The 256,234-nt window shown below is 39.3% G+C and overlaps 7 protein-coding genes and 1 long non-coding RNA gene across 13 annotated transcripts; 4 read left to right on the top strand and 4 right to left on the bottom strand.

Moving 5' to 3' along the window:
* The first annotated feature begins 74,319 nt into the window (after positions 1–74,319).
* On the top strand, positions 74,320–80,195 carry LOC138109697 (uncharacterized). 2 transcript variants are annotated; one of them, XR_011150660.1, is made up of 3 exons: positions 74,320–74,762; positions 75,560–75,638; positions 78,651–80,195. It is a non-coding gene; the product is annotated as an uncharacterized lncRNA (long non-coding RNA). The 2 variants fall into 2 exon arrangements; XR_011150661.1 differs by lacking the exon at positions 74,320–74,762 and having other exon boundaries at positions 74,782–75,638; positions 78,651–78,768; positions 78,913–80,195.
* A 13,092-nt stretch (positions 80,196–93,287) lies between these two features.
* On the bottom strand, positions 93,288–109,552 carry RBM46 (RNA binding motif protein 46). Of its 2 annotated transcripts, XM_069013557.1 has the most exons (7): positions 109,439–109,484; positions 108,243–108,306; positions 107,013–107,174; positions 102,918–103,385; positions 100,612–101,394; positions 96,399–96,458; positions 93,288–95,005 (listed from the first exon to the last, which is right to left on the bottom strand). In XM_069013557.1, exons 3-7 carry the CDS (start codon positions 107,161–107,163, stop codon positions 94,980–94,982), a joined length of 1,488 nt encoding a protein of 495 aa, XP_068869658.1. In that variant the 5' UTR covers positions 107,164–107,174; positions 108,243–108,306; positions 109,439–109,484; the 3' UTR covers positions 93,288–94,979. The 2 variants fall into 2 exon arrangements, with proteins under 2 accessions (XP_068869658.1, XP_068869657.1); XM_069013556.1 differs by lacking the exon at positions 108,243–108,306 and having other exon boundaries at positions 109,439–109,552.
* A 10,414-nt stretch (positions 109,553–119,966) lies between these two features.
* LRAT (lecithin retinol acyltransferase) lies at positions 119,967–124,964 on the bottom strand. 2 transcript variants are annotated; one of them, XM_069012116.1, is made up of 2 exons: positions 124,406–124,964; positions 119,967–123,917 (listed from the first exon to the last, which is right to left on the bottom strand). In XM_069012116.1, the coding sequence occupies exons 1-2, from the start codon at positions 124,946–124,948 to the stop codon at positions 123,765–123,767; spliced, it is 696 nt and encodes a 231-aa protein (XP_068868217.1). In that variant the 5' UTR covers positions 124,949–124,964; the 3' UTR covers positions 119,967–123,764. The 2 variants fall into 2 exon arrangements, with proteins under 2 accessions (XP_068868217.1, XP_068868218.1); XM_069012117.1 differs by lacking the exon at positions 119,967–123,917 and adding an exon at positions 124,011–124,263.
* Positions 124,965–129,113: 4,149 nt separating this feature from the next.
* On the bottom strand, positions 129,114–188,640 carry LOC138109695 (uncharacterized). 3 transcript variants are annotated; one of them, XM_069013553.1, is made up of 20 exons: positions 188,438–188,636; positions 188,107–188,207; positions 187,705–187,774; positions 186,555–186,685; positions 184,788–184,876; positions 183,549–183,648; positions 182,142–182,185; positions 180,916–180,993; positions 172,054–172,250; positions 169,716–169,780; positions 169,345–169,451; positions 166,071–166,182; positions 162,426–162,528; positions 150,806–150,845; positions 149,742–149,793; positions 143,390–143,501; positions 138,570–138,653; positions 136,951–137,074; positions 131,908–131,998; positions 129,114–130,987 (listed from the first exon to the last, which is right to left on the bottom strand). In XM_069013553.1, exons 1-20 carry the CDS (start codon positions 188,601–188,603, stop codon positions 130,913–130,915), a joined length of 1,941 nt encoding a protein of 646 aa, XP_068869654.1. In that variant the 5' UTR covers positions 188,604–188,636; the 3' UTR covers positions 129,114–130,912. The 3 variants fall into 3 exon arrangements, with proteins under 3 accessions (XP_068869654.1, XP_068869655.1, XP_068869656.1); XM_069013554.1 differs by having other exon boundaries at positions 162,426–162,525; XM_069013555.1 differs by lacking the exons at positions 129,114–130,987; positions 131,908–131,998 and adding an exon at positions 137,917–137,956 and having other exon boundaries at positions 136,988–137,074; positions 188,438–188,640.
* An 8,257-nt stretch (positions 188,641–196,897) lies between these two features.
* On the top strand, positions 196,898–202,206 carry FGG (fibrinogen gamma chain). Its single transcript, XM_069013551.1, has 10 exons — positions 196,898–197,028; positions 197,118–197,162; positions 197,582–197,765; positions 197,872–197,965; positions 198,936–199,066; positions 199,705–199,838; positions 199,973–200,157; positions 200,826–201,103; positions 201,447–201,616; positions 201,980–202,206. The coding sequence occupies exons 1-10, from the start codon at positions 196,954–196,956 to the stop codon at positions 201,992–201,994; spliced, it is 1,311 nt and encodes a 436-aa protein (XP_068869652.1). The 5' UTR covers positions 196,898–196,953; the 3' UTR covers positions 201,995–202,206.
* Positions 202,207–208,229: 6,023 nt separating this feature from the next.
* FGA (fibrinogen alpha chain) lies at positions 208,230–214,944 on the top strand. The gene is made up of 6 exons (XM_069013550.1): positions 208,230–208,337; positions 210,051–210,179; positions 211,093–211,276; positions 211,571–211,716; positions 212,659–213,727; positions 214,086–214,944. Exons 1-6 carry the CDS (start codon positions 208,287–208,289, stop codon positions 214,793–214,795), a joined length of 2,289 nt encoding a protein of 762 aa, XP_068869651.1. The 5' UTR covers positions 208,230–208,286; the 3' UTR covers positions 214,796–214,944.
* Positions 214,945–216,698: 1,754 nt separating this feature from the next.
* FGB (fibrinogen beta chain) lies at positions 216,699–224,054 on the bottom strand. Its single transcript, XM_069013549.1, has 8 exons — positions 223,917–224,054; positions 222,180–222,383; positions 220,753–220,936; positions 219,924–220,151; positions 219,175–219,288; positions 218,525–218,647; positions 218,062–218,347; positions 216,699–217,209 (listed from the first exon to the last, which is right to left on the bottom strand). The coding sequence occupies exons 1-8, from the start codon at positions 223,989–223,991 to the stop codon at positions 216,981–216,983; spliced, it is 1,443 nt and encodes a 480-aa protein (XP_068869650.1). The 5' UTR covers positions 223,992–224,054; the 3' UTR covers positions 216,699–216,980.
* A 5,404-nt stretch (positions 224,055–229,458) lies between these two features.
* PLRG1 (pleiotropic regulator 1) lies at positions 229,459–242,498 on the top strand. The gene is made up of 15 exons (XM_069013548.1): positions 229,459–229,539; positions 231,289–231,395; positions 231,617–231,759; positions 232,214–232,267; positions 233,502–233,595; positions 234,000–234,090; positions 234,285–234,386; positions 235,876–235,968; positions 236,302–236,451; positions 236,560–236,661; positions 237,163–237,265; positions 237,835–237,943; positions 239,451–239,590; positions 241,113–241,306; positions 242,293–242,498. The coding sequence occupies exons 1-15, from the start codon at positions 229,531–229,533 to the stop codon at positions 242,350–242,352; spliced, it is 1,551 nt and encodes a 516-aa protein (XP_068869649.1). The 5' UTR covers positions 229,459–229,530; the 3' UTR covers positions 242,353–242,498.
* The last annotated feature ends 13,736 nt before the right edge of the window (positions 242,499–256,234 follow it).

Raw genomic sequence — 256,234 nt, 5'->3', positions numbered from 1 at the left:
TATTGCCAGAAATAGAAGGGAAGGTCTAAGTGGGAGCCCAAGCCAGCACTAAGCAGAAATGAAGAAAGTAATAAAATATTTTTATTTGAATGGTTTAAAGAAATCGAGCTGCAATCCCAGATTTATATATATATATATATTTATTTATATATATATATATTTTAAATTTATTTAAATCAAGAAAAATATCTTATTAAAAGAACAAAGAAGTGTGGAGAAAAGGTGAAAATTGAATATTCCTTGGTTTACAGGTGCCTGATATTTCTTCATCCCAATTTTTTATTTACTTCTTCAGTAGAAAGAACCAAACCAAAGGAAACCTAACCCAGAACTGGAAAAAAAAGGTTATTTGAATATGCCATGAGTTCAGTGCCTGATTGAAATTCAAGCAAACAAAATTAAAAAGCTTGGTCTATTAAGAAGGATTATTTCCAACCACAAAACCTCTCTGTCAGGCACACATTCACCTCAGTAGTAGCCAAGCACTATGTACATAAGTTCCTAATTTAATGCAACAATAGTACGAAAAATTGAAAGCAGTAAAATGCAAAAATTTGAAATGGAGTATTTGTTTGCCCATATTTTCCCAGTTTTGCAATTAAGTTACCCATTGCTGGAGGCCAACCTGACTTTCCTATGGTTGCAGATTCGCCATTACTTCCATGCTTTCAGTCAGTAATTACAGCAAATCCCTATAAACTTTCAAATCATCATTATTATATTCATGAAAAGTATTTGAAAGCAAAAATATGTCAATAGCACCGTTGTGCTGCGATTACTTTTCTTACCAGCTTTGAAGCTGGTTCCTGTCTGAAGCTGTGTCCAATTAAGTTAGATCATTAAGAAGCAAATTATCTAGATGTTTTACTGTAATAGCCTAACTTTGCTTTGGCCAGACATGAAACACTGAACTTCCAGGGTATGAACTTCCCTCAGCAGTGTCTGTTTTGGGAACACTGGGCTGAAGAGTGAAAGAAAGGGGGAAGAAACTGTTGGATCTGTACCAGAGTAATAACCCCTTACTGAATGAATCAATGCTTTCTTAGATGCAAGGAGGGAAAAAAATCTTACCCATATCTATATTCTGGTATTTGTAAGCCAATAAATTATTCATAGCTTAATCTGAGCCTCTTTCTTGTTCTGACAATAAACTTGACAATCTTAAGAATACTCCTGCTTTGTGAACCCTGCTGTGCAAAACCCCAAGCCATATAAGAGAACACATTTAGTTTAACAGAAGAAAACACCGCACATGCGATTTTACTAAAATACTAGAGGTATTTGCATCTTAACTCCCCACAGCTCAGAAAACATTAATGTGTCTTCTCCTGTGGGTCCAGTTAGAAAGAACACAGAAGAGAGACACATGAGGGTGATCCAATGAGTAAGAAATAGTGCTTCAAAGAGAGTTGGAAGGAACTAATGTCTTTTGCCACATGGAAAAAATGAAGATGGGTATTTGTCCTGGTGACATCTCGAGCGTGGGGCATTATCACAACATGAGTTGCTAGAGACTGGGAGGCTGTGGGTGCCCCAACAGAAAGAGTTGGATCTCTCCTTCCTGCGCCTCTTGTAGTGGCCCCCATCAAGTACAAGATATTTGACTAGATGGGTACCACCTAGGAAAAGAGGTAATCTTGTGTTCTTACACATTTGGTTTAACAGAGTGCAACTTGCCCTTGCACACCTTGCTTGGTTTTTTACAATTTTAAAATCCACAAATTAGGAAGTATTTTAGAAAACCTGATCATTGAAAACATTGATGCATCATGAAGGCTGAGAAAACAGAGAGTGGATTTTTATCAGCAGTAGAAGGAAAAAAATAAGATTATAGACTAAAGGCTTGTGGTTTGTATTTATACATCTGAGACTTGGAGACAAAGTAGAGGCTGTTATGCATAGATTTATAAGACCTCTCTTGCTAAAGAGCTAGATCATTCTTTTTTCTATTGGGCTATTTGAGCTAGAGTTTTGAAACACGCTCCATACATTTTGGGGGGCGGGGGGGGCAAGATGAGACATTAGAAAGTATCCCATTTAATAGGATCCATATTAATTTTGCAAATAATCAAATGCCTTCTGAATTAAACTTTAACTAATGAAAGGAAGAATATTTCTAGGGTTTTTTGATCAATATACATGTATGAGGAAAGAGGATGTCTAAGAGATCAGAATTTTGCAAAAGCTATAGTTTCCCCTGGAAATATGGGTTTCCACCAAAGCAGCCTGAAAGCTACAAGCAATTTGTACTGGTTTAGAACATATTTTTCAATTGAAATCTAGTATAATAGAAACAAAATAGAAATACTAGTACATATTAGGAAATAACAGAAGAATAATATTTACCTGTTTGTATACCAACACAGAAAAATCTAGTGTACAAGATGAAATGCAAAATGTAAACACTATAAAAATACAGACATATATTTAGTGCAAGTGCTGAGCCCCCTCAAATCAAGGATATTATAGGAAATCCTGCTCTTACAATGCACGGGCAAGTAGAGTCAGGAAATCTTCATACACTGTGTTTCTTCAGCGAGGGAGTGAGACAGCCCAGTGTTCTCAGGCAAGAGGCAACAGGCTCTGTGCCTTCGGTGTGCTGCTCTGTGGGAAATGAAAAAAAACATGCTTTAAAAGTACAAAATAAATTAAAGGCCAAAGAATTATGTCCCCTTATCCAAGCTGCCAGAAATATTTATGGATCTAAAAATCTCAAGAGCATGAAACAATTCTTACTACGTTAATGTTTATACTGGGAACTTTCCATTAGTAAATATATGACAGGGAATAACCATATCCATCCATCTGCTCAGTGGCTGCCTCAGAAGCTGCTACATGTCAATTATTAATCCTCCTGGGGAAAGAAGACCATTTTTCTTCTGGAGGCCTACTTTTGTGTTTATTTTTTTTTTCTTTTTTCCCTGCTATTTAAAATAATCTTTTTCCTACATCTTTCTTACAAATATTGACTAATATATTTTCTTCTCAGTAATGTGTTCCCTTTTCATGCAGCTTTACCATTTTCTAATAGAATGATCAGGATGGATAAAAGACATATTTTTCAACTTATTCAAGTCCTTTTGAGACTCTTTCTTCAGTGCCTTTGTTGCAATGATGGCTCTTCACCAATAGTTGCTGAGACATTTGAATAGCTATGCTGTTTCTATTTTTATTTATGAGGTAGTGATCTTTCTGGTTTCTGGCATAGCAACAGACAGGAATGCAACAAAGCTATTTATAAAATAAAAATCAGAAGTTTCTAATTTAGATTTTAAAAAAAAAGGCAAAACAGTGATAGGTGATCATGGTTGCTAGTACTGTTACTTAAAAGCTAATCAAGCAAGTGATGTTTAACATCAAAGGGAAATTAACTTCAGTGAAGGGGGGTTATGTATTGATGCTAGCCACACTAGGGAATTGTTGATTTTCGCTAGAATCAAGAAAGGTCACTTAGTTGTTTTGTTGCCTCATGATACTGCTTTTTACAGGATGGTTTCTGCCAGGGTTGTCTTCATTACTAAAGCCACTGTAATAGCATAAGAGAGCAGGTACATAGCATCAAAGGAAATCCTTTCAATAAACACAGGTACTAATTAAACCTACTGATCAGAACTGTCTTGGAGAAAAAGCTAATTTAATCATGCCAATCACTGAATATGACTCATTATGAGCAACTAACTTCTGTGAACAAATGCAGAAACAGACAAAAGTATAAGCTTTAGAAAGTGCAGTTACAAAACAATTTGCTTGAATTATTTCAGAAGAAATGAGGAAAATATCGATAATAAGATTAGAAATTTTCATTTCAGATTGGCTGTTGAGTCTTTTTCTAAGGGTAGATAGATAGCATTATGTAGGCAGCCTGTACAAAACCTTTGCCTATTCTGTGTATCAGCGCATGACTCTTGGTGCAATGCTATTATCTACAAGTACTTAGAAAGCCAAGGGAACAAGAATCCTGTCATGCTGGGCAGTGCCATGCAAACAAACCTACTGCTGGAGACAGTCTCTGCCTCAGAGACACCCTGCTCTCAACAGATCCTTACTTGTTAACAAGACAAAACTGGGCCCATGAGCATCCGCAAGAAGTTTGAGTTCCCACCCTGCCCCAGCCCTGGGGATCCCGGCTGCAGCCAAGTCTGTATTTCAGAACACAGGGAGGGAACATCCTTGCTGAATCCTAAGCACACAGAGAAACTAATGAGCTAGCAAGTGTTGAAGCTTCTTACTTTATGCTGTGGTTTATAAGTTCTTAATGTACAACATGCATCATTAAAGAAATGTGTAAGTGGCAGTCTGTTGCTGCTTTCTTATTTAAAGGCAAACAGCACATTGTATTTAAGTAGATAGAATAGATATATTTTAGAAACATATTTATTTCAGTAGCATGTTGCATTTTTAATGCCATTATAGTGTGCTTCTGTCCTTTCCAGATCCCAGATTTCTGTTGAAGAAAGGCAAAACTAGGCATACGCCTTGGCTTATTACAAACTGCAATTATGTCAAAGTTATTTGAATATTAACAAATTCTTGTTTTTAGGAAAACTATGAATTTGAAGTACCAGAAAATTCCACAAAATATAGCATGTTACACAACAATTGTGTTATGTCATATATCCAGTGGTGTAAATCTCACAAAAGCTTATGCATCTGCTCCTTTGCATTTCTTTCAGGTTCAAAACCCACAGAACCTCTGAATAAAATCCAGATAAAACCACTGGGCTTCACCTGCTTCCATGTCAAAAACAAAGAAAACAAATGCAAGTGCATGGCAATTTCAAAGTGCAATCACAAATCAGTTCCCTGATTATCAGTTTCCATTGAAAGATTGGCCAAGAGCTGAGAATCTTTTCAGATACAATCTACATGTCGAGTCTAAAATGAAACCCAAAACCATGGAGGTTTTTTTCCAAGGTTTGGACTGACAGCACGTACACTGCTTTGGTGGCTGCTTGGACCTGACAGATTCCTGAACCAAAGGAACTGCTCCCACTGCTCTCTGAAGGTGGGGAAAGTGCTATATTTCTGCTCTTGCTTTTTTATTTTTCATTTTAGTGAGCACACACAGTAAAACACAGATCCAAATGCTGATTAAAATTTTTCCTAAATTGTGAAGCTTTGGATCTGTGTTTGTCCTTCCAAATGCTCTGATACATCAGCTAAGTGTTTTCTTAAAAGTAAATGCCCAGGAACACGTCATCTACTGAGGGCTTGTGCTGGAAGCAGCTCACTGCCTCATCTGCTTCATGTGCACAGTGCCTGCAGCTCATGGTCTCTGATGAGGAAAACCATGATAATAATGGTTCAAATACCTTTATGCTTATTACAGTTTGCATGTTTATTAAAAGATAATTGCATTTTATGACCTGTAACTTCAAAGCTCTTATGCAGTTTTCAGTTTGGAAGATTTACCAAGCAGAAAACCTGAGGAAATAGCAAGGAAAAGTTTTGGGAGGAGAGCCTTGAGATGGTGGATAAGTGTCTGAGAAACCTGGAATTTTTTCACACTGAAAAGCTTTTTTCAGTCTATAGTTTTTCAAGAGTCTGTCCTGTATACCTGATGGAGGACTGCAGAATGGTGCTTTCATTATATAACACTAAAAAGAACATTTTAGTCCAAATTCAATTGATTTTCTGTCTCTCTTTTGCTGTATCTATCTAAAAGTTATTTGGAGAGGTATTTGAGAGACCTCTTTTGATGCTGCATGCCTCACATAACTCATCTTTGACTCTAGTATGTTTTAATTCCATTTCTAGAAATTAGATAAGCAGAACACTGTACTTTCCTGCTAGGAGTAGATGTTTTATTTGCCATTGCAAAGTCAAAATAACAAATTTGCAAAATAAAAACCATTGTGAAATGTTGCATGTTGAAACATGTTTTGTTTCCAGATAGTGAAACCAAGTTGTTTGTAAACACTTTCCAGTATTGCTGAGGGAAGTGGTGTGGTAAAGAAAAGGCAGGGCTGTGGATGTGAGCTGGAGTTTAAATCCCTGCTTACCATTAACCTCATAAGGGGAATGTTCTCATTGTTCATTCCCAGGTCCATCACTTATAACTTATCATGCAAGATAGGACATAAAATTGTGAAGTGCTAAACTCGAGACAGAATTAGCTGTTTCTTAATATATCTCTTGCTATGTTGGCACTTGGATCCTGTGTTGTGCTGCAGAATAGATCAAAGTGCTTCAGCATGCAGGAAGGTAAAGCAGGTCAGGAACTGTGGCTGGAGGATACAGACATATCCAAGCATCTACTTCTGAAAAGTTAAGGTGTATAGTAAAACCTGACTTAGTCACCAACTGAGGAAGCTTTTTTTTCCTTTTTTTTTCTTTATGTTGTGGGGTTTTTAACTCTATGGAATAAATTTTGAGCTTTTGTTTTGAGCCGAGGAAAGTTACACATAATCTATATGGCTCTGAACACACAGTTTAAATTTAAGAACTCTGTCTTCGTGTGAGCTAATGTTGCTCCAGCCAATAGCATTTTTCTCCTCTGCTGTTTTCTATTATTGATGTCTTTGGACCAGCTTAACCTAGCTGTGGATAAGTATTAGTTAATGGCAGCAGATTAATTATTATCGTCCACATGTAGGTGCAATAAAAGCATGCAAGTCTGAAGAAAAATATCCTTTCTCTGTGACTCCCACCTGAAATCCTGTTTCTTCTACTGTCAACCACAGTACCCTTTCCTTGATGCTCCTGAACTGCTGTTGCTGAGGGTAAGAAATTCCCACAAATCATTTCAGTTAGTTAATTCTCCAAATTAATCACCGTGTTGTCAGGAGTTGAAGCAGTCTAATTATTTATTGTGATAAATCAACATATTGCACTATGTTAGAAAGGCAGGAGGAAAGGCTGGCATTGAGTTACCCCTTCAATCCCGTGGAAGTGAGGTTCCTGTTTCTGTAGTTTGTCTATTGGAGAAGTGAACAGGAGCCTCAGAGCAGAAATAGCCCCCAGCTTGCTTCTGCCTTCCAGTAGAGAAAACATTCAGCATGAGTTTCTGTGGATCATGTATATATTATTTAATGGTTACTGTTTAATAGACATCCTGCCCCAAGCAAATGAATGATGCAGCAAGAAGGGAATAATAAATTTTTTAAGTCCCCCTTCTATTCTTCTAGAAATTGTGAGGCCGGAAATGTTCTTGCCCTCATAACGTTGCTTTTAAGTCAACTCTTCTCTTGGGTGACAGCTCCACAGTCCTGTTTCTGATGCTGTGACTGCACTTCATTTTATCTGTGGAAAACTCTAGACATTTACATGAGAAGGTACCTGACCTGACTTTTAATCCCCTGCAAGTAACTATTGAACATTAAATCAAGAGGCTGAGATTCCACCAAAATTCTGAGATCCGGTAAGATTTAACAGCATTTCTGTTCACCATAACAGGATGGCCATGCCATATAAACACAAATAATGAAAAGTGAAACTCTGTAAGAGGAACAGTCTCGGGAGCCTTGCTTAGCTGAGGTTTTCATATTATGACTGCGTAAAGCAGTGAGAAGAATAAAAGATCAGGAATCAAGGCAATGCACTTTTACCAGGCTTGTCAAAAGCTCCTTCTCCAAACCACTTTCTTCTAAAAGCAAACTCCTAGACCACAGTGTTTCTTCCCCTCTCTGTAGCTGTCTTCAGCATGATGTGCCCTGTCGCACTGTGGCTTTTCCCTGCCAGCATGATTCCAAGGGGGGTCACGGCCCAGAGGCCTTGGTGTGCATGTGAATGGTGAGTCACATTTTTATAGCAACTGTAGATATTTGTGCTCAACCACCACCTCTGGTTTCAATGCAGGGGGTGCTTCACAAAAACTTCCAGCAGCCAAAGTTCTCAGCAGAGAGCAATCAGCCAGTTCTGAAACCCAGCCACAGCTCTGTGGCTCCCCAGTGCCAGCACCTTGCGATCAGCGCTGCAGACCATGCTGAACAGAGCTGGCCTGTTCCATTCCAGGTGGAGCAGCCCACAGGACTTCTTCTAATAGCAGGGGTTCATGCATACTATGAAAAAACATTGTGAAAGAACATCTGAAAAGCTGCTTTTCAGTGCAATTCGGTTGTCTTTCAGCAGGATATTTTAGGCTTTCAAAACCTTCGAGTGCAGGGGAAGAAGTTCAAGTACTGTTGTTTGAGGAGAAGATCATGAGAGCCAGTGCACAGCCCCAAGACACTCTCACTCCTGCTCACAGTGGGTACTGATTCCCCTTCTGCATCAGGACTATCAAGTTCATCACATGTAAAAGGAAGATGTTCCACTGGTACAAGACAGAAGGGCAGCATCCCATTTCTCTCCAACTGTGACTCCCCTCCAGATTTCTCAACAGCAGAGGACAAGACTAGGCTGAAGAGCCCTCCAGAACCATCTACTGTAGAAATTAGATTGACTTTCCTTTGAGGGCAAAGCTCAGACTGTGTTTGCAGATAGGCTTTGGTGAATTACTCTTTATTAATGCTGTCTTGAAAAGTTTGAATTGCTCTGTAAAAGTGTCACTGAAAACTGACGTCTTCCACTTCGCCCATTTCTCTGACACACTCTTTAAACTGATTCCAAAGGACTAAAGCCTAGCATATGATCTTCATGCAACACTGTGGAGAAAGAATAGCACAGCCTTATTGGACAGGGTAATTACTAGAGAAATTTAGGGAATGAAAGATGTTAAATTAAGCGTTCCTCTGACTTGGAAGGAAAAGATTTAGGAGTGAGGGAAAGTCAGGAAAGGGAAACATTATTAAATATAATTTAGCAGGAAAATAAAACACTGATGGCTGTACCCATACTATTTAGTTATTCAACTTACTGACCAAAAACCAAAGGATGTTACCAATAGAAGTAAATATTATAGTGACTATAATGAGAAGTGTCTCAGCTTCAAATACAAGGAGGAAAAAATTATAGCAATTTCACAATGACTTAAGGGAGATCAGCACAACTCCAATATCTTTAAAATGTGTTACTGATGATGACAACAAGAGAGAAACCTAAATGAGTTCTTTCACAGACCAATGCACTGAGCTGCAGGAATTCATGTTTATGGAGAGCAGCAAGGCTTGTTTCTTATTTTCTGGTGTTTATTCTCAGATTTGATAGCAGTATTGCCTTCCTACAGCTAACAGAATAGTTGGGGACTGGTGACTCTGTGATGATGACACCCTGCATTCCAGGATGAATGGAGTGCTGGACGCCCCTGGCTGCCTTCCTAGCTACAATGACTCCACCAAAAGCATGGCCTGACAGAGATGATGGGATGGTGGTTATCCCTCAGATGATTCAGGTGGCTGTGTGCCGATTGCCATGGAAAGTGACGTCACAGTCTTCCTGTGAGTTAGCAGGGAGATTTGGATAGCTATTAGCTACTGGCCTCAGAGCTCCTGACCATAAAATCATACCACCCTAGAGCAAAGTTAGAGAGCTGGAAAAGGAAGCTGGGACTTTACAAGATGTAAAGGCAATCCCACAAAAAGTAATCACCGCTCAAGCAGAGCAGTGCTATAAGCAACAATGCACTGCAGAACAGTTGGTGGCCTGTATTGCTCACAAACAAGGGCCCAGGATGGGAAAAGTAAGGCTTCAATTTCCTAAGTTCATGCTCTCACTGTGAAATCTTTGTCAGATCCCAAGGAATGGGATGAGAACATCTGGGGTTAGTCCTCGGACTCAGAGCCAGATTTAACAAGTAGGAAGGGGATAGTAGCAAACCCCTCCTACAAATGGAGGAGCAGAGCAATCTGCTGGATGAAGGGATACAGATCACACAGACTCTGAAAGAGATAAGGAAATTTTTAGATATCTATCAGGAGAAGAGCAGGGAAGCCATCCTGGCATGGATTTTGCGAGCTTGGGATAGTGGCACTGCAACAATCTACTTATTAATGGGTGAAAAAAAAATCTATTAAGCTCTATAGCCAGGGATATGCTCAATTACTAAATGGCAGGGGTCCCAATGGGCAGGATGTGGTGCACTTATGATATATCAATGGATATGTTTTAACAGAATTTGTGGATAATTGCTGAATTAGTGTCATCCCTCAGAAATCAGTGCACAGTAGGAAATGGTATTAGTTTACTGTGGCAGATGGGGATGGCTCATGGGCTAATTACAGTATCTAGTCTGGATAGGACAGCAGCAACAAAAAGTATCAAAGTGCAGGTTTTGAGAGGGGCATCTATTTCTCTGAAACCTTTGATTACACCAAACGTCACAAGTGCTACTGTTAGGTGCCGTAGCAAACACCGTGTAATTTCGGAACCAGATGTGCAGGTGGTGAATGAAAATAAGGTTTCAAAACCAAAAAAGTTGCCTCACAGGTGCCAAACAAACAAGTGTGAAATGATCTTATGCAAGATAGTGTCCCACAGCCAGAAATTAATGGGATCATAACATCAGAAATGTTTTTTCCTTGGAAAAGCTGGTGACTACAAATAAAAAGTTCTCCCCCCTCTATCCCATGTGTCACCCCACAGTGAGGGACAACCTGGAAAATGCCAAGGCAGGAGAAACGGACCAGGAAGAATATTGCTTGTCAATGAATCAAGAAATAAAAAGAAGCCTCTGGCATCTGCAAAAATGCTTTTATTGAGCACGCCCAATTATACACTTCTAGACAGGGAAATCCTTTTAAATTAGAAGTGACAATTCTAGATGATATAGTCTTGTGGGGATTGTGGCAGACAACTGGGTGAAAAAGTTTAAAAAAAATCTGTAGTATTTTAGTCCAAGGCATTACAATGCTTCATTATACATGATACTCTGATGGATAAACAAATTAAAAGCTTGGGCATTGCAAGAAACTGAAAGAATCAGAGGCCAAAATAACACGACTGTACCTCTCCAGTATATATCCTCCAAAATACAGTGAGGACTGAAATTCTTCCATATGGCATTTCTTCCAAAATATTAGCCACAGGGAAAGTGGAATTCTTTACACTGATGGATTTCATGGTAGGACTGCAACTGCTGTGTGCCAAGGAAACTCACAGCATTGATTACTGAAGAAATACCTCCATCTTCAACATCATAAACCCTTTCCTGAGTTTGAAGGCATGCACTGCTTCAGCCTGACTGCTGAATCAGCTGGCATGGAGGATGGTAATCAACATCCTCAGGACTGAATATGTGGAATAATACAACATATCAGTAGGGCATGGCTAATTGAAAAGTTTAGTTCACTGACAAGAGACACTTAACTCAGACCATTCTTTGGTTTATACTTTTTTCTATATCCTTTATTAACTGGTCTCTTGAGCAAGGCGTGGAATGTTGGGAGAAATGGGTTAAATATAGAAGACTGGCAAGAAAGATTGTGAGTCACTCCAGTGACCTTGCAGCTGGGAACAACTCTTGATAAGCTTGTGTGAACAGCAGGCCAGTGATGCTCCAGCATGGACCAAGTTTAACAGTGCCTGTGTCTCCGCTTTTGTATTTCTGCTCAGGTGTTGCTTCAGGGATTCCCTGGTTAGCAAGGTAATCAAAATAAATTTACTCTTTGTATTTTATCCATGAGTCTGTGGATGTCCCAGCTGCCTGCCTGCACCAATGTACACAACTCTTATCTTTCATGTTTTCAAGATGGCATGAAATTGTCTGCTGAGATTTTTCCATGTCTACTCTCCATCATCTCTCAGTGCAATCAAACCAACTCAATAATCAAGTCACATCTTTCTAAGGTGGAGTAGATAGCAAGTCATTAATGTTAAACCACTGTCTACAACATGAGATCTTCCACACCTTTAGTTTTAGTGGATTTATTTTTTAGTTAAAATGTGCACTCTGACAAGTAAAACAATTTGGTAAATATCCTTTATAATGCATAAGATATCACAGCAATTTCTTTGCTGTCATGTTCCAGCCCCTTATCACATGAGAAAGTACAAATATATTTGCAGATGCATCCTCAAAGTGGGCAGTGCACAGTTCAAACAAAGGATTCAGGAGAGGCACTGAAATATATGTGAAGACAGAACAGGTGCTTAACTATAAGTTCAACTCAGCATATCCCAACCATCACCATTGCTGTTCTGCCAGTGTGTGCTTTGCTAGAGCAAACACTGAAGTCATTTGCTGTTTGGATCCCTCTGAAGTCAGCCGGAATTCCTCCCTTGACTTCACGAGACTCAGGTTTTTACCTCCTATATATGATGAAGTCACAGGATCCTACAGCATGGTAGGGATTTTGCCTGCCATGATTTCACCTACAATTCCAGAGATTTCCCTACAATAAAAAATAAGGTCTTCTGACAGTAAATTATGATATCACATGAGGAAGAGTGACAGAACACTCAGTAAATCCAGGTGGAAAGAATACTGATGGCTCAGAAAAATGAAAGGTCAAGAATCTTTATTCAACTATGAACTGTCATTCCACTAGTTACTCTTGAATTTTTATATTTGTTTAGCACATGCTTTTTTCTCATGGCTTTGATAAGCGTAGTGTTGTATTAATGTTCCTGTGGTGGCACATGCATGTGCGTGTAGTTGAAGCAATCTCACCAAATGAATGCTCAAAGCAGCTTTCCAATACAGCTTCATGACTTATTCATGAGTCATGCTGTTTGCAAATGAGACCACAAATAACGCACACCAAAGGAACTTTCTTCTGAATCACTACTAGTGGTGCCTAATAACTTAGACACAAAGCTGCATATAAACATATGTTTTACATTGTAATTGCTTTTGTACCAAAACTATTTCTAGGTGAGTCAGATAATGACTCACCTAGAATACTTCTACTTAATATATACAAAATACTTATCACAAGATTTACATTTTGCTGCTGTGTGCTCCTGGGGATATATTAGTCACAGTTTTGCTCTAAGGATCTGTTTCTTTCTTCAGAGTCAGACTGTAACTGTGATGTTTTTATGGGAAAGATATTCTTCAAGTTTCTATCCTTCTTCCAAATTCCCATCCAAATTGTTTACAGAATAAAGTTTGACCACGCTTGGGCTTATTTAATGTATAAAACATATCTGCCAAATACAGAACTATAAATGTAGTGCAAAGAAGTGATAAAGAATTGTTGTCAACTGCTTATGTATAAACCAAGGCATTTCTATTATGGTGACAACTGAGAATTTCTTCTCACAATAACTTTTAAGAAAGTCATCTTTCTTCAAACATATGCCCATAACTACAGTCTTTCAGGCAGCATTCGTGTTTCAACTGCATTAAAAGATAAGCTTCGTAAGGAAAGCAAAGACTAGATAAGGATTGTTCTGTAAAAAAATAGTAATTTCTTACACATGGAATTGTAAAACTCCTCCTCTGTATAACTCACTTCTTAGCTTCCAGTTCTAGGTTTTGAATAACAGTGAGTGTCAATGTTCTAACCCACCCCAGAAAGCAAGGGGAACTCAGGTTCTTGTTAACAGATCCCTTGGGGTGGATTAGAGTGAAATGACACTGAATGATCAGTGTTTATAAATACATACATGGTTGTGTGTGTGTATATATATTTTTATACATATATATATATAGATGGATGGATGGATTTATTTTAGAACAATTTGGTTGCAATGGAAAGCAGGTATGTGGCCATTTTGGTTATTATTATCTAAAGTAATACAGCAATATAAAAGCATAAAAATAACACTTAAGAAAATATATAAGGAAAAGGAAGAAAGAGAAAGAGGAGATAAGAGTAGAAAGTTCATTACTTGAATTTCTTGAGCTCATTAGACCTGGAGACATGGAAGCCATGGAAGTTCAGTTGGGCCTCAGCAACATAAGAAGAGGTAAGCATCTGGTGAGGATTCTTGGCCATCTTGTCATGGAGGCATGAAAAGACATGATTAAGAAAATTGGAGACATTAATTACTACACTATTTTCAGAGATGGAAGGTTTTCTTTTAGCCCTCACTGTGCTGAAGTTCACCTCAGGACTAGCCATTGGTCCCCCAGGAGCCAGGAGAGCATCTTTACACCTATACTTTTGGGGCAGTTAGAGTAAATGCTCTTCCTGATGTTTTTGTTGTACTTGTTTATTTTGAGAAAATAATTGGAAATTCATTTAGTCAGAGGCTTGAACATAACTCTCTGGTATACAGACTCAACCTCTTCTTTGCACTTTTTTAAAATCTGACTCAATGCATATTCAATCACTAGTAGAAAGTTAACCATCTCCAGCAGAAAAGACTGTGATTGTCTCCTCTTAGCACAACAGTTCCTGGTGATTGCAGAATTTTGCTCATTTCTAAGAAAACTGCATCCGACTCCTTATTTTATAAAAGACGAAATGAAGCTGTAAACCAAGATTTTTCATCTCCTGAGTCCTGTAACTGCTGAGTCTTAGCAAAAACATAGAACCCGCACGAAGGCCTGGCCTCTGATACCTTTTGTGTGAATCTCAGTGTAGCCTGAGAACATCTGGCTAACCTGACCACTAGAAGTGAGATGGATCTAAGCTGCTGGGACTAAGTAACTCAGATATACAGTTTTGATGTGACTGGTTTTCAAAGCATACACCCACCCAGTAACTGCTGCTGAAGGGAAACTGTCTGTTCTTGAAGACAGTTAGTATGGAATGATATCCCCAGCCCTCATCGCCCAAGAAATGTCATGATCAGGGGACAGGCTGGAATAAAGGATAATGATGAAAATGTTGGTTTAAAGTCTATGGGAAAGGAATTTAGTACTTGTGGATAATACAGCAGAAACAGATGTGAACCATCATAGACACAGGACTTAAATTTTTTACATCCCATGCTACTTATTAAATGAAACTAATCTTTTAGACCAAGACATGGAAAAAAATCTTGGTTTGAATGATTTTAGTATCATTGGGTAACAGTTTTTCAACATTCTCAAGTATTTTCAGTGTTTACTTTCTGCTGTTCCTATTTTACTTGGCTGTAGATGTTCCTGTTCCCTCTTTGTTTGAAAGCTCAGTTCAATTTATTATTACAATTATTTATCCTTCCAACAAACTAAATCCATGCCTTACGTAAAACCTGCCACTCTAGGCTTATATACTGAGTGACTTTGGGTACAAAAGTCATTCATTTTAAAGTGCTATCATGTGATAAAGTCATCCCAGAAGGGAATATTTATTCATGTTTAGCAACAGGAAAGGGAGGAGGCCTTCACAGCATCACATGAATTTATTTGGATTGAAGGAACTCACTTCACCTTTGCCTTTGTGAAATATAATTTCCTCTGTCAACACAGTGGCTGCTTTGGTTCTAGAGATCAACACTGGATAAGCTTTATCTTCCACAAGGGCCTCCAACAACTCCAGCCTCCAAATCCAATTGGATTCGGGATGAATCCAATTATACACAGAAACATAGTGCAGTTGTAATAGAACATAAAAAGACAGTTTCTTGATGGGCATTTCAGTATATGCCAAGTTAGAGATTAAATGTACATAAACTTTTTCTTTTGGTAAAGTCTGGGTTTTGTTGTCAGAAAGTGTAACTCAGCACAGTTGCTTGTTACAGTTTATGGGCTGATTTTCTGCACAAATCCAGATGCATCTTTTAACAGAAATTTAATTAATTCAGCATGACAGAAACAAAGGGCAAATGGCCATTTTTTTGGCTATTAAATCAATAGGAGAAAACATCCAGAATATAAATATTCAGAACATAGATATTGTAAATGACATTTTAAAATAACAGGCTTTTGGATTTTGAGATCATCGTAGGGCTATCTTTAGAAATAGAGAGCAGGGCAGTGCTGCACAGAGCTGCCCTGGCAACACAGCACATGGCTGATTCCTGTCAGCAGCTGAACACCTTTCAGTGCATAAAGTGGGATGGCTAGTCAGGGAAATGGGAGATTAAACTGGAACATGATTGAAAGGGACACAATATACAAGACTGTTTTCTCATTCTACTCTTTGTAAATGAGTAATAAATAGTGTATATAGCAAAAATTAGTAACCTAAAGCGCAAAAATATCAAGAACAATTACCTCTTTTCCTCCTAAGCTTTTTCTTCCTTGGTAAAATATTACAACCACAATCCCTGCAACACGACCTTCTGGGGTATCAATTGAAAATACTCAAGGATGCATTATATTATATCTGATGATATAAAACACTTCTGCAAGAAAATACATGCATTCGAAATAACCAGCTGGTCCTCTGCAGTGGACAGGCTCATGTTCTTGTGGTTTTGCATAAAATCTGCTTTTCTTCTTATTATTGTGCAAATATCTATGATTTTTGTCAATCTACAACTGGTTCAAATATCCAATAGGAGCTACAATGACTCTTAAGGGCATGTCTTTCACACCCAAATTCAACAGATGGAACTGCAGTCATTATTTGAAAGATGTATTGTCTTTCTATCAATCAGAAACATTTCTTAGGTTCATTTGAATACATAAGTAGTAGGAGATAGAAAATTCTATTAAAATAGGTCAGTGAAATTAAGACATTTTAAAAACAATTTATAGTCATGGGTGAAAAATAATCAAAATACTGAAACTTGAGAGAGAAGTTATCCATTGAAGGCTATGCAAGAAAAGTCACACTAATTGGCATCAATCAGCCCATTCTCCCTCTTCCTCCACAATTAAAATAAATTCTGTTTAAACTTTTCCTTCTTTCAGGGTGTATGAAGTAAGATGAGGTAAAGATCAATATCCTGAACCTCTCAAAGGTAAAAAAATATTTTTGTGACTCTGGGATTTACATCACCAAAGAAGGAATACAGGTGTGTATGCTAATGTGTGAAGCTAACTATGAAAATTGGATCCAGCAACTTACAGGGCAAGAGGAAAGACACCAAACTCTAGCCCTAATGCCACAGTTTCAGAGTGTATGGTGACTGAAAGACGTACCAGAATCTTGTTCCTGCATTCATAGGTCACTGGTGGTGAGGGGCAGGCTTGGCTCAATACATGGGCTATATTTAAATTTATTCTGATTTACCTGTGTTAGCTTTAAGACATAAACATAATTTTAACTTGAAAGATGCCTCACATAACTTGTAACTTGGCTCTTTCCTGTATACTAAGTCAAAGAAGATCTTTTTAAAAACAGGAAATACATAGTAGATGGTGGCTCCATGAGCAGTTACATTATTATTGAATAATTTTATTAAGGGTCAGGAACATTAGCCCTTGCAACAAAAAAGGATTGGTCACATCTAATTCGTCACCTCAAAAACAAACAAGGAAATTATGTTAGCAATTAAAAATTAAAGCTGTCTACAGATAAAATTAAAAAGTAAAATTAATGAGCCGGGACTGGTGATTTTTTTCAATATTCTCTCCCTGCAGTAAGTAGGACTTCAGTAGTGGTCCTCACCCAAGAATAAAGGCTTTGAAACATTCATGTTTTCCAGGTCTATTATGTAGATAAGCGATCATTTGCTTCTGTTACACACCTCTAATTTTAATAACCCCAGTTAGGTTGAAAGGCATCACAACCACTGACAGAGGATAGTGCATGTGAATCAGCACACACATTTAGTATCTCTGGCATGGCTATTGATTTGCTGGCTGATCATGGCCAGAGTAACCTTATCTTTCCCTGTGTGGATTTTTTCAGCTGTCTTGTGAATGATAAAATAGTTGGGAGCTGCAAATGAAATATTACTCTCTGCATTTTATTACCTGCTATAAGCAGCAGGTCTGTCAAAAACTATAGGGCATTTAAATGCAAGAGAAGTTCTGTTGTTTTGCTGGTTCCTCTAAATGAAGAAGGAATCACAGCAGTAGCTTTCTCTGGAAACATCACAAGCCTGCTCCAACAGATGTTCAGAACCACTGCTTCAGTCCCCTTGTGTAGCCCTGGGTTCTGGATGCCCTGGATATTAGGTCCTCAGTTGTCTGCCAAGCATGGAGTGGATCCTCTCATAGCTGATTCTTCAGGAGTTTGCAGACCAAAAGCCATGAGCTTTTAGCTCTATCAGCTTTCACAAGACCACTGGGTACAGGTTTTGTAGCACAGGCTTTCCCATCACAGACTAAAAGAGCATAACATTCTTTGCAGTGAAATTCAGCAAAATATCTGAGTCAGAGTCACCTCAAACCTCAAGCCAGCAGGATTCATTGCAGTGCTTGTGTTTATCTGATGAAATCCAGGAATAGTTTTATGTTAGGTCCAAATTTCTATAGCTGCAACCCCACCATCTCTGCCCTCAAACTGAGTTTTAAGTTTAGTTTACAGATAGCCAATTTTAGGGACACATGGATCAAGCATACTCACAGCTTGAGACCTCCAGAAATTCAGTTCCAGACACCTTCTATGCAAACAACATCAAACAGAAACAGCATCTGAACTAGGGGTATCTGTAGTTCGAGGCATAGGGAACATTGCCAATCTCAGAGGCAGAGGATGTCAGCTGGAGGTGCGGATGTGATGAGGGGAGATATGCAAATGTACTCAGAGATTTTAGGTCCATGTGGAAGAGCACTCTCATGGCTACCTGCATCTCCAGGGTTGCTTTCTCAGTTACAGCTGCTCTGGAAAGGTTCTCTTCAGCAATGTAAGTAGTTTTTCCCTGTGGTATGATAAGGGAATAGCAGACAATTTTTGCCTAGCTTTTTTTCCAGGGCAGAAAGCTGTGCATCCTTCTGCCCCTTGCTTTTGAAAAGATAATAAAAAACCTGGAGGATGAGGCTGGTTTAATGTACTGATCAGACAGGGGCAGCTTTCAGAAAGCAGCAGACACATGTAGCAGCTGTGTTGGACTGATGTGCAGGCAAGGAGGCACAGCTGTGTTAATCACTGCAAGTGTATATGTGGGCAGGAGGGAGTGCTCCTGCTTTAACCAAAACTCCTATTCGCAAGGAATTTCAGATTCTGTGACCCTGGACCTGTTCCTTCTTTGACTTTGATCAAGAGATTATTTTTAAAATTGTAAGACAAACCAAGTAACAATGCTGCTCTTAATGCTGGCTTTCTGGTGCTGTGAGGGGAGCCCCTCTTGACTCCTCTCATTCTTGAGGAGGACAAAATATCCTGCCTTGCTGTACAGTATAAAGCCCAAGTAGCTGGATGACGTGACAAGTTCTCTTGGATTGCTGAGGCAGCCACAGCAGACAATCCCCAGCAGGCTGGGTGCCGAGGTGCTGGGGCACGGGGGCTCAGCAGAGCCTGCAGGGATGCAGATGGAAAAGAAGACAGACGCAGTAGGTCTGGATGTAGCTTTAGCTGTAGGAGGTATATCAAATACAGATATCTGGGAGTGGTGTGTTCCTGAATCTGCTGTGAATAGCTCATGATTAAACTATCTCAGCAATCTTACAGCATCATGTTTTTCCTGTGATTTATTCAGAGCCTGTAAAGAACTCGAAGCTTAATCAGAACTGATTAGTGCCCCTTCTCTCTTGATTGACACAGAAGTCAAAGCAAGGACTCTTCTGTCTCCCGCAAAAATGAGCTTTCATTTTTGAATGAATAAAAGAGAGAACTCCTGTTCTCCTCTCTGAAGTCCTCTCTGAAGTCCATTCCAGGAGTATAGAAGGAGTAATACCTTCTGTTCATGATTTTGTTAGGTTTTTTTAAAGCAGACTAAGTGTTATCTCACAGGTGATCTGGGGGGTAGGCAGTAGCACCCAGAACACACAGGGAACAGAGCTTTGTTACTGGACAAAATGTAGGGCATAAGCCAGCTTTTCCTATAATTTTTTCATGAATACGCTAGGAGTTCTTATAGATAATGTTAAAGCAGAAAGAGCTGTTTTTATGTCTGCTGACTAAACAGTTTTAGGTAAAAATCATCACAGGGGATGAGAGGAAGGAAGCTAAAAGTATTACTGCATGCTACTAAATTAATGAAAAGAAGAACACACATATATGGTACTGATAAAAATTTGTAGCAACTATTAAACAGAGGATCTTCCAGTTATAGTGGGAAATCATGGAAAATATTTTGGGTAAGTGCACCCCTTCCTTTTATTGATAAATGAGACTTAAACTTGCATAAATTATAGGTAACTTTTTACAAAAACCACAAAAATTTCAAATAAAGGAGCCAAAGTTGGATTTCGCCTGCAGAACTGGTACTTTAACAAGACTTGAATAAAATTTTTGCTTTGGTGCACCCACAGTTTCATAAACTTGCATGTTGTAAGCAACCATGAAATGCCAGAAATGTACAGATTTGCCAAAACTGGTTTCTGTTGTAGGTTACACTACTTTAGATATATTAAACAGAATCCCACAGAGGTAATGAAAAGGTCAATTTATGCCTGTGTCTGGGAGCAAGCCAAGTCACAGAGTCAAAACTGTCTCTTGGAACAAGAGTACAGTCATTCAACAGAACTGATTTCACTGGGAACAGCAGAGTAACTTGATTCTCGAGTGTACATGAATTTGTATGAGAAATCTAAGACATGATGTAGACCTATGGAAATGAAGCAATTTTGTATTAACATAGACACTTCTGTGATTTAAATTCTTAGAGCGATGAGGTAGCCCCTATAAAGGAAAAACCGTGGTGTACTTTGATAACATTAACTTTCACATCATTTTTACTTGAATCTAGACACTTCTGCTTTGTTGGGTTCAAAGCATGAACTGAGTGCAGCATGTCCTTTGCTGTCTGAGAGGACCTTGACAGCACAGCTTTCTAGTGAGAACACCCTCACTGTCACTTTAGTGACACTCACTCTGATGAGACACCTTCAGTGTCACTTTATTCTGAATCCTGAAAACTTACCGTTAATAACTTACAGTATGTAATTGATGTTAATTGTATGACTTAATTAGAGGCTTCTCGTGCAGTGCTTGAACATCATTTGTTTGTTGAAGTGGAAATAAACTGCACATGTTAAATTAATTACATTCTTGCTCCTATTGACAGCAAAACCATAAACAAAATGAAGAAAAACCAACAAGATGTGATGTGGGAAAAGAAACATTAAAGTTTGTTCTGTGAGATGTACTGGTGTGATAAGGGTGAGGAAGAGAAAAATCTTTCTGACTGTCCTGTAAGAGGAATGTAAGTCTGCAATCATAAGTCAGCACCTCCAAGCCCATTCTGTTATTGCATGCACTCAACACTGCAACCCACACTGGCTAGTAGGCAAACAACAATACAAAATTCATTTTGATACAGCTGTGCCTGTACCAGACTGTTGTGCTATGCTACAATTCCATACAAGCTCTCAGCAGTAACAAGCAGGGGTGCCCAAGCAGCCCCCATGAGTCTTGTCACACAGATCTGGTAGCACATGGTGGTGTGACTCCACAACAGTTGCTGCTGCCAGGTCAAGTTTCTTGCACATTACATAGGATCTCCCTCGGTTTTGGAACAACCTAATGTCACATGTACCTTTTTTACCTTTCTCTCCTGCACGGAAGAGACCTAGCAGATTTAGGAGCTACTGCCTGATGCCCCAGACCACTTGTGCTATGGGTTTGTTTGCATATAGGAAGATTGATTTCAGTGAGATTAATGTTGTCTGTATATGATTAGTCTTTAGTCAAGCATAAATCTCACTGAAGAAAACAGGAAATGGAGAAATAAATCCTATATGTCTATACATAAATTTATTATTCCCATCTCCATTTTAGCCTACCTTAGGGATTGAATGGATTTCTGGTGTGTCTTCCTAGACACCAGCTTTGCATCCTTAAAAAGCGAAATCCTTTTTTTTATTTTATTTTCCAGCCATTGCTTTGCCAGAAAAACAGCAGCTAAACCATAAACATGTTAAGGTTTTGGAGTTATAGTACAGCGAAATGTCAATCCATATAGTTTCAAAATATTATGTGTAGGATCAAAAACAATAGCATGGATTCTGATAGATTTCAAAACTAATACAACACTATGAAAACAAGTAAAAAATTCTGAGAAGTTTAGTATTAAAACCTAGTTGATGGTCAGAAATAGTAATACTTGTAAACATTAAATTAGAAAGGTTCTTTTCCACTTCTGTGGGATTTTTCTGATATCAAAGTCAAGTGAGTGGCTAAGTTGAAGTACCCAGAGATATTTTAGGTTCCCTTGAGTTCCTAAGACATCTGCAAGGAGCTGGCAGGTATGACACACAACATATGGGAGACCTATGCCCTTCTGCAGTGGCAGCTCTGTGCCAGGGAGGATACCCTAGGAATTTAAAGTAGCATTGGATACCTACTTGGGAAGCTATGTCCTGTTCCTTAAATCCTGTATTTTTCTATCAATTCATTTCCCATTAGCTGTGAGTCAGAGGTGTAAGAGGAGAGAGTAATTAGCTGAGAGTTATGGTTTGTCCTTCAGAAGCACAAGATAGGTACATTGTCTGTGGAAGTCTGACAGACACCTAATTTAATTCAGCCTTTGAAAAGTGATAGCAAATATTATCAACAAAGATGAAATGTTACCTGGTTGGCTATGCTAAGGATGTGAAGTCTTGTTACTTGTGTGCACTGAGTATGCATATTACACATACAATGACCAGTGCAAACTAGTACAGCTTTTTGAGGAGAGGGGGTGAATTGATTCAGTTGCTCACTGGACTGGACTGTTTGTGGGCTAAGGTTTCAAGGCTAATTTGCCACAGGGATATTTTGACAGGAAGAGTACAAGGTTAGGCTGTACCAACAGAACTGCTTTAACGATCTTAACGTAAAAGTTCTATGAATTGTTATTTAGCCAACTAAGATGTAATTGGGGTAACATATAGTTAATAAAATGTTTGCAAAGCAAATGAAATGAGAGTATAGAACAACATGCTTGAGGGGTTAATTCTTTGGTGTGACTTTCCTTGGACTTCTGCTCTTTAGCAGCTATTCATTAGAAAAGAATAACCATCTGTTTAATACTTTTTGCTTGTTAATGTTCCTTTAACTGTATCAAACATTAATTTTATGCCTCATATTTTGGGGGGGGGGGGTTTCTTCTGTCCCAGTTGTACAAAGTCACAGTAATAGTTTTCAGGTAGGTGTCCAAATATGCAAAATTAATAGCTGCAATTTCCCCTGGTTCAATACCATTATTATATTTCCCATTTAAAAGGAACTTCAATTTGGTAGAACACTGATTTAAAAACTGGTTAGTGTTCAAATATAGGAGAGGGCTCTTCTAACTAATTTAAGCTTGCAATCTATTTATTTCACTGATATTTTCTAGTCATGATACAAGCACAAAAATGGTTTGAGTTGGAAGGAACCTTAAAGACCACATAGTTGTGACTTGCCACCTCCTGACATGGGGAGGGATGCCACTCACTACATCAGGTTGCTCAAAGCCATATCTAACCTGGCCTGGAATTCTTCCAGGGATGGGGTATCCACAACTTCTCTGGACAGACTGTTCCAGTTCTCAGCACTCCCCCAGTAAGGAATTTCTTCTTATTACCTAATCTAAACCTCCTTCAGTTTAAAGCCATTCCCCCTTGTCCTGTCACTATGTGCCCTTGTCAAAACTCCCTCCACAGCTCTCTTGTAGGTCCCTTTAGGTGTTGGAAGGCTTCTATAGTTTCTCTGTGGTGCCTTCTCTTCTCCAGGCTGAACAATCCCAGCTCTTTCAGCCTATCTTCATAGGAGAGCTGCTCCAGCTCTCTGACCATCTTCGTGGCCCTCCTCTGGACTTGATCCAACAGGTCCAGGTGCTTCTTATGGTGGGGGCCCCAGAGCTGGATGCAGTATTTTAGGTGGGGTCTCCTGAGAGAAGAGGGGAAGAATGACCTTCCTTGATCATCTGGTCACACTTCTTCTGATACAGCCCAGGATATGATTGGCTTTCTGGGCTGAAAAGTCCCATTGCCAGGTCATGTCAAGCTTCTCATCCACTGATGCCCCAATTCTTATTCCTCAGGGCTGCTTTCACTCGCTGACCAACTTGGAATTGCCCTGAACCAGGTGCAGGACTTAAACCTGGCCTTGTTGAACTTCACAGGGTTCACATAGGGCCACCTCTCAAGCTTGTCCGGGTCCCTCTGTGTGGCATCCCTTTCATCCAGTGTGTCAGCTGCACCACACAGCTGGGTGTTGTCAGCAGGCTTGCTGAGGGTGTGTTTGATCCCACTGTCCTTGTCACCAGCAAGGATGCTGGGCAGCGCTGGTGCCAAGGCCAAGCCCTGTGAAATGCCACTATTCACTGGTCTCCAGCTGGACACTGAGCTGTTGACCACAACTCTTTGAGTGCGGCCATCCAGCCAATTCCCTATCCACCAAGGGGTCCAACCATCAAATCCATGTGTCTCATACTATTTCTATAACTATTAGATTGTTGAATAAAATTCTGACCTAGAGGCTGTGAAAGTCAGTGAAGAATCTCACATTACTTCAGTAGGCAGTGAAACACATTGTGATTTACCTAGCACCTATCAGGGCTATTATCCATTATCTGATCTATTGGCTGTGACAGGGTTTTGGCAGTGATGATGTGGGAAAGTATCTGTTTTCCTTTTCTTTATGAGTTGACTCCATCAGAGTTTAAACCTGACCACATAAAATGAGCTTCAGCAACTGTTTTTCAAGGGTATAAAGACACTCCATAATAACCTTAAAGACCACTGGAATTATGAAGATTTAAAGATAAATTTCTAGATAGTGTCCATTTGCTTGTGATAGACTTGCAATAATGAAGCATAATGACTCTGTAACTATGAAAAACTTCCCTAGGAGTCTTAACTTCTTTCAGGTTTCTCAGTCTTTTTTCAAATAGCACAACAACAATCTCCCAAATTCTGAATCTCTACATTTACTAAGTTTTCATTTTGATAGAGAACTGCTTCTTGCATTACTCTTCTGAGCTGTTTAACAAAATCCAAGCCAGAGCAAACCTTCCACTCTAGCAATTTTATTTATTCTTGCAAACTCACACTCTCCTGCTACAATTTTAAATGAAGCATGAGGATTGCTGGGGTTATCATGTCTCTTTCACTGAAATGGCTGTTACCAGAACAGGTTGTAGCTTTTTGAATCATTTTATCTGTAGCACTAATAGCATTAGCTACAGCCATACAGGTCACAAGTCAGCACCTTCCGTGATTTCTATAGAGCCACTAGATGGTAATGATAGTTACAATAAGCGAGTTACCAAAGTGAGCTAGTATCTTCAAAGCCATCTCAATTCTATCAGGGATGGGGACACTTTCTTAAGCTTTATAAGTTACAATTCAATTTTCGAAGTACAAAATGGACTGAGTCTTCCATTACTGAGAACAAAATCTGACAGTGTATTCCACAAAATAGCTGACAACTTCCAGCCTAAAAAATAGAAAAATAAAGTTTTTGGCATGTTCAGAACTTATATAAAGAGACTGACAGTCTCCTGGAGTTGTAGATAATAAAATTGCTACTACAGACAACTTTGAAAATAGCATAATTTAAAGCACTAAGTGCATTCTCCATGACAGTCACATGACACAGACTAGGCACTATAAGAAAAATTAATGGTGAAGGTCATAAGTATTATTGGTCACCACATACATAATTCAAACATTTTCAAAATAGTTCATTCTTTCATATCATTGATTTTGGACATGTGTTTAATAGCCATCAGTTTTCAATACATGCCAGTATTTAAAGTTCTGTATTTCCCAAGGGTTTTAAATACCTATGTTGGTATGGTTCCTCAGAGAACATTTTATAAAGAAATGGAGTAAAAATTATGCTGAAGACTGCAAACGAATTGTCTGCTATCTCTGAAGACTAATTCCTCTGAGTTCATTGTGCATATTTTGCACAGTGCTCCTCTGGACCCTAACTTTCCTGGAATATTAAGTGGGTTACCACTTCTTTTATGGGCAGAAATTCAAGCAAGCATACTAGAGAAAGTAAAAGGGAGGGTTGCATCTGTTTGAACTATTATCAGCTACCCAGTAATTTGTTTTCATATCTTTCGTCAGCCTTTTCTGAAGGGACCTTCAGTGACACCATGGTAAGGCTCAGGTCTCTTTCTACTAAAACATTTACCTGTACCATGGATTATGTTCAGGTTGCTTTCTTTTTTTTAACTCCTAACATGACTGGGCAAGGCCAGCTTCTCAGGCTCTTTATAAACCAGTTAGGACATAAACTTTAAAAGTTTAAGCTTTTCTTATACTTTTTAACTGTTATTTTGTCTCATTGCTATTTGAAGAGAAGGCAATGAATCCTATCTGTTAAATAGTTAATGTGCAGTAATGGAACCTATTCCAAAAGTTTCAAGAGTTCATTCACAGCTAATGGCAGAGAAAGCACAAGCAGAGAGAAATTAATCTGTTAAGATGTAATACTGAGAGAATAAATTATCATTATAGATTATAATATTAAAACAATATATTATTATCAAACATCCTATCCAAGTTAAGTATCTCATAACTTTACTCCAGCTGAAGCTGTATCCATTCTAATCACAGCAGAGGAGTAGTTATCTGCAATTTGTCAGAGTGAAACAGTTTCACCAGGAAGCAAGTGTAGGAGGTATTTCAGGATGGAGGAAGTGTTGATGTACGACACTGCTATATTTTGCCATAGGCTATGTCTTACATAAAGGATTGGGAATACCATTTCTGGGTTCAGGTGCTTGTGTTCAGCTCTCCATTGCCCCTAAGACCACCATACCTTCCTGCTCTATTTTCAGACTGACCAAGTCAGCCAGGGAGAGGACTATAGTGAATGCTGAGTTTTCTTGTCACAGAATCATAGAATGGTTTGGGTTGTAAGGGACCTTAAAGATCATCTGGTTCCAACCTCCCCGCCATGAGCAGGAAGACCTTCCATGAGATCAGGTTGCTCAGAGCCCCAACCCAGGGATGGGACATCCACAACTTCTCTAAGCAGCCTGTTTCAGTGTCTCACCACTCTGACAGTAAAAATTTCTTCATAATATCTAATCTTGACCTACCTTCTTTCAGTTAAAGCCATCCACCCTTGTCCTATTCCTATATGCCCTTGTGGAAAGTCCCTCTCCAGCTTTCTTGTAGGGTACCTTCAGGTGCCTCCTTCTGTGAACCAATTTATTCAAACACCTTTAGCTCAAACAAAAAGATTCTGCAAGTAGTACACATACAGCTGAAATGCATATGGTAATTATTTATTACCAAACATGAACAAAAGACAACTGAGATTTTATGAGCTACTATGCTAAGCATTAGTATTCTCACCACCTCCAAGAGGACTCCCAAGGGCTTTCTGCTGCTTAGGCAGGTGTCAGTCAGGAGGATGGCCAGGTTCCACTTCTTATGGACTCAAATAATTGACAATGCTGAGTTGCCATCTTCAACAACCTCTGTTTTGTCTCCTTCAGCACTTCATACCTCTCCAATCTACTGTTTTGTTCTGTTGAATTCTTGAGCTACTTGCGGTAACCTCCATACCGACCCTACATGTTTGAAATGTACATGGCTCTGCAGAGAGTTACACAGCTTCCTTCTGTCTTAAAAATATCCTTAGATGTCCAAGCCAAGGCTGGACTCCACTGGAGTGAGGGCCATGAGTGCTTAGATGATTAGGGTGAGTATAGTGAAGGATCTTGCGCAGACCCACTTACACCCTACGGCACAGATACAATCAGACCTTTAGATTAATTTTCAGAAGAGTCAGAATTTCACCTGTGGAACAGAGAATTGCATCACCATATCTTTGTTCTCACTCCTGACCAAAGGACCTTAACAGCAATAATAAGTATTGGCAATGAAAGGCAAAACACTTAAACATCTCTGCTTCTAGAAGAACACAGTGTACATTTCTAGTCTTGAATGGTGATACATTCTGAGAAATTTTGACTTCAAGTAATTTTTTTTAATATCCAAATCCAATTTTAATATCCAATATCTTCTCTTCAGGACGCTTTGTTCATCTGCACATTTAAATAACTTCTGTTTCTTTCATATATTCTGCTGTAGCTAGTGAAAACTGTTTTCTGAAAAGATTAGAAAACAGTTACTGTAATCTCTATGCCTCAGTGCACAAAACAAAAGAAAGAACATGCAAATTTGGGATGAGGGAAGGACCTAAAAGAAATTATGACATTAGTCTCTTCTGTGGTATTTAGCAGTAATTCCCTATTCATCAGTTCTTAGGCTAGATCTGTTCCTGCACTTTTAAAATACGGAGTAGTTTACTAAATAGATTATGTATGAAGACATCTGGAAAAATTGAGATCTTTCTGATGTTTAGGAAAAATGCAGCCTCCGTCTTCACAGGTTCTTCTCCAGAAAATTTAATCAGAAGTGCAAGTCACTGCATTTCTTGGAAAAGTACGTGGCATGTTTCTATACATCTGAATGCAGAGTGAAAGCAACATGAGGGTGATCTAGCACAAGTTAGGTCTACTGTGCAGGTAGAGCTAATACAAACATAAATTTATTTATGTGAAGATTCTCCTCCCTAATGGCTCACAGCCTGCTTGTCTATGTTCCCTTCCCTGCCCACCTACAGCTCTGAATTTGTGACAGTTATCCAAGAACACAAGATTTATAACTTTTTTTACTATCTTTCAATTCTTGTGTTTATATGCAAGAAAATTCTATGTACATTTTTTGACAGAACTTAACTGCAATATACTGCAGAAGTGAGGAACAGGGGCTCTCGTTAACCTTTTAAAAAATTAAAATATCAGAACTTTTCTTATGACAAAGTATGAAAGAGGAACACTTTTTGCTGTACAGCACACAGTTCAAACATTTCATCAGTAATGTCCTTCTCTTTCAATGTTAGGTCATGAAACATATTTCAGCATGAATTTTTTATTGGCAAGTTTTTGTTGATCTACTTACTGCAAACCATGCAGCAAAGACTGAGGTAGGGGGAAAGATTTTTTCCTCTTTCTTTTCTAAACTGCAGAGAATGTTACTTGTTCTGTAAAAATCCTGTTGGAAACACTGTATTGTTCTGTGGTCCCTAAACTAGACTACATTTTTTCACAAACCCATTCTCAAGGAAATAAAAACCCAATAGAAAATATGAAATTATTATTTTCTTTTTCCATTGTGAATTATTTTTACCTAACATTCTTCCTGCCTGGAATCCTGCTTACCCTACTCTATCATCCCGAAAATAACACAATGACACACATACCCCTCAAACAAAGATCTGAGGATGAACCTTGCCACATGTATTTGTCAGGAATATAAAAGCTCACAGAAAGCTCTCTCTAATTCTGTGTAACAGCAACAAAGCTATTTTCATTAGCCTTATCAAGAATTGGGTTATGTCTATTGTCTTTTCCAGAACCAAAAAAGGAAACATTTCCTAATATAGGTAAATTTTTATCACAAATTGTGACTTTCAGCATCCCTCATAGACAAAGGAATAGCTGAGGTAAGACCAAGTGAAGTCTTGGAAAGAAATGCAGACAACTACCCTGGAAACTCCCTCACACGTTTGATAATACTTCAGATTTGATAATGTTTCTGTCTCCTGTCAAGTGCTTAAGTCTTTATATTTTATGGGGGGGAAAAAAAGGGTTTTACTTAATGGCTGTGATATGGTGCTGAGCATCACGGAGCTAAGTAATATAAAATGCATTAGTTAATAAGAATATGGTATTGTGGTTTTGTACCTTCTGGGGAGTTTTCACAATTATTTTCAATAGAGAAGAGGTATGCCCATGCCAGAAACAACTGTATAATTTCTTTCCAACCAGAAAAAAAAGGACAGAACTGTACAAGCAACTACAGAGCTGTCAATTCTTGAAGAGATCACATAGAGTTCATATCTAGTGGTGGATCCAAGAAGGTTGTTCAGAAATTAGAGTGTCCAGCAGAGTGACCAGATAGTAGGCCTTGATGGAGCTGGGTTTTTTTCATTTGGAGACAATGTAGATGAGGAAGTGCAGTGGTGTTTCTAGTTGCTTGGGGGAGCATTACAAAGAAAATTGATGTAAACTCTCCTGAAAATCGATTCTAGTATTAGCACAGTCCAGAACAATTGACAGTGCCCATAAGTTGCAATTTGAGAGGAGCAGATTGGATATTAGGAGCATCTTCACCGCAGGACTGGAACAGGCTGTCAATAGGGCTTTAAAAATCTGTCCTCAGAAAGGTTCAGACAAGGCTAGAAGAAACCACACCTGACTTCATCTGGACTGGGTCTAGTCCTGATTCACACTGGAAGCTGGACTCAATGATGTGATGCCAGATGTCCCTTCCAACCAACATTTCTATGAGAACAAATATGTTAGAAATGCAATATATGCCTGGTATGCTCCCAAGTTTTGTAAATAGTATCTGGTATGAGTCATAATGTCTTTTACAAGCCTCTGTAGAAATTCTGCTTCAAGCACAAGATGGTGTCCACGCCGGTCAAGGTGAGGAAGCACAGCAAGTTCAGAAGACTGGAATACTTCCAGCCTTGTCTCTAAGGATCTGCTTTAAAAGACCATTCCATTTAAACAGAGACCCATCATAGATGGTATTATATATTATAACTAACCAGCTTGGCTTTTTAGTGGAGAAAAGAAGGGAGCTGTTGAAGGTTTCTGCTCTGTGAGTGTGAGGAGTGACCTCTAAGGAACAGAGCTCAATATAACTTGGTCTTTCCCTTTCTGATTTATGGCTTTTCTACATTGAGAGAAATCTACAGTCATTAGCAAGACTGTCATCACTGCTTGCAAAGATCAGTTGCTCTGTTCACTGAACTATGCTTTTTTTAATCCACAGAGGTTATTTTCATTATTAAGAAGAAACTGGCAACTAATGAGTTATCTGTAACATTTCTCTTTCTAAGTTCTAAGAGGTTTTGATATGTGTTTTAAAGCAGGTTCCCTGAGCTGTAATGTATTTTCTGTCTCACTGAAAGCCCAACCTTCAACACAGTCAAAACCTAAGCAGAAAGTGTCAAAGAACATGACCATGATTTATTTCCAGCATATCAAGACTTGACAAGTATTAAAAACTTACTAAAATAAGATGACTGTGGTAAGAGCCACCTAACAATACCACATGATCCATTTACAAGTAGAATCTTAAAAGCAGAGGAAAAAAGGAGAAAATTGCAAATGAAAATATTGGACAGATGGATATATATGGAAATCTCATTTCAGACATTCTTAGTCATAGCAAAACCATGAAATGCAGTCCTTGAGTAGAAAAGGGTTGTCAGAGAAAGTCTCTTTCCATTTTGAGCAGCAAAATTATTTTTGAGGAGAGGAGCAAATTATTCATAGCACGAACAGCACTATAAAATAAAATAAGACTCTAAAACATGTTTTCACAGTGAAGTAGATAATTTCAGAAATATACCCAAAAAGTAGAAGACCATGACAATTTCTGACAAGTGAATTTCCTTCCTCTGCCCAGCTAGTAATGACATCCATCTTTGTCATCTTCAGTTCACTCCTCCAGCTTGGTCACAGATTATAAAACATGTTTTCTCACCCTGCCTATCCCTAGTGACACACTCTACCTCCTGACTGACTTTGTTGTTGTTTTTAATACCCATCCACCTTCTTTTATTTAGCAATTGTCACTCTATGTGTAACATACCACACCTTCTCCTCTTAAAAGTTCCTAGACCCCTTCTTCTTTTCAAGCACCTTTGCTACTTATTTCCACTTACTGCCTCACTAGCTGTGGTGTTTTCTCACTCCCGAGCTCGTGATCGCTCCAGCTGCCTTCCCCTCTGCTGAAGCTGACCTGGCACATGCTCTAGCACCTTCTCCAGCTCCTGGCCAAACTTCACAGCTGATTATCTTCCCCTACCCTCTTTCTGACTGTCAGTGTCCTGAAGACCACTGGCATCTCAGCTTCCCTGTCCACTCCTCATTGTTCCTTGCTGCTCTTTCAGTGCATATTCCAAAGGGTTCTTTTCCACCAACCAACAGTAATTTCTGTTACAAGCAGCCACTGGGTGCTTGCATGTTCTTTTAAACAATGATCTTTACTTTCTTTTTTTTTTCGTCATAATGTGGCATTGTTTTTTAATTGGTTAATCTAGATTGGGAAAACTAGTCACGGTAACAACAGGGGTGACTTTGCAATGAAAGACACATTTTGCCTCAGCCACCAATTTTATCTCTTGTATTCTGCCACAGAATAATGCTCAGCCAGTGGCTTTCATCCTGTTTTCGTTGTTTGCTCTTTAATATTCTCTGCATCATGAGTAGTATCTCTCAGTTTATTCATTTCTCTAGCTGCATCCTGGCCATAAGCAGAAGCTATGTGCTTATCTGAACTTGATGTAGATAAGGACAGAAAGTCATTCCTCTTCTTAGGAACTCTTTTGTTTTCTGTTCTCCAGTGTATTGATGGGAGCAGTGACATGCATAGACATTCCCACCCATACAGTGGGAGACTACTGAGATCCTGCTGTAGATGTATTTGTAGGGTCACGTATCTTTCTGTCAACAAGCTGATGATTCTTGGCATGTACCAGCTGCTGTGTACCAGATATCTTTCTAGTGTCCCTCATTAAGAGATATAGGACCGTATGGTCCATCTGGCTGACACCAGGCTGAATCCTGGATGCAGGCTAGTTCTGTCTGCAGCAAGTATATGGAAGGGATGGCAGGTGTGCTGCACCAGAGATACCCTTGATGACAGTAGCAAAAAGTCATTTTTTGGTTTGCAGCCATATGGACGGTCCTTTGTAAACACCTTGTTACTCCTGCTGTAGCAGGAGTGTCCAGAAGTTTGGTCTCCCTGTAAAAGGAGTAGCCTTCTGTAGCTGTGAACCAGGATATAGAAAAACTTTACATGGCTTCTTGAAGCCAGGATCAGTTTAAACTGGGTCATATCCTGGAAAGAATTGAAGTAGTCTTCAGGATGGTCCAGGTAATTTAGTACTTGTTCTTCATTCTGCCACTTCCCTGAGGAATGGGATAGGGAGAGAATTTTTTGCCCTAGAGACAGAAGGGGTTATCTTGCCTGCAACAGGGAATTTGCAGCTTCAGTTCAAGGCATGTGGTGTACTTTGTGCCACATTCACTTATTGTCCCAGGTGGTGTCTTCAGCCACTGATACAAAGCTCTTGCCATGGCAGACAGGAGGAGGTACCCTGTGGCAGTGCAGTCACACTGACGTCCATCAAGAAGAGTGTGGCCCTGCAGATGTGCTGGGACTAGCAAGTACAGAATGAGGAAATACCAGCACACAAAGGAGAAACAGATGAAATAATATTTCAATGAAGAGTAATGAAGACAAACATTATTCCATTTTCTTCTGATTTTTTCGTAGGTTTTTATGGTGTGCTTTCTGTTCAGTGGTTTTATGAACAGTCCTCAAAGACTTTTATAATACTCTTTTTTTTCCAGTGTGGGTGGATCTATTTCTACATTGTTTTGAATGTTTCTTTTTAATCACATGCTGTTTAGCTGTGCATGGAGTTTAAGCTCTGTGCAAATCCTTCAGATGTATCAGAAAAACTTGTTTGTTTAAAGTGAAAACCCTGAGAATGCTGCAAGGCGGAAATCTCACTGGAATGAGATATTTGTTTTGGATTTCTTGTAGTGCTGAGGAAAACAGCCCCAGCTCTTGTTAACAAACAGAAAATGGGGAATGAATGCCCTGGGACTTTTATCTTTCAAACACTAGCATCTCATGTTGATTGTAAAGACACCTTGGACTCCAGAAGAAGGGTAGAGTTGAGAAACAAAAGTGAACAGAAGACAGAAGAGAAAAATTGTCATTCAATGTCAACTTTGCATTTCTACCAAGCAGATAGTACCCTAGGGGTACACAGAAGCTGTTCCCAGCACCTTGCATCTGGGCTGGTTCCGGACTAGCCTTGTTCTTGTGGGCCAATTTGAGAGCAGATTCAGATAATGTGACTGGGAAATTGCAGATTCAGAAGCCAGGAGATGCTGGGCACAGAGACCACATATAAAAAAATCTTCAGCCACTGGTGCTGGGCTCGCTGAAATAAAAAGAGAGGATGCTGAGATAAAAATTTAATGCAGAAGAACCATGGTTGTTGCCTTCAGTATGGTTAGGATTTAATTTTGTCTGAAATGGTTGTGTGCACATTAGAGAAATAGCACCAAAAAACCCACACACAGAAGCAGAGCTTGCTGTTTGTTGTTAGGATGCTGATATGCACCTTAAAGTATAGAAGGGATACAAATCCATCTATTACAAAAATACGCCCAGTAGTTGCTCTTCTCCATCAATTCATTCCTTGGCATGTAACACTCATTTACATGCACACATGGAAATCCTAAGTGGATAGTGCTGACTACAAAGGGTTAGAGCAGGCTGAAACAAGGTGAGGGAGGGGTGATGCAAGGTACATCATGCCAAAACAACAGTGATGATGACTGCCGGGTTGTCTGTCAATAACTAGCTGCCCTTTTCTCTTGGTGGGCATCCGGATGTATCCTGGACCCTCTCTGGCACACATCTCCCAAGTTTTTCATGGTTAGCCTGTGTCTATTTGGCTTTTCCTTTCCAGTGTTTCCAAAGGTAAGAATGCATGTATAGCAAAAAAAGTATTTTTTCAGTTTTGTTACACTTTCTATAATAATATTGCCAATAACTTGATCTTCCCCCAAAATTTCTTCTCTATGAAGCTGCTTTTTAGCTCTTCTAATGTCAGAGATTAAAAATTCTGTAGAGTATGTTTAATCAATATAAAGTTCTTGAATCTTACTGGCTTTTTCTGTGTGAACATCCATGTGTCTTTCATGTATTTTTTTGAAGAATGAATTATGTTATTTTCTGAAGTAGTCAAAAGTATAGAAGCCTTAAGCATTCTGATTCTAAAGTCACAGAAGTAGAGCAGCTGATCTATAAAGCAATACTTGCCTTTTTCCCTCTTGGCTCTTGCTGTTTGCTGTTAACTGGCAGGTTTTCCAAATCAATTTTGAAAAGAAGATAAGACAGGACCTATTAAAAGATAATATTAAATATCCTGCCCTTTAGTTTTCATAGTTTTTCAGGGAGAATAAAAAAGGATAACTAGATTCCCTTGCTTGAGGCCAGACATGTTTTCCTTTTCCTGGGATTTCTGAAAGAATAGACAATGCAGCCTTAATTCTGCACCTCTCTCAATGGACTTGAAATTTTACAGTGATATTGATTGTAAGGAGAGAAAGTGAGAAAGCAACCTGATATACTTCAGCAGCTGTCTCATTTCTGGTTCCTCTCCTTGAGGAACTTAGTCTATATTGGCAAGGGGTCATGGGATCTTAATGTTGGTACCTGAAAGATAACATGAGCTATAAAAGATAGGTTAAATTAGACAGGATCAAATTAGCTAGGACCATATCAACAGACCAGGGTAGAATAAATTTTATAAACAAGGAGAGGTTACATTAGGAGTACTGGATTAGGTGGACCAGATAGCTCTGAGAGAGCTACTTCTGAGTATTTTGAGGGATATTCAACAGTTCTTAAAAAGTTAACAAAAAAGAAATCCTTCCCTCTGAGTTGCTAAGGTGATTCAGCCATGACAAAAACTAATGAAGTTCTGGAATATGCAAGGGGATGCATTTTCAGTAAGGAGAGGCTGTTAATGAAACTGCAGAAAGGTCCAATGAAACCTCATTGAAAATATGGGTCTTAGGAATTTAAAAAAATAACTTGGTCTGGAAAAATAATATGGAGAAGAGGGAAATCCTAAGTCTTGTTTATTAGAAGATAGAATTGCCTTTTGGTCACCATAGTAGGGGAAATAAATATCAACCTGCAGAATAATGCATAAGGATCTTTTAAGAAAAAGATATATATGATAGCAACACACAGGTTGTCTTAGGTCACCTTGGAGACACCTGGAGCCTAAGATTCTCGATATATTTGATTAAAAAAAAAAAAAAAAAAACAACAACTTATTTTTCCATAGTCTCATAGTTTTAAAACACTATATGCTGAAATATCATGAAAAGTTGCTGGAGGAGGGAATCAGGATTTAGCCCAGGTTAAACAGAATATACTCAACACCTTGCATAGTTAGACACACTATCATGATCTAGGATGAATCAAAGCTAGGTTATTTTCTTACATATTTTCTGAATTTCATAGGTTTATTTGGCATTTTGGACATTTTCATCAGTCATACTCTTAAATAAAATAATGTCATTTTTTGTCAATGTACTATAGCTGAACATTTCCCTGCACTTAGTTTCCTTGGTTCAGTGGTTTTAATGAATTTTTCTAATGAAGAAAAATTACAGAACAAAGCTGGCAGAAATAAGGTCGATAAATACATTATACCAGCCATGAGTGCTTGCATTTTTTTATCAACCTTGTTATGAGCAAGGGTTAACACACAAATCTCAGTGCAGCATGTACTCACTGAAATCTAAGTGAATCCTTGGAAGCTGACACTTCCATGGCTGCTGATGTTGGCAGTAATGTACTTTATGTTAGTTTGCTCCTGCTAGAGACCTTGATTTTCCTTCCTTCCTTCCTTCCTTCCTTCCTTCCTTCCTTCCTTCCTTCCTTCCTTCCTTCCTTCCTTCCTTCCTTCCTTCCTTCCTTCCTTCCTTCCTTCCTTCCTTCCTTCCTTCCTTCCTCCCTCCCTCCCTCCCTCCCTTCCTCCCTTCCTCACTCCCTTCCTTCCTCCCTTCCTCCCTTCCTCCCTTCCTCCCTTCCTCCCTTCCTTCCTCCCTCCCTTCCTCCCTTCCTCCCTTCCTCCCTCCCTTCCTCCCTTCCTCCCTTCCTCCCTTCCTTCCTTCCTTCCTTCCAAGTGTAAAACTGTGGACCAGTGGAAAAATGTTGGCTGGGAAATAGGAGTCATATGGACCACTGCACAGAAAATTAGATCATCAATTTTTAATCCACTGTTAATACAGAGGCCAGAATGAACTGTATGTATACACAGAGGACTGAGAGACCATGCATCCAATATTTAGAGTCTCTGGGGTGATACTGAAATGGCTGAATTCTCAGCATCTGAATACCAGATCTCAAAAAAGCACTTAAGCTTTAATTTTTTTTCCTAAAATAATTTAGGCACCGAAATGAAAGTTAGGAGTACAGTTAGGATGTTGTATTGAATCTGGGCCACAGTGTACTTTTTTCCTTTATTCTCAGTATTGCTGAGGGTGACAGGGCAGAAGGCTCTCACTGAGATCTTTTCCAGTTCCATCAAATGCTGGAAGGAACATTGAAAACTACTATAGAAACATTTCCCATTAGTCTCTGTTTGAGGATAAAACTGAGGAAGGACAGACAGGGAAGGATGAAAGAGAAAAATAACAATCACAGGGCTGGTGCCTTTGCAAGCTGAATGTGAGGCATGTATGAAAGGATGCTTGCAATGCCTGTAATCAAACTAAATACAAAATGTCAGAGGAAAAGCTATTTGCTACTCTACAGATTAAAAGAGTTTCTTCTTTTATTCAGGTGTGTGTAATGGCAGTAATAATAATTTGACACACATTATGGCAAGGACTGTCTCCATTATTTTCACATCATATCTGCTGCTGAATAAAGAATTTAGCATCCTTATCCTATAGTTCCTGTTGACATTAGACAGAGGACAGGAAATCTGTGCTTTCCTAGGTTCCCCCTTTCTGGCTGGGGTCCCTTCACCTTGCTGTGAGCACCCCCCTTGATAACCCTTCTGATGGAGTGAGAGAGGAGCTGCACTTCTGGGATCCAGGACCAAGATTCATTTATTGTCTCTTTCACAAGCGCTGGGTAACAACAACTCCTCCATGGAACTGCCTTTTTTTTTTTTATTTTAAAGAATATTCAACCCTTGCAGGGACCTAGCCCCAAGTTTGTAACTTTTGCTTTAAGGATCTCACGGCTTGCAGAGATTATAACTTCTGTTCTGTTAATCATACAGATATTTGTCATACTGATGTGGCAGACAAGTGTGTGTTCCTTATGCCCCAGTCAGGTAAAGTTTTATCTTCGATTTATGAGAAAGTCATAGAGCAAAGATACATCCTAAATCTATTCCTCAGCTTTATCTTGGCCCAGCATATGGCAGTATACTTTTAGATAGATTAATCAAAATTCCTCAGGCATTTTAACCTGTCTAATAACAAAATCATTAATCTTGTGTCTGTAAGATACTCTGTAGATCTGTTATCACCAGGCACACATCAGCTATATGACTGCCTGCACTTAGTAAGCAACAACAGTGCATGAATTTTGTTCGCAAGATTTTTTTTCCAGACATATATTCATCTCATCTGATCTATGTTTCTTGCTGAGATTTCCCAGTGCTAGGTATTTCATTGACAATAACTGTAATATATCTACTTTTTCAGCAGGAAAATTTTAAGTATTAATATTAAAGTGCTAAATTATGCTAAAGATTGGGATCAAAGTTATACCTTGAAAAGCAAAATAGTTTTATCTTTCTGTCAAGAAAACACGTTTCTATAACCTACTTAATTGGAAATAAGTTACTAAACTGTTAAGTTATGGATTAATTTGCATACACCTTCCCTGGGTATGGGAAGTATGCATAGCTACATACATAGGTGTATGCATAGCTACATAAATGGGTGTATGCATAGCTACATAACTGGGTGTATGCATAGGTCCATACATTTTCGTATACCTATACAAGGCATTCATGGACATGAGGGTGCAGGTGTGTAGGAGTGGTAGACTCTGGACACATTCTCTAACATTTTAAGATGAACAGAAGCAGCCCTTCTACCTTGAAAATGTCTTAAAATTTGCATTCTCTAAGCATTGCATCCATCTATCAACCAGTCTGCAAATATTCACTTTCCCGCAGAATCCAACAGTGTCAGGTTTGGAACTGGCATTTGTGTCTTCCTGCTAAGCTGTGAAGTGTGCACTTTTCCTGACATGGGCCTTCCTGATCACAGAGAGCTGCTCCTTGGGATCAGGAGTGGGGTAACAGCACACACGTGCTCGTAATTGTTCATATTAAGTCACTGTTCCCCTCCATTGATTTTAGGCTGACTTCTAAGCCAAGGAGCTGAATGAAGTAATTTTGTAACACTGCCTTAGCTAAAATCCAGCCAGACACAGAATAAAAATATCAAAAGTTTCTGAGATCAGCCTAATGTGCTAAGCTGTGTCATTTATCTTCCTACTGGCAGAAAGTCTATTACAATGCTGATGGGCAGGGCCAGGTCATTGGTGTTATCAACCCTCACACATCAGGTAGAGATGAGGCTGAGGAACTGTGTTTCTTGTACAGAGGGCTGGCAGGACACTTGATTGAATACAATTACCAAGGAAAAGAGTAAGGTGGCCTTTACACCTCCCCTAACCTAAGATGTGCTGTAAGTGCACATCTCAAGACATTTTATAAAATATTGCAGCCCTTTATCACAAATATCTTATAAAAGCACTTCTAGTGAATTTCAGTCATCATGAATTCTCTAGAAGTCAACAGGCTCTGTCGTATTCAGTTCCTCTGGAAGTCTTTAGATTTCTATCATATTATGTAGAAAGGGAAGGTTGGAAAACAAATATAATTGAGTTATAATTGTGCACATAAAACCACATTTACACATCCAAGTATATTCCTTTGTATATTCAAACATTCTCAATGTATTTCCTTTAAGACTGTCAGTTGTTCCGCAGCCAGCTTGTTAAATTAAACTCAGGTTACAAAAAGAAAGGCAATTATCTCTATCAAAGGGAATTAAATTTAAAAAGGACTGAATCAGACACTCTTAGATTAATGTGGAAATGCAGTAAGTGTTTACAATCTTTTCCAAAAAAAGGACAAAATAAAAAGAGCAGTGTTGCTGTCCATCCTTCAAAATATATCTGTAAAAATTGAATTTTGGATTGGTGTGATCTAAAACAGGTTGTATCATATAGTTGCCATCTATCAGCTGCCAAATACCTTCGCAATTTAGCCATCATATAGTGATCCTGATGAAATAGCTACCTGGAAAAAAGGATGTCCTTTCACAAAACTCTGCAAGGAACTTCAGTGAAATGATTGTATAGTGCTTTGCTGAGATGAATCTTGCAAACACCAATTCAAACATGTCATACATTAAATCCCTATTTGTGCTTGGTCTTTGCATATTAAGTGCTTTAATTAATTAATTTTGAGTTAAATATTTTTAAATTGAATGTTAAAATTAACCCATCAGCCCAGGTACACAAATCAAGTTTTATTATTATGGTTTTCACTTGTTCAAAGCAGTTTATTTGCACCAGTCCCAGTTAAAATTCCCCAGTTAAAAGCTCCCCAGTTAAAATCCCTTTTCAAACTTTAAACCACTTGTACACTGTAAGAGTTGTTTCTCCTATGTTCATTGTCTACTTTTATAAGTGTTTTAAGAGGTATTAGATATATTTTAACATTTTTTTTAAGGTTCTACTTTGCACTTTGGCCTCAAGACCAACTTCAAAACCCCAGTTTCTAACAGCCAGCAGCTATTTTTAGCCCTATAGTGTTATTCTGCAGGCAAGCACCATGGCAACCTGAATTTTAATGACCCTTATCTCAACTAATACCACCCCTCTGACAAGGATGAGCCATTGGTGGACAGAGATAATCTGTCAAAGGGAAAACACCAATCACTTTAAACTGAAGGGGCGGGCTGTGGGCGGACTGGGGCGGAGCAAAGGCACTATAAAACAACGGGCCAGAGAAAGACACGCCCCTTCCCCCCTCCCCTCCAGCCTTGCTGAGGTGGAGGTCAGTGCTGGGAAAGCCTACTCCTATTAAGGAGCCTTTAGAAATATTTTTTTGCTTTTGGACCAGCCAAAAGCCAGCCTAGCACTGTAAGTCCTTTTTCTATACCTGAGGTCTAGTGCTGTTTCAGCCAGAAGATCTAAAATCCCTGCGCTCCTGGGGCATACCATCTATTGAGCCATAGGATCCCAAATTTTTATATTTTTCTAATTTCTGTAATTTTTTTTTTTTTACTTTCTGTTTTCAATAAATTATTTTAATTTTTACTAAGAGTTGTCTCATTCCTCACAAAACACACTTTTTTTAAATGCCAAGTGACCAATTTCAATAGTTCCATTTCAAAAAGGTCTGTGTTGCTAAATGCAATTTCATGATTAAATTAAAAAATCAGGAGGGAAATCATCATGGTAAATCAATTATGCGTATAAAATACAGTATGTATGTCAATGTATGATTAATTACATGCCAATATAATATAACAAATGTATGGTTAATCACATCACTTACTGTAATCCTTACATTCTTACAATAAATTTAAGACTCTAATTATTTTATTAAGTAAATAATTTTCAGAAACCCTGACAGAAGAGGCAAATTCTTGTTTTGATTATATTGTAATCAACCTAATGATACTTCCTTTACACATCATTAAGCAATAATTTATGGTGCAGTGCAAACTAACCAGATTAATCCTAAGAATACTAAAACCATTTACCTATTTTGAACATAATGCATATTCCTGTGGCCTGAAGACAGGAACTGAATTTCTAGCTGATGTCTTAAACATAATTTTTAATCCAATTTTGGTTTTTACCTCCCTGTATATTCCCCATACACTTCGTCTTCAATGCAGAATGCCAGAATGGGTGGAATTGGAAGGGACCTCCAGAGATCATCTGGTCCCACTTGCCTTTTGGCTGTGCCCTTTAAACAGCCACCATACAGTTCTAATCATATCTGTAGCACACTTCCAGCATCTATAAATAATTTAGCTATTTCTTATAAACTATTTAGAGATCAAGTCCTAGTACAAAATGGAGCCAAAAATACAGCCTTTTCCTGACTGGAAACACAGTTCTGAGAATATGGGCCCAGGTACAGGGCAGCTGGGCCTTGGGCTCAAGCCAAGGACAGGTGAAAGACCTTTCAACTATCCCAACATGTGAAAACATTCGACATCTGGATCTCAGAGGGATGACAGCCTGGCAGTGGAGCACATCCACTGCATGATCTAAGTAGCCTGCAGTGCAACATTAATATTTTACTGGGGAATTTAACTGAATATTATGCTTAATTGACTTTATGGAAACACACTAGAGCGGTGCTTCATGTGCTCAGTTAAAATAAAGGCACTTCCTAGATTCCTAGATTGCCTAGTTTGTGCCTCTGATACGTTAGTTTGGCTAAAATTTTGGCTGATTTTTCCAGAACGAGCCATAGAAATACCAGAAATGTATTAACTCATTTAATTTCACTTTACTATCACTAAAGAGTCCATCTGTTACACTGGCTGATTTTAAATCTCCTGCACCTGGTAAAAGAGCAGAGATGTTTGATCGTGGATGTCTCTGGGTTACACATTTTGTGCTTTCTGTGTCCTATGGCATCCCCCCAGGGACAGTGCTGTGGAACACTGCTTCCCTAAAGGAAGCTCTGCAGCTGGATATTCATACCTTTTTCTGATGGAATAATAGTTCCTATTTGTTCAAAATATAATGTTTTGTTTGTTCTGATTATTATGGAAGTGTACTTCAATGGTTTACTCACCCTTTTAATAAGCAAGAATTTAATTTTTTAGCAAGAAGGGAAGTCTGGCATTTGCTCAAAATTGAGCACACATTGGTACATGCAAAAAAATAAGACTCCACCACCCTCAATTTCTATTCCTGTTTAATCATTCTTTTACAGAGGGAGTGCTGGAGTAGGATTAACTTCCAATAATTATCAGCCAGAGAGAATATTCACAGACAGGCTGTGCCTCAGAGCATAAACTCAGCGTGTAAGATGCATCCAATGTGAATATTATTGGGCAAAGTGGTGGAGAAAGCTAAGGGTTGGAACATACCTAATGTATTTGTTCAGTATACCAAAAAATGTAAAACCTCCTTTTCTTTCAGAAAGATAACTGCTTTTAACCCAGGAACTCTTCAGAAAGAGCTGAAGGATTTGAGAAACATGGAATAACCATGTCATTTTTTTTCTTAACTGCATGTCAGTATTGAGGCAGTGATTCTTATATTTAGTTGAGCAAGAGTCTTGCATGTAGCACAGCATCAGAAGAGGCAATTTAAGTCATAGTGTTGAAAGAAACAGCTGATATTTGCAACTATGTATTTTTGCTTCTTTTCATGTTTTAAATGTTATGGAAAAATCTGACCATTGCAACCACACCAAAGGGATTTTTTAGACTGATGTAGCAATCAGTTGTTAATTCCCATTTCACCTTCAGTTCTTCTTGCTTTAATTTCACTCAACACTGCTTGGGGGGAAGAACTGGCTTCTTAATAAACTAACTCTGTGAATCTTTTCTACATCTACTAAGAAAATACTGCTGGTGCTGCTCTGCTTTGTACAAAATATTTAAATATTCCCAAAATAGGAATTTAGACCCAAGCCTTCACGGTCAGTATGTTAACCAGTGGATCAAATATCATTTTGATGCTCTCCTGAAAAACAAAGATTTATAAACTTAAAAGAATTGGCACATCTTTGGTGAGAGAAAGTGAAGCCGACCTAGAAATACCCAGTTGTTCAATGGTTAGGCACTGACCTGAGAGGCAAGAAACTGCACCTAGTCCTTGCTCCAGATGCAGGCAGTTCTGGGCCCTGGTAATCACATACATTATTGGCTCAGCACTACAAGCCCATGGCCCAAGCTCTCCAAGGTCAACATTTTAGATGGCACTGATTTAGCGAACAGAGGATTTAATTTTTTATTTAAAACCATAGCATTAGTGCCACGTCTTAGAAATTTAAGTCTTTTGTGTCTTTTTGTATATGATGTATTTTTCAATGTATTTGCTATTTAAGAGGTCGCCTGCCATTTAGTTCCTGGGTTTGTTACTGGTCTGTTTTTTGAGCTTGAGTTAGTAATTCACTTTTTTAAGCCAACACAATAGATATGATGCCATTTTCACATTCAACCATTTCTGAAAGCTAAGGTACACCTAGAACTTAAAGATGTTGTTCATAAATTACAAATCCTTAGGGTTTTCCTGAAGCCTGAATTTTCTGAAAGGTGTTTTGAGTAAATGAAGTACATCAGCTTCAATTAACACAGAATTGCTACCAAAAAAAACCTCCAGAGAGCAAATATTTTGTACCTGTTCTCTAATCTCCATTATTTTAATCACAAAAAAATAGAATACACCAAGCACCATGCCAAACTAATTTGTCTTGAACAAAATAGAAACACATTGCTTTGGGGGAAATGTTCATTTAAATTGTTTCTATTGTACCTGCTACCTCAGGTGCCTCCTACATAATCCAACTTGGTACTTTTGCAATTAAGTCAAGTTCTTTAACACAGTAGCTTTCTTTCTTTTCTCCTCCTGTCAGTCGAACCATATTAAAAAATCTTCTACCCTAACTCAGGTAGCCTGCTGTAAAGTGCTCACTTTTCTCTTGAAAAATAGACGTAATGTGCAACCCACTGCTTGATACACTCTGTCATCAAGTCACCAGTGTGGCATAATCCCCACCCTGCTATGTGAGAAAGGCATAGTGTATTCAGCTGTCTATCACTTCTTTATGGTCGTTAAACCTTTGATGGAGTCAGTGAGCCAAAATAGAATGTGAAAAATAGATGATCCTTTGAAAGCTTTATGAAAGGGTACCAAGACATGCAGTGGTTTAAAGAAAAGTATAATGTGTAAGTATGAAAGGAAGAACAGGTATCACAAAAGGGGCATGCTATTTTTACTTTCCATAAAAATAACAACCTGCAATTTTGGTTATATATTAATGAAGATAACTTCTCTGCAGTGTAATGGCAAATTTCTTGTAAACTTTATGCAAATGAGTGAACTTGAAACAACCAAACACTGTTATTCTACTAATTCATTTAAGCATTATAGTGTAAGACAGAAAGCTCTGCCCTTCTTATCTGAAGGAGGAAGAGAGCAAAATTCCATCTTGACTTTCTTCATTCAGTTATGCACATATACCCTCTATTGACCACATATATAATTTTATACATCTGTATAAATGCACCCTTTATTTAGATCTATGTCTACAGTTATTGCATACCTTAAAAAATACAAAAAATACAAACCCAGTGTCATAACAAAGACTGTCTTTCACTATTTAAGAGGCACAGCATGACCTTTTCATGAAAGTTGTTATTAATGTGACTGAGAGAACTTTGCTTTCCCAGCTCCTAAAGAAAAATCCCCAGAACATGTAATTTCTTAAACATTCAGTTAACTTTTGCCTTAATTAAGAAAAGAGATATTATGTGCTCCTGGATTTGAGTTTCCAGATGCATGTTTTACATGGCTTTAGCCATCTTTCCCTGCAGCCTTGAGGACTAGAACATTTTCCTTCCTTATAATGAAATCTGAGATTCATTAATTTCATGACTGCAGAATTTGTCATAAAAGTAGATTGGTTGTGAGGTTGCCAACAAAATCTTGAGAACTGGCCATAGTGGCACAGCCCAGTGTACTCAGAGTGCACTAATGTACTCTGGCTAATGGACCAGCTGTGGACCTCCTACATCTTCACAGGCAGACCCAGCAGAACCTTCCCTCCAGCTGATTATCTCACTTGGGTTTTATTCTGGTATCACCCCTCCAGTCAACTTATTAATCAGTGTTTGCTAACTATAGAGCGAGTCCGCAGTAGGAAGTGGGACATTGAGACATGCAGCAGCAGCAACTGTAAAAATGCTTGGCGCTGATGTGTCAATCCACGGATATTTGAAATAAGAATTGAGCAGAACATGTTCTCCTGATACTCGCCAAAGGTCAGTATTTTCAGAAGTAGTAACTGTAAGACACTAGAAAATTGAGACATTACACTTCAACGATCTGCAACTATGTTTGGGATTCAGGTAAGATGATAAGAATGAAAAGAAGCATCCTTTATCCTTCCTCCATAAAGACCCAGTTGAAAGATGTCATAGTCATGTTTTTGACTTAAATATCCTTTTACCACAAAACAAATTACACATTAATTAGTGTCCACCAAAATGCAAATACCACTTGTGAGACAAGTATAATACACAGATCTCAAAGATGACAGCTACTTTCATCTTAATAGCAGAGCTGAAGCTGCCATGGAGAACCCATGAACACAAGCATACTTAAACCTAGGAATGGCCTTTGCCTGTGTCTCTTGAAAATCAAGACCAAATTCTGCAATTCAAGGCAGTAAATAGAGATTATTGGAGATTTGCTTCAAAAACACACTTCTGATCGAACCCTAAAATGCTGGAGGAACTCTGTTTCTCTCCTTGCATAAGGAGCTCAGCAGTTTTTATCCATAACAGTTAAAGGAGTATTAGAGCAGGAAATCAAGAGGATGCATTTATTGCTTGCCCTACTGCCTACATTCAAGCAAGTAATAAGCAACAAGATGATGCCATGATGATTTTTTGCCTTTTCTTTTATACCCCTGTTATACCTTTTTACAACTTCTGTATTCTTAGTGCTTTTTGCCTACATTCTTGGACTTGTTTGTCCAGCTAGGAGACTAAACATTTTAGAAGCTTCATAGTTAAGGATCAATATGCTCCAGACACCAAGGTCCTCTCCAGAACACATATTGTGAACTAAGATAGAACCACCCAGGGGAAGGCTCCTTGGGGAGGGGGGCTCACTTGAGCCTCTCACTGGGGAATCTTTGATAGATATGCTAATTAGTAAGACCTATAATGTTATGCCAGATCTTTTGGGGGTGGGCATTGTGGTGTGCATTTCGGTGCATTCGAGCTGGACGTAGTGCACCTAAGGATCCTTAAAATAAATACCAAGGTAAAATCCCTTTTTCCCTTCTAACCGTGTTTGATTCTTGATTTTAAGACCAGGAAAAGACATCAAAGAGAACAATAGTTTTGAAGGTGGATGACAGATTCTCTAATACATATTTTCCTGCAGTCACCATCATTACAGTGTATGTTTCATTTCCTCATTTTTTGGTATACATGTTTTATTAGGAGATGTGAGCATTTTTCTTCTAAAACTGTGTGAAGACATGCATGGACGAATTCATAATACAGCTGGAGTGTCCTTTCACACCGCTATATTATGTCTGTTTGGTCATGCGTGTAATGACTTTGCTGGAAACTGTGTACAGTTTGGTGGTTAAACTGACATGTCCAAAGCAGGCAGAAAAAAAGGAAATAAAGGTATTGAGCTAGAAGAGAAAGTCCCCAGAGTTATACTTTGGAGATGAGAGGAAGTAGACCATGTAACACAGGAAAATGAGAATGTGGAGGCAATTGCACACATGACATCTACTCTAGGTACAGCAGACCCCATTCAAACAAGTAGATTTGCTTGCCATTAACAGTACATAACAGAAGTATTTTATGTTACTTTTTTTTCCCATTTCTCCAAACATGGTGCAGTTGGTACTCTGTGAAAACACAGGCAGCTACACTCTTTCTCAAAACCTTCTCTGTTCAGTGGCAATTAGTTCAGTTCTTTAATTGAAGCAATCATCCTTGATTTATCTAAATCTGAATTAAATATTCAGTCATTAAGAATACCTCCTTCCTCCAGCAGTGGCTTTCTTCTCATGGAGAGCTTTTTGTCACTAGGTTTCTTCCACATCAGTCATGGCTTGTTGCTCAGGAGAAATCCTACTCTGTAGATGTAACAGCAGCCAAAATATCTGATTATTTCATCTGCATTATATTCTTTTCAGACACAAAAAAAAAAACAAACCCAGAAGTACCTCTTTTCATGCTGCTAATTATATACATACATGCAGAAATGAATAGGCACTGGAGTATGAGGAACACACAGCAAATCAAAACAAAGGAATGGGTCTTGTATTCCTGTCCCTTTGTTACGAGTTTGATATGAAAGTAAGAATTATACGGTCTGATATGTGCTTTGTGAAAGTCATTACTATTGTTCAATTCATAAAAATACAGTTATTGCTTTAGGCTGCCACCAGTTTTAACTCTGTAGTTCTACCATCTCATACAGTTAGAGAGATGGTTACAGATTCACAAATCTAGAACGTCCACCCACTTTCTTGAAGCCAGGATCTACTATCCTTAGGCCATTTGTTGCACATTTGTCTGCTGACTACTTCTGATGGTGGGGATTTCTCCACCTTCCCAGGCTAGACACTCCAGGGCTTTGCTCTCCATCTGGCACAAAGGCTTAATGTGTAAGCCAAGTCTTCTCCGTCGCAATTAAAGACCAACATGTCTTTTCCTACTCTTAGCAGAGACAGGACTAAAACCTGTTATTAAAACCCACTTATTCTCTCCCTAATTACTGCAGCCCCTCATATACTCAAAGATTGTTTTCATGCCCTTTCCTCTCTTTTCCCTTCCATTGAGTCACTCCTGACAAAAATACACCCTCTAAGGCACTGACACTCATCCCTCAAAGATTTTGCCTCAACTTTGGACAACTAACTCATGTGTTTCTTAAGTTTGGACATTCAGCAAGGAGTATTCTTTTTTTTTTTTTTTTTAAAAAAAGCCCAGCATATGCTGAATAGAGTAGGAATCTTTCACTTGCTCCACAGATTATACCCTCAGTTATCCATTACCTTACAGTGTTCGCCTTGCTCACTACGACATGACATTGATGACCCATAGTTGATGCGAGAGTCAAAGTTTCAGATCTTTTCTCTAGAAAAATGCCATTTCCTTAAAGCAGAAAATGAAACTGCCCTTTCACAGCAAAACTTAAAGTAATGATAAACCTAAAATGACCTCATCTTAGACCTAAAAATTTGCACATGGAATTTTGTATGCAAAACCAGAGGATACAGTAGAAACACTTGCATGTTTTTATTGACTTTTGAATGGCAGTATTTCTGACAAAAGCTTGTGCTTGAAGTTTTGCTTTTACAGGACTAGAATATATGTTAAGGTCTTTTTGAAAGCCCAAATTTCAACACTGAAAATCTTGCATAGCAAGTACCAAGTCACAAACTTTGGCATTTCGAAACTGATCCATAAGGAATGAAACTGACACATGAGGAATGTATGAAGGCAGAGAGAAAAAGGCAGGGAGCTAGAAATGAATAAACAGTTTTCAGTTTGAATGAAGGTCTTACTGAAAGGAAACAAAAAATCAGTGTTCTGAAGGCTCAGAAAAGGATCATGTACAAGTCTTCAGCTCATCTCTCTTGTGTTAGCAGTTTTCTCTTTTGGAAAGTTCTGCTCATCCTGCTGCCAGAAGGTGCCTTGTAGATACTGCCAAGATGTGCAAATCACACTGAGGCACTTGAATCAAAGTGTTCTGACAGCCCCACTGCTTCGGCAAGGGAGCTGAGCGGGGAGATGAATGAGGGGCTCTGCTCTCAATTGCAAGCACACTTTGCTTACAAGCTACGTGCTGTTTACTGATCTGGGCCCAAATAAATTCCCCATTGGCTCTCTGTTGGAAATGATAACCAACTTGCAAAATTTTCTGCTGATTTTCACTTCTTTGGCTTTATTACTTTGGTGTAATCGTAGGGTCATCTCAGCAAAAAGTGTGTAGGTCAGTTCCTAGAATCTACATCTATTTTTTCGTTCACTTCTAGTGCTTCTAGGAATAAAAGGCCAAAAACAAACTTCAAAGAAATTAAATAAGAAACTTAGTAGTAATTTCTTGTTAGAGAAATTTTATACCATGAAGATTCATGAAGTTATGTTTCTGCAAATGTTTAGTCATTAGAATGATAAGATACAAGTACAGTGCTCTTGCAGCTAAAGAAATTTCTGCACACTATACCTCATCCACATAATTTTTTCCTCCCCTTCTAAGTCAATATCAGTTAAAGCTGAGATATAATTATGGAAAAATATGAGATGACACTTCTCTGCATTTACAGCTAACTACATGGAAGAACTTCAGTGGCTGATAGAAACAATTCCTGAGCAATAAATTAATTAATCATATTTCAGAAAAGGAATGTGATTTTTTTTGATGCTTGCAGAAATAGTAAATAAGTAATCCAAGGACTAAAGTCAGAAGATGACAGAGTTGTTTATTTCAGCAGTGACAGCAGCACTGGGAATAAAGAAAATAATTCTAATAAGACCTCTGACTGCAGAATCGCTGTCATAGTGTTCCATAAATATACCATAGCTGTAAAAATACTGAATTTATACTCTGTAAAAATTCCTTATGAATGGTCTCTTCTACTTAAAGTTTTCCCCAGCGTTAGCATCACACTTTCTTGTGGGCATTACCAAGAGGCATAAAGCCCTCTAATTCAGTTTGAGCATTACCAAAAATTTGGCACAGTGAAGTTTGAAAAATGTGTTCAATTGTCACATTTTCAGGGCTGAGCTGTGCAGAGTCTGAGACAGTGAAATCCCTGATAGCTTTAGGAATACAGGAGAATAGAATTTGAATTTCCAGAAGAGATCCAGCTCAGGACAGGCTTTCTGGACTCACTGGGGCAGTCAAATTGCAGGAGCAAGCTGGCAGTATCTCTTCTATAAGCCTTGGCTGCCAGGCATCCATCAGCCCCAGCTCTGCTCTGTGCTGGCTCTGCTCCCTATGTCTGTTTGTGCCAGTTGGGGGGTGTTGCAAGCTACAGCCTACAGACGGGCCCAGACACCCAAAGGCACATGGCCATGTGTGCAAAAACACGTAGCTTGTGATTAATTCTGTCTGTAGTTGAAATAAAGGCAATCACCAGACCACCAAGGGTAAGTGAATTTCCATGGGTCTCACCAAATTCAGTGCAATCAACCACAATGGGAAGCTGTAAGGTCACAATTGCTGAGACTTGACGGTAAGGAGAAGATAAGTTAGCAGCTTAATGGATCTGCCTTCTTCCCAGTTACATCAGTAAGTGTCTTTAATGGTCTTTAATAACCAAGGCATCTGCTGTAGGTAATCATGGATGGTGCTTTTGAAGAACAATGTCAATCTAGCACTGCTCTGAAAATTGAGGACAGATGTTAAAGCTTTAAGGTGTCTTCTTAATCCACTAAAGAAAGAAGGAAGACTCCTAAGTACTTTCTAGCCAAGGCAGAAATACTAAATCATTAAAGGTCTGTGTTACAAGGTTTTACATATTATTAGGTTGTAGCAGCTCTGGGCATATAAGACCATATTGTGTACTGTATTGTTGTTTAAATATACATTTTATTTATCATATCCATCTGATTCTTCTTCTATATCCATAATAATAGTAGTAACAATAGTAGCAAAAATAATTCTTACATTATTATTAGAAAGAGGGTGAGCAACCTATTCATTTGGGATCAAGACATGAATAGTCATGGGAGAGTTTATAAAACATTTCCTGGTGTTATTATACTCACTCAAGCTCCAAGGAAAATGATCGTCAATATTTTGTACTGAACACATATCAGTTGCCTTGAGGACTTCACTGTTTAAATTTTTTAACTACAGAATTGCAAATAATTTAAGATCAAAAGAATTATATTAGCATGTAAATTTTGTCTTTCTGATCAAATTAATAATAGCAAAGATAATTATTCTGCTTATGAAAGAAAGATAATTGACCTGCTTATTAAAGATAATTGCCTCTGAAGAACAGCTAATGCTATATTTATTAAGTAGGGAGAGTAAGCGCACATAAGGATTAGTAGTGTAATAAACCATATATAAAGTGGTTTTGTGAGAAAGTCATGTAAACATGCTGTGTTCATTTCTAAGATTTCACTTTTAAGATTTTCAGATTTTTGTAACTGATGAAACTAGAATGCATATTTGTATAATAGCTTGAGCATATTTTATTGGATCTTTCACATTTGTACAATATTTTTATTTAATAATAATACTCTTTAATAATTTGTTTTAAAATCTGAGTTGTGTCTTCATCAAGGAAGTTCAATTACCTTCCACTTGACCATCTATTACCTTGCTGAAAGGAAGGAAAACTTTTGAAAAAAATGGCTGACTTAGTAGGTCAAGAAATTCATCCCATAGCCTAAAAACACAGTAGTAAAAAAAAGAAAAAAATCTACTATTTTACACCTTGAAAAAAAAGCTTATTATTCTAATGAAAAGGAAGAAAAAATTAGCAAGTGTCTATTCTTCCAAAGCTCATTTCCAGCCTTGCCAAGCTCACCATCCCCGCTGCAACCCTCTGACCGCACGTAGCAGAGCTGCTAGGGAGAGTGGCAGTGTAAAATGAGAGTAAGTGGCTGACATGCAGCCATTCGTGCAATATTGGAAAATGTTTTCTTCCAGCAACCATTTACAAAGTACAGGGCTGGAAATGGGCAGAAAGCATGTGCATTTGGGAGAAGTGGAGTTTTGTAAAGTGCTGCCACGCAGCTAAGGGAACAGAGAGCACCTGGTGCTAGGCCTAACAGGGAGCTAATAGGACAGTCACCATCTTGCTCACAGCATGACATGACTGTGCAGCTAAAAACCAGAAATTTTGAGGGTTTAAGATGGAGTTGTGTCTGTGGGGACCTTGGCACCGTGCCTGGCCTATAAGTACCAGCGAGGGTGAGCTGTGTCTCAGTCCTTAGCTCCTGCGCTCAGGCCTCCTCCAACAGCACAGACCTCGACTGGTTTCTGTCAGCCTGTCTACACAGACGAAAGCAACATCCTTCCAAGGTCAGTGGGCAGAGCTCCTGGAGTGCAGCCATTTGTCTGTACAGGTGTACAGCTGCACACAGTCAGGGTGTCTTCCAGCAGGGAGCACAGGCCACTGTTAATGGAGACAAAGTGGCTCCTGAAGGGGAGCTCCGTCTGTAGTGAAGCTCATGCACGGCTCCTTGCACCTTAAGCTGGAGGCGTCTTGCCTCACGGGTCTGTTTAGGGGTTTTCTAAAATGGATTCTCCAGACGTGACATACCTCGCCACGTAAGGTGCAGACAGCAGAAGGGAACCTCTAGGCACACTGCTTTCCCTGGTTTCCAAGCGTCCTGTGACTCTGTCACCCTCTCAGTCCAACACAGTGCAGCTCACCAGGAGAGGAAAGGACAACATCTTACCTGCAGTTTCCTGGTGTCTCATTCCAGCCCTTTAACCCTATGTCCAAATATCTTCCTGTATTACTTCAACTATAATCTCTTTTACTTTCACAAAATCTTTCCGACCTTGTTCTCCCCCAACCCCACATTCCTCATTTGGTGCTGGGCTTCTGACTACTACCTCTGAGCAGCCCCAGCATGATCCCATCTCCAACATCTCTTGTTACACTAAAATAAAAGCATTTGCATGCCTTTCCCCATGCTACTTCTCACTTTAGGAAGGCCACAGACACAGCTATGCCATTCTTCCCCTTTAACTCCCTATTTAAATTTTTTCTTTGTCTAGAAGCTAACAAAGCAATTAGCCACAGTTATGCTACAAGCATGCTGGTGGCTGTCAGGATGGCTGATCTGATAACATTTTTACTTATATAATTTTCCTCTTTTTTCTGTCCTCTCTCCCTCAAGCACATCATGCACTGTCAGCTGTTGTAGATTTCAAGCATAAGTCATTTTTTGAAGCCCAGTTTTCCTTAGGTTTTGTTCCGTGCCTAGCACAGTCAGGCCTCTAGTGGTAACCTGCTCTCCTCTACTACTCAAATACAAATTATTCTATTTGGAAAAATATTTAAAATACGCCTAATATTGAAATAATTCATTCCTTCGCAGTAGCAAGTAATTAGCAGATCTCCTTCTCCTTTCAGATTAGTTATATTGTTTCTCAGGAGCCTGATAAGAGATGTTGATGAGGTACAAAAGAAGGTAAACCCGTCAGTATTTAACCCACACAACAACATTCTTAGAGTGACTTTGTCAGAGTACCAAATATTTCTGTGTTGTGGGAATTTAGTTATGTCTTGCCTGCTTCATGGGAACAGTAACCTAGATACAGAGCATGACACTGATAAACATAACTCAATATTTGGCATGTTCTGAACAACTGTATTTCAGAGGAAATTATTCGAATTTGTTTTTATAGATCATAAGCCTGAAACTAAATTACAGCCATGAATTTTGGCTCAGCAGAGCTCTCTGAACAGTAACAGCAAAGTCTGAGATGAAGTCTGGGGTTTTTAGCCTTCCAGAAAATAGCAGGAAACTTCCCTTTCTTTTTATAACAACAAACCAACCACTGTATGTTTCACCCTATAGTAACATTTTTAATTATAAATGTTATTTTTCCATAGAGTTGGACTAAGTGAAAAAGTGGTCTGGGTTTAAAGGAATTGCTACATCGAGAGGAAATTGGGAGCAAATGAGAAACAGTTTTGTTCAGTTATTTTATCCATGTACAAGAACAGATTAAGAATGATTTAATGGGAATGTGTCCACTTTATAAAAATTAAATGTGACTGCTTCATACTTTGTTTCCAACCACTTGAGATTTTTCTGGTGAACATTAAACTCCAATTTTCATGAGCAAATACAACTGGTAGCTCTAATTGTAGAAAGCATAGCTTCCTTTTTTTTCATCATCCTTGCAAGGAAAATATCTTCAAGCCTCTCTGGTTGATAAATGAATAATGAATTTGGCTCACTGTGATTCAGCAAAGGGAAAGACACAATATGAAAATCTCAAAAGTAGTACTAAATTTTTAAATCAAACATATCCATAAAAGTTTCCCACCTATAGATGCTGTAGATTAGCACTTGAGTCACATACTAATCTTGAGTATTTACAACTTCACAAGCAAAATAGTAAAAGCAAAAGCTAGATTTGAAATTGTTGTTTTTATCAATCATTTCTTACTCTCCTGCAGAATTACAGCACCACAGGAAAAAGGGACTACACCACAGAGACACAAAAAAGTGCAAAACTCAGTGCTGCTTTGCTTAAAATTTTTGATAGTATCACAAAGGAATTTCCCACATACTTCAGTCTGACACAATCTTTTAATTTCTAAATGCTTGTGGATTTCTGCATACCACTGTACAAACAAAACCCACTTTATCCTTAAATGATAATTAAATTATTTTAAAATTGAACACACTTCCTGGATCAATTTCCTAAATTCAGCTGAGCTGCACTCAACACTGAGCTTGCACGGAAACAGAAGAGAAAAATTATTTTTGTTATCTTCACCTTCATATGTCTCTGCTGGTTGTAAGAGTGTCTTTGAGAGCCCATTCATTTCAAGGGGCTTCAGATTTCATCTGTAACATCTTTATCTCCATCAATTATACATTTAGCAGGCTGAATAAAAAAAATAATCCAAAGAAAAATTTTGTTCCACTCTATTAATGAGTTTTCAGCATATCTGATACAAGTTATGTAGTGATAAAAGCTATATAATCATGCAATTAATTATTCTCTTTTCTTCCATAAATGATGCATAAGGTTTTGTTACCAAGAGGAAGGAATAGTCCTCTAGTCATCAAGACATTAAAACTATTAGGCATTCAGGTGAGAAAATGTATACTTAATTAGGATTACTGCTTGAACTCACAAAATACAAGATATTCAAATAGTTGGCATCCACTATAACCCACCTGTAGTTTTTTTCTTGTATGATCAAGCCCAAAATACTACTAACTTTTTATTTCTGGCCTTTACTGCTTTTTATCTGGAAAGGTGGTACACCCTGTTTAGATTTAAAATGAAATTGTACATAGTCACTTGTCATCTTTCTCCACGTTTTTTGCTTTGTTTCACATGACAGTTCTTAAGACTGCCAGACTTACACTTGGGAGAGAGTGGTGAGTGAAGGCTGAAACTTCTTAGGGTTGGTTAGCCCATGCCACCCGGACTGGAAAGATACGGTGGCTCTGGTTGCAAGGTAGAAACTGTGCATGCCAGTGAGACTTGTTGTAATGTAGGCTAGAAATCAATTCTTGTGCTGATACCTGCTAGCAAAAAGTCACCCTCTCTTAAGGAATCCTCCATTTCAGTGTTTTACTACTTTGACACTCCCTTTGATAAGTTCTTACGTATCCTTGTCCCGGTGCCTTGCCTAAGGAACCTGAAACAAAACAGCTGGAAAGAAACATAACTGCCCAGAGTCCTTCCATGAGCACAGAAGTACACTTTATTTTCTATTTCCCAAGGCACTGCATTGCTTTTGCATGCAGCAGAATCTCATTCTTTTGTACTTCATTATTCATAAATTGGGTAGGCCACACAACCCATGCAAAAGTTAAGTTCTTCCCACATCCAGTAAAAAAAACTCAAAAGCAGATGCTAATGGGTTGCTTTAATTTCAGTAAATCATTGGTTTTGTGGAAAGAAAAGTCGTGACTTTCACTTGTCTGCTAATAATTAAAATTAAAACTGAATTGCCACCATTAATTAAAGCTAAGTTCCATATTCCACATATTTCAAGATAGCTATACTGTTACACTCCTCAAGAATGCACTTTCTTTTCAGAGAAGCAAGATTTATAATGCTGCCAAATAAATTTCTTCACCTTCCATGGGGAAGTATGTAAACAATGAAATGGAAAATATATAAAAAAGAAATGAATCAGCCAGAAAGAATATATTTTTTTAATTCATCAGCATGAAATTATACTAATTTGGAACCTAAACAAGTCTGTGCTATGAGCACAACTAAGGGTCAGCACAGTATCTCCTTCAAGATGGATATATTTTGAGTATTTTCGGTTTAAAGAATTCATTCCATTCATAGGGTCCAAGGTCAGCATAAAACAACTTTTCTGAGTAATAACTAAGCAGAAACAAATCATATATTGCAGATTGTTTATATCTTAATCAAATATATAAACATTTATCCAGATATTTAACTCAGGTTCTGGAGACCTTCTTTGTGTTTGTTCTCATTAACTCATTTGAAACTCAGAGCAGCCTTAGCCTAGACTAAAAATTAAACTAACATTTCAGAAAGTAACAGATGGGAAAAGGAGAGGTTTAAACACAAAGCTAAATGCCACTGCTGGAAATCAAGCACCACCAGAAAGATCAAAAAGCAATTTATTCAAAGGACTAAGTCCAGCAACGGAATGGCAAGAAACTCATAAATCCTCCAGTACAACATTAAAAATTAAAACATCTGCTTTATTATAATTATTACAAACACCCAGATTTAGTGCCAGTCATTCTTTTTATGTAAAAGGCCATCTTTCTAATCAACACAGACGCAGCCCTGCAGATGTGGTACCCACTCCAAAGGTTTTGTGCTGTTTGAAATCTTGCAGAATTTTGATACACTTGAGTTTCTTTGTTAATGAATATTCTGGCTGTTGCTTTTCCTCCAACTTGTCTCTGTGGCCATGCTTTCATATGGGAGGTTTAATGTCAAATGAAGGTCAAATTTTAATTCTTACAACAAAGCCAAAGATGGACATTTTGACTTATATTTATCAATTGCAATATCATAAAATAAAATTAAAAGTAAAGCACAAAACATAAATTCTAATCTTGCTTACAACTGGCTAAATGGGAGAACATGAACTTGAAAAGATGCATGGAGGAAATAAAAGGAAAGCTGGTGATTCAGGGTGAGCCTAATTCATCACAGGCATGTGTGGAATTGACTGCAGTTCTAGCATTTAATTAGGACTCTTGTCCTCAGGAAAACAAATTGAAAAATATACTCAAGCCAATCCTTCAGTAGACAGGAAAATAAATGTAAAAATATCTTTAAAGTTTTTAACATTCAACTTTCATGTATAATTTAATAGGTCAAATAAGGCAATTTACACTGACATTTTGTTATACAAAATAATTTTTTTTTAAGTATTATGCTATTAATATTGTCGTTAATTAACACTGTCAAATAAACTTATGATGTAGTTAGCTACCACCAACCAGCCTCGTATCTTACTGAAATTTCTTTGAACATATCAAAATTAAAATATAGAACACAACTGGGATGATAAACCTTCAAAGGCTTTCCTTAGTCTGGAATATATCAGGAAAAGTACCAGGAGAGCTGCTCATCACCAAAATTCATTCAATACCTTTTACTCCAATCAAAAAAGGACTAGACTATTCTGAAAAAAATAGCTTTTTTTGGGTTTTTTATTTCAAAGAAGGATTTATTTGAAATTGTCCTTGTTTAAACCTATTTGCCTAAACCAAACTAAATACCTTTTCAGCTGTCCTAAAAATCTCAAGCCCCTCTTCAAATCCTTTCACTGTCTTTCTTTCATCCACTGCATTAGATTTCATCTCTGTGGATGAAATCCTATTCCTTACACACACACGTCCAGGTGCTCTCTTCAGTGTCAATAATCCACCTTTAACTCAGTCTGGGTGGTTTAATCCTTTCCACAGAACATTTCCTACCAACTTATAAATCTTGCTTATGTCCTTCTCTTACCCTCCATGTGCTGACCATACTCATCCCTTTCTTTCCAGTTTATTATTTCTCTTAAAAAAACCCTTTCCTTCACTTCTCTCCAAAGAAATGCTAATCTAATAAAACAATGAAGGTTTATAATAATCACTTTTATTAGAACCACCATTGTTTATATGGTTGCACCTACTCTTTACAGTTCTTTAGTCCACAAAGCTCCTAAGAGCCATGGCTCAGACAGGAGCAATCGGTTGCATTTCTCACACTATGAGGTAGCCTTGGGTACTGCTGATCCAGTCATCCATCAAAGGTCCCAATTCATGCTGGCATCAGCCACAACTTCCTGACCTTGCACAGTGGGTTTACATCAAAGGATCACCTCTCAATTAATGCTTCATACTTTTCCATGGCAGAAACTTGCTGAACCTTTTGACATGGAAAACAGATGCTGGACCTCACTGAAAACAGTCATTGCATTTTAGGAATGACATGTTCATACAGTCCCACACTCCAAATAATTGGTAAGTCTGTCAGAAGTCTTCAGACATCAGTCTGACACGCACATGCTACTTTGTCAATGTACATTAATTTTTCTTACTACTATGCTCCAATTTACTCATGTGGTATGCAAGGTGCATCAACACCAGCTGCTCTCTACTTATCACAGCATTAACAAGGCTCTTTCCAGACTTTGATCCAAAGACTGGAGGCTGAGCAGCGAATCCATTCATGCAATGAACCAATTTCTGTCTAGTTATCTGTCCTCAGGTCTGCCACCACTGTTCCACATACAGCCAGTTGCACGAGAGCAAATGTGCTCAACATCATGCCTTGCCTGATGCCAATACTGGCTCCTGGAGGCAAAGGACCATATCAATTAATCTGTTTGTTTCAGCAAATGGATTGTGTGCTACTCTATCTTAGTACTCAAAGTAATTTTACTTTGCCTGCTTCACAGTTAACTCAGAAAATGTGTGCTGGTGGGTGATTTATTCTTGCATAAGAATGAATAACCTAACCCTTCATTTGAAAGAGGCTGTTAATAGGGAATATATTTTGTATATCATCAGAAATAACACCTTTTTTCTGCTTCATACTTAGGCTTCAGCTTACAGTGCATTGTGTTTCTTGATTGCATCTTTTGTATGCTGATCTTTGTGAGACTTCACAGAGGAACTGCTCTTTCTGTGAGGTGAGTCGCTATTCAATTACCAAAGAACAGTTTTGCTAAATAATATATGCATTTCTTGTTGCATAACATTTTTTATTCAATAGTTAAAGTCTACATCAAAACATCACAATCCTTTTTGTTATATTTGTTCTTCTATTCAGTGCACATTAGTAACCCTTTCAGTGATAAATATTTTCCACAGCCACACACTCCTTGCTCACACTGGCTGAGATTCTGCTGCCTTTCCTTTTGCGAGCACTGTAGGTAGTGTAGCAGCATGCAGTGCGTAGCACCTACGCAGCTTTCTAGAGGACCTTCATTCTTTCAAGGGTTTGCAGATTCTCCTCCAAAGCTACATCTCATATCCAATATCCCTTGGGAAGCTGCTGCGGGGACTCCCAGAAGTTTTTCCCATGGTGGAGTCCTTGCTGTCCACTTCATTTCATAGTGTGGTCTCTAAAAGATGTTCATTTCACGATCCATTACATTGAATGTGGGTCAGTTTAAAACAAATTGTTGTAACACCAAACTGGAATGTAGTCAGCATTTAAAGGAGGGGAAAAAAAACCCAAGCAACCCAAACCCACTCCCCTTCATTCCTTCACACCCTCCCCACAACACCAAAACAAAAAAAAACCAAAACCCAAAGAACCAAAACCAAACCAAAACCAACAACAAACATGTAAGAAGATGTGTTGGTACATGGAGCATCTATGCCAGGGGTGAGTGGCAGGTGGGTATGGTGGGAAAATGAAATGTGGTAGGTGGCTTGGATGAGAAAGTCCATTTTCATTTATTGAATGAAAGTCCCTGCAGCTGAACAAGGTCTGTCCTCGAAAGTATTTCTGTGTCCAGAAAATATGAGGAAAATACATCTGTCTTTGTTATTCTGGTCCCCACACTGACCTTCTAAAATGAGATTTTCAAAATATCACACTTCTAAATGAGAATAAGACATAGCAGCATAAAAAGGCTTCCTCTGTGACAGAGGGAGAAATGTAATGCATAAGAATTTACGAGTGCAAATTGGCAGTTCAAAATAAAATATAGCACATATACTTGAATTTCTAGCACAGGAAAGGTTATAACCCAAAATACCACCAACTTTTTCTAGCAAATAGTTTTCATTTGCTGCTCAGAGTGTCTTTTAGGAATTCTTCAGAACTGTCGGAGATAAACAGTTATCTCCATTGGCAAGTACCTTGCAAACATATCTTCACTACAAACTGGGATCCAAATGACATCTACTTCCCATTTTTGTCAAGTACCCAGATTGGAAAATTCCATAGAGATCAAGGAGGCAGACAGTGTTTAAGATTATGTCGTTTCGGTGTGTGCACATATTTTCCTATTTGGCCCCAACAGATTTCCTACAAATCTCAATCTTAGAGCGTATCTGTTAATGAGCCATAGGGTGAAACTCCCCTGCCGATCTTACAGCTATGAAGCAGCAAACCCAGTCTGGCACAGTGAATCATGATACTTAGCATCTGAAGAGGTAACTAAAAAGAGATGTAAAAGTCAGAATCACATTTACAGACATTTCCCCCTCCTGCTTCTCCAACTGCATCAAGAGTGAAATGATTTAAGGTCAAATTCTCACCAGGCAAAGGAGTGTATGCTCAGTGCAGCATGAAACCACCATCCTTATTATCACAGAACCCACTTAGAGTGAAAAAATGAAAAATTTCAGTAAGCACAGCTTTACCAGAAAAAGAACAACTAATTCTAAGAACATTCATGGCTGAGTGGTGCTACTATAAAGATGGTGCCTCAACAGAAGCAGTGCCTCCTTGGATCAGTTCATTGTCTCCCTTATTGGTTACTACAAATATCTTGTTATTTACTGTCAAATATTACTATTTCTTTTCAGCCAACTAAAAATTAACTTAAGACTACTTCTTGCAACCAGTAAACACACTTACAAATAAAAAGTTTACCAAGAAAACTCTCACAAATGTGAAAGTCATCATTATTCTGAGGGTTTACAAAGGAACCAGTTTTGCTAATTGATTTTTACTGTACTCTTGGCTATAATGGATTCACTGGCATTTTTTTTTCCTTCTGTCAACTCTTTGCTCTCAATTCTTCTTGTGCTTCGTGGGATCTGTGTGGATGTGAAGAGCATGCACAGCCCCTGGCCGAATGCTAATGTACACTAGCAGTATTCATGAAGGAAGCAATAAACTATGCCCACCAGCTTCCCCAGAGTCTGTTGCAGAAGTCATCATTTTTTAATGTCAGCAGAAAATGGTGTTTTGGGCAGAGTAATAAATTCTTCAGTTTTGTGACTTAGGACTGAAACATGTTTTATGAAGACTTTGGTCCATGTTTGAAATTTATACTCCATTTTTTTTCCACTTCAAATTTTCTGAAACTTTGGCATTTGAGAACAAAATTCGTCTCCCCTCCTGATCTTAGTTATTCATAATTGGTTGGAGTGCTCTAGAAGGAGCCTGGGCATTGTTGCACCTCTGTCTATGCCAAGGGCTGAAGAGAAGGGTTCTGGCTCTGACATTACCTGGCAAAAGATGACAAGCATCTGCCTGCTCCACCACCAGTTTGAAATGTGCTGGAACATCTTGTTTGTGTCCTTCTCCAGACTGTTGGCTTGCCACCTCACACACATCAACATTGGGATACCCAGCTGCTGTGCCATCTTGGGCCCCCAAGAGGACTGTCACACACCCCCAAGCTTAGGACCTTCATTTACACTCTCCAAGACCCATGCACTGCTTTCAGACATGTGGATTAGCATCTCTGACTTGTACAAGGAAATAAAGGAATGCTGAAGCTCAGACACTGCAAACCCAAGATACCCAGTGAAGGTACCAAGATGTTTCAAAGGATCTGCTTCTTCAAATCCTTTCCTGTCTTGCTATGATCCACATCTTATGGTAAGAATGAGCAGCAGTAATATCCTCATTTCAATGGCTGCTCATTCAGGGGAATGGCCTTGTTAACAATTTATTTTTGCAGAAGATAACTACAATAAAGAAGCACTATAATTGAAACAAAAAAAAAAGTGGTGTGATGCTTCCATGATTAAATAAGGCCATATGATTTGGAGTTAATCCATTCTCCCTAGAACACCTTTTCAAAACTAATAGATTAATTTACATGTCCAGAAGTTTATTTTGCCTTATATGATCAGTGAATGCTGGTGGTTTTGATTGTTAGCTTTTTAAGTGAGAATTTAGGTATTTAAATAAAACATGATATTTTTTCTAGGAGAAGAATGATTTTACTTTAAAGATTAACCTGAAACTTTTCTACTCTTTCATTTTCATGAATGGGTCAGAGAGTCAGGCTCATTTGTAAAGTAATCCTGGACAAAAGAGGAATCCCAGAGGTTTAATTCAGTCTTTTCTTAACATCACTGGTAGTTGGACCAAGCCCTGTCCTAGATGAGCCATGGAAGCAGACCCTCTTTACATTCTTGTGCCTCCAACAAAAGCCTTAATACAAGAGAATCAGCATCAGAGTATCACAGCAGTGACTTGAGCATATAGAAACCCTGGATGCAGCTGGAGATATGTATAAGAACAGAAGACACAATATAATTTAGTGACTGTTGTGCAAAGCGCCTACGGGGACTTGTCTTTCAGTGAATGCCGTTTCTGTGGTTCATGCAGTGATATTCATAAAATATTCTGAAGGTTTTGAAAGGGCCAAAATTTTTCCTGTTGTTTTATCTTGCTTTCACATGATTAATTACTGCCTACCTGTTAGAGTGTTGGAGTGGCAGCAGCTCCCGAGGGAAGCCAACCTCAACTGGTTGAATAAGCACTTTCCCAGACTGTGGCAAAGTGGAAGCAAATTGTGTCTACAGCAAAAGTGCCTTCTGACATACCATCCACTTTCAGACTGAAGAATTTTGCCTGCTTCCTTCTTCTGTGAAGTGTCAGGCTGCTCCTTCAGAAAATGTGGATAGTAATTCGGGCAAAACCTAAGCAGAAATTGTCCTGTGCTGAGACCACTCCACTCAGGAAACCTTGTAAGCCCCCAGCTGCAGCGCTGGCTCTGTGAGGATGAGAGGGATAATGTGACCTGTAATCTCCACCTCAGTGCAGTGCTGCAGTTTGCAGGGCTGGATGGCACTGGGCAGCTGTGGTGCACAGGTTACACAAGTGTGGGTGTCCCTGTACGTCACCTCAAAGGCTTCTCGCAAGGCTGGAGCAAGAGGCTGCCCGGACTCTGATTTCTCCTTATGGGCTCAGCTGCCTGATCTCACATGGGAGAGGAATGTAGCCAGGGCAGTAAAATGACTTATGTTGACATGGTAGTATTGCTAATAATATCTGAACACGTGTGTTTGATTTTCAAGAGAAAAAAGAGAGAGCCTTTGGAGGGCAGAAATATTTTACAGGTACTGCTAATTTCCTTCAGAATTACACAGTAATCGCAGTACCTTTTTATTGCTTTGAAGATACTTATCTTAATACCACTAATTCTTACATAATGATTTTTTTATTGAAAAAGTGTTTGTCTAAGTAAGAATCAACACCGTGTATTAGTAAACACTAAGACTACTCAACTTTTAATTATAATACTGCATTGATTAAATTAACTCATTGTTTTTTTTCTCAGTGTTTGTATCTAGAATCTTGGCCCTCTTTGTTGTTATATTTTTATCCAATTATTAAACCACATATATATGCATGTATGTTTACATGTAACAAGTAATTGATTAGAATTGCTGCAATTAACAGTCTACAGTGATGGCCCACAGAAAAGAAACAAACATCAGTTCCACATCATGAAAGCAGTCACTTAAAATAACACGATAAACAAAGGACAGGCCAACTGCTGACCAAATTAAACACCTCAAAATGATCAATGCAGACAAACCAATGACATAAGCTATCCCTAAAGCAGTCTTGGAAGAAGTCAGACAAGCCAGAGCAAAAGCCACTCCTTTGAAACATTTCATAAATATCAACACTCCACTCTCCTAAGAAAAAGAAACAAAGAAGAAGACAGCAACAACTGGCTGAACACTGTGTTTTCTAGAAGCAGCTTAATTATATCAACTTTGGATTAATGTTATGAATAACAACACTGACAGTATCAATCATTGCTAGAGTTTCTTTTGTGCATTTTACACCAAGAATAAGCTTTCTAACATTGACCTCAGTGAGAACTTGCTGCTCAAATCCATCTTCCCAGTTAAAAAAATGTAAAATCAGACATGAGAAGAGGAAAATAAAATGCTTGCAATATCCTCATGTTTCTCCTGGTGGAGAAATGCATTACAGACCCCAGTGGCAGGCAATTTCTGCCTGAGGATTTTTACTGACAGCCAATGCATTTATTGATTACCGCCACATGAAGCTCAACAAAAGATCTAATAACAGACTACTCAACACGTAGCCTGGGGATCTATCTGGATGCTTAAAAATCTAGTACAGGAGTTTGGAAAGGATTTGTCAGGGCTCTTGGCTACTTCTGGCGCTGTGGGGCCAAGTTCTGCCATGGTGGCAATGCCTGGCCCTGCCTGCCCCTTCCTGGCTTGGCGGTATTGCTGCCCTCATCTCCCAGCTTGCCTTCCCCTGGCGAGGAGCCCAGCTCTTGCTGCTCCCCTACCGAGTTGTGTAGGAGATGATTTTAAAACATCTCTTTTAAATGTCAAAGCACTTTCCCCAGCTGAACATGTTACATGGTAATGGGTTATTTCTTGGCCCTTGGTTCAAGGCCAGGCAGTACATTTTATGCTAGCTGTGGGAAAAGGAGCGAGAATTTTTTTCGTGCCTTTTTTCCCATTCTGTTTTGTTCTGTAAGCAAAGCAATTACAGTCATGCACCAAAAAAGACTTTCCAGCTGTGGAAAGTCCCACAGGAGAAATTTTGAGGAAAAAACTGCCTCTAGAGTATTCTGCTAGAGGGTTCATCTCTGCTCAGTGCACTGCCAACGCAGATAACTGACTTTGCATGAAAAGTACTACAGCACTGAACTGCATATGTGACAGCTGGAAGGATACAACAACATTTGTGACATTCATATGCCATCAAACAACTGACCCTCAGGAACCTTACCTGTCTCTGTATCTCCAGTGGAAACATGATACCAGGCCTGGCCACTCCTCAAGGTATACCTCAAGGAGGTCCAAATACACGAGGAAAAAACACATGGTGCTAAAATGGTAGAAAAGTCCTAAAGATATTTCCAAGAAATCCATTAAATTCTCAAGATGTATTAGACTTCTGACAGCAGCTAGCCACATCTAGGTGAAATAGAACTGCAGCTGCTAGAATATCAGGACTGTGTGATTTACAAAATGATCTCTGGGATGTCCTAGCCTTGTGTTCAATATTGATTCACTTTCTGTGTCCTGGCCAAAGACCAGTGCTCAGAGTAACATGTGATGCACTTTTCTGAAGGCTCCTTATCATGGGACTAGGCCTACTCTTAATTAGGATGTTTTCAGTAGGATTTTCCCAAAGCCTCTGTCAAAATATCTCAGCACTGCTCTCAATAACAATTAGAGATATTTTTCCATGCATATATAGATATGATATGATATAGATATGTATGAACAAATACAGATACATCATCCAAATTTCTGGTGCCTTTATCTTTGGTATAGACTGCAACACCCTGTGATAGTGTTAGATAGGAGCAATTTGCTACTCAACTCTTCACCTTATGCCTGCACCCATGTCCCTCATCTGTGGAACCAGCCATGGACAGCACTACGAGTTTCAAACCACTCAACAAATTCTAGCAGCTCCCATCCCTTCCAAAAACCCAATTTGGCAGAATTGTTTTCTTCCTCCTCTCCAACTGTGCAATTCACACACAGACTTGCCTTGCCTCAAAACCTCCTGATGTGAAGGCTGGATTCAGTCCAGAAGCAACAGGACAAGAAAGAGTTACTGACCAAAGTGCAATTTTACTCCAAGTTTTCTACATCCCTTAAGTCCACTCTGAAACTGTATGTCCTCTTATCCAGTAAAGGACAGTGCTAGAGGCAGTGGGATACCAGCAAGAGGAGAGGAAAGGCAGGCGTGGGCAATGGCATGATGGATGCAATGAAACGTCCTAGCTCCCACCTTTCCTTTCTGGCTCCAGACATAGCTTCAAAACCTCTGAGGCAGCAGGAAAAATTGTCCAGCAGTAATTTTCAAGGGAAATACAATTAGTGCATTAAGATTATTTCATTAAATGGTTTCTTTTTCTCCATCACAAGAGCGCCATCCTTGACTGCTACTAAAAAGGACTGTAAACTCCACAGGGGACAGGCTGAAAAACACCACTAAGAGTTACTTGATGGCTGGTTTTCTGCACAGAAGCTCTGCTGGAGTCCCGTGTCTTTGAGTAAAGCATGTGCACCGCTACCAGACGCTTAACCTTTCAGAAATGCTGTGGAGAAAGAGGGGCCGCCACTGGGATGTTGGATGTGCAAGCACTTTTCTGCATCCCAGGGATACGGAGGACATTTTTCATTGTTTTTTTCTCCTTTTTCTTTTTTCCCAAACCAAATTGCAGAGTATTTTTAACTCCTTTAATTTGAGCTGGCAGTATGAGCACTTTTTAGTTTACCTAACTTTGACATCTAGTGCCTAAGTCCACATCACTTATTAACAGCAACAAAAGCCTAAGGCAACCTTAGAGACTAAGACATTTAACAAAGAGAATATTACATCAAATCTGTGTTGTCTTAAGGTACATTTGTTCCTGAGTTCACTCCAAAGTTACACCACTGGCTTTCTAGAAGCAGTATCCATTTCAAAGAATTAAAAAATGTCTAGTGGAAAGAAAAGTTTCAAACTTTGTATGGGAGTTCTAAAAATTTTAAGGGAATGCTTCGAGTGACTATGTTCTTACAAAGAACAAAACTCCATTCTAGGGAGACCCCACCTGGAGTGCTGCATCCAGCCCTAGGGTCCCCAGCAAAAGAAGGACATCCACCCGTTGGAGCCAGTCCACAGGAGGCCACCAATTTGGTTAGAGGGATGGAGCACCTCTCCTATGAGAAAAAGCTGGGAGAGTTGGGATTGTTCAGCCTGGAAAAGAGGAGGCTTGGGGTGATCTAACTGCAGCCTTCCAGCACCTGAAGGGAGCCTAGAAGAAAGATGGAGAGAGACTATTTACAAGGGCCTGTAGGGACAGGACAAGGGGGAATTGCTTTAAACTGAAAGAGGGTAGCTTTAGATTGGATATTGGGAAGAAATTCTTTACTGTGAGGGTGGTAAGATATTGGAACAGCTGCCCAGAGAGAGAAGCGGTGGGTGCCCCATCCTTGGAAGTGTTTAAGGCCAGGTTGGATGTGGCTCTGAGCAGCCTGGCCTAGTGAAAGGTGTGCTTGCCCATGGCTAAGGGGTTAGAATGAGACATCCTTGAGGTCTGTTCCAACACAAATCATCCTATGATTCCATGATAATGGCTTTCTTCACACTACAGCTATCAAAACCATGATTATTTTTCTGTTGATAATTCTTTTTCACAGAAATGTTGGAAGAATCATGGACAAAACTGTTTGAAGAAGTTCATTTGTAGATACTGTCATTATTAATACCAGTTCAGCTGCCCTTTATAGAATGCTACATACTAACTTTTTCTGGGACTGGCATCTGAATCTGAACTTTCTTCAGCAGCACTGCAAGATTTTGACATGGCTTTTTGAGTGATCAGTTTATCTTGTAAGAACTTTCAAAGTAAGATCTATTAAATCAGCTACTCCGACTTATTATAGCTACTTACCACCTCCTCTTCTGATGAAACACCAAACCAGATGCACTTTAGAGGAGAAAAAAGGAATTCCAGCAGAAAGAACATGAAAGCAGAAGACAAGCTGTCCTCAGATATAGCCATCTGTGATTGGCACAAAACCTTAGTATTTAGTATATTTAATACAGTTGTATGTTAACTTAGAGCATATATTTATATTTACTTAAACATTAGTAATTTTAAAACATATCTTTTTTTAATCATTGTTTAGTATACTTATTTAGCACGACACAAAACCTTAGTATTTCTGAGCTACAATGAAAACCACGACACTTTGTTACATATTTCCCATCATAATTAAAGTAAAACATGAGTAACCTTCCTGCAAACTAATGTCAAAGAATCCATCCATCCATCCATCCATCCATCCACCCATCCATCCATCCATAGGTCCCTGCCAGAGTGAGTTAGCCCTTTCACAGGTCTCATGTTACAAATCCATTACGTGGAAGGGCTCAGATAAACTAAATGACAGGTAGTTATATAACCTGAAGGGCAAAGAACAGGAACTCCCCACACAGCTGTTTATGACTGGCAACAGTGACTGTAGGAATTCACCGATTCTTACCCTACCGAGGTTTGAGATTCAGAAGAGGGAGAGGAAGAGTGAGGAGCAGGTTGCATGCCTTGCACACACTGCTGGGTACAAGAGTATACTCAAGTGGTTGCCAGGGAACCATTACAGTACTATAGATCCACGTTTTTGCTTGGATTATGATTAGTGTTCACATACGACCTGTTGCTAAAACAAAGAAAATTATTTGCAGCCAGTGGGGGGCAAAGAAAGGGGCTTGGGCTTTGCCTATACCTTGGACTAAGGCTCTAAAGCCCTTTGCTTACTTACAGAATGTCATATTAAAAGTCTTTCTATAAGACAAGAAATTTGTAAGAGTTAACTTCTGTGGAATTAAAAAATACTAGAAATAAAATCCTTTTACCAAAGATGGAGACCACTTTTCAATGCAACTGTTGATTAATGACCTGTTTCAATCAAATATTTAGGTCATTCTTGTCTAAACTGCATAAAGATAGGAAAAGACTTATTAAAAGAGCTGTCTGTGTTTCTTGGCAACAGATGGTTTGGTTTGTCAGAGTGAAATGCATTTTCATAGGACCTCTGATGGAGCTTAGCAGGAAGGTGATACACACAAAAGTAATTTGACTTGGCAGTCTGAACTAAAAGGTTGCAGAGTGATGAATTATAGCACTACGTTTCTATATTTATATAAAATTTATATTATTTGTGTAGTACCTTTTAAAAATAGTAGCACTTCTGGATTTTCTGAAACAGAGCCCTAAGAACTTACAGTACCCCTGGAAAGGCAATCCAGTGATGTACCAAAGTGGTCTACAGGGACTTAGACCTAAAAGGAGTCAACCTTCCCATAGGCTGAAAGATACTCTTGGCTTTTTAATTACCTGAAATTCTGGGACAATACAGGACACAAATGCATGCTTCCTCTGTATTTCCTCCTCCCAGTTCTTGAATGAATAAATGGCGAACAATCTTCCAAATGCTACGAACACAAGAGTTCACTGCCCTTCCCATGCTAATGATACAGTAATTGCATGGTGTAGTATGGCAAAGAGCACAACATGTGATCATGGCTATGAACACTGTGTGAGCACAGACACAACCCTACACAGGGCCACAGCAGCAAGTCTTTGAAAATTAATCATTAATTATATAATATATACTCCGAGTAAGTCACTTTCAGGTACTTGAATATAAATATTCAAGTGGCGTTACAAGGCCTTATGATCTCCCACATCTATCATGTGGCTCATTCCAAGAGCACAGGACTTTGAAAGAAATCAAACCTTTCATTACAGAGGGGAACTCAGCACTAGATGGTCCTTGGGTCTCTCCCAACAATGGACCTTAACAAACAGACATCACACAGTAGGTGGAGAGACAACAGCCAAAACCATGTGTTACACCAGTCTTTCAGATTTTCTAAGTTGTGGCTGGAGACGTTCACCAAATGCAACCTCTGTTGAAGACTTCCTTTCATCCGACTTTAGGACCTTGCTTTTTAGCTCAGATAGGCAGTTCTAGCAATAAAAAGCCAAAACCTACAAGCAGCTTCTCTGGTCACTGAAATGTTGGGGTCAGGTCTGTTTTTGAGATGAATTTGCCTCAGCTGAGTCACTGAAGGGAGGAATTGCCTCCTTGCACACCAGCAAGTCTCTTCCTCATAATAACAACTGAGCTGCCAAAGCTTTTTGTAATCTTAAACCCATCAGCAGGTTTTTCAGAGGAGATGTCAAACCCTCTGAATTCCAGCAAACCTTCCTCTGTAATTTTATCTGTGTGCAAAAAGCACAAGAGCGCAGTCCAGATGAGGGGTGGCAGAGGGCACCACAGTGTGACACACAATGCTGCAATTCCTTGGCAGAGCCCTGGCTTGGGGGATTGATTTTGGACTCCTAAGGCAAACTGAATGCAGAAAAAAAATGCAGTTGGGGTCAATTCAAATGTTTCTCTCATCAATATTTTGAAGGGATTTTTCCCCTTCTTAAACACCTTATCTCAGAGGCACTACCACCATCACTGATGGACTTGGCCTTGGCCAGCAGTGGGTCTGTCTTGGAGCTGGCTGCTCCATTGGACATAGGGGTAGCTTCTAGCAGCTTCTCACAGAAGTCACCTCTTTAGCCCCCCCAGGCACCAAAACCTTGTCACACAAACACAACACAGATAAATAAACTTTACATCTGAAACATTTTCACGGAACTTGTGAAAACTAGTCTGACTTGTGCACTAACGCTGATTTTCTATAAACACATTCAAAATTTAAATTTTAAAGTTTAGGGTTTTTCCACTATGTCAGAGAAGATGTTGATGCTTTCTCCCCTAGAGAAACCAAAATATAGTTTGTTATGTAAATTAATAACAAATTACATAACTAGTAGAAGTAGCTTTATGTTACAGTTTGGGAAGGAAGCAGGAAATACTGATACCTCAGGGGGGAATGCAAATAAAAAAATGTAATTAGTCATATTCATTTCTGGCTATTTTTTACCTACACAGTTATTAAAAGTTTTACTAAATGACAAAAACTAGCAAAGACTTTCTAGTTGTAACTAGGGTATAGCAATAATGATGTTTGCCTGTTGCACATCCTACATGCATTTTCTGAAGTGCTGAGGAGACTTTGTGATGGGTCTGCAGTCAGATCTCAGGAGATGAAGCAACTTTTGAAAATCCAGGATCCATTCTTGAGCCACTCTGTTCTGCAGGATTAGTCTGGTTGCTTTGTGATATCTGATGTGGGTGTGTGATCAACTCACAGCAAGGGAACAGAAGGTCTTTCTTAAAAAAAGAAAAAGGGAATATTGTTCGAAACTGCCTTTTTTCAGTGAAGATGCACAACACTCTACAACTGGCTTCTGTTTATACTCAGTGCCACTCATGGCTTCTCCAAGAATTTAATTTCATCTGAATGTAAGAAACCATTGCAGAAGTAAACCTTGCTGGCCACCACAGAGAGTTTCAGGTATCTCCTGCTAGTGATGTACCAAAGTGCAGGTTGGCTCTGCTTCAGAGCTGATCTCCTGCACACCTTTCTGCTCTTCTGCAGACTGCAGCAGCCAACACAAGCCCATGGTCTGGCTGCACGGAGCACCTGGGACTTTCTTCTTGTGCTGGAAGATCTTTCAGACACAGTGCAGAGCTACCAAAACCTCTGCAGCCACCAGCAGAGGTGTGACAGTCCTGGACACATGCTGGAGATGTTTCTCAGTCTGTGGGGAGAGCTGGGAGTGTTTGTGGCAGAGCTGGCAAACAGCTTACACTCACCGAATATTTTCAGAGTTAATCTCTTTCTGAATCTGGCACTGATAGATTTCTCAATTTTCATGTATTTTCATGTAGATTAAGACAGTCTTAAGCAACTGTTTTAGTCTGTAACAAATGCCATGAAGATAAACTCCCTGTAGGAATATTGGTTGGTAGGATCTGCCCAGCAAAAGATCTTTAGTTTTTCCTTGCTCAAAGACTACAGGTCCACTTACCCGCTAAGTCTTCATCAGACCTGGATGGTACCACTTTACAGACTTCTATTTGTTTTTAGAAACACATGTTGATACATCTTACCAGCTTCATTTTTCTTCCTATACTTCTTTCAGACTTTTTTTCGAACTGAAGCAAATGCACTGAATGCAAAGGCAACCTCTGTAATTGTAATTACTATATTTAGTTGTACTATGAAAAAATACACGCTTTCAGTGTTTTCATCAATATTAAAAACATACCTATGAATCTTTACTGAAAATAAGTCAAATATGAATATATTGATGATGTACTTCAAGGCTAAACACCAAAATGTCTAAGACTAGTCCAGGCATTCAGAAACTGATGCATTATTTCATCTTTATGTTTCAGAAATAAAAACCCAGCCTTGACAAATACAAAATAATAAGTGCCCCTCCAGAATTTCTTGAAAAGTTCTTGTACAGAATAATCAGATTGAATTTATCTGTTTGAAGAAAGTAAAATTCCCCCCCATGAGAGCATAAGCTTAGGGGGCTTTTAGTCAGTATTATAGAATTTCCAAACAAACTACCAAGAACAGGCATCCTTACTAAATAACTCTCCCGTTTTTTCATGAACTTGGACCAAAATCCACAGTTAATAGTCACTCTTTCCCCAACCCATACCTCTGGGCAGCAGTACTAAAATGTACTAATTTGAGCTAACTGCTACAGGATTTCATGAAGAAAAGTTATTTTTTCCCTTCCTTTGGCGGGCTATTTTAAGGTGTCAATTCAAATTTTTGGCACTACATCAAATCTTTTTGCAGAAAAGCTGTTTCTATTCTCCACAGGGCTGTTAAATGTAGAAGTAATACACTTCATTCTCCACAAATTGTAATTTTTCCATTATCCTATTACTATAATTTTACACCATGCTCTTGACAGCCTTCTTGGCTCTGCCTTACCAGAAGAAAGGGGTTTATTAATTTGTTTAGTCTTGATAACTTTTTCACCGCAAAGCAGGTGGCAGCCTTTGGTACACACAGCTTGCTTTGCAGCACAAAAGAGCAGTAGCTGTGGCTGCACTGTGAACACATCTACAGTTCACAGCTCTCTAAATCATGGGAAGAATAAATCTAATAACTGCAGCAATTATAATAATAGCAATGATGTGTGCAGTGACATTTTACAATGCAGGAAGGTTTTCAGACCAACCTCATCTCCAAGCATCCCTGTGTGACAAAAAATTCCCCTGAATGGTCCCTGTCTGAAATGTCCTATGAGGATGAATAAAGACCCATACTTTTTTTCACAAAGGCTGCCATCTTACTGCAACAAATCCCTCTATCAGCATGTCTCTCTGGAAAATAAAGTGTTGCTAAATGGAAGTCACACTTCATAAGCTTAGAAAACTGAGATTGTTAAGTAATGCACCAGTATAAAGCAATTCACTAGGAAAATGCACAATGCAACAAATCTGTTCTCCCAATTTTAGATGCTCCATCTCTCCTTAGTGCCCTACTCCAAGGTCTAAACTGCAGTGGTACTTCAGGTAGTCCCAGCTGGAGCAAGGCACTCAGGGAAAGTGAAGACTGCTGACCTGAGCTGCACAGGATTCAGGCTGTGTCCAGCAACATTTCCTCTGCAACACAAGTCATTCTTATTGTGTCAGCTCAGGACATTGGGAAAGCAGAATATTTAGAAATGGGATATCATGTCCAACTTACCATCATAATTGTTTGGGAGGAGAGAGACAACTGCTGTGCTTTTTCTGCTTAGCCAGGAATGAACCTGCCATTTTGGATTTTAAAACTAATTAATCATGGCTCCAATCACTTTTGATCACTAAGCAAATCTTTCATTCCATTCCATCCTTTGTAAAGCTTTATTAAAAGCAAGAGTCAGATTTTTAAGATCTGTTGGTTGGTTTTGAGAGCTATTGTCTTCCAGAAATAGCAGTTTCAGAGGTCAACGTGTGCTGGCAAAGGCGAGCACAGCAAAACTCCCAGTGAACTGCAGCATCTGCCCTGTGGAAGTGGCTGCTCTCCTCATGGAGCACGACATCATTCTATCATTGTTTCATTCAGCTTTCCAGTCTTAGAGAAAGCTTCAAACTGCTGACTTAAAAGAGGGGATCCCTTGCCAGAAAGCATTGAGAGAGATTACAGGACAGACTGGACTCTCAGCAAGGCAGCTTGAAGGATATTTGCTGAACTTCCTACAATCACAGCTAGTCTTGTGCTAGGAGAAGGTTTTAATGTGTTTTCTTGCCCCTGCACATGCACAGGATTTAGAGCAGCTGGCAGGATTAAACACTTACCATTCCTTTCCTGCTGCACCAACAGTTTTTGCCATCTGTATGTTAATAGCCTTAGCTTTATAACATTCAGTGTTATAATTGTCTCTGGGAGCTGAAAGATGACTGAAATATAAGCCTTTATAAAATGAGCATTTTCCAAGTCACTGTGCCATGAAGGAGTCACTTAAGCTCACTGGAAAAAAAAAGATACCAGTTCAGAACTCCAGGTGAACTCAAAAACAAAGGAGAAAAGAAGATCATACAATTAGGTTGCAAATGTCTCATTCTGTTCTGTTGAATCAGTGCTTCAGTGGGACGAATGGCTCAAAACTGTGCTAGAAAGCCCCAGAAGAAACCCAAATCCACTCCAGACTCAGTTTATACCCATACTAAGCCTGACAAGAGCTTGCCTGAGCAATTAGTGCAGGTGCCTATTAAGCAGGTGGCTGCCTTGTAGGTCCTGCAACGCGGAAAGCCTGTTAGCCTACCTTGAACACCAGGTGTCAGTGGAAATGGCTGCATGGAAAGGCCGACAGCTCCACCAGACTTGCAGGGTGAATGGAAATACTTAAGTTCACTTGCATTTGCAGAATGGCACAGCTGAGTTCAAGTCAGTCCCCAACTCTTAAAGCTCTGAAATAACCATGCAAAATTGTAGGGTAGTTATTAACACTGCTGGGGGAAGTAATGCTGTCAGAACCTCTCAACAGGTTCATCTGTTCTTTTCTTGATCTTCTTCCTGCTTTAAGAAGGCTGATGATAAACAGAGGATGATACTCTTTTGCCTACTGAGAGATCCTGTGTATTGAAGCTGCAACTCAATCATCTGGGAAGCTTTTCAGAAGTCTTCAGCACTGCAGAAAAATTTAGCGTGGATTAGCTTCCAGCTGGGAAAATAATAGGTAGAAGTTTTGTGCCTTTATTCATGGGAGAACAAGTACATGGATATTTAGATACAAAATGGTATCAATTTCTTCTCTGTGTATAAGTAATTGACGATAACTTGATGTAGGGGAAGTTGGTAATGATTTTGAAACTCAGGCCTGTACCTGCAACACTGTATGCCTAAATCTTTTTGCCTCATACATATATTTAGCCTTACTCCTTCAACCCAGAAGAGCAGAGAAATTACTACACCGAGCATTCTTATCTGAAAATTTACTTCTACGTTGCTATAGTATTTGCAGCACCTAAAGTTAGAAAGAGAAACAAAAGCTTGGGGTTTAAATTCCATAGCCTGTTACAGTCTATTTAAATCACTGCAGATCAAAACCCTATGTAGCCACTGTGAATTATGCTGGAAATGAGAAAAACCTGTGATTGTCTTGCCCAGAAATTTAAAGTGATGCCAGTAATAGTTTCACAGTGTTTTGGCTCAAGCTGAGCATGCTTAAAACAAAATTATGCACGTGGTACTCCTACAGCTCAGGCCCAGCAGCCCCCTTGCACAGAGCCCTTTTGGGAATTTTGTGATAATCTCAGGAGTGTGCTCTTTTTCCCAAAGAAAAAGAGCACTATGCCAGGTTCTCAGCACCAAAAGAAAATTTAGTTCCCTGAGTGCTGTGCAGGACAAGCTACCCTTTTCTGTCAGCTGGGGCTTGGGCAGGTCAGGACTGGGGCAGGGATCTGACAGAATAACAGCTTACAGCTGAGCAAGGGGGTAGGTAGGATCCTGCACTGAGCTGTTGTGTTCCTCAAGGAAAAGAAGCCACAGCAGTGCATTTTCTTACTGCACTTGGGAATTTATGATGGATGTGCACTTTTGAAAGATCTGTCAGGTAAGGGAATACCATTTTTATGTGACTTTTTTTCTGAGGTAGCTTTGGCATTCCTTTAAGTATGCTAGTGTACTTTAAGCATCCTTGGTTCTTGCAAGGACTGGGTACAAGGACTGGTGCTCTAGTTCTTCCACGTATTGTGTACCAGCAGGTCAGTTCTCACAGCCAATGCCAGTGAAGAGCATTTAAGCCAATGTTCTGGTCCATGATGTGGATAAAGTGAGGGTTAAATTCTGGCTGCAGAAATCTTGTTGGAGAAGGTGAAAAAAACAACTTATTTGTAGCTGAATGGTTTGAGCACAAAGTACTGGTTGTTTACTTGCTATGTAAACTGAGACATATGAATGCCCAAGCTCTGCTTTTTTTTCCTTTCATGTTTGTAATTTTTCAGCGGTTTTCCCAAGCTATTATTCTTGCACCCGACAGGTTGTACTCTATTGTGGGAGGAATAAGCCTGAAATGTTGTCCCAGAATATCCCTCTCTGTCAACATCAAGGGTTTTTTCAGTAGGTGCAGAAAACGTCACTGTTGGGAAGGAGACAAAATGGTCCACTCTAATTTTTTTCTAACTGAGGGAAAAGGAAGTGCCTATGCAAAGGGTGTATGGGGGTAGGGGGAAAGTTAGGAGTGAAAAAAATTCATATTTACATTCTGGGATGAGGAAATGAATGATATTCCCCAACACTCCAGTTGATAGTACCACAGTGGTAGCTGATTAGAAGAGGAAGCATTTATGTTAATGATCTTATTTTGTGATTCAATTTCTTTCAACTTCTACCATCTGTTTTAAAATTCATGTTTCTGTTAGGACGCTAATAAGTACATGTGGTTTAATGCTGCATGCTAGTCACCAGTAGCTCTCTCTGCTTTAAATTAAAATTGTATTTTGCCTCAACCTGGTCTGCTAGATATGGTCCCCATTGGAATTACAGTTTCTGAGAAATGGTGGAGAGTGAAGGATTCACAGCAAGATATGTTTGCATGTCTCTTCTGCTTTATTTGGAAATAGTCCATCTAAAATGACGCTGAACTTTGTGATGTTTGGAATTGTGTTTTGGGCCAGGGGGCTCATTTATAGTAGGCCAGTGTATGGTTTTCTTCATAAGCTGCTGCATGGCAGTTTTCATGATTTAAAGTGGCACTGTTTAGGCATTTCCTTCAGCTAATAAGTGAAAATTTATCTGGCTATAACCAAACACAAGTCTTCCAAAATGGGAAGTTAATTTGTTGGTGAATGTGAAGCTTCTTCCCAAGCAAGGAAGGAAGTCAGTGGTTTTGAACAGTTGCATGAAACTCTTATCAAAGAGGTGATGGTGAATGCTTTGCATTTGGGTTTTGTAGAAAATTTTTAAAACCTAAGACCTTTGATGGCTATGGCACAAAACTAGCATGATGGTGGAAGTTTTCAGCAACATCACCTCCCCCCTCCCCCCCCCCCCCAAACCTGAGAGTTTAAATTTTCACTTAAGACTTTTCTGCAATAGAAGAGCTTGTGTGAATGTGTGTGAAGCATTTATTTATGTGCAGCTGTTCAAACTGATGGCACAGAATAGGCAGGGAAGAGGAGCAAATGTGGTGTCCTCAGCTCAGTCACACAACAGAAACTCTTTTTTTCTGATAGCCATGTGAGTTGCCATCTCTTTCCTCTAGAGCCTCTAAAAAGCAAAGAACACAGTTAAATGCTCAATTTGGCTGGTTCCTGCAGATCTCTGACTCACCTCTGCTAAAATTAGCTAATCTTCATTTGTAACTTGGTGATCAATAAACACAGTTAAAAAACCTAAAGACCAATCAACATCAAGGGAAGGTGGTGATATTTTTTTTTTTTCTTGAAGGAAAACTTGAAAATTAGTGCCATTTACTGGTACCTCTGATAGTGTCACAAGATGGACTGTGGATGAGCAAGCTGCAGTATTTTGTATTTCTCCCTGGTGTCACCTCAGCTTCGCTGCTGCTGGGTGATATGTGAAAACATATAAACCCTATGCAGGGATTTTTGATGCAGGTTTGAATCCCAGGAGACAGTACCTTTGTTTTATAGCAGGTGCTGGCCAGTGTAAAAATGTAAAAGTTAACATTAACCTTGCCATTTAAACTCTTAGTGACAGACATAATCATTATTAGTTTAACCAAATTTAACAAACTTCAATAAATACATATTTTTAAATTTGAGGTCTTTCAATTAGTTGTTTTCATGTGAAGCCTTTCTCTCTTTGAAGGTGATTATTGATATAATAGTTTTTGCATCTGAAATAACAGCTGCACTAGCCAGGAGAGTTATAACTGGTTTTCTGCTATAGAAAAATAGACACATCTTCCCAAAACCGTGGATTATTTTTCCTAAGTGATCCTTAAGTCAATTTTAACTTAGTTCAGTTCATAGTTGGACATTAATACTAAGCAGCTGAAGAAGATCCCTGGATTTGCATTTTTATGTCTTTTTTAGAACCAAAAAAATTCATCATGACGAAGTTCATTTTGAATGTAGTAATAGAACTTAATCAGAAATAACTGTCTTTAATTCTTAATATTAGAAATCATATACAAGTCTTACATCTTAAAAAAACCTCATTTGCAAAGAGGATTAGATGGGATCTTCTAATTCTTATTCCATTTCATCTGCTTTACTACTAAACTATAAATACTCATTTGAATTATGTCACACTCACCATGCACCTGATCCCAAGAAATGCTGAGTGTCTGGGCCCATGTGGACTACCACTGATGTCCTGCTCCAGCATCACTCCTGCTTTCTGAGCTGCCTGCTTTAGCCAGAGCTCTTCTGCCCTCTCTTGTTTTTTATATAACCTGATATTGGTTATATGCAGTAAGTGTTTCTTCCGAGCTGGCCTCCAGCACATTGCAGCTCTTTTGATGTTTGTGCTGGAAAAGGATGCCACAGCTGCAGCAGATTTCACAGGGCATCAAGCCTGTGGGGCAGGCCTGCACTTAGATTTCTACTTTGTGTATTCACTCAGGCCTTACATGTGTGCAACTAATTCTGTGTTTCAGGAGGCATTGTATAACACGAAGGGAGATAAAAATTGCAGGTGTTTGTGTCCTGCTGCCGGTCATGGGGAGGAGGAGAGAACACTCACAGAAAAATCTGGGATTTCAACACCAGTACTGAGTGAGTCATGCAATGTAACCACAGCTAAAATTTGTCCACTCGAGGTGTCACCAGCCCCCACCATTTGAGAATATAGACTCTTGGGGAAACTGATGAGAACTCTGCTTTGGCACATGTCATAGTCAGTTTTCCTGGGCCTTGCAGGAATAGGCTCTGAGCCACATGTGGCACCTTTGGAGCAGCAGGATACCCTGGGGGCTTCTGACTGTACAAACACAGGGACACAACCAGACACAGAGTGGGGAAACCAAGGAAGTCATGAAGGAAGAAAACAGCTGGAAGCTGTTTGCACTGAAGAACAGCTCAGCTGATGTACCATTACCCCCAGTCTCCCACAGAGGTTTTCCCTAAGAAAGTGGGAGCCATTGCTTGAGATGAGATGGACAGCATTGCTGGAGAAGGTCTGGTGGTGGCCAACTGCTCTTTCTTGGGAACAGACTGGAGGGAGTCAGAGGCTTGGTAAGTTGGAAGCAGTGCCCTTGCTGACTGAGGCAGGTTGAGCCAGGGAACTTGCCTGTGCTTGTGTGTCTCTGCTGCTACATTTGACAGATAGCTCTGCTCAGACAACTTGTAAAGACAAATAGAAACAGTCTTGGAAAGGTGGGAGGCAAACTAAATGGATGAAAAATACCCAACGAGTCCTGTGTTCATCAAACCATGCACTTACTGCAGTACTACAAACTTCTGAGGCACCTCAAATCGCACTAAAATAATATACAGCATGCTTGAAAAAATTTTCTTTTTCTTCTGGTTTTTGAGATGCCACAGTTCCCCTGAGGCATATTTACAAGTTTCCTTTGTAACTAGCTTAGTAAGAAAACATTACTTAATTGGTTAGAGAGGGTTTTATTTTAGCTGCAGCAGCCAAAGCTCAAAGTAAACCCCATGACAAAAAGTTTCAACATATTGATAAAAGCTAGTGGTGTTGGGGTTTTAATCAATTATGTATGTATTAGGAAATAACAAGGTTAGCCCTTTCTTTTAGTAAAGGGGGGGGGGAGGAGGCAAGATTACTGCCTGTGAACTTCAGTGAATAGACAGCTATGTAACTGTCTCAGGAAGAGCACAGAGGAGTAAAACTGGCCGTAATTAAACCTTGGTTGGAAAGTGTGAGAAAGTACCAACTCAGAAGAGAAGCTCTGGGAAAAACCCTCATCATAGTAACTGAGCAGTGGTGGTCAGCAAGAGGAAGGTGGCTTGGCTCATGGAGGGAACAGAATTGGGTGCTCCACATCTTTCATGTGAAGCATTTTTAGAGGTTTCCTGGTCTTCCTAAAAAGAGAAACCTCTACTGTGGCAGCTCGCTGGTGGTGCTTGTTTGAAAAGAGCAAAGAGCTGCTAAATCAAGTCCAAAATATTTCAGTTGTCTCATTTTATCTCCATAGTAAGAGACTGAAAGTTTCTTTGAGATGCAAACCAACAGTGGTCTATACAGTACCTAACTATGTATCTAATAAAATGCATAATTATATTTGTTAGATTGAGCCTTTTGTCAGCATGCTGGGATGCTGATCAGGCATGATTTCAGGAGATGCAAAAAAGACTGAAGAAAAATAATTCTAACCTGTTTAATTCTAGCTTGTGTCTTGGCTGTTGCTCTGTGTTTAAATCATTAAACACTTCACAGACTTATTTTTTTCTGGTCACATCAAACAGATACTCTTTGATACAGCTCATGAAAGAGGAAACTGGATTTCAGCTATGCCCTCTAAATGAAGACTTGTACAATCATTTCCTACAAATTATGGTGTAGTAAATGCAATTAATATTGTCATGTGATTCCAAAGTGACCTTTCACAGTCTCCAGCAAACAGGCTTGCTCTCACAAATGTACTGCTCTCAAAAGCTAATGCGTGTGCTAGATGTATTAAATTGAAAAATATCATCTGCTTTCTCCTCACCCCAAGCTGCCACCAAGCTATAACAAGTTATTACAAAAAATGGTGCAGGTCTTTGAGCCTTCAGGATTCAGGTGTACTGCTTGCTGGCGTGTCAGCCTGCTGCGGGGACACCCTTGCAGCTCTTTACACTACATCCTCCACTGGAAACTTCCACACATACACCAGCACTACAGTGTTGCCAGCTCTGCAGCCCCCAGAGCAGCTAGCTAGGGATGCAATTTATACCTTTTGGATACATTAGGAGGAGTACACAAATGTGATTTTATATGGTGTCTTGATTTTAAACATCATGAGACTCATTTTAATTCAAGCCAGATTAAAGTTAAAGCACACAAAAATATTTTACTTATTAAACTCCTACAGTTTACAGAGGTTTTTGAAGATGCAGGATGGAAAGGAAACTGCATGCAGTCAAGATGTCACATGAGACAATCTTTAAAAGGTTTCTCTTCCCACAGCCCAGTGAGAAGCAGACTTACTCCACATGCATTGCCAGGACTCCTGCTGTGCTGAACATCCTTTGTCCTTGAGAAGCAACCTTGGGAGGTATCTCAAACGGAGAGCGAAGGGGTGCCTGATGGTTTCCCCTCCCTGTAATTCATGGCTTGAACTGATGAGAAGGATGCAAGGAAATCCTTCAATCTCACACCTTCCTGCTTTTGCAAATATTTTATTTCCAAACTTTGTTACCTTCTGGAAATGCTGGTGATGTTGATCATGGCCAGCTATTGCCATCTTCCATCTGGATAACCAATGGATTTTATTTGGCTTTTCTTCCATGTTTGGTTTTACTTCTGTGTGTCCTCAGTCAAGCTAGGTCAGACCTCTGAAGATCTGTAGTCCAACCCTCGCTCCAACATGACCAACATCTAAGTCAAATCAGGCACTAGGGATCTTGTCCAGGGGAGTTTTGAGAATCCGCAAGGATAGATTTGACATGCTCCCCAGGCATCGTCTTGCAATGCTTAACCACCTTCACTGGAGGGAAGGGAAAAGCAAGGTTAATTGGAATTTCTCTTGCTCCTCCTATGACCATTGCTTCTTGTGTTTTCACTGTGTACCTCTGAGAAGGACCTTCCGTCCAGCTCTCCCCATCCTAGTGCTGGTGGCAGCCAGGCCACCAGCCACCACAGGCTGAGCAGCTCCCTGTGGCTCCTCGTGCCTGGAGTGCTCCAGCACTCGACCATCACAGTAGCTCCCCATTGAGTCCCCTCTCTCCTCTGTACATGTACAGACAGAGTGCTGCAGCTACCCAGCAGGATAGCTGGTCTCCCAGTTTATGTGGAATCCTTTCCCCCACATGCTGAATCCATTTTTTTGCATGACCCACATTTTCCTCAGTTGCATCCTACACTGCTGTGTAGGCAAGATTAGTGCCTATGTCTTGCTGAGGATGGCACTTGACAGTAGAGAAGTACTTCAGAGTGGTGCTGGGGTGATTTGGGATGAGTGAGCTCTTCCATCCTCTTGTGGCATTCTATGTGTAAATAATATGCATTTGACATAGCATTCTTGTATACACCAGCTGGGATGATGTTCCCTCAGTAGATCAAAAGGCTGTGACTTCATGTCTTTCCTAATGTAGCCAAAACTTGACAGGTTATTGCTGAAGATGCATACTATTTATAGTTTTACTTATTGCCTTACTATTTAGTTCTGAACTCATGGTGACTACTGACGAAAATAACACTGTATTTTTAAATACTCTCCAGTAGGCTTCTCCTAATTTTTTTTTTAATGGGAATTTTAAAACAGTTGCTTCTTTCCTTTTCAGGAGGAGCAAAAAAACACCAAAGAGCATATTTCTAATCCAGTACCTCTTAAAAAAATTAATAATAAAATTTCAGCATTGAAATATCAGCTTACTGAAGTCAATAGCAGCAATTTTCTTGCTGAGCTTTTTTTTACACTCCTTTTCCACTAAAGGAAGAAGGTTGAATCAGTCAGAAATGTGAGTATGTTGCCTGTGGGGAATTCAGTTTAATTCAGTGAAATCCTTCCCTGAGACAGAATAATGTCTTCCCTCCTCTTTTGAACCCATTTTTTAACCTATTTCAATTGCATACATGATCTGAGATTATGCAAGTGTGGTATCAGAGAAACACCTCCACACTGGCAATATTACTTAGACTGTAGGATGCTTCCCTGTCCCATGGCTGTCACCACAGGGTGAATCCATCAGGATCTTTTCCAATTCTCTTAATGAGTTAGGGGGAAGTGAATGGAGGTAGGGAAATACCACAGGATGGACCCTGCCACAGCAAGCAATCTTACTCCTCTTTCCTTGCCGCTTCCATCTCATGAGTAAACTCCTCCATGCTGTAGCAGTGACCATCTTCTTCCACAACTGAACAGACTTCAAGCCTGAGGAGAGCGGACTGAGAATTGGGGAAAGGAAAGGAGGCAGGGGTAGGCTTTGTCCTCAGTGTACAACAGCTTGGATAAGTCTTTTGTAATCTACCTACAGCAGACTACACATGCAGAAGGGGAGGTAAATTATTGGGAGCACAGAGCTACAACTCGCCGAGATTACTTACATCTAAAGGCTGAATTGGCACTATCTGCACTAAAACCTATCAATCAAATCCTTTTGGCTCAGGTAAGTATTCCTGATGAAATTTGAGGGGCAAGAGACATAGGAGATGGTGCTCCTGCTGTAGGGCTATCCCTTGGGAGTGGCTTCCTTCCCCTGACTAGCACAAGCTGGCACTCTGAGCACAATGGTGCCCTGCCCGGCACCCAGGTGTGCCTCATTTTTCACATCCCAGGCTACTGCAACATTATAGTTCATCTGTCTGGGCCAATGAGGTCTGATATTTAGAATGGCTTTTTTTTTTTCGTTTTCTTGGTCAGATGAATCTCTTAGCCAAAGAGTTAGAATTGTTACTTTTCATAGTCATCTTTTAAAAGTTCATTTTCTGTGCCTATGTGTTGAGACCCCGGTTCAAAGTAACAGCAGTGTAACGAGTTGCTCCTGCTGGAGAGAAGCCAGGGGAGCTAGTCAAAATGCAGTGAGAACTGATAGAATCTGGCTGCCTTGGTGCCTTGAAAGGCAGTCTTAATTTCTTTTAAAATTGGAAGTTACCAAATCCCTACCTTTTGAGCATTCATTGTACAATTTTGGGGTTTTGCATATTGTCTTGGGGTGACCTTATGATGTGTATCCCATATTGCTGCCCTATGCCCAGAAATTAATTCCTGTGCCTTTCTATGCCTCTAAACTGAGCCTGAGAGGGGGAAGGAAAAAACTGAGAAAAACTTTTTCCAAAGCAGTTTGCAGCTCGTTCAGGGTCACACACAGATAGCAATTGGTTTTTCCAGCTGCAGAAGGGGAGGGAGGAAGCACCCGGCTTGCTGCGCCCAGAACAGTTTTTTTTGGCCAGTGGTTCAGCTGCTTTGTTCTCCGGAGAGAGACCGAGGGTTGAATTTTTCCCTCCCTGGAATTTCGGATTTTCTTCCTTTTCTGCTGGACTGCTTCAACCTCAGAGCACATCAGGAGGACTTTCCACCAAGCACAGAGGGCCTGGCCCTGGGCCAAGCCCCAGCTCTGAGGAGACCAAAGGGAGGACTCGAACACCTTCCCAGGTTTTTCCTCCACAGCGAAAGATTTTATTATTTAGCATTATTTTCCTTTTCCCGTGTGTTTGGTAAATAAATAGTTTTATCTTCTTCACTTTCCTTTGAGGAAAATGTATTTTTTCCCGAGCCTGGTGGGGGAGGGGTGGTTGTGCCTTCTCTCAGAGGATATATTTCTAAATTTGGCCAAACCAGTACACATATTTACAGTCCTTTATTGTCCCTGGGGTTCCCACTAAGGCAGGCATTTCCATGGAGCTGCCTTTAGATGCCTTGGGGACCTGGCAATGGCAGCATCCCCAGACCCTGCTCAGGAGGGCAGCACCCTTCTCTGTGCCCTGGGTTTCACCTGTGTAGGTCAGGATATTGCTGGTTCTGTTCTGCCCCTCAGTTTTCTCCACTATACTTGCCTTCAACAGCAAAAAAAAATTAAAAAATCTTCAAGCCAAGCCTTGCTTCTTTGCCCTTTGCCTGGATATTTCAGGGTATGGAAATATAAGCATTTGTCTGAGGTTTATTAGGTGTGCACGTTTTTCAAAAGCAGATGTTAAACATTTGACATTGAGTTTTGGCTCTGGAGGTGCTCTACCGAATGCAGGCTCTGGTCCATCACAGATGAACAAAGCCATGGCAGACTTGAGACTGCTTTTGTTGTCCTTTAGAGTTAGTGAATGATAGATGTTCACTTGCAAAAACTGATTAATTAGTTGCAGAACAGAGGCTTTGTTCAGTGAAAATCTATTCTGAAATGTTATCGCAATGAGTGTCTTTGATTATGATAGTATGAATAAGTACTTTGTGAAAAAACAAGATTATAAAATAGGCTCACGTTCACATGAGAGTCTGTTTCTTGAAAGCCTCTAGAATCATTCACTTAGTATCAGGTATTGCAAAGTTGGAGATAAAAGTAGCCAACATTAAAAAAAAGAGACTATCTTCCATTTCATAAAGCTGTATGTTAATTGAATAATCAGAGCTCTCATTGTCTCCCTAGTTTAAATTACCTTTTGTCATCCTGTCATCATTGGCTGATATGAGTAATGCCTGTTACAGATTGCTCTCAGTCTGGTACCTTGCACGTACAAGGATTCATTATGATACCATGTTTCATCTCTCCCATAACTGCTGCTTTTAGTGCTATCGCTGAGCTCAGCTACCTTCAAAGCCTAGCTTGAGCCACTGACTTTTTTCCCATGATTTCTATCAGGATTTAGTTTGATAGGGATAGTGTGGTCATATCAGAAATTCAGTTTAATGGTAACGAGGTTTTGAAAGCTGTGCTGATTGAAAAAATTAGAAGATGGGCTTTTCCCCTGTCAGGCTTGCACTCACATTCTTCCCAGTTCAGCACAAGTCTGCACATGGTGTGAAACTTCTAGTTCCAAAAAAAGCCCAGTAGAAATTTCTGGAGGAACCTAACACAGAAGTCACAAGAAAGCCTGTTTCTTGGGGACTTTTTCCCATATTATAGGATAATTACTCAAGGATAGGATCTGATTCAAATAGGACTTGATTAAGAACTGGCTTTAATGTTTTGATGGGATATCTAAGAAATCACTGCCTTTGTTTTGCTCTCCAAAATTTTGATGTGTATCTACTAGAAAAAAACAGTTGTAGAATTATCTCTTTGTCCCTTACTAAATTAGTGCTTAGGCAAATATTCATGTTTAGCTTTATAATCTTTTCTCAAACAGTTGTCCCTCTAGAACTACCACCCTTTTGACACTTTTCTCCAAGCTATATGTGAATGTCTTTGTTTTGGATAGTTTTTCCTCAGAGGTAATATTTTCGTATTTTCAGGTCAAGGCATCATGTTACTGTCTGTCCTGCAATCTTAAATTTTTCTCAGTGATGACTGGAACATTTCCAAGTCAAGGGCAATTTGTAGCCCTAATAATGCATTTCTTTTCTGATTTAGGTCAGGTTTTAGGTATGTGTTGCAAATAAATGTACCAAATATTTATTTCTAGTTTGGGTTGATGTTTGCTTTAAACCTTGTTTACAACCCTTTTGGTTCTCCACTGCTAACTTAGCAGCACAATTACAGAGGCTGATCTACCTTGAAGGCTGGCAAGGGCTTTGCAAGCCCTCTGTTATCTCTTTCAGCAGGGGATCTGGAATTATCCCAACTCTTTGACATCCTGTCTTTCCTGCAGTCAGATATTTGAAACCTCTCTCTCCCTTTCTCTGAACTCCGTGGTGCATCAAGGACTGTGCTTAACCAGGTCCGGGTAGTCTAATGCCTCTGGGCATCAGGAAGCATCAGGCACATCCAAGAAGACTGGAAGCTAAAAAGGAAGGAAAATGCAGAGGCAAAAAGAAGCATGTTTTAATGTGTATTGAATTCTCAATTTGTACATTAAAAATAAAATCCAACTCTGACTAATTGGACATAATGCAGGAATGTATGTGAAATAGCATGGAGATAGAGAGCGTTGCTGCTCTCACCGGGGCTAAGCAAGAGACTGGCAGAGGTGTTTACACTGTGGTGGGGACATCTCAGGCAGGTGAAAGTCTGCAGGGTGGAAGGGAATTCTTCAATGAAGGAAGGGAAATCACCATTAATCCTCCCCTCTTCCATAACCAAGGAGTACCTTGCCCTACTTTCCCAGCCCTGCATCTACTTTTGAAAAACTTCAATTGACTTACAGGCTGATTCTACAGGAACAAAGTTCAGAACATAAAACTAAATGGCCATTTCTTTCTGTAACAAATTCTTTAAAGTTTGACAGTCCTCCATCAAGTTGGTTCTCTGGAGAAGGGATTTCTGTTGTGCAGCAAGAGCTTTTTGGTGAGAGCAGCTAACCTGAACACTGTGGAAAACTGGGTGTGTCCTGGGTTAGGGAATGCAACCTGGGACTGTTAGCAGTGAACTGGACTTGCACGGTCTGTGTCTTTCTGCTCAAAATCTCACTTCAGAAAGCTGTTCTTCACTTTGGGGATTTTTACCCACTATACCTCTGCCACCTGGAGACCAGTTTAACAATGAGCTTTCATATACTTCCTCTATACTTTGATTCTAACTCCTTGAAATCCCCTACTTCATTTTCAGTAGAGATTTTGGCTGCCTTTGACCTGAGTTTGTTTTTACGTTCCTCCATTCAGTTCTTGTATCTTCCAGAACTGGCCAGATAATGAACATTGAAAGCTCATCAGGTGCTTAATCAATTGTGTTTTCACACTTAAAATGATTCTACAGACACTGTAACTACCACAGTACCTGTTTATAACATACACTAATATAAAATATATGCAAAGATCACGTGGGACCATTTTTCCACTTGCCAAAGAATTAGAGAAGTGGTAGATGCATTAAACTCCCCATTTGTAAAACAACATCTGTAAAAGATTACTCACCATGAAAAGAACTAGATTACATCTGATATTTTGCAGAAATTTGTAAGCTTCCAACAGCACTCTGTTGCAGGCTCTCAAGGATATGAAAAAACATAACAAGTGGCAGACACAGCAGAACTGGCAGGAGCCCATGTGCTAGTGATGCTGAATTCATATCCAAAGTGATATTCTGGTACCTTATCTCAAAAGCACCCTTAAAGATGGACATAGTCTATTTGAAATAGTCTGGAAACACGAGAGAATATTTTGATGCAAAACAGTGTAACTAAGAGAAGTTGGCACTGATTTAAGTAAAAGAATCAGAATAAATATGCTTGAGGACTGTGCTTGGATTTGAATTTCTTTTTAAAGAAAAAAATGTCAGTTGACAAGGAAAAACTATCAAATAGTTTTCACTTAAATACAGTAGTAGACTGAAGCCTATTGTGAAAGAATAATTAGTGATCAAGGTCAGGCTGGATGGGGTGCTGAGAAACCTGATAGAACTGAAGATGTTCCTGCTCATTTGCAGGGCAGGGTGGACTAGACAACCTTTGAAAGGTCCTTTCTGACCCAAAATATTCAATGAATCTATGACACAGAAAAATATTTGAGGGGGAAGAAATGTCAAGAAAGGCCCACAAAATTATGAAGTAGCAATCAGGAGAGGAGAATTTAAGGAAAGCCAGTTTGAGATTCAGCCTGGTGAACTGTCTTGGAAATTAGCCAAAAAGAGAAAACATGCAATATAGTGAAAAAGCTGATCATAGCTCAATTACAGAAGCAGTAATATATCCAAGTCTTATCTACACTGACTTAGATTGTTTGGGTAGGATATTCTCATTTATAGTCAAACATCTGCTTATCCTAGCATTATGAATCCTAATAATCCAGTAAGTTTTCAAAAGTTATGAAATAGTTATCCATGTAATGCAATTAAAAATGCTTACTGCTACTCTAGATCTTTATCCCTAATCTTCTCCTTTTCTCTGCAATTCCCTCCCATGCAACAGTAATTAAACTGCTTTTTTATTTTTTAGATGAACTGTTAAACTACCAAGAATATGAGTACATTTCATACAAAGTAAAATTTTAAAAACGTTTCCCAAAAGTCATTCACTAAGTTTTTAACACAATACTGACATGAAGTTTCCTTGAGTTACGTTGGTTGTCCTCTTCAGGCTGCTAGTACATCTATTTTTCCTTGGTTAGATGCCTCTCCTATCTCTTCTGACTCCTGTTTGACAAACGATACACTAGGATTTGAACACATAAAATAGAAATCTTTTCACTCTGGCTGGCAAAAAAAAAAAAAAAAGGCATTTTAAACTACTGCTGGTTAGCTTGCAATAATGAGGCTGTTAAAACCTTGGGGGGTGTCTGCACTGAAGGCTTTCACTATCCAGAATTTTCTGACATCTCCCTGTCTCTGAAACCTTAAAGAAGTTTATGAAAACTTAAAGAAGAATAGCTTACAAAAAATGAAGTCATACCTATACAGGAGAGGAACTTCTTTTCATTATGAAATACTGGTATATCATGGAGCTGAAATGGATTTAACAAGCACAAATTCAGTATGAAATGGAACAACTTACTTTTCTGGCAAAGAATTCTAGGGTAAGACAGAAAAATTCAGCAGACTCTCTACTGCAGCAGGAATCTTGCCAGCCTTACACCAGTTTGATTTTATCAGGGTTTGTAATATGGGTGAAGAAACCTGGAAGCTGAGCCTCCCAAAGACTGTAGCATTAACCCATTAGCCAGCTGTGTACAGACACATTTGAGAGTTCACTAAATGCCTAAATACCCCTAGCACTAGAAGAGCCTAAATAAGAATTGTTTACACAAATGACAATATCTGAGCTCTAAAAGAATTTCTCTTCTGCATTAGGATGAAAATATTTCATATTCTTAGATGTTTTTAATACACATACTTGTCCAGATGACTTTCTCAGGCAGCCAGACATACTGTCCTGTGAATGCCTGTATCCACATTTACCCTGAACTCTCCAGTGAGAGCACCTGGCTTCATTCCTCTCAGAAACCCGAGACCAGTGTTTCCACCAGCAGCTCAGCCTCTGAGGTCCTGTAAGTTGGAGGCCACATCCCTCCTTCAGGTGAGTTATATCAAAATCAGGGGAGCAAGCTCTGCTAACACCCAGCTCTCACCAGTTCAGCTGTGACACAGGACCAGCTTGTGGAGCCTGTTGCACAGGTTCACTGGAGCTAAATAGAGTTGAACTCCACCTGCTTCATAGCTTGCTGGAGTCCCCATAGGGTAATTCAGAGTTATTCACTAGTTACTTTTCTAATATTAAAGTGTCACATATGGTGGTGAAAAGAAAAGCAGCAAAATACAGCTGATAGCTATTACCAGTATGTAGAGCTACTGGTACTAACAGGTGGCTTAGAAAATTTCTTAAGCTTAAAGCATGAGTGGATATTAAGAGCTTAGGAAATAGCCAGTGTATTTCTATATTGGAGAAATCAAGTATTTTTGCCGTATTGTGTCTGTAGGACACCCTGATCCAATTTATGTTGCAAGATTCAACTCCTTGTGGGCTTTGATGCCTTTCTGGAAGTTGTGCTTCCATCAGGTGTTACTGGGCTTGCTCCAGGGCCGTATGTGAAATGGGGTGATGTGTTTGGAATGCTGGGTGAGGTGACTGCTTCCTCTGGCTTTAATCCACCACTTCCATAGCTTAAATTCTTGACTAGGATGAATGGATAAAAGAAGTATGATTTCATGGTAGCTGAAAACTCGATGGGTTTTTTAAGGAAAAATGTGTAGTGGAAGTTTTATCAAATATTATGCCTTAGTGTTAAAGTTCAGGTAGTTTTGTCTCATGAATGTTGCTTTAGATAGCAGAGGTGAGCTTTTGGAGGATGAGGCATTGCCTTTTTTACATTTTTGTCTAGTTTAAAGAAAAAAACAAATCCTTTCATCAGTGTTCCTATCATCATTGTTTTAACCCTAAGACTTTGAAAGCTGCTTACCACCCCTCCATAGAAAGCTAGAGCTACAAACTAGCTGTTAACCGATTTCTCACCTACCTCTATCCCTGGCATAAAACCAGCACATTAAAACCCAAACATTTTGGATTCCATGAACAATTTGACCTTTAGTTTTCTACAAGAAGAGGTAACTGGAATTTGGCACTTACACCATTTTGTATGATCCTCCAAATCTGTGTCATCCTGGAGGGATCCTGAGTTGGTTTGCTGTTTTTTACTTGCACCCAAGCTCTTCTTTGCTATTGAACTTTCTGAAGCATCTCCCCCTCACTCAGGACTACTTAATTCCTGGAATACTGATTGTGATAGCTTCCTGCCTTCAGCCCAGATACACCTTCCCAAGGGATGCTGTTCTTCCTTAATCATGCTGAAGTTGCCAATGTTAAATTAGGTACCTGCAAACAACACTGTGATCCTCATCACTTAAGAAAAAATAAAAAAGGGAGAGTAGGGAAGACTCAAAGGTCTCTTCCTTCATGTGTCTGAATCCAACCTCTTACTCTTGTCTGCCCTAGGAATGTGTTGCAAATACTAAATTCTGCCTGTGAAAAACTACTGGGAAATAGGAAGAATTGTTCTTCCCCTCCCTTGCTGTCGAATCTGTAGAGCAGAGCAACTGAGACATCACAATTTGGGAGAGAAAGGCCCAGCTGCTGAAGGGACCACTATTTGCATGAATTTGTTTCTCATACACTAGTGAATACTTCCCTCTGCAGGAAGCTTTAAGCTGATAGCAGCCACAACCTCTGGCAGCATAGAAAAAAAATGCTCAAAGCTTGAAGTGGGATCTTTAGGAAGGTATTTGTGTTCTTCTAACTCTTGAAATTTCACCCACCTTCAAGCAGTACGTAAGATTTTCTTTCCCAGGAGCAGCTATTTGCATTCTAGAATTCTAAAAATTCCACCTTATTTGACAGTGGTTACATTGTTAAATGCTTCTCCATGGTAGTTTGCAGCATCTGTATCTTTGGAAAAGGCCTGCCCTATCTGGGTCCCACACGCCTGCTGCCATTCCTGCTACTAGGTGTCATCCTGGTGGAGTGAGCACTGCTTTCATGCCAGCATGGGTCTTATCTCCTGAGGAGGTTAAAGGTGTTATTACTGATGCAGTCTGTGATGAAGTCATTTTAATCCCGTCTCTTAAAGTTTAGCCACAGACAGCTTGGAACGATTTCTAGCCCTGGGGGATCCTTGCTAGCATGGTGAACAACTGAGTGGCAGAGAAAGGAGCTCTAAATGGCTGCTTTAAGCCTTCCCTTTTCCTGGCTGTTTGGGGCCTATCCAGGCTCTAATTGCAGCAAAGCTGTGTTTAAGACTGCTTGATCATTACCTGTTTTTTCCTCTAGCTGTCCACTAAGCTGGACACTAAATAGCATGAAGAGATGGTAAACTGATCATTCTTTGTACACAGCAACTGCTGTCAAGAAATTTGCTGAAAGAGAGGACTTGGAACAACAGACTTCCTGGGGATTGTTTTTACCTCAAGAGCATGCATTAACCCTGTATCTTCCAGGTGACTTGCTCTTTACTACCGTTTCATATTTAAAAGAAATTTCCATTAATTTACTAACTCTTGTTCATGTTATTCTATAGGATGCTAACTTTGGGTGACAAGTAGTCTTGGTTCCCCCATCACAATTTACTGTTGCTTTCCCATGAAAAAACATGGCACTAATAATAATAATATTAGAGGGAGGATGGGGGGAAAAAAGGTAAATAGATGAAAAAAAGTAACTGTAAGAGTAAGGACCTCCTTTTCTTATTTAGGGCAAGTTTTTGATGCAGTGGGTCTAGCTCCAAGTAACAAAACCAAATTTTTTACCTTATACAAAAGTAATGAGGAAAAAAAAAGGCAACACCATGTTCTGTCACAACATTTTTAGTAGAAATACATGGTGGTTTATTTTCCAAAGGTTAATAAGCTCCAGTGAGAGTTTTATAAGCATGAAAAATATGCTTGCAATTTTGCACACTGATTAGAGATTTCTAATGATGTGTTCTAAATAAACTTCAAAAAGCCTGAATTACAGCAACTGAGTGCTACTGCTGCTTCAGCTGCTTATTCCTTTCAGCACTGTTCTTAGCTGCAGAACAAAGACCAATTCTGCCCGAGGGTTGTATTTGGCTGACATCAACCTAGTACTCATTACACTCAAATGCTTGACAATAGTTTAGTACTATCACACACGTTGGGAATACTGAAAATAATTGCCAAGACACATGCTCATGTTAATAATGATGGGATTTTCTAGTTTGTAGCAAAGCTGGGGGGTGTTTTTGCCTCAAAGACAGGAGGGGCAGTTGGAAATCTGAAGAAGGATGTTACAAACCTGAAAAATGCAATCCCCTGGCTTTCCAGTACTGGGCAGTACCTCCTTTTGTTCACAGCTCTTCTTCTGGTATTCATTGTAATATTATGCAATCTTTGTGCACCTTAGCCCACAGCTCCCTTAAGTAGCTAACAATGAGGATTTTACCTAGGTTTGCTTGGTCCAGATTTCCATCAGAAATGCAAAAACCTGAGTCTTCCTCAAGACACTTAAAATGAAGCTTATTTCAGCAGTCTGTAGACTGGAACTCTCAGGCTGCCAGGAAAACACTTTTAAATTACCAATCCCGTATCTTATCAGCATTATACTGTATCATGGTATCGCAAACGCCAGTTTTTGTCTTGGCCTTAGGAACCACTTGGTTTAAACATGGATTAAACAAGTTCCCTGTTCCCTTTCCCCATGAGTTTTTTAGGAAATCTTAACCTTTTAACAACTTTCACATGTGACAGAAGCTATGAGCCAACTTGCTGTTTAAGAATTATTTTCCTTTTTTCAAGTGTTCATCCAGCCACTTAATCACCTTCCTTTTGTTGAGCAAAGCACTGCAGCCCCTGGCCAAAGCCTGCTACTAGAGAAAGCAAAGTGAATCCTGCAAAGTAAGTTTGTGAAGGTACCACGTCTAAAATAATGATTTATTTTCTTTTACAGACACCAAATATGAACAGCATAAATTTAATATAAATGGTAATTCACGTACAGAAGTCAAACACGTTATTTCAACATTAGAAATTGCAACGTTTAAAAGAATTATTATGTAGCTAATATCAAATGCAAATAAAATGAAACTGCTATAACTGCACCTAAATTAACAGCAAAAAGGACAATTTAATATGGTGATGAAATACACTGAACCAAAATATATAGTGGACCAACACAGTTGATTGCTTTTAAGAAAAATTATTCAACTTGAAATCTTTCCATTGCATTGTTTTCTGTCTACATAATATTCCTTTCTGACAAACAATTTTCAGATACAACAGGTTACAAACAATACTTGCATAGGTGAGACCCTTAGACATTTTAACCACTTGGCCCATTCCTTGTCAAAGAACTGAAACTATGTATAAAATCCAAAAATAAGAATGGTCTACTGTATTAGTGTCAGATTTTTAAAAAGGTAAAAAAATGTTGTTATTCTTTTGTCATTCAATAAATAAAGCACTTGACTGAGAAATGCCAAATAGTCACAATAAAAATAAAGATGGCTCACTCAAAATGAATTACATATATCTGATTTTTAAAATCAAAAACTATTTTCAGTTTAATGCTAAACAATATTTTTTAAGAAGAACATGGTCTGATTATAAAGTGAGCAAGATGCTGTTCCACATGGCTACCACAGGCAAGCACAAGTGTAGGTTTCAAGGGAGAGCCTGGATAAAAGTGTTATCGTCTCCAAGAATTAACTAAGATATTGAACCTCAATGTTATGACTACAGCAATGCAGCCTGATGGTACATTGAAATAAAGTCCTTCAAAATACAAGTTTTCCATTGATGTAATGCTATATCATAAGCAAAGATTTTATTGGACATGTTCTTCCTACAAAATTTTGCATCAAGTTAATGGAAGCAAACTGGAGGGATGGTATTTAAGCTTCATAATATTATGCATGTTTATGTATGAAAAGGCAGGGTTGACAGAATAGTGTTTATTGTTTTGTTGGTGGGTTTTTTTTAACATTTGTTTAAGATTTATTACATACAATAGAAGCTGTAAAAATTCTGTGCGAGAATACAAGAGTAGGAATTGTGGCAAATTGTTTCAACACTAAATATAAATTACTGCTGTATAGACTATTACATGTAATAAAAATCTTTTAAACAAATTATGTTTTAAAACTCAAATTTAATCAAACTAACCAAAACAATTCAATATTCAATTTCACTAATCTTTAAATTGAAATGCTTAATACACACACTTTGAAGAATTATTCATTGATAAACACAGAATGTGAATTTCCAATAATTATGTATCAGTGGGGTGTTCTTTTTCCTTTCATGACAAGATCCAAAGCAACAAATTCCAAACTTCTCTTCTTCAGGGAAATTCAAATCAAGTAGGGTGTACAGTTGGCTGCAGAAAGAGAGGGGGAAGGGGATAAAAGAGACTTTGATTTCAGCAAACATACTGCATTATCCATTTCAAGATGGACTTAACTATTAAGGAACTTAAGATAATGGTGTAACAAAAGCATTCACAGTCTTATGCCAATGCTCACTCTTCCCTTTCCTCTGCAGCACTAACTCAAAATAATTAAGAAACTGTTTAGTCAGCTGTTCAAGGAGGTTTTTTTCCTAAGAGCCTTATACTTCTAAGAAACCCCATTCTTCAGTACTGAACACATTTTCTCATCCTATATATATATATATATATATATATATATATATATAGACACACACTGAACTTCACCATAACAGCCCTTTGTTTCACCTTCACTGAATGCAAAATATTAATGCAGACAACTCTCAAGTGCATATTAGATCACTGTTCTGAGCCATATTAGCTACATGTATCATACACATCACAGCAGCACAATTCATATTGCATATTTAACACTTTAGATCAGAGTCTACACTCAACTATGCACCAAGTTCTGCCTGATGTACACTGCATAAATAAAACCCAACTTCATTTTGATCATCAGTGCAGTAGAAAAAACTGTGCTGAATTATATCCTGTTGTGAAGTGACTGACTCTACTGAAGGCAGACAAGTTATTTCACAGATAAATATAGTCCAACACTGTTGTATCTCTCTTACTCTTTTCCAAGTTCACCTGTATAGGCCAAGATTTACAAATTTGTGTTCCCTGTTCATAAGCAGCAGCTGAAAAATAACTGAATCTTTGGGCAATATTCTGTGTGCCTGAGATTAGAAGCTTCCAGCAGTTAACACAGAGCATGCATTTAATGCCATTTTCAGACTGCCTTGCAAACTTTTAAAAACCATTCTCATGCCATTCAAAAAAAAAAAAAAAAAAGAGGGAGGCCTCAGAAGTGACAGATACATACTTAAATTCATCCATAATAGCATATTCAAAAAAAAGTCAGAGGAGACAGTAGTCTCTTTCCCATGAAACTGACTAGCCAAAAAATAGTCCAAGTGCCCAGAGGAGTAAGAGCTCCCACTTCTGAACATAAATTTAAACCCAATCTGGAAAGGCAAATAATTAAGAAACAAGTGAAAAATGATTCAGAGTCATTTTAGGAGTAAAAACTATAACCTTCCTTTGCGCTGCACAACCAACAAGAACACGAGACTGCGTGATCCATCAGCAGGTATTACAGGGCAGTAAAGGTATGGTCTCCTTTGGAAAAAAGCAACAGAGAATCTCTAGAAAGCCTTCTTAGAGCTGTGTCTGTGGGGAAAGTACAACTTCTCTAACATACATTGCAAACATTGCAGCTAAGACAATGTCTCTGAGAGGGCAAAAAGCCACAATAAACAATCCTGAGAGGCTTACTCACCTTTACTATCCCACCATGCTGCATTCAGGGACAGCAATGTTATATATGCTTGCTCAGGGGCTGTAAGAAAACCCATTATGTGTAAGTCACCTGATAAATATTTCAGACTTCTAAATTCATGCTGTTAAAAAACTTCTTATACTGCATTCTGAGCCTTTCTAAAAATCATTAAAAACCCCCAAACCACAACTTATCATCTGTATTTGCTAAACAAAGCCAGCAACTTCTGTGTTTTTTTCAAAAATCTTACAATTTGTGGCTGTTGCTTGCTCCAACAGCAACATAATTAATTTTGATAAAGCAAACCACAGTAATGTTTAAGTAAAGAAAACTCCTACAACAAAACATAAAAACCATCTCACTTGACCTTTAGGTTTTATGTTAAAAATCTAATACAGCAGTTTGCAGAGACATTTGTTCTGAGACACAGGTGCTAAATACAGACTCTTGAACTAGCTTATAAAAGTTTTATCCATGACTTAAAATTGCTACTGCATGCAGTATTTAAGATGTTTAAACAAGTGAATTCACTTGTTTAACTGGTAAGACACAATGGCTGCTCCACCTATTTCAGTATTATTTACTATAAAAGTTATATGTGAGGAACTGGAAGGAAACTGTTATTTATGTGCTATAGTTAGTTATTAAAAGACTTTTTCTTGATTTGGAGATTTATCAGTATATTCTTCTTAAAAATATTTTAAAATATTCTCTTCTACCTCACAAATTAATTTCATAAATTGCATCTCAGTGAGATGTAACATGAATTAGCAAGTGTGAAAGTGCAAAGAACACCCTCTAGTGGAATACCCATTTCAAACCTGGCAGATCCCTGAAACAGGAAACTTTACTGGAACTTCTCCCATTCTTCCCCTTAAGTCAAACTCAGTAGGGAGAGAATTTCCCAGGACTCAGCCTTTGCTATAGAGAGTGTTATCTTAAGGACTAGAAATAGGTTCTGACATGTTCTGGTATTTCCTTAAACCAGTGGAATTCCAACAGCAGCAAATGAAAACAAACCAAACAACCAACCAAAATAATAGTTTCCAAAAGAAGGCTCTGTTTTTCCAGGCTTCAGATGTTTAATCTTAATAAAAAAAAAGGGAGGTGGGAGTTCTCCAACAATTCAGAGCATATCTATGCAATTTCAAGTTTTCTTCTGCCTGTACTTTGAAGATATGTGGATGAGCCAGTTTGATTCCATAAGCTACAAACCACTGTTACTGAAGCAAAGGACCTGAATGATAACACCACCTCCTATTTCAGTATTGACTCTGCACTAAGAGTGCTTTGGGACCACAGGAGGAATATCAAGTGTGTGCTAATTACACAACTATACAGTCCTGAACTGGAGCTGCCTCACATTTAGTCAACCTCCAGCATGGGCAAGAGCAGGAAGTCTCACATATTTTTCTAACTGGATGCCACATTTAACAGCCAAGCACCACTTTGCAATTGACATTAACGTGTTGTGTAACTTCTGAAAGCACAGACTTATTTGTGCAGAAATGTGATTCAAATTAATGGTAGAGGTATGAATTTTTCTACAGGACATTCAGGTGTTTCCCTATTCTGTTCCTCTATCTCTGCAATCCTCCCTCTGACAACATTCACCTTCTGAAATTTCAACGTGTAGCTCTGCTCCCTTTCCCACAAATGGACATCCAGACACGTGATTTTCACACATTTAGCCAAGCCTGAGTGTTTTCACTCCCTTGATCTGTTAGTGATTTATTTAGTAACATTAAAATGTAGCTTATTAATCTTTCCCTGACAAAATAGTTTTCTATGTTTTCTAAGAACCATCGTTTTCAAAATATTCAAGTGACACCAAGTGGTAAGTTGTTGTACTGCTGTCTGCTCAGGACTGCTGTGGACCAGTACTATAGACACTTGTGTAAAAGCCAAGTATTCTGTAATGCATGAAAGCAAACACAGAAATGTGTATCCCAAAAAAAAAAAAAAAGCCAGAATGCCTTGATATTATTAATCAAAGCAGTCCAATTTTAAAATCCTATCAAAGCAGCCCTTTCTCATTTACTTACCTTAGACTAGTTATATGCTTTAAAAAGAAAAAAAAACACAGCAAAACCCACCCTGTACATCATCAAAATTTAAGTGGCCAAAAAACTAGGTTCCTGTAAGAGAAGTTACTTACCAGAAAGAATTAGTCCCTGTGTCATCTTTGCATATTCATGTTTATAGTAAGTTGCTTCCAAGAAACACACTCAGACTTTTCTCAAATTACTGCTAGTTATCAAAAAACCCCCTAACAGACAAAACCCCCAAGCCCCAAAGAAAAACCACAACCCACGCATCCATCAACAGCATCAGCATCATTCAACATGTCAAACCATGCAACACTTTCATGAGAAGGAAGGATTCTGTCACATCTCGCAACTCTGCTTTACCTGGAGATATTTCTTTCAACATAGAATATATATTAAACTGGAACAGAAACAACTTCTGTAGATTAGACAGGGAAAATAAATTGTACTTTCAGACTCCTTAGGGCTGTGTTTCAGTATCACAACAATGCCAACATCAAAAACAGGGTTTTTAATCAATATGAAAGATGTGTATCTTTCAAAAGTCAACCTTGTATGTTTGCTTCGAACCAGGATTCTGTATGCTCTTTGCAGGGCCAAATCCTCACAAACCAGAATGCACAGAGGCCATCAAAAGAAAAAAAAAAGTTATTCAAAGATAACAAAACAGCACTACTAGCACTAGGCCACTAGCTGGACAGCTGTCAAAAAACAAACCTGGTACTTGGGAATTCTGCTAAATACCAATTCACATTAACTGTGATTGTATGGCACAATCAAGTGCTAAAAAGCTTTAGAATACTATTAATTTATATTCACTTTGAAACCTTTTCCCTATAGCACTTGTAATTATAACTGAAGAGATAAAGATCTAAAGATATAAAGATAAAGATAAAGATACCTTCTTCACTTTTTTAAAAACTTGTTTGCATTCAGGATTTGCCCACAGCTGTGAATAATCTCTCTTAATCTAACTTTCTATAATTGTTCCCTTGATTCCTTCCCAGAGAAGTATAGGAGAGAAAATAACTTTAGGTAATGAAAGAAGCAAACTGGGCAGGTACAAAACTCACAACAGTCTTTACTCTTCAGGAGAGCCTCACACCACTATTTTGAGTTTAGTACCCTTTTTATCCTTTGTGTTCAGGATTACATGGCTTATAAAGGTGTGGCCCTAATTTTCCTAGTGAGAAAAATATGGAAACAGACACTCAACTACTCAGATGCTGCCCACCAAATGCTGTGTGTACAAAACCAGACAGATACTTAGCCATTTATTATTAAAAAATCATTTTGGCCATCTGAAAGCATCACCTTCTGGAGGCGACCCACTAACGTAAACTAATCACACCACTGGCTGAAGTAGAGACAATGCATAAGGCTTTGTGTCTTGGAGGTTCTTCTTCCTCCAAGACCTTCTGGCCATGCCAAATCCAAACCCAATGAGAAGCAAGAACATAAGCAAGAAGAAAAAGCTTGTTTACATTTTAGTCATGCATTGCAAAAAAAAGGCATCATAGTCAAGCCTGAAGTAAGTCTGCTATGAACTCATCCAGAGGAGAGATCTCACCACAGCCTACGTACATCTCAAGAGACTTCCAGAACAAGTACTAAATTGCAGTACAGGGAAAAGAAGAATGGCAACACTATTTTAACAATGTACTGCAATCACTTTTCCAATTCACCAGAATTAGAACAGGCTAGGTAAAAAAACCCAACCAAATAAAAATCCCAACACCTCCAATTACATAATATAAAAACTTCCCTTTTCTAGTAGTTGCATTATAATTTTAAAAAATGGAACATACATAAATGAAGATGCTAGAAAGAAGACAGACTTTCAAATAAATTTTTAGCACCATAATCATCTCAAAGATAAACTTAAGTCACTTACATGTCATCTAATGCTTCCTTATACATCATTGCAGTAGATGAATGTAAGCAAAAATGACCCTGGCACTGGACTGTTTAGATATTTACAGTGTTTCTTCCGTGCTCTCATCTGATGGTCCAGACTCAACTGACACAAGAACCAAGTCTTCTGTAGACTAGCTTACAGTTTATACAAAAACACATGTGCACCAAGATATGTACACCAAGAACAATTTGAAAGTAACTTTTCTAGCTTCAGTTCTTCATATGTAAACAAAAGTGTTTATGCTTACCTAGATGTAAAAGTGTGAATTGTGCTGCCAATTCCTTTGCATCTTCTACTGTTGTACAGAGCTTTTCTGGCATGAAATAACTCTGGGAATCATCTGCAATACTAGAAATAAGCACCTTGTACACCAAGAGTATTTTCCCATCCTGACCTGTGGTTGAATACAAGCAGTATTCTGGTGGTGCCCAGCTATTTTTATGGCAAAAATAATCCAGATGCATTACTGCAGAACTGAAGTGATTCAGCTTTAAAGAATACATGCTAATTGGAGTAAGCTTTATTCCTGGAAAAATGGGGTATGTACTTCTTTCAACTTCAGGGGGGCCTGGACTGTGCTGACCATTAAGACGAACTGAAAGACTTGCTGGTTTCCCCAAGGATTTTTGAGTACCATCTTCTTTGTTAGGAAACCCTAAGAGATTTTCAGAACTGGGACTTATCTGACCATTAAAATGTTGCTTCCAAGAACTTTCTTTGTTAACTGGCTTTGCCAGTGTTACCTCAATACTGGCTCCATCAATGCACTTTCCATTCATTACAGACATAGCAGCAACTGCATCTTCGCGGTGGAAAAAATGAACAAAAGCATAGTCCCTCAACTTCTTTACACGTTCAACTACTCCTGGCTTGAACTTGTTGAATTCAGCTTTAATTTTTTCCTCTGTAGTAGATATCATTAAATTTCTCACATACAATACTTTAACTCTCTGCATAGTTTCTTCATCAACTACTTTCTCAGGATCTGCCCAGTCTACTTGAATAGTATGACCCCAGGGCTGGAACGTTCCTACAGCAAAGAAGCATAATATATATAAGAAACATGCACAGTAAACCAGAATCATTCTTATCACTTACCTCTACAAAAAGCAAACATGATGCATACCACAAGAAACTGGGTTTTGTTGCCTGCATCTACTTAAGTTACTTGAAATTGTTAAAGTAAATGAGACTCTGCAAAAATCACAGGTGTTCTGTTACCTTTGGGTTCATTAAGCACCATAAGCTGTCAAAACAAAGACTTTGCGACACGCATACACACACACACACAAAAGGAGACCAAAAGTAATGTATTTAACTAGCTACTAAACAGAGCCTCTTCAATAATATTACCTCTTTAAAAAGTATGGGCAACACCTGGAAATAGTAATCTAAGTGTTTCTCTCTAACACAAACCTTACTCTATGTTGCGTCAGACACCAGAACCCAAATTAAAAGAAAAAAACAAAACCAAACCTGTTTTGTTACTCATGTCAACCTATCATTTTGCATATCATACCGGTTTATTTTCCATTCAGTGATCTGGAGGTATTTCTCCCACCACTTTGCATATATATATATATATATATACACACACACCCCCCAATATGTTGAATATATTACATATTACTACAAGTACTGTATTGATATTTATTATATTATTATACATTTGATAATTTGCATTTTGTATATACGTTTGCATATTATATATTTGTGTATATATAATACACATACTACATAACCCTTAGGTAACACTCTGTCAGCTATTAACACAAGACTTGCCTACATCTTAGCCTTAATAGTTTTGGCATTCATTTCAGCAAAGCTAATGCTGTATTACCTTCTTGAATGACTTTGCTTCTCCAACTATATTGTTTCATTTCCTGTGTAGTTCATTTCCCTTCCTTTCTCTTCTAGAATTTCCCTTTTTAACTGTACCTTTACCTATTCCTCCTTTTTCAGTCAATTTAATCCCTTCTACTTTCCCTCCTTCAGATTGTATAAAATAAGGTGCAATGAAAAAATGATCTTCTATGCGTTAAACTCTGAAAATTATTTTCTACTAAAACATTCAAGACCTACTTTTTAGTATTTTTAAAATATGAAAAATTCACATACTTCATAGTGATGAAAATAATGTCACTCATGACACCACCAGAAAACACAGGGCACATTCAAGGCATTATCCTTTCTAAGCTCACCTTTGAGAGAATTTGTGCACAGAGCCTTGTGCATGTAAATGAAAACTGAATGTGTACCCATGCAAATACATATTGGTGTAAATCACAATAGCTAAATTACATAAAACTGATGTCTACTTTTTTAATTGTCAGAACTACTTAAATTATAGCTTCTTAAAAAAAAGTTTAACAAAACCCTCCTCAACAACAAAATTATAAAAAATCACCCTTAGCCAAAAGGCAAGACTGCAGTTTTGAAACTCTCAAAACACCTTAAAGAATGGAAAACAGGGATGATCCACCATCTCATTCCCCCACAATATGGAAATAGATACGTCCCATAAAAGCTCAGTTTAATTACAAACAGTTTTACCTGGGATTAGTCGTCTTCTAGCCATTGCAGCTGCTCTGTGAGATTCATATTCTACAAAGGCAAAGCCACGATTTTTAGATTTGTCAGTGGCATTTGGATAAACAATGACATCCACCACTCCTTCTGTAACTTTTTTCATTTCATTGAGTATTTCTTCTTTCTTCTTATCTTTAGGAATTGCTCCAATAAACAGTCTGCAGTTGTCCAAGCTTACGCAGACACCAATAAACTTCCCTGGACGAATTTCATAATTATTAAGAATCTTGATGGCCAGCTGGGCTTCCTCTTTAGTGGTGTACATCACAAAAGCATAGCCTCGGTTCTCACCAGTGAATTCCATCATCAGTCTGAGCTCATAGATTTTCCCAGCTCTCTCAAAAACAGGAACTAGTTCATCTTCATACATATCACGAGGAATCTTACCCACAAAAACTTCACATCCACGAGGTGGTGGAGGACCTTCCCAACCTTAAAATAAATTGTCCAACAGCAATCTTAGTACGAACGCCACATAGGCACATTTCTCCCACACCCAGTTCAAATGTGGGAGTTATTTATTTATTTATTTTTGGTCTCAACTGAAAACTAGCACATTCTCTTCTATTATGTCTTATTTGTTTTACATTTAAATAAAAACAAAATGCCAGAAACGCACAGTTTGTATTTCTTTAAGTTCCATTTTCTGGGTTTTTTTCCAATGGAATCTGTATGACAACACACTGAACCTGTTTATCGAAAATGCTAACAGGTTTACCAAGAGTCTCTATTTCGATAATTTTTTGCCCCTTACAATTTTATTTCAGTTATTAATAAAACTGATATACCTAAGAACAATACCTCAGTAAGAACTTTAGTTTTATTTTCTACTGCAACACGTTAAAGTTACAAAATGTTTCTCTGCACTTCTTGCCCATATTTTTATAAATTTTGGTAAGGGTCCTCAGTGCAGCACTTTTCTTTCTTCCTTGACATCAATCAAAAAGTCCAAACATTTTGCTTCCACCTCCACTCATCCAATAAAATAGGACTCCCTAAGGAAGGCAGGATACAGAGCCAAACTTTTTCCAATAGGCAAAAAGATTGAACACTTTTACTCTAAAAACAGACCACAGTCTGCACAGGCAGTAGTGGATGGTAGGGGAAAAAAAAGTAAATTAAAAAACACAGAAGAAGTCAGTCTTTGGCTGACATCTGAAAGCTACAAGAACATCTATGCTTCTGTCCTTAAGCCAAGGACATTCAGACATTGCTTTATATCTCTGCCATACACACTGAAAGATATGTTCAACAGATAATGCAAAAATGTATTTATGCATTTAATATTATGGAGTTGTGATCTTCAAATACGACACTCCATTTCCCCAAAATAATAAAAAAATAATTTAGAAGAAGTTTGTTTGGCTTTGTTTCTTTTTTTAGATTGGACAAACAAATCAGGTAGAAGGTTCAAAGGCAGACACTCAAATCATAACTAAAAGCCTTTTCTAAAGTTTTTGACAAGAAAGGTTTTCTCTAAGAGGAAAAGCAAGGAGTACAAAGATGGTAGAAAAAACCAACACAAAACTTAGTAAGTACTAGTATGAAATGAAAAAGCATAATGAGGCAAGGTGAAAAAATAATTACTCTTGACAAGTTAAGACAAAAAGATGATTAAATAATGTACTTTGATTTGAAGTTCAGAATAAATTATATTTGGATGATTTTGTAATTAACACTTTTTCCTTCATGTTTGTATTGCCAAAGAGCCTGTAATTTACATGGGAAAAAATTAACAGAACTGAGACATTTTTGCCTTCTCACAGAGAAATTTTTCATCTATAACTGTACAGAAAGAGCTACATGGCACACAGAGAAGCTACCAAGGCATCAGAATTGACACACATTTGGAGTCACACTGCCATGACTTACCTAGGAAAAAGCCTGGCTCTGTTCTGCACAGCATTCCACATCTTTATCATTTTCACCTTTGTAAACATTTCTGACCACTTCAGCTGACTGGACATGGCAGCTAACACCATTTTCAGACCAAGTACTGCCATCACTCACACTGTGCCAGTCCCTTCCCACATAAAAACAATAAACCAACTGTACCACATTTAGGAGCTCCAAAGACAAAAGCAACTGCACACCTCAGTCAAGAAAAAATTGCATAGGGAAGTAATGAAATTAAGTAACAATCTTTATTTATTTACTAACTAGACAAACTTTTACCACCCTCCTTGGTCTGGTAAGTGATCGAACAGTGACTCTCAGTAAGTAAAAGCCATTTACCATACAAAAAGCCCCCCTTCTAACTTTGAAGCTGCATACTAACTCAGCAGTACAGCACATTACTGCCAACTGCAATTAACCTCTTGACTCCTGACCTAAAGAAAACTGCTCTGTGCTGCATATACCACACATACTTAGCAGAGCAAACACAAAGTTAGTCAAAAGCATGCCACAAGTAGTTGACCAGAGAGTTTCCTTGACTGGGTACTTGATTCATCGCCGAACGATAGAAAACGGGACTCCTATTTTTGGAGCAGTTCAATCAACATTAGTTGTAATCCTCCACTGTTAGTATCCATGCCATCTTAAACTTCCATGTAATTCTAATGACTCACATGCCTGGTGACATCACTGGGTCTACTGCTTAGATGGCAGCAGATGTAAAACTATGAAAACTCACTTCCGTCTTTTTATATTAAACACTCTACAGATACATTTTTCACAAGTGGCATAAACTGAATAAGAACTGCACTGATGTCAGGTAAAAACCTGTAATTTTTTAGGGCAGTTTTCAGCCACATCTGCTGAGAATAGAGCTGAGACTAAACTTTGACAGCAACACAAGCTTACAGAAATCACATCCTAAATCAGCAAAATTCACAGTGAAACCCTTCATTTATAAAGATATTGTAATTTCTTACAAGCCATCTCAAACATTTCAGCCTCATCTGGCCTAGAGCCATTTATAGCAACTTAGGGTAATTTCCAACCTAAAAAAAACCTATGAAAATACATGAAGATTTGAAGGAAAAATATGTAACTAATGTCAATGAACGGACTGATGGAAGAGATACTTTTTCAAACACATCTAGTTTCAGAAAATATTAATAAAACTAGCTTTGCTAAACAAACACAATACTGTCTAATGTCCTAATTAAAAGACATCATTATTATGTAAAAGATGTATAATAATTTAAGAACAGGCTGAAGTCAGCAATGCCCTGCAGTTCTTTTTCCAGTGCCATTTTCAAAATAGTTTCACAGGGCTTCCTTTTGCTATTTTATATAGGCTTAGTAAAAGTATAGACAAAATTTTAGACAGAAAAACTTCCAGAGAAATAATTTTGATGCAGCTCAAACTACATATAGCAATGAGCAAATAGAGTTCATGCTTCTGAGCATAACTTATAAAGACATGGGATCACAGGCCCCATGTGAGAATGAACTGAAAGAGCAGCACAAAGAATTCTCCTTCTTTCTGCTTGTCTAAGTGCGTGATCTGATTCAGAAGGAAGAGTTACTGTACTCCATGTCATACAATCAGGCCTAGTAGAAAAATTCTTGTACACTGCTGATGCCAACATCACAGGAAAAATTAATCAAAATAAAATAAATGTTTCATCCTCAACTGTGAAAACAAAATGAGTTAATCTTCACGGGTGCTCCCTCAGAGAACAAATGTTCATTAAAAACAAAAATGCTTTGGCCAATGCAAGTGGTAAGCAGTCAGAGAAGACATTAACTAGGTTATGCCTCTATCACCAACTTGTTTTTCCCTTCTGTGCCACTAAATGTTTTGAAGCGTGTTCTCAGTCATATGGAACACACTCGGCATTTTGAGCTCCACATTTGTTCTGCTACCTGTCAATTTTAGCTGGTTTTAAAGCTGTGACTTTTGAAATCCACCAAAAGCAAATGTTCAACATAGTCTAGCTCAAAAGATCTTAAATTGCTGGAAACTGTAAAACACACCAGGGCCCTCCCCATATGTGTTGTGCTTCTTACACTGTTTCCTTAACCTTTTACTACTGTCACTGTCAAGATACACAACACGAGGCTACGCCAATTTTCAGTGTCAAAAGAAATCTCAAAAGCAATGCTTACCTGGTGGAGGACCACCAAATTTTCTTTGCCCATTTTGCTGAACCATGCTGTATCCAGTCTTCTCCATTAGGGCAAGTAAAGCAGCCCCATTTTGAGCGCCACTTCGGATTTTGCCGCATCCATTTGCTGCAGCTTTATTCTCCTCATGCATATCTGCAACAGCTTCAACAGAATATGGCAAATATTCCAATTCAGCAAATTCTAAGTTGTTATGTACATGCAGAAGCTACCAAAATACAGAAAAACCATTTAGGCTATATTTGCCTATTTACTACAACTTTATTTAGCATAAGGCTTCAGTCCTACATCCAACCATTATCACCTCTGTACTCGCTTTCACAACATTGGTTCCGTAGCTGGGATAATCCTGAACTTTACCCAGCCACTACATAATCTATATATAAACTCTCCTAAGTGCTATCACAGCTATCACAACATAAACAGCACAACTATTTTTAAGAATGCTGTCCTTCAAGTAGAAGAATGAATTTTCATAAACCAAGTGATCACAGCTGTGTAAGGGATCAATAAGCTACTTGGGGTGACAAGTTCCATTTTCTTATTACTACATTTTATAAAAATACCAATTATTTCAAAATCGTATTTTAGAACTAAAATACTGGAGGAACACCTTAAGTCCATGCCCGGTTAGTAGAAAGAATTCAAAGAACTCATGAACATAAATAACTTAATAAAGTTAAATTATATTAAATTAATATAATATTATATTATATTAATATATAATAAAATTGGGCAGAACTGTGCAGCAAAACTAAGGGTGTGAAATAATCCCACCTCTAGGATTCCTATTTTCATGGCTTTATCTATTTTCACAGTTTCAAAAACTAAGCAGGTTTATCAATATGGTTGTTGCTGCCCTATCTCCTATTTCTCTGGCATGCCAAGATCTCACCCAACACTTTAAGTTTCTGTCACCCACGTGATGGAAAACAACCACACCACTTAACAATTACCAATTTTGTTAGTCAAGCCCCTAAAAAAATCTTGAGTCAGATGTTTCCTTCATTGCCTCCAATTTATTTATTCCTTTCCCAACATTTTCTGCCTACTGTTTGTGATACTTAGACAAGCAATCTTTTTCATCACTTCAATCCTTTGTCCAAATGTCATTTCCAGGTGCTATGTCACTTCTTCAAAAGAAATGCTGCCCCAAAAAATCACCACCAGAAAAATAAGACACCACTGTTTGTTTTCCAGTGCCCCTTTTACCTTCAGCTTTCTTCGTCTTCAGGATCACACTCCAAAGACAACGTCCTGAGCTATCAGCAGTTTACTTTTTACAAGAAAAACACTTAAAAACAGCTTAAAGTTTACACAAATGTTTCTTGACAACCCACTATTATTTGCTGAACAAAACTGAAGTTCTTAAAAATATTATAGACTTAATTTATGGAGTGATGAAGTGCCTGTTCCCCTACTACACTTATGGATGTTATGCAATGATACTACTATCCAGAGGTGGGGCTGCAGCTTCCGCCACTCCTGCCCCAGCTTTGTCATTTGTAATGTGCTTTGCATCACTGTAATCACTAAGTGCATTTTTTTCACAACAGCCTTCACATAACATTCTAACAGACTCCAAAAATCCTTTCATTAGAATAGTGCCACCACTGATTTTTTTCCAACCCTAGGAAAAAAAGATTTTTGGTGGGGAGATATCTTTTTTGTTTTTTCAAGGACTAGGTATTCATTTTAGGGCAGGAATCCATGCAAGCAACCACTCTCGAGAAGCTTAAATTAAAGCTGTCACTGGACACTAAAAAATCCAAAGAGTGAACAAAACTCCTGGTTTTATCAAAATGAGATTCCAGAAAAGCAGCAGGGTAGAGCACAAAAAAAAAAATCCCCGACAGGCATCAGCAGAAACAGCATGACTCCTCTCTGCTATAAACGGTGTCCCATCTCCTTTCAGCAAGCGAATTACTGGGTTTCACAGCCTATAAGCTGCACAGAGATTCCGTAATTAGGAAATCTTTTGGCAGCTTCAGGCCTAACAAGTGATGGAGGAAACAACGAAGCTGGAGCAAGGAAGAGGCTAATTTATTTTCCCTTTGTCTCGGTGAGTTCTAACACCAGGGCAGGAACGTCGTTATCTGCAAGTGCAACAAGCGGGCACCGGTCTGGCACCGCGGGAGCTCGAAGGGGCGAAGCGGCGCTGAGGAGCTACGAACACCCATGCAGGAAGCAAGCCAAACTCGGGCACACCCCAGGGCACAAACCCCACGCACGGGAGGAGGCGCGACTGCATGGGGGGCGGTGAGGGAAGAGAAAAAACCCAACACCCCCAGCATCTCCCTCCACTACTCCCGCCGACTCGCACGTCAAGGCCCCTTCTCCACACCACTCCGTCCCCTCATCACGCTGCCTCCGCCTTTCCCCACGGCACGGCAAGGACCCGAACCCACCGCTATCCCCAGGCAGACGAGGCCACGGCATGACTCCCCGCTGTCGCATCGGGCGCCGAACGCCACAGAGCACAGCCCCGGCTGCCGGCGGCGTCAACGCCTCATGCGCCCGGCCCCGCGGCCACAGCTTTCCCTCGCTCTTGCCCCGCCCGGCCAATCAGCGGGCGCGGAGGGCGGGCACGGATACAATTGACAGGCGGCGCCAGCCAATCGCAGCGAGGGAAACGTGCCCGGCACGCGAGCGCTCTTTAAAGCCGGTGACGGTTGGGCGAAGGGACGTGTCCGGCGCGCGCGCCGCAGCCGCTGCTGGAGCCGTTGGGACGGCGCGTGCTGCTCCCGCCCTTAGGGCGGGCACGCGGCGCCGCCTCAGCGCCCCTGCGTTCCAACCCCCCTCCATTCCTGAGGGGTGCCGGCTCTTCACCTCACCGTTACCTTTTCAGAGCCTGGCTGCTAAATTTTTTTTGTGTCCTAGGCTTTAATCTTCTCCGAAATGGCGTATTTGGGCCTTTATTTAGGATGTGCTCTGGTATGCACTTGTGCTTTAGGTAATTTTTAGCGTTGTGCAGGTCCATGCTGACCAGTAATAGCAAAGTGAAATATCACTGAATCAATTAGGTTGGAAAAGACCTCTGAAAAAGTCGAATCCAACCTACAACCCAACACCATCATGTGAAGTAGACTGGGGCACTAAGTGCCACATCCCATCTTACACAGGGATGGTGACTTGATCACCTCCCTGGGCAGTCCATTCCAGTATTTAATCACCCCTTCTGTGAAGAAATCCTTCCTAATGTCCAACCTAAACCTCCCCTGAGTGCAGCTCAAGACTGTGTCCTCTTGTCCTGTCGCTGGTTGCCTGGGGGAAGATCTGTCTGGTTTCAATCCCTGATAACTCAGTTAATGTTTCCTTCACGACTACAGACACTTGCCAAGCCAGTTGGGTTGGAGGCCCTGCAGTTCTGTCACTGTTCCTGAACTCCCATCACAACTCCTTAGGGCTCATGCAGTAAGGCACGCATCCAATGTACCAGGGTTAATACGGGGTGTGGGATTAGCTTGCAAGTTCTTCAAGTAGACACCAAAATGTTGTGGCCCATTTTCCCCATCTAGTAAATTAAAGTCTTTCAAAACCAATATACTTTCACCAAAAATATCTCCCCTTCCCTTTCCCTAAGGTTCCCTTAACCTAAGGTTCCCTAAGGTTACATCCTCAACACCACTTACTAATAAGGCAGAGAATCCCTGAAATTTTAACTTCAGGACATGCAAATTCATCTTTATTATGAATATGTTCCAGAGCTTTTAGCAATCTCATTTTAAATCTGTACTGCCACAGAATTGCTACATCATCATATTTGACATTTGGCCGTTTGAGTTTGCTTATTTTTCAAAGAGAATGCAGGTTGTGCTTTTGTTAATAATGGCATGTTACACTCACCATGTTATTTACAGATGGTATGTCTCCATGTAAAACTTCTGAATTGCCAACATACCAAAGCTATTGCCTTCAAGATTAAATTTCACCACCTCTTCATTTCAGGTACCTGTTTGGTTTTTGATTGGTTATTTCCCCCTCCCTCCCCCCCCATCTAAATCAGCCATGAAGCTCTCATAGGAATCAGTTTGGGGTGTATTAAGTCAAAGTTTGTGACATTTTGACTGCAGCTGTGTGTCTCTGTTACCTTACAGACTGCTCACTCCCTGGCCGAAAACTCCCTGTATCTCAGTTGTTATTGCTGGTGGGAAATACTGGAGGAATGCAGGCAATCTTTTAGATGAAAAAAAAAAAAAAAAAAACACCAAAACCCAAACCCACAATTGCTCAGCATTTTCTTTGTATTTCGTGTAAGTGACACCTTACTGGATAGGTTGTCATGTACAGCCATTTCTGGAGTAAAAATGACTGTGCTGCTCCAGCAGAAGTTCTCAAGGAAAACATACAAATTTGCAATCAGGTTTTTCACTTAATGGCATGAATAAAAGAGAATATAAAAATAAAAGTATTCAATGTTTATTTCTCTTATTAAACATCAAAGGCAAACATAGGAGCTAAAGACCCCTGCCTTTCTAAAAGAAATCAATTATCTTTTTCTTCCTTTGTTCCCCATGTGCTAATTGGGTATCAGTACACCCTCGCCCCAGGTGCTAGCTGCTTTTCTTTGACAATCTGACTGTTCACTATAATTAGGCTTTACTAAGAACAACTGTTTATAACCTGTATTTTTCTTGGATCTTGCTGTGACTCATAATAAAGTCTGAGCTGAGTATTTGAATTCTTTTCTCTGATGAAGACATGATTTACAGGGAAATGCAATATTTTTTATTAAATTAAGAACTTTATCAGATAATTTCAGGTCTTCTGAAGAGATTTTAACCACCTGAAAGTTTTATTCATTTGTTTTTAATGAACTTTTATGAAAGTATGGGGAAAAAGAACCAGGCCCAAAACATGTTTTGGTATTTATCACAGCATTTATTTCTTTATTGCTCTATTGAATCAGTACCTTGGGACATAGCAGCTGTTTAGCTTTCAAACCTGATAAATAGAAACTTATTTTAGGATTATTTTACAAGAATTACAGCATAATTTACCAAAAGGCATTTGGCACCAATTCTGGTTAGAAAATTACTTTAAATTGCAAATAATATACTATTTGCCCCAAAGCTTTATACAGCTCCTATTAACACCGAGTTAGTTTCCTCACTAATGTCTAGTTGAAACTCTCACAAATCTGATGGATGAGGAATGAGGGCAGAGTCTTGCCAAGATTGTGACGTAGATTCCTTTGGCTAGATTTGAAAATGTGAAAGAGGTCTTTTACTTACACATTTTATTTTATAGCACTGCACCAGACAGTGCTTTTCCTTCTAAGTTATTTTAGGTAGCTGTAACACAGAACTCCTTGATATTTCACTTCTGTTTTATTGGAATGCTAGCAAGTCTCAGCATACATGTTCCTGGCATGGGCTATTGCTGCAGTTGTAGTGTACTTTAATAGAAGCATTAGCTTTTTTTGTTAGTGTAAATTTTACTATGGCCTGGAGCAGGAAAAGAGGGTATGTAGTATTTCTGTGCACTCTGACAGGTTTGATAAGTAGGTAGTAGAAATACTTTAAAAGGAAGCAGACATCCTTTGAAGTTTAGACAAAGGTCTCTGTAGAAAACCTAGACATAATATGATTATAAATCTAATTATAGTAAGCTGTCTGGAAAGAGTTCATTTCAATCAGTCCATTTTATTTTGAGTTTCATTTTATCAGGCACTGCAATGCTCATTTATTAGGATCCTCCTAACAAGGCATGCTAGTGCCTAAAGGGTCTTTTTTCTTGAAAAGCATGGTTTGTTCTCATTCAGCTTTGTGCCTTAAAAATTATATATTTCTGCCTTTTTAAATTATAAAATTACAAGATCTAATACTGCTGAAATGAGCATTTGGAGGAACAGAATATTAACTGTAGAAAATACAGAGTTCCTTTTTTGGTAGACCACTTTGAGACACATGCCACATGATTTTAACATGCAGATATGCAATGAAGATGAAAAAATGGATCCTAGAGCAAGTTCTGTCTTCACTTCGATGAGTACAAATGTCAGCAATTGCACTGATGTAAATTGAATTAAATCAACTTTAAGCCAGTACTGCCAAGTGTGGAGTGATGTAAAATGTGCATTAACAAAATGTATAAAATCTCTTTTCTTGTTTTCCCCCTTGTTACCATCAGAACTATTGCTTTCTGCTCTCTCTAAAAACCTGGGCCCTTCACGACAAAGCCATACCTTTTATCACTGAGCAAAATGGCAGTTTTATGGCAATACAGCTAAGCCTGAGAGGGAAGGAGCAGATGGGAACTGCTGGGAAAAGTATCACCACAAAGGGTTGGTGGAAGAAGTGGTGAACATCAGGAAAGAGAAGTGAGGAAAGGACAGGGAGGAGGGAAGGGGCAAGGGAGATGGAGAATCCTGTCCTACAGCACTGCAGTCTTTTCATGTTCCACCATCACAGAATGCTTTCCAGTCTGCTTTTTAGGCAGATGTTTCAAAAGCATTCTGACACAGATGTATGTCCTCCTCACCTCTGTGGAGGAGGAATTGAAGAGGATTGGGGAGAAAATGGCTACTGCTGCAACAACCTCGAAACCAGAATTTTCTTCACAGAAACACAAAGAACTACGAAGCAGGCTTCCTTCCTCACACCACTCGTGTCTCAGTCCTCACCGAAAGGCTTGGGAAGATCAAAGTTCCTGCTCAGTTTTTTATTTCTCTGCAAATGGTTTTTTAAGTGCTTTTCTGTATCTAGCTATTGTCTTTCCTAGAAAGCCTGGTGACACAACCAAAACTGTGGTGAAAAACTAAACTAAGAATCACTAACTACATCATGGGTAACTATATACAAAATCAGCGTTATGCAGCTTAACTGTTTTCCTCATTTCTGCTTAGATATTACAGTAGTGAAACAGGAATTTAAAATCAAAATTTCTAGCCCTACGGAGAGTTACATCGACTTAGTAAATATCTGACTTACTCATTCTTTATGTGCGAGTTCCATAGTTAACGTCACAATTTGCCGGAGACGGCGCATTTTCCTGACTCTTAAGAGAGCCACTAGGTGGGAGTATGTTATCTTAAAAGGCGCTTGGTCGGCCACGGCAGTTGTCATTTTGAAGGCGCTCCGCTCCTCTCTTTTCCCGGCAGCCGGGACACGCTGCAACTCTCTTCACACCACGTGGAGTTGGTGGTGATGGAGTTGGGGTTTTTCGACGCTCGTCTCCACACTGGACACTGGGGAGGCGCTGCCTGCCTCGCCGCACCTCTGCCCCAGGAGGGCATGAGCTGGGGCAAGCAAAGCCAAAGACTTCATAGAATCATAGAGTATCCTGAGTTGGAAGGGACCCACAAGGATCATTGATTCCAACTCCTGGCCCTGCACAGGACCACCCCAAGAGTCACACCATGTGCCTGAGAGCATTGTCCAGATGCTTCTGGAACTCTGGGCTTGGTGCTGTGACCACTTCCCTGTGGAGCCTGTTCCAGGGCCCAGCCACCCTCTGGGGGAAGAACCTTTTCCTAATATCCAAATTAAACCTCCCTGACACAGCTTCAGGCCGTTCCCTTGGGTCCTGTCATTGGTCACCACAGAGATCGGTGTCTGCCCCTCCTCATCCACTCACAAGGAAGCTATAGATCACAATGATGTCTTCCCTCAGTCTCTTCTCTAAGCCAAGTGACCTCAGCTGCTCCTCATCTGACTTCCCCTCCAGACTCTTCACCATCTTCCTGGCCCTTCTTTGAACACTCCCTAATAATACTACAAGTGCCACACTTCAGAAAGGCTATCTCTTATCCAAACAAGGTGCACAAGCTAATTACATAGAAAGCCCTGAGGACCCAGGTTAAAATAGATTCAGAGGATCACCTTGCTAACATAAAAGCTAATAATAATAATAGTAACAGTAGTAGTAGTAGTAGTAGTAGCAGTAGTAGTAGCAGTAGTAGTAGCAGTAGTAGTAAAGCCTAGTTAAAATATAAAAGCCAGGCATTTGCCAGAGAGAGAAATGGCAGGTGATAAAGAAAGGGTCTTCTGAGGAATTAGGCTATAGGGGAAAAAAAGTTGTAGTAATATTCAACACAAAAGTGATAGATCAGTTTTCAAAATAAGCTATTTCTTTTTTTAAAGGAACAGAGCCTCACATTAGTCCTAAACTGAGGATACAGTAAAAGGCATTTTAGCACAGATGAGTAAATGCTAAATAACAGCTGAAGGATATGTGTGTTCAACTCTAAAGATCCAGGATGATACTGTTGGACTAAGAAGTGTATTGTGTAGTAAATTTTGGAGGGCAGCCATGGTACTAGAAAGATGGTGCCAAATTAGCTGTTTCCCAAAGTACAAATTTATGGAAACAGCAAAAACTCTGATTTTCACATCAGGAATATCTGAGCTGTAAGACTGTAAGTGGAAAAAAAGTTATGCAAATGATTATTCATTGTTCCCTGTAGTACAAGGAGGGGAGGGGCAGCTAATGTAAGGAAAAAAAAACATTTAAAAGTGCTTTTTCATATGTCATAATTTATCTTGCCATAGAGCCTTTCGAAGGTCAGGCTGATAAACCAAAAATGGAGTAAGACAAGTTCACACAGGGTAAGAGTATTAAACATGATGAAATGAATGCAAGCTTTAAAGCTGTAAGTTTGCAAATTGTAAACTTTTGAGAACATATCAAGAATCTATCTGTACCTGTACCCTGTCCCCAAGTGCTCACTGTTGCTCATTGGTGGAGAATGATACTTTGCTAAACTGACTTTTAGATATTGCCAAGGTCATTCCCTGTTTCCTCTGATGGTAAAAATTTGGCCCTCATCTATAAGCTCAAGGTGCTCAAAGATAGTAAAGTTGTTAACAGTGTCTGGTTGTCTTGCTGCACCTCTGGATTGAGAGTCCAGTTTTCCTAAATAATAATGGGAGTAGCTTTGTTCATAGGAAAAAATCTCAGAAGCCAGCTGAAGGATGCATTGCCTAGACCAACAAAAAACTTCATAGAAACAATGGTGGAAGTGCAAAACGATCTGTAGATAGCTGCCTAAAAAGATTTGAAAAACGACACAGAAAAAAAAAAACCCTGCAGTTTTTGATGTGTAGGATTCTTCAAATCATAATTCTGTGTAAAGTTGTTACTGGGGGTTCATTTCAGAACATCATTATTAAATTTTCACAGCTACAAGATTTTTTAGAGGTCAGGGAATTGGTGGCAATATTTCATATTTAATTTTGCTCTCTATGAAGACAGTAACAAAGCTTCTGTTGGTTTTAGCTGGAAGAAACATAACCCAGTGATTATGTTGTAATAAAGAAGACTGGAGTACTACTTAATGATAGATCTAATTGTATAACTTTTAACTGTGCAGTCCTAATTAAGCAACTTTTTTTATAAGGAACTTCTCTTACGATTTTTTTAAATTAGGGTCAAATGGTTTTATGTATTAATAGATATCTTGCTTACACCCCGCGTTCCCTTTGTGCTCAGTAATACACAGAGCTCACAGTTAATGTGACAAATCCACTGTCTTTCCCATAAGAACGGACTTGTTGCAACCACAAATTTGTATTTAATTTCAGGATTTAGTACTGTCTGTTAGAGAGCTTTTAATGCAAACATTCCCCAAAAGGAAAAATGCAAACTAGAAAATTACTGAGGGAAAGTAACTTCTGTAACTGGTTTGGGTAGATATCTTCAGCTTGCTAGTAAAAATCTCTTTGCAAGTCATAAAAACCTCATTATAATTTTGAAACACACTTCATGACTATGCATCAGCTCTACTGCCTGTGCAGTTCTCAATGCTTTAACACTATTAGTTACTGGAGTTGCTCAAAGACATCAGAAATAGAAATGCTCTGTTCCTTGTTGGAATTTCAGTTCATCAGCCAAGCAGAATTACTGCTTTCTCTGGGCAAGTTTTTGAAAAGACATTATTCCCAGCCTACACCCTGTCTGTCAATACATGATGAAATTGTCATTCTAAAATAGTTACTTGTAGAGTGGAGTGGTTCTTGCTTGCATACAGTGCGACCAAACCTACTTGCTGCTGGAAATTGGGAGTAGTAACTAAAAAAAGAGTACAAACTGCTGCCTTTACCATGCATCCATGATAAATGGCTGATGTACTGGATGAAGAAATGTTATTTTTACCTATTTGTCAAGGCCATGTCCTAGTTTATTACACATTTGGATTTCCAGAGGCTCTGAGGTTTGTCTGCATCCCAAGGCTGATGAAAAGCTGAAGAATGGGATGTGGTAATATGACTGTGAATATCACAGGCTACATCTTCATGTATACTTCAGGGCATTGCAACCTTACACACTTGACAGTCTGAGATGATTTGCAGCCCTAAGTGAGACCTTCGGGCTTCTCTTCCAAAATTTAGGAAGAACGAGATACTTTGGAAGGGACTCCTGAGATACTGTCAGAGCTGCAAGCTGTATAAAGTCACCCATTAATAAAATGAGGCTTGTGATGGAATTTAAACAGTCTGGAGTGTATCTGCATGATTCAGATCTCTTGCTTCAGGTGAGCAGGTATGACTGCAATACAGGACAGGGTCATGAAATGCTATCTCTTCAGGCTCCAAAAGAGGCAGAGCTGGGATAGATGGTGCTGAGCTGAACAGCTGCCTCTCCCTAGGGCTAAATGCACTGCTCCATTTTTCACAGCCATGCTGTTTCTGGTTCTGGAGGCAACCCAAGTCATCCTTGGCTCTAGGCTACTTACACAGTGCATTATCACATCGTTTAGACACTAAATGAAGTGGTTGAAACCAGGTGCCTCCCTTCTCCTGAATATTCACTTGGAGCTACCTACAATCCAGTCTGCAAATATAAATAGCAAATGTTACTCTGTTTAATATCTAATTCTGATATTTCCAGCAGGAGTGCGGGAAACTCCTCATTATCTTCACATCCACATTTCCTCACTTTTTTTTACTAACTTTTTACCTACTGTGTAGGAGTAGCAGACCCACCCCTCCCTCTGTTTATGTGCAGTACTAAATGGAAATGTGCAGGTACTTTCTGCAAAACTGCAAGGAACATGGGTGCAAATCTGAGTTAGGTCTCAGACTATGCACAAACAGAAGATAAGGTGGCTTGGCAAGTTTAGCAGAGCATAACCCTTCATTTGAATGTATTCTTAATTATATACTACAGTATGCCTTCTTAGCCTCACAGAACTCTTGTTCTCACAGGCAGAGAAGATGCCTTCTGGGGAGGAACCATGCATTTTGTTTATTGGGTACATCCAATGCAAGAAACCTACAACCATATGCAAATATTAACCAAGTCTTGGAGATAGCCAGAAATCAGAAAGATTACTATCATCCTGGTTATAGAAATGGGAAAGAGTTAAAAAGGAGACACTGTAGCCAATAGTTCGGGATGTACAGCAGGTTATCTGCTTTAACTAAAAGCATTTGTTATAATGAAAGCAACAGTGCAGTAACCAAACAGACCTCTCATCAAAAATAATAGTCTCTCCCTTATTTCTACCTGAAAATTTTATTAACTACTTCAATTTGTGTTGTGTCAAACTTGGACATTGTGACAATCTTAGCAGTTTCCGACTGCTCCTAGAGATCCATTTCCCATTCTGAACATCACTGGGGCCAATAGACCATGACAAGTGACACCCTCCTTTGGAGATCCCAAATAGAGCCTGTTCCAACATAGAGTGGACAGAGAGCCATTCTGCCCTCCTAACTCAAAGGTGTTGCCTGACTTGATAAAAAAAAAAAAAAAAATCAATAATCACTGTCCTAACCATGAGACTAAAAATAGAACAGGTCAAGGGTAGCCACCTCACAGCCTTATCCAAAGTCTTGTGAACTTCTGCAGGATGGACTGAGAGGGTCCTAGGAATAGGTCTCCCAAATCCCCAGAAATGCTCTAACCATCACATTTTTTCACTCTTTATGAATTGGTATTGCTGTTTCCATTCAAAGTGCTGCTTAGTTAGGAAGGGGCTCAAGGTTTTGGGTAACAAAGGGGGATGTCTACCTTAAAATTCTGGCCAGGGTAATCAGCTAAACAAGGTCGCAAAATAGGTTTGCACATTTGTACGTGGTCATCCGTGTTTGCATGGATGCTGTTTGCATGATTCCAGTTGCAGCACCTGGCAACTGGTGCTCTCTTGGAGCATGCCTTGGGTCAAGGCAGGCCAGGGAGTGCTACTCATAGGCCATTAGAGGTGAAGCAGTGGGGTAGTTCAGCTATATACATGAGTCACAGTGTACTACCACATAGTCAGAATGGACCACCACCCATTTTATTTACTAGGTTAGATTACTGCCAGTGGCATTGATGGCATACTTCAATTTAAGGGAACACAAGTTAATCCTTTTAATCTCTGTGCTAACATGCAACCCCATTGCAAGCCTCCTAAACTCCAGCTGGGGACAGGAAGGCAGACACTACACTGTGCCCTGCATACCCAATGAGGTAGTATCTGAGTCTTCAGGCACACACTTATGCATTCACTGACTGTTCCTTCACCACACTTAATATGCCCTGCCCTTGCAAGTAAAATAAACCTACATTACCTGCCTGTCACACTACCACTGCTTTGTTTAGACCAAGCATCAAGTTGTAGGTGTTGTGATGTAGTTGTAGGGGACTGTGCAGCTGATTTGCTTCAAATCACACTATCACCAACAGTTTTGCAGTTCACAGATACACAACACAGAAGAAGCAACTTCTGAAACAAAGCCACGTGGCTAAACAAAGTTCTGTTATAAACAGGGGGAAGATAAAAAAGCTACAGAAGGTCTTACAGAAAGTTTTCTACCCTGAGACACAGAAACAGTAAATCCAAATCCCCAGTTTTGTGACAGACAGAACAGTGGTACTGCAATCAATGTAATTCTGACTTAAGCCTCCGAAAGATCTCCCCCTTCTCCCACAGTCTCTGAGCACTCAGGACCATATCCTAAATGTTCTCTTGACTTCAGAACTGAAGCTACATCACAAAACACACCAGAATAATTTTTTTAAAGAAATTATGCCACAAAGAGCCTTCAAATACTTTTAGTGTTCCATTCCTACAGCAGAGAAGATTGTTTCTTCTACCAGCACAATACTCTGAAAGATTTTTGTAAGGCTGACAAGAGACTGGAATGCACTACAGCAAAGACTCGCAAACTACCAAGATTTTCTATCTTCACTTCCCATCGGAAAGCTCATTCACGACAGTTAAGTACTCAGATGAATCAGGTCTAAAGCTATTACAAAGCATAATGAGGAAATGCTCTGAGCCACCCAAGAACTTTTTCTATTTTCAGTGGATAGGATAAAGGAGATGCTAACTAATGACTAACATGGTTCTTTATCATCCAGTGGTGTGTGATGCTTTATTTAATGTGAGAACATGCAATAAATAATACAGCACCATGTCATTTCTAGAGATCACAGTTCTAATGTTTCTCGCTGCTGCAGTTTGCATTCTAAGACCTGTCTGGACGATGTCAAGTCACACACAAGTTTAATTCCCTCTTCCCCACCCACTCAGACTTTAACAAGTATTGCTATGATTTTGTTTTCAATAGAACCCTCAACAGTATTTATACGTATCATTCTCCTTCAGCACACGAGAATGCAAAGTGAAATCAAGCAGCAGATGACTGTTCACCATAAAATGAGTAATCATTTATGTTCCACGCTAAAATAAATGCAAACAGAAAACCAGAAAGCACACTGTTCTAATGTCTTCATTAACTTCAACTTACCTCTTTTTTATTTCTTTTAAACAAGGGTTTTCTAAAAACATTTTGAGCCTTACTCATTTTGTTTTCCTTGGAAAGCCTGAAGTGAAACATCTATCCTTTAAACTTGATGTCTTCATTACTTGCGTTTTCCAGCAGCATAGGAGTGATGGTTACACTCCTTCATTACGTATTCTGGTTTAACCACACAGCTTCTCAAAACAGCCCCCACTAAAATGAGCTGTGGCTCTGGATTTACACTCCCCATCACCATCACTTACGGTTACCGATGAACAATTTCACTTCTAAGCACACACATTTCCCCAACAGCTGAACTGCTCCAGTTTTCTGTGTTTTTCTTATTATAACTAGCTCCTTCATTTCAATGGCATCACAGTTGAGCTCAAGTCTGAAATGCAATGCTCCAGCTAGTGCTTATTTTTACTCAAGTAATTACAGAAAAAAGTTGACACTGACATTTACCAAAATATTTCAGAGCACAAACACCACCCGCTGAGCTGAACATGAAAATTCATGCCTGCTAGTCTGGTTTTTCTCCTCAGAGTATGACTGATTTGACTCATGCCTGATTTTAACAAAATTTCCAGATCTTTGCTAGAATTGTATTTGGTAGGAAAAATGCCTAAACATGTAGCTGAATTTCTGTTCCTATCACATTATTACTTGTCTTTGATGAAAGGATACAGCAAGACATTCTAGACCATTTCATAAGTTTAAAACTTTATATGCTGAAGGAAAATTCTCGACTAATACATCTGAAAGCCTGCAAGGAACTTTCTTTCGTAGACACCTATGAAAATCCTAAATTAGTCAGTCTGGATGCTTCTTGCTCATAAGCGTTAGGCAGCACAGGAGCACTGGTCCTTTGATACTGAAGCTAGAACAAGAACATTTCTCTGCCTTCCAACAGTCCCACTTGTGATTTGGTTACTGGTCATGACCCCGTTGTTTACTGTATATGTGAATCGTAAGAATTACTGGAATTCTTGTAAATCCCAATTAAATAAAGGGTAAAAGAAAAGCCCACCTGTAATCACACACCATGTAACTGCATGCTAATGGCCTGTTCTGTACCCTACTGGGATATCTTAAGAGTAATGCTACAGCATTATACTCAATTTCAAGAGGCCATAGACATTTTAAAATGAATAAAAACTATTTATATAATTACAGTAATGACTACAGCTCATGCCTTATTCACAGCAAGTAAAAAAACCATGCTGGAGTTTATGTAAATATTACTAATGCATACACTATGAAAAAGTAACTCATGTTAATTAAAAAACACCTTAATTTCAAAAGTTTAACAGAAACAGTTACACTGAGCATTGCAATCTTGCAAAGCAGAATAGAAGCTGTTTACAAAGATCCAGCAGTAATTGATGTCCAGCTGCTTGGAGCTGGGCTGCCAATTGAACATGTAGTGAAAGCTGGGCTGAAATCCCCTCTTATTTGATGGCAGCAGGAGTCATGCTGCTCTTTCCTATGAGCTGGAATTTCTCCCCAGTCTTTACATTCTTCGTCGGTCATGGTGGAGCAGCCAGAAGATGATGATTAGAGAGCAGCCAAGTAGACTCACAGTTCTAAAAATCCAATCTTCAAGCATCTGTAAGGTCTAGGGCGAGGAGGAGGGGGTTTATAGCACAGTTAAAAGGGGTCACTCTAAAAATGGGCAAGTGGCCATTTCAGTAACAGAGCCGATGGCAGGACACTGCACACCACTACTAGAAGTAAATCTGAGGTTGAGTCCTTGGTGAAAACACTGTCATACTGGCCTTTGGCTAGAAAGGAAGGCAAGCACAGCATGTGAACAAAGAAGTGCATGTATGCACACAAGGCTGAACAATTCCAGGAGCGTAACAATTTCTCTGCATACCTAAAAGACCTTGCTAAGAAAGAAAAAAATACAAAGTTTTTTAGCATTTAAAAAATTGCCTACATGAACATGATTTCAAATCCAACTTTACACATTCTTGATAAACTGAAAGGCCTCAGCATTGAAGATAAAACATTTCTAGCACCAGCTACTGGTTTGAAAGTGAATACTTACAAGAGATGATTATAGGAAGACATGTTGTCTTTCACTGAGAAAGTGTTTTAAGGCAATATCCAAAATCACAATATAGCCAACACAGAAACTGCTCCAATGGTCTCTGATTCTTTATGGCATCTACACAGGTTCCACTGCTGAGGGACAGTAAGAACTAAATTGGTGTCTGTCCTCCTCCTCCCTGCCATGTGCCCTGGAATGCCAGAAATGTCCAACATCTGTACATCACTACTTGACATAACGCAAACTAATTTCTTCCTATAGCTCCTAAATCCCTCTGTAGTCAATTTTATTAGCCATATTAGCCACTATCATTGGCAAGGAAATTGGTGAGGATTGCCGTCTTTCCTTATCACTAATCCAATTAAAAAGTTGTTCAATACAGTAGTAAGTGTTTACACAATTAATAAAAGTGACAGATTTCTGAACATTTCCCAGAAGGGAAACGACTTTAACTGGTCTGACCAGATGTGCTCCTGCAGCACACAGCCCAGGGTTGGTTTTTCTTCTTTCCTCTCAAAAAAGAGTCAATTTACTTGCATTTCCACCAAGGAGTATTTTAGGAATGGAGACAGTAAATTCTGAATATACATTATATGTATAAAAGGAAGAGGTAAGCAGTTCTCCATTTCCATCACTTTGTAGAACTCCATCATCCATTTTTATTAATAGTTATGGCACTCAGGTATGCAGCTAAGAAACTGAAGAACAGGAAGGTTGTTATTAGAATCATTTCTGGCTAAAGACAAGGAGCAGAACTGCATCGCAACCCTACTTTTTTTATTATTTAAAGGTGTGTTAAAATATACCAAGATTTTCAGGAAATCTGTTATTTGGCTTACATAGTAAGCTATGCCTTGTGCACTGTGTTCTAGACTAAGTTGTATTTTAAAATGGTGCACAAAATTAAGAAACTTTACATGATGCCAGTGAGTAATCTGTGCTTTCATAAATACAGTAGTATACATTTTATATACAGATCCTGGATGGAAGCCTCCAGGAGGGCTGTTAGCCAGCCATCCACAGAAGGAAAGGAATGAAGATGGTGGGGAGCGTGGTGGAGGGTGCCACACCTAGGCAGACTATTGACGCTAGTCCCACAAGCATGGATGCGAGCACGCTCCTCTGGTCCCGAATAATCATCTTCACAGTCTCACAGAACTGGAAAAAAAAAAAAAAAAGTGCAAAAGATGAGATTTAAAGAGGAAAGCTTTGACTGCAGAGCTGGCGATGCCCACTCTCTCGGGACAGAGCAGCAGTTGCTGCCTCAGCTCTCACAGGGACTCCCCAGAGAGAGGGGAAGAGGGAAGAGCCGGGCTGGCACCGCATCACGCCCAGCATCAGCCCCGGTACTGCCTGTGGCTCCGGCTGGAACCTGTAGCTTCAGAGCATTCTAGTAGCGTACTAATTGTTCTACTAATTCAGCTTCGCTTTCCTCGCCGCTTGAAGCCAGCTGAGGCCGGGCCCGCCGCCGTCCCGAGGAGCTCCGCGCCGGCGGCACTGCCCGCTGCGGGAAGAGCGGCGTCAGCGGCGGCCGGGCCGGCGGGCGGTACCGGCACCCCCGCCCGGGGCCCGCGGCAGTGCCCGGCCCAGCTCCGGCGAGCGGGGTCGCCGGGGGAAGGGCAGCGCCGCCGCAGGCCGGGCCGTACCTTCTCGGTCTGGAAGCTGACCGGGGCTCCGTATCGGCAGTAGGTGACGAAGTGCTCGCAGTTGTTCCAGAGCAGGCTGTAGGCCGTGGTGCCCACCAGCTCCTCCGCCCGGTGGGCCGCCTCCTCGCTGCCCAGCACCTGGTCCTCGAAGAGCCGGTCCATGTGGTTGACCAGGATGCTGCCGCCGTAAGCGAAGTCCTCCACCGTGTCCACCCGGACGCTGGCCGTCCTGGCGATGACGCCCAGGATGAGCCGCTTGTTGGTCACCACCTGTTGGATCTGCCGACGGTCGCCGGTGATGGTGGGCAGGATGTCGGGCATCAAGTGAGCGACGCGGTTCTCGCCCAGGTAAATGCCGAAGTGGATGAAGAGCGTGCGGGGCACCTCCAGCAGGTCTCCTCGCTTGAAGCAGCTGGTGTCGTAGTAGCTGGGTGCAGGCGGTGGCGTTTCCCCGCCGGAGCCCGCGGGCAACGGCCGGATGTGGACGAGGAGCAGCAGCTTCTCCAGCAGCAGCGAGGCCGCCTGCGGCACCGGGTTCTTCATGGTCGACAGGGGAAACCCTCGGTGCCTCCGAGCAGCTCCTAGCCCCCGGCACCGCTTTTCTAAGCTACCGGCGGGGCGGGGCTGGGCGGGCACCCGGGCCGGCCCACCGGGTGAGGGGCGTGCGGGGAGCGCCCGCCCCAAGGACCGGCCGGGCTTCACTGGGGGGTGCGGCGGGCACCCTGAGCAGAGCCAGCGAGCCCCGGTCTGGCCGTGGCGTCGGCTCGGCCCTCGGGATGGCGCGGTGCCCGCAGCCTGGAGCCGGGAGCCGTCCGCAGCTCTGCCCCGTCTACCGCCGGCGCTGCCCAGGTAGAAGTGGACGGAAAAGTGTATGTAAAGCTCTTCGCCCGCCCCGGGGAGAGCAGCGAAGGGCTTCCGGGGCCACAGCCGCTTCGTGCACCTTCCCCCGCCGGCGGGACCTCTGAGGGGCGCCGGGTACCCGCGCCGGCAGTCGCGATGGGCAAGCGGGGATCGGATCGGGGGGTGGCCGGGCGGGCTGCCACGGCGCTCGCACGGCGGTGGGACAGGAGGGGGAGCGTCTGTCTTCCCTGAAAGAAAACAGGTCTCCGAGGGAGAGGGGCAAGTCACATTTATAAACTAATTCGCCGCAAAAGTCCGCCAGCTAAGAAAGAGTGGGAAACGGCGGAGCGGCATTCCCGTGCGTTCAGTTTCATGCTAATCCATTATGTAAATGCTAAATCCTGGCAACGGATCCCACAAAAGAGCAGCCCTGTCAGGTCAACAATGCCGCCCCGATCGGGCTCGGAACTTTCAGTAACCAAGCAGGTTCCCGCCCCCTTGGGGGCGGCGGGATGATGGATGGGACAGACATTCATCTTACCTGGAAGATGACAGGGCGTGGAGAGTGGCAGGGGAGGTGGCCGTGGCTGCAGCCTTTCACCGAGTCCCCGCCGCGCCCCGGCCCCGCTGCCATGGATCTTTGTTCGTGGCGCAGCCGCTGCGGCCCGGCGCTGGCTCTCCGGCTGCAGCGGGGAGCTTTCGCCTCTGAGAAACGTGGAACGGGCGGAGGGAGGGGGAAGGAGGAAGGGATATGCGTGTCAGAATGCTGGAGAAGTTTGTTGGAGCATCTTCCTTTAAACTCGGGCAAACACCGCAGGACGCCAAATATGAAACGGGGAAACGGGAAGAGGAGCGCTGGTGTGTAACAGCTTGGCAGCTCTCCACAGGCAAACCGCGTTGAAACAGTAGGTTATTTTTCTCTCCTCAGTCACTTTAAACGCTGTGGAACACGAATGAGATCTCTAGACCACCCCAGAGCTGTAGAATCCCTTTGGTCACACCAGCAAAAAAAGAGAAAATGTTCACTATCCCTTTTCTTTCCGTTAGCAAACAGCTCTGCTATTCAGAAGGCAAAGGGGATGTGAAGGACCCAGCAGGTGAGAGCCTTCTACCACCACAGATACTGCACCAATGTTCAGGATCTTGTAAACATGAAACTTATTGATGAAACAAAAGCACGTTTTCCCACTTCCTCAGTAAAAAAAATATTTCAGGGGAGGGGGTTACCTCACTACTTGTCAACAAAAATGATGGCTGGTGCCCTCCCATCTCCTCCTGCTTGGAGCAGAGAGCACCTTCCTGGGAAGCTAAGACTATCCTCATCTTGCTTCATCTGCAAAGAAAGGGGCCCACCATAACCTCTTGTTCAGTTGCTGATTACAGGTCAGAACGCCAGCACTACGTAACAGAGTGATCAGGCCTTTGGGATTTTCTCTGCAGTCTCAGCCAAATTTTTATGCAACAGAAGCTAACACCTCTCAAGCCCCCTACTTCAAATCAAATCACTTAAAAAGATTGATACACCTTAAAGATGTAGCTTATGATGCTGGTACAGGAACCCCGTGGATTAGCCACCAGCCACACGATTATGTAATTAAACCAGCACATTTTCAAATACAGATGCTAAAAATATATATTTGTAGGGTTTGAAGCTTTTTCTCTTAGTAAATAAAAATGGGTGGAGGAGAAGGAGGAACTCCTCATTTTTAACTAGTGCATTCTTTTAATGGACAAGGGAAAAAAAAAATTAGAACACCTCATCCTGATAAAGGGTATCACCCGTTTGATGATGGTCACAGCAGCTGGTCCAGAGCTGCAGCCACAAAAGGTTGGCAAACTCCATAGAAAGTCTTGGCATGGAAAGGTTCCTGTCTCACTCTAGTGTGGACAAGCACCATTCCTGCTCTGTGCTGCCATCTCAAGATTCCCCCTCTCCCCCTTCCCTAAAGCTGTCTAGCTAGGGATGGTCATTGCTGAAATAGGTGGTAGAGATGCTTCAGTCCTACTGTTCAGGTTTCTTTTTCCTGTCCAAAGGAAGGTAGAGGAATTCAGCTGAACTCCCCCTGGCAGATATAGACACTTCCCAATGGGATCTTTAACGTGGAGGCATCCGTTGTTTGCTTTCTTCATGCCAGTGAGCTTTCATCCCAAAATCACCAGAGTTCATTTCAAGTAAATCCAGAAAGAAAACAAGGATGAAAGTGAAGAAGAGGGATTGCCATGAGGAGGAGACTCAGTCTTACCGCATGGGAGGGTTTCAAAATAGTAAGGTGAAAGGTGTGACATTTCTGCAGTATAACTTCCTCATACCTGAGGCACTGAAGAGCTTCCTCTCTCCCTCCTTCCCCCCACAACCACTCACTCCCTCACCCTCAAGCCCAGAAACCCCAGTGAACAAGCCCAAAAGGCATTACAGAGCAGACAGGTCTGTGGAATCCACCCAGGTAATGCTTCGCCACTACCTTGCAACTGTTGTGAGCATTACTGTGTGTAAAGCACTTAATACAACACATCAAAGTAATTCCTAAATGAACTATTCAGATTCTTGAAAAGCAACCTGCAACCCAACATTTTTGGCTTTAAAATGCAAGGGGTTGCACTTCTATTATTGTCAAACTTCCACAGTGCAACCACAATGTAAGGTATTCTTACCATAATTTTTCATCTGAAAGGGGGAAGAAAACATGTATTTTGGTGGAAAAACATCTCCACTGGAGATGGCAAAACTAAAAATACACATTGTTTGTGCATCAAGCACTGGCACAGCCTCTTGGGTGACTTTTGTGTAACAGCTTTTGTACCTTTAGTACACAAATTTAAGTGGGAAAATCACTTTGGAGTATTAAATATAAACCCAAAAACACTGAGGAAGTACTTGTTTGGAATGCTAACTGTTGTGGAATAATTTAATGATAAAACCCATGCTTTATTTTTGAAAGTTAAGCTGAGATGCAGTAAGAAAGCTGTGAGAGGTAAGAATGCAGCCTTTGTTTAGTAGTGCAGATGAGCCACAGTACAAAAACTTCAGTAAGAGGTGTAAGGCAGTTTCCATTACACTGAAACTCCTGTATTAGAAGGAACCTTATTTTATGCACTAGACATTACTATTTCCATCCTGCTCTCACAGCTAACACAGTAGGGAAAAGGCAGGAAAGGCGGGGAATTGGACGGGTAAGTTCTTGCCTATATGAGGAACAGACCTGGTTTAACAAGCAGGCAAAATGAAATTTTTACTGACTGAAGTTAAATCAATGCTGACTGCATACACGCTCACCTTTGTGTACAACTTGTATTTAACCAAACCTTTCTCTATTACTCAAGCTTTTACTTTCAGATCATTTGGGACTGCTGAAACAAGCATAGTTTCCTGAATTCAAAACATGTTATGACATTCAAGGAGAATAAAGCCTTTGGAGAGGGATTTTTGGAGGGTATAATTTGCAAGAAGAGTATCTGAAAGGTAATGCCATTTGGTTTAAGCCGGTGTGCTGAAAGAAATAATGGACAGAAAATACATTTGTGAAGGATGGTTTCACAGCATCCAAAAGGGCTATTCCAGAGATAAAAAAATAACACCTTTGTATTCCCACATCCAGTCCATTTGAACACTCTATCATTCTTTTCAACGAATTACAGCTTCCATTATAGAGCTGTAAGTGACCAGCTCTCCAGAAAACAGTATCATTTACTCTTTTGGTTTTTGTATTTAACAAAGACTAGGGACAGAACTGACAAAATCTGAACAAAGAAGGGAACCAGCAAGACAATGCATGAAATTGCAGGCAAGTCAAACAAACCCAAACAAAGAACCTTTGAACTAAGTAGCACTCTGTTCCAGTAGAAGAAACAACATAAACGACTAAAAAAATTTTATACTTTATAAATGTTCACTTTTATTCAGAAACTTATTGCATACACATTTCCAGAGTCACTTAAACAGCATATTGAGTGAATTGCAAATATTTACTGTAGCCTTTTTATCCTTGTAGGTTTGCTACTGAGGTCTATCACTTTTTCTTTTTTACTTCCTCTCAATAGGCTTTCAAATTATTAAGGAGAGTTTTCTAACAATCGATGACTGTAAACATAATAAAACCTGCATGCCATTTTCCCTTTGAAGTTATTAACTTGGCTATTTTTCTGCAATGAAGTAATGACTCATTTTTTACAACCTGACTGAATCATGCTGTATACATGGATAGTACCTATGACTTGCTCAGGGAATAATGTGTTTAGATAGATAAAGCATTCATTTATGATACCTTCAATTTAAATTAACAAAACCACAGAAAAGGTGGGAACAATTCATTGCATAGTACTCATTAGCAAGCAAGAGGCTAGGAAATTAGTAACTGTGATAGCACTGGAAGTTTAGGAACAACTAACAGATAGGTTTGGTGACCATTACAAAAATAACTTATTTCCATAATTTTGTCTGGTATTAGTAATGCCTCATTTTTTCAGCACTAAAAAATTAATACAATCTCCCCAAAATAAACAAAAAAAAATTCTGAATATAAAATGCCTGAACATGTGGAATAATATTTTATGGCTTCTGCAGAGAAAATACAGTTATCAGAATTTCCACCTTGCTGTTGTCCCAGAAAGTACAATACAGATTTTTAAGTCTCTTTTTAATGAGGTGAAGAAGTTTAGAAGTATCCCAATTTGAACATGCTAATCATATTGTGCAGGAAGGGAGATGGAGAGGTAGTAACTGGGAGTCAGAAGAAAGAGTACACTGCATTCAACATGGTTTTCCTTCACAGCACAAGACAGCTTTTCGTGGCAAGGGTAATGCAAATGACAGTCAAATAAACTTAATCCAGGCATGACTCTGCTGCACAAATCAAGGATTTAATAGCCCTGGAACAAAACCAGGTATCCCTCCACCACCCAGCCCTGCTTCACCCATGCCAGGATTGCACCATTACAAGGAGGAGTGAGCGGGCAGACTCCCCTTTCCTCATCTTCAAATTTATTACCACACTAAGATCTGCAATTTACTACTACTCAGTGCTTTCAACTGAAGGATTAATTAGTAAAAGATATTGGAAAATGTAATAACAAAGTCTATCATTAACCAGAGAAAGTGCTGGAAGTTTGGTGGATCACCACCAAAGGTCAGCATTTACGACCAGTCACTGTATAACAGTACCAATTATTACTTTTCTTTATTGCCCAGCAGGGAAAACTGTTCCCCAGTACCAGACTGTGCTGACTTCCCAGCAGTGCAGAGCAGGTTACCCAGCCTCACTCACTGCACAGGACAAACACAGCTGACAGGACAGCAGTCCATTCGATTTTCAAATAAAGGCTGAGAGAAGGAAAAGAGAGATCGACCGAACAGGAGGTAATTTCTATCTTGAAACAAAGATTATCTCATCTCATAATTAAATGTCGTGTTGCAATTTGATTAAGAAATAAATTAATTCTTCATCCACTGTATTATCTAGACAGGAAATGTTATCAGGCACAGATAAAGCTATTAGTCTGGTATTACTCGAAACATTTGCTAATCTGTGCCATATAGCTAAACCTCTGAAAAATAACTGTCAAATTTCTACTCTCTAACTTTAAAAAAAAAATCTCCTTCAAGAAGCCAGTTCTTGTTTATAACATGTTTTTATACCACTCAGTGTTAAAAGCATATATATTAAACACCTGTTATTCTATCAGTGATTTTAAATCAGGAACATTTTTAATCTGGAAGTCCAACAGCATCTGTCCAAGTGCTTTACCCTGTAAGAAAAAGAACCAAACCAACATTAAATTTTACTATCTATTCTACCACCTTTTTAAAAGAAGTTTTAGAAAATGGTTTAACATGAGTATTTTTCCTATAATCAGTGTGAGAATTCAGTCTGTTTTAAGTTTTTTGAATTTTCAAGCATCCAAATCTGAATAGATTGAACAGTTTCTTCATTTATTTGGTACCTAGTGCTAAAATCAATTTATTTGGGGTTCAGTTCTACTATCTAACTCATACATAGCACCACCTTATTTTGTGAGCAGTCTTCTTGACTATGCTGAGATTATTTGCATACACAAGCATTTCTGAGCCTATGACCACAGCTGTGCTTTGCTGTAGCCATGGCATTGCTTGGGATCTCATCTTCAGGTTTAGAAGTTACAAATATTTAATACTTAGATTGTACACTTGCAAAAAAAAAAAGTTACTTTCACATAACATCACCCACACAAAAGACATATCCATCTGTTTTTCATGTTTATATTATTTATCAGTACTTTAACTACAGAAGGCATAGGCTAAATGAGGAGTTGTAATACAGTGCATGGTTCCTGTATATACTTGGAAACAATCAGAATTATCTACTAAATCCACGTTTTTCAAAATATGAAAGCCTTTCTAATAAACCAGCTTTGCTGGTGCATCTAAAAACTCGTAGTCTTCAAATCAGTTATGCTCTTTATGATGTGCTATCTTAATAGTACACATCTTTTTCACCAAATATTCTAAATCCACTTTCTACTTTCCTATGTTGTTTTCAAACCTTACAAAATTAAATAGACAATGTTCATTAATAGGAAATTAAGAGGAACTAGAGTCAAACCCAAGAGCTTACAGTTCCAGCCCAAAAGCTGGTTATGAAGAGACCTATAAAAGATGACTACACTAAAATTACTGCTTTGATACATGCCTGTGGGTCACTTCTTAGGGATGCTATGCCACCACCACCAAGGGAATTCTTCAGAACAAAATTTAATCCATGGATTCCTGGCAACTCATATCTGTAAAATAAAACTGCACATTATTTCTCAGGAGATTTTGGAAGGAACACTTGTAGAGAACATCGACCAAAAGCCGGCATGCAAAATTTTTATGCTTCTGATCACATCCCACTGCTGAGTCAAGTCCAAAAGGTAACAAGATTAACACAAGGCCTTACCTGCCTCCTTATTCCTTCCTCTTACTCCAAATTAGCAGTCCTTAACAGTTTTAAAGTTGGACCATAAGGTAACCATTCTCCTCTATTCAAAACTCATCCATTTCTAATAAAGTTGTTTCTAGAGTTCTTTTTTTCTACAAGTTAAAGCCCATATCTGTAAGCCAGAAGTTCAAGATCCAATATGAACTCAGACAACACAAGGGGCAAAATGCAGTATTTTTATTAACTCCTAGTTCTGATACTGTAAAGTACAATCACTTAATTCCTGGAACTCCCTTCTGCTAACAAATGCCACCAGCTCATTGGAAAGCCATCCTCTTGGTTCCTGAGAAATACCTATGAGTCACTACATCACTCTTACGACAAACAGGCAATTTTATGGCAAATTAAAATCAGAGCTACATTTCAACGCTTTCCTGGAGCCATGTACTTTGTTCAGATAAAATTTTATTTTAGTGGGACAGACCTATTTTTCTGTTCCATTGCCACTGTAAGCATTTTTCCATCCTTGCTTTTGACTGGTGCAGTTCCAATTTGGAAACTTCTGGAGCAGTTTGGCAAATGGCTCTCTGGTTTCCTATTGTTTCAAATTCCATATATAGGTCTACAGTATATTTCCATTTGCCTCTCCTTGCAGTTTTTCAATGTTTTGTCATCTTCCTTCTCTTGTTGATTTTCTTTGGTTTTGCTTTCCTCCAATATTTTCGTCATCTGAGGACTTGATAGCTTTGCTTTAATTCCACAGGAAAGGATTTAAATCAGAACATCTTCAAACCATGAGGAACAACAGAGAAAAATTATATCCAATTCTCACTGTCTCCAGATGTTTGATTGCTGCAATTTAAATCATGCTTCCTCCAACACCACTTATTTTTCTTTAGTCACCTATCTGATCTTCATCTCTTTGCGACAGATTCTTCAAATCTTTCCCCTGATATAGCCAGAAATTCTTGCAGTGCTCTTATACTGTTGATTTTGTCACTTTGAGGTTTCTCTCTTTCAGCTCCTTTTGAGCACTGTGAAAACCATGGCTGTGACTGGTGTTCACAGCCCTGTCTGCCCTTTTATCTTGGGGATATGACCCAAGCTTCTCATGGAAGGAGATGATTCTGCTGAGCAGTCTGGCAATCACTTGAGTTCCTGTTGTAAAACGCACGTAGTCATGGAGTGTCCGTGTCTGTCTTCCAGGCTGAAAGTTTTAACTTTAAGTTCCTTCTACTTTTTCATTACCACACTCTAGTATTATTGTTATTAAGAAAAAAATTGGTGTCAGCATTCTGTTGCTCTTCCTTAAAAACTAGTTGACACGCAACATTATCACGCAACCATTAAAGGCAAATCCACTGGGAAGGCATGAAAGTAGATTAATCCACAGTGCTCTACTAGACAACATGAAGATGAAGAATAAAGCAGTTTCTACAACAAGTTACCTACCTAATTACCTAAATTTAATACCATAATCAACTATATAGCACAACTAGATGACCCCAAAAATTTTCTAAAAAACTAAATAAAAATTACCAATCACCACATACCATGGATGCCAGATATCTACCAAAGCACTACACTATAAATTTGACTCTGAAAAAGATGGCAAAGATTCCAGGCAGCAAAGAATTTCACAACTGGCAGATCTTTCCTCAAGAACTAGACTGATGGAATATCGATTCCAGAAGCTAATACCTCATCTCTCAAAAGAGGTGTCATGAAAATCAATCAGGAAAAACAAATCAGGAGAGAAACTGAAGAGCATATAAAAGCAGAAACAAAAGAGTGGAAGAACTTCATTTCACTTTCTGCAGTAATTTTGGCAGAGGAAGTATGTAATAGAAGCAACAGATCTTAATTTGGAACACTACAAAATGGCACATTCATTTTATTTACTTTGAGAAAATATTTGCAGTGGGATACTCTAGCTAAAACTAGGATTACAAAATAACATATAAAGGTCAGAATCTTCACTATTTTAAGACTTGTTTGAAGCATCTGAGCATCCCAAATATTTCCACACAGAAAATAAACTCGCACAATAAAAGGAAGAAAAACCACTATAACCATCATACTAGTCTTAAGCAGCAACAACACATTAACAAAAATGCTGGCAGGCATTTATTTACTCAGCATAATTAAATAATTTAAGTTTAATTAACAGAGATCTAAAAGAAAAAAATTATCTAATTGTACAATTTGATCAAATGTTTTAAGAGCTGCTTTTAAAAAAACACAGAAAACAAATAAACCTTTCAAAGAATACACTATCTCTGACAGGAACCAGTAAAACAAGGAATATTCACTGTTCCAGCTGAATTCCTATGCTTATGCACAATGGGGTGTGTGCTTAACTACTTCCTTTGAAGTGCTGTCCATATTATTCAAAAGTCAGGTTTCCCTGTGAATTTTCCGTTAAAATACATGGAAATAATAATAAACCAAAACTGTTTAATGCATTTAAATCAAGGAAAAGACAGGATTCTTTTCATCAGAGAAAAGCAGGAACCAAGTCCATAGGCTTAAAGAAGTGTTTGCTTATGAGATATACTGCAGAGAGATACTTATTTTTCCTCTCTAAAAAACATATATACAAAAAAGCCATCTAGAAGCTTCAGCATCCAACATTTCTCGTTCTTCTCTTGGTGAAAACATTGCATAGAAGAAATCACCTGTAATTTTTTGTATTTCTGAGCACTGGAATGTTTTCAAAACATTACATATACCATATTTCAGAAGATGAAAACAGCAAAATCTCATAGAATAGTTTTACTATCCTTAAATAACTGTCCTAGTACCACTACACAAAAAGTTTCTTATTCTATATCTTAAGGTACTCAGATCTGTTAATGTACTCTAGCACTCTAGTGTGGGAAGCAATCACCTGGGGATTGAAAGACCATCCTTTGCTATTATTTTACCTGCAGATCTGGAAGTTTAATAGTTTTTGGTGCTCTCTATCAAAATAATCCCACCTTTTCTCTGTTTAGTACACCTATTTAATGCTTCCAGTGAAAAGGCATGAAAGGCACCTGGTTAACAGACTCTGTTCTGTAGTGAGGTAGAGCTGTGGTTGGTATGTTTATAGTAGCAAAACTAATACATAGTTCTTAACTACTCACCATTTAAATAAAGGAAAGGAAGAAAAATTAGACAGCAAGACAGCTCTTTTTTATGACAGTTAAAACTAAAAAATAAACAAGTAATTTAAAAAGAAACTACAGAATCTGAAGCACATGAGCATAATCCTTATAATCCTAAATATTTCCACAAAAGTTTTTATTCTTTTTCCCCAGTAGCTTTCCAATTCACTCACAGAGCTCCATTATCACATCATTAAAGGAAGCCAAAACCACAAACAGATAATCTAATTAATCAAAATAATTTGGCTTCATCCAGACAGAGCAAATTTCAACTTTTATTTATGAACATAAACAGCATTAAGGAGTGGCAATGAACCAATTTCTAGAAGTATAATTAGGAAGCATGACATTTTTTATTTCTTTCCCTCTCTGCTCTGTTTCAGAGGAAATTTAATTACAGTTCTTAGTATCACTATTTATTAGATACATAGATTTGTTAGCACTTACGAAACAGTGGGTGAGATCTGCACTGAGCTGCTTATGAAGACAAAACCAGCACTTACAATTCAAAGATCAGGGGTTAAAATAACTCCAAGCTGTCTCTGAGCTTTGAGCCATACTTTTCTGACTCAAGCTCTTTGAACAAGCAAAAAGACAGCTAACAGTTTATCCACTACCCATGGAAATACATAAAAGATTTTGGCAAAAATCTCTGTATTTGCAGAATAACTGACTTTGTATCAAAACATGTTTTAGAAGATTGTATGGTTTGTGGCAGTATTAAGCTTTTACTTGTTTTCCAAGAGAGAAAAAGGTTTAAAATCTGTTGACTGTTTTACTGGATATCCTTGGGAGAATGAGCTCCATTCATTACCTCATGCTACAAGAGCAGTGTATGTTTCATTCAGTCCCCAGGAAGGGCCCTGAGCATCAGCCATACCACAAAAACAAGAATGTTATGTTTGTTGTCTGGCAGAGGATATTCTTTTTTAGATGAGTATCACATAAATATGTCCTGTTTAGGATGTATTTTCTTTCAGGTTTTAAGATAAATTAGCGATGCTTTTTCTTTAAATTCTGGCTTGGTATATGTGGCACAAAGGTGGGTGAGAGTGGGGTACTAGAGGGAATACTTTCTCTAAAGTGAATGAACTTCATAAATATTAAAATGTTTTGCAGAAACAGGGATAGTATGAGGCCCATTTCTGATGGATCATCAGGCAAGTTTGGGCTCCAGACTACATTGGTTGTGTGAACGTCTTTCAGGTAGTATTTTACAGATTTCTAACTCTCAGTTCAGCACTGGCTCAGGGGCTTGGGGAGTTTCAGCTACTAAGGCTCCTGTAGTTTCCAAATGGTTCAAAACCAGTGGAAAGATAAATTTCTCAAAGGGCATTGGAAGCTATTTCTAGTCGGTAAAGACATTCTGTACTGGAACAAAACAAAGGAACAGCCCCAACACTACTATGCTAATTCTGGGAATTTAAATGCCTTCACTAAACGGATTCACGGCCTTTGTCCAGCTTTGAGAGAGGCCCAAGTTCATGTTCTTTCTCAGTGACTATGCTCAAGTTGTTACTTAAAATGTCAAAGGAAGATACATATAAAAACCCAAAGTCAATACACACAAGTCTGCAATATTTACGTTAACATACTTTAAGATAACTTCTGATGCCATCATGTATCTACCATACAACTGTGGACTGAGCAGCAAGCTACTCACCTTGTTACTAGGTCTTCTTCTGGTTTTTCATGCTCTAATAGGTGTTGAAAGTAATTCTCCAGGGCTTGAGCAGTTAAAGTTTTCTTTAAGTACGGATAGTAGAGGGGATGCCGTGCTATCACACCTGTCAGGCATTAACTGGCATTAGTTGAAATAGGAACTGTTAAAACCAATTTGTATTTATCCTTTCAAAACCAATTTGAGATCCTCCGCTTAACTGAAACTGTACATATGGATCCTCTTTAATGAGCTCCTGAATAAAAAATACAACAGTATGACAGCTCTCCCTCTGTCAGTAGAGACGTAGGGTGGAGCATGACACAAAAGAATGCTAAGTGACCACTAAGTGATCTCTGGATTTTTTCTGGCTGCAAACAGTCCCTGCCACACTGAAAGACACCTAAAGAACAACAACATCACAACAAACAACCCACAGGCAGTTCTCTTTCCTGAAATGGTTTTATCTAAGTCATCATAATTAACCACAATAAGGCCTGATCAGTGACTGATGGCTTGGTCCTTGCCCCACCGCTTGCACGGGATTCTGACGTGTGACAAATCAGTTACATTTTTATTGCTGTAAATATGCTTTATAAGCTTCAGCTAATTTTATGCTGAAGCTGAGGTTCCTGAGCAGGATCAGGAAAAGAGTTTTGTGTCACAGGGACCTTTCTATCTGTGGACTTAAATTAGAGGTCAAGTTTGTTGTTGAAATTGTTGTTCCTTTATATCTGAAGCAGTCTATTAGGTATCCATCATTCATGACTTGGCAGTGCTACACTGCGACAGTGGTCAATCACGGGGAAAGAAAAAGGAAAAAAAAAAAAATCAACATTGCTTCATTCTTCAACCCAAATAAAACCAGTTTCACAAACAAGGACAAGAAAACGATATTCCTAAATACAAATGAACAAAATGAATCAGTTTTAGCATGACAGCTAATAGCAAATCAAATCCCAAACGCACCTTTAATTCATACTGAGCTTTGAACACCACACGCTCTCATCTTCCAACAAGTAAGAGAGCCAATTGTTGCATGCAGAAGTAAGGAATAGAAGGAATTATTAAACAATGCAAGAAGCAGCACAATCAATGCAAAGAGACTGCATACTGAAATATACCATTTGCATTGGCAATATAATAAAAACATTCTTGTACATACGAGAACAACTTTAGTATTTCCCAACACTGTCCATGTTTTAGCCATAGACATGCTACAAAATTAATATATGAAAATATTATACATGATCAGACAACCAAGAAATTATACTACATAACATATACACATGAAGAGTAGCAACTGATGCATAAAAGAAACCTTAAAAAGGCAGTTCTTAACTTTTGGGAGCTCAACTTTCCAACCCTAAACAAAAAAATCTTTCTTTTTAGTATGACATGCTAGTATTTTTTCATAGTACTTCAGATTAAAACAGCTGCTAATCAGAAGACTACAGATATTTCATTTGGAAAATCCATGTTCAATACATACTCGCTTTTGTTTCAGCACAGTTTAAAAAGTAAAAATCAAGTGATGGTTAAAAAATTAAGACTAGCACTTGATATGTAACTCTTACATGAAAATCCTACATCATTTCAGAAAGCAAGAGAAAGAAAAATACCTATGTTTGCAGAATTGCCTTTGTCTCCACTTCTAGTATAGGCAAGATCTTCTAAGCGATAAGTATGTGGACCACTTGGCAGATCTGTACAACATAAAAATGAATTCATTTTAATGGTGCTACAAATAATAGCATATTTTGAAGGAGTAACTGTCAGTTTAAGTGCATGCTTTTTGCATTGTTTGCAGTACTTCTGAAAACGATTCCAATCCGTCTTCTCACAGGAGCACCTAGAGAAAAAGAGGTGAGGCTGGGGGCCAAAATGATGAAGTTTCATCCTGCTTCATCTCCCAAATACTTTTTACTTTTTTACAGCCAAATACTTCAATATGACTATCCATCTTGGTCTTAGCAATGCAGTATCTCTGAAGGAGCCATAGCAGCTGCTTGTCTTTTCTTGCCTAACCAGTGACTTCTGTCCCCTTAACACACAGATCTCTGCTTCCAGTGCAGGTGGAAAATACCTGTAGTTGCTACTGTCCTGATAATTCTGTAACGTCTGTCTAATCTGCTAATGCCTGTAGAAAACAGTAACAATTTAAAATTCCTTTTCAAGACAACACATCTCTCACTTGCATTTGCACTGTTGTAACATTACTTATCCAGCTGTATAGAAGAAACCTAAGATTTCTTTTTCAAGTTACTGTTTTCATAAATACCTCAGTGTTATACAAGAAAATGTATGCTCTATCTAGGAAGCCAATCTCGATTTTTTAACCTGTTGATGTCGGAGTATTGGATGTTCAAGGAACATGGAGGTTGTTGCACTTTGCTAAACAAGTTCATATGAAATATTTTTATCCATCTACATGTCAAAAAGCAAACCCACTCCTGTCCAAATCCAGAAATTCAATATTGTGGGATTCAGAGAGTATATACCTAAGGTTTGATGGTTAAGTTACACAGCACAGACCTCTTGCAATTGTTGATTACTAAGAGTAGTAGGCTGTCACCATCTAGCTCCTGTTCTCTGAAGTGAGAGATGAAGCACCCACTTTGCTACTGAGTTTTTCACTGATCACAGTGTTAACACTGAAACTTGAAGCACAGTCTATATCCAAGCTTTTAGGCAGTGAGAACTGAGTAATTTTCAGTCAGTTTTGCTTGTGATCCAACTTTCCTACAGCCATATCAACTCTCCTGGCCTCCCTGGCTTTTGAATCCCACCATCAATAACAGACTGACTTCCACTCCTAACTCACAGAAAACTTCTCATCCCTCCGTCCTTCTCTCCTCTGTCCCCTTCCTATCTTTTTCTCATCCTCTGGACTCAAGTGGCAGTTCTCCCCCTCTCTCTTCTCCTTGGACACCAGTAAGGGGAATATGTAGAGCAGGGAAGCGACAGCCTTCCTGCTTTGTGACAGCTTCTGGTGCAACTGCTGCTGGTGGCACCCAGAAGAAGCAATTCACAATGTCCCAAATTTAAAAGAATTGAATATACAGGGTCTTGTAAATCAGTTATGCTGGACTAACTTCATGTTGCAAGGCACAATACAATTTGAAAATACATCAGTCCGTCCTTTCTGTACTATTATTGCTTCTGCTGAGAATAGCAAACTATTTGGGACTTTTTTCCTTTTTAAAGTTTTTTTTTAATTTTAGGGAGTAGGAGACCCACTATTAAAGGTATTATGTTCCAAATGCTGGCCAGGGGTATCATTTAGAGCACAGTGCACCTACTGTGCAGGCATGAGTGGATATGTACTCTGTGAACTGCATCAGGTAATCAGGTAAACACAGCCCTAGTGAAATTATTGTTACCTTCAACTCCTTCCTGCCCACAGAAAATTGCTGACACAGACATGAGCCAGGCTGGCATGGGTAAGAGAGAAACTATGTCCAAATCCTACTGGCTGCAGTTTTCACAGACTCTTTCAGAAAGGGAAGCTGAAAGTCTGTGGCAGTGGCAGCTGAACAGATCCCTAAAGCCCATTTGAGTATGGGGTGGGAGATACACTGGATAACAAAAATGCCTTGGTATGACATGACCCATAATTTGTATAGTGTATCTGTAATTGGTTAAGCAGATCAGGCAACACTCACGAGAGGAGCTTTGCTGGCACATGCGAGTGGCAAAAACAAGGAAAACAATAATGAAGAACTAGGGGTTCACCACAGCAACCTCTTCTACTGGCGCAGCTGGATCAGAAAATCTTCCCACAATCTACCAAAAAAACAGCCTATCAGCATTAAACTGCTTTAATTAAGACCTAAAGTTTTATAATATATATTGGGTCACTGTGAAAGATGAGCTGAAAGCGTGATTAGAATTTAGTCTGGCACAATGGCTCCTCACTGGTAGAAAGTCACAGTAGCATGAAATTTTAAGAGGTTAAAGCATACAATGTAAAGAGGTAACACAGGAGGTTTGCTTTGAGCTTGAAGCTCACAATCTTTTGCATGTTCACTTGCAAGCAGAAATGCGCCACAAAATTTGGCAGAGAATATTTAAGGATGTATTTATTTAATCAGGGATTTTTTTTTTTGATTAAACATCTCCATTGAGAGTGGATCTGAAAGTCCAGCTAAAGCTCATTGCTCATTTTGGACAAGACTAACACACTTCATACAATACAGAAATCACATTAATTTTAATAATTTCATTCAATATACAATTCAATATACAAAAGAGAGTGCTTCTTCAAAGGCTGAAATTTGACAATATCTAAATTGCATAAGCTGTAGAAATCTTTTCTCCATCAGACATTTTACACAGTCTCTAACAATCTCCCTTTAAACAAAACTAGTTCAAGTCAGCATTCTGGTATTCTCATTTATTATTACCCTAATTGATTTATCTTTCATGATCTGTTTATCAGTAAATTATTTTCATTTAATAAACATCTTAAACAAATCTACGAAAGAATTCCCTTCAAAGCTAGGGAAAATGGTAAATTCAAATTCCACCCTCCCAGAACCACATCTAGCAGCATATTTCAAATCCATTTTCACATATTTCTCTTATCTATTCAACAACAACTAACAGTCCCTCACACTTGAGATAACCATGAAACTAAGAAAAATACTTTCCTCTTTTCTAAATGCTGACAGAAAATGCTTTAGCAGAAGCTATTCCTTTTACAGTCTAACCCATTTGTCTTTCTCATCCATGCTGTTCTACATTAAGCCACAGAACTAGGTAACTATTCAGTCACATACAGAAAGCGTTTATATTTACAACTAAGGGCAAAAGTTTAGAGATCCCTCTCAGGGGAATCAACCAGAGAAGTTCTGCTGTCTCTCAAAAGTGGGGTTTTGGCTGAAAAAAAGACTGAAGAATTCAGTAGTTAAATGCTGGTGTCAGGCACCTCAGAAAGTTTTCTCAAATTATAAAAAGGCAACAGGGAGTCCAGTAGCTTTTTGCTTCTCCAATATTTAGCACTGTAGTCACCTTGGAAAAAAACCCCAAACCCAGGACCTTTGCTAACCCTTTCATTAAGCAGAACAATGACTTCCTGTCTGTTAACTTGCCCAGTCTGATGGTGCATATACCCCACTGCCCTCCTCCTGAGAACTCCCAGGGATCTGAGAGATGCTGGTGTGACATCAGATTTTCAACAGACATAAGAGTTGAAACCATACTTAAAGAGTTTAACTTGTTGCTGCACAGCACAAATCATTGCATTGAAGAGATGTTTGAACAGATGAGAAAAATGAACACATGCATGGCAATCAAGCATCTACAATCAGTGGCTTTCAAATGGCAATAAACACAGTCATGTACGTATTTAAAATTTCTCCATGTGATACAGAACATTCCCTACTAACTCATACTAGTTGTTACACTATTCTGTTACTAGTTTTGAGAAATACTACTCACCTTTATCTGGAACCCGGAATAAACCTTAACATGTAAGTGCCTTAACAGCATTAATTTTTCAAGTATACACAGACTGAATTACTCTTTCAACATCAGTATTATTTTTAGGAATTTTTCTAACTCATAATTTTTAGGTAAAGTCACCTCATTTAGATTTTCAAATACCTATGCACAGCTTTAAATTAATTCTCTCAGTTCTCTGGTAAGCAGAAATAAGATAATGAAGACTGTTTGGGCCAAAAGGGAATTATGGAGCATGCTATACATTAAGAAACACTGTATATAGTTCAGCCATTAGAAATAAAAATTTTCAGGTGTCCAGCACTTTCAATAATTGCTTGTATGAGCAACTCTGATTTAACACTTCCTTTTCACTGCAGATATCCTGACCTGCTCCATTCAGCTCACTAGTTAGCCCTTCTCAAGGTTCTGCTTTTCTTTCTTAGAGAATTTGGTTAGACAAGTCTAGCAGCAATGCAGGAATTATCATGCTGGATTATTAATCCAGTATGGTTTCTTTTAAAGTCACCAGTTCCAGGTTGATCCCATTCTTGCTAATTTTGTGAAGGCTGCCAGATGGAACCGGAGCAAATTTTAATTATCTAAGTGCTGTAAGTCTGTAAGTCATTCTGTATGTCTGTCCTCTATTCTGAACTCTATTTTGTTGTAAGATAAACCCAACTATTTCCAGAATTCACAAAAATTAAGATTACAGTATACTTTGAAACCACCTTTCAATTTCAAGCCAGCTTTGTATGGTCTTCAGTTGTGTTTAAGGCTTAGGGGTTTTAAACAAAAATTTACTTCCATACTTATTTATAGTCTCAAATACATGTTATACTGCATGACACTAACCACCTTCCAAGAAAAACGTGGGTTTTGCAACAGTCATAAAAATGCATCACATAGAGGCAAAACGTATTTCACAGACAAAATCTAACATGATTTACCAGGATGAAGATAGCAAATTATACATTCACAAATACTAAGATGAACATACCTTTCAATTCACTGCTAATCTTGGGTAGATCAAATGAAACCACCTCATCTGATGTAAACGTGAGATCCTCCTCAAATATCTCAACATGCTGTCCATTTAAAAATAGGTTGATCTGTACAAAGAACACAGATTTTCAAATAGTCAAATCAGAAATCCACTGCAATGTGAATAAATAAAGGATATTCCTAATTAAGTATTGATCTAGTATACTTCCAGTAATAGCTTTACAGATAAGGCTCTGTTGCTCCCTTTTAAAAGGTCAAAATACAGTAACAATTCATTATAAACCTAAAAGAAATCTTTTTTTAGGGAAAAAAAGGCATAAAAACCCCCAAAGCAATGCTCTATCCAGTTTGGTATCTTTTAAAGGAAGACAAATCTCTTTCCATCTCACTCTATATACTGCAATATTATGTGGAATTTTGTGTCACAACTCTTGACAGCAGAATCCCAAAACTTGAATGTTTCCATCTTTTCCATGATGCAATCCCTTTTTCTTCTTAATGTTGCTCTCTGTATTAAAGACAAACGTCTCTCTGCATCCTGTATTCATCTTCAAATGTATTTTGTGAAAGCTGCTAAAAAAATACATCAATACTGGAATTTTGGGGTGGATTGTTGCTCAGTAGCAATACTTAGAGTAGACTCTAAATCAAGGACTTTATAGTTTCCCATTCTCTGCCAGCAAGCAGGTGCACAGGGAGCTGGGAGGGAGCAAGGCCAGGACACCTGACCTGAACTGGCCAGAGAGATATTGCACACCAGAGACCATCATGCCCAGTTATATAAATGGGGAGAGTGGAGAGTTGGCTGGGAGCAGCTGAAAACTGCTGGGGGACAGGCTGGGCACTAGTCAGTGGGTGGAGAGACACCCACAAGTGCATCACTTATCTTTCTTGGGTTTTATTTCCCTCTTTCTTTTTTTGTTACCTCCCTTTTAATAATACCAACAATTACTACTTTGTTTCAATTATTAAAACTGTTCTTATGTCAACTTGTAGGGTTTATTTTTCACCTTTTTTCCAATTCTTCTCCCGTTTACACTGGGGAGGGGGGAGGTGAGAGAATGGCTGAGTGGCACTTAGTTGCCAGCTGGGAATAAACTGTGACAGGCCTTTTTCACGGCCAACATGGGGCTTAATGGGTTGAGGTAACAACAAATCTGATTAGAACATGTTAGAACAAATTTCTTTCAAGCATTCATTGTATTAGTTTAATAGGCGCTGGTCACAATGATTTATTTGCTCTTAAAGTTGATGTGTTTGTTCCTCAAGTTCAATTACATAGTACCTTACTTGCAGTATGTATTCCCTGTTAGGATGTTTATCACCCATGAAAACTGGGCTGAGGTTATCAAGCTGTACTTTGTAACACTGGCTAATGATACAATATAATTGCTGGTTGTGAAACTAATCTGGTATTTGCACCCAGTATTGCTGTCATCCCTGTACTTGAGAGACATCTATCAGAAACTATTGAAAATTATACCTTTTCTCTTTGGAAACTCAGACCATGGAGTGGACATGCTTCCCTTCATCTTCCCCTTATCCTCCAGGCTAATTACAATAGATCTTGAGAATTTTTAATATCCTGGGATGCCCATACTAGCGTGTTCCTATCATTATGTCTTCACAGACTCAATTAGGTTGGTAAAGACCTTCTGAGATAATCGAGTCCAACCTATGACCCAACACCACTTAGCTCAACTAGACCTAAGTGCCACATCCAGTCTTTCCTTAAACACCGCCAGGGATGGTGAAGCCAGGGATGTTACCTCCTCTCAGGAAGTTGTATTGTGTGAAAAGGTCACCCCTGAACCTCCTCTTCCCCAGGCTAAACAACCACAGCTCCCTCAGCTGCTCTTCCTGATACTTGTGCTCCAGACCCTTCACCAGCTTTGTCACCTTCTCTGGACGTGCTCCAGCACCTCAAATGCCTTCCTAAATTGAGGGGCCCAGAACTGAACACAGGACTCGAGATGTGGCCTCACCAGTGCTGAGTACAGGGGGATGATCACTGCCCTGGTCCTGCTGGCCACACTATTGCTGATACAGGCCAGGATGCCACTGGCCTTCTTGACCACCTCGGCACACGCTGGCTTATGTCTTCTGACTATGTTCCAGGCCTTGTTTAAAGTTTAAACAACTATTTAAGACCACTACCCAGAGATCAGCCCTGCAGAGAAAGACTTGGGGGTGGTGGCTGATGAAAAACTCAACATGACCCAACAGTGTACCTTCACAGCCCAGAAAGTCAATCGAATACTGAACTGCATCAAAAGGAGTGTGGCCAGCTGGCTGAAGGAAGTGATTCTCCCCCTCTACTACTCTTGTGAGACTCCACCAGGAGCACTGTGTACAGTGCTGATGTCCCCAAAATAAGAAGGACATGGAACTGCTAGAGGAAGTCCAGAGGAGACCATGAAGTTCGTAAGAGGACTGGAGCACCTCTCCCCTACAGAGACAGACTGAGGGAGTTGGGGCTATTCATCCTGGAGACAAGAAGGTTGTGTGGAGACGTCGTAGCAACCTTCCAGTATCTGAAGAGGTCTACGTGGAAGCCAGAGAGCAACTCTTCATCTAGTGATAGGACAAGGGTAATGGGTTCAAATTGAAAGAGGGGAAATTTAGGTTTGATATTAGGAGAAAGTTCACTGTGAGGATGGTAAGACACTGGAACAACCTGCCCAGGGAAGTTTGTGATGCCCCATCCTTGATGGTGTTCAAAGCCAGGTTGCTTAAGGCCTTGAGCAACCTGGTCTAGTGGGAGGTATCCCTGCCCATGGCAGTAGAGGCTGGGGCTAGATGATCTTTAAGGTCGATTCCAACCCCTTCAGATTTTACATATGAGCTGCCCTGAGGTTGGCATTAAGAGTGGCAGGGTGCGTGGGGAAGTATGGGCAAGTGCCTAGGACTGTGAGCAGCTCGCATTTTGGAACTTCACCCTTGAACAAGTGCAGAATCAAGAAGAACTAGTAAAATATTTGGAAAAAGTATACTGCCACCTTGGCAATCCCAGAGAGACACAAATCACTGCAATGTACTGGCCCAGGCCTACCAAGCTCTGTTTGACACTATTCTTCTCAAGGGGAAAAGAAGATTTCTGGATCCAATGATAAAAGCCCTGCAGCTACTCCAACGCTGGTGACAGGCACTGCAGAGGAATGAGAGCACCTCCTAATTATCAGTCACTCCCATACACAAGAAATGGACACAAAACTCAGCTTGTAAAGGTGGATGCAGCAGGGCCATCACAAGAACAGGAGAAAGAGGCTGTGCAAGATAGGTATGTTTGAATAAGCTGTGGGATTTGCAAAACTATTTCACCTGTTGTCCAGGTCAGCACATAATCACCTGGCTGCTATGATGCTGGGATAATGAGCTAGTGGCCTGTAATTAGACAGCAGGGAAGCCAAGTAGCTAAGATCACTTTCTAGGGAAGGGGCCATTGACAACTGGATTTGAAAAACGGGTCTACGTCCTCAGCCCCTGAAGATGACTCCTGTTAAGCCTGAAGGAAAGGTATCCTTCCAACGAAAATGTTGTATGTTACCCAGAGAAGACCACAATGCAGGGAGGTATCTGGTTCTTGAAGGCATTAGCCATGCTAGAAGTGATTTATTATGACCTGACTAATGTGCAACTACCCACAGATCCAAATGAAGCCCAATTCCTGCGACCCACAGGTCAGCAATTTGTATGCAGCACATCATCACTGTATCCTAACTGATTGGCAGCAATGACCTGGAGAGACAAAGAGGCACCAGCCGTGAATCAAGTGGCTCAACACCTCCAACAATATGAAAACCAAAAAAACTGGTCTTGCTCCCCCATATATATATATATATATGGACCAGTATCTCAGCTTTTAACAGTAAGCCTTGATCCCCTTGATCAAGAGGAAGGATGTAGAAAGTACACACAGCAGGCTACCCTTCAGTTTTACCTGTGGGACCACTGACATGAGGAAGTGGGATTGAAGTGAGTGACATCCATTTCATCTCTACTGGAGGACTCCCAGTATGAAAGATTCAGATGCAATCAGGTTAAACTTGAGGAACAAAACAATATAAACCAACTTAGCTGCAGCAGCTATCAGTGCTCAGTTGTCAGCAAACGCAAAATAACTCTACTTAGCACTTTCTTATAATTGCCCTTGAAGGACAACTAATAGAGACTTGCCTTCAGTAGGTTTGCTGCAATTTCTCCCTACATAAAAGTTTTAGGTTACCTTCAAAGCACACATGGAAAACAACTACTATTTGAACTGTAAAAGCACTGGTGATCTATGATAAAATCTGTACAATTGCATAAAAGCAGTGGAAACAACAAACAAGACATTGAATCCAAACTGACACCCAGCAAGGTGTTATCAAACACAAAACAAAAGAACCCATTGTGGAAATGTTAGCATAACTCAAAATCTGCTTATGGAATTTTTTTAGTTTTAGGTCAAATGCTGACCTAGAGCAACGACACTCTTTGTAACTGAACTTCTAGTTTAGAAAATCAGTTAATTCATACTTACTTTCTCTGTAATCTCTTACTGAACAATAGTTTTTAAAACATGGCTAAGATTTTGAATCAAGGACTTGAATCACGCCACATTTCACCCTCAGTACTACTGCAGGACAACAGTGATAGGACACACTGCATTTTGCTGACAGCATATCAGTGCACTTATCCAATTAGTTACACAGAGCAAGGACTTTGATTTTCTGTATTGACAAGAGTAAATGAGAGACTGCTTTCTTTCCTTGTTAAATTAGGTTACTGTTTAATCTCAACAGCATTTTACAAGTCTGGAACACAGTGCTAATTAGTAAGTTGATATTTCATTTGATGAACAAAACAGTGGTAGGCTAAACTTCCATAAAGATAATAATTTCACACTAAACTTGGCAATGACAAGCCATTTGTATAAAGCAAAATGTAAGTGATGATAAAAGTAAGTACTTCTTTAAACAACAAGAAAGGTAGGTTTTTTTTAAAATGCTTTTCCACTGTGCAGAGTTTATAATTAACTTAGATTTAATAACTAAATGGCACCTTGTTTGTAAAGTTGTGAAATTAAAATATTTTCCACTAATGAAGAATACTACTTAAAGAATAGGGCTTGGTTGTGCTAAGCACTGTATGAGTGTTAAAGAATGAAAACTGAACAGTCCCTTTCTGATTAAGTTGTTTTGTTTGTTCCCCCTTGCCCACCTTTTCACTTGCTGCCTGTGCCCCCAGAGCTTCCCTGTGCCACCCTAAGCAGAAGCCTGTCACAACCCCTGTGGCCTAAGACAGACCAACAATCCGGCCTTCGGCCACTTTCTTGACGGTGGATGAGTGAGAAGGCTCTTACTCAGTACTAGAAGAGAGGGATGCAACAGTTACAAGCTACTTGAAGACCTTGGAAAAAGAAGGGCATATATGCAGTTTTGCCTCCAGTCTTCAAAGGATAAATTAAATATCTGATGGCACTCAGTAGAGCAGAGACCAATGTTTATAAATCCAAACATTTTATGGTTTCAGCAAAACCAGTTTCTTCATCTTGAAAACTTTAAACTAGACAGGAGTACATGCATCACAGAGAAGAAGTAGGCTCTAGATGAACATGTCATCTTACACTGTAATTTCTCACCTAGGGCTGCCTTGACACCTGAACTGTTAGTTCTTGAACTGAAATAACCTATTGCTATGAACTGAATAGGGCCACGGAGTCACAGGCTCCTCCATGATAGTCGGCACAATAGTGGCACAGACTTTCATCATTTCAGTTTTTGTAATACAGGCAAGAACAGAAATTACTACTTCTATTTTCACAGACAGGGTACATGGAAGGAAAAAGCCCAACTCTGTTAAGGTAAAACCTGTTGAATCAGAGGAAATTCATTGATTTTAGTATTTATTCCCAGTAGTATACACAAAATATATCACTCCTCAAAAACTCAGAAGATGTGTCCAAGTTCACAAGATTAATGTTCCACTCTCTGAACACTCAACTGCCCACTCGTTAAAGAGACTCCATTAACCTTCAAACAAGTCTACAATTTTCTTAAGTACTCTCTGCAAATGCAGTAAAAATAATTCAAACCTGCAATTCCAGAAACCTGAAAAGAGAAGTTCAGTTTTGATGTAAGATATTTCAAAATTAGCAGTGATTAAAATGAAAGGTTGGCAAGTTCAACTGTTGCAAAACATTCTGTGTGAGTAACACTAGTCTCTGAGGAAATATTTTTTAATCAAAGTCACCATACTACTTTGCAGTTTTATAACTCAAAGTCACCAAAAAATGGCAGAATCAGCAGAATTTTTCAAATTACTTCAAAGAAAACAGAACACAGACTTTAAGCAGTAGGTCTTACCTGAACATTGTTTTTGGGATAATAGAAGAAAAATGGCTTCAAAACTGGAGACCTAGACACACAAAACAACAAGCATAAATGCATTTAACTAGAAATTAATGAAACTGGCAGATCATACACCTTTGGACTATTCATACACCAAACACTTGGGAAATTAAAGCCATTCAACCACGACTAGCAATGGTTTTTCGAACAACTTTGGAAAGCCTCAGTGAGAAGTGTAAAAACTCCTTAAATTCCATTATTAAGAATGTAACACTTTGTTCAAAAAATTCAAGAAAAATTTTACTGAGGAGAGGTAGCCAAAATAGCAAAAATGTTTTCTTGACAAAGGATGTGCTTCATGACATTGAAGTCGACTACACTGCCAGCAGCCCCACATTGATACCTAGGCCAGCTACATAGGGCTACTGGAAATACAGCCACAGGTTCTTCTCCCATCTTCGTGTGCAGTATTTGCTTAATGACAGAAAGTTTTAGATGAATAAGCATGAAAAGGTGAGGATATAAAGTGCCACAAGATTTTAGCCATATCTAGAAAAAAATTGAATCAAGCCAGGATTTTTTTCTTTTAAATATGCTCAACATTATTATGTTCAGCTCAGTCATGAAATGGTTTCATGCTAACATTTTGTGGGATGTTCTGACATTTGACCTTACATTTCTAGGTGAAGTGAGCTCATACAGATGTGGGCCCATATTCTAAACTAACAACTACAGGAGAAAACTGGTGCAGAAATTTGCATGTATTAATGTGGTCGAGCTACTGCCTTGCCATGAAGTCACATTTCAAGTTTTCCCTACAGCTCATTAAGCAAAGACATTGCCATGAGCTGATCAGAGACTCACATAACTCACATTTAATTCAATAAAGAATTTTACTATTTGCATGCATATCGTATAGCACTCACTATTATCTTGTTATCAGTTATTAAGCATAGTGTGACAGGAAGATTTAGCTGCTTCTGTGGTTGCTGTCCCAAGCTGGGGAAGCTTTTGACGGTGATTGGTAGGAACATTATCATCACACATTACAACAAGTTAACAATCAGGAGTTAACTTACACTTTGGGGCGCCCTCCAACAATTCCAGTGAGGCCAGGGGCTGGAAAAGGAAATTAAATTCACAAAAGAATGGTTAAAGCCATCTTCAAAACATCAGAGCTCGCAGCTTATCAAAACTTGAATTGATCCATTTTTAATAAATGCAGGGAAATCTCCATAAAATTACATATATTCTCATAAACTAACAAAACTGAATATTTTATACAAGTTAAAAGGCAAAACACGTAACTGTGAATTTTAACCAAAAAGAATTTAAATGTGCAAAGCATGAACTAAATCTTTAGAATCTTCTTCAAAATATTTTGTATATTAATGCCAGTGAGGTAATACATTTGATAGAAAAAGAACTTAGCTTTAGTTTTTTTGTCATTCTTGTTTTATTTACTTTCAAAGAGAGCAGAGAAACAATTCTGATGGACCATAGTTTCTTTTAACATTTGTTTAATATAACTTTGCTTGTTTAGATTAATTTGAATCATTCTCTCTAGGGTTTAAACTAACTTTGTTTTTTTAAGGTGCTGGGTACTGGAGATCCCATTCCCTCTCTGTGATACACAGGTAATTTAGGGGCTTAAGGCACTAGCACGAGCCCAGGTCTGTGGTAAGTCAGCACTGTAATATCAGGTTGCCAGGCTCTACTATCATTAAACCCATCTGCCAGGTCAGTATTTCTGAAAGAAACAGTTCTGCTCTCCTCATCCTGAGCATAGCTTCTCACCCTTCTTTCTGGCATGGACAGCAGGAACGAATACATGATGCATCAGAGCTCCAAACAGTATTGCAGGGGAAAGAAACAGTAAAATAAATATATTAAATCAGCCTAGGAATTAATTAACAATTACATTAAGTAGTCTCTTAAAAACAAGTGCTGTGGGAAGCTGCCCACATAGTATATCTGGCCAAATTAATTCCAGCTAAAATGGGCTTCATGCCTTCTCCAGGTGTGAATTTCCTCTGTTTGTGCTCCAAGCAAACTAAAAGCCATGTAACTGTGCTGTTGTGATACTAAAGCTAACAGCAATAACCCCTACTCCAGAGCAGGCTGTTCTAGCTTGGACTCAGTGCCTTGTCAGTGTGGACACATACCGGTGGCAGCAGAGATTACACAGCCTTGCTATATTCATGCTCATCAGAAGCAACTTCCCAAAAAAAAGTCTATGATGTTTGATAGTAAAGGGGAAAAAAATGCCTTCAAAAGAAACAGTACCACAAATAATTACCTCCCTATTCACTAAGTACTGCTAAAAAAAATGTAGTGGTAGACAGAATACAAAAGAATCCCTTACACGAGCATTACACAATTTTAAATGATCCAGCAAGGTTTCAGCCCTATACATCTTACCTGTGCACTCATTCAAGCAGAACTGCCACTCAGCAACAAAACCAGCTGCAGTGATTTTATTGAGTTATGTGCCTAGTTTGTTTATTTAGGTTGCTGGGGAAGGAGGGTGGATATAGTAAGGTCATGCTGAAAATCTAGGTCCATAAAGCTAGTTAAATTATCTATGGATTGTCATATGGGTCACTTCCTGCTAGGCAGCTGAACTGCTCATTAAGGATACCAGATTTCCTTTATGCAACATCAATTTCAACGTCCTGAAAGCTCTGAAAGCAAGCTCTTCACTTGCCTGCTTTCACACAATGGTTCTTGGCTCCTACAACAAAGTAGTTCTCAACATTGACAAGAAAACAATCAAAGTAAGAGCAACAACTGCTCACACCTCAAGGCTAAGATAACCTTCTAGTGCTGCTTGCTACTGCTCATCTTTCAAGGCTCTCCAGCACAAGCTACTGTAACAGCAGATCTGTCTTTGGAGGTACTACAACTATCCCTGCAACTGCAGAGCAAAGCTACACAGATATCCCAGCTGCAACATTATTGTTTATGTTATGATTATTGTTTATGTGAATATAAATAAGGTGGAAGCACTTTTAAGTCCAATTTAATTTTTATCCATATGAAATTCCTAGTTAGGCTTCAGGCAGAGAAGACAAGAGAAATCTTAAATCACTGATTGTAAGCCACAACCAGTTTGTTAATTCTGTAAACAGCACAAGAGCACTACACTTCACCTCAACCCACAGCTCAGATTCCTATCACATCTCTCCAGTAAACCAAAAGAAGGCAATGGAAGGTGCAGTACACCCAGGTGATAGTTACCTGTCACTGTGGCCAGACCTACCTTCTGCTAATTAAATTATGATCTCCTTGGATCAACCATTGTCCCAAGAAAACTTCCTATAGAAGTATCTCTTCATGCTGTACTTTATGCTTATGTTGCACTGCTAGCTTAAATATCTGTACAGATGCTCTCCCTCCTTCCTGGAAGACTTATCTTTATCTACAGTGACACAAACAATTTGTCATGCTTGTAGAGAACATCAATCAGGCTGCAGTCTCAAATTGCTAAGATTCTCAGCTAAATGGAAGCTCTTGATCTCCTTTCCCAGAAACTTCACACAACCTTTTTTTGTCATCAGAGCTCCATTCCTCAGTGCCTTGGGGCAGATAAAAGTATTGTCTCACCTGCTACCAGTGAACCTCTAGAACAAGTTGCTTCGTTCCAAGCTAATGAAATCACCACCACTCTCTGCCAGCTTCTGTGCATCAGAATGACATAAAACTGATGCACTGCAAAAAGTAGTGATTACCTTTAGATGGGAGACCTTCCTTTCAGTGCATCTATATCCTGCTCCCGTTCATCTGCAGGTACAGTATTTGTCTCATGTAATCATCACACTGCGCATCACTTACTTTGATTCAAGCACTTGATCCAAAAGCCTTCAATTTCCCCACAGTGTCTGGGGACCGAGCTTGAGAACTACAAATTCTCCAGATGGCTGGGCATTTAAAACCAGTGAGCACTGGGGATTACACCACTGGATTTCCCATTTTTATTAACTCCAAATACATGATGTGGTTAGAAAAACTTCAGGCACCAAGACTTGTAAATCTACTCCTTTCTAGGTGACCAAGCTAGATTCCTTTGGATTCTGTGTTTAAAGGTTTAAATCTATATTTACTCAAATAAATAAATAAATAAATAGTTAGAAAGTGCTTTTCTTTGGTAAACCTGCACAATTCTTCACACAGTCTTATACTGTCTTTTCATTTTATGACTCCTTCCTCTAGGCTTCTTTAAGTCTTACTCATTTGCAGCCCAAGTATCTTACGAAAAACAAACCCTCATCCTCTGTATATACATGTACATATAATTGATTATTTGTCAGGTTTTCTTCCTTGGTGTCCATGATTCTGCCAGTACACCTGCAGACTCCCAAATTTTGGGTCCAATGGCAAATTTCATCCAAATCTGAAGGATGGAGAGGAATCTCAAGAATACCAAAGCACACTAACATCTCATGACCAGCACTCCCCTGTGAGCAGAGATGTAGTGACAGATACCCATGTAAATAATACAAGGTGAAGCCCAGTCAGGATACACCTCCTTGCTATAACAGCTTGACCATTTCTGGTTTCCCAGGTATGTTTTATCTCTCCAGCTGCCTCTTGATCTTTTTTATTTTCTCACTCTGTAAAACCCATCTGTGGATGGACTTGCAAATAAAAAATCTTCTAAAAATCACATATGATACACTGGAAAATACAGGAAGTTTCTGATAAAGTTCATGAACGGAGGTAGCTAGCAAACAAAAGAGTACTTGGGAAAACCAATATTGCTCTCAGTTGGGGCAGTTCAGGGAATGGATCCACTGAAAACCAGCCCCAGCAAAAGATGCATAAAATCAGCCCAAATAAGCACCTATTTCAGTATGTAGAACCACCATGTTCTAATACATTATAATCTATGTCATATATACCACACCCTGTAAAATGCCTCACAGCAGAAAGAACTCTGGCTGGAATTTGCAATCAACCTATGAGATGCAAATTTCCAGCAAAACAAGCTTCATTCGTTCCAGCTCTCATTATTCCCCACTGGATTTACAGATGGTGGAAAAGCCTGATGTGTTGCCTCCTTAATATTCTGTCCTGGGTTGCAGTGTATTCTATTACCATCCTCATGAGCTCTGGAAATCAGGTGGGGCAGTGTTTCCTTGCCTCCTCCCCCCAGACTATCTTTCTGTTAATGGCCCATCATTGTCCTGCTGCATGACTCAGAGATAACTCCCTCCGGACTATCTTCTGTTAATGAGCCTAATCAACACTTGGCCTCATGACTCATTACCCCATTGTGAGATGCTCCAACCAGAGGGAGGAACCAAGCATCCCATCATGGATATAATCTGGGACTCTGAACACCAGAGACACTCTTTCTACTGGATTTCCAGAGGACAGGAGCTACATAGCCACCACTGGACCTTCTGAGGAAGAGCAGACCCCTTCTACTACAGGATCACCACTTCAGAGGACTGCAGCCACCATTCCACCAGACTGCTACCACCACCCTGCCTAACAGGAACTCAGGTTGTATTTTGACTCTCTCAGTTTGAACCAGTGTTTTCTTTTAGTCTTTTTCTTTTTCCTTTTCTTTAATTTTCCCCCTTAAATTGGTATTCTGACTTGGTGCCTCCCACTGGTTTGTTTTCAAACTACCACATATTCCCTCTGTCCTATCCCAATCCTACTTGAATGATCACACCCACTTTTGGATTAATACTTCTTTAATCGACTTCTGTTAAAAAAACCCCAAACTTCCATACAATTCTGTGTATTTTTCAACAGAATAAACCATTATGCAACATACAAAGGATGCTAGACTGCATGAAGCATTTTGTAAAATGTTTTGGAATAAAAAAGCATGAAAATGTTTCAACTACTTGAAATCTAAAAAGCTTTAAGCACTGCAAGTTTAATAGAACTTTAAGGTTTTTTTGAAGTTTCACAGAATTTCAAGATACAGCGATGTCTCTTGCTGAACAACTTTCAGCTTTTGACCCTTACATTTCCAGTGACTGAATTAGCTCAACCAATAGGTTATTAATGTATTTACTGCATATTCTAAGGAATGATTCATGTATTTATATATAAAAAAAAGACAAAGTAGTCCACTTGTCAAGCATTATTTTTCTAAAGTGATCAAACTAGAGAAATATGAAATCTCTATTGAGGTTTTACACTCAGCAATTCTTACAATATGGTTGAGCACCAGCACAAAATGCATACCACCTTTTTTTTTTTTTTTTACAGAGGTCAACTGTATGTTATTAATTATTCTATCTATGTCTTCTGAAAACAGCAGATAGTTTATCTTCTGCAGTATTATTCTCAAAAAAATGGGGACTGCAGTAAACTGCTACAACAAGGACATTTCTAAAAGCATCTTCCAACACAGTTAGGACATCAGTCAAAATATTTACATATACTCAAGCACTTTAAAATCTCAAGTTGCATTAACCAGCTGTCATCTTAGTGTCAAACTCCGGTCATTTTAATGTGAAATAAGGGTCAGCACATGATTTCAGCTATTAGTAAAATATTTCTTAGCTACTGAACCCTCGCTAAACTATGAACGCCAGATTCCCACAGTAAAGGCTCTTCTTGAGCCTCTTCTATGCCGCATTTCATTCACAATAAAGTATCTGAATTAAAGAATATAAATATACTAAATCAACAGAAAGTATTTAAATTCTAACCATTTGGCTGACTGGACTGTACATAATGAAGACATTTTCACTGAATAATACAAACCAGGCCTGTGATTGCTAGCTTTTATGAAGTGAGGGTAAACTTCTATGAACTGAACATTGCAGAACTGCACTGAACTCCCATAGCCTACTACAGATTTAAAAACTTGAGTCTATGTGTCCAGGATTCTCCAGTGCCAAGCATAGGAATCTCACTTTACAGAATAGAAAAATAGCTGTGAAGACCCCACTATTAGGACTGAACAGTACAGACTGAAAATTATTCTTTTTTTCAGGAGACCAACATGCATAAAGCCAAGCAAACTTGCTGGTTGCTGTTAAAAAAAATCCCTGGTTATTATCAACTTTCAGACTATTGAGGATTAAACAGAAAGAATAATTTTAATAATTAAAAGGTTAAACTCAAGTATTAATTGTAAAAAAGTATTAAAAGATGGGATAAGGTATGTTTGGGCTTTTTTTAATAGTATGTATCCCTTTAAGTTCATCAGAACAGCATAATCCAAATGAAAACTGATTAAGTGTTTGAACTTGTGAACTAAATACCATACTCAACAGAAGTTTACAGTAAATGTCTTCCATTCCAAACAGAAAATAAACAACAAATCACTCTCCAACATGGCACGTCTATTTACAGTAACTTCAGATTCTTCTCTGGGCTTAAGAGTCTCATCTGCAGTTTGAATAATACTTAAAAACAATTTCTGTGGAAGTACACTAATGTGTCCCGTTGGTCTTCAACAAAAACAATGGAAATTTAAAAAGCATTATGAAAAGAAGTCAGGGAATAACTAAGAAAATCTTAGTCGTTCACTGTTGACTATGGAAGCTTCTTAAAAAATGCAAGTCTCAAAATTCTCTCTTGCAGGTCTAACAGGTCCTTGTCTATATTGCAGAGCACAAACACACAGAGGCTTCAGCCCACTTCAACATAGAGATAGCATTCCTTCTTTTTACACAGAGGATGAGATTTCATAAGAAATTGGGAATTTCAGATCAGCACAATGCCTTTAGATGGTTGTCTTTCTACTGATATGGAGGGGAGCGGGGAAGAATCAGCACTCTCAAATCAATCAGAAGCTATACAATATACAGTGCTCTCCTTTTATGAGGCCCAAGTTTTGTTATCCTTGACATATACAAATGCCCAAAAACTGTATCATATCCAAAGATCATATGCTGCAAAGTAAGTCAGAAGTTATTAATACTGACATTAAGACTCCAAATTCACTAAAAAGCACATCTGATAACTCAAGACCTAACAGTTTTAAGTCTCCGAAGTGAAGGATTATGAAGATTACTCCTCAACAAAATTATTGTGATGTGCTTTTTAATCACAGAAGAATTTATTTTCATTTTACTGTTGTTCCATGCAAAGTCTGAAAAACCACAACTGAAAATTCCCTCAAAAAGTTATCAGGCAAATAGGTAAATAATTTTGACTCAAGTGATTTAAATTTAGCCTAAGTGAGAAACACCAAAACTAGGCTTTTAGTACTGATTACTAAAGACATTAATCTATTTTACCTACAATTAATAATTTTCATGTTATGGTATTGCCAAAATAAAACTACCTATGAGCTCCAGCTCACACCTCCTCAGGTAGTGACTAGCAGGCTAAAACCACCTGATGAAACACCAGAAGTGACAGGGCTCCTGGAATTCACTACAAAAGATGCAGCAGGAGCTCTTGTGACTCTCCACCCTTATTCTGAACCATCAAACCTCTTTTCTCAATCTCTCTTCTCCTCTCCTCCCCATTCCTAAATTTTAGCCAAATTTAAGCTTGGTCCCCTTAAATACTGGAGGAGTTGCTCTTCAGCATTTCTTACAAGGAAAGCAGAACCAAGGACTCTTGATTCACATTCTTTTGTGGTCATGCTTTCTTGCACTATCTCAGGAAACCATCTGTAAAGCAGACAGAATAGTTTCCAGTGTTACTAGATGTTAGAAAGCTTAGCTGATCATCTTCACACAGCTTGCTAAAGATTCTTGGATGAAAGCTGCTGTACGTGAGGATTATTATCTGTACAACTGCCTACACATCACTTAAGAGTAACAAACACCAAACTGCTATTGAAGGGAAAGAAGAATAAATAAATGCTGTTAAAAACACTACTCCACAACCACTAGATACAGTTCAGCCAGAAGAGAAAATATTTCCCTTTTTTTTTCTTTTTTCCTTTTTGTCCGGTACAGATCTGAAAGTGTACTTTGTTTTTTAAAGGTCACTCTTAAATGTCCCAAAATAACAGAATGAAGTGTTTCAGTTCAGGTGACATCACCCTGCAAATCAACAACTTCTCCTTCCTCCCTGGTGTCCACTATGAAGGATTTGTAATTTGTTCCTGCTTTTCCCCAGTTCTTCATTAAAAGAATATGCAAAACAAGAAAGAAGGGTTATTTGCAATGACTCTCATAGTCACTATCTCACCTCCTGGAAGTGAACTAATGTAGGAGAGTTGGGAGGGGCATGACCAAGCTGGCAATCTTTGAAACACAGGACTTCATTGTTTAAAGGATTTTCATCAGGAAAAGCCACTCATGCTTAAAATCTCACTTGGTGTGTACCCCCACAACTGCCACCATTTTGGCAGAACAAAGCCACATGAGGCTACATCACACAGATCCACGGGGGCAGCACAAAACCACATTCGATAGGCATGCTCTAGCCGTATAAGAGAGAGCAGCCACAGCTATTTTTAATCAGTGCCCAGTGAGAAAAAGTGGTGCAGCACTGTACAGAATGGGACCTCAGGTGCTCACTGCCCAGAGCACTTACACAGGGCACACAAGGCTCAGGTTCTGGGCTCTCTGCCTGTGGATGCTCTGACCCTCCCACGAGGGTGACCAAACTGCCATAGGGCTTGCTCTGCCTCTCACTGAAACTGTGACACTTTGGAGAGTTGTAATCGTTTGCAAAAATGTGCCACTGAAATAGAGAGGAGGGAAACAGCTGAGGGAAATTGGGGAGGGAAATGAACACCAGGTGCTGTTACAGGAGAATTCACCTAGGACAACAACAATCTCAACAGTCTTAATTCTGGCTTCTGTTCCCAAGATCACTTATCCATCTCTACAAGTCTTGTCTGTGGAGCTGCCCGTTTTAAGACAATTAAGCATCAAGAATTCTTTGTTCTGCTCCTCACAGCAAGGTCTGGAAGTCTACACTACTGTCAGAAACTAAGCATTGTTAAGCTGATGCAGTTATTAGTACACCACTAATTACTGTTTGGCAGTGTTGCAAAATTCTAAATCTCACTGAAAGAAAATCAAAAGATTCTCTTAATCACTGCTTTACACATATTCCACATCAACCAATAGCCTACTAAGCACTTATATCCCAAATCTGACCCTTCTCTGCTTACATAAGAGTTTATGGGTGCAGGTAATAGAGAAATTTGCCACACAACAGCAACTGAAAGAAGTGACTGAACCAGTGCCAGTACATCTTCCACAAATTAAAAAAAAGAATGACTATGTGGTTGTTCAAGCACTTGGAAGCATGTCAGTAAACAGCTCTGATACCCTCTGACACTAGTCATTTATGTCATGGAGGCCAAAAACCTTTTTGCAGGCCTGTACCTGGCAAGGAAAAGTGCTATTTATCACCAAATGCCTCAGATGATTCCAGAAATAACCTCTTTCCCATTGCTGCTTATTAGCAGCAGTTCTATAAGTTGAAACAGATTTTTTTTTTTTTTTTGAGAAAAACTGCTAGAGGATGTTCTAAAAAGCTTAAACTGTTCCTTTAGGAAACAAACCTAGCACCCCAATCATTATCCATACAGATTGCCTAACCCAATTCCACATAGGAAAGTATTTGTTTCATCACTGAAAGCCCTCATAACAAGAACTGAAAGTGTGCCAGCCACCTCAAGGCACAGATGTTCATGTGTAACAGTAACTCAATTTCAATTCTACTCATACTCCACCCAAGCCATATAGTGCACATTTTTCACTTTTTCATTCTCCAATGATCAGTGGTAAAAGGAAAAAACTGAACCCTTAATAAAACCAACACCTTCAGACTTCAAACTTGGTTTATATACACAGCAATTGCTTTATAACAGAAGCACAGATTAAAAATGGAGAGACAAGTACAGGTCCATTAGTTTTGGTTCTTAGAAATAAGCACTGATTTTAAAATCCACCCAGCTTTCCTTAATTCAAAAAGATGTTTCCTAGGGGATTGTCTATGCTTATTATATAGAATAAATAGTAAGAATAGATTTTTACTTTCATAGTCTTCTATGGAGAAGCCACTATGAAAAAGGAGAAACTACATCAATTATGATTCCCTAACTAGTTACAGAAATGATAGTTTGGTCCAACTGAAAATAGCATCCTTCATTCATAAGGAAAACTCCAAGTCTTTAGAAGCAACTTACATCTATGGTAAATGCTGACCTACTAATCACCCTTCAGAATTGCAAAATTTTAAAATATTATCTCAATGAACTTTTACAGTTAGTTCTACATGATCATATGTATACTGTAAGGACAAAAAAAAAAAGTTGACCATGCACTGACCTTGTCTCTATAAACACAACTTTAAAAAAAAAACCCCAACCTGCATTAAGCTGTTCTCTGCTACTACTGTAAAGACTATAACATATAACATAGAATGTGAGAATGTGCACCCTCCTTCTATACAATTTTTAATCCACTGGAAAAAAAATTAGTTTCTTCACTGCAAGGCAACATCTAACTATTTCTCCATTGATCAGGATTTTAGATTCGCTATGGAACTTCAGAGCTTTGGGTTAAGCCCATGGGATTTAATTTTGAAGATCAATGTAAATCCTAGATATAGTCTTCATTAAGGTACGCAGAAGCCACTGCGAAATATCCAAGCTGTAGTCCTCAAAATAGGCTGTCAAAATTTAAATTCATTAAAATGGATAATAGAAGTGGGATGAGTACTCATGATTTACAGACAGAACACACAAATGACCTTAGAACTCAGATGGATATAGTGGCGACACCTAAGGGACTTGGGAGTGGAACAGAAAAAAAATTTTGCTCAAAATACTCAAACAGTAGGTGCCCCTAGAAAATTTAGAGAAACCAATGACAGTTACAAAGAACAAATGTACCAGTTTTGGGAACAAACATTTGGCAAGCAATAGAAGCACAGATCATTTCACATTACGTGACCCTTAGGCAAATACTTAAAAATATACCCTCAAAATCAAGATGGACTTAATTTAATTAAGGTTTGATTTTACCTCACATGTCAACTAAAAAATAAATCTTGCAATAGTTGCAATACATCACAAAACTAAATGTCAAGGACAGAATAATTTGAGGTTAGACTTAATATTGCAGGATGAAAATTTAAGTTGGGTAGTTAATAAGCACTGTGAATTAAGATACAGGTTGTCAGCACCATCACTGCAGTATTAAATTTTTTTAATTATACCTGAAAGCTGTAATTACTTACACAAACAGCTATACATTTTACAGGTTAGAAGTACAGTAGCATCAATAAAAATCCTTTGCAGTAACATCAGATAATAAAGTATGAAAAGAACCTTCAAAACTTTCAAACTGCACATCTCTTCATAAACTGCAGTGTTATAGCTGGACACTGTGGTAAATTTTTGCCAGCTGAGTAACATTCAGTGTTTATTGCCAGCGAAGTCTAATAGCATTACTAAGTTTTAGGAACATGGTAAAAAAGTAAATCACTATTGCACATCAGTGCAGTCACATGTAGGAAAACAGACAAATGAGGACAAGGAAAAAAAACAGAAAGGAACAGTAGCAGCAAGGGAAGAATAAAGAGTCTCAAAGGAATACAAAGATGAACTTCCTGGATTTTCATTTTATCATTCTGCTAATGTCTATGGGTTGCATTTCTACACAAGCTTATATACCTTTAAAAATTAATATTTCACTATGAACAACGCAATGAACATTACTACGTTTCTGGGTGCTCGTCATGCTCGGAGAATAAAAAGAAAAAGCAACTTTAAAGTTTTTAGAAGATGATATGAGTATTTACCCATGCCAGTTCCAGCTGGTGCAATCTCTTTAGAGAAGATTTCTACAGCTTCTCTTTGTTTATGGTGTACAGCAAGCCAAATAACAGCCTCCCGAGGACCCTGCTTCAAAAAGGTTAAAATCAGATTAGCTTAGATGCAGAACATCAGTTAAATTTACAAAACTGAAAAGTAACTGTAGCTCAGCATTCAAGTTAAATAATTTGGTGACTTTTTATCCACCATCACTGTGATTTGCTGTTAACTTTTCATTATCTTTATTTTGCTACCATGGAACCAGTGATTGGGTATTTCAAATCACTAGGGCAGTGTGCCTTTTCTCCAGCATTCTCCAAGAATCAAGTATTGTAACTAACAATACCAAATACTTGGCTTCACTCTCAGTGGAACTGGCAAACAAACTTTGCTCTTATTCTAAGTGCGCTGAGTGTACTCTGGGGCCAAGTTAGAGAGCCAGGTTCACTTCGCATCAAGAAGGAAGCAGATCTGCCCACAGAAAATAATTCAAACCTAATCCTTGGGAGATAAATGTGAGAACAGAACTTGTAAAAACCACCACATTTCCAGAGAGAAGAGCAGATGCTCCCTCTAAAGGTAAACCAAATCAGTACTGTGCTTCATACTCTAGTCAGAACACCCATCCTTGCAGATAAAGCACTGTCTATCACTTAAAATTTTACTTCTCGAAAAATTCTATTTTCAGCCACTGAAGGATCTGCCATTGGAATCAATACACTGAGTGAAAGCCTTAGAGCAAGCATTAGGTCTTACTGAGGGTAAAGACTATTTATTCCAGAATTTGCAAGCACCAGTAGGAACTAATCTTTGCTCTGCCTTTGAATCTTCAAATATGTGAAACATACTCACAATAAAAGTCTGTCTCTGAGTGTCTCTTACTTGTCCTAAAGCACAAGTGAAAGTACACACAAAATGGGACTGCACAAGGTATCAAAACCTACTTGTCAGGAGTTTCTCACACAGCACTGCTGTTAGTACACAGTGCTGCAGCAGAGCACTTCTTCTCTCTGGAAGTCAGCTTTTCTTTTTTTTTGGTTAATATACATTAAGTTTCTGAAGATTCTTTGGTAACCTTATATGAAATTCTTAGTTTACTTATATCAATATAAAATTTAAAAGAAGACAAGTTTGACTACAAGATACTAGGAGATTTCTTCCAGTGTTTATATCCTTTATGTCAACAGGAAAGGAAGTGTTTCATGAAAGCATGAAAAAAATACCTACATTTGGGTGGGGGGGTTTTGTTTTGTTTTTCTATAGAGCTCAGAGCACTTCAAAAATCTCTAAATGCCGTCTAATGAATTCTTTTAAATTTGGTAGCTTTTGGTATTCTAAAGAGACCATTATGTTAACAGACTACTAAATCCTCTATTCCAACTCAAATACATGACAAAACCTATGCAGGAAGAGGATCACTCATATCAGGTTATACCAAGGGAAGGAAACTTCCTACATTTTAGCTGGTGATCAGCTGAAATTCAAAAATTAGGGGCCTTCTTGTTTTATTATGTTTAATCCAATGCCCTAAACATTCATGAAGCTGAAAGATTATTTTTCTCTACTCCCAATTCTAGTGGCATATACACACAGAGGTACTCTGAGGTACAGCAGTGATTAAAAAAAATAAAGGGGAAGCAATTATGTCTAAGTACCCTCAGGTAGACATACTCAGAGACACAGTGCTTGCCACCCTTTCCTATTTCTCAAGGATATTTCGTGTTATCAGGAGCAGTCCACAGAGTAGCTCAGACTACAGTGTGCATGTGTACATAAGGCTGGGATACACAGTGATTTCACAGCTACAAAGGAAAACCTTTGCATCAGTTTGACAGATGTGTGTAAGAAGTAGTCCAGCCACACCATACATCTACACTGAGCTACAAATATTGTTCAACTTACCCTGTCTTGGTATTCAACTACATATTTGCTTTTTGTAGACCTTTCAAAACAGAAACTATTTTCCTTACGTGTTAATATACTGCCTAACACAGTATGGCTCTGGTTTTGAGCACTATGATTTGTAACCCAAACAACCAGCTCTAATTTTTCATGGAAAGATGTGGTAGGAAAAGGGTATTTAAGGGACTACATTATCCCTACCTGAAGCCTCAATGGACAAATGCTTTCCCTGGGATTCTATGATTTTGTATTTTATATGGAAAAGCAAACTCCACTCCCCAACCCTTTTTCTCAAGCTGCCATGGCTGCTTTCCAGATGAAAGCTCCCCTGGCTAGTTTCTTCTAAAATGCTGGAGGAAGCATGAAGGGGGAAGGCAACAGAGTGATTTCCTGTATTTCAGCCTTAGCTCTCCCATCCTGTTTCAGGCATGTATGAGAAGCACATACAATGGCGATAATGCTCTGTTTACTTTTAATATAAGATCTGGGAACTGAAGCTGGAAATACAGAAAGTACTACAAATACTCTCTTTCATTTAAAAAATGTCTTTCATGTACTGTAAGCAAGGCAAACTGAACAATCAGGAAGGAGAAACTGCTCTTCTTCATTATTCACTTTGTACAATGCGACAAAACTTTCTATATAATAATTTAATTAAAGAATATATTACAATGCATAATGATAAGGAGTTGGTACAAACAAAACACAGACAAGTTGAACATTTGGAACATCTGTTCCTATGTTTCAGAATTTTGATTCTTCACTCTTACTAGGACACTTAAAATTGCAGGTTTTATAGTCCTAAAATAAAAAAGACCACATCATAAAGCTCAGTCTTCAGGAAGCAACTCTTGCTGCTTTGAAGGAAATTGAAACTCAAGCTGAGTTTCACTGAAATGAATAGCTGCAGATATAACTTGACCAATTCCTAAGAGCACTCAATTTCACTAGTAAGAAGTTCACTGTCCTTCTCCACATCACATTCTTGTTTCCTTTAGATACAAACTGTTGGCTATTAAACATCAGCACTCGTAAGAACAAACTCAAGAGCTGAGTTTTGCCACGTGTACCTTAAGAGTTTTGCAAGACTGCCACTGACAAAGAAGAATTAAATGCTACTGTTTTGGAACAAACTGAACTGTCTAAATATTTAAAGTGCATCTAAGTGAGGACATGATTTGCAGTCTTTTTCCTTTAAAAAGGACTTTCATTCTCTAGATTAGGAAAACAGACCATGGATAACACAGCTGCAGTGGCTATGGCCATCATTCATAGTCTTACATACACAGTCACAAAACACAATGCAGAATTACAGTTGAAGATTATTTCTCAAATAGTACTCACAGACAATTTTAAAGTTGTGCAGGCAACATTAATGCTGAGATTTCCTGATTGCAATATTTATAATGTGGTCTTTTAGCATTTCATCTAATATAAGTCCATGCCACAGAAGTTTTTATAATAAGGTATTTCTTTAGATGGAAAACGTCAGAACAGAGTACAACGTTTTTTTTAAGATTTTGTATCAGTGCTTCTGGAAGACCCAATACTACAAAGACCTTGTCAGTATTAATTTTGTACATTAAGTAGTGACAGTGAGTTCTTTGCAACATGAAGGGGTGAAATTCCCAAGATGATAGTAACTTCCTTTAAAGCTGTGGAAAAGATAACAACATGGAAAGATTAAAAGAGGTCAGTGTAAGTTTAAGAACACTCCACTGCATACTTACACCATCTATACTCCTTCTAGCATGAGGTCCATATGTATCTTCAGACCCTAAAACCTGTATGTTAACTGCACTGTAATCTTCATACCCAAGCTGACTGAAAATAAGACGAGTCCTGCAACAAATGATTTTTTTATTAGTAAATGGTCTTGAAATGATTATCTGAAGAAGCCCTGTGTGGTCTACAGAAGTTAACTCTGTCAAGTAGCTGTATAAAAGATTTTATCAGTTGAAATATTGCAATTATGTTAGGATTATAAAAATATTTTGCATTGGTGGAACATTTTGAAGACATTGCTAATATATCATTGTTGTCATAAATATTAGCACAACACCTGAAATAGTGAAGCGATGTACAGGACAAACACAAAATACAATTTTTTAATTGCTGTCAAGAGATGGAAGGGTGTTCATGCATCACAAATGAGGCCACCTTTATTTTTGATGAGATTAAAAAAATTAAGACAACATCATTTAAGGTAACTAAATTTGCAAACTGTGTCTGTATCAAGTTGTTTTAAATTATTTATGTACAAAAATTACAGTTACAGATACTACAGTTCAAAATACATTCTGTGGGTCATTTTTAGCCCTTTCACGTGTTAGTAATGCAACAGAGAATCATGAAAATGAAAGGACATCACAGACTATTTCAAAAAGACTTCTTCACACACATATTGCCAGATTGCTTCTGCTTTCAACAATGAATAAACAAGTAAAGGAAAAGTACACAAGAAAGAAGCAAAAGATGCAATCTTACAAGCTGCCAAAGCTGCTCAATGTCTTAGGCTAACAACTTTGACCTAATTTGACCTAAATGAAGCTCCTTAAATTTGTGCACCCTATTCTGCACTTGTTGCCATTAGACTACTGGGCAGAACTTAACTTAGAACACACTGGAAGATGGGTAGCTGAAAGAATATTCCTTAGAATATTCTTTTGAAACACAGAGACCTGGCCAGACTCGATCACTGGCCTAAGGACAACTGCATGAAGTTGATTCAGTATGGCAACGTGCTGGGTCCTGCATTTGGGTCACAGCAACCCCAGGTAGTGCCACAGGCTGGGCAAGAGTGGCCTGAGAGCCATTTGGCAGAAAGGAACTTTTAGGTGCCGGCTGACAGCAGCTGAACATGAGCCAGCTGTGCTCAGGGGGCCGAGAAGGCCAGTGGCATCCTGGCTTGTATGAGCACTAGTGTGGCCAGCAGGACCAGGGCAGGGATTGTCCCTCTGTACTCAAGCATTGGTGAGGCCACACCTCAAATCCTGTGTTCAGTTCTGGGCCCCCCACTTTAAAAAGAATATTGAGGTGCTGGAACATGTCCAGAGAAAGGCAGTAAGGCTTGTGAAAGGTCTAGAAAACATGTTTTATAAGGAATGGCTGAGGGAGCTGGGGTTGTTTAGCCTGGAGAAAAGGAGGCTCCGGAGGGACCTCATCATTCTCTACAACCACATGAAAGGAGGGTGTACTGAGGATGAGGTCAGCCCCTTCTACTGTGCCTGCAGTGAGAGGGCCAGAGGAAATGGCCTTAAGCTGAGACAGGGGAGATACAGATTGGGTATCAGAAAAAAAAAAAATTCACTCTTCAGGTTGTCAGGCATTGGAATAGGTTTCCCAGGGAGGTGGTAGAGTCACCATGGAGGTGTTTAAAAGGTGTCTGGATCTGGCACTGGGTGATGTGATTTAGGGATTACAGTGATGGAGCTGGGTTGATGGTTGGACTTGCTGATCTTAAAGGTCTCTTGCAACCTTGATGATTCTATGATTTTATGAACAGAAATTGGTAAAAAGACTGATGTCAACATTTCCTAAAGAGTTATAGTTACTGACAGCATTCTTTGAGAGGGATCAGAACAGCTTAATTGTTATTCTCTGTCTGGGCTGACATACACCAATCTTTTGATGTGTCAAATAAACAATTCCACATATTAAGCTGTTTAGGACTACATTTGAGATGGAGAATATATTTTTGTATATTGTATATATTGTTTATTGTAATTTTGTATATTGTAATTTTCAAAACAGAGAACTTGCCCACAGGCATGCCTAATGGGCTAGAGGCCACTTATCACACCAGTTAATCAGCCTTCAACTACCTCACATCAGGTTTCCTCTGATGATTACTCAAGAGAGCACAGCAGACAGGCTGAATTAATTTTCTAGATGTCACAGAGGCAGCAGCACTACAATCTGTTTCAATTAAACAAAGATTCACATAGTCTGGTCTGAAATAACGTCCAAGAGCAAACATGAAATGGAAAACACACCATTCTAATTTTTTTTCCTAAAATAATCACCTGGCTTCCAGAAAGATTGCTTTTCAGAGGTTCTGAGTCTCCCAAGTCTTTAACTTCCTGAAGGTTTTTCTATCATTTGATTTTCTCAATAGCTCTTGGACACAAGCTTTTAGCATCTGCAATTACACAGCCCCTATCATGGCATCTCATCTGCCATGTCTCTTCAGGGCAGTTAGACAACTCCTCCTTCACCACAGAGCTGCACACAGGCACATGAACAATCACTCTGAGTTCACAGTAAACCTTGCATTTCGGACTTTCCAAGTGTAGTTTCTGCACAGGTCTACAACAGGATTGGGAGGAAGCTTTATATAAAACATGGCACAAGGAAGCAGATCTCATAACTAGAAAGACTGGAGTTACTGGAATAAGCACTGAGAGACTCATGATATGGAATTATATTTAAGAGGAATCCCTCCTTGCCCAAATGTACTGGCATAATAATACAGCTAGAAGTTTATCAGTCTGTCTTAGAAATGTAAAATTGTACTAGCAAAAAAAAAGCACAAAACAATCACTGGGTCACATTTTAAAAGGTAGTAAAATAATTGTTTTAAACACAAACTTGGTAAACTGCCTACATTTCATATCACTAAGCCTTTTCATAAAAAGTTCTGTGAAACTCCTGAAAACTAGTTTCACATGGGTTTATCTCTGGCATCTAACAAAATTTAATCTGAATCACAGCTTTTCCCTCACTAATTTAGGTTTCTCTCCACTATCCAGCCATCTATTTTCAAACATATTTGGCACTTTTCTCACTCTGTCAAACGTAGCTGAAGTGCAGTTATATATTGAAAACAGGTTTCCTGAACAGGCTACTTAAGTCTTGAAATGTCATCCCAATAGGAAAACTAAAATCTTCTAGGATTCTTATAAGGTTAGTAATGTTACTATCGTGTGCCACTGCTCTATTTTCATCATCTCTGGAAAAAAAAAAAAAGCAAGCCAGAACCCCTTCCAAGACTCAAATACCAACCTTTGCAGAATACCTTCCGCAGTGCGTTTTGCTTTTTGTACTGCCTTTGGGCCTCCCACTGGACACACAGCAGTAGCTCTGAAGCCATCAAGATAAGTGGCATTCACCTAACGATAAAGGGATTATGAAGTTACATGGAATTTAGTACTGATGGGCCATAAATGCTGTCTGGCAATCATTATCTATACAAACATACACTTTTTAAACAAGGTAACAGATTTTTAAATATCAAATAAGGTCTGCCTTTTCAAATTTTCCCCCTCTTTCTTTTACCCTTGGGGCAGAGAAGATGAGGATAGTGTAAAGTTTCTCCAAAATTTAAGATTTTGTAAATCAAAAAATATCTTCCACTCCACAGAATGAGATAATACCTTATAAAACGTTGAAGGAGGCAATCCTTTTGCTCCACAAACTTTCACTGCTCCACCATCAAAACCTATAGTGGTTAAAAATCAATATTTAAGCTTCATCAATATAACTTCAAAGACATTCTTTTGTGATACATATTAATCAAATGCACTTAATTAAAAAGCAAATCACTGATAGCTCTACTGCCACAGAAGAGAGAACCTTTCAGAAAACAGTCCTTCCTGCCTTAGAAAGAACAGCAGCAAACTGGTGACTGAATTTATGACTTCCATAAGCCTTTTAAAAGGGTAAATGAAATGTTTATTCATGCACTTAAAAAATACTTAACACAGAAAGCAGCCTTACGACTTTAGAGTCAACAGTTATTTTCCTCTTAACATCCAGTTATTGCACACACACAGAGAGCATACAATTTACTGTAGCTGGCTGGAGTGGACTGCAGTCCCTCACTTGGTAAAGAATCAAAACAAGGTGAGAAACTATTTGTGAGAGCTATTTGCTGATAGCTTAGTAAGTGAAGGGGTAACTTAACTTTAGGTTCCTTTTCAATAACAGAAACAGTCTGAATATGTTCCAGAGCAACAACCATGTTCAGTGTTAGGAATATTAATGCCAAAATAAATGGAGAAAATTGCTGTGATGGCATCAGGTTCAAGCTTGAGCTGGAGAAATTCAGTAGGTGCTATTCCTTGAAAATCAGCAGTGCAGGATCAGCACCTCACATTTGAGAGACAGAATTATAGTGTAGTTCACCTGCGCTTGCAAATATTTAAGAAGCAGTTCAAAGCTTTACACAAATACTCTGAAAGATCAGATCACAACATATTTAAAAAGTAAATGTCACTAGTACAAATTTTACACACCACTCAAATAACATCATCACTCCCTCTCAAGACTGACATGAGGTTAATTTTACTCTCTCAATATAGAGCTACATCCTTCCATTCAAGTGAAGATCTGGAACAGTTTCATGTTCCAGGTGAAAGCACAATACAAAGAAAAAACATACCACAAAACCAAAGGCATAGTATCCATTGACAAAAAGAAAACAAGCACCTCTCAGCTCAAACACTGCAAGTAATCCAACAGGGCAATAAAGCTGGCAACATAAACAGCAAAATTAGATAGCTTCCCTGTTCCTACTGGTGTACTGGTGTCAAAGCACTTCAAACTAAAATATTTAAGCAATCTGCCCATTTTCCATCTGTTATATTTCTAAGAGGACTAACTGAAAGTTCATGTGAAAGTTCATTTTAAGTTCAAACATGTCATATCAGGTCATTTGCAAGCTAAAAGTTCATAGGAAGGTGAGGGTTTCTTTTTTTAAAAAGAAGACAACTAGGGGCTAAGAGCAGCAAGCTGGCCTTATCAGACTGCCATTTGGTTATGTTGCACAAGCAGAGGATTCACTGTACCATGTAATGGTACTTTATTACTCAAGCAAAATATTTTTTATGTTACCACATTTTGAGTTTAATCCCACAAAGTTCTTAATTTGAGATTTTGGTTGTTCTAAGCTTTAGAAAGACACTTGGCATACTGAAACAAGTTTCATTAGAAGGAAAAAAATGTAATATAGTTGCAGTAAAAAGCAAGCTTTAGATGACTGTAGATAAAATTTTTTCAAGCTGTCTTACTCAAATTACAGCTATTTGGATCTGTTAAGCCTGGGGGGAGGGGTTTGTTTTGCTTTTGAAGCTAAATCCTGAACATACATTATATCCATCTTTCTACTGATTGTTAAATGTTTTGAAGATAGCAAATGGATTTTTTTTAAAAAAAGATTCTCTGGTGGAAATCCTGTATCTAATCATGCTTCTACCATTTGCTATGACCCACCTAAATGTCTAAGAAAAACACCATTAGCACGTAGTGCTTTGAAAGACACAGCCTTTCATTGTTACCAATACTTCAAATGCCCCAAGTTAAAACATGCACAAAACATTTTTTTGAGAAATTTAGCTGCAGCTAAAAAAATACTGAAATCATAGTGAAACTGTCTCAATGTTGTTCACACTGAATACATAGTTTAAGGACTTGACAGGTGCAAGGCATGCATTAAAAAGTAAAACAAAGGGAGTAGTGAGCAAAAATATAAATTAGTCAGCCAGCAAGAAAAATAAAATTGTGTTTAAAATTTCTAAAGGAATTTCTAGCAGAAGTCCTTGAAAGTATCAGTTTAAGACAGTGTGACTCTCTAAGGAACTCATTTAACAAGAAATATGCAGCAAAAAATTGCATGGAATGCAATTGCCATGCATATGCATGGCAATTAAAGTAGCTGCTTTTGTCTGATAACACACTACATTGACACATATCTTTACATGTAAGAGGACTAACCTGGAATTTCAGTGATGGAAACCTGGGAAAAGTCACATGTAACATCTGGTAAAAGATAGCGCTGAGGATTGCCCAATTCATACACCAACTGTTCAGCTACAGTGCCAAAAGAGATGAGTCCCCCCGTGTCCGGTGGTTTGGAAAGAATAAAGTCTCCTTCAGAGGAACATTCTACAATGGGAAAGCCTATGTTGTGCCTAGAATGTGAAAAACATTAAGAAAAAAATATCTGTAAATACAAAGGAAATGTGAAAAGAAATAATAACAACACACCAGAATTTTACAGTAATGATCTATTAAATGAAACTTATCAAGAGTTATCATTTATCTGGTTGTTTCTACAGAAACAAACACCCAAAAAAACGACTGAACAAACTGCTCAGCTAAAATAATACGAGGATGTAGTCTATTGTCTGGCAAAGAAGCACAGATACAACAACAGATACCAAATGCAAACATGGATGTGGGGAAGGGAATGGAGAAGGACACTAACAGGAACAGTTCAAGTAAAAGGAAGCTGAAAGAATTAGAGGACTATGATTAAAGATGCAAATTTAAAATAAAACAAATGATTGTTAATTCTAGTCCCATTTGGCTACAGCAGCACACACAGTATGATATTGAAGACATCTAAATACATTGTGCACTCTGGATTTGTAAAAAGGCAGTCAAAGCAGGAAGAACAAACTGTGCTGGGAACCTCAGAGATGAAGCGAAGTAGGAAACAGGAATAATCACACCTACAAAGGGTAATTTCACAGGTTAGTAATAAATCATACACAGAAAAGTCATAATGAGAAAGCAGAAAGACATGAAAGTTAAGATCTTCAGCACATAGAAGACAGAACTAATAGAAAATTATAAGGCACCACAAAAAGAAAAGTAGTGAAATTATGGACATGTTTCTAAATTAAAATATTCCCCTTCCTCCTCACATTCTCAAAGTAAAATACAAAAAGTGATCAAATAGTTCATAGTAAGAGGCACATACTGGTCATTACAGTAGCAGGGCAGAATTTTCAGGATTATGTGGATGAGATCCAGACATCTGCTTTTCCAGCTAAAAGGCTTTCATTTATTTCCAGAGAATTTCAGCAAAATTAAGAACTTAAAACTTTTATTTTAATTCTCAGGTACTTCTGAAGAGTGCAAATATTATTCTAAAAAGGCTACCTGGCTCCCTTCTCTCTCACAGGAAGTCTGACATCTGTACAAGTGTCCCACTTGTTGTCCCAGAAACAAAATGAACACAAAGAGAGTAGTTAAGGAGATTCTGTCCCTTGCAAAAGCTAAACTGTTCTAAAAAAGGTCCTAATAATGAAAGGTGGTGAACTTTACCACACTCATTAAAGTCAATGACCTTCAGGTCTTTCATACAAACTTAAAACCAGTCTATCCCTCCATTTAATTATTTCTGGGTGCTAGTGGTAACAATGTGCTGAACATACAACTGAGTATCAGCAAAGGTTACATGAACACAGTTTGTATAACATAAATCCTCAAAGTCTGGAAGAAAGTAAGCAAAAAACCCAGTGAACTCTTGAGGGACATCAGTAAAAGTTCATGGGAGTTGGAGCAGATTCCTTATCATCAAGAATAGTCAAACATAACTCCATTGTTTTAAAAAAGGATTAAGATACAAGATCTGTTACCAGAGATCAGCAACTTTTAACACTTAAAGTGTACAAAATTGAAAAGTATGGTAGCTGTTGGATACCTAGAAAAGCCCACATCAAATCAGTAAAGATAATACTTCATTTGACTGATCTTTGAAATTATTTAAACCACTGAACAGATATAGGAAACAAAAAAAGCCCACCCTGGTGAATGCAAAGAATTAAATGGGATCAACAATTTTATATACAGGTTATTCTAGTGCGGGGTTTTTTTGAGGGGAAGAGGAGAGAGAAAAGATGGTAGCAGGAAGTATGTAATATCCAAAATTTTCAAGTGTGAGATAGATAAAAACAACACCCAAAACACCCCTCAATTCTTGGTCTTGAACAATAACGTATAGTAGCAGACTAACGTGTAATTATCCCAATTTTAGATGTAAGGAGACAGAGGAAGCATCATGATTTGTCCAGTGTAACAAAGCAGGATCAGTGACTAAACAAGGCTAGAATTCAGAAGCTTTTGCCCTCTCAGTGCCATGTTTGTGTGCTTGACCCTATCACCTATCTGTCCCAAGACAACAGCACCAAGTGCCCTGCTAGCAGGCTCAGTGCAGCTTATTCAGATCACGTACCCAGAAGAGATATTGCTCCCATGCAGACAGATCAGCCAGCTGCAGCCCACTCTGACCTCAGTCATCAGCACATGCAACTCCTACAGTACATTCCTGCACCTACTCCCCAGCTATCTTTGTTTTGAAGGAAGAAGTAAACTGTAGACACTCCACTTCCTACTCTGAGCCACTAAGTCTACTAACATTGATTCAACTCCATTTTGCCCAGCTTCCACTCTCAAAACCCCCAAACCATTAAAAAACAAAACCCAAATACAGTAGTGAGACAAAGTCAGAAATTTCACCCCCAATATGGTCAAAATACGGCAAATAATGTTTCCCCCTCAGCATACACCATCACCCAATGAACTTGCCTATATAGTGAGTTAACTGCAGAAGATGTGCGTTCCCCCAGGTTATGCCAGCTCTGAAAGCTTCCCTCACTGTTTCAACAATTCACAACATGGAAATGCAATGATTTGGGTAAGAAGCCCCTGGATTCTACCTGTATTGAAACTGGATGACTGGGAAAATAAAAATACCCAGTACTATCTTGTAGCAGATGGCAGCAATAACCCATATTATCATACACATGATTAAGACAAAAATGTTATTTTGTAAATTGCTAAAAGACATTACTTAAAATGAATTTTCACCTTGGAAACAAACTGGTCTATCACTCCTATGATCCAGTCAAATGACAGCTACTTAAACCTGGCATAAAAAGCTCTTTAGCAGCAGTAGCTGCCTGGATCGGGTATACCACAGGTACTATAGTCACACCATCAGCTTGACCAGTACTTCCACTTTTTAAATGTGACTCTGCCTGATTCACTTGTAGGTTTTGCTGAATGACTACACACCATGTGACATCTGCTCTGTGGGAAACATGTGAACTTCAGGCTGTCCATAACCTATAGCCAAGCTGTACTTTTGTATAGTGTAGCAGGGGAGTAACCACAGAATTATGAACTTCAGCAGCAATTATGGTCATGGCATCCAAAGGTACCTTGGCTAAGTGGCATCCTTCAACAATAAAGGAATTACATCCATTTAGTGACAAAATCCCTATGTAGGATGAGGTAGTATCTAGCAATGGAAACAATTCCGAAAGGGAACTAATGCAATTAATTCTAATTAAATTATATAAATTAATAAAACACAGCACTAGACAGTATCAAGTACTACTTTAAAAGTATTTAAGAAGTTATTTTATCACAGGGTCAAAATACACAAGTAATGCACATCAGTTTGTGAAGGGAGCTGACAACTACCATTCTTCAATCCAAAAGGTCTGGTTTGGGTTGCATGTTTACTACTTAGCAAGTAACTATATTATATACATTAATAAACCAGAGAACTGAATGAGACCAAGGTAAGATGACACCTCAGAAAACCCCACCAAGCTGGGGCTAGATGGGAGCTAACAGTTAAAGCAGGTCTTAGTGAAGACCCTACAGCACAGGGGTAATCAAGTTATAAAACTGGTTTTGCTGCTGAAGTCACCTTCTCATCAACCTACTCTTACAGCAATCAAGACCCTCAGTCTCCTGTCAAGTTCTCTGCCTGCCAACAACTTACTCTTGGATTAATTTTTTCCATGTAAAATGTTGGTTTTTCTTCAGTTTTGGCTCTCAGAAATGTTACAGTTTATGGGCATATCACAGGTGAAACACTGAGCTGTCTAAGCAGGGATCTCCTCCCTGTCTACTTTGGGAGGATGCACTATTCAGAAGCCTCTGAGGAGCTATGAAGATAACCTTCCTTCTTATTTTGCCATACTTCTTAACACCATCTGCATTACAAGAAAAGTAAAATCCATGACCAGTACACTTCAGTTAAGGGAGAGAGACATTACTTGAGACAGAACACGTATTTCTCCTCTCATAAAGTGTCAAATCTCTCACGTATCTCATTCTAGCCATTACTGCTAGATTACTAAGATTACTGATTACTGGCCATAGAAGATGGGACAGTCAGTGTAATACATTTACTTGCAGGGGAAGTTGCTGCAAGAAAGAAAACAAAACCCCACAGCAATGCATGTGACATGGAAGTGAACCAGGATCCAAGTAAGCTGTGGTATGAACTTTTAGCTTTACAGCTAACGCAGGATCCTGGAATGTGACTCGGTCAATGTCACACCAAGGAGAGCTCTAAGCCAAGCTTCTCAACTCCTTAGATACTGAGTTTAACCATAATGCTATTAGGCAAAAAGCAGAAGCTGCTACCACTTCTTGCAGTGTTTTGACAACAGGTTCAAAACCTGTAATATGTCAGGCAAGATCAGCACAAACTTGCAAGGTAAAGGTATAAGCATCTCTTTACATGTAGGTACCAAAATGTTTCCTAGCATGCAATCCTGTTTTAGGCAAAACTTACTGATTGCATCACTTACCCCTCTGACTAGGGCATTTCAAACTATGTCTTGTACCTAAACTTTTAATGGCCAATTTCAGGCTAAACAGACCAGCTGCCTGGTGTTTTCAGCTGTCTGGAATAGATGGTGCTACAGAGAAAATAACATTCCACACTGCTGAATGGGACTTGCATGCTGGATTTTGTTCTAGTCCCAAACTGAGAAATCTGGATCCAGCCCTTAAGAGACTACAGCTATTGACTTACCCTTTTGGTCATCACAGGCCAGAGGATTATGCAGTCTCAACTCTTGGCTTAGGGCAAAATGCCAGTGTTTATCATCTCCTCAAAATGATTACTCTACTGATCAGCCTTAGTTTATTCTCTCCTGCATTTCAAAACAAAACAAAACAATGTACTAATCACCCACTGGCACTAAGTAATAGCAAGAGACAGCAATGTCTGGGGACAAATGAAATTAAATAGAGAGCTGTGCATTATCCATATAGTTCTGGCAATACAGTTCATTTTGACACACGGCATGAATTCTCCATTGGAAGGTGTGCATTAGACATTAAATAGGGAGCTGACCATCATTTCTGCTGACCATCTGCTAATGTATATACAAATAACACAAAAGGAGTGCCTTTTTTGATAACACTAACTTAAAATCAGCATTTAAGACTGCACATTAGTCTTCTATAGGCTATGAACTAATGGTTTCTTGCACTTTCTCTGTGAAACATTGGAGAACTCACACAAGAAAAGAGTCAAGCAGCCACCTTCTCACTGGAAAAATAAACAGCACCTACCTCTTCTACCTGTCTGCCTGTTTTCATGAGAACTGGACAAAACCTTACAGCTTCAAGATTCCCACCTTTAAGTCAAATGCATTAAGGAGATACAACCAGCAAAATAGAAGAAATGCCAGTGCTTTAGGTCAATAGACAGAAAGCAAGTTTGGCTTCTATCAGCTAAAGTAACTTGGAGAGTCACAAGCTGGAACATGCACTTTACCTGTTTTACATTAAAAACCTACTTTAAGGAGATGACAAAGAAAATTACAGAATAGCTTAGGTTTTAATAGCTAACCATTAAATGGCCACAATATACCCACACAAATATTCCTGAGATTTAAGGTACCCTTTTGTGGGGGAATTGAGTTCCCAGAAGTATCTGAATCAAACATTTCAAGAAAATTAAAAACAAACATACAACTCCCCCACAAAAAACACCAAAAACCCACCAACTAAACTATGTTGGATGAATAAAGTGGATTCAATCCAGTGCCTCAATACTCACTGAGACATAATAGTATATGCACAGAATATAAGCTCTAACTTGCCTGGCTTCATTTAGATTAATTAAAATACTCTTCTCTATGAAGTTAATTATTTTTGCTTATGCATAAAAAATAGACAAGATTTATAAACCTGAAATGTAATAAATTCTTTGAGTTTTGTTCACAAGTTAGAAAAAATCATACCCACCAATCCTTCTTAGACAGAAGAGCCACATGGATTACTGTTCTTGGGGAGAAAAAATCCTCAAGGACGGACAAAAAGATGACCCCATGCTAAGGCTAACCAAGCTCACCCTCGGCAGTACGGTGTGAGGAGGAGAGAGGCTGCCCTCCAGTGTTCAGTCACCAAACTCAGTAAGTGCACGGGATAGCTTTTCTGCTCTTGGCTGCACAAACACACTCACGGAGCAAGAAACTCATATGTGAAAGGCACATTAATGATAAACACAGATTTAACTTGGCTTCTTCCCCCTCCTATTTACTGATTTAATTGGGCTGGTTTGGATTTAACATTAGATACCACAGATACAATGATTTATTGAAATCTAAATTATGCACACTTACTTTCAGGAGACTGCTAAAAATGTAGTTTCTCCTAAACAGGGAGAAACCATTAATAGACACAGTCAAGTAACTTCTGCAAACTCTGTCACAGCTCTATTGACCTATTTGAAATAGAGCAGGTGTTAGTGGCAGGAGGTATGGCACATTTTGGTCACTACTGAGACTGAGGTACCATGTTATTATCATACATTATTATGACTGCATTATCTGCATGCACTGAAAACAGATTCAGACTGTCTAAATAATGAAAATTTCATGCCACCAAGTTCCTTTACATTAAAGAGTGAACAGGTTACTACTAAACCATTAAATGGAAAACACAGTTTTCTGCATCCCAAAAGCTTTCACAATACTTCCCCTTCATGCTCTTGGGCCTAAGTATAGCAAACAACTATTTATCAGGAAACCAAAATTTATCCAATTAATCTCCTCCCTGCCTTCCTTCTCCCCATATCCTAAACGGACATGCTGGATCACAAGTCCACTTCAGTCAGTGAAGTAGATCTCCACTCTGCATCTCCAAACTTAAAATCAAAGCTCACACATTATTCTGGTTTTGACTAGTTTTAGGAGCTCATCATACAGGCTGATGTGTCACATTGTTTTATTTCAAGAATTTCACCAATTACATGTCTAAGACTCAAAATTTGCAAACAAATTGACTAGTTTTAGGGTACCATGATCAATTCCTCAGCAGACTTAAACTGAAGGTAAATAAATAACTGTTATATTAGCACAAATAGAGTTATGTATGGTTTTATGTATGGTTTAAAGGCATGTATGCATATCGACAGGGACAAGGTAACAGAGCAGTATCAGGTGTTAAACTTCTATATCCTTTAACAGAGACTCAATTCAGCACTAGTCAGCTCTAAGCCACAAATCTACTATGATTTTAGACAAAGTTCTGTGATTTTACAGATACAAAACTATTAGCTACGCATATTCATGTACGTATACTCATCTGTAAAATGAATTACTCCCACTCCAGTAGCTCACAGCTTAATATACTCAAACTTTTCTTTTTTTAAGCCAGATTGACATTCCTCACAGAAAAGTCCTTAAAGACTTATCAAACATTTTAGTAAGAAAATTAGTATTCTGGTTTTTTACTTTAATTCTTCTATAAAGCAAGGTCTTCCAGAGTCACAGTTACAGATTTTAAGAAGTTTCATGATACAGCATAAGGAGAAACATCAGAATCGGAATTATAAATTTCCAAACTAAATAGAGCAACTTGTTACTATGAACTCTCTCCTTTGATTTCCCATAAAACACAACAATGAAGAGTGAGTGCAGTTTGTCCAGGCCTAGTAGCCTTCCAATACATGAGAAGAAATGTCTGACCCTGTTTGTTTCAACGCCATCCATGTGTTCACCTTTAAATCAGCAGCGCTCAGGAACTCAGAAAAACAGAACACATCTTTTAGGATCACACTCTGAATCAGCAGCAGTCGCTACAAAGAGAAGAAAAAATCCAGGCAGCCCTAGGGCTCTTCAGATAGCAGGACACAGTCCTGCTGGCTCGTCCACCTGGACCAGAGCCGACTTGGGAGCAGGAAGGAACCCACTGTATTAAAGCACTCTTCTCTCCCGCATCTCCCCGCTGCTCTTCAGCCTTTCCTCTGTCACATAAAAGAAGCACTGCCTTTCTCATGATACAGCACAGGACAAGATTCCTCCCTCTCATCCCAAGAAATACAGAAGTAACTGCAGCCAGAACCACCCATCCTACGCAAAAAATGTATTCTCCAACTACTTTTAAACTACTCTTAAAAGCACGTTGGTAGAAAGCAGGCTCCCTCAGCAGGCAGAACGACACACCTACATGTAACTCTGATTCAATAGGTCTGAACACAAGATACACACAGAACTTTTTGGAAGGACTGACCATTCAACACATTTGCATTCATCAGGTTATCCAGCAGGACAGAACTATGGCTTATACTCATCTCTGCCAAAGCAAATTATGTCAAATTTGTGACTGACCAGCAAGTAACTCTGATCTAACTGAACACTAATGTAACAGCATCCAAAATACCAACATTGTCTTTTCCATTACAATCATGCATGAAAGTCAGTAATAAATATTTTCAAAAAGCAGAGGATACTGAAGGAAACAGGAAAAAAAAAAGTTTAAAAGGGAAAAAAAATTAATCAAAGGGCTAATTTGTTTTTCAAAATCTGCTGAAGTTAACAAAAGAAAGACCCTGTCTGACCAAAAAGGAAAACTTCAAAAGGGAGAACAGAACTCATAGAAAAGTGATGTTGAGGTGGCAAAATATCAAGAGGCCCATATTGCCTCCCCCAAAAAGAGCAAGGTAGAAGCAGTTTTGACCTCACAGATACAAGAAGAAAACCTCATCTTTGGCCCACTACAAACGTGCATGATGGTATCAAGTTTACCTACCAGTCTGGTACTGTGTGCCAATCAGTGAATATTCCACCTGTACACTGAGCACCACATTCAATAAGATGACCTGCAAGACTGGGAAAATGGCATTAAAATAACTAAATATAATGCAAAATCAATTTTCACAAATCCTACTTTTAAATACAATAGTACAATGGAAATAGAGCTAAATAACAAAACATGCTACTTTTCTCCATAAGTATCTAATACAATTATGAATTATGCATTAAAGCATAACAAGGGATCCTGAAAGATGAATATAGTGTTTAAAGGATTTTTACAAGAATTTTCCTGCAAAAACTGAACACCTAGAAGATTATCTAACACCTAAAACCAAGTTTCCTTAGTAATTTCAAATCTTGATCTAAATTCAATATCTTAGCAGCCTGCACTCTATGTAACTAAACAGACAAAGACCATTTTTAAATGAAGAGAGAGAAAATCTCACCTCCAATATGAAGGACACAATGTATTATGATTCTGTATTACTATTCTCAAAGTTTGATTGTGATAGTCTATAAATATTCAACAGAATTATGGGGAAAATCTTCATCTCTATCATCCCCAACTCAGTGGAGCCTGAATGAATTTCTCTCCACATTTTTTCTCAAGCAGAAGTTCAAGCACACTAATGAACAGTGTGTGCTCAGGCTATCTAAGTAATCACTCATTTTTATGAGGACTTCAGATATATGATGCAGAATGTTAAATTAGGCAGCATAATTCTACCCCTTTCTGGATCAGATTCTTAACCTTAGGACTACAATGAGGATTTGTACATGGGAGAACTGACACTGAGCTTCAACAAAACCGTATCAGGATGCTGCCCTCTGACTGAACCTGCTTTTGAGCATCTTTGAGTAAGCCCTGTGACCACCCCAAATATCAACAGTGGCAGCCAAACAGAAAAACCTTGGAATCAGTGGTCTGTACTATAAGATTTCATCTCTTGACACAAAATGAACAGAAAGTTAAGCTGCTAAATAAAATCTTTCAATCCTTTCTTCCTTTTGTTATTTTAAGCAGGTTTCAGAATGCAGTTTCTGTAATTTCAACTCCAAGTGAGAGTAGTGACCCTCAAAAAAGAACTCAAAACCTAACAAAATCATTAAAATAAATAAGTTCAATGACAATATGAAACATCACTATGTGCTGAAAAAGTTGGTATCTTGACATTATGATATGAAATATAAATTTACCCAATTTCTTCTTATATCATTTACCTTCCCGCAGCTAGCAAGTCATAGTCATCCCTATTCCAGCCAAACTAGAAGAAAAAGACAAATATTTTAAATACATAAACGTTTCATACAGTACAAAAAACTGCACATAGCATGTTCTTTGCTTTGAATAACAATTCATTGGATATATTTTTACTTAACTGTAGAAATGTAAGTAATAATAATTGGCAGGCACTGTACAGGGATTTGAGTTCCTATACAGCAAATTAGCAAAAAAATCTCTGACACATTTCAGTTTTCCTCCTATTGATACACCCCAACAAATACAAACTTAAAGCCATATTCTCTTCAAAAAACCTGGACGTGCAACATCCGTATTACTTAAAGCCTGCACAACCTACAGGTTTAAAAGTACAGTACCTATCTTGTGTCACCTGAACAAACCACTGTGGGTCTTCAACTTCTGAAAATTATCAGTTCCTGGAGTACTACCAGTCACCCTTAAAAACTGCAAGTATGCTTTCTGTTTAACTAGAAATTTTAACTAGAATCTTTTCCCTGAGTTCAACCTAGTGCAAGAAATACAGTAATTGTTTCCTATTTAGCACTTTGCAGAAATCTTTCTAAAAATCTTTCAATGAATTAGATAAGGTCTTTCTGGAATAGATAACACACACTGACAGTTGTTATTTTGAGAATGTAAAGAACTAGGAATAAAATAACAAGTCATAATGGAAATTATACATGGAAAATTAATTAGGCAATGTTTGACATGCATGAAGTCAAAGAGTATTATGTTTTAGAAAGCATGTTTTTAACTAAATACATGCCCCCCTATTTGTTTTAAATATGCACCAAAAGACAGCTTCCATATTTTACCTTGTGTGATCCTTCACAAAAATTAATGAAAACCTATTAAAAATGCTTCAGAAAACCACATACCCTGCATGTGCAATTTTTTTAATTTCAAGGAGTTTCAGAAATGCTGCATTGAAACCTACTGCTTTAAACAAAACTGTTTACCCACTGAAGGAAAAAACCCAGTGTTTTAAACCATCTCATGTGCTCCCCCCAACCAGAGTGAGCTCTACTACCGACACCTTGTGGTAAAGAAAAATATACTTGCACACCAAATTTTGAAGAAAGGCAAGGGAAAAAAAAACCCAAAACAAATGGTGAGAGTGAAATACTGGTGAAAGAGGCTAAGACTTCCTTAACTTCACCCATGCTTTCCAGCTTAATGGCATAGAATTTAACAAATATCCCTGCTATCAATTTAGGAGAAGGGGAAGCTAACAACTTTTCATGCATGTAAGAAAAAAATACAAATGCGCATTGTTTTTACATTTAGTATCTACATTTTCACAAGGAACAAAAATTGTCTGACAATAACTGCTGAATAGTCACTCACATATATTCATTATCATATGGAAATTAACTTGTACTTACAGAGTGAATGAGTGGTCCTAATACAATCCCACTGTCAACACATCTGCCCGTCACAACAATATCAGCTCCAAGGTCTAGAGCTCTGCTTATTGGTCTTGCACTAAAGGTGACAAAACACAGCAGTAAGTACTTCCATTTTTAAAGTATCATTTAAAAAACAGTTCCCTGATACACACAGGCTAAAAATCACTTAGGAAGTCAGTAAAGTTTACTTTAACAACCAATTTGTCATTATGTATATACATCAAGAAGATTTTAAAGAGCAGTCATTGAGACACTATCAAATTCTGGTACCTAAATAACATAACTGAAACACTTATCTTGATGCCCATAGAAACTGCCCTGAACAAAGTGCAGAGTAGGAGACTTCTATCATCAATTATGGAAAAGAGTGTTTATCAGAGATTCATTAGCCATTCAATTTGTAGATGAGTGTATAAAGACAAACATTCTCCATAGATAAAGCCTGGTCACCTTGCCCTCCAATTTTAAACCTTTCAGGTCAATTACCTAAGCAATTTAAGAACTTGCAATACTGTCCAACTTAAAGAGCACTGTGCAAGAACAGGATCACCACGAACACCAATTGGAAGAGACGCACGTGACCATTGTCCCATTTCTCAGTACTTCCCCTTCACTAGACCTGATTGACATTGATTCATCTGATGTGGATGGTGACAATGAAAATGTGACCGATCTCAAACAGGTAGCTAGAACACCTGCATTCAGAGATTTATGGAAATCCTAAGTAGCATAAAGGAGGAAACTGAGATCTTTCAAAACAGTGACCATCCTGAAAAAACAGTTTCCAAAATTTTGACAATATAAAGCCTGACACACAGTTCAGTGCAACCTAATGGAACCTCCTACAGCACTCACGTCCCTGAAGTCCTCACTTGCACTTCTCTAGTGACAACACTGTAAACTACTCCATGCTGCAACAGAACACTAAGCGTATGAAAAAGCATTTTTGCAATTGTAATTAAACTAACGCTATTTTGGCTCAAACTAAAACCTGATGATTCACAGATGGTGTATTGCTAAGGAGTCATAACTTAAAAGGTTATAAACTAAAACTCATTTACAAGTTGTAAACAAATATTTTTTCTGGTTGCCTGAATAATTCAAAGATGAACCACATATACTAAGTGGTTCTAATTGCAAAGCGAAACAAATTCCCATATTCAATGTGTTAAAATTATTTGTTCGTAATAAATACAACTTGCTAAAATAACTCACCCAAGATATATGTTCATGCTGTGAATATTCTCTGGAAATTGTTTGCCACTCTCTAAATCAGTGATACCAGCTCCTTTTAAGTTCTCCTTCTGTTAGAAAACAAGCAGAACACCCAAGCTATGAGTATTTTGAAGTTTCTACTATAAGCCTTTCATTAGTATCAAACAACAGATCCACTTCACAACAACTCTAAGCAAAGCATAATAATTAAAAGTATTGACAATACAAATCAGCTGAATGGCTAAAAGCCATAGATATGCTTTTAACCACAACTTTTCCAGCATGCAGAAAACTAAGTCAGTCTTTAAAGAAAGTAATGCTCATTCACATACAACCAACTACAATCAACTGGTGTATTTCCTAGGCTTTAAACTGTAATTGCTGTAGGACTAAATAAATCAAACCCTGCAAACAGAAATGTGTCTGCCACATCTGCAATGGTGTCATAACCAGTGAACAAGGCTAATCCTGTAGCTTCATACAGTACTTAGAGTAAGTCGTGGTTCCAGAGCAGTAGGTGGGGGGGAGGGTATAGTTTTGACCATGCATTAGGCAGCTTGCCAATCCAGTGGACTGAGGGTGCAGTGACTGCATAGACACAATGTCTATGGAAACTGTAAATACTAATTTACAGGTGGGATCTGTAGTGTGGGAAAAAACCCAAAACTTCCACTCTGAACTAATTTGGTATGCTATGTTAATGACTGCAATACTCCAAACCACAAGTAACATTTACCATGCTCCATGTATCAACAACAGAAGTTGTTGGTAACCATAAAAGCTGTGTCTTTTTTGTTCCTGTAAGTTATGTACTGAGAACGGCATAGAAAACAATGCATTTCAGATCAGACACATCTGTAACAAGCTCAAATAATGACCACTTCACTGTTGTACCAGTAATGAAATTCTGGCCTGCAGACAGTAAAGTGGTTTCAGTAGGGCAGAAGTTTCTGAAAATGGAGCCCAAGCACTGCACATAAATTGCAAATGAAGAATCTTACTTGACGATCTTCCACATTCAAGAGCATGCAAGGAGTAACAGATCCTATGCAGATAAACAATTTTCCAAGTTACAGGCAGATATTTAACCACAGTGCAAACCTCTCCTCTCTTAATTACTACTTTGTATAAACTCTTTTCCCAGTAACTTTTCAGGTATGGCCAACATTTTTTTGCAGATTTCATAAAGTGTAATTCTTTAAGCAAAAAACAAAAACAAACATGTATTTCATCTTTCAATTTTTTTTTGTCACATTTTAACTTCAATCCTCTCATTTAACATTACCTTACTGCCTGTAAACTAATTACTTAAAAACAGAAAACCAGCTATCTATAAACAAAGCAACATCAGGAAGTGCCTGTAAACCACTAAAAAAGCTAGAGGGGATAAACATTTGAATGTGTGGTAGCCACACCATATTCAGAAGATTTAACGCACATGATTATCTAGTTTAGATAGAAGCAGTAAGCAACAGCACACAATAGCTTCTCCTGAAGAGCAGGCAGACCCTACAGCAGCTTCACATTTCCCTTCAAAAAGCTAAATAGCAGATCCACAAGCTAATGAAATTCACCTCCATTATGTAGCAAACACTACGTGTGCCAAGAATTGTATTCATGCGTTTAAAAATTAAAAGATAATGAAGAACAACACTTCTGATAGTAAAAGACTACTGCATAAAGACACACAATAAGTTCCTATGGGACAGTAAATACCACCTTCATGCTATACAGACTCATGCTAAGGCTTAAAACAAAGTGAAATACCTCACTCATCAGATCATCTCCAGCAACAACAGCTATTTTCAAATCAACATCTGCTTTCTTTGCCACCTCCTGAAGGGCAGCTGCACAAGCAAGTGGATTAATTCCACCAGCATTACTGATGACACGAACACCTAAGAAAAAGAAAATGGCAAATGAAGTTCAGCAGCATCAATAATCAATCACCTGTATTTTAAAAAGTGTGCTGAAACACAAGCAAGGTATCACCTTTGCAAGGTAACAGACATACAATCAAGCAAAGTAGTAAAACCACATTAAAATATGAACCACATTTAACCTGTGAAAGGATCACAATAAGCCAATACAAAATTGTTTAGAGAAGAGTAACTGCTATAGATAATTCTCATTTATCCTTTATGAATGGAAGGAGAAAGTGACCAGAAAGACACACATAATGAGGCAGACAGCATCGAACATCCCTGACAGAAACAGCAGTAAACACTGTGAAGCTTTACTAATGTAAAAACAAAAAAAGAGTGATTAGAAAGTAATATTGTAGAACTACATGGAAATTTTGAAAAACTAGAATTACGTTGAAAACATTTTTTAAAAGATCTGTAAAGCAATCTTCCATTCACAAATTAAAGCTACAGTAAGAAAAACATGAAAATATATATCTACAGTTATAACAAGTATCTCAAATCAACCCAATTGCACCATCAGACCTGTACCCTACATCAGTTACAATGGGATTTTTCATAGAATCCTAGAATGGTTTGGGTTAAAAGGACCTTAGAGACCACCTAGTTCCAAGTCCCCTGCTATAGGCAAGGTTATTCAGGGCTCCATCCATCCTGGCCTTGAACACTTCCAGGGATGGGGCATTCACAACTTCTCTGGGCAACCTGTTCCAGTGCCTCACCACCCCCACAGTAAAGAATTTCTTCCTAGCAGCCAATCTAAATCTACCCTCCCATCAGCTTATGGCCATTTCCCCTTCTTCTATCACTACACATCCTCGTAAAAAGTCCAGCTCCAGCTCTCTCGCAAGCCCCCTTTAGGTACTGGAAAGTGCTGTAAGGTTTTCCCAGAGCCTTCTCTTCTCCAGACTGAACAGCCCCAACTCTGTCGGCCTGCCTTTATAAGCAGGTGTACTGAATTAACATACAAACTCATGCAAGAAGCAGCCTACCTTTCCTGTGAATATCTTTTATATAGGGAGCCATGGCAGTGGAGACAAAATCCGGAGTGTAACCTAAAACCTGAAATAATTAAGAGCTGTAACCACTTCTCACAGGTAGGTCAACCCAATCCCTTTCCCTGATTAACACAGAAAAAAGTACCTCTGAAAATGTTTGGCAAATACGATGAGAAATGACATGAACATTTTCACTATGTGAAACTGAATGGATGCAAATACATACATGCGAGTAAAAAGTATACTTAAGGAACCATGTCCCCGTAACCAGGCATGTCTTAAGCAGGCTTCGGGCACGATTTGGGCTGAAGGAGAGCTGGGAGGTCGGAAAGTACCGGAGCGCACCGGGCCCCGGCCAAGCCCAGCATGCTGGGGCCGGACACCGGCTTTACTTACGGGAGACCGGGCCTTGGCGGCCGTCAGCAGCGACATGGTGATCTCGGAAAGGTAATCGAAGACCAGGAAATCCAGCTTCCCCCCGTACAGCAGCTGCGGCACTGGCGGGGCAGGCAAAGGCGCTGTCAGCACGGGGGCACCCCGGCCTGCTCCTACCCCCGGTGCCGGCCCGCCCCGCCCGGGCGTGCGGCGCCAGCCCCGGCCCGCCCGCTTGCGCAACGTGCTGGGGGCCGCCGCCGCCAGCCGGGCTCGCCCGGCCTCCGTGCCCCGGCCCCGCCGGGTCTCCCGCCGCCCCCCGAGCAGCCGCTGCCGCTGCGACCCCGCCGCCCACCTGCGGTCGCCGTGTCCCCCCAGAAGCCCGAGGCGCAGCCGATGCGCACCGCGGCGCCCGCCGGGGGCTCGCAGCCCGCGCTGCGCCGGCGGCTCCAGCGGGGCGGGCGGGCGGCGGCCCCCAGGAGCCGCGGCCCCCGGAGCCCCAGCAGCGCGGCGCAGCTCATGGTGGCAGCGGGCGGGAGCGCGGGCACCGCCCCGGCTGCGGCCGCCTAACAGAGGGCTGGGGAGGAGCTGCAGCCTGCGGAGGCGATTGGGAAAAGGGGCGGGAGAAAGCCTATAAACCCGCAGAGCGCGGGGCAGAGTGCCGGGAGTTGTGTGGGTGAAGCTCGCTGTAGTTGGTGTATCCCGTAGCGCCAGCCGGTTGGAGGGCAGTGATGGGTCCAGCCCGGGGCGTGTCCGAAGGGGGCCTCTCTGTTTCGGGTTGTGCCCGGGCCCACGCTGCACACGGGTCGGGCGGGGGCGCGGGGCTGTCGCATCCCCGAGGTGCTGCGGGCTTGGCGGGGGCACCCGTGTCACCAGCGAAGCGAGAGGCGGTGTGTCGGGGCAAAACCTCAACAGCGGAAACCCCATGAAAAGGCTTGGGTTAATGTCAAAAGCATGTCAGATTGTCTACTTACGGACTTTTTATGAAACCCTTTCCTTCTCTCCTAAATACAAAATGTGTTTGTTAGAAAGTAAGGCTTTCTGCGTGGAGCGTCTCTGTTCTGGCAGAAAGGAGGTCACGGATTGAATTTCCAGTCTGTGAACGTGAGGTAAATGTCACCAACCCAGGAAATTCCCTCATATATAAAGAGGAACGATTTCGTACTCCTGACGTCTAAGCTGGAGAGCTGTCTCTGGACATCAGCGGGTTAATCATGTACGGGCGCTCCAGAGCGAATCCTCCGTGTCTGACATGAGCTAGGACTGTGCCTGAACCAGAGCCTTACGTGCTGCTCTGACACAGAGACAGCCTGGCCTTCCTTAACAAGCATACTTTTATCTCGATGGGGTTTAATTGTATCTTGCAAATGATACAATAATAAAATTGGGACTTTTTGCAGGAGCGATGAAAAATAAAACGTTTGGTGCAACTGACCATGCTAAGTATGTGGTGATGATGAGAGGGGGTTTTACTGATGTAAAAAGTAGCCATGTTGAAAATAAATAAGTACTTCTGAAAATTGTTGATAAGACTTCCAGTCAGACTATTTTCAACTTGTGATTAGAAATAATGCAGTTGAGAGAAGACAGAAAATAGTCATGCTGTGGTCTCAGGATTTGGTTTCTTTATTTAGCGAGGTACAATGTTTTTCTATTGCAAAAAGGGGCCATAAAGCACCATTTTCTAATGTTCTCAGTGCCTGAGTGATGAACAATTCCTGCCCTAATCTATTAAACAGGCAGAACCAAGGAGGTCATAAAGAAAATTTGGTTTGCTATACGGAGAGAAGATTTTGATTATTACACTATGAAAGTATTTCATTACTATGTCGAAAATTTGCAGGTTTCGAGTTCCTATAAACTACATCCAAATAATCACAGTAGGGGAAAAAAACCACCATGTAATGTATGCATAGTTGACTCCAGAGAGCTTCGTCCTAAATACATATTTATTGTAGCTCCTTAAAATAAATTTTGAAGCAAGAGCACTGTCTTGGTACAAAATACATGGCTATCAGTATAGACGTAAAGACATGCTTTCTGTAGATAAATTTTGTGTCTTCCACGAGTCTTTTGATATGGAATACACTGCAGTCAGATTCCAACACATTGCAGTGTGGCAGGAAACATGGCTAATCTTCAGCAAAGTCATGCGATGCTCTCAAATCCTGGGGTGAAATTCAAATGCAGTTTGCCTTGGCTGAGACACCATTACCAACGTGCTGCAGTCCTCCCTTCTGTGCTTAAACACACCCAAAATAAATGCCAATCACTGATAAAGAGAATCATTGATAACCCATGAATGTAAGTAGAAGTTCAGCTGCAATGGGCTGGGCCAAGTTTTCACGCTGCAAAACTGAACTTGGGGGTGTGAGAAGAGCTGGCTGCTGGCACCAAGGAGCCCAGGGGCCGGTAGGTGGCTGTGTTTCACCGCTGTCCGTCCCCACCTCGCCTGCGAAACAACCTCTGACCCCAAAAAGAGCCACCTGCTCCCATCAGCATCCCCTGTGCTTTTCTTTCTCTCCGGATGACCCGGGCATTTTATCTATATTAAGAAATAAATATTTGCATGCGCACGTGTACACGGGTACAACAGTCTTGGAATCTAGAAGGTGCTTTTTTCTTTTAACTTCTTTCAAGTAATTTCGTAGCATGGATTTTGACAGCCAGTGCTCATGGTTCTGTGAAGGACGGGATCTTGCTTTGTCAGAAACCATTTCAAGGTCCTTACGAAACCTTAAATACAATTTTAGCAAATTTGCATATGGGTGTTGACATCTTTGTGAGAGAATTAATGTCCAACATGTATTAAATACTAAAACATACCTATTAGTTGATCTCCCAAAAACACGAGGAAAGGATTTAGGATTGCTTCCATTATTTGCAATGATGCAGTGAAGTGATAAAGGGATCAAAGCCTGTATTCTGTTGGTTCCCACAGCGAATTTGTTTCTTACTCAATTTATACTTATCCATAAATAAGTAGATTATTTCATAAGCTTGTTGAGGTTCCAGCAAAATCATCCATTTTTCTGAAAGGGTAATTTATTCACTACCTCTATCCCCTCCATTTCACAAATTATTTTCTTAAAATAGACTGAGCTTTCATTACCATCATCATTCCATCCTGAGCAGTAATAATTAGTTCAGAGCCCATTATTTCATACATGATCTTAGGATTGTTTTAATGAAAACAGAGGCAAATTATATAGAGGTTCTCTTCCAGGTGGGCTGGGAAAGCAATGGTCTGTGATGGTCAAGTCTTAATTTTGAGATTTTTTTGAGATGATTTAACAGTTTTTAGGAACAGTTATTGCTCTTTGAGGACATCAGATGGCACTGTGTGGTTGCAAGTGAAGCCCAAAAGAAACTACAATCAGTAACTAGCTACATGAAATTCATACACAGGAGATGCTAGTAAAAGACTTGACCATATTTGTGACCTATGTAGGGGGTATGGGTCAACAATAAAAGCTGTCTCAACTCATTCACGTGATAGGAACCCATTGCATAATGTACATTTTTTAAGAATAAGCCAGAAATCCTCTCATAATTTATGAGAAGAAAGTGGGGGAAAGAAAAGTCTTCTGGCTTTAATTTTTGTGCCAGAGAAAGAAAAAGACTACAGATTGAGAAAAAAAAAAAAAATATATATATACATATATATGGAAGACTTTTTTTTTCTGCTCATGGTTTACATGTGGATAAATCTGAGCTTCATTTTCCTTCAGTGACCCTAAATACTTACATTTACATTTAATAGGCTAGTGCTATTAATATTTCAAACTTAAGCCTGTGCTTCTCTCCCTGTAAACAGATTTGTGCACCAGCACAGAGCACTGATAATGTGTAAAAGAACTGTGGAATTCATTCCTCTACTTCCACCATTGTGAATTAATGGCATTCAAGCCTGATCCTGGAAGTCAGGGAGGACAACACAGAATATATTTTTCCAAAACAAATACACTTTCCATTATATTTCTAGGATTTTTCTGACAGTCAGGCTTCCTCTGATTGCTTTAAAAAGTACAAGCAAATTATTTCACAGGCCAGGGGTTTATTGAGAAATACATTACAGTTTTGTTGTATTTCCTTTAATGTTATTGTCAATAAGTTCCTGTCCAAACCAATAATATCAGCCTATATGTTTGATTATTGAAGTAGGCTCTGTTTAGTTTATTGAGGCTCTGTCCTCTCAACTAATTACAAAATACTCAGCAAATATTTGAATTTATTACTTATCTCATTCCCACAACTTAGTGGATCTCTTTGTTTAACAAATAGAGTTCACTGTTCTTGCCCTCAAGGCAAAGTATACACTGCAATCTCTCTTCTGCAGACAGCCTGAATACCAACCTTTTCTAAGTGAATCAACAGTAGAAAATGGTCTCTGTAAATCAGTAAAGGCAGAGAATTTGCTATGTTGCATCAAGTACCCCAATGTAAGGCATAAACAACTCAAAGCTCAATAATGATGTTTCACTGAACATAGTTTGGGGCTTTGTAGTATTTTAGTAGATTTTTAGAATTTTGAGGTATAACATCCTATGTTCTAGGATTCAGAAAAACCTCAGCCATGACAAAACAAATGGGTTATCTTCTGAATTATATTAATTTCATTCCTTTATATCACATTCCTTTTTTTGAGATATAAGTTCACTCTTAATGCCTTAAGATTTCAAACAAATTTAAAATATTTAATGCATGAAATTAAGTAAGCAGAACTAACTAAACTGAAACACTATAGGATTTTTCAAAAGTAAGATAATAGCTCATTCAAAGCATCAAATATCTGGCTTATGGATATGAGGTGCCTTCAGAAGTACTATGATGATGAAGTGCCTTGATTTTTGGCCCTTTAATTGTTAACTATTTTTTTAAATTTGTTTGTAATAATAGTTTAAGTCAAAATAAGAACTATATATTAAAGCAGTAACCCTTGCTTGTTCTTTGCAGAAATCAAAGGGTCTTTTAAGTTATTGAAAGTGCTGACATGAACAGTCATGAATCAATGTAACTTCCATGTTTTGATTTAAGAAAATACATTATCCTATAACTATTAAAGGATACATTCTAAAGTGTGTATTCACAGTGTGGAGGCAAAATATCCCATAATTTCTTTCCAAAATGAAAGGTTCTGGCTGACATGAAGTACACACATTTCTTACTGATCTTCATTCGGTTTTCAAAGAAACAGCTATTTCCAGCCAGTATTTGAGCTGAAGCACAGCAAGTACCTGTACTGGTGTCACAACTGTAAAGAAATTAAAGGCTCTCCCTTGCAGAGCCACTGATTTTTGTTGACTCATTTCACTTCAGGAAGGATGAGGAAGAAGTGTGCTGCACAGAGTGGACTATCCAATTGAAAGAGAAGGATAAGTTACAAAACTTTTTTTCTCATTTTCACTTTGGTGCACAACTTTGGCATAACTTCACTACTAGACAGCTTTTTAATTGTCTCTATTTCTCATCCTAATTATCACTCAGTCATTTATCGACCTAGCAAAGGGGGTTTTGCCCACTAATCTGTTTAGTAATACAAGCAGGGTGATACATATTGGTGATGGATAGCAAAGCACAGTAGGGTTTTTTTCAGCATTATCCATTTGGTATTTTTCAATATTTATTCTTAAATAGGAAAATCATCTTCCAGAGCATCTAAAAAATGCAATTTCAAGTCAAGTCTACTGGAAACTTTCAGTTAAACCGTAATAAGAGCCCACTGGAAATCTTAAAATGTGTCACTAAAGCATTTCTAAAATGTAGACTGATTTTTCAGGTTAGATTCTTAAGGCAAGTAAGTGTGAGCTTAAAAGCAGATGTTTTTCCAAGACAGCCATAAGGATATTCTGATATCCAGGAACTAATTTACAGACACAAACATGTTTCTTCCAGTTTGTTTTTCTGAGACAATGTTTTCTATGAATAATGGGAAAGTGTTGGATAGTGTCCCAGTGGCTGTCAAAAAATACTAATCAATACTGAGTTGAAGAAAGCTCTTTTAAACAAATAATGAATCACCTTTACTCTCTCCTCAAAAATAAATTGCAGAAGAAGAGTACACTGAGTTTGAGAACTCTTCCTTCCACCCGTGCTACACGAATTATTCCTCATCTGTTAACAAATCAGCAAACAGACTTACCAGAAAGAAAACACTGGCCAGAAAATCAACATGGCTAAATCAGGCTGGACACATCTCAGGGTACAATCAGGTCTCTAGCACACTTGTTTGGTAAGTGGGTCAGCTGTTTTGCAACTAGGGCCCACCAAGACAAAATGCAAGGGAGGAAAAATACCATGTAGTCATTCCACTACGAATACATGTTGCTTTCAACTTAATTAAAAGTAGGAATCAGATATTTCTGAGTAAGGAAATGTGAAATCAGAGACAAAAAGAAAAAAGAAGCAAATATATGAAATGATTAATTATTCAAGGCTAAATCATGACCATGTAATCAGTAAAGCAAACAAAAATTTCCTGAGGTTTAAATATTTACATCTTCTGGTAAGAAGTACAACAGTTGTGACCACAAATACAGCTAAGTAACACTTATAATTGCAGTGTGCAAATATTTGGTAATCATTAAGGCAATGTTGAAAATTGACTCCTTCATGAATGTAAATCTATAAAGTGATAATTTTGTGTAACATAAGCACCTGACTGAAAATTCAGGTTTCCTATTCCTAACCCTTTTGTAGGGATAATGACCCTTTTGTTTTGCCTACCAATTATCCATTTATCTTGAACATTGAAACTCTATTTATGCACTGTTATTATGTCATCACAGACGTTCTCATTGTTTAATTATAAAATCTTGGGGTTTTTAACTCAAGATTAACTAGGCTTTTACTGTAGTCATCCTCTCTGATTCCTGAAATTCTTGCCTAGGAGCACAAGACAAATTTTTTCATTTTCTGCTACCACATAGTCTTCTGACAGAGTTTCAAGCCAAGTGACAAAAGGGAAAGATGTGTTCTTTATTCTGTTGGAGGACGAGGGAGACCTGAATTGTGCTCTGTGGCTCACCTATTGCATCATGAACAGTACGTGCCCATCTGTACTCTGCAGTGTACATCTGCATTGAAGCTGGGCCAGTTACTTTACAAAGTTCCTACCAGCAACCTATTCATGCTGCCTTGTCATATCCAAGGGAATCTTGCTGCTGCACAGCCTCTGGAATGGTATCTCTAGGACACTGTGGACCCTTGTGTCAGGAACGGCAAAGAAGAAGCAAAGCAAGCTCAGTGTATGAGCAGCAGTGACAAGGAGGTTCAGCAGTAGTTTCCTCAGTCCATCTTAACAGCACCAGTGAAGCAACAATAAAAAACACAACAGACAGACTTCTACCCAGTTCTATTTACTTTATTTTCACTCTTTAGGAAACAGAAGTAACCCTGTAAAAGGTGGAACCATGTCCTATTTGTATCAGTAAGGTCAACAAGAGCACATTCTGCACATGGCTCTCGAAGTTAATTGATACCACATTTGAAAAGACAAACCTTTAGCATCGGTCATCCTTTGGAAAAGACTTTTGGCAGCCTGGCAGCTAACTCACAGTCATCAGTAGAGTTACTGGAAAGCTGACTCTCGCAGGAACAATGCTTCAACCTCACATAAGTGTCCTATCAGTTTGATTTTTAGCATCTTAAATGCTCACATTTCCTTCTGGCAATATGTGGGTGGATCTCTGAACATGATGGGAACCTACTATTTGACCCGATTTGACCAGATGAAAAGAGGATATACAGATCCATGTTTCAGGCCGTAATTGTATCTAATTTTCTAATAATCTGGGTCCTATAGAATGCTTTTATTTCCATGTTTTAAGTACCTATTAAGCCCAGTTGAAACATTGATCCTGCTGTACAGAGCTGAAGTAATTTGCTTGAAATCACAAAGCTGACCCCAGTAACAACAGATCTATCAATGAGCCCCAGTCTCACCATTCTTCTCATCATGTGGTCAAACATGTAAGTGAGTCAAAAGCCTCATTCAACACTGTCTTATCACACATTGTGCTGTAAAGGCACAAAATCAGGCTTTCTCTGCAGAAGCCATAGTTTAGAGACCAGGTCTAGGTCATGAGTGGAAAGGTGTTAATGCTCCCAATGAAGATAGCATGCAAAAGGACATACTAAAATAATTTGCCTGGAACAAAGCCCATAGCAGAAGACAGGGCTTGTCAGCACTCTTGTAGCTGTATTGAATAAGGAATATACCAACAACTTTAGTTCCCCAGCAAGGAAGCATTGACCAAAGTCCCTGGAATGAACTCACTGTATTGAAGGATAGGGAACATTCACACTTCCATTGCCCATGAGAAATACCACAGACTTCTTTTCCAGATATGCCACTTCATACCTTTCTCTGCCTCAGTTTCGTCATCCATAGAATGGGGAAAATGATGTTGAGTCTCTTTGCAAAACACATAGAGATCTGCATGAGGAAAGGCCTATGTAATTGCATATGTAATTGTTAGGTTATTGATAGTTGTAACACATAATTCAGATAGCTACTGTGGCTTTTCCCTGTGCTATTAAAGTGAAACTTCTGCCAGGCCCCATCACAAAGCGATGTGTGAGTTTCATTATGCTTGTGACTAGGTTTAGCATCCCCATGCCTTGTCTCACCTTCCTGCCTCCCCTAAGACCTGACTGGAGCAGAGATCAGGCGACAAAGCGGGGACCAGCTTCTGAAAATGGGAGGAGTGTATGTGCAAATTCCGGGAATGCACCTCAAATCCCTACCCCACCTCTTCCCACCACCTCCCAGTGCCCGCCCCCAGCTTCAGCCGGCTGCCTTAAACTGCTGCCACCCTGTGCTAGGTTGAACATTCTCGGCTGCTGACTGCACAACCCGGTGGGACAGTCATGATGGGGCTGAGGTTGTGCAGCTGGGCTCCCCTGGGGTCTCTCCTCTCCCTGCTCTTTTCTACCAGTGTGGCGGTAAGTGAAGGGTGTTTAGGAAGTATGTTAGCACAGAAAGTGGTGTTGGAGAAAAATCCACTAAAAATGGCCCTCTTTCTTCTCTTCAGTATATTGCTACCAGAGAAAACTGCTGCATACTGGATGACAGATTTGTAAGTACCTGAGCAATTTCCTTTTATCTTAAGAATGTAACTAAAGCTTTCCTATGCTGATTATTAACTACCATTATCACTTGAACTTCATCATTGGTTTCAGTACCTATTAGTTGTGCTTTGTTTAAACATGTTATTTATTGATAGCAGTATATGCTTGATAAAAGTGTACAGGAGGCTGTGCTGTGGATGAAAGCACATATCCAGCAGATGCTACAATAATAGCATGCACTGTTTTCTTGCTATGTGTGCACTTAACGTGAAAGTAAACTGTCTCTAAAAAAGTCTGCTGCAAATGCCAGCCCTTTTTTATCCCTTATCGTTTGTGTCAGCAGTGTCTGAAAGTTCCTCTGCCCAAATATTCCACTCTGCTTTCTTTGCCCCTGAAACATTGCCAACTATTTCTCTTTACTCCTTAGGGTAGCTTCTGCCCAACAACTTGTGGCATTGCAGATTTCCTTAATAAATACCATCCTGCTGTGGATAATGACCTGCAGGAAATGGAGAGAACTTTGCAGCGAATTTCTAACTCCTCAGTAACAACAGAACATCTGATTCAACACATCCAAGGCCTCTATCCTTCAGAAAAGCAGACTTTACCAAGTGAGCATATAAAAAATAAGTACACAACTGAAAAATTTTATTTATGTAGTTTTCTTTTTAAAATTTGCCTAACTGCAATTATTTTGTACCTTTGTCTGTTTCACAGATTCAATTGATGATTTTACTCAAAAGTCCAGGAAAATAATTGAAGAAATTATCAGATACGAAAACACTATACTGTCTCATGAAACTACTATCCAGTAGGTATCTTCCACTTCTTTTATTAGTGACAATACAAATTGTTTACTTTCTGTTCTTTTATCAAGTGCCAAAAAGGCTCTCTCAGAAAGGTTTTTTGTGCTCATGTGGACAGTTCTGCCCACACTGCAGTTAGTAGCTGCCTAGCAAGACACAAAAGGATCATGAGGATCTGATACTGAATTCTCTGCTCACCTGGATAAACTGTTAATTGTGCAAGAAGTGCAAGATAAGAATGCCATGAAGCCTGGCAATATTTTTATTTATGTTTCTCCTGCTGTGCCAGCTATCCCTAAAATTTTTTTCATGACCTTTGGAGGTCACGAGTTTTTGCTATCAAGCAGAGTACGTGGAATGTTTGTGCAATCATTCACTCTGGCCAATTTTGCTGCATATATCCATGAAAATTAGCTCAGTTACATAGTTATAAATCATAAGTAACTATAAACTCAGTGGTAGTGTTTTATAAGATGACATTGAAAATAAAATTGAAAACATCATTAATGTCTCTAAATCTTAAGGATATGTTTTTTGACCCGAGTGTAGAAAGATCTGCACTTCAATGACATTGCCTAAGATTATTTAGGCATTCTGACACTTACAGCAGTTTATTTGCAGCAGTTATGTTTTACAAATACATCCACAACTGAAGAGGAACAGTTTGTCGTTTACTTCAGTAGAGCAAAGTAAAATTTTCCATAGAGTTATACTCATACAGTAATTACTGGTTAGAGTTTTGCTGATTAGAGTCAAGTTTTGCATGTGGTTAAGTTTTGCATGAGGTTAAGCATGTGCTTTCCTATTTTGCCTGTCCTTAACTTTAAATGTCAGTGCTAATAAAGGCACCCCATTTTACAGGCGTGCATTTAGCAGCACGGTAGATACATGAGCCATGTGTCCAGGGAAATAAATGTGTATTACACACTCACAAATGGCAGATACAACAACCCATTTTTATGTGTCTCTGTCCAGACAGTTGACAGATACACATATAATGAACAGCAACAGGATCACAGAGCTGAAAGAGAAGATTGCCCAGCTGGAATTACTCTGTCAAGAGCCGTGCAAAGACAGGGCTGAAATTCAGGAGACAACTGGAAGAGGTGTGCAAAATGATTCTTGTGTGGTGGAGGGTTAATTCAGCTACAAGTGCTGGTGCTTGGCATCACAGCAATGATTTATTTTAATCTTATGGGTCATAGACTTCTGTAAAGATATATAAAATTGCAAATTATAAATACTGTCAGTAAAAGTTAGATGTTCTGCAGACAAGGTGTTCAGGTGGAACACAGTTCTTGCTTGATCTTTTTGGCCAAAATACGATTATCCCAAAATGTGTGCTAAACATGAGGGACATGAGTAGAGTTTCCATAGACCCGGGACAAACAGAAGATAACTCATTATCACATTTCTACTAAGCCATGTGGAAAAAAAAAATTATTCCATTAGGTCTGAAAGTGTCTTTCTTCGTTGCTGTAGAAATCAATGCAATGACTGTGTTTTACACTGCTTAAACTCTACATGAGACTAAATTCATCTTCATCTTACACAAGTCCTGTGACCCTCAGTAGGACTTTTTATGGCAATGACATTGAAGTATGTGGACTAAACAGCTAACTTTGCAAGAATGGTATTTAGATTAATTTCATTTCTTGCACTAAGAAAGTTACAATATAAAATAAATGTGAGAATAGAATTGTAGCTAGATTGAAAATGATCTTTTGAATGATCTTTACTTCAGATTGTCAGGACATTGCAAATAAAGGTGCAAGGAAAAGTGGCCTATACTTTATCAAGCCTCAAAGAGCCAAGCAGTCATTCCTGGTCTACTGCGAGATTGACTCCTATGGCAACGGCTGGACAGTACTACAGAGGGTATGCCACTTATGTATTAATTCTATAAACCAACTTACTGCATGGGCACTGTTTTTATTTACCTACATCCTATACATATCCTTTTGACTGAGATTTTTATTTTTGCTTCTGGTGTTCTTGGTTTTTTTCCCCAGAGACTGGATGGGAGCGAAGACTTCAGTAAAAATTGGGTTCAGTACAAGGAAGGATTTGGACATCTGTCTCCAGATGATACCACTGAGTTCTGGCTGGGCAATGAAAAAATGCATTTAATAACTACACAGTCCACTCTGCCATACACCTTACGAATAGAGCTGGAGGACTGGAGTGGCAAAAAAAGGTATTTGCTCATGATGCTTCCGAAAATGACAGCTTAAAACCTACTGCTCCCACTGCTGCATCAGTTTGTACTGATAAAAGTTTGCTCCTAAAAAATTATGAACTCTTAGACCAACTAATGTGTGCATGGAACTGCTTTGTCTCCTGAACTTGTATCTGTGACAGCAGTCACTGTGTGTGACTTGTTGCCAGGTACACGTGCCTGTCAGAAGGCCACATGCTGTCAGCACTCATTTATTAGGCTGAAAGAATTTGTTTCTTCTCTTCAATTTTCTTTGTCTTACATATCTTATGGACCACATGATCATTATAAGTCCCTTCCAACTGAACTATTCTGTTCTATTCTTTTTTTTAATTTCTATTGTGAACCTGGGAGCTTGTATATATGTATAAATATATATATGTGTGTGTGTGTGTACTGGTGATGTAGATATTTCATACATCACTGAAGGCTAGTAGTCAGAAAACATGCCTGATACTGGAGCACAAAAGTTGATTGGATGTGTGTCACTGAACTGAGCCCCACAGTCACATGAAAACAATTCCTTTTAAAATGCTAGGATGCAATAAATGCCTTTTCTGCAGTTTTAACACTGATGTATTTTTCATTTGTGCATGTTCTGGGAAGGCAGCATGCTCACACTCAGCATTTTTGCCCTTTGTTCACAGCACTGCTGACTATGCTGTATTCAGAGTGGGAAGTGAAGAAGACAAGTATCGACTGACTTACGCCTACTTCATCGGTGGTGAAGCCGGGGATGCCTTGGATGGATATGATTTTGGAGATGACAAAAGTGATAAATCCTACACCTACCACAATGGCATGCGGTTCAGTACCCATGATAATGACAATGATAACTATGAAGGCAACTGTGCTGAGCAAGATGGGTCTGGATGGTGGATGAATAGATGTCATGCTGGCCACCTCAATGGCAAATATTATATAGGTAAAGTGTCTTCTAAATGCTTATAATCCAGGACACCACATTTTAGTGACAAAGGAAAATGAGTCACATTTATAGAGTACACTTTGCCTTCTGGATTTTCCAAAGCTGGGATAGCCCACTCTTTGCAATAATCGTTAACACCAGTAGTAGGAATTTATGACTGCTCTCCATTCCAAAGTGGGAGAATCAATCCTGAGAGAAGCAAAATGGGGAGAAAGGCATTGAACAGGGTCTGTTAGCACACCCAGGGATTCCATGGAGGTGTCAGGACCAGAAAAATGTATGGGCACAGTAACTATTTTAGAAAGCAACCAACTGTTTTGCTCCAACTGATGTTTTTTAGGTGGTGTGTACACATCAGAAGATGCTGGTCCATCTGGATTTGACAATGGCATTATCTGGGCAACCTGGCGTGACCGGTGGTACTCCATGAAGAAAACTGCAATGAAAATCATCCCATTCAACAGACTGTCAGTAGATGGACAGCAGCACAACTTAGACAATGTCAAACAGGTTCGACCACAGGGCCAAGGAGATATTTAAAATGAACACAGAATATTGTAATCATTTGAAACACTGAGCATGGACAGCTGAAGTTAAGCCCACTGCATCTTAGAGAAGTTGGCTTTGTTTACCATTTTGTCACAGAAGTATTTCTACTTTGATTTTAGTAAACCTTCTGCTTTACTGTTTCTTTTAATGGATAGATAAATGGATAGTGTCATGATCCCAAATAATCCCTTGCCTTTGTGTATTTTAAATGCTACATTTTTAATTCCCAACTAATATAACTATGTATGAACACCACTATCAACATGTCACCATAGGCTTCTTCCATTAGAAGAATATTAAAATACTCATTTCTTTCTGTTTTAGGTTGGAGACGTGTAAAGGACGATTTGACAAAGACCAGCCTGAACAGGAAAAGCAAATCTTTTCTGTCTTAGACACTGAACTTACCAAACATTACACAGTGCAGTTTTTACTGTAAAACAACCTTGACTGTAAGATGCCCAAACGTCTTCCCTAAGCAGTGCTTACCTCTGTGGATGGTTATTTTTTCTGTACCTGTTCTCAATAAAGTTTTGATTATTACAAAAAAAGTCTGAGCTTATTACCTGTGCTCTACAGATGGCCAAACAAGACAAAGAAAACTTTTGATGGCTGGATCAAGCCTACTTAATTCAGTCATTCCTGAATTTCACACCAGTAGTTTCTGCTCTTTTTTTAAAGGCATGTGTTGGACCTATTTCCCCACAAATGTGACTTGTTTCCATGGGCTTTCAAGTTTTCTAATGACGTTGTTTGGTGACATAGATCAAAGTACATAGCAGCTTGAAAGTGGCCTATTTTACTGCTGAAGACTATTTAACTTAGCTTACCACAAAGTAATGAATACATTTTCTATTGAGATGTGCTAGGTAGTGTCAATGACCAAGAACAGGTATTTTACTCCAGACAATGCATATTAACTAGTTTCTCAAATTTTACTCAGAATAAGTTTCATTTGCTATATGCCACATAGCAGTACACTGTATAGCCATTATTCCCACATACCCCTCTTTTTTTTCATAAATATTTAAAAATTAATATATTCAGCGCCATGCAACAAAAAAAGTTAATATTTGCAGCAGAGATTGGTTGCATTTTACTTGCTTTTTCTTTCTCTGAATCTGGTAATAATTTCCCATGTGATCCACATAAGCAAATTCACAGCACAGATCATGACCAGCAAAGAGTTTGCGATGCCATCTGAAAGTATCTGCTCAAAATCTGATGAGTGCATTTGAGGGGTGTATCAGCAAACCAAATTAGGTTTGTGGATAAATCATTCAACAAAAGAAATACACTCAGAGCTAGAAACTATCATTATTTCAAGTTGATGCATTAAGAAGTGAAATAGGAAGTGTATCCTGGTCTTTATTTTTAGCTACTTATGGAAGAACAGAAGTTTGCCTGGTATTTCTAAATAGCACATTCAAGTGCTTTATTATAGAGACAGAAGGACATGGCACTGATAAAAGAGATCTTACAGTCAGTTCATGCTGCCTCAACAGGTTTCCAGTTTTGATGCCCAGATGTCTGGTGAGGCTGGTGCTGAGCATCTTCCCTGGATCTGAGTCTCCACAGCATGATAAACTGCCTACTCCTCATTTTTATTAAGATTTTCACATAGTTGAATTTTTACTCTTGGGCCAAAATCTAAGAGGAAGACAGATTTCTCAGGAGTAGGTGAGAATAAGGCATCATTCACTAGGGTCAGGTGGGGTTAACAACAGCTTGAGATGAGGGATGACCCCTCCACACCACCAAAATGGGGTATTTGCAAAACTCTGTTGCACCCGTGCAACCAGCCACGCTGCACAGCTCACTGCCAGCCTTGACACTCAATTTCTCACCAAGCAAAGCAATTTTCCCAAACATTTTGTGCTGTAAGACCTCTCCCATGGCTCCATGTAGCTGAAGCAGTATGTGTCGAGAGGCTGGAGAGAAGGATGCAAGGGAAGGGTTGGCAAGCCCACTCTCCTCCCTGTTCTGCAAACAGCCACTTGAGTAGCATTGGTTGAGTCCCTTCCACTTCCTGTGTTCAGTTTATACCACCTATGACATTACTTTAAGTTGGTATTATTTATATATTTGCAACATGGATTTAAAAATATATTCCTTTCACCTCTGTCACTTTGATATCTGTATTCAAACTCTGCTAGGTCAGAATTGTTATTGCCTCTCCTGGTTTAGATTTTGGCTGCAATTTACAATTACAATTACAATTGTAATCTGTAATTAAACACATTTCATGGATATGAGCTAGTATTTTATGGATTGCTCACCATAACTAAAATCGGCTTATTCTTCCAGTTGGTTTGCTGATTGGTGCTTCAAGTTTTCACAAATTATTTTAATCTCTGGAGAGGAGCATTTGCTGCAGTGGTCAGAAGGGTCAGAGTCAGTAAATCCAAGAAGCCTGATCTTTAAATAAAGTCCAATGCCAGAGTTAATCAGTGAGTCTGCAGCATCCCAGCCCACAGTTGTGTGAAAGAGATCTGGCAAGACTCATGCCTCTGGAAGCTCCTTCCTATGGTGTCCAATCCTCTGTCTATCAGAAAGAGGCCTGAAAAGACCTCCTATTTCTTCTAACTCTTAAAAATAGAATAATACTCTCAGTATTAATTTTTGCAAGCAAGTACATTGCAATTGAACTTAATGCCCCTATTTTGTATACTGAGAGTTCACTATATTTCTCTTTTCTAAATAATTTTTTATCATACGTGACTGTCAGACCATAGCCTATAGTAAAAGTTACCTGTACTTAGAAAAGACTGTACCTCTCAGTTTATAGAAGTTTATTAAAGGATTTCGTGGCCTTTCTTTCACACCGAGCTTGCACAAAACAGAGGAATCTCACTCCAAAGGCAAAAAAAAAAAAAAAAAAAAAGGTGAATGAGGAAGAGATAGAGGATGAAAGAATCAAATAAAGTGGACGGACTGGAGGACTTCTGGTTTCCTCAGTTCTGGGACATGGCATGGGGAAAATGTGGGACAAAGTGCTGGGATTGACTAGTAATGACTCCAAAAGAGTTAGGTAGTCTGAGGAAAATATGAAGAGAAAGTGAAGATGAGAGCTGAGTCTGAAAGAGAATGGAGTCTAAGACAAAGCATCCAGAGAAGGGTCATGAATGAGCAGGTAAGAGGAGCAGAAGGCACCACTTGGAAACTGGTGGTAGGGCAGGGGACACAGACAGCGCTGGGCAAACAAGGTGAGGCTCACATCTAGGGCACACAAACCACTGCTAAATCCCAGACTCCCCGACTATTACTGTGGCATTCAGCCAAGAGCAGGGCAGATGAAGTAGTGAACTGCACTTCTGTCCTTTGACCCTGAATTAAAGTAAAATCCAAAGTTTATCTAGTTCTTGGCCTCCAGCCTTTCAAGCAAACACCGGCAGAAGTGACTGAATGATTGCAACATGAAAGCAGAGGTACAGGCTGAAGGTCAGGCATGGATTCAGCCCTTAACTATAAAGCCTGAGAAGCTCCTCCTTCACCGCAGCTCCCCCCAGCAGTTCCCTTCGCAGCAAGCAGGAAACCCCTCTTAGCTTACCTAATGTTTATGATCAGATATCAACTTTTTTCCAGTCCCTCTAGCCTTGGTGGCTGAGTTTTACTTGGACCAGAGTTAAGTTCACTGTGTTTGAGTGTCACCAGAGAGCTGTGCCATCCCTCAGGGTCAGAGGAGGTCTGGAACATGCTACTTGCTGTGTCCCCTGTTAGCCTGGTGACCAGTGCCTGGAACACCACCTAGCAAATTGTCACATCCTCTGTCAGCATGGTTGAAAAGGCAGAAATTCTTTTGCTTTTTGTGCTCTTACTACTATTGATTTTTAAGGCCTATTAAATTACAAATATAATATTAAGGTATTCTTGATGATCACAAAATAAAGCTCCTACAAACTGGGAAAAGCTAGAACCAAAGTGACATTTCACACCTGAATTATGAAGGATGCTTTAGCTGTTGCACAGATTTTAATGCATATAGTTAGCAAAACAGGGTGGGGCACAGTGGTCTCTTACTTACAGCTGATACCCTGCAGAATTAGGTGCTATTCCTGCCCTGATCACCCAGCTCCTGTGGGACCAGAGGCGAGACACTCACGTGTCTTAGAGCTAGCTGCTAGCTGTTCCCCCTGAGCCATGGTGCAGACACAGAGAGGCAGCTGCCAGCAGTGGGATCTGCACATGGGGTGTGCTCTGAAGACCTCAGAATATCAAAATGGATCCCAAAAATTAATAACTACTTTTTGACTTAACCTTGTCACCTGGTTTCTGCAACTGTGAAAAGGGGAAAGTCATGGCCGGGGAGTGAAAGTTTGCAATGTACCATAGGAAAATCCTTGAAGCTTTGAGCAGTCTGCAGAGCATCATCCTACAATGAAAAGAGTGTACACTTCTGGGCAAATGCTTGCCTGTGGAGCACCACCCCCATGCTCAGTGTGAGGCAGAAGGGGTTCAGTGGAAGAAATATCACATGTGATCCTGTGGTAAAGCAGAGTCCATGAGGGTATGCACAAGGAGAACCCACAAAGATGCACCTGCAATTCTTGTGTTCCTGAGCATGAAGATCACAAGATTGTGTGATCAGACTTTCGTTTTTATTTTAGAGGCAAAAATTGAGCTTTTTTGAGTTTGAGTGGGACATCCTTCACAGACCACAGTAGATTTTTGATGAAGCCCATTTTATTCTGTTCTGTGAAATAATTAATCGTAATCCTGCAAGATTTCCTCCTGTGTGTTGCTTCCCTCCTTTAAGCATTTAATTGCCCTCCAGGGGTTTTATAGTTCTTTTACAGAACTGCTGCAACAGAGAGGAAAAAACTGTGTAGGACTTGTAGTAGGGAAGCACCACTAATCCTCTGAACTTAGCAGATTTTGGTATATTATTATTTGGTTGATTATCTGCTTTGAGTCCAGGAGCTGCCTTATGTGCCTTTATCAACCCAACAATACTTCCATGGCTGCCTGACCTTCAAACTGAGCACAGGTAATATGTGATGTGTTTGGACATTTGTTGATGAAGTCAGTTGGGCTCTCTTGTTGCTGAAATGAGAAGTTTGTTGCAGGAGGTTCAACAGAAGACATCTACAAAGCTATTGCAGGAAATTTAATTAAACAAAGCATCTTGTTTCAGAATGCACACACATAAAATAAGATTAAGCATTAAATATTACAGAAACCCTTTGTCATGCAAAGCTCGATCCTGGAGGTGTAGGTGTTAATCAATGTAATATCATCTTACTGAGCTCTTCTGCTACCTGAGGATATGACTTGCTATTAGTGATGTTAGTATGAGTTAAGTTAGGTTCAAGAGGGTTTTCCTAGACAAGAAAAGCATGAAATTCAAGGCCAGAAATGGGAGGAAACAAAGGGCCCAGTTCAACTGCAGTGAGCTTCAGGTGGAGAGGGTGCAAGCCTCCTGAAGACAAAAAACACGAGGAAAAGCAGAGGAAAGGAAGTTAAGACAAAACCTGTGAGGCTGTTGAAATGCATCCAAAGCTAAAATCGGCTCTTTTGAGTTTAATGTGTTTTACAGTATCCTAGCTAAGCTTAAACGTGTCCCTCTAAAGCAGAATATGCACTCTGTAGATGATGGAGAGTCTTGTGAATGTCATGCAGTTTTAAAATGCCAAGAGAGTTTTAGTTTTTTCAACTGACTATACCCACATTTACTCTAGCAAAGTTTTTTTCTCATTCCTGCTCACTGCAGTGGAAGCCTTTGAGATGGGCAGCATCTTTCAAGTGGCTGACAGCCACGTATGCCCTCCTCAGTAATAGTAAGGCTTGTTACAGAGCTCACAGCAGCAGGACATTATCATAAGTTGCCATACATAGACTATGCCCAATATAGAACCAATTAAGGAAAAAAGACTCCTTAGGCAGATTTAATTATGCATAAAGTCTGTTCTGAGACATTTTCAAGTACTCTACTGTGCTCTTCGTAAATTCATATTTTAAACAAACCTGACTTGGGAAAAAGTATAATACAATATTTGTGTAAGAGACAGTATGGTGTTAAACACATCATGTATTACACAAATACCAGTAAGATCCAGTTGTATAAACTGATGCAAACTGGGCTCTGCCCTCCTCAGGAATTAATTTTGGTTGATGGCCACATGGTCACAGGTAGACTGTATCAATCTTTCTTAGACTAGCACTTATTTTGGAACATCCAGTGTATTTCACAGCAGCGGAACACAGTCACACAGAAAGGGCAAAGCAATGACCCCTTTTTCAAATATCAGCTCTTTGATTATGCAGCTAAATGCCCATCACACTGAGTGTGTGTTTTCTGGCAGGTAAGCACTGCTGGATCCTACCAGTGCTGACATACATCTTCGTTGAATGTCCAGTTACAAGAAACAGTTTTAGACAATTTTTTTTCCTGGAATTATTGGTGCTTCCTGCATGTTGGTGTTGTAGAAACTTATCTGGAGCAAATAACACCAGAAACTTGTGCAAGAGGCCTTAAGTAATCACCAAAGGGGGAGGGGGGCATTTGGCATGTTTTTTCTACAAACAGAGGAGAGCATAATGATTAATCTCAGCTTTGCAGTCAGGTTTAAATTGCACCAAAAGACTGGCAAAGAGCATCCTTTCAGTCAGAGTTCTTGCTCTTCTCCTGAAGATGATACCTGTGAGGATCGTCTGTGTGTTCCTATGCCTCAGCATAGCCTGGGTATGAGTGATTCTTTTTGTATCTTTCTGTTTTGAATAGTAAGCATTTATTTAATGTTCATTCATGAGCTAGATAAATTTTGTCTGTCACCTATCTTGTAAAATTCAATGCACACATATATGCAGTATCTTAGTGTAACCACTTCACTGATGAAGTTTCATCTGTATTCTTGAGTATCCAGCTCTCTATAATTTTGCTTAACTCTGTTTTGCTGAATCTGCCTGGCTTCAAGAGGAGCAAAGCATATCCATTAACATGAATTCAAACATTCATAGGTGATTCTCTAAGTCTTAAACGTAACTGGCTGGATGCTAGTGGCTCCAGCCATTCAGCAATTTTCATATTTATTAGGATGAATTCTGCTTTCCTTTGGACAGCACTTCAGCAGGATTTTCTACCTACAAATGACACACAATAACCTTTATTATGAAAGACACATTTAAAAACAAGGGTTCTTGTGGCAGCAACATCAGCTTAAACTACAACTAAGTAAGAATGAAATTTTTCATAAGGAAGGAGATAAACTTGATTTTCAACTGTGTTAATATAACCTTTCTTTTTTTTCTCATTGAGGACTCAGTCTGTAATCTTATGTTAGATTCTTTACATTTCTCTCAGAAGCAGTCATATTGGAGTTGTCAATGTCTAAAGGGCATTTCTGGATATATGTGCTGCTTTTAGGAGGCACTTGGGCCAGATCAGATCATTAATTAATCAAACTACTGAATTTGAATCTGCTGATTTTTATAAAGACAGTCCAGTTCCCCAGAGTGGTTCTGACCCTGGAGGCTAGAATTAGGATCCCTTTCTCAGCTTCAGAATTAATCATCAATCATAATAAGAAGTGGTCATTAATATTTTCAAGCATTAATTATAATGTCTGAAAAGCACAAAAGGGGCACAGAGGATTTCAGTCAGACCTAATTATATCTTAAGCTCTAAAGCATGACTTTCTTTAATGAAAAAAAAAGAAAAAAAAATTATGGTTTTTACTAAGTGATAACACTGTAGGAATCCTTATCATGTTTTGGCCTGGAATTAGCTTGTATATATCACTTTTTTTTCTCAGGTTTGAAGAAAACCTCAGCATATTTATTTCTCTTCTTTCCGTTACCACAGTGAAATCCATCCATCACTGAAATAGTTATTTTAATTGTGTTAGTAGCTTTCTTGCTCTTTTTGTCAGGCAAAACGGTGCTACAAGCTTACAGTTAGCAACTGTGATTAAAATCAGAAACACTGATGGGAAAACTCTTCTTATATATCTGTAAGTCAGTTTTGTGTAGATTGAAGGTGGTAAAGTGACAATAAGAATTTTAGAGTATTGCAGCAAATGGAAATGGAACATAGGATTTTATTATTATTTCCTTTAATTTAACAGTTTAAATCTAATTTCAAGTTAATTTTATATTTACACACAGGACAAAATACTTCTGTGGAATGATATGATCATAACATATGCTGAGCATCATTAGCTCTTGACATAGAAGCATTAATTTTAAAAGATGTAAAGCTTTATTCTGACAAAACAAACAAAATCGTATCTTACAAGAAATGTTGGAATAATATCCTTGCACTGTTGGGTGTGATGCTTACCAGGTGGCTGTGATTGCCTCCCATCAGCTGAGTGAGGACATCAGCACTATGTGTCTGCTCCCTTGGCAGCTGTTCACTTAATCTTGGTTTTGCTTTTCCCCCTTTTCCTCCTGGCAGGCACAAGATGGAGAGAGCACCTTTGAACAGGTGGGTGCAGGAGTGCGTGGTCCCAGGATTGTGGAGCACAAGTCCCAGTCCAGCTGCCAGTCTGAGAAGAGTTGGCCCATTTGTGCGGATGACGACTGGGTGAGCAATTAACACTGGGGTGAAAGTGGGGCCATCTGTAGGGCACCCATGGGCCTCAGCTGGATCAGCAGCTGGATCACTCCAACAGGTGCCACAGGCCAGCACGGGATTCAGAGTTAGGGCTGAGATAACACTTCAGGTCGGGGCAGCCTGGAGAGATCTCCTGTGGGAGAGAAAGAAAGAAAGGAAGGAAAAAGTGAAGACAGAAGAAAGAGGGAGAAGTTTGCAGTGGTGCAGAATGAGAAGAGGAACTAAGTCTGGAAAAGAAGGATTAAATAAACAAAGGTTAATCCTAGAAAAACATAAGAAGTGTTTCTTCTCAGAATTTTGATATTCCCACTTTTGGAGGCCATAAAAGAAAGGCACCAGAAAGAAAGTTGTGAGAAAAAGAAAAGAAGTAGCTAGGAATCACATACACTCACTAGTTAATTTTTAGGAAGTCAGATTACAAGATGCTCGGCAAAAGTTTCGTAACAGTTGACTAGATGTCTTTGTATATAAACTATTAATTTCTCTCAGTCTTGCCTCTTGCATCTCAGTACATTGCTATGCTACATTTATTTGATGACTTCTTGGCAAAGAGCTTAAGTCTGTAAGAACATTAAGCTTTTCTGAGGAAAACTTTGCTTAAAAACGCTGGCCTCTAACATCCTTGCTCAAACTGGATGACAGACTTCTAACAGCAGACCTTTAGGAAATATATATATATATATATTTATATATATATATTTTTATATATATATATATATAAAATCTCACCCATGAGGAACAGAGGAGAGGGAAAATTAAAGGTTTACTTGTTCCTCATCCCACAGTTATGGCAGGTTTCTGAGGATGTGCTTCATTGATTCCATTATACAAGATGTTTACTCTTGAGGATTTTAGCACAATTTTTTCCCTCTTTACATTCTAGGGTATCAAATGCCCATCAGGATGCAGAATGCAAGGACTGATTGATGAAAAGGACCGGGATTTTAGTCAAAGAATAGAAAAAATCAAGAAGCTGCTCTCAGATAATCAAAACAACTATAAGAAGTCCAATCAGATAATTGAGGAAACTGTGAATGTACTAAAACCAAACCTGGATAGTGCTCAGCGTGAGTGTCTCACACCCAGTTTTATTATCCATTACTGAATTATTACTTTTTTGTGAATAAGCCATATGTAGTCAAAATACGGGCTGCACTGGACATTATTATCAAGAAACAGAACAGTCATAATAAGAGACTCTTAACTAGTTAGTAAAAATTAATGTAATTTTAATCTGCTCAGTACTATGAGAAATATGTTCTCAATTATGTGTTTAATCACATACTTTAAAATATGATACATATTTTAAAAAGAAAGAAAAGCACATGTGCATAGCTGACTGTGAGGCATTTCTGTTTCAGAGCTTGATGAGACGTATGGTCGCCTCTCAGGAGAACTGAGACGGAGAATTGTGACATTGAAGCAGAGAGTCGTCACTCAAGTAAACAGAATTAAAGCTCTGCAGAGCAGCATCCAGGAACAAGTGGTGGAGATGAAGCGCTTAGAGGTAGGTCTCTGCTAAGCACTTCCCATTCTTTCCAGGGCTTAGCTACAGAAAGGGGATCTATCTGTTATGGTGAGCAGTGCTGCAGCTGGGAGGAAACATGGTACAATTCTCACAAGATCTGACTTGCTGAGACAAATCCCCGAAGGAGTTGCTTTCTGTCCATCCTGGTTTTCTACTTCTGCTCTCTATGAACCAGTATGAGTTCTGTGAGTTCCTAGTCCCATCTGCTGCTTCTGCTCTCAGACAGGCAGAAAGGAAGCTCCATCTGCTGATAACTGCTTCTGTAGGAGGCGTTTCCCCTCCTGTAAGGAGTTGCTGAGCAGTTAGAAGGGGGATGCGCTCTGTCCATCCCCAGTGCTGCCACTGCTGCCAGGGTTGGCATTAGAACCCGTGTTTCCAGGTTGCAGCCAGTTCTTCTGATAATAATGCAAGGAAAAGTCCTGGCACAGTGGTTTTGCTCAAAGGCTCATTTTGATTCCTAGATCAGAAATCCACCATCTGGATCATTTGAGAAAGCAGTGGTAACCCCAAGATGTTGGACCTCACAGCAGGGCCATGACAGACTCTGGGACAGGTCCAGTGTCTTCCCCTCTCTTTGGAAGGCCCATTTCTGCCCCAGTCCCCATGGAGCATGTCCAACTCTGCAGCACTCCTTCCAAAACCAGGAAGACACCCCTACACCCCAAAAATAAAGGGAGCAGAGATTGGGAACCTCCTACAATATTCTTTTCCATGGAACTCATGTGCATTGTGCTACTGCATATGTTGTATTTACAATGGAAATAAACCTATGATGATATAAAAACCAAACATTGGAAAAGCTCAGCTGTAGGTGGGAGGTACTAGGACAGTTCTTATCTTTCCCCTGTTCAGTATAAGAAATCCTTGTTTGAGAAAGTCAGGAAAGTTCCCTAACCAAATTACTTCTCTCTGGTTATGTAGGTGGACATTGATATTAAGATACGAGCTTGCAAAGGAACCTGTGCTAGAAGTTTTGATTACAAGGTGGACAAAGAAAGCTACGACAACATCCAGAAGCAGCTTGCCCAAGCCAACTCCATCAACTTGCACCCAGAGCTTCAATCAACCACCTTGAGTACACTGAAAATGAGGCCACTTAAGGACTCTAATGTTCCTGATCATTTTAAGCACAAGCCTCTGCCAGAAATGCAAGCTTTGAACATAATTAATAACATCAAGCAGATGGAAGTGGTATTAGAAAGACCAGAAACAGATGCAAAACCCTCCCGAGGTGACAGCTCGTATCACATGGAAGAATCAAGGGGGGATGGACCTTCATACGCCAGCAAATTAGTTGTTCCTACTCATGGGAGAGAAACCCTTGGTCTGGGAGACAAAACCTCCTCCACTGTTCGTAGATGCACCAAAACTACCACCAAAAAAATTGTCTCTGGGCCTGATGGCCCTAGAGAAGAAGTAGTTGAGAAAACAGTTTCTTCTGATGGCTCAGACTGCTCCTATTTAGCTGGAAATGTTGGAGGGGAAGGGAGCACATACCGTTTTAGTGGTGCAGATGCCTTGCACAAGCTAGAGACTGTATTCCCTGAGCTAGAGTCATTTTTTACCCCTGACTCCCCATCCACTGCTACTAAGCACGTTAGTGGATCTAGCAGCTTCTCAGCCAGCAGACGCACAACCAGCACAGGCAGTAGCACAGGTACAGCAGCATCCAGTCATTCAGGGACTTACGGGGGAAAAGACAAATTTGCAGACTTAGGAGAGGAGGAGGAAGATGACTTTGGAGGACTTCACCTTCAGCCATCTGGATTCCCATCTGGCAGTGCAAGTCACTCCAGGACTGTAGTGACCAGCTCTTCTAGTTTCAACAAGGGAGGCTCCACTTTTGAAACCAAATCACTAAAGACCCGTGAAATAAATGAGCAGCTAGGTGGGTTGCAACATGATCAGAGTGCAGAGGATACCCCAGACTTTCAGGCACGCAGCTTCAGACCGTCAGGAGGGAAGCGAAGGACACCCAGCACTGGGAAAGGTAGTTATTGAGGTAATGGAGCCAAACTCCATCCATAACCAAACTGACACGTTGATTTTAGATACTGTAGTACAACAGTGTGATGATAAAGTGCAAGCACTGTGTCTGTTGTTACCACCTCAGAAATAAAAGGGAAAATATTTCATTAATACTCGGGTATTACATAGACAATTCATGATTTAAGAAGTGTGTAAAGTTTTCTTTCCTGAATTCTTTTTAATGTTGCCTGTCACTATACCTAGCATAGTTCAAGACATGTTTAACAATTTTCCTGAGCTATTGGTGTTTGGATTCCTCTGAACCTTTTATTAAACTTTGCTGGTAACTTCTGTCAAACCAGATCAACTTTTTTTTTTAGACTGTGATGATATCCGCCAGAAACACACTTCTGGTGCCAAAAGTGGCATTTACAAAATCAAGCCAGCGGGATCCAATAAGGTTTTGTCAGTTTATTGCGACCAAGAGACCACTTTGGGAGGATGGCTATTGATCCAACAGAGAATGGATGGATCAGTGAATTTTAACCGGACCTGGCAAGACTACAAGAAAGGTTTCGGCAGCGTGGATGGCAGAGGGCGAGGAGAGTTTTGGCTGGGCAATGAGAACATACACTTGCTGACTCAGAATGATACTCTCCTTCGGGTTGAGTTAGAGGACTGGGATGGAAACGCTGTGTTTGCAGAGTATCTCATACAGGTAGGGTCTGAAGCCGAAGGGTACGCCCTGGCCGTGTCCTCCTACGAGGGCACCGCCGGGGATGCCCTGATCACTGGCTGGGTGGAAGAGGGCACCGAGTACACGTCCCACGCCCAGATGAAGTTCAGCACCTTCGACTGGGACCAGGATCATTGGGAGGAGAACTGTGCAGAGATGTATGGGGGCGGCTGGTGGTACAACAGCTGCCAGGCCGCCAACCTCAATGGCATTTACTACCTGGGAGGCCACTACGACCCCAGGTACAATGTCCCCTATGAGATCGAAAATGGTGTAGTCTGGCTGCCATTTAAAGCCTCTGACTATTCCCTTAAAACTGTTAGAATGAAAATCAGGCCCATAGAAACCCTGTAGAAAGACAGGCCTTTAACGTGTGTTATGACTACAAGTTGAAAAGATTTTTTATATATGTGTGTATGATGTACCTTTACCCTGTGAATTTGAAGGCAACTGGACACATCTGCAGATTAAAACCAATAAACAATGATTAATTATCAACAAGACTTTTTGGATCTTATTTTTAACTGACAAGGAAATATTGATTTAAAAACCCTTTTGATATGAACTTTGTCTATGTCTATGTCTTTGGCAGCTCAGACCTTGACTTGAGATAAAAATTTTTAATTTGAATTATTTACTTTGTTTAGGAGTGCTAAAGGAGTAAAAATATTTAGAAGTATGTTCACAATGAAATTCTGGCTCCAATGATACGGACTGTGAAAGTCTAACCAAGTTCAACATTCACACTCTCATTTCCATTTCAAGGGGAGCACAACAGCAGTGGGAGTCAGTTCTCAGACAGAACCAAGGGTGGTGTGGGGTCTCACTTTTGCCACACACACATGGAGTACACTTTGATAGAGTGCATTCATTTTAGGACTGGCTTTTAAGGATCTCCTAAGCTCTGATTTTATAAATATAGACATAGACCTTCCATCCCATTGACGAATCCTAGATAGCTCACCATGCATACTTGTAGTTTAAAAATAAGACAATTCCATGATAACTCATCAAAATGCAACTCCCAAAACAGGCTGTTATTTTCTACCAACCACTAAAAGGTTATGACTCTAACCCGAACAAGCAAGATGAGGAGCCACCTGAATGTTTTTTAGCAGATATGCCAAGCAAGGATTCTTCTATGGATAAGGGGTTTAAATCAGCTTGCTGACAGTGTGTGGTAAGGATCTTTTAGAAAAAAGCTGGCTGCAGGGAATACCAGTTATATTGGTCACACAATGGCAGAAGACCACATTGTATTTCCCTTTATACCTTAAGGCATAAAATTACACAAGTATTTACACTGTTTAATATTTCTGTGCTTCTAGAAGCAAGTGTGAGCAAACTTCCTTACCTCTAATCTCACTGACATGTTGCATACCATTTAACAAGATCATCAAATACTGGCAAAGCAGCTCACTTTTAGTGTTTTTTCAGTGCTTCTCAAATACAGCCACTGCCCAACCTTTTCAGAAAGATGGCTGAAGAGCAAAGACATCTTTACAGTCATGTGTGAGGAAGCGTCTGTGCTTTTTGAAAATGGGTTTCCACTTGCACATTATATTTTTGTTCCTTAGCCTCAGTGGAAGCCTGCCTGTGTGGATGCTGAACATTTGTGCTCCTTTAGTGAGAAGCTGCCATTATGTCTCCTTCTTGTCCTCCCAGGCTTCAGAGGTTAAATAAACACTAAAGGTTTCAGGTGGGATCCATCCACCCCTAGTGATCTGAGTCCCTTCCTTTGTGGAGGAAGGCAGACCCCTTTGAGAGATGTTCATCCTGTCTGCCAGGGTTGGGAAGTCCTGTCTTTTTCTGTTCAAGGGAGCATAGACCACTAGGTTTGATGAAATACTCAATATCCACCTACTCTATGACTAGAGACATTAATTACTCTAGTTCCACGATAGGGACTGTGTGAAAAACACTTATGTATGAAAGCATGTATGTGAACCAGGTCCCAGAAAAGGGCATATTTTACCCAGCAATAGGATTTGAGCTAAGGGACCATTGACCTACTCATTTGTTCAATACTCTCTTAACCTTTATTCCTTCTCAACTTGTTACACAGGTACTTACTGTTACTTTTATAATATAAAAGGAAATAACTGTCTCTTATTTAGTGGAATGCATTTGCTTCTCCCCAAATTATGCATAAATACTTAGGAATAATATGAAGAATACTTCAGTTTTAAGACTTTATTAATTTTTAGAAAATACTTAAAAATAATCCTCTCCCTCTTTAAAAAAGATACAAAAGACCTTTGTAAAAGAGTGAAACAAGTTTTTATTTTATCAATGTTATTCTATATTAGTTAATTCTGTCTTGTGCACAAATGAAAAATGGAAAAAATACACTCATGAGTTATTTTCATCAGACAGATTTTGATTTTCATTTGACACAGCTTTTCACTTTAGGTCACAATATGGTTGTACATACATATTTGGTTCTCATATGTGAAGATAAGCCTGAGTACCATGCTAAAAAGATAACCATGAACAAATACTAAAAGAAAACCCCTGATTCGGTACATTTTGGTAATGGTTATTGTGGAAAGTATGGCCGGATTTTCATGCTCATCTTCTTCATTGAATACCACGACCCTTTCCAGTTCATCCATACAACACCATCATCTGTCCCATGTTTTGCCATGTCCCAGCTGTAGGTCCCTCCCCAGTAGTATCTGCCATTGGGGTTGGCTGAGTGGCAGCGGTTGTACCACCATCCACCACCATCTTCTTTGGAGCACTGTTTTCTTGGATCTGAAGTTAACCTGATGAAGGAAAATAAAGGTGTTGAGAGGGACATCTGTAATATAGGCAAACAGATCAACTGAGTACATATACTTGCCATGTACTGCAATTTTCAAACCATAATAAACATTTTAAGTCCTCTCTGAACTTTCTATAAAAATTGACCATCACAAGTGTGTGCAACACAGTGTATTCAGAAGGTAAAGCAGCTAAGAAAAAAAAGTCAAATTTTAGTTGCACCTCTTTGGGGATGTCATTTTAGTTTACTGATTGATAACTACAATTATTTGCAGTTTATAATGATAATTACAATATCAATGAAATTTAAAGACAGAAAGTCTTCCCCAACCTAAACAATTCCTTTATTAATGAATATGTAATCAGGTATTAAGCACAGTTTAGAGATACAGTGCTCTATTATGTACTTTACAACGGAGCTCCTGTCTTCTGAGTAGGCAGAACATTGTTTTTTAAATGGATGTGCTACCTGCCTCCTTCTTCAGGAGTCATTATATGTTAGTGGAGTGAGTACCAATATTCCTACTTAGTGTCCTCAGCACTGCTCCTGTCAGTCTCTGACTATGAATATATTGCATCCAGATTTGCTGCTTTGCCTGTGGTAAGTCATTCATGGAATCAATAAAGTTCAGCATGCTTGCTTCTTACTTAGTTGTGGCGTGTCACTGACCTAATTCATAGTTTTACCTCTCCTTGGCTGTGCCAAGAGAACTGCATAGACATCTAGCTGGCAATTTGCAGGGATATAACATATTTTGACATACTACAAAATGCTGTGAAAACTAATGGCAAATTACAGAAATATTCTATCTTCAGCTCTATTTTTATTTTTAATGTCTAGTGCAAGTACATACCATCCATCATTGTCTCTGTCATATGTACTGAAGTACATGCCATTGTGAATTGTCATCGTCCTGTTTTCTCCATGCAGTTGGGAAGCTCCTTCCATCAGCGCGTTGCCTGCAGTGCCTTTGTAGTTACTAACTGAAAGTTGGTACTTGTTCCCTTCATTCTGTATGGTGAAACCTCCATAATGAGCTGATACTTTATCGCCGTTCCAGTCCTCCATTTCAATTAAAACCTCAGTGGGCCCTATTTTTGTAAGCTGGCTGATTTTGTCATTTCCAAGCCAATATTCACCTGAGAAGCAACAAGTGAGAGCTCTGTGAAACAGACTTCACAATATACTTCAAGGCAACTTTATTGTTTGCCTACAGGTCTGTTGAAGTGGATTAAAAAAAATCTAAGAGCTTCAAAAAATAGAAGAAAATATTTTCAGTAAGAACAGCTTTTTGCATTTCTTGCTTGGTGTTTTACCTGGTGTATCACAGTAGTTCTTCCCTCCGCTCTTTGCAACATTTCCAAATCCTTTTCTATATTGATCCCATCTTCTTCCAAAATTAACACTGCCATCCTGGCGGTTCTGAATCAAAGTCCAGCCTGCAGGAGCAAGAGTATTAAGATTAAATTACCAGTAGAGAAGGGAGCATTAAACATTAAGATACAGCCCTTTTACTTCACCTCAGGACCAGAGGAGCATATGGCTTCCTTGCGGCAGATCTTTCACTGCTTTTGAGCTCAGCTTTGCCACTTTTGCTCACGCTTAAGTAGTACCTTGGTCATAAGGAAAGGTGGAAAAAGCAGAACTTGAAGGATGGCCCTGGTCTTTTGTCTAGTGCATTGTTGCAGGGTAAGAAATGAGCCAGGCTGTCTTTGTCTGCCCACCTATACATCATCCATGCTGGTCATAGTAAGGTACCTACACAATTTGTTTTGTTTCATTATAGAAGTATCCTATTCTGCATCAGCAGACGACCTCAATAAGACTTTCCTGAACGAGTCAATCAGATTTAATTATCAAATAATTATAAAAGCATAATTTCATATTTCTTTGTATAAAATACAAATTACTAATATTTTTTGGTAGCATTGATAGTATTGTAAGAACATAGTTATTTCACACTAACCTCCATTATCTGTTTCCATGTCACAGTATACTCTGTATGGCTTCATGAAAGGATCTGGCTGGATGAGGTACATTTCAGATGTCTCACCTCCCTTTCTGATGATATCCTCACATTCTGCAAGAATAAAACAGAGACTATTACTGAAAGATCTGTGAATTTCTTCAACAGTCCTCTTATCCTTTGGTTTGCTGTTACATGGGAACAGTTTTAAATACATAGACAGTATTTTACTTTCATTTTAATTTCTGTAATGCATGAAGTGAAAGAATCAGGGAAGAAAGAATACTGCACTGTTCAGCTTTTCCAAACAGGAATTTCTGAAACTTCAGACTAAGTGATGCAAGACTGTATGCCTTACAATGACTTCTTGAATTAGACAAGCTTCTGAAAGAAGAACCTTTCTTGACTGAAAAAGATCAAGAGTGCAACTATGATAGTCAGAAATGTGTCATCTCCACCTTACAGAGACCCTGAAGCACATGTTTCTTTGAAATGCTACTGGCCACCTACAAGACTGATACTGGATATGGCCACTTACAAGACTGATACTGGATAAGAGGATCTTTGGTCTGACCAGTATAGTGATCCAGAAAAGAATTTTTTTATTTAGGATCACTTTCCATCTTTCTTGATACCCTAATCAATTGTACAGGCTTCAGAGTCACATTCATACCAATTGAATGATGCATCCATCAGTTTGCACAGTGATATAAATGGGAGAAGAGATGTCATTATAGTTGAATGAGTACCTTTGCCCGAAACCACAGGAATATTACAGGAAACAGCACATGGAGAACGGCAGTAGTCCACCTGGGTTGCAATGGCATTTTCCAGTTTTTGTATCTTTTTATGTAAAGAATCCACAACTGCACGAAGGACCCTGAGGCTGGATGGGATGTTATTGTCCAGATTATCCTTTATATAATTATACTGCAATTCCACTTCCGTGTTGTACTGAGAAAGTAAATCATCATTGTCTAGAAAAGCAAAGAGATGAAAAGCAGATTAGCTTTCAACGTGTTTTCTAGTCAGGGAGATCAATTTGTAAGTACAATCAGGGAGGGAGGGAGGGAGGGAGGAAAGGAGGAAGGGAGGAAGGGAGGAAGAGGAGAAGGGAGGGCATTTCTTTTGCTTACTTTTCTACAGGGTGCAAAAACTATGCAGATACTCTCAGGGAAGTGGTACATGTGTACTGTTGTTTCTTTGCTGGCTAATAGATTTATCAGTGGTGCTATACTCTGCAAAGAGCAGTAATTCCCTTCTTTCTGGGGAGCCATGGTGCCAATCCAGAGGCTGGTAATAAATGGATTGGATGGACTTAGGGAAATAGGTAAGGGGAACACATGAATGACGGTCACTTAGAGCCCTCATACGAATCTTGCCCTAGTATGAGATCCATTCCTTTGCCTCTCTCAAAGGATTTTTTTAAGATTTAAGAAGACGCAGTTATGGAACCTGCTTTGATAGATATACCATGGTATTTAAATTTTTTTTTAAGAAGTCTCACTAAAAAGTAACTGTAGGAATGCCAATAAAACTTCAATACCATTTACACTAGTAATTCATAGAATAGCATACCTTTTCTTTGTTTTTGCCTCTTTACCAATTTATCTTCTAGAACAGTCACATATTCATGGAAGGTTGAGGAGCTCTCCGACAGTGTTCTCACTTTATCTTTTAGATCATGAACAACTGCTTTCACAGTTTTTTCCTGTTTTAACAGTGTAGTTCTCAGCTCACATCCAGTTGGACACAGCACTCCCTTAAAAGAAGCAAAAAGGGCTGTGAATAAAAGTAAAGAAGTTCTAGTCCCATCAGTGAACGAGCATACCTTTGAACACAGGGAAGGGTTTGTAATGTGAGAACAGATATTTAAGCATCTAGATAAGCAATCAAGACATTTCATTTCTACAAAGAAGCTGTACTCTGAAGGTTGGGAAGGAACCTGAGTCCTTCAGGAACTTTTTTGAATTAAGTTTCTGGGAAAAGCCATTTCTCTTCACACTTTTTTGGTCCCCTATCTGATTTTCATTTTTCTGCACTGTTAAATATTCACTGTGTTAAGCAACTTGAATTATGATTAAAGCCTGTCAGGGACTACCTGGTGCCTGTGCATGTTTATACCTACCCTCTTTCCTCAATCTGAAGAGAATAATCCACATTCTCTTCACACTGCTGCATGTATATCTCATGAGATCACCATATGATTCCTTTAAAAATTATCACCTCAAGAAGTTAAGGACCATTGCTTCTACAAGTGCTGCACCATCAGGGACAGTTTTAAAAAGAGATGGGAAATTCTGACATCCTGTGAGACCCCAAATCCTCAGGCAGCAGGGGGCTCTCCCACAACCATGTATACACTAAGCTTTAACAGATTTCATTTGTTGGCAACTTCCACACTCAAGCTTGTGCTCATGCACTAAGATGCCTCTCAGCACTGTTACAGCTTGCATTTTCCAGCAGAGATCGTGGCAGGGACAGTGTGATAGACTGCTGCAAGGCAGCAAGGGTGTGCTGGATGTCAGCATGCTTATATGCTCTCCCACAAGAGCTGCAGCAGCGACTGAGGGTAGACTACAATTACATTTGGAAACTAATTTTAAGAAAGACATGGGCGGCTGGGATTTTTTTGGTCCCTAGGGTTCCTTAAGATTATCTGAATTGGAATCCAGCACTTCTGCAGAGGTTTTTCCTGTCCTCAATAGTGACCTGTGCAAAGCCAGGCAGAACGCACAGTCTAACCCACAGATACTTCCTTTCCTGGTTTACGGTTCAACTCTCATCTCCCCATCTTTGCTGCAGGCCGACTCTGCCACTAATCCCATGGACTCTGACACATTACCTTTCTGAATGCAGTCCTAGCAAACCCAAGCAACAAGAAGAAAAGCTGGACTGCTTGAAATGAACAACCATCCTTTATTTGGCAAGGAAAACCCTTGTGCTGGGTGTACTGGAAGAAAAGGACAGTATGTCACCAGCTGTCTCAACAGCCAGACACCTACCAGCTCCTCCAGCGCGTGCTTGCAGCCTCCAGCATCAGGATAGACGATCCGTTCTTTCTTGTCCCCCGTCTTGACCCGCTTCAGGGGCCGGGGCCGGTACCCGGCCCCGCTGATGGGAGGTGCCACAGGTCGGAGCGTGGGCGCCATTTCGCGCCTTTTGTCCACGGGTCGGTGGGCGCGAATGTCAACCAGAGGGCTCTCATCCTGCGTAGCCAAGGGGAGACAAAACTCTCTGAACCTGGGATTGCGACTGCAAAATGGGGTGCACAGGGTGGAGGCACCCATTCAGCGGTCTTTAGTGTTTTAAACAGCAAGGAAAACCATGGAATGGAACGGAATGAAAAAAAGCCATAATGGAAATACTATACTGACATTATGTAAAAGTCATTGCTATCCCCTCCCTTGTAAGACTTATCACACTCTCCATACCTAGATGTAGATAAACTAAAAAGTCTTCAAACCAAAGTAAGCCAATATTTCAATACCCAATTTTGACCAAGGAACAAATCTTACATAGTTCAGAGCCGCTAAGCACCATGAAACTTGAAGTGGTAGGTTACAAAAAAAAAAAAAAAAAAATTAGACATCCTTGGGGCTAAGAAGCGTATTCAGCAGCACATTTTCAGTGTCCCAGTTTTTTATTGGGCTACAGAAATATTTGTAAGGTGTCAGAAAATCAGGCCACAATCAAATACATCATCAGGTCTCAGGCCACATACCAGCTGTTAACTGGTGAAATTAGGAAAAGTATTTAGTAATATCTCTCAGAGTAGGTTTTTAGAGCTCTTTTTGATGTATACATTCCCCATACCTGCCAGAAACAGCAAAGTCTAAGAGCAAGGAAAACAGGCCTGGTCCCTAAGCATTTTTTCAAACAAAACCATTCAAATTAATAGTTGAGCTACTGAATCAAAACCTACAGCCATTTCCAATCCCACTCAGCTACAAATAACAAACACTTGTAAGGATCCAGCATCAGAGGCTTCAAGTAGTTCCAAAAAAAAGCAGCATACAAAACACAGAATTGCTGAAAATTATTTAATACGTGTTATCAGTAGTCAATGTGCAGACACAAGTGCTTAGATTGTCAGAAAGTCTGATTATCCAGACCTATTTAATTTTTACAGAAATTTTCAAACTATAAAAAAGTGTACCAAAATTCTAAATTGTGTTTCCCACTAAAATATTTTATTTAAATAAAAATAAATATAGATTAAACCATTATTTTATATTGATTCTCATTGCTTTTCCTTTTGTTTAGCAATTATTACCTCTTAATTTCCAATGTTAAGCTGTACGAACTTGTAGTTAGTTTGGTTTTGGGTTTTTTTAATGTCTACTGACTCTGCAGAAAAGTTTTTACTGTCTTTGAGATAGGACATGATTAATTACACATTTCTACTCCTATATTGTCTGTAATATCATATGTCAACATTGCTAAATTAGTATCCTTAAATAAATTCATCTAAATAACTAATCTTACCATCAAACATTCTTCATTCCCTACAGAAATAGGAAGAAAATATCTCCAAACTCAGAAAATAACCATTGTGGACTTACCTATAAAAAGTTAATTTTTTCAACAATTCAGGCAGAAAAAGAACATGGCACGGGACTATCTTTTCCCACAACTTCTAATTTAGCTAACTCACATGAGCTGAGTAAGTCATGCATGCAATTAAATGAAATTAAATTAATTATTAATGACTAATTATTAATCAAGATAAGTGTTACAACCTCTTCATCATAGTCAGCAGTGCTCTGGGACTGAACGGAGGAAACACAGAGCAGGAACATCAGGAGCAGTTTCATGGTGCTGGCTTGCTGGAGCAGCTCTGTGATCTTCTCTCACCATCAGCTCTGACAGCAAGAGATCTCCTCTGTCCCTTTATATATAGGCAGCAGCACTAATTTCCAGCTTCACAGTGATGGGATCAACCCTTCTGAGCAGAGTTTCTCTGTTAATATTCAACCTTTCTCTTCACTCTGTGCCTGAATACATCTGTTGAGCAATTCCTCTGGACAACTCTTATCTATATGTCCCAGAGACCTCTGTTGATGCTGGCATCAAATACATGTTCAGATCCTTAAAAGTACCTCCTGCTCAGATTACACAAGGTTACCATTGTCTCAAAAATCACAAGTATTTTAAAACAGCTGGAAAGGTGAATAGCCAAAGGAAAAAAAAGTCATTAGATGTCACGCTGTGATGGCTCCTTTTTTTTTTCTCTGCTGAAAATGTGAATGTTTCAGAAACATTGTATTAAATGTGAAGACAATTCACAACATACAGATTGCTGCATTTTTCTAAATAGTTTGATGGTGCCTGATAGGTATGCAAATCTTTGGGTCTTTTTATATAAAAGGAAAAAAAGTATATTATATTCATTACATTAATAATTTTGAATAAAACCAACATGTTGATTTATTAAAGATCAGATGAATACTGTAAGCATAAGCCAACATTATTCTATTAATATATCCTTATGGTATTATAAATGAACTAAAATAATTCAATTTTACATATTAATTTGCTGGTTTCCTTTTTTAATACAAAACATACATCTTTCAAATATTATTTAAATATTTTAATAATCTTTTAAGAGAATGCAGCATGAAGTTACTTGATATCATAGTGGAATACTCAAACATGCTTTCTAATGTTTTAAAAGAGGTTGCATATCACTGCTCTCATATGAGCAGAGTTTTAACATTTCAGTGTGTTTATATCCTGTGATCTTCTCGGCCATTATAAATGACCATAATGTACTGAATTAAATTAAGTGTGCCAAGTGAGAAGCAGAACACTTTTATGAAGTCATTCATACAGATATCTGAACCCATGAAGGGATGCAAACTGTGGTCTGAGCTTCCATTTCAAAGACTAACTTGATGGAGGGGGGATTTTATGGGAAGCAAAGAAAAGAACAGCTAAAATTGCTTGGTTTAGGCCTTTTCCTGTATTTGTGCTGTTGTCAGAATTCTAGTAAGCTATGTAGATTCACAAAATATGAAAAATATTTAACCTGACTGGTTTAATTATTAAACAGCTTGGACCAAAATCAGCCATGGCTCAAGGAGCTAAAACTCCACTGAATTTGATCTCCTGCATGAGGACATCACCAACACTATTAGATTTGAAAGAACACAAACTTCTCCCTACAAATGTTAAAGAAATCTTTCTAAGGCCAAAACTGCCATCATTAACAAGTTATTTCCACTTATGGATGCTATCCAAGATTTCATCATTGATTCTGGGAATCTCCAAACTTTTAATACTGTTTTCCCTCCATGTACCTCTAAGGGAAGTTCAGCCACCCTCATCTTACATATATGGAAGGGACATGGTTGTCTTGAACCTCTGCCCACGGCTTATGAGTAGCTTGTGGTACAGTGGAACTAAAACCAGGTCTCACTAGTCCCAAGCCAGAAACTCAAATTATCCTGGTTCAGCTGCCACTAATCTTAATTAAATATATGATATTTGCACTAAATCTGTTTTGAAACCATCAGCATGTTCTGCAGTAACTTATGGTGTCCTCCTTCAGGCATTAAGCCCTCCTTAGCTCCTGATGAAGAGCCCTGGTTGTGTCTGTGCAGAGGCTGGATGACGAGGGTTGGTGCAGGAGCCCCCAAGCCAGCTGCAGAGTCCCAGCATGGGAAACCCCCAGGCTTATTCTGCCTTCAGATGGGATTTCCCCTTTGAAACTCAGCCTCTGACCCTCCCAGCTCCAGTACTTTTCATTGGCTTCCCCAGGAGAGTTGGGTGGTTGTGTTTCCCTGACAATTCTCCATGAGCAACACGTGTATGTCACACCACAGTAGGTTGGTGGCCATGTGCCAAATGACCAGATGCCCCAGGGCAGGGATCGTGTGACTGTCCATCTGGTAAGCAAGGGCCTTGTCTGCACTGCAGAGGTTGTGCCTGGAGACTTTTACCAGCAAAAACGGTCCACATTTGGAATGGCAAACAGAGGGTCCTATCCTGGCAAACATACACACATACAGAAAAGCATTTTGGCAGCAGAAGTTTACCTCCATTAGCATCTTGGTTATGAGATGTGGTTTTACTCTCATGATTGCAACCATTACAGTCAGGCTGACACTTTATAAGGATTGAATAAAGCCTTATGAAGAACCAGAACTATGACTTAAATTTCTTCTAAAAATTATATCAAAGCTTTCTCTTCAAAACAGAACAACCTATCTTTTTTCCTTCATACTCCCTCCTCCAACTCATGTGGCTTATGAGAAGGTGTTCCCAGAGTTAATGTGGTAGTGATACCACAACCCACCTGCTAGAAACTGCAATAATACACCATGGACCTGTTGGTGTTCCAGGAAACCCCTCTGTACAGTATTTTTGTACTAAAAAGGCACTTACTGGCAGAGGTGTATGTGTGATTTGAGGAATGACTATTTGCTCGCTGCCTTGGTGTTTGTTGTGCCAGCCAGTGACGCAACCCTCTTTACACAAACCCCCCTGCCCCCAGGCGAGTCGTGGTCACCAGATCATGGCCCTTCAGAGCTGGATGTACCCCCCAAAGAGGTCTTGGGGGACAGAACCTTCTTGGCTTACACCGAGCTATAGTGTTTAAATTTAAAAATAGCTGTTGATTTAGAAATGTCCTTTTAAACAACTAGTGTTGTAATAGCGTCATCCTATGAAAAGAATATTGTAAACTTAAATGTTCATCTCTGCTGAGATGAACATCCTTTTTTCTTATCTGCTTTTACTGGTAGCAAGTATTACTTCAAAGGTTTCTTGTAAATGATAATTAATGCTATCTCCGTGTTCTGGGAGCAAGCAAATTCTAAAACATTAATGAGTGTGCCTATTCACTTTGCCTTTAATACAACACTGGAAGTCCATCCAACTTACTAGTCACCCTCCATGGAACAGTGCCTATTAAAAAATACATAGTTCGCTTTTTCCAGAATTGCAGCTGTAGCTGACACGCAAGAACATATCAAGAAACCACATATAACAAAGAAAATTAATGAAATGCATATTCTTATTAAAGTTACTGACATGATTTATTGACATTCAAGGACTAAATTTCACCTTAGACTAAACCTTCTAGAAAAAACAAAAATATTAAATTTCCTCTAACTGGATTCTGAAATCTCCGAAAAGATTAATTTGTTCTCTGAGTTTCTAAAGCATTACAAGGATACCAGGAAACAAGTTCAGATATAAATTTCTGAGGGGAATGTTTACTTGTAAAAAAAATGAGAACAACTATAGCAACTACAGGGCCATGTGAATACTACTAATAATAGTAATAAAAAGCACAGACAAGTTTTCTTGCTAAATATAAATGGATTTTTTTTTATTTTGCTACCAGATCACGTATTTCGAATTTGGTTTCCCTTTAAAAGGCGGTGGAAATAAGTCTGATTTCTTTCAACAGACAATAGGAAGGAAAGAACTCTGTATGCTGCCAGAGACTAGCCTTTAAACCATTTCCACACATCAAATCCACCAGTCAACTGAGCGATTGAGCAGGGTCATGCTACTCTAAGGCAAACCTGTTTGAAATCCCTAGCTCTCCCCAAATTTCCTTTCAAATGTTGTGTATCCTCAGTCTAACCTCATTAGCCCAAGAGGACAGGAAAGACTTGCCCCATTTTGACACACTGCCCTATGGAGTTTGCACTCTAGGTTGCACTTTAAGCAGACAATGCTCCCCCTTCTTGAGGTGCTATGCTGGCCTTTATGAGAAGCTCTGAAATCCAGAGGGATTGCCAGCCTCACCAGAGGGACTACCAAAATAGGTTGACATGTTAAGTATGAAACCTGGCTGCCTTGGCTTGAAACGGAGCTGGCAATAGTTCTCCACCGTTAGTGACAATTGGCATCTCTTCCCCACCTCTACCTAGACTGGGAGCTAGGGGTCAAAGCCACGTGGAGCACATTACCATCACTGTAACCTAAATTACTAAACATAAATCATCAGTGCAGCCACAAGAAATGACCCACCAACTGCAGAAAAGACACGACCTTGATGACAAGCAGGCAAGTCGTGTACCAGAAATAATCAATCCCAGGCTAACACTGTCCTGTAGCTAATAAAGATGACAGGTTTGAACCAACTATGCTGCACTGAATTACTTCTAGCCCAGATCAGTTTGTAAAATGTTCACAGCTCAGGCATGCAGGCAGACAGAGTAATTGGCTGGTTCAGTAATAAAGAAGAACATCATGATGGAGTGGCTGCAAAAGATGAGTTCACCAAATCCCAGCTACTGCTCAGGAGGACAAGACTTCCTGGAATTAAGAGCAGATGAGTACATCTGGAGAAATTATGTGCCTATGTGAAATTTGCACAGATGCATTTGGTTATTCTGCTTATGAAGGCAAGTGAAATATCAGGTGGAGTATCAGGGTACATTTGGAAGAGAATTACAACCTCTGCGCTTTCACAACCAACACTTTGCCACGGGGTGCAGGGGTTACCAGCTCGTTCACATGCTTCACTCTCCATCCAAATGAGGACCCGTGAACCCAAACTCAAGACACTCTTCCTAAAAGGCCAGCTATAATGGCCAACATCACCGTGATTCTAAACTGTGTGGCTTTATCCTTGAGAACTCGCGAGCAAAGCAATACTTGAAACCCGTAGCTGCACGACCCAAAGCAGTCGCAAAGGCGGAGAATTTCGGAACCAAACCGGGCCGGCCCAGCGCAGGCTCAGGCCCGCGGTGTGACGAGGCAGCGGCCCCGCCCCGCGGCCGGCCGGCAGCGCCGGCGCCTCTGCCGCAGCGCGACACCGCCCTCTGGCGGCCGCTGCCCGGCCCCGCAGCGCGCACCGGAGGCGCGGCCCCGCGGGATGGCCCCGGCCGGGAGCGACCGCCGCGGGCTCAGCGGGTCCCACCTCCGGGATCAAGCAGGGCCATCCCAAAACACGCGGCACAGGGTTGTGTGCAGAGGGTTCCTGAGTATCTCCAGCGAGGGAGACTCCGCAATCTTTCTGGGCAACCTGTGCTGGTACACGATCATTTGCACAGTGAAGTTCTTCCTCATGTTCAGGTGGAACTTCTGTGCACCAGCTTCTGCCTCGTGTCCTATTGCTTGGCACCACCGATCAGAGCCTGGCTCCGTTCTCTTGTCACCCCTCTTTAGATATTTATACACGCTGATGAAATGACTCGCACCGCCTGCTCCAGCAGCGCCGGCGGGGCTCGAACCCTCGACCTCCAGTACACCGAGCGGAGGGGATGCCATAAGCCCCGCCCCTCCTTTTATTGTCTCCTCGTTTTTCTCTTCCACCCGTCACTTCCGGTGCGGCGCAGGAAGGCGCCGGAAGCGGCTCCATAGCGGCCGCGGCGGGGGGAGTTCGGTGGCGCCATGGCGGAGGTGAGGGACGGGGGGAGCGGCCCCGCACGTCCACTCTGTCGCGCCCCAGAGGCTCCTCGGGCGAGACCAGGGAGTTGGGCCGAGTCAGTGGGGCGGGTTGGGGCCGGGCGAGAGAAGTGCCGCCCCGCACCCGCCACCCTCACTCTCCCCTGGGTGGGGAGGGCCGCTGTGGGGATGGACCTTGGCGCCCTTTCCGTCTGCGCAGCCCCCGCCAGGTCCGGCCTGGGGACAGCGAGATGCGCGCAGGACGCAGAGGGTGCGGGTCATCGGCCTGTGCCTGTCTGGGGCGAGAGTGGGCAGCGGGCTGCGGGCTTGCTTTGCCAGACTTGTGCCGTCTGCGGAGTTGGTGCTGGGGGGCATCAGGCACAGCATGGCCAGCCGGGCGAGGGAGCGGATTGTCCCGCTCTGCTCTGCACTGGGGCGGCCTCACCTCGAGTGCTGGGGGGCAGTTTTCGGTACCACAATGTAAAATAAAGGTCTAAATGAAATTAGTATGAATGGTCTGGAGAGGAAGCTTTGTGAAAGTGGCTGAGGTCACTTGCCGTGTTCAGCCTGGAGAAGAGAGTGAAGAGAAACCTCATTTCAGTTTACAGTTTCCTCGTCAGGGGGAAGCAGAGGAGCAGGCGCTAATCGGATCTGATCTCTCTGGTGGCCAGTGACAGGACCCGAGGGAATGGCCTGAGGCTGTGTCAGGGGAGGTTTAGGTTGGATATTAGGAAGAGATTTTTCACCCAGAGGGTGGTTGGACAGGGGAACAGGCTCCCCAGGGAAGGGGTCACAGCACCAGCCTGACAAGAGTTCAAGAAGCCTTTGGGCAATGCTCTCAAGCGCATGGTGTGACTTGTGGGGTGTTCTGTGCAGGGCCAGAAGTTGGACTTGATGGTCCTTGTGGGTCCCTTTCAACTCAGCGTGTTCTGTGATTATGGGGGAGTGATGCTGTCATGCTCGACCACCAGAGAGCTACTGACTCTGTTAGCCCATAGCAGAAACCTCAGGGGTTTTTGTGAGGGCTTGGGAGTACAGCTGTGGAGAAGGCCCCTGGTTTTATAGGCTAAGAATCGTTACTGTGGGGTGAATATCACACCCTTCTAAAAGCATGTGGGGTTGTCAGGATTATAGAAGAAGGTGGAACAACTGCTGCCCCATGCAACACTATGAACTGTTTTTTTACAGAAAAGCTTTTGTCAAAAATTACTTGCAGAAGCTTCTTCTCTACTGGGGAAACGTGGTCTTACCTACTCCTCCATTGGTTGATGCCAACAGCTGCTGTTGTTGAGTTGTGATTAGCCATGTTAACGTGAAGTGGTACAGAAATTCACAATTGCCCATGTTCTTTTTATGGTGGTAGTGAAGGAAAATTTACAGGTTTTTTTTTCAGAATTGGTTACTTTATTGCCTGCATATAAAAACAGAACTGGAAAGGAGGTGAGATAAAAGCTTTTATATTCATGGATTTGTCATGTAAATACTAGTGCAGAAAGTTTGATCAAAGTTTTTGGCTTGCTTTTCAAAGTCTTGTAAGTTTACAAGGAATAGAATATAGTTTTGAATAAACACTGTAAAGCAATTAACAGATAGACTTATTTTTTAGTTTCCAAAAGGATTAGTGTCTTCTGTGAACTGAATGGTTGCATGTCATATGATAGAACTGAGATTTAAAATTGCTACTGAGTTCAATTTATGTTTCAGTTTACAGTTTTTCATTTAAATCTGTTCAAACATATTTAAATGCTCTTTTCTTTATTTTAGGAAGTCCAAAAACATTCTGTGCACACACTTGTGTTCAGGTCTTTGAAGAGAACCCATGACATGTTTGTAGCTGATAATGCCAAGCCTATCCCATTGGATGAGGAAAGGTAAGTGCTGCTGCACTCTGTGAAGTTTTAAACTCTGTTAATGATTGCTCCACCCGCGTCAGAAATTCAGATGTGTCCATACTGTTAACTGTAATTTTGAGAGGAAAGAAATATTAGAGTTGTAAAGTAAGTTTTATGACATCCTCTCTAAAATATTTCAAAACTTAATAACAGTTCAGAAACTGGGGTTTAACGAGGGTTATGCTTTACTGTTCCCACAGTCACAAGGTGAAAATGGCAGTCAAGCTGCGTACAGAGTACGGCTCAGTGCTACACATGCCCACTCTCAAAGAGAACCTGAGGGAGAAAGGAGGCCCCAACACTGGGGACCCCTATGGACACAAGCAGTATTCTGGAAATCAAGGTTAGTTTGTTCTTAGTGGTATATTTGTCCTTTCTTTTGTAACAGTCTCACTTATGTAGAATCTAAAGAATGCAGTCCGGTGTTAATCCACTGGAAGTAAATACAGAAATAAAAAAACCCTTTTTTGGTTGGTATTTTTCTTGCTAGGGTCTACAGGAGATATGTGATTCAGAGCAAGGGGAAAGCTTGTTTATAGGAAAGGAGTTATTGGGTGCTGTAGATTTTTTTATAGTGATTAATTGGTAAAAAGAGTAATTTTTTGGTAACATTAGTGTGTGCTGCACACAGAACAAATTAAATTAATGAAAATGAGAAATGTCTAAGTACACTGGAAGTGGTTACTTTTTTCTGCTATGTATGACCTGCTCTGTTTTCCTCTGTTTGCTGTTTGAGTGCATTATTTGCAGTGCAGTATAAAATGTAATTATTAATATAACATTTTCTTGCTCTTTAGGACAAGAACTTGAGTATGTGGTGACTGGTACACACCCATACCCATCTGGGCCTGGTAAGTAAAATTTTGCAAGTGTTTGCATGAACTTTTTGGTTTCCTGTATGAACAAGGCATTGTTCATCCTAGCAGGAGCAGGCTTCCTCTTGTTGTGAATCCATACTTGATAGTAATGGAATGTAGCCTGCTTTTCATCACCAGAGTAGAAAGGTGCAGGTTTCACCACCTTGCACTGGGGAAGAGACTTAAAGGCTTAGTAGTTTTAGCGTCACTTGGTTTTTTCCATGCTTGTAAGGGTTATGTTTCTGTATTGTTACATTGGCCATTGCTAATTGCCACTGTTGCTGATGAATCCTGCTCTATTCTTGTAAGAGCTTAGTTTTAGCTGTTAATCTTTCGTTGTACTTAAGTTTATTATGAGTATAGTGGAAAATCTGTTGTTTTGGCATATAAGTTAACAAATGTGAGTGGTCAGTGGGCCCTCAATCATTAAAAAAACAGGCATCGTTTCTTGTAACTGTGCGGTTGAGAATTTCTCACAGTGGTTTCAACAATGTTCTTTTAATAGAATCATATATATCAGGGTTAAAAATCAGATTTATTTCTTTCTTTGCTGTTTCTTGTTTTAACCTGAATATTTTGCCCAAATACTGAGTTTGTTGTCAACTGACAGAAGTTTAGTTAGGAGGAGAAATAAAGCAATTAGTTAAATTCACCAGTCTGCACCAAAACTATACTTTACAAAGAGTTTTTAAATTTTTTTTAAGAAGAGATCTGCTGTTCTTGAGATAATGTTAAAAATCTGAAGATATAGCCTGAAATTCTCACTTCAGTGGGACTAAGCCTTTTGTAGTTCTGGCACCACTATGTGATGCCAAGCACCACACAGGGTTGGATTATAAATTGAACTAAAGGGCCTAAGTTAGCAAATGCTTCACAAGACCATGTTTATTTCTGTAATGTTTGAATTTCCATAGAAGTTGAAGCTGGATAAAAAGATGGATGTTGCTCCTAATTAGAAGGTTTTTTTTCTTGTTTCCACTGATATAAACACACAGTTTTATACTCTAGAAATTTTGTATGTAGTAGATCAAGATGGAAAGGATTTGGACTAAAACAAAGATTTCAATAGATTTGAATTGAATGTGAAAATGTTATTGAAGGATGAGGCTTAATATTACAGGTGTGTCAGGCCCTTGTTTGCAGGTACATGTATATGTTAGTATAATACACTTTTGAGTTCCTGTGTAAAAGAGTTGTCTTTGTTTCTGACGTGTTATTTTTTTCCAAGGCGTGGCTTTGACAGCAGATACTAAGGTCCAGAGGATGCCAAGTGAATCTGCAGCACAGTCCTTGGCTGTAGCACTTCCTGCTTCCCAGTCCAGGTACTGCTGTGTTACCTCATTGACACTGTTATCTATGGGAATTGCAAGGCAAATCACAGAGGCTGGGATAAGAGCTACCTGGAGTAATTGAAATATCCTTTAAAAAACTGCTTTTAGTGTGGACAGGCATCATTTTCTCTACGCTTTTTTTTTGGTATTGTCATAGAGGCAGTGGGTGGACGTTGGGACAAGGGAAATTTTGTTTAGGTAGAGGAGAAAAGAGGTGAAGCTTTGTGGGTATCTGTACCTTGGGGTGGTCAAGCTCTGGACAGGGTGCTAAGAGAGGTTGTGGATTCTCCATCCTGAGAGGTGTATAACACTCAGCTGTATGCAGCCCTGTGATGCCTTATCACTTAGCAGGAGAAAGTTGCTTGCAATTCATCAACCATTTTCATTCACCCTAGGCTGGATGCAAATCGGACAGCTGCTGGCGTGGGTGACATTTACAGGCATGCGGGGATATCTGAGCGTTCACAACCTCCTGGGATGTCTGTGGTGAGTCTGTTGCACATCTAATGTGAAAAGTACATGGTATTGACCAGATTGCTTCTGGAGCCGTGTGTGTTGTGTGGAGATCTCCTGATTGACTAAATTTAATCAGAGTTGAGAAGGCAGAATAAAAAGGGTTTAGCCTTTGGGCAAAGAGGTAAGCTACAAACCAGAAGAGTAACCCTTCTTTTAACTTACAGGCTATGGTGGAAGCTGGTGGAAACAAAAATTCTGCATTAATGCCAAAGAAGGCTCCAACCATGCCCAAACCTCAGTGGCATCCACCTTGGAAACTGTACAGAGTAAGTTAGAAATTATATGACACGAGCATGCATAAAAAGTAAACATATTTTATTTAAGAGCTTAAATAATAATTTTTGTTCTCATTCGCAAAAATGTAATCAAATATGATTCAAAAATGTGATCAAAAAGTGATTGCAACTAAGTTGTATACACACACTCTCTCTTTGAACCTTTTTTTTGCTCTTGTAGCTGTGTTATGCTAAATTTGTTAGGTTTGCTGTATTAGTCAGAAATCTGAAGGCTAATCTTTAAAACAGTTTTTTGAAAACCACTTGAAATCCAAGGAGTATATAGGTTTTCTAAATACAGCAGTATTTGAATGTGTTTTCTGTAAAAATTAAGATAAATGCCATTTGAAAGAAATGGCACCAAAATAAATCCATAAGAGATTTATGGTAAACAGATGAAAAATTGAAAAATGCCTACTTCTTAGGAGCACTTTCTTTTCAGAGAAATACTCTGAATAACAATTCAATTCACTAGACTATTTGTACATGTAAACAGTTTTAGTAAAGGTTTGTTGTCAAAATCCTTGCTCAACAAGGCAAAAGCTTGTTCAGACAGCTTGGAAATAAAAGCATAGCTGGAACACCAAATATGGGTTTCATCTCTGTTGCTTTAGATCTACATTTTAACTGGTTTTCCTAAGCTTGGTTTGAAGTTGTGAAAGATGTGAACTCAAAATAGGTCAAATGAATTATTTCCTGGATTTCTCCCCAGAAAAGCCCATTTCTATTCCTATATTAAGAAATTTTGACACTTATCTTAAAATCTTGTGTCTGTGCTCTCATGTGATCAGAAAAGTCCTCTTTAGCTTTCCAAAGTATTTCTGCCTAAGAAGCTTTGTTGTGTTTTAAATCTTTTGAAATGGGCTGTATGACAGTACATGAAACATGACATCCAGTGAAACCAGTTACGGGTTTTGATTTTAGCTGTCTGACTTTGGAGAATTTAGAGAAACAGAAAGGCTGCTGAAAGCAAAGCATGTATTGGTGGAGTGTTTCTTGTGAGATCCATTATTTTATTGCTGGAAAGTGTCCAACTCTCATATTACCCCTATTTTGAGGAAAAGAAGGTGATGGTGTGCTTGAAGAGGTTATTACATAGAAATGTAATTTAATAGCCAGTATTTTTAGAATTGTTCTTTGTATAAGCACTATACAGCAGCATAAGGAATCGGTGCTAAAGTAGAGTCTTTCTCTTCAAAGCTTTAAGTGTTGAGCCACAGTGTTTTGGACTCTCAAAGGGTGTGAGAAAGTTGCTTATAGGAGCAGGATCTTTACTTATTGCAAATTCCCCAAGTCTGGTGTATGTCAATTTCTAGTTTTCTCTTTCTTTAACTGAAGTAGAAATCAAGTTGTCTTCAGATCTGATTTCACATTTGACTTGGTAAATACTAGCAAATTTCAGTGTTGGAGCGGGAAAATTACATCAAAAGGTGTACGTGTATTATTTGTGATGTATAAAATTTTTTGGTTCTTTCTCAAGGTTATCAGTGGTCACCTGGGCTGGGTGAGATGTATTGCAGTAGAACCAGGAAATCAGTGGTTTGTTACTGGCTCTGCTGACAGAACCATAAAGGTAAGAGGCTGGAAGAAATGACTGACAACATTTGTAGGGGGTGGGTTTTTTTTTTTTCCTTTTTATTTAAAAATATCTCCAGCCCTTGGAAACAATTTCTTGTTTACTGTTGGCAGAATAATGAACTGCAGAACATGTTTTCTTTCATTACCTTGTCATAGCACTAGTTCTTTTCTTGAGATTTCATTTATGACATGGTCATATCTGGAGAGCAAATATTTGTGACTCTATTTTTAACTTACAGTGCAATAGGATCAGTTACATCTGGGCTGTTTACCCAGACTCACTGTGTAGCTTTTTCCTGTCTACCTTAAAATACCTCTTTTGGTGCAGATTTGGGACCTTGCTAGTGGCAAATTGAAATTGTCTTTGACGGGACACATCAGTACTGTACGAGGGGTGATAGTAAGTGCAAGAAGTCCATACCTCTTTTCTTGTGGAGAAGACAAACAAGTGAAATGCTGGGATCTTGAATACAATAAGGTAAGCTATGGTTTCTTTAATTGAAGGAATTGGTGGTAGCAAATACAGAAATCAAAGCATTTAGAATATTCTTTCAATTACTAGTTTGTGTGGTTTTTATTCATCTAGGTTATCAGACATTACCATGGTCATCTAAGTGCTGTCTATGGCTTAGACTTGCATCCAACAATAGATGTGTTGGTGACATGTAGCAGAGATTCAACAGCACGAGTAAGTATAGCACTGTTGTGTTTAAACACCCTGATATGTGTATTTCAATATCTTCCATTTGTAAAAAAGAGCACTTAGCAAAAGTTAACATCAATCTAGATGAAATACTAAGATGATTTGTGTTAGCTTGGTCTTGCATTGTTGGTAAAATTGGAGCCCAAATACAGACATGTCATGTCACTTCAGGATGTTTTATTTCTTAATTTAGTAGGTAGATTACATAATATATGTAGGATTGCTTAGTATTTAGAAGGTGGTATGGGACTATGGTGACTTAAATTATTTATATGCGTAGAAGTTCACTGGCAGGTTCCTGCTCTCCTTGAAATTTGCCAGCTGAAGCAGTTCTGTGATGAACATTTGGTTGAAAAATACCACCTAAATACCATTTTTTAATCTGTAGGACTATGGCAAGGAAATTATGTAATCAATGACAGTGCCTAAAATACACAGAATATGCACCTGTTACTGACCTCTCACATATTTGCTGTGAATTCATAGATTTGGGATGTGAGGACAAAAGCCAGTGTGCACACACTGTCAGGACACACAAATGCAGTAGCAACTGTGAAGTGCCAAGCTGCAGAACCACAAATTATTACAGGTATAGTAGGTGTGGTTTCATGAGTAAGATGATGGAAAAACCTAATGATGAATGTGTTTGTTCAGTAATTGTGTGATGTTCATAACGTTATCTTGGAGAATTTGCTCAATATCTCTTACTAGTTTCTGTTGAAATTGGGCCATGCAGTGGTTACTACATACTATTAATGGTATCTTTAAGCAAATATGGCTGTGCATTGTTCGAATGCTTTTCTGCACTTCTTTTTTTTCTGGTGTTAACATTTGTGTTGTAATATGTATTGAGACTTGCATTTTCTGTGATATTTTGGCTCTCCCCATTTCAGTTAAGGAGCGTCCAGTACCATGGTTAAGTGTTCATCTTCTTTTCCATTATGTCAAAATCCAGCTTTGCAGTGTAACTTAGTTCTTAGATTTCAAACTGAGTAAAAAGACTATTGCAATCCAGCACCTTCTTCATCAGAGGTGGCATTAGCACAATATTATTGTCTCACATCATTTTGGCTGCCTTAGCAAAGTAATGATTATGATAAAGTCAAGGTGTTGGTTTCTACTGTTTGTTTTTTTTTTTTAATTTTCCTTGCATTGTAGGCAGTCATGATACTACCATACGGCTCTGGGACTTGGTGGCAGGAAAAACTCGTGTTACTTTAACAAATCACAAGAAATCTGTAAGAGCAGTAGTGCTACATCCAAGACAGTAAGTTTTCCTCATTCTGTTACACAGTTCTTTTGAGAGCTGAAGAGACCCAATGTGAGTGAAGATCTAGAATGGTAGAGTATAATAATGTGAGAAAGTAATGCACTTAGGATGATGCAAAAATATACATATCAATTGTCAGATACATTTTATTGCACTGGTTGTGCTTCCTTAGTATTGGCATTGGTGTACTGAGCAATCCTGAGAATGTCTTATATCCCACAGAGTTACTTATGTGTGTGCCTTTCATTCAGTCCTTAAAAATCAGTGATACAGGGCTTGTAAGGCTAATAATAAATATGTAACTGAATAGTTGTGAGCAGAAAGTGCAGTAGTTTTGTAATGGGCCATTGCACATGTGTGATTAATGCTAAAGGAGACTGGTTAATAGAATGGCCTTTGTTTTGAATATGTGGTTCACTGCACAAGACATTTCAATCTAACTGGCCGTAAAAGAAAACTTACTGTGAGAATTGAAGCTTTGAAGCAGATGGTCTTGGAAATGCTCTGAATTTAGATGCTATATTTTGATGCACAGCAGTTGCCTGTTTGGATCCCCTTTAAAACAATGGAGAAAAGGAATTCACATAGAACTTCAGTACTTCTGTGCCTTTCATACTTTAAAATTACATTCTATCATTTCTATCAGAAATTCAGAATCTTTGATATGAATAAACTCTGTTCCAATGTGTGCCTGAAATCTTGTATAGCCTATTATCTGTAGCTGTAGAAAAAACCTCTAGTTTTACTTACATTCTGAAAAAAAAAATAATTCTAGATTCAGCTTCATCAATTACACCTTTTTGAAAGTAAACTTGAAGTGTTCTTGTCAAACAGTAGCAGCTGCGAGCCTATATTTCAGTGTTTCTATTTTTTTAAATATTCTGGCATTTTCTTATAAGACTCACTTTTTTATTTGTAGTATCTTTTAAATAGACAGCAAATTGCCTGGACAGTGTGGTAGTGAAAGTATTCCTACAGACTTTTATGTGTGCTACCCAAATAACCATGAAACTGCTTGCACATCTTAAAATGAAGGAAATTTTTATTTTAGGGTATCTCAGTGGAAGAAATGATCTTTCTTAGTGACATTTTTGCAGGGCCTTCTCCTTGCTTATGTAATTTTGGAAGACTAGCCGTTAGCCTATGCTTGGGGTTTGTTGTCTTTTTTTTCCTGTTACCTTTGCTGATGATGCCCTTTTACCTGAAAATTTGTCAGGATAACAACTGAAGAGAACTTAATGTGCATTTTAAGTTCTTGCATATTAAATCCTGTGCTGTGTAGGATATTATAAAGTTTAGTCTATGAAACGGAAAAAAAATAATAGGAATAGGTAATTCATGACTTCGTAAAATTGCTTAATTTCATGTAAAATAAACATGTCAGAAAAGCAGTTTTAATATTAAGTAATCTTGCAACTAGCATTTAGCAGTAGTTTTAATGAAGGACATTTGCTCTCACTACAGCGATTTTGAACTTTAATATACTGTGTTTATTTTCTTTCAGTTACACATTTGCATCTGGTTCTCCAGATAATATTAAGCAGTGGAAATTCCCAGATGGAAACTTCATTCAGAACCTCTCTGGTCACAATGCTATTATAAACACGCTGGCTGTAAATTCTGATGGTGTTCTGGTCTCAGGAGGTAAAAGTCAGAAATATACATTCCTCTCCTTTCCCCCATGCCCATGTGGCTGGAGGTCCTTAGGCAGAGATGCTCACAGAGCTCTGCTTTACCTAGGCCTGTAAGCCTGCTGCAGGACACCATTTCATTTCATAGTGAATAGGGCCACTTTCATCTTCTTGGATGTTTCTGAGCTGCATGCAAATAAAATAAATTTGAAGGACTTCTAATGTGCTGCATGGAAGAGGTTTCCTCTTCTCATCTGGCCGCTGCTGCAAGGCTCCAGAGTCCATCCTTTATGATCTGCTAATCATCGGTGCCTACTCTAGAGTTAGCTGCACATTGATGCAGTGAGACTGGATAGAGGATATAGAAACATCTTGCTGAATCTGATGGGGAATAAGGCATTTGGTCCCATTTGGTCCCCTTGGATATTGTTTGTCCTGTAGGCTAGGGATGTGGAGTAAGATGGGACTGTGCTAAGCAGGAGTTGGAAAACAGCCAATTACATTGTTGCCTTACTCTGGTTATGTTTCCAAGTATATGTAAAATGGGCCCTTGATTTTAAAATTTGGATAAAGCTGTGTTTGACAATTGGCTCATTCACAGTTGGAGCAAGAACTTCGCAGAATACTGGAATGGACTTATATTTCCTTATTATTATTTGAAGACACTTTTAGAACATCTTTGTAAGACTTTTTTATGTTAGTAGTAGCTGAGTCTTAGAAAATACCTTCTCCTTTTCCACATAAAAAACCCACTGTCATTTTAATAATATTAGTTGTGACTTTTTAAAATTAAAATTTGAGTTCTCCTCTTTACATCTTCATGCTATCTACAGCATCTTCAGAGGAGGTGATGCCAAATTAAAAGAAGTTGATTTTACCTTGGAGTTTTCTACTGTAGAAACACCCTTCTTGAAACATCTGGATTTCTTGTTTAGCTGGCAGCTGTGGAGAAATTGAAATTTTAATAGATCTGTTTTGGCTAGATAGAGCTTTTGAAGGATATTGGGTTTTGTAACTGAGAAATTATCTTGAGAACATCCTTCTGAATAGAGAGTTCAGATTGCTGTGAACGCCCTGTAGCTGATGCCAGCAGCAGCAATACTGGCAGAGGTTTAAACCAGATTTGGAATAAAACCTGTGCAAACATCAAACCTACTTTGCATGATGTAAAAGTCCTTACTGTCCTTAATCTCTTTGGTAGGATGATGCTTCTTCATTCAACTTTAGTGGAGCTACTGTTCAGGGAGCTTGAAATTCAGAATGCCAGTCCTTACTGTGCTTCCAAAGCAACTTGCTGCAATTGCCTTGTGATGTAGTTTATCATCTCTCTGGGCTATCTGATGAAAATCTGGATGAGACTCTGAAGAAGAAAAAAAGCAGAAAATAGGAAAACTTGTGGGGTGTGCTGAGCTGTTCTGCATGAATGTTGTGAGATGTATTCCTGATGTATATACTAGTTGTTCATGATACTCTTTCTAGAAAACAGATAGAAATTAACTGGTCAAAATACTAAGTTTATTTGTTTTTTGTTGTAGCTGATAATGGTACTATGCATCTTTGGGACTGGAGAACTGGATACAATTTCCAGAGAGTGCATGCAGCTGTACAGCCGGGTTCTTTGGACAGCGAATCAGGAATATTTGCTTGTGTTTTTGACCAGTCAGAAAGCAGATTGCTAACTGCTGAAGCTGATAAAACCATAAAAGTATACAAAGAAGATGATACTGCGGTATGTGAAAGTGTCTTTTTAAAGTATTTTCATCAAATCAAAAAAACTCAGACAAATATAACACATGTCAGTAGGGGACATGTTCAGACTTATGTAATCCATTTTGTTGAGGTTTGAAAGACCTCTGCATTAGCATTAAGAGGACAGTAGTTAATTTCTGCATTCCTAATTCTTATTATATGCTGGAGTACAAGTGTCAGGTCTGTGAACTCTTGCAAAAGGCCTTTGTGGTGAAGTTTGGAGAAATCTGAATACAATAACATACTTCGGGTTTTGAACCCAATGGGGAACTGTGGGGTTGTATTGATAAAAACATGGGGATCAGCAAAAGGATTGCACTTCAAAGGTTTATTGCACTTAGTTATATGATCTGGATTGGTTATTGGCCTTGACAACTTTTAGAATTTAGAATAAATAGCTTATTTTCAAACTGTTAACTCTAAAATCTGAATTCATTTACCAGTGGAGAAGACAGTAGATTATTGTGTAGTTTATCAGTGTATGTCTTCAATATAAAGAATAAAAGGATTTTTATTAAGCATTGGAATTTTGCACTGAATTAGACTTGGAGCAACTCTCAGATAAAAAGAATCAGGAATGTTTTATCCGTTTTGAAGTTGGGCAAAATACCCTCAATGACATCGACCAGTACTGATGTAGATACGTCTGGAAGGACTGTTGCTTGCTACTCCTGTTCCTGTGCTTTGATACAGTGTTGTTTTGGAAATGCCATTGGCAACCTGATCTTTTTCCTTGTTGGAAAAAAAAGTGACAAGAACAGAACAAGTACTGCTATGTACTTCAGACAGTGAGATGATAGAAAATTTAATTTGGATAAATTAATTACATTGTAGATTAGGTATTAATAATGCTACATATGAAATAGAATACAGGATACTTCATAAGTAATATTTTAAACTAAACCTTAATTATAGGTGAGTTTGAAGTTTAAAATAATCCTTATGAGATTTTTTTTTTTCCTTTAGACTGAAGAAACCCATCCTGTCAGCTGGAAACCAGAAATTATCAAGAGAAAGCGATTTTAGTGCAGCAACATACTACTTCTGTAATTTTGTTTTGGCTTTCCTGAGAGCTTTCAGTCGCATTTTGTTCTGCCTAGAACAGCAGAGCAAGAAGTCAGTTAAGTCATTGCTATTTCAACATGTTTTATAATAAATTTTATTTCTCTTTCCTTTTGTCTTTTTTTGTTGTGATTCCAGCAAACCAGTTGAATCTGTTAACTTTGTGGAGCATGCAGGGTTCATGAAAAAGATAGGTGTGCAGGTGGTTATTTTTTTAGACTTAGACTCAATAGACTCTTATAAAAATATTTTGATGAGCTAGGTTGTCTGAAACACCCTTGTTTGACCTGAAAAGTTAATTGCAAATTTATGCATAGAAGTCATCTTCTGGAAATTCCTTGGGGATGCTTTCATATTTTAGACCAATATTGTTTACTGTACATAGGCTAAGTCTATACTAAATTAGAGTTACAGAGTAATTTAGAAACAAGCGAGACAACACAATAATAAGGTAGTTTGCTTTAAAAACACAGCCACTGAGCATTGGTGGTGCTGTGTTACTGAATGAAATGGATTTTCAAAGTGTATCTTTCCCCAGGAAAGCTTTCATATGGAAGCACTCATCTTCATTTATGTTATTTCAGAGTGGGCCTTCTGTAGCAGGAACCACTGTCAAATCGTATTGTTTGCAGTCACTGCAGGGTTAGGACCAGTTGACTTTCTTTGTAGATGAACTGTTGGTTTTTTCCATTTATCTAAAGCATATATGACAGTAGAGTGCAGTGAACTTTTAAAACTGAGCTCGAGGAAAAGCTCTTAAGTCATTTAAGCCTTAATTCTACACAATTGCGTCTTCCCATGATCTTAGGAAGGAATTTAAAATAAACTGTTACTGAAAGATAATTTGTACTTCTGAAGGGACAAATCTTTCATTGGCTCTACAAATAGTCAGGTAACAAACAGTAAACATGTAAAGCCTCCTTGCTACTGCTTATCTGTGATGTCCGTGCTGCTCTAAAGCACGTTCTCTTCACAGGGCAGTGGAGAAAACCACTGTCGTCCAGCCGTTCACTTATTGGCAACTTAGCTAGCAGTGTTAATAGTTGGCATTGGCAAGTGTTACGCTGGCTAGATGCTGGAATAAATCTGTGGCCTCATTGATATCAAGCATTGATGTCAAGCAGTTCACAATAATTATTTCTATTCTCTACCAGTTTGACTTCTTTCAAATCTAGGGTTTATGTTAGACAGATGAGTTATTTGCAATGTCATTTACAAAAAGCTAGTAAAACTAAGACTTGTTTATGTTATGACAATTTTTGTCTTTTTTATGATGCATAGGAGGTCTTGTATTGATAATATGAATGTTTGACAATGTCATTTCAGCAGAGTCCATGCTGCATAAATAACTGATTTTAGTTCACAGCTGCTGTCAGAAGTGACTTCACAAAATAGGAAGGGGAATATTTGGTATTTATGAGTTGGATTAAGCATCTTTTATTTGACTGGTAATTTGAATTTTTCTGGATCTTGATTACAGTTCTTTCCATGTTAACTAATATAACAAAAATACAGGTTATGGCTTATGCATGTTGTATGTTGCTACTAATGCTTCATTCCACAATCAATGAATTATTGGTGTTACACAAAATTTTGTTGCTCACAGTGAAATCCTCTTTAGGAAACCAGAGTAGAGAGGAACACCTTACTTGAAAAAAGGTGGGATTGTTGAGGATTTTTTTGTTTGGTTTGGTTTTCTTTTTTTTTAAGAAGTGTCTGTTTCTTTTGATAGTTTGGAATGAGGAAGGAGAAATTACAGCTCTAGCTATGGCCCACAGTTCTAGCACGTCTTTTCTGTACTGGCACTTCACTTTAGAAGCTGCATTTATTCCACTCTTCATCATTTTGAAGGCAGATCAGAAAGTCTCCATAAGAACCTGTGTTTCTTCTCTGGACTTCTGGAGTAATCTGCTATCTTGGGGCAGTGGTTGTCAGAACATTTCTTTTTTGTGCCCTCCGTAAAGATTTTGTTTATAAATTAAAGGCCGTGCACTATTATTTGGGATACTCCTTCTTGGCTCTATGATAGACTGCCCCAGTTCTAAGTGTGATTTTTTTTTTTTTTAAGTATATTCTTGAACATTTGATTTACTTGTTCATTTCCTTCCCAGCAGTTTTTTCTTCCACTTGACAGTAATGTGAATATCATCACATGTTCTTCTGTAAGTATTATTTATGATGCATCAAGATTTTCAGATTTCATCAAAGTGCTTCTCTAGTGCAGAGTAAGCCTGGAAACTCAGTTGTGACACACATAGGCCTGATTGTGTAGGATACACAATGACATTAGATTTGTCCATGTGAGTCATAAGGTGAAGCAAAAGAGGAGGGTCTGGTCTACTGGATGTATTTTACATGGTTCTGGAAAGGGTTACGCTGCAATGCCAGTTTAATAGTCTAATTTCAGAAAATAATTATTGTTCTCAATTTCATAAAATTTGATGTTGTCTTCTGTATAGGATCAAATAATTTCTACCACAAATCCTGAGATTTGTTTTATACTGTATATATAATTGCAGAGAAGTAAGAAAATAGGTTTTGTTTGTAACATAAAAAAGTGTAACTAGTAAAAGTGATGAATTTTCAGATCACTCTTTGCTGAAGCATACAGTGTAAGCTGTGCAGCTAAAACGCTGTTGTTTGCTGGCAGTGTGAAAGTTGTGCAGAACAATGTGTATTTGGAACTGAAAGGCTTACAGGAACAAGTCTTTAATAGCAGCTTCTTTTTAGTTGTGTTGGATTGGAATTAAAGTGCTATACCTGATGTAAGTGACAGCAATTTAGCAATCAATAAAACCTTCCATACAATATGGATTCATGTCTTTTTTCCATTATGGATTTATAGTAAGAAGAAAAAAACCCACTGTATTGAAAATGAAAGTAATTTAGGATTGAAATGGGCTGTTTCCCATAGCACAAGTCTTTATGCGCATCAGCTGTAATGGGAAGAGAGAAACTATTGATTGCTGTTTTATGGAGCTTCCTGTCTGCATGAAGGGATTAGCAAAACAGTTGCAGACTTGTTCATGCATTTTCTCTGGCATGTTTTATAAGAACATGCAAACACCTCTGGAGTTTAAGTATGAGTTCTAGGACAAGTTCTGGATGAGAGCTTTGTGGGTGGAAGAAAGCTTAAACTAATTTTGGTATGTCTTAATAGGAGCAAATTAAAGGGATATTTCTCTACATGGCATGCAACTGAAAATCTGGTCACAATGAATTCAATAGGGGGTTTATCCCTAAATTTTAAAGTGGTGATTCCACTTGGTTGGGTGTGATTTTGTTGGTTGGTTGGTTGGTCATGGTTTTTGGGGGCAGGGGAGAAGGGGTTGGTGGTTTTTTTCCTTCCAGTGAGTTGGAAGAAGTATCAGTCTGCCATGTCATGTATGTAAATATCTGCGCAGTGTGTGGTTTTTTGTACTCAAGATGCATAATTCATTTTTAGATGAGCCTTCTAAACTTTTCTTAGCATACCTAAGAAAACATTACATATTTGGAAATTAATCTGTGATCAGCTAAAGAAGGGTCAACCTGCATTCTTGATCTATGAAGTGAGCACTGGATTAACAGGACTTGGAACTACCTGTTCCATAAGCGTAGTATGGAGTTGGTGAATCACTTTGGTCCTTTGAAACTTGGCAGGCAAGTAACTGCAGATTTCACTGGTGGTCATTTAGGCAGAGCTTGTCACTTTGGGAGATTCCCATCTGAGGTTTCTTTAATGGCAGCAGCTAAGAATCACTTCACTGGCTTTTATATCTTGAAGTTTTGTGAATTTAGTTCTGTGCTTACTAGGACTGAAATGGGTTGAAAACTGACAAAAATAAGTTGGATGAAAAATGAATGACCATTCCTGTCTGAAGATGATCCAAAAATTTTGAAGCACAGAGGGGAATCTGCATTTCTTGTTTTGACACTGAGTAAGGATCTGTAAGTAAGCTCCGACTGCAGGGCTAGCAGAATGTAATTGCGTCGGTGAACACTTTTTTTCACATGATTTTTTCCTAGGCTTGATTATCTTGAAAAATAAAAGTTCATCAGCAGTCATGCAGTATTGTAATCTCATCTAGGATACATCAGAAACTTGAAAAATATCAGCATAAGTATTCATAAATATTTATGTTGCAAAATTACCTTGAGAGGTTTTCCAGCAAAATAACCAAATCTAACCAAGAGAATTTTGTCTTTAATTTGTCTTTAAGCTGTCTTTATGTATTCTGTCTACCAAGTGCTGTAAGGCAGTGCTCAGGTAGTTTTAAAGATTTAAAACTCTGTTAAGTCCTTGCTATAGATGGGAACTGTGGAGTTTCTAGATGTGGACTTGGTTGGGTTTTTTTCCAAATGTTGTTTAGAAACTCTTTAAAATATTTTTTTTCTTGAGGGATTTGCAGGATCAACCCTTGGGTGTTACTGTCTTCCTATTGCTGCGTGTATTGAATCTTTGTAGGATAGGCTTTGTAATGTTTAGCTGTGTACTTAGGTTAGTCACATGTTAGCTTCTTTCAGCTCCATGTTAGCACCAGTGTTTTGTTAACCTTTCTTTAGGGTTTTTGTTTGAATATAATGAGTACAGAAGCCCCAAAGTTGTATCTAAAGCATGGATTAATTGGAGGCACTCACCTGCAAATTAGACCTCAGCAGTAAAATAATTGAGCTAAATGTCTCTCTCCTTGCAGGGAAGGTTGAAATCACTGACAAGAAAACTGTAGCTGAAAATGCTTGATAAGTTTGTATTGTGCTGGTTTTTTTTTTTTCTTTCCCCAAAAAAACCTGCCTGCCTTACCCTTGTGTTTGAGAAGTGCAGGTAATGTGTGAAATGCTCATTTCTGCCAACTATTTTTCCCAACCTCTGCTTTATTTTTTAGGGAGAGCATGTCTTTGCAAAAACATCACCTTTACTCTTTCTGCTCCAATAACAATTCTTGAGTTTTTGGATGCTGCAAATGTCTTTTTTTGCCAGCTGATGCATTGCTAAGAGAAGGGATGAAGGGTTAAGTCCTTCAGAGCAAGGGAGAGTCAATGCAGCATCGGTATGAATTACGAGTACCAAGGGCTACACATAGAGAAAAATAAGACTTCCCAGAGACCAGATAAGAAAACTGTAATTAACTGAAACCTCTCAGGGAGGTGAAAAGGATAGTGGAAGAATTAAGACTAAAGGAGACTAGAGCTATGATGTCTGAAAGGAAATATTTGAAAACTTGCTAGATTTACCTGGCAGGCTGGAGTAGAGGAGGCATTTCTGGATTAGATGAGTATAAATGGAAGAATGGAGGAGCAATAGTGTGTTAATGTGGGTGCAGCCAATGGTGAAAATGAAAATGTGGGCACCTTGATGCAAATAAATCTTTTGACAGCGAGCTATAAATGCATTTCTGAAAAGTGCAGGTGTTGCACGTATCTGCATATTCCAGTGCCCTCATGCTCCAAATTATAACTCAGTATACCACAGAAAATTCAGTGGCAAGTGAAGAATTGTGGACCACTGCAGAATGATAAGTCTGGAGAGAATTTCAGCTGCACTGGGATTTTCACGGAGGAAGTGCTTGCAAGCACAATTCTAAACAAGGCTTAAAAGTAAAGTGTGAAGACTGAAGCCAAAGTTTGCATGGTGAATATCTTAAAAAAATAGTGAGGCTAATTTTTTTACAGCTGATTGAATGTAGGGATTACCTTACGACACTGAGTTCGTTTTTTTTCTGACAGGTAAATGGTGAGCTGAGGAATGAGAAGTAAGTTTATAGCCATAGAATATCATACTGACAGGATGCATTGCTGTTGGGAGACTACTGTGATAAGAAAGAGTGTAGCTTGTGTAGTCGGAAAAACTTCTGTGCTGCATCCAAAAGTGCTTTTTTTTTTTTTAACTGGGAAAAGACACTAGGAATCATAACATGACTTAACTATTTCCAAGTAAATCCCCTTGACAAGCAAACTTCCTGCATTGACAACTAGAGATCTGCTCTCAATAAAGCAACAGTATAGATTATTAATATAAAAATGCCATACAAAAAATTAAGCATGGCTTCAGCTGCCAGATGAGCCAAATCTCATGTCCTGTAAGTATATTAATGCTTTCCTGCTCATTCAATTTCTTTTCTTCCCATGCAACATGCTAATGAGTATGTTTCTTTTAAAGAAAGCTTGGCAGTGGAAACTGACCAGAATCTATTAATTCTTTAATGACTTTGTTCTATTTGGAACTGAAAATTCCAATGAAGGAGTTTTGTGTTGCTCTAAATCAAACTTTTACAGGAAATTCAAAAGTAACTGGCAATCAATCACGGTAGCTAAATGAAAGCATAGATAAAATTTCTTGCTGCTGACATAAATTAATGTACTGAAGTGCAGTTTATTTGTCTTCCTGGGCAAACCCGATTGATTATTTTTGGTTTTGTGATTTTTTTTTTTGTTTTGTTTATTAGATTTTGTTGTTTGTTTTTTGATTTGTAGGTGAGGTGGTAAATGTCTTTTAATTATGTAAGAGGAAACAAAACTGTTCCTGGTGTTTCTGCAGTTTTAGTTGCCACGCAGTTGCCAGCTCAGTGATGCTGTTTTTCTGTAGTAATTGAAATAGAAAAACTGTGCTTAAAATGGCACAGTGTGTTTCAAAGGTTCACACACTGAAGAAAAGGTCCACACGCTTTCCGTAACATAACCCTGTGGCAGTGCAATTTTAGTTTTGTATTCTCTCACAGGTTTCAATTTCTCTGTTTTCATTCTTAGCAGTGTTTTCACCATTAAAGTTTCCTAAGAAATTGGAAGCTATATCTAGCCTGTATCTCCAGCCTGATTAATTATGATCTGGGAACTCCTTTCTTTTTTCTCTTTCCCCCAAACTTGTCCTGGCCTCCTTCCATCAACAACATCCCTGAGGAGCCTGTGAGATTCTCAGCTGTTCTGGAGAGCTTTGTGTTGTCCAGGTGCAGTGTGCAGTGCTATCGATTGCTCTTTCAGGTCCCCGTGTGGTTCAGCCTCGCTGCATCAAACACTGACAGAACTATGCAGTGGGAGGGTTTTGTGGTGGGAAGTTGTTCTTGGAGACAGAAATTACTGAAATTACTGGATAACCTGATACTCAACCTGATGTTGATAAATAACTGTTCTGCCTCCATCCTCCCAGTTCCTCTCACCCTACTTGATTTTTCTTGAGAACTCCTAGTAATACTGTGTATAAAATGCACCAGTGGTTGTTAACAGTGCTCCACAGTGGTTTTAATAGCAAAATCTGACAACAGTTTTCACATTGTTGACAGAAAATAGGCAAGCAGTAGAGCCTGAGATTGAATGAGACGCACACAAAGGATGCCTAAACCAGAGTGAAGATGATTTCAAGTAATCATGTCTCTGGGTTTTTTCGCTTTTTTAACGTGTTCAGCTCAGCACTGTGCCTAGTAACGGTGAGCCTCAGCATTCCACTAGGAAACATTCAGGCCAACCCACCTGACTGTCCTGGCAAATGCTTTGTATTGGCGAAGCTTAACGGGATATTCTGGTGGAGGAATGCCAAAATCTCTGAGTAAAAAGCTGTCCTTGTGATAAGAGAATGTCTAGCTTTTTTCTGTTTCACAATTTCTTAATTTCTTAAACTCCATAAATAGTTGCTATGAGTAGTGTGGTAAACAGATCTAGTATTGCAGGTAATACAGACCTTTAAATTGTGGTCAAACTTCTAAATTGTCTTAAAATTTTGGACTCAGGAATATTCCATGAGTATACAAGTCTCATGATAACGTGGTATCTATAGAGAAATAAATGAAAGAATCACAGACAAAGATCCATTACCAATAATGGTCCCAATTAGGAAATGGGAGAACTTTCTACTCTGGAGAATATCATATCTCCATACATGTCTTCCAAAAAGAAGAGAAAAACCTAAATGTTGTTGCTCTGTTCAAAGGGAAGACAGAAGGGATGGTGAGGTGTGTTTATAAAATGCATGGCCAGAACATGAATGTCTGTGTGCTGTTCTGTAATGCCTTACACCCTGCTTATACCAAGGCAGTTCATTTGAAACAACTCAGTGATAACTGATAACTGATATCTGTGTGGAGAGGCATGTTGGATGTGAAAAACAAAACTGGTGATTTTCTGCAGGACACACCTCGCAGTTAGCCACGGGGAGCCAGAATGTTCTAAAATAGCACAGATGTTGTCAGTTGTACCTCAGGGCAGTACTTTGTTTTCACAGAGTTTTCCTTGCTTTAAGACATGTCAGTTCTCACTTTTTTTAAGATGGTGCTTTTCTCTAGTGTAGACAGGACCAAAGTAGTACGTGGTTGAATTTAGAAATGTTCCTGTATAAAGAATGCACTTTGCTCATCCTCTTTTGTTTTCTCTCTCCCACGTTTTTTGTTGAAAGGTGTTCCTTTATGTTCTCACATGCAGTTCATGTAAAGTCATTTCTCTCCCTCAGCAGAAGGGGAACATAACTTATATTACACAAGAGATAATAAAGGTAATGTTCCCTGAGAACCTTACCTTGGAAAAAATTAAAAATCTTAGCCTCACGTTTTGATAAGTAGTTACAGTCAGCTAAGCCTCTTGCAAAAATGCATTTGATTCTCAGTTTTTTAAATTCATTTTCAGTGTTTTTAGTTTTCCTTAGGCTGCTGTAATTTCCCCGTGTGCTGAGGCTGATTAGGACAATGGTGATCATAGTGAGATGCTGCTTTCCTCCTTCCTGTGTACACCACGTCCTTCCTCATTCCCAGGCTGCCCCTTCCAGAATGGAGGGAGATGGTGGGCAGAAATACAGCCACAGCACTGTCCTGCCAACCCAGAGCTCTGCCCCTTCTTCCAGTCCTACCAAAAGCCTCTTTATCTCCTGTTGGCTCATGAGCAGAATAAAATAATAATCTGTTGATTCCCTCCTGTGCACCCGAGACCATCAGAGAAGTGAGTGTATTACAGGGGAAGAATATTTTTTTTTTCCCCTTGATGCGCAGAGGTTAGAAAGGGATGACCTGCTGGAAACACGGGAGTTGTGTTTATAGGGTCATGTCTTCTAAAGTTCACTGTGGAATTTGTAGAGAGTCTAAAGATGTTTTGCTGACAACTTTGTTGTTTCTCCTGTCTGAAAGCATTGCAATGATAAAAATAATGGTTGCAATCTATAATTTACCACAATGAGCACTGAGCATGGAGTTGCATTCTTCACATTTTCCTCCAAATAGTTTTGTATATCTGTATCTATTTTTTGGGGTTTTTTGCATTTGAAATGGGCCTGAGAAGCATCACTGATTCACTCCATTGGATTTCTAAATTTTGTTTGGCAAGATCAATGCAGTTTGGGGAGCAGAAATTCTACAGCTGAATATAAAATGTAGCTGCTTTGCTTACTGCCTCCCTGCAATGATCATTGTCCCTGACAAATACACAGTCTGAGCAGTAACGAAGCATAGCAGAGAAATGGATCCTGCCCCATGGTTCTATGCTTAGTTCCTCTTCAGGGGCTGGATGACTGTAGTTAATTGCAAAGCTTGTTTCTTTCAAATCTCTGGTGGTTGCTAGCATGGTTTTGCATCCAGGCCATTGGTCCAAGATGTTAGTATTGAAGCATTTTTGCTGCTAAAAACCAAAATGTTTCCTACAGGGCTCAAGGTGGTGTAAGTCTACCAGCCCTGGGGCCCATGGCCCAGTTTGGAGGTTTTCTCACAGGTACTGAGGTAGATCCAGCCTGTGCTGCTCCATACATGTTCCACTTCTTGCCACCCTTTCCTAGGAACTAGTGGCAGTGACAGCAGTTTTAGCAGGGCAGTGTCAACTATTTGGAAATGTGCCCAGCTCTTTGGGCTGTTTTCTGGCTGATCCCAGACACACACTACCCAACACACACTACCAAAACCTGGCCATGCAAACTCCACACAAGCATCTACTTTTCATGCTGGATATCAAGCTGGAGAAAATAAAGTATATGTACATTCCTGAGGAAATAAATTTTGGGAAGCTAAATTTGCAGTTCCTATTTCACATTCTTTTCTCCTTTTAAATCAAGACATGAATGTTGTGATATGCACTCTGTGTGGTGATCCTTGCTGTTGCATCCCCTAACAGGAGGAGGGAGAGGAAGTGTTGCTTGTATTTGCTCTGCTCTGAAGTCTTCTTTGTCTTGCCAAAATTTCTTCTTTGGCATTTTTTCCATATCTGGCTCACTGAAGCCATGCATTTGTTTTCCATTAGTTGCCTCAGTTAATATGATGGGTTCTTTATTATTATTTTTAAATACTGCATTTTAGATGAAAAAGTGCACTCATTCAATGGTCTGATAAACTGGTGTTATTTGCTGTCTTTTCCTCATCTTCTTTTCACTCATTTTCCTTCTTTTTCTCTTTGATTCATTTCTTTGAGCCAGCTTTGCTCATGCATACATCGTTTAATGGGTTTTCATGTATGTGGTACTGCACCAGTGTAAGCTCAAGTCTGCCATGGACTCTGCCCAGCTCACCTGTGTGCTGGGAGCAGGACACTGGAGCTACCAGGGACAAGATGCTGAAAAGAGCAGGGTATGGTTAAGAAGCACTAACATATTTTAAGTATCTGTCTTGGCAGGTTGGTTGACTCACTTTCCATCTATCTACATTTTCCACATCTGTTTTGGGCTTTTTCTCCTTTGATAGAAGGAAGTAGAAATAAAAGGTGCACAAGAGAATAAAAATATTGGGAAGTAACACTGAAGTAAGATTTTTCATGTGCTTTTGTGTCCTATAAACCCACCACAGAAGTAGGGCCATAGGATCAAACCTCCCAAACTTCATACTATAAAGCTTCCTCTATCAACCCCTAATTTTTCCTCTTTTCCCTTAGTAAAGATTTAAGCCAACAGATAAGTCCTACCTCATAGACCAAAGGTAAATAAATCCACCCAGCATATACTGGCAGAGAAATCTAAAAGTTTCATTGTCCTCATGGCTGCATTTTCTAAAATGTCTTTTCTCTGCCAGTACTTTTGGTCATAAGCCCTCTGCAGCAAATTCTTCAGTCACATTTGTGCCTTGAATCTGTACTAGTTGTAACAGGGGAGGTGATTTCTACCATACTGAGGGGTTTTGTATTTCAAAGTATAATCAGTTACAATCAGTAAATATTTATTGGGGTGAGACAGTCAGAGAGAGTAAGCTGGGCATGCTGGGATGGGGTTTTTTTAATGAATTCTGAAGTGTTCTAACTGCATTAATGTACTGCTTCTTTCTTTCATGTCCTTTCCTACCTCAGAAAGTGATGAATTGAAGGATCAATATTTGTTCTGTCTAAACACCTGTTTAAAACTCCAGTTTGAACCCTTTTCTCAATTATGTGCCTTTGCCTTTTCTCTGTGTTTTTTCAAAGAGGGGAAAAAATCCCCAGGCTGAGATATTAGCTGGAGAGTTTTGTCTCTCTAACAGAGAGGTCAAAAAATGTGAAGTGGCTTCTGAACCTGGGCATACAAAAATTCCCTGCATTGAATGGCTGCTTTAGATGTAGGTTTTGAGGAGGGAATTTTATCTCCCAGCACTCTGGTGAGGCTTTTTAATACATTAATTTATGGGCAGAGGGAAAGCCAGGCATGAGTTCACAGAGGAGCAATTTAGTGGGAAATCAAAGTCTCCCAAGAGAGAATTTTAACATTCTTTGTCCTCCCCCAAAAGATACTTACTTTCCCAATTATCTTCACCTCTTGGGGGGTTGTTTACCTGTTATCTGCAGAAGTTTGATGTCCTTGCATATCGCATGTTGCTGTTCGTGACTTGAGTGCTGCAATCCCTGCATAATTGCCCCTGGCCTCCATGCCCTGGCCAGAGGTAGCTCTTAGCAGGAGCCTGCCTATGTCCTAACCTGTGATTCACTGCCCAATTTATTGGTGCAAATTGAGGCAATTGAGGTTAACTAATGGAAGCGTGAACTGGAGCAGATGAAATGCTGGCCTGCATCTTGCCCTGTGGCTGCAGGGCAGCAACCCATGGGGAGGAGCAGCAGAAAGCTGTGAGAGGCAAGTCGTGCACTGCTGCCAGGATGGCTAGGCATCCTCTCTGAATGTGTTTTTCTGCCCCAGTTTAATCTTCCTGGGGCTCAGGTCGTTGCCCTTTTACTCTCTGAGAGGAGTTTCAGTGCATTTCCCCATTCTCAACCTTTCCACTTTGCCATTTATTCCCTGCTTCATGATTAACTGTGTTTGAAATTGGACACAGAGACATGTACGAGTGGAAAACCAAAGGAGAAGTCCCAAACTGTGCTGTTACTATTAATGGCAGGGCTAGCAGCCAGCGAGCTCACTTGGTTATGCCAAACCCAGATTAGACGGTACAAACCCTGACAATTTGGTATTATATTCTGAAGAAATTATTCAAAGTCTATTTTCTAGTGGGGAGGCAAGACAGCATTTTGCGTGAAAATAATAACTTTCTTTAGCTGTTGAGCAAACACGGAGCATCTGCCTAATATGCATATCCAAGAAAATGTAGGCAGAAAATGTTCATTTTGCAACTTAGTGGATGAAATTTTGTCCCTCTAGAGTAAATGGGAGATTTGCCATGGACTCCAGTCAGGCAGGCATTTCACCCGATACTTTTTACATATGTTTTTATATGTTATGATAATTCATGAATGAACTAAAATAGTCCTGTAGAGAATATATGAGGATTGTTCTTCTCTGACTTAGGGGGAGCAGTCTTCATTTATATTGGGGTCCTTGGAAAGACATATGGATGGGAGAGTCTTTACTACATTAACAATACATACTTTATCTTGTATCTCTCTTTTGTGTAATCCATCAACAGCAGCATTGCACAGAGTTAGCTGAGAAAGAAGCACAGATGGGAAGGAAATGTTTGAATCCAGATCTGAAGGAGGCTGAGGTGATGTTGTCTGGATGGGGGTTGTAATCAGCAGAGAAAGCAGAGTATCTTGCCCTTTGAGGGTGTCTGTCTTAGGTTGTTCCAAGTCTATGATCCAAAGGCCTAGTTGGGCTTCCAACTTCATTCTGGCTGGATTTCTAAATGCTCAAGACATCATTAGTAGCCAGGACAACTTTTTGGGGTTTGTTTGTTACCTGGCATGGGGAGATTGTGAAGAATCCTTGTGGAGACAGACCTTGTCATTTCAGCCAGGCTTCTGCCTCCCAACATCAGGTTCCTTCAACACTCTCCTTCCTTATGAAGATGCACCTTCTACCCAATAGGAAACCGATACCCATGGACATTATGAGCTGGTTTTATCCCCTGTGAATGCATGATGCCTGTGCTCCACAGTTTGCTTTGGCCTCCTCTTGCCTTGATTTGAATATGTTAGTTTTGGCCCGGGAAGTTCCAGCAATCCGAAGGAGCTTGTCCTTTCCTGGCTCAGCCACCAGTTAGTGCTGGCCCTTGTCCTGGAAGGCTGCTAATGTAAGAGAGAAACGGGGTAGCTGGGGAGCCATTTTCTGTTCAAGATCTTTGACTTGGAAACTTGCTTTCTTGTCCTGGTCAGAACATCTCCAGGGCATGAATAAGTGGTTTGGAACTTAGGGAAGGAGAGAAAGAGGGTGAAGTTAATGCCGTGATATTTTCTGTTGCAGGACTGTGGTTAGCAGGTAATTGGGGGAATCCTCCATTATTGTAACTGCATTTAGCTTAAATATGCAGTGAAGCGGCCACCTAGAGAAAATAAAACCATAGGTAATATAAAGCCCATGTAAATCAGAGCATGAGAAGATATTACAAAGAATTGGTAAGATAAAAATGTTGGTGATGCTGATGACTGCAGAGTAGAGAAGTCCCAAACCTTTATTGATGGATGTGTTTTGCCCAGTTCAGGTGTGAAAGAAGTAGAGCTGTTCAGATGGTATTGTGTGCAAGTAAATAAGCTTGTTTTTTCAGAGCAACTTGGGTGT

Source organism: Aphelocoma coerulescens, chromosome 4 (assembly GCF_041296385.1).
Source record: "Aphelocoma coerulescens isolate FSJ_1873_10779 chromosome 4, UR_Acoe_1.0, whole genome shotgun sequence".
In the NCBI taxonomy this organism is placed as follows: Eukaryota; Metazoa; Chordata; class Aves; order Passeriformes; family Corvidae; genus Aphelocoma; species Aphelocoma coerulescens.
Note: the sequence above shows the minus strand (reverse complement) of the source record. Positions and strands in the feature narration are given on the sequence as shown.

What these genes read in the sequence shown, in the direction of transcription:
- RBM46 (XM_069013556.1), bottom strand. Translation starts at nt 109,487, where the DNA reads ATGCGACAGCGGGGAGTCATGCCGTGGCCTCGTCTGCCTGGGGATAGC. An exon ending in TCGTCTGCCTGGGGATAGCG is followed by an intron (nt 107,175 to 109,438) that starts GTGGGTTCGGGT and finishes ATTCTGTTGAAG; the next exon opens with CTGTTGCAGATATGCATGAG. An exon ending in ATTCACACTTTTACATCTAG is followed by an intron (nt 96,459 to 100,611) that starts GTAAGCATAAAC and finishes GTTTTCTTACAG; the next exon opens with CCCCTGAGCAAGCATATATA.
- LRAT (XM_069012116.1), bottom strand. Translation starts at nt 124,948, where the DNA reads ATGAAGAACCCGGTGCCGCAGGCGGCCTCGCTGCTGCTGGAGAAGCTG. An exon ending in TCAGCTTCCAGACCGAGAAG is followed by an intron (nt 123,918 to 124,405) that starts GTACGGCCCGGC and finishes TTTTTTTTCCAG; the next exon opens with TTCTGTGAGACTGTGAAGAT.
- LOC138109695 (XM_069013553.1), bottom strand. Translation starts at nt 188,603, where the DNA reads ATGAGCTGCGCCGCGCTGCTGGGGCTCCGGGGGCCGCGGCTCCTGGGG. An exon ending in CTAGAAGGAGTATAGATGGT is followed by an intron (nt 162,529 to 166,070) that starts GTAAGTATGCAG and finishes ACCTTTTTGAAG; the next exon opens with CAGGGTCCTCGGGAGGCTGT. An exon ending in ACCAGCTGGAACTGGCATGG is followed by an intron (nt 150,846 to 162,425) that starts GTAAATACTCAT and finishes TTCCTTTTCCAG; the next exon opens with CCCCTGGCCTCACTGGAATT.
- FGG (XM_069013551.1), top strand. Translation starts at nt 196,954, where the DNA reads ATGATGGGGCTGAGGTTGTGCAGCTGGGCTCCCCTGGGGTCTCTCCTC. An exon ending in GCATACTGGATGACAGATTT is followed by an intron (nt 197,163 to 197,581) that starts GTAAGTACCTGA and finishes TTTACTCCTTAG; the next exon opens with GGTAGCTTCTGCCCAACAAC. An exon ending in TCTCATGAAACTACTATCCA is followed by an intron (nt 197,966 to 198,935) that starts GTAGGTATCTTC and finishes GTCTCTGTCCAG; the next exon opens with ACAGTTGACAGATACACATA.
- FGA (XM_069013550.1), top strand. Translation starts at nt 208,287, where the DNA reads ATGATACCTGTGAGGATCGTCTGTGTGTTCCTATGCCTCAGCATAGCC. An exon ending in TATGCCTCAGCATAGCCTGG is followed by an intron (nt 208,338 to 210,050) that starts GTATGAGTGATT and finishes TCCTCCTGGCAG; the next exon opens with GCACAAGATGGAGAGAGCAC. An exon ending in TGGAGATGAAGCGCTTAGAG is followed by an intron (nt 211,717 to 212,658) that starts GTAGGTCTCTGC and finishes CTGGTTATGTAG; the next exon opens with GTGGACATTGATATTAAGAT.
- FGB (XM_069013549.1), bottom strand. Translation starts at nt 223,991, where the DNA reads ATGAAACTGCTCCTGATGTTCCTGCTCTGTGTTTCCTCCGTTCAGTCC. An exon ending in CTGCTGACTATGATGAAGAG is followed by an intron (nt 222,384 to 223,916) that starts GTTGTAACACTT and finishes TTGGCTACGCAG; the next exon opens with GATGAGAGCCCTCTGGTTGA. An exon ending in GAACTACTGTGATACACCAG is followed by an intron (nt 218,348 to 218,524) that starts GTAAAACACCAA and finishes GTTGCTTCTCAG; the next exon opens with GTGAATATTGGCTTGGAAAT.
- PLRG1 (XM_069013548.1), top strand. An exon ending in GCAGAGATTCAACAGCACGA is followed by an intron (nt 236,662 to 237,162) that starts GTAAGTATAGCA and finishes GTGAATTCATAG; the next exon opens with ATTTGGGATGTGAGGACAAA. An exon ending in GTAGTGCTACATCCAAGACA is followed by an intron (nt 237,944 to 239,450) that starts GTAAGTTTTCCT and finishes ATTTTCTTTCAG; the next exon opens with TTACACATTTGCATCTGGTT.